This window comes from Poecilia mexicana, unplaced genomic scaffold (genome assembly GCF_051168715.1).
Source record: "Poecilia mexicana isolate PSO_F unplaced genomic scaffold, ASM5116871v1 scaffold_7, whole genome shotgun sequence".
Classification (NCBI taxonomy): Eukaryota; Metazoa; Chordata; class Actinopteri; order Cyprinodontiformes; family Poeciliidae; genus Poecilia; species Poecilia mexicana.
In genome coordinates this window covers 21535767-21778010 of record NW_028263376.1, presented here as the reverse complement: position 1 = coordinate 21778010, position 242244 = coordinate 21535767, and the positions used below count along the sequence as shown (strand labels likewise).

Genomic DNA, 242244 nt, shown 5'->3' with positions numbered 1-242244 from the left:
GCAATACAGGAATACACCTTTTTTTAGTATCTCTGTTGAACTGATGGCAAGACAAAAACAAAATACATATTAGCTAACAGCACAATTAAGACAAGAGTATGGGTTTTCTTATTTACATAAGTACACAAGATGTTCTACACTACGATAATCGGTTTAGATTTTTTTGTTAGAAAATAATGATTCACTTGGAGTTGCATTTACTATTTCAAAGCAGAATCAAATTTAGTTAAATTTGATGTAATTAATGTTAAAAGAATCCAGTCCTGTTCTAATTAGTTCAATTTGCTCTAAATTATTTCAGTTTAATTCAGCTTGATCCATCTGTCCGTTCACTGTCTACATGTTCTTATCCTTGCAGGGCATTGGGGGGATAGATGGTGCCTTTGCAGTTTCGACTTGAACAAATAAGCTTATTAAGCTTAAGATTGATTTTGTGTAAAATAGTTTGTCTTACTGCATGAAGCAGAATGACAGGGATGGAAAGTTCAAATATCCGGGGTCATGAAAAGTATGTATCCATCAAAAAGGCCTCCTTTTATTGCTGTCATATTGGATACACATGGTTGCCAAACATTTTTGCCTGACTGTCTCTTATGCAGCTTAAACAATTAAAATTATCTGCAATTTCTAGATGCTCAACTTAATGGCTGCTGAAGGATAACCATTTAAAGATAAAATAATTAGCTCTGCTGTTTATTATGTCTAAGCTTGGTAAACATTACGCACAACATAACTGTGGATTAATAATGCACGCAGTAGAAGCCCTTTTTCTGCAGATGCTTGGGATTTCAACAAAAATATGGCTTCTTAACTTGAAGAACATTAAAACCATCAGATGCTGTCAATTCTCAGCCAAAGCAATTTATTACTATGTTGTAGTTATTGGTCTCCTCCCTCCACGGAGTTGCCATAGCAGCTGTCTCCCCATCCCCATGGCTGCGTGCACACACACTTGGTAGATGTTTAATGGGAGATGCCCTCCTGACGCAAACCCCATTTATTACTGCGAAAGAAAGGTATTTGAATCAGAAGCTCCCAGGGCCACGGCCACCTGTTACCACTGGAGCCAATGCAGGCCCATACTATGAAGTTAACCATGAAATGCTCATTTTCACATCAGCTTAGCTTTTGTTTACCCACAACAACAGCAACAAAACAATTGTAGGTGTTTGTGTGTGAGACAGAGTGTGTAAGTGTATACATATCACACATAAAATACACAAATTTGCTTTTTCTCCGTTTCTAAAACTAATCTTTTTCTGACTGTACCTTTAAGAAATATCGTACCCACCCTCTCATGTAGTGACGTCACCTCTCTCCCGGCATGCTCACTGGAAGTCCAATTATTGCTAATGGCGGGTATTGTACAAAACATGCAGATTTTACGCTATTGTTTGTTATCCGGTTGTGTTATTCTGCTGTAGCGATTTTCAAATTATAGTCGCTTGATTTCTAACTTATTTTCGAGTATAAAGACAACGACGGAGCCAAATAACAGCGCCAGAGGAGTTTGCCACTGTTATCTTTATCATCATGTGTGGTAACTAAAGTGTCAAAGTGAAACAGGACAGGAAGACGGCGTGCGTTTGAGTTGAGCATTAGCTAAACTGCTGGCTATGCTAACTCACAGAAACGTTTGTTACACTGCTCCGATATCAACCCTAACGTTTAAAATATTAAACTTGATGAGACAAAAAAAGTTAAGCTCGTAAATATCCCATTCATTCGACCCGTCCCTTGGCTCATAATAAATCTCCGGAGTCGGAAATGAGTCTGTTAAAATTTGTTGTGTTATTTTTTATAACCGTCACGCGAGTATACGCTTCGTCAAAATTAAATATTCCCAAAGTTTTGCTACCACTTGCTAGAAGTACAAAAATTAACTTCACACTGGAAACGACTGAAGGCTGCTACAGATGGTGAGTGAAACTGAGGGTTTGACGGGGGCCCGCTTTGTGGGGCATGGAGGTGTTGTATTACCTAGCAAGAGAAGTCACGCGAACTCCCATATACAGTACAGTGGTTTGCTGTAAGAGTCCAGCCGTACTGAATGTCAAAAGATTGTTTTAATATGGTAATATTGCATCTTTTTTCCCAGAATTAAGTCCCCTTCTGTCAGTTTTCACTGGGGGTCAAATGTGACTTGTGTTTGTTTTTAAGTCGCTAGTTTCTCTTGTCTAAATAAAAGTTTATTATAGTAATTGTTGTTGATGGTATTTAAACTAAAAATGGACAGATGACGTTTTCTTGGTCACGTCAGACGTTTTTAGGAGGAACTATAAAAGTCATAAAACGTAAAAAAAAAAAAAAAAAAAAACTAGATTTTTTATAGGTGTAGGTGAAATTTCTTTATTTAATTATGTCTTAAATTTTGTCATTCATTCATTCTTTGTACTGAGGACCAGAAGTGCCATAATTCTGCACATACATAATTTATCAAATAAATGTGTGATAGTTAAAAACACAATTGTAATGTGTACTTTTAATAAATAAAATTATACACATATTTGTAAATATGTATATAATTGAACAATTAAATGTAAAAATGAACAGAAACTTTGTCATTCGACATGTTAAAATCATAAGCAGGTATTTCATTATGTATTAATTTTATTTTTCTTATACTACAGTTCTTTATGTCAGACATTTCTGTTACTATTTGTTTAACTATAGAGTAGTTAGTTTAACTGCAAACCAGACACCTTGAATTTAACTGTGACACCCTTCATCTTTGATTGGAGCTTGGTTGTTAAGGCTAACCAATAAGACAAATTCATAGTAATAGTAAGTCATTTGAGATGTTTACTTCAAAACCATGTAGGTAATGGGAATTAAAATCAAAGGGTCTTGCAATTATGTCTTGCAATATCAGATATAATTATTAAATTATTATTATATTATTAAATTATTAACTTCTCATGTCATGTAATTAATGCAGGCCTTAGATTTTAACCATGACGTTCTTTAAAGGTGAAAAAGTCTTTAATTTCAGTCCCTAAAATGTGCAGATGCACTAATTTTTTATTTCCTGTTAATCAAGTTAGATTAACTCATGGAGAAAATGAGCTACTGTGTATTTAAGAAACCAGTAGTTTTGAACAATTCAAAAGGATTACAATATTACCCTCATTCATGCATCAAAACATGTCCCTAACCTTTGTCTGATTTTTCCTAAATTTGATGAAGTGCATGCTGTTAGTTGATTAGCTTGTAGACTACTCATTCTAAACGGACACCAGGGATGCGGATCATTATGGTTACTATAAATTGAAATTGTGTGACATCCAGATACCTGTATAGTCAGTATTTTTGTGGCGTTTGTTGTCCAGGTCTTCCACTAGACCTGAGGTTGCAAGCATCCAGCCTGTGGAAGAGGATGCTGACAGAGGCTGCTCTCGGAAGGCTGTCCTGCAGGCTCTGTCCACTCAGCCCACCAGGCTGACCAGCATCATTTTTGCTGAAGATGTTGGTAAGTACAACAATGCCATTTTAAATTGCAATGTATGAAAGAAAGCAAGGTTTAGATCCCTTTTGAGTGGCATTAACACTGCCAAGTTGTTCAAATAAATGAAAATTGTGTTGACAATTATGGGACATATTTGTCAACACTATATGTCCCATTGTGTTGTCTCTAATATCGATAGCTGCATTTTGAGAAAATATCCTCACCCTGATGGACTTTTTTTCCAGTAACTCTGCAGCTGTTTTGTAGGTCAAGCAAATTTTTCTCTCACTGTAGTTTATCAGAAAGTCACATGTAGTTGTAATTTAACTGTTTATTGAACATTGAATTGTCCATGGTACCCGGTCTTTTGCATTAAAGAGGTTGAACTCAGTCAACCAAAGAGGAATTAGATTTTTCCCCCCCGTTTTTTATTGTTCCTCTTGTGCTGCTGTAATACCATCTGCTGCCACACACCCTGTGAGCAAGTCTATAAAACAAATCAAAGTAACTAAGTCTGAATGTGGGATAAAATTACTCATCTGTATCATATTTACACATTTTATCTCTCCCATGAAACCCCTATAGCTGTTCCAAATGGCCACAACATTTGAATACAGTGATAAGCACCGAGAGTCCTCCCAGCACCTAAAGGAAGCCCCAGAGCGATAACTTCCTGCTAGTCATTTGCATATATTTGTCATTAACTATCCTTCCTTTATTGTAACCCTTTTTCTTACTCATCCATTGGCAGTCTCTGGACAGGTGCTCCGCTGCGACGCCATCGTTGACATCATCAGTGAGATTCAGATTGTCTCCACCACCAGAGAGCTGCATCTTGAAGACTCTCCACTGGCGCTCAGAATTCATGCACTGGATTCAGAAGGTGGCACACTGACCTAACTTATTGCAGTAGATCAGCTGTCTAATTAAAAGCTAATGGGGTTCTAAATAAGTAAATACCCTGCCTTGAGCAGGTGTGACCCAAAAAAATAGATGTTGTAATAACTCAGCTCTCCAATAATAAGGATCTGTCATCACGCTACTCATTCGTTGCTTTGAGATCTCTTCAGAGGGGGCTGGCTGCAGGCAGCTCTTTCGTCTCATAAAGGCTGCCACAGTGAAGTAGCTGTTTGTTCTGTGTGACTTGTTCCATTTAGGACAGCCACACTTCGTTTAATGAGCTGTGGCTGCAGCCTGATACTTGCTGATGGTGGCTGCAGGGTGTGGTGCTCTGTTTGCTTTGGCGTAAGAGTCCATCTCAGACTCTTCAAACAGAGCAGATTGCAAATGATTGCAACGCGCTGTTTAATTAAATCCCTCCCAGTTTTGTTTCAGACAAAACGATTTTTAATTTATTATCAACTAAAATGAAGGCACCTCTGGCCTGGCAGTGCGATTGAAAACTTTTATTTGTAAATATTCTCAGTTCCTGATCAGTTTTTGGATACCTCTTGTTTTATGTTTTTTTATTAGGTTGCAGTATAAGGTTTTTTTTTTTTTTCCCTTTCCTTTTTGTAGGAAATACCTTCTCTACCCTTGCCGGTTTGGTGTTTGACTGGACCTTAGTGAAAGATGTAGATGTGAATGGATTCACAGACTCCTACAATTCATTACGGTAATCTCTCTTTTGTTAATTCTTTTCTCATCTCCTCTAAAAATCTGCTACACAGACCACCAAATGTCCCCAAAAGCAATTTTTAGAATGATTACGCTGTTTCTGTTATTACCTTTTGTATTTTAATTACTCTGTTGAGGCTTTGTTGCTTATTGCTTTTTGTCTTTGTTACCTTCAGGGTGCTTAAATTCTCAGAATCCACATACACTCCTCCTGGATACATAACTGAAATGGAGCGAGTGGGCAAACAAGGCGACATCATTCTGGTGTCGGGACTGAAAACAGGACATGCTAAGTTAAAGGCCAAAATACAAGAGTCTCTGTATAAGGTAAAAGCTTTATTCATAACTTTGCAGAGAAATTGTTTCCCTTGCTAATAACATATGGGGTTTCTCACTAGACATGCACCAATCAAAGATTGTAATTTGTCAGGTTTTCTTTGATTGGTGCATTCATGAATCAAAATTATGAACTCCCAACATCTCTGGTCTTTAACCGTCTCAACTAACAGCTTGTTCTATGATGCTCTTTTTAGAGTTTAGTTAATATATATGTAAACTGACATATGCTTTTAAACATGCTTAAAATATATGCTTTGTACATTTAACAGAATCTGGAGGACTTTTTTTGTGTTATCTGTAGAAAAATAAATAAATTTGAGTAGATAAAAATTGGCAGGTCAGACCTCAAAGAAAACTGGAGATGGCTGTCAGCCAGGAGAAACCTGATCGATTTATTCTGTTTTCTTAGTTCTGTTACTTCGTCCCTCTGTGATGGACTAAAATGTACTCTTAAAAATAGCAAAATGCAACGCAATTGCAGGGTCTTGTGCAATGCTATAGTGAAGACCAAATAAGCTCTTCAGCCTTTTCAGATCATTTGTAGCTGTCGTAGTTAAGCTGACAAAGCTTTTAAATGTCAAATTGTGTTATTTCTCCATTTTATAGCAAACAATTTTGTCACATGTGATTTGATTTGCATTAGATTTTTTTCTTCTTCTTCTTTCGGACACTTTTGAAACTTGTAACCGTTTCATTTGGTTTACTGACGCGGGAAACTAAAGCTTTGTTGTTCTGTCACCATGGTACCCATGCCACAGGATGTGGGTGCTGCTGAAGTGAGACTGCTGATTTTAGAGAACATCCTGCTGAGCCCTGCACACGATGTCTACTTAATGGCAGGAACTTCCATCAGATACAGAGTCCTCAAGATCAGACAAGGCACTATCACAGGTGTGAATATCTACCATGGTTTTATCTTTAAACTCATGATGCCGTACAGTTCCTGGTGTTAGATCCACTTACAAATGGATTTGTTGTTCAAGTGAAATTGAAGCTGAAAGACTTTGAAGTGAAGTGAAGTCATGCTGTTTGAAATCCACTATCTTGGTCTGTTTGTGTGTGTTTCTCCAGAGCTCACAATGCCTTGTGATCAGTATGAACTGCACCTTAGGAACAGTGTGGTTGATCCCAATGGAGACCCAGCTGTCAGCGTGGCCTCCCTTGATCAGAGTACCTCCAAAGTTACAGGAGTTCAAATGGGACACATCAATGTGGTGTTGGATCACAAGAGTATCCTTCTGATGAAATGCACCAGCAGCTGAAGTTGTAGCAGTGGTTTAATGGGCCATTTTTTTTTATCAAGATGTACCAATCAATCGCAAGAGATTGGATCTTAAAGCGAATATGATTGCTATTGACCAGGAATAGTATGATCGATGCATCTCTAATTTTCTATCACTCAATTATAATTATACATTTCATAGCCGAAGCTCTCATTCATGTCTACCTGAGGAAATTTTCTTTAATTGCTTCCATAAAGGCCTTCGAATGCAAGGAGTTTCTCGTCTCCCCAACAGCACTCTCTACGTTGTTGAGCCAGCCTACCTCGGTCCGTCTTTCTGCTTTAACACATATTTTAATTTCCTTGTTTAAAGTTTTAGCTGACCTTTTTTTTATCTCTGTATTTAGGTTTTAAAATTAATCCAGGAGAAAGCTGGGTTCTTGAAACAGGCAGAGTGTACAACATTCTTATTGAAGTGTTTGATAAGTCTGGGAACAAAATTTACCTCTCTGACGTAAGTGCAGATCGGTGAGATTCCATGTCTGAAAAAAAAAAGAAAAACAAAACTAAGAAATATAGCAGTTTTCTAAGTTGAACAATTTATTTTGATGTTGCAGAATGTCCGTATAAGCACCGTTTTCCCTAAAGAGTATTTTGAGGTCCTAGAGTCTTCTGTGAATGGATCATATCATCATGTCAGACCTCTCAAAGACGGTCTTACTCTTATTGATGCTACCCTAACAGCTGTTGAAGATGAAGTGAGTTGTTTTGAACCGTCGCATCCTTGTTTTTAACCTTCCTCACTGTTCTTCCTCCTCGTGTTGTTGAATCTGATCATTTCCTGTGTCCCCTGTTCTGCTTCAGAATGGAAAAGTCCATGCACTCGTCAACCCGGTGCACAATGAACAGGATGTGGAAATTTATAACCCTATAGTCCTCACTCCCAGTATCCTCACGTTTCCATGGCAACCAAAAGTTGGAGCATATCAGTACACAATAAAGGTAATTATTCTCTTTCAGCCATGCTCCTCGGAGGGGTTTCAAACTAATAAAGGGTACAATATTAAGCCCAGTTATTCAAACTTAAAAGGAAACTCTAAATTATTTTGTTCTTGGCATACTAGCACCATGACTGAGAGTGAGATCAAATTAGGAAATGTGGTGTGTTTGCATCTGATGAGGTATTCTCTGTTGCTCACTCCAGGCAACTGGTGGAAGTGGAAATTTCAGCTGGACTTCATCAAATACAGATGTGGCCACAGTGACTGTGAAAGGAGTGATGACCACAGTCAGTGACATTGGTGTCACTGTAATTTATGCTCATGATCTACGTAACCCACTTCACTTCGGACAGATGAAGGTTGGTTGAAAATGACACGTCAAAATTATTGTGGCACAAAGGTTGGCTAATATTTGGATTTTTATTACTTTTTTATCTGTTGGTCATGCAGTAACTTTGTCGCAAAGGTTGCAGAAACAAAACTGGTGAATGTGTCGCCTCTGGAGGGCTGACTACAAATTCATATCAAACTTGTAAAACATTTTGAAAACGATCCAGCCAAAAAGCCTCTCCACTTCACTATTGCATGTTACTTTGCTCCATCACACAAAATTATGCTAAAATACTCAGATGTTGCCATCGTAACTTGACAAACAAAATGGAAAAGTAAAATGTAGAAGTTACAATTAAACATTTGCTGTTACTGATCTTCCTCTATCATTCTCCCTGCTCAGGTTTATGTTGTTGAGCCTGTTGCCATGGACTTTGCTCCGTGTCCAGTAGAAGCCCGCCTGGGTCAAGATCTGGAACTGCCCCTCCGGATCTTTGGTTTGCTGGAGGAGTTGGAGATGGAGCGAGTCATGTTGAGCGACTGCTCCCACTTTGATCTGCTGGTCGAGGAGGAGAACCAGGGAGTGTTTGAACTGTTAGACGGTGAGTCTTGGTGATTTGACTAGGTCGGACAATAACGGAGGTGTTTGTGCCAGATCTTCATGTGAAGTGCAAAACGAAAGAGAAGCACATTGTAAAGAGCCTGTTAGAACAAATAGAGTTGGTGTTGAGGAAAAGATACTATTTTAACTTGCATGACTGGGTGTCTTTACTTTTGATTCTTCATTCTTTTGCACATTTTGTAAATCTAGGCAGTGTGCCAAGTTACGATGCACTGATTGCATTGGCTGATTTTCTTCTTTCTTTTTTCTTTCTTTTCTCCTTTAACCAGCCAGTTGTGATTTATGCTGCCTTGTTTTATTTCTGCCTGAACTGAATGAAGTCGTTAAAGTTCATAATAAAATGTTTGCAATGCAAACTCTTGGATTTTCCACAAAATGACAATACACTAGAGTTTTCTCTCTACTATTTTAATTCTATAAATAATCCACCCTAAGTGTGTCATCTTTTAAGTGGCAGCCATCTAGTTTTTTAAAGTAGCAGAACAACATTCCTTGAAGCTGCCAGCAGCAAAGTGAGCTGCAGATATTTCTGTCGCGTTTGAGATGAGAGACAACTACAGAAGAGCAATTGTCTTTTTCCTATTTAAAGTTGTCATTTTAAATTATCTCATCCTTTGGCTTGTCCCTCTGCGTTTGGTTCTTCCTCAGGGAGGCTGGCTCCTGGCCAGAAGCACTGCAGTGGAGTGCAAGCCAAGGCCCTGACTCCTGGCTACACGGTGCTTACTGTCAGCTACACTCATGGCAATGTGCATCTCAGTGCCAAGATCACTGTTGCTGCCTACCTCCCTCTCAGAGTGAGTCTTTCAATCTTATCCTTTCAGGAATTTGCTAATTATGAACTTTGACCATGGCATTTTAATCAATCTGTGCATGTTGCAGATTGATTAAAATCTGTAATATGCCAGCCTGAGATTTCCTCAGGCTGGAAAATCATCTTAACAGTTTTGTTTTGCTTTTTTGTCTTTCTTTATTTTATTCATTTATAATTTCTCAGTAGAAAAAAAAGTCTAGAAATGTGTTGAGCTGTTTTCTCTCGACTTATTTTAGTTCCACATATTGTCTTCATGAACAAATAAAAAAATTCTTTCATGTCTAAGAAGAAATAAAATGAGTTCCTGAATCCTTTCAGATTTTATTCTTTTCCAAATTTTGTAAAATTATTTAGTGAAATGCAGACCCCATTAAAGTAAAAATAATTAATTGTTGCTGTATAATTTAACATTATAAAGAACTAAGTATTGTTTGAGGAAGTGGGAATAAATTGTTTCACAATATTTATATAATTATAGTATATAGTGTGCATCACTAAAGTTTTAACCATTAACATGTTTGAATCTCTTTTGGGCTCTACAGTTTTATTTTTTGTTAATGGTGCGTTATTCTTCAAATATTTCAGATTTCTTTGCAGTGTTGCTTCATTTATTTTTGCCCTGGCAGCTAAAGATTGACCCATTTTCTTCTTGTGATGAGCAGGGCCATGTTTTTCAAGTTTTCAGTTTTCCATCAAAGTTCCTTTTCACAGTAAAATGATCTGCAACATCCATTAAACACTTTCTTTAGGTTGTGTTTTTGTAAAGTTAAAGATCTATTTCTTGGATTTTCACTGTTATCTTGAAAGTTTGTTCATCCACTCACCCTAATAATCTAACTTCATTTTAAGGCCTTTTTTCTTCTTTTAATTTCAGAACTCACTAATGAAATCTTGTCATCTTTCAGGCGGTTGACCCTGTGTCTGTGGCTGTAGTCACGCTTGGATCCTCCAAAGACATGTTGTTTGAGGGAGGACCACGTCCTTGGGTTTTAGAGCCCTCAAAGTTCTTCTGTTCTTCACGAGCTGAGGATGAGAGCAGCGTGAGCCTCGATCTGATTAGTCCTTCCTGTCAGAACTGCAATCGTCACTGGCTTAGAGCAACCTGCAGGGTGCTGGGAGAACAGGTAAGGGTGATGGAAATCATTGCAGTCCCAGATTCTCTACTTTTTGGCACTAAAACAACCTAAATTTCTTTAAGCAAAATCAGACAAATTTTTTTGTTCTTTAGCCGTATTATATTTGTCATCTCAACTGTCACCCTCTCATTGTTTAGGTGTTGGAGATTACGGTGGGCAACAAGGCCACTGTGACCAATCCATTTCCAGCTGTGGAGCCGGCAGTGGTCAAGTTTGTCTGTGCACCTCCATCACGGCTCACACTGGTTCCAGTTTATACCAGTCCACAGCTGGACTTAGCCTGCCCTCTGATGCAGCAGAATAAACAAGTGGTGCGTGAGGTTTAAAAATGGTTTAGCATGCTAACTTTTAATCAGTAGGTTGTCTTATTTATTTATTTTTTATTTTTTACAGGTTGTTTAGATAGAACAATAGATTATTGTAACAAACAGTTAAACTGCTAATGATTTATGTTGCATTTTCAAAACTAAATTTGTAAAATTTCTTCTAATGTTTTGGGTGTTTTTTTTGTGCTCATTTGTCAGGTGCCTGTTTCAAATTATCGGAACCCAGTGTTGGACTTGGCAGCTTTTGATCAACAAGGACGGAAATTTGACAACTTTAGCTCTTTAGACATTTTGTGGGAGTCATCAAAGGGGTCCCTGGCTAGTATTGAGCCCACTATGCCCATGGACCTGCAACTGTTTGAAGACAGCAAAAAACAGATGAAGCTACATGGTAACTTTTTCTTTTTTATTAAGTGGCGTATGATTGTCCAGGTTTGAAAATACCTTCTATGCATCAAGTCCATTTGTAAAGGAAATTTGAGTGATAGCTTTTAATCTGGTTCATTTTTTCTGGTCAGGACGTCAGACAGTTCTTGTCCATCAACAGACAGGAATTGCTGCCATTACTGTGACAGCGGTTGGATACCAGGTTCCACATCTACAAGTTGCCAAAGTTCCCAGTCCTGTAAGAAAAATCTACTTCCATGTTCTGTACAACAACCTCTTTATAAGATCACAACAAAAATTTGTGTAACATGTTGCTATAATTTTGACTGAAACATAACTTAATCTCACTTACAGTTGCTGCTTTGCTCTTTGTAACATTCAGGACCATAATCAACTTCTGTTTTTGACTTTCTATGAAGCTTACTGGAAATTGCCTGTGCTGTAAGCAACCATCAATTCTACAAGTGTGCAGAAAATCGATGACATTGTTCACAACTTCTCTTCGCCGATTGCCCCAGTTGAGATTCAGCCAGAGAAATTGTGTTCAATGGAAGAAAGCCCAGACAGAGCACTGAAGGGAGATGAAAATCGAGTGGAATTGCGTAGGAAGACAATGAACAGGCAATGCCCAATTAAATCACCAGATAAATCAGGCTGGCACATATATATATTTTTTTGGTAGAGTGCTGCAGCACTTGCACACCATGACTATTGCACATATATATGCAATATATATGTGCAATAGAATTACAGAACTACAGAATTAGCAGAATTGTAACTAATATTTTATAGGAATGACCCAAATAATATCACATAAACCCATACCATTATGTCCAGACATAGTCTGGTTGCTTGAAACTAAAATTGGAACCGATGGCATGACCTACTTTGATTAACTGTAGCAATTACCCGGCTGGATGACGGCACTCAGCATTGATATTTCACTCCCAAATAGTCAGTTGATGCTTAAATGTGACGGCTGAAAGAAGCAAAACAAGAGTGATGTCACTGCAAATGTAACATACACCATCCTCCCTCTGTGGAAAACTGAATTCATCACACTTGATCCTTATATACAGTACATGCATTATTCTGAATGGGAGTTAATTGGGAGAAGCACACTTGCTTCAAAGGCGTGACAGGACTTGACCTTCAGACTGCTGAAGGGTCGGTTAGTCATTCAGTAACACAAAGCAGCAATATTCCAAAGGCTACTAAATTAGTGTGTTTATTCTTTGCATCACTGTGTAAATGCATTAACAATATGCAAACAATTTGCTTTTGTGAATGAAAGTCAGATTCTAACAGGTTGAATATGCTTTGCTTTCCTGGACAGTATGAGCCTTTGACACCTGTCTCTGCCACACTGGAGCTTTTGTTGGTTGAAGATGTGAAGGTTTTTCCTGAGAGAGTGACTATTTATAACCACCCAGATGTGCAGGTAAGAGCAAAATTATCACTGCTGTTTATTTGCATTGCATTCTTCTGTTATCTGTGCTTTTTCTGCGCCGAGCACAGACGGTCACACTGGATTGTATGAAATGTTCACTTGTAAGTTAGGGATGTATCTGGGCCACTCATTACATTGATTTAAAACTTTAGGTTGTGCTCATTTCAACAGTGACTGCTGTGTTCAGTATGAAGTTATTAGCCTATAGCTATTTAGGAAATCAATCTGGATTCATCAGTAAAATCTTAGTCACTGTAGGTGTAATTATGTTTCAGTGATTCAAACATTGTTTTCTTTGCATCCACTAAACTCACAAGGTGCTGCTAATATCAGATACATACATACAGATATATTTTACTTAGCAGTAGTTAATAAATGTCATCTCGAGGCACATTATTAGAAAAACTGGTTCATTTTAATTCCAGCTGTACAGAAATACACAGAATCAAATTCATATCTGTTCAATTCAATCATAGATGGATTAGATTCAATTACACTCAGTACAGCAAGATCCTATGTATAACACAGGACTGATTACGTATTATGTCTGCAGCAAACCTCTACTAATTGGATCATAGCAAGCATGTGGCGATAGTAGAGGGGAACATTTTGCTTTTTAACAGGAATGACCCTCCAGCAGAGCCCAAAATGTCATTGCAATTAAAGTTTTGTATCACAAGCTTGTGTCATTATATTCAAATTGCAACAAAGTAAATGTAGTTTTTAAGTAAAAATCAAGTCCAGAATATTAAGTCATAGAAAATTAGTATTCTTATATAGGTGTGTGGGATATCTCATGGTCAGTAAAAGGTTTTGTAAAATGTGAGTGTCTGCAGGAATCCTCTCTTATGTCACTTACAGGTTAATCTGTGTGACTGAAAAGCATAAAAACTTTCGATATTATAGAACTATGTTCTTAATGTTTTACTGTGTTTTGTCCTGCAGTTGGATCTGACTATGCAAGAAGGTTCAGGGCACTTTTTTATGAACACCAGCGTGAAGGGGATTGTGGATGTGGTGCTCCAAGAGGCGCAAGGCGAAGCTCGGGTAAGAAACATCTGCACTGCGTTCATGGCAAGTTGTCTGCAGCCGGACAATGCAAAACTGGTGGCGTTAACCATTACTTCCCTGCATATAATCTGAAATATAACTGCACCTTTGCCTGCAGAATGATTGTTCTTCTACATGAACTATTTTCTTGTCTTTGTCCAGGTTTCTCCGGTCCGTACAGGGACAGTTTCTGTGATGGTTCACGATCTTTGTCTGGCTTTTCCAGCGCCTGCCAAAACAATAGTTCATGTTTCTGACATCCTGGAGGTTAATGTCAGAGTAGTTGACAAGGTCAGTTGAACTCTTTTATCATTTTAGCATCAAAGCCCTGCTACACCACATTATCTTTATTATCATTACCACAAGTACCATGAAGGGAACCACTGATGTGTGGAGATTAAATATGGTTTAATGGTCTCCATGTCACCTTGTCCTAAACTACATGCAGATTCTTTGCACCAGTATTTTGTCCCTCCTCATAATTGTAATTCATCTTGATTACAGGTGCAGATTGGCAAATTTGTTAAAGCTTATGTCAGAGTGTTGGACGATAACAGGAAGCCCTTCTCAGCCAGCTATTTCCAATCCATGAAATTGAAACTCAAGGCAGCCTCTGTAATAGTTTCTCTGACGTAAGTAATTAGAAACGTTATTTATATGAAACAATTAGCAATGGCTACATTTCTATAACTCTCCCTGCAGTCCTTTAGCAGAGCTGACAGAAAGTGACACGGCAGTGTTCCGGGTGAAAGGACTCTCCATCGGTCAGACCACCCTGTCAGCTGTTGTTGTGGATAAAAACGGGAGAAAAATAGCCTCAGCACCACAGCAAATTGAGGTATAATTTTCAGAAAGCAGGTTCATATTTTTTTTTTTTTCCGGTGGATGTTAAAAGAAGTAACATTTCACTGCTTTTTATAGGTGTTTCCGCCTTTCAAGCTTATTCCCAGGAAAATGACTCTGTTAATTGGAGCAATGATGCAGGTAGGTGTGGTAAAATGGAAACATGGCACCGGTTCATCTTGCGAAGCGAGTTTCTCACCATTTATCTTTCAGAATTACTCATCTTTACCTTGACGTCACTAATTGCGTTTTTTTCACTTCATCACCAATTAAAAAAGATGTTTACTATGTGGCCTCCTAGGTGCTGAAAATCTTACTTCTGCATTGCAGGATGTTTTGCATCTCTACAGCTGGAATTTTAAACATTTATGTTTCAACAGGCCTGGCCCTGATTACTCCAAATGAGCTATTCATTCTCTTTTCACTCTTGTTGCCATTGATAGATCACATCTGAGGGTGGTCCTCAGCCTCAATCCAACATCCTGTTTTCCATTTCTGATGAGGAAATCGCTTCTGTTAATACTGTGGGCCACGTTAGGGGAGTCTCTGTTGGGAATGTTACAGTGACAGGATTGGTCCAAGCTGTTGATGCTGAGACTGGGAAGCTTGTGGTCATATCTCAGGTAAATGGTAGTGGATTGAGCTGTGTATGCATTTCTCACCTTTAGCTTTAAATCTAATTTTCCTTTGACTGTAGGATCAAGTAGAGGTCGAAGTTGTTATTCTGTCGGCCATTCGAATCAGAGCACCAGTTACAAGAATAAAGACTGGAGCACAAGTATGATTATTTTTGTTTATGTTTATATTTGGTTCTTTCTCTAAGTACTCTTTACAACTTTCTGAGGTTCTTTGTTATAAAATTCAAATATCATCTATATTTGTGTGTGTGTGTGTAGATGCCAGTATATGTGATGGGGCTGACCAATAGCCAGACGCCCTTCTCCTTTGGCAGTGTTGTACCTAGTCTCACTTTTTCTTGGTCTACCACTAAGCGAGACATTCTGGATGTCCACTCCAGGCACACTGAGGTATTTCTTTCTTTTCTTTTATCTAAAAATGCTGGTTCAGATCTGGTTTAAAGAAAATAATTGTTCAGGGTTTCCCCCAGAAAACTTGCAAAGCTTGGTAGTAGGGTAGTCATTCTCCACCCTACTGTGTTTTTGAGTTAAAAAATGTTTAAAGTTGAGAGGAAACTTAAACATATGACAAGGTAATTATGCATTATTGGAAGACATTATTAACAACATTACCTAAACACTTCAGTTGTTTCATCCTAATGAAAGTGTTCAATATTTTTTGATTATTTGTGACTTTTCATTTCCTGAAGTTGTTGGCATACAGACCGGTGAAGAGTCAGTGATTATGGAGGCTGACCGCAATATGTTGCCTTTGTACTTCCAATCATTTCACCAAAGAGACTCTTTAACCCGTCTTTGCTATCGCTGTTAGTGGTATTAAAAACAACCTAATAAACAAATAATGCTTAGCCTGGTTGCCCGCCAGGCTCATAATACACTGGAGAAACCCTGCTATTAATTTTATGTTATGGATGAAGGGGGGTGGGATTGAATAAGGTTGCACTTTGTTCACTTTTTCCAACATGTAAAATAAATCTTCACATTTCTGCTCTTTCTCATACTGCTTAATTTATTGAGTTGTTTTATCTACTATCCACACAACAGTTACTAGTGCTGAATATGAAATATGCACTCATCGACATTCATTCATTAATTATTTTGTTTGAACTGTTTTCTTGCCAGGGTTGAATGAGTAAACAACCTAAGTGATTCTAAAAAAAACAAGAAAACCTGCCATAAACTAGAAGATGCTGGAATGAGTTGGACTGAGAATCGGACTCTTAATTCTACATGTATTTATACCAAAAACATCCAGTACAGCCCTGTTAGTTTGGTTCGGTACACAGCAGCTTTTTGGGTGAAAAAAGTTTCCATGTTCTCCGCAACAAATGACTTGTGTATATGGTTGAGCCTATATGTCTAAATTTGAACTAAATTGGAGAAAATTCTCATGTTCAGAAATGTACGTTTAATTGTTGCACCCTTAGCTGAGAGAGATTCAAATCCATTAATAAGAACCCATATTAGCAACATTTGTAGCCACTTCTGACCCCAATTTGATACCTTTTACTGTTAATCGGCAAATTGTGGACTTTTAGCCAACATGACTAAATCTTTAACTGTTTAATTCTATTTAAATGTTAAATTCCAATTGCTAAATATATTATGTAGCTTTTGTCCTATTATGAGCTGAGGAAATGCGCCAGTTAACTTTGTTCTGCTGTCACATGCTGTTTCTGTTGTTGAACCATATCTATTTTGGGCACTGTCTTCTCTTTGATCCTTTTTTCTGATTAAATTAAGATAATGTTGTCTCTCTTATGGTGGAGTTTCTAGAACCCTGTACCGCTCAGCCCAGCCGCTTCCTCATTAATAGCCTCCGTCTTGCTCCTCTTTTCTCATCGCTGTTGTCTTTTTTATTAGATTTGCTGCTATTTTTGCCATTCTTCTGATGATCTCTGTCTTCTTCAGGCTAATGTTGAACTTCAGCCAGAGCATAACTTTGGCATGACGGTGACGGGGAGAACAAGAGGCCGGACCGGGCTGAAGGTGGTTCTCAGAGTTTCTGACCCAAATGCTCAGCAGCTGGAGGGAAATGTTTTGGAGCTCAGAGATGAGATCCAGATCCAGGTACGGTGGCGACGCATACGGGGGGTAATCTTGTGTAAGAACTGTTCATCTTTCATCTCAGCACCAGCATTATAAATAATTTAAACCTGTTTTATGCACCTCTCTGCTCGTCGCCACTATGCTCCCTGCTGCTTTATAATGTTGAAAGCTTTCTTTGTGACAGCAGAATATTGAAAATGCAGAGGTTTGAAGGATCTTTGAAGAGATAACACTGCAGATTAGTTGGAGCTGAATGCATCTGGCTTCCGGCTGTAATAAACCATGACATGTCACTAGTGCAGAAACATCAAAGGTCCTCTAATAATTTGAGTTTTAACGCTCTTCTTTAATCAAGGTCTATGACAAGCTACACGTGCTTCATCCTCAAGTGGAAGCCGAGGAGATCCTGATGGCTCCAAACTCTGCCCTCAAGCTCCAAACTAACAGGTGAGTCATCTGTTCTTGTTGCACAGTGTGTTTAGTGCATTATTTATAAATGCATAACGTCATAGAAACATGATGTGGTTGTTTTTTGTTTTGTTTTTTGTTTTTTCCCTGTGTCTAACAGGGATGGGGTGGGTGTGCTCTCCTACCGGATGCTGGATTGCCCCGACCAGCTTGTTGTTGCTCAAGTTGACAATAAGGGCCTCCTCTCATCTGGTTCTCTCACTGGGATGTGCTCTCTACTGGTCACCTCGCAGGAGATTTTTGGTGTCAATCAAACTCTCATCCTCACTGTGAAGGTCAGCTCAGTTAGTTGCACAAAATGATTTTTAGGATTTTTGCTTTTGTAACCTCTAGCCTTTGGAGAGTAATGTTGAAATCCATCTAACTGCCTGCCAAAAATTCAACAAGGTTTTAAAGGCTTAAATTTATAAATCTTGATTTTAATATTTATCTTTTTTAGAAATAATAAAAACAAAAAACTTATTTGACTGGTAACGATTGTGTTGATATTGTTTTTTTGAGGCCATTTTGAAGTAATATATTGATAATGGCCTTATAATGGAAGTTTGCCCTCTCAAACACTAATAAACTTTAATTTTGTCCAGAACACTCCACACTGGAGTTGGATACTTTAAATATTGAAAATTTAACACAATAAATAAAAACTAAAAATCACACAACTTAAGCCAAGTTGTGTGTGATTATGATGTCTCTGTAAATAAAATTGCTCTTAAAAAAAATCTTAATAAATAGAACGGAAATTATGGAGCCCATTTTAATTAATCATGCAATTAATTGATTAATTGCTTATTGCCAGAGGCTTAATGGTTATGCTGTGGGAGAACCATAAGCTGTCATGGGTATTTTGATAAAATAGAACATTAATAAATCAATTAAACACTATGACATAAAAGTGAAAAATTAATCATATTAAAATCTACAATATCTGCTTGCATAATGGTGATCACCCTTAAACTGTTATTTGTTGAAGCACTTTTTGATTCAGTTTTGTCATCACTGATGCTGATCGTCAATGAGACTTGCAAGAAAAAACAAAGCAAACCTGCAGGATAAACACAAAAAATTGATGAATGTAGCAAAGCAAACAGCCCAACCAAAAATGATAGAATCTGGAATCTTGATCCCATTTGGCTTTGAGTCGGTTGGGCAAAACTTTCCCACTTGCATGTAAAGAGCTCCTCCAGGAACCAACAACTTCCTGGGAAGGAGCTGTTAGGAGGGCCTGATCAGCCAATCAGAGGCCCACTTGCTTGACTCATGTGTTCACTTGGTGCTTGTTAGCCAATAATCAAAATCTTCTTTTATTTATTTTTTCCCCACTCCACATTCTGTGAGTAAACGGCCAGGAATGCAAATAATTTATCATTTTAGATTAAATATAATCTCATGCCAGCAGTTGCTGCTTTGTACTCGAGGTTCCAACATGGAGTCATTCTGTTCATAAAAAGGCACGCTCACCTTCAGAGTTGAACATGTTATTCACTGTATGAAGGTAGTTAATCATTAAGTAAAATATTTCAACTTATAAATTAGAAAAAATAATTATTAATCCCAGAGGTTCTGAGACAGATATTTACAGGCATTCAGATATTTCTTTGGAGAGTAGCCTTTCATGGTGATGGCATTCATCTGTATCAGAGATTTAGGATGATAACTGCTTGGGATAAAAGTTGTTTTGGCTAAATCAATGATTTTTTAAAGGACCTTGTAGCAGTTAAAATGTAAGGGTAGCTCTATTGTGTTGTGTTCTTTAAATAAGTAGGTCAAAAAATATTTTCTTTGTATTTTCTTTTTTTTTTTTTAACTTGCAGAAACGTTTTAAACTTTTTAACACTAAATCTGTGCTGAAAGGTTTCAGATAATCTTTTATTGAACAGTGCTAAAAACTGCTGAACAAGAATAAAAAAAAGAACAAAAAAACATTCACACTGCTGAGAAATATGAGCCTCCTATTTATGTGGCTTCCCTTTTTGTTCCCAAGCTTTTGAAGTGACAGCTGTCAGCTCCGACTGACTGCAACACCAACCTCTTTTATTTGATTCCTCAGGTGGTTCCTGTGTCCTACGTTCGCTTCAGTGCCAGTCCGGTGCTGAACACGCTCACTAGAGAGGGCCTGAGCGCCTTTCCTCTGGGAGTCCTGCTCACCTTCACTGTCCACTTTCATGCCAGCACTGGAGAGGCCATGCACAGCTCAAACTCCCAGCTTACATTTTCTACAAACAGGTCAGTCATCTCTTAACTTGACATCCCAAATTAAAACTTTTTGACAGAGTTTGAAAAATGATCACATTAGTCTTGAAGCCAGAGAAAAATGATTCAAATGACAAAGGTTGTCAAAGTTAACTTTCCTTCTTCTGCTGGACACATAAATCAAGTTATTTTTTTTAGAAATTTGCTTTTCAGTGTTGTCTTTTATTGTTTTTCATTCTGCTTTCTGAGATTAACATTATCCTGCTTTTAATACCGTAAAGCACGTGTACTACTTTCATGTGTTTCATGTGTATCATGAAAGTAGTCTATGACCAGTGCAGAACACAGGAGGGAGCAGTGTTACTTTTAGTGTGTAGGGGAACACATACTACAGGATTTTCATCCTGTAATCCTGCACACTTGCAAAGTAGGATGGGACAAAATATTGTTTAATGGTCTGTGACCTTAAGAAGTTCAGCTTTTTACACTGACTCTATGCCAACTACAATGTTTTAACGAGGAGTCGGCAGTGCTTGCGTGCTGGAGTACTTATATCTCTTGGTCTCTGTCATATATTATCATGTTGCAATCACAAACTTCATATAATTATTATTTTTTGGTCTCCATGTTTCTGCCTAGATGTACAGTGCTATTTACCGTGGAAAACTAAGATTGCATATTACCCTCAACACACAATCTTCATGTTGAAATGTGGTGGTGGAAGCATCATGCAGTGACGATGACCCTAAAACAATAAATAGAAAAAAATAGAGAAACTCTGTTAATATTTTCTCTCTGCTGTAATCTTGTTGTTTTGCACACTGAACTGCAGACATGTCTCCATATGTTGTGGAAAAGGTTTCCTGTTAATTTGCTTTCAACACTATGTGTGCTTCTGCTGACTAGATTTTAAACACTTGTTACTGAAAATGGCTAATTAAAGTCCTCTTCACTCTGTCACAACATCCACACCAAAGGGTGTTGTAACTACCAACTGGAAGAGAGTATAATGATGCAGTCACTGAGCAGAAAAACATTTCTTTTTTTTTTTCTTTTTTTTTTAGTTCTGACTGGTCTGTCCCCAATTAGGCCTGTCACGATAACAAATTTTGCTGAGCGATTAATTGTCTAAAAAATTATTACGATAATATTGTTTCAAGACCTTTTGACACTGATTTAATGGAAATGACGTAATAATGCATGCGATTTATTGCCATAGATAGATAAACTTTATTTTCAAAAGAACACTTAACACTGGAACTGATAAACTAAATAAACAAAACAACCAAAAACAAAAATAAAATGGATTCTCAGTCTCCATTAACAAAAAAACGTACTTAAATAAAAACTAAACAACATAAAGTCAAGGTGGAAATAAATACTGCATTCAACCAAAAGAGTGCATGCAGATTATGAAATCTGTATATTGCCCTTCAGTAATCACTTGATTTAAATAGAGACGATGGGCACATCCGACTACCTAATGCAGTAGTTCACACTACATAATTTTTTGCCCATATTTTCCCTTATGACAATCTTAGAACATTGGCTGTTCTAAGATTGTCACTGGTGATTTTGTAGCTGATCATCCTGCAGTGTGATTTAGACCATCGTGGCCGCTCTGATCTAAATCAGGGGTTTTCCCCGACTGGGAGCTTAATGCTGAATGTGACAGGTAGCTAATCAGAAAGCACGGATTCTCCTCTTGCTTTCTGAGGGGAAATTAAGGAGGGGAATCCCAAACAGCTGACATGAAGTCCAGTGGACATTGGAGATGATATGTGGAAACAACATTAAGATTTATGACATTTCGTGCAAAGAATATAGAAATGACAAGGGGAGGAGTTGAGTTGAAGCCAGATTGGTACCGCAGTTGATAAACCCCGTAAGTTTTCGGCTGTTCTTTGTTAACGTGACATAAATAGGTTATGATTTTCATTCAGTCAGGACTTAACGCTGACTCTAGCCACATGCATCACAGGTAGATTCTAGTAAAGCATTGATTAATGCCCGATTTTAAAATGAGTTAACTGGACTTGTAGCCATTATTTTGTGCTACAAGTCCAAAATAATGGCTGTGTGGCTGGACACCACACAGCACAATCGAACCTGATCGTACCGTTATGCCTAGGATTTCTGTCGGCATAATAGAAATCATGTGTGGTGGTCTGAGGTTTTGAAAATGGGCCGACAATCGGCCGACAACCCGTATCGTGTGCACTGGAGGTTACAGTAAGGAAATGAGGAAAGGGGGATCAGTGGAGAGCACCGGAGTTGATCCTTTTTTCATTCAGTTTCATCAACAGAAAGAAAAAAAAAAAAAGGCAGGAAGAGACGATAAAGCCGATAATTAAAATGAGGTCGATAGATTTAATTTATCGTGCGATTAATTGATTGATCGTTTATCGCGACAGGCCTCTCTCCAATCAAGCTAAAAATTGGCCAATTCTGGCCCTGTACTACATATCTACTAATTGATTATTCATGTGAGGGAAAATAATCTTTCAAACTGTTTCAGAGCTAAATTAGACGGCACACTGAAGAAAAACGCAGCTTAACAGAGCAGCTGGTCATTTACATTTCAATTATTTTTCTTCTGAATAGTTAGTGATACTCTTACACTTTAGTCTTTTGTATGTTCAGTCTGATAACAGTTCCTAAGGTCACCTCAGAGTGTTTCAGCTGCCTCCATGAGGAGTTGACATTAATTTTCCAAACTCGACCAGTAACCTCACCTCAGATTTTCTCCTGAGGAAGGAACCTAAATTAATAGAGGCACTGAACACGGAGTAGAGTTGCTGCTCTTTCAGGGGAGGCGACTCCCTCACCATCCTGCTCAATAAATTGATACGTTGTTACTCTGCTACATTGTTTTCCAGTCCATGAGATAATTTTAGAGCAAGAGTTGGAAACTATGTTTTAAAGACCTAATGGTGTGGGATCTGTGAACACTGACCTCTGATTAAATCCTGCAGAGTCTCGGAAGAACCAACAGGTTTCAATATCTGAGGTTTAAACAGTTTTGCCTTTTTGAAAAATGAGACTTGTGACAAAATATAAGATGTATTTCTAAGTGTAGAGAAAATGAATCAACATCCTAAAGTTAAAAAAAGAAAATAAGCCAATAAACATGCCTATAAATTTAGAATAGCAAGCAGCTGTATTGATCAGGTTAGAGGTTTTCTTTTACAGTATGTGTGTGTATGTGTGTATATATATATATATATATATATATAAAGAGAGAGAGAGAGAGAGAGAGCGAGAGAGAGACAGACAGACATGGTCCTTAAACTATTTTTATAACAGACATTACAGATTCATCCCAATGTGCAAATTTTATTTTAATTTGTATTTTTCAGAGCATTCTTGCACATTAAAAATAGCCAAGTAGCTGGAAATATATGGAGTTGCATGCTTTTTACAACAAACTCATGTTCTTGTTACTTTGTGCCCATCACCTACTGTGGCTCTGTGCTTTCTCTCAGGGATGATCTGGTCCAGCTGGGAGTGGGCCCCACTAACCACTCAGTGACAGTGAGAACGGTCAACGTAGGTCTCACACTTCTGGCACTGTGGGATAATGAAAACATGGGCGTGGCAGACTACGTTCCACTTCCTGTTGATCATGCTATCCATATGGATGAAGCCAATAAACTGGTTGTGGGTGATGTGGTCTGCTTTCAAGCCAAGTTAACAAACCCAGATGGTAAGTGTACCATAAATTGCTCCAAAACATTTGTACAAATGTACCAACGTAACATTTAGAAACTGTCAGTTTATATCTATACTCTTTTGTTTTTCTGTTATATTTACAGTTTTCCCCAAATCTTTTTTCTACACCATTTTTTTATTTTATTTTTTTTATCGTTTTTCAGCTACATAACTTAATACTTTGTCATTTCATGCTGTATAGAATCGTCATTTACTACCCGATATTTGCAACAGATTATTTTCTTGCCATCTTTTTAGGAGCTCCTGGCACATGGAGTTCCTCTGCAGATGGTGTTCTCCAAGTGGACCCTAAAAGCGGGGCAGCTGTAGCCAGAGAATCTGGAGTAGCGACTGTGTTCTATGAGATATCTGGCGTTTTGAAAACCTACAGAGAGGTAAATTGTGTGTTGTTTATCTCTCATTAAGGAAGATTTGAGCAAATTGCACAACTACAAGTTTCCTTTGGAGATACATGAATCATTCTTCATCACACAGTAAATATAGTTTTAAAAAATTAATGTGCATGTTTTAAGACCTATAAAGTTTATTCTTCATCCATTAAAGCAAAAGTTCAGTGCATAAAAAAATTGTTCTTGACTCGTACTGGACAAGAGTAATTGTGAAGACAAGAATAATTTGCTGTGTCTCAGTTTTCAACCTTTTTACTTCATTTTCTTGTGAATTCAACTCAGCCAGCAATTCAAAACAAATGCGAATAGATACAAATACATTGGTAGAATGAAACATGGTGATATTTTGTGTTGAGATTTTCTTGAATAGCTCATGAGACTCAACTGAACAGTTACAGATAGCATTTCTGTCAAAGAGGTGGTTGAAGCTGGTTATTGCTCGTAAAAAAATGTCATAAGAATTATGATTTGTCATATTGACAGATTGAAATGAATGATATGTGAGAGTTAAAAATGCTGTCAGTATTTTCTGGGTTTATTTGTTGGCTCCACGAGAACATAACTCAACATCAGTATATTCAAAAATATGATCATTAGTAGCTTATTGATAAGAATCACACTTTATTTCACTGGTGTCCTGAAGAAGCCTCTTTCAAAATTACTTTTTTTAAGGAGCAGCATTTTTGTTTGTGGAGCTGAGACTGCAGTGACAGCTGTGCAGTTACCAAAATAAAGTTATACATACTTTTGAATCATTTTTATTACCACAATAAACAGCCCAAATTCTTGTGATAGGAATTTTATTTTCACATCACCCGCACTAGGTTTTACATCCAGTAAAAAGAGAAGAGAGAGGGAAACAGTTTGCCTGTTTGTCAGTGTGTACGCACATTTTTTGCCATACTGTTTCAACCTATTTATGTTTTTGTACCCCTGAATTAACTATTTCATACCCTTTTACTTAATCATTGTGCATCAGTGCATTTCTCCTAATAGTAAAGTATTAAAATGAGTTATTAATAGAAAATAATAGCCATAGAAAAATAAAACAAAACCCTCCTAATTTTTTAACCTTAAAACAGAAAAATTGTGCTTGAGGGGTTATAAACAAATTGGACACCTCACACACAGGTTTTTGTGACTGAAACTGGAACCGTTCTGGCCGGCGATCCAAACAGAAATTCAATTTTATGTCTCAAACTACAACACGACCCAGAACACAATATTATTGGTTCAAATCCAGGGGGACATTTTTGGGGAAAATGCTTAAGTTGTACACTTTTTTTTAATGGTCTCCAGAAAAACAACGTCTCCGTCATGGTTGAACCCACTTTTGAGCCGTGGAGAGTAAGACTGAACAGAGTGTACACAATGGAAAAACTAATGTTTACTTAAAGATGAATTTGGGGTTGTGGGTGTCTTTTAACATGCTTTGCTTGGTCAAACACAAAGCTGGTTGAAACAATGGGTGAGGATAAGTATTGACAATGTTATAGTAAATAAGTAAAATGTCAATGCACGGTCATGTTGGTGTCTTTTTTGCCAGTTTTTTCTTTATTTTCCCATCATTGTTGCAGTTATTTCTGTTTTCTCTCCTGACCTAAAAGTGTAAGCGTAAAGTGTGATCAAAGCTACAAAAGTATGAAATGGGGAAAGCAGGGAAATTAGCTTCTCCCTTCCAAACACACACATTGTAAATCTTCCAGCTTGACATTATTTTCTGTGTTTGTTACTCTGTAGGTAATTGTGGAAGCGCCTACTACAACGGCCGCTATGGCTCAACCTTCACCTGTCAGGTCTGGAAAGGAGACAAAAGTTCTTCTTACTACCAGAGAGAGGGGAACCAACCTCATCGGTAAAGAGTAAAAGAAAATGGCGAGCAAGATGAATTTGCTACTAAAATGTTTCTGGATTTAGCTACTTTGGTTTATAGTAAATCTAAGTGTTCAGTTATGTTTTAGCTTTGGCTACATAAAAATAAACAGTGTGAAGAGCAAATAAGCTAAAATGTTTCAGCCAAACTGGAATCTAGAAACAGTCACCTTCTCAAAAGTAATAAACAAAAAACTGTTTAATCTTTTTTTTTTATTATTTTATGTATTTTGATAAACAGTAAGTTTCAGCTTGCCATTCTGCTTTACCCTCCAGGAACCTGTTCACCTACCCAGATAGCAGCTATTGCAAAGCTTGAGCCAGAGAAATCTGTCAGCTGCCTTCTCAGCTTCAGCAGCGACACTATCGACTTCTCTACCAACGATGTGTTCAAAACACACACAAGCTTTGACTCCAGTATTGGTAAGACTCGTCTGAATTCAGGTCACAAAGTAGGTTCATGACTAAAGAAGCATCTAAGCACATTTTTCTCTTTTGAGTTACTGCACAAATATACAGTTTTCTGACGCATTTGAGCACTTTACATTTGAAGTCATTGTTTTTTTTTATTTGAGGTTAATAGTCTTAGTTGGATAAAATTACAGAAGGTTCAAATATCTGATTCTAATTTTGGTGATGCTTTTGGTTTTCTTTGGCCACTTAAAGCCCATCATTTGGTTTTTACAGCATTTCGTTGTTTTTAGAAACTTTCGGACTTAACCTCATCACTCAGTTTTGCAGCAGATCAGAAAATCTATTCACAAGACCATAATGTCACTTTAACCTCTCATAATTGTCCGTTCTGCTCTGTTCACATTCATTTCTTGTGTTTTTTTTTTTTTTTTCTGGTGTTCTGTTCTAAAACATAGAAATAGTACATTTAAATCTAACTTTAACAGCGTTAATGTCTGTGCACTTTATGAGAACGGGAAAATACTGTTTACAAGGGCCTAATCAATACCTGCATTGCCCAAGGAATGAATTTAACAGAGGCCATAAAAGGTGTCCGAGTGATGTATCGAACTAAGGAGAGTCCATGTTGCTTGAAAGCACTGATGTAATTGTGTTTGGGGTTTGGGACTCACCCTTGTTGCTTGTTTATCGCTGTTGGATCCATTGGGTGTGTATCACTGTACAATACGATGGCTTTCTACTGACTTTCTAAATGTACCATTTGATTGAGAACCTGAGGTTAAAGGTTAAAACTCCAGAAACTCTAGAACAAACTACAGTGTTTAGTTTGTCAGTGAATCTTTTCATGTCACAAGCTTAAACTTGTATGCCGTTTCTTGGACTTTTAGATAAAATTATACTTGGATGGGCTTTGTTTTTTTAATTACTTGACTTCCGAAGGCTGAAGTTGCAATGAGTTTTATTTAGGGACATCAAATGAAAAATCACTGAATATAAATGTGTTAACTTGCTAAAAAAAAAAAAGAAACCTATGTTCATTTCCCTATACTGCTACTTTATATCAGTCTATCATAAAATACTAATAAAACAAAAGGTGTAAAGTGACAAAAAAAAGTTTCTGGTATGAATACTAGTTGAGCTTTTGTTCCTGTTTTTGCTCCAGGATTCTACACATGCACAATGACCCTGCAGCCCACGACTAATCAACAGACCCGTTTGCTTAGCGTGTCCATGACCAACCTGCTGGTGAAGGCCGGCCTGGTTGGCAACGTTTTCACCGGAGAGCAGGTCAGCACCCAGCTGCCCATCGAGCCGGGACTTTACTCAGACCAGACCGAGCTGCTGCTCTCCAACCTGCACCCGTCCGCTGAGTTCACAGTTTACGGCCCCCCCGCCGTTCTGTCCACCATCGAGGTCAGGAGTGGTTCGGGAAACATGCACCACAATATTACTCTATGTCAACATGTAGATGTGAGTAAACGCATTTTGTTGCCTTTAGGTGACGTCCACTTCTCCCAGTCTTGTCGTCTACGAGAAGGAGGTTCAGCAAGGATTCCCCAGTTATACGAAGTACATTGTTAACGCCATGGACCTGCATTCAGCAGTTTCAGCTTCTGTCGACATAAGCAGTGCTTCTTCTGGCCAGAGTTTGGTCATCCCTGTCAGTTTTATTCATGTTAATGATCCCAACGCTGCCAAGCAAGGTCAGTCACTGTTTCTGTGCAAATGTTAATCTGCAGAGTAACAAGCCAAGGGATGTACTTTTTCTTTCTTTTGTGAGCTCTCAGGAAATATAGCAGACGTTAAATTTTACAGAGCTGTATACAAAATTTGATGGGCTATTAAATTTTGACTTAATGTGCTGCAGGTTATTACTGTGTGGGTGTGACTGCCCCTTTTTCCAAGTTGAGGTTTTGGAAAAAAGTGTTCTTTTTACTATTCCACAACCATTAAAAAAAGATGGATGTATGGATAGATATTTACTTAACCCAGTAAGTAAGTTAAGCATAAGTTATTCTAAATAAGAAGTTGTCTTGACTAGACCTATGGTAAACGAGGACATATTGATGTAATTTGTCAGTGATAATAAATGCAGGACTGGAAATTTCACACATCTGCAGCATTTTAACAAACTTTAGTGCAATTTCCTAGAGCAAGTCAATGTTTGTCTGATGTTCTCAACTTTTCATCAACGCTTTGACTCTCTTCTCTGCTTCCTTTCTGCAGCTGCTCCTCCTAGCTTCATAGAGGATAACTCCTTCCACAGCTTCATAAACTGCTACCAGATGATGTTCTGCACCTTGTTCGCTCTGCTGGCGGGCACAGCTATCATCATCATTGGTGGGTCACCTCACTTTTTTTGTTTCCATAGTATTGATTTTGTAGGTGGAGGAACTTTTGAAGGAGTCAAATAGTTAAACATTTGTGGTATTTTAGTCTTTAGTCAAAGACTTCTACAGAATAAGACCTGATGACGTGTTCAGTGTCTAATCTTTAGCTACATCTTTAGCTAAAGATTAGCTGAGCTAGCTTTAGCCTCATCAAATATTAGAGGAAAATAATCTAAATTTAATTGGGAAAAGGCAAGTCGGAGAAAATGGCTGCTTCAAAGGGTTGATTTTAGTGAAAATCAAGTTAAAGGTGTTCACAATCCTCCTACGCTGCCTGCCTTCTGTGGGATATCTCTATCAATCAGATCTTCATTAGCTGGTTAGCTGAAGGATTGGATCTATATCAGACTGTTGATTCACTCAGACATCCCTCCTCTTCATCTTGGAAGGCAATGAGGCTGCTTGGCGCAATGTTTCAGATTGTTTTGCCTCTAAATGATGAAATGCCTGTATATGTTGACGTATGTGTCTCAATGTGAGTACAAGATGCTCCTTCATCAGGCTGCGTTTTTTCATACTCTGTTGGTAAAGATAAAATCAGAATGTGCCAGTTTTATTGGCAGCAGCACATGCATTAACAGAAGTACATCAGCGATACACACGAGGTTCTCCTCAGGGTCACCTTCTCTTTTTATCTTATTATTTTGTTAGAAACTTACTCAAGTTCTCAAGAGATCTATAGTTCATTTTTTTTTTTTTTTCTTGGAATATTTTTGTATGCCTTCCTGTAGAGCTGCACATTGTTTGGAAAACAGAAAATTGTAATGTTATTGGTGACTTTTGCAATTCTATAAAATGGAAATAACTCACACCAATCCCTCTTTTCCTTCATCGCAATGACCCCAATATTCTCACTGAGCTTTAGCACAGGAGTCATTAAGATCTGGGTCAGGTGTGGCCAAGGAAGTTGATCATAGTCTGGCCAACTATTCAGATGTTTGTGGAAAGTAGAGCTTTAAAAAAAGGTCCCTGCACACTAAATATTACATCCAAGCGGTTTTACTTATTTCAGTGTTGCACACACTGATATGAGTTTCCTGTTGGCACCTGCAGATTCAAATATGAGGATATGTTTGATTTAACAGTTCTGTTAAAAGAGCCACTTCAATCTCATTCTAACCTAATATTAAAAGTGGAAAAATAAACCCATATTTTTCTTTTAAAAGTAGAAATAATCAAATAGTGTATAAATGTTTATTTGTTTGAAAAGTGCTCCAACGATTTGAAACATAAACCTTTCATTAAAACCTATTTTACTTTGTAGTTCTACTTTGTTTTCCGTTTAGCATGAAAAATGTTTTTTTTTAAATTATGTACCACCATATAACCAGTTTTTTTTTTTTTTGCTACGTTTATTGTTTAAATAATTGGTTTTATAAAAAATGTTTCTAATGTATTTTTTTTAGCTATGTTTTATTATGCATTATTTTCAGCAAAAAGCCATTGTGTGTGGTTTAGATTAAATCTAACTAAAAATAACAAACTAAGGACTTTCTGCAATACAATCCTTCTTTACTTTAGTTCATCAGCGGAAATTTTCCCTTTAATTTTGTGTTGTTCTTTTCTCAGGTTTTTTTTTTATTTTTGCTTTTTTGTTTTTTTTATATAAATCCAAAACTGTGGGATTGAAAACCACCCAATATTTTTCCCTTTTAGCTGCTTGCATTCAATGTTTTCTTTTTCATTCTCACTGGTATGTTGCACATCTTGAATGTGAATTTTGCCCTGAAAGCATAGAACTCTACAAAAGCTGCAACATCACCTTTCATGTAAACTCACCCTGTTTGAAAAACTGAAATAATTTTAATGTCTTTTTTTTTTTTCCCCCGGCAGTCCTGCACTCTTTGTTGTCTCCAAAGGAGCAGTCGTATCACCCGGCTTTCATCCAGAGAACACCTCCACCCCTCACAGGTATGAAACACACACAATATGAAGCAAACGCCTACAAAAACGAATCGATTCAGGTGAATCCACCATAAAACAGCAGTTCATTTGTCTCGATTCATTGGTGAGAAATGCGAACTCACTCTAAAGCGTTTCCACATCGTCATTGGCAATATTAGAGATTTTCAGGGACGTTGGTATTTAGTGGATTTGTGAAAAGGAAATATTCTTTTACTCTGAGAAGTAAAGCAGTGAAGTTCAGCTACACTACAGAACAGGCAACAACTGTTAAAGATCGGATTAGAAATAATTTGTCAAGCAGCTGATTTTCTAGTGGTGCCACCGCTCTGCCCAAGCCGATCTAAACTGGTTACATTAGTTTAGATCAGCAAACTAACAAAGGTTCTCCTTTTCATATCAGGATTATGTCCTCGTTTGTGTTTCAAAGTACTTCTCTCTCACATTATTCTAAATTTTAACAAAGGAAACTGCCACAATGTGTTTACAGCTTGAAAGCAAAGTGGGAAGTTTTCCATTTGGTTAATTTAACAAACAGAAACAAAACAAATCCAATTCTTTTTTCCTTTTCCTTATGCAACCTGCTGAGCCGATCGAAAAGATATTGGCTAATTCTGATCACTAACTAATTGATTGGCTCCTGAGTTGTCCGTTCAAACGCTTTGCACCAGCAAGACAAACAAAAGGAGTTTCAGCCGAGCTGGTGGGGCTTTAGTTGAAACTGACGGGTAACATGAAACACGCAGCTACGTTTCATCCTGTGGAATAGGATAAAGGTGCAGTGTATGTATTTAAATCAGTTGTAAAGCTTGTAAGTATAAAATAGTTACTTCACAACAGTTCAACAGGCCTATATGTGGTATGTTCCACCTCTACATATGTGTGTTTTAGCAATTGGAGGCTTTATTTTACAGACAGACTTTGCTGGCTGTTGGCTTGCTATGGTTGACTGTCCCTCAGGTGGAAGAACAGGTTTTCTGTTTATCTTTTTGGCAGCGTAGTTCCTTCTCAACCTATATTTGTTGATGTTTTTATTAAATAAATGGAGTCCAAGTGTTTTCCAGTGGCTGCAGCTTTTGCAGTACAACCTTGTGTAAATGGATCAAGAAGAAATTAAATTGCTGGAAAAGAAGCATTTAATCATGGCCAAACCGGATCATCTCAATAAATTATAATATGACTGACTTTTTTTTCTTTTTTTTTTTTTCAGTTATTTGATTCAAAAGGAGAAACATGTCATAAAAATGTGTTGCATACAGTTTGATGTCCTTGAAGTGTTTATCTAATTTAATATTAATGATTGTGGCTTACAGCAAATGAAAACAGCAAAAAATAAGTTTGTCAAAAAATAGAAAATTGCATAAGACCAAATAAAAGATTGTTTTAGAAAACCTCATTGGCCTACTGAAGTCCACATATTGTGCGCTTGACACTTGTTTAGGACCTCTCTTCTTTTTCTGCTTTGCCTGAATTGACATGTTTGTATTTACTCCTCAAATTATCACCGACTGTGGAAACTTCACACTGGACCTCCGTCACATTGGATTGTGTTCCTCTACATGTTCCTTCACACTGTGTGACTTTGACTCCTGAAAGAAAAGCAGTGTTTTCTTTCACCTGAAAGCAGGACTTTGTTCCACTGAGCAACAGTCCCATTCTTTCATTCCTTGAACCCAGATGAACGGCTTCTGAGATTGTAGTTGTGACTGCGGTTGCAGGTCAGTGTGTGATGTCTCTTGAAACACTGATCCCAGTCTATTGGAACCTCTCAAGGACGTGGTTATCCTTAACACTAGTGCACCATTTTGTACCAAACTTTTTTCCTTCCACTAAACTTTCATTAATATGCTTTGATGCAGCATTCTAGGATCAGTCACATTCTTCAGCAGTTGTCTTAAGTGGCTTCCCTTTCATGTGCAGGGTGTCAGTGACTGCTGGGTAACAATCAAGTCAGCAGCCTCCAATAAGCCATGACATTTGAATTGGTCTTTTGTAATCTGTTTTTATTTTTCTAAAACCATACTCATTAAAATGCTTTAGAAAAACATCATCCTCTACAATAAATATGTTTTGATGTGTTATATATGCCATCCATTTGTATTTTAATTGTCCAACTTTGCCGTCTAATCTCTGACTCTGTCACCCATCTGCAGAACCTGCTCCTCTGTGTTTTGTGTGCTTCATTAAGTTTGTTTCTCTGACTCTTTCAGGTCTCGACTCGCCCGTAGCAAATTCTTTTAACCGCATGACGCCGAGAGTTAGTCCAAACAGCACATACAGATCGCAGCTCTATTCTCCAGATTACAAGTCCTGATTGGGCGCCGTGCTCACGTCCTCTGTTCTTCGACACGACACCTCGGGTCATTAATATATGAAGAATGTGCCTCAAACCCTCAGCAGGAAAGCTGTGGGATGCTGCAGAAGATCTGCCTTCAAATGTTGGTACAGAAACTTCAAATAATAAAAAAAAGAATATATCATTTAAATTGAATGCAGAATGATTGCAAAGCTCTGTCTTTTTCTTGGTGTGTTTTCTGTTAAGTGTGACGTGGTGTTTGTGTATGAAGATCGAGCGGTGTAGAAATAATACACACCGTGCTCTTTTGTTGTGTTTCTTCTCTTCATTAATGACTGAAGTATTTGCAAAATGCTCGAACACCAAATCATTTGTTTGAGCTTGAAAAGATGCATATTGTGTTAGCCGATAACTTGTGTGCCGCTTATAATTGACACGTGAAGGTCAGTAACTCAGGAAAACAACCCTATCCATTTTCGAGTAACAAGCTAACTTGATATTGTTTGAGAACAAAATGACCTCTGTTGGTTGTAGCTTTGATAACCGTCGTCCACTGAATCCGTCCTGAAAGGTGCCGAACCCTCCAAATGTGTTGAACACCAACGAAGTTGGTCTAATTTCTGTCTTGGGCATTTTTAATTATTATATAACTGTTCTGATGTTTGAGCCACAGTGAATGCAGCTCTTCTTTTTTTTTTTTTGTTTAATGTGAAACATTTGAAAATGTGAAGCATCATTCAATTTATCTGCAGTAAATGTCTCTTTACAAAACCACTCAAATGTGATGTGGGCTCATGTTGGGAAAAAATAAATGTTTTGGATTTTTTTTCCCAGCATTTCAAGAATGACAACTTTTAGCACTCTTGAAATGCTGATTCATTAAAGTATGACTTGGTTTTATGTGACATATTTTGGTGGTATGATTATTATTGGCAAAATATTCTATTTATGTTTTCTTATATCTGATTGATGTCATGCCTTACATTTAACTCTGAGCAGCTTTTTGGCACATTGTTGAAATTAGCTTGTTTGCTTGTGTGAGAATGTGCTTGATTTTGCTAATTAAAGATTTTACTTTTTATGTCAGGAGTTTGTCATCAAATTTGTCCACAGTTTAACTTTTCTTCACAAATTTTTTTCCAGCCAGATGTTTGTTTCATCTTAATAACAGAACTGTGGTAAAAATATTTGTAATTTAATCCAGACGTCGGAGTTAGCTGAAAAATTCAGATTCCTAGTACTACATGATATCAAACAAAATGCTATTCTGTTTAGCAGTGTTTCTAGCATTTATGCTTATGTCAATGATTGCACAGTAATTATTACAAGTCATCTTTAATCTGAATTATGTTCAGTTTATTTCTGTATATAAACTGGATCTGTTTGTTTTTCTTAAAGTGCCTTGAGATGTTTGCGGTGAATTGCCGCTGTTTGGATAAATTGCACTGTTATCTATCTATAAATCTCTCTCTCTAAATATGTATATTTATACAAACACATCAAGAGACGGAATGCTTTTTATCACCCAGGTTCTGTAACACCCTTCGGCCACTGATCCCGTCTGTCTCCCATTTTTCTGTGACTTTCCCCTGAACTGCTGTGGTGTTAGTCACCAGGCTCATTTGTATGCCCGCAGCAGCAGCCTGTGTCAAAAACCGCTTCACAATCTCATGTAGGTGAGCACACTGTACACTACGATATGATATGGAAGGCAGCATAACATCAAATGGGGTTCACTTAAGCTGTGCAGCTGTCAAAGTGGCTTATTTTGGATGTGTTTTTTTCATGCATATTTACACCTTTTAGTTTGGGGAGCAGGTGGTTGATGCTCTCAAAGAAATGTATAGATAAGACAAATCCTATAGGATTGATTTGGTGAAATAATTTCTGGCTGAAAGTCCCAGTTTACTTTTTTTTTTCCCTGATTTACCCAACCATGTACACTCTGCAGCTTTAGGTTTGTGGTTATTTACACTGTTTTGAGATTATTGGGCAAAGTGATCAGATGCACAATTATTTAAAGGATAACTATTGGCAAAACTGTGAAAATCCTATTTAACTCAGTACTTTTGCTCTGACAAAAAAAAATTCCACCTAATTTATTATAGTAAAGTTAGAAATAGAGTTTATAAATATGCAGTTATTTTTGATATGCTTCAAAAGCTGCTTGTATGATCATCAAGGTTAGAGTTTCTGTTACTGTGCAGAAATGCTTCGGGTTATCTAGGAGTTTCCTCCTACAAAGTTCTCCCACCAGTGCAGAGCTTTTCCAAAGACAACATAAAGGACAAACTAAACTTCTGCAGTAAGTGCAAGAAGGCACTATTTGATCACTCCTCCTGATTTCATGAGTCGACTTAACGGGAAACATGATGAACCAAATCCTTTGTGCTCATTATTACAGTTGCTTTTCACCAAGCAGAGCGGTGATCTATTCAGTTCTGCCTCCAAATACCTTCATAAAAAGAGGAGACTGAAAATGTCAGCAACTTCTTACATCCAGTAAACAAACTGAGGATGATCAGTGTATTTCCCACCACGAAGGATCAATGTGTCACAAGGCTAAAGTGATTGGAAATGCGAGTCACAGATCCCAAAACTCACGGTCAGAAAACTCCACAGATGTTTAACCTATTTAAGAAAATTTAGGAGCATAAATGGAAGAGAAGAAAACCGTGGTCCACTGAAGGCTTTAATAGGATGAGAATGAATCAATATCCATTAGGATTTGTCCCAGAAGCCGATCTGAAGCATGTGGGTCAGCGCTGTAAATGCCAACTCCAGTGAGTTGTATGTAATTTTTTTTTTCTCTTGCATATCAATGAAACTCTTTAACACATAAAAGAAACACTAAATAATACAAAAGCTGTTTCACCGCTCCTCACTTCATGCTTAAAAGGTCCTTTAATTGAAATCTGTTAAGCTTTAACTGTGTCTTTTGATATCTGGTGAACCACAGACGACTCATCCAAACAATCTCGATTTTGACGTTTGCATTTTCTCCCACATGCATGGCTGAAAGCTGTTCCTCTGTGGAGCCCTGACTGCTGGTCTTCTGCACCATCTGGCTGAGCAAGAAGAAAGAAAACATGTAAACAAGTGAATTGTGCAAAGAAGCAAACAAACCAGCTCACTGGCTGCCCGACTAATTCGGCAGAGGGTTATCGGAGACGTTTGTTGCAAACCAGTTTTAATTAACTGCCGCCTTCAGTTAAAATGGGACGAAACGCAAAAGTGAAAATGACTGTTTTCCCCATCAATAGGTAGCGGCATGTAGGTTTTCGAGAGTGACTGCACTTTCTAAATGATTAAAGCAGTTACGGGGGCTTAAATGACACTCAATTTATTCTCCCCATTAAAGCAGGCAGACCGCTCCAGCCCCTGATGTCAGCCTGCCGCGCTGATCCTGCAGTGAAGGGAAACTGTTCCACACGGCTTACTGTGCTGTCAGTGGAGGTGATCAATGAGGGGCTAACTGAGTGAACCTGACCAGCCGGGTTAGGCAGCTTCTGCTGGACTTTTGAAAGAAGCTTAGACATAAATAAAGCGAAACACTTTTTGTGACACTTACCGATTTGCTTTTGTTGCTTTTTTTAAAAATCACACTTAAATACAGTCAGAAATCAAAGACTAATAACAAACTTGACCCTGTGTGAAACGGTTATTATCCCCTAAACCAACTTACTGACTGTCCAACCCTTGGCAGCAAAAAAGAAATGCTGTCAACCACTGGCAACACTTCTGCAGAATCCCTGAGGAGCTTTGATCCACTTCTACTTGACAGAATTGTTTTAATTCAGCCATATTGGAGTTCTGGAGAATAAAATGCCTAGTAAGAATCACACCTCAGCATTGTATCAGATTTGAATTCATACTTTGACTGGATGACTGCAAAACTCTTTTTTTTTTCTGTTTTCCAGAAGTGTAACTTTGAGTGTGCTTCTTTGGGAATTTTTTCCTAGTGATGTACATCAACCTTTACCAAACACTCAGAGTGAAGTAGCCTCAATCCATGACGGACACCATCACCGTGTTTCATTGTTAAATTCTGTTATTTTATTGACATGTTACACTTGTTTAACGATTACTTTTTAACATAAATCCAGGTTACTTGAATGCTATTTTTTTTTAATCTTATAAAGAAATAAGTTGAAAACTGTATTTTGTATTGAATTAATTTGTTTTAGTCTGATAGAAAGTTTCTCAGATGGTCTCAGATATTTTGGTGACAAAAACACCAAAACAGAAGAAATCTGTCATGGGGAAAATACAACCCCCCAACCTCCCTCCACACTGTAAATCGTTTGGGAATTGATTTAAAAAAAGGGTAGGCATTGTGCTTCCCCAGAGTAAGAGCTGCCAGAGTGAGGAGAAAATTGCTAAAGAGGATTTTTTTTTCCCTCCCCTCATACATTTCACACAAATCAATTTAAACCTAATCAAGCTTTGTGTAAATTACCGCTGTTTAGGACTGACGCTGTGGCACAGCTGAGGAAACTCAATGACACGTTTTGTTTTGCCATTAGCCCTTTTTAATCGTGGATTTCATGAAAATTAAGGACGCAGAGTGCACACGGCTTATCACGTTCTTGGCGAGGCAGGTTCAGTGCACCACAGACTCACGTTTACAGCTGGGAATCTTACCGGAAGGTTTTCCACTCTGCCCTTTCAGGATGAGATTTTGCTGACTGAACCCTGCTCTCACTCGGGCATTTTAGCTGTGAGCCAAAAGTGTGAGAGAACAAGCCTGTATTAATGACGAGCAGCAGAGTGTTTTAAAGTGACTTTTTTTTTTTTTTTTGTGGGTGCTAGCATTCTTCGCACAGGAGTCAAATTCTGCTACTTTTAAAAGTTGCTATAAACTAAATGTCTGTAGAACCTGCTGAGCCGTGTGGTTTGATGGCGTTATCAGCTGCATGTGCAATGCTTTGGGACTTTTCTACATTTTGTCCTCTTACAACTACAAGCTGTGATGTATTTCCTTTGGATTCCACATGACTAACCAACACAAAGTAATCCAGAATGAAGGGAATGAATGTTAAAAATGTTTTTTTTTTTTTTTAACACATCTGAAAGGTTTCAAAAGATCCAGTGCAGCCAGTTGCCTTCAAAAACTATCTGAAGAAGATATGGAGAAGTTTAAAACAGGGTTTGGTAATAAAATATCTGGTTATGGACATCATCTGAAACTAAGAAAAAATGTGTCATTATAAAAAACTACCAACACAATGGCTGCCCTTCTGACGGGGCAGACAGGGAGAGGATTCATCAGAAAAAGATTCTTCTGTAAGATGAGATCAAAACTGAACTTTGGAGACATGTGTTGTGGAAAAGTGACACAAAGTGTGTACCGTTTACTCCGAGTACAACTTCCTCACTTTGAAACGCGGTATTGGCAGTATCATGCTTCGGGGGGTGCTTTTCTATTTTAGGGACTCATTAGAGCAAACTTTCAGACCACAATCAAATTGAAAATTTGTGGCAAAACTATAAAATGGCTGCTGGACTGTGGTTGAGTTTAGAGTTGATAGTAACAGATGTGATCTAATGGTGGAATCTTAGATCAGAAATAGATTGTCAGAATCACAGGATTATTAATTCATATTATGTTACTGTGGCATTCCTTTGATCCTCTTTTCTGTGTTTATGCTTTAAAAATAACCCAAAACATAGTTTTGGTATTTTTTGGTAAAAGATGGTTTATGATGCAATTTTGTGCATTTCAATGTTTGTTGATTTCACCGACTAAAACTACCCTGTTGTTGTTTTTAAAAATGTAAGCTTTTTGTTTGTAGTGGTTTTTGCCCTTCTCTTCCTGTTGTGTACTGTAAAACGGTTCAGTTTTTGACGTGCAAAATGTAATTGTGAAATGATCAACACTTTGCTCTCATAGCCTAAAAATTAGATTCCATTTTTTTGTTTACAACATTACTGTATTTTTACCCCTTCCCCCCCCAGGACCACTTCACATTCGCTGCTAATAGCTTCTCCTACTTCATCTGCATGCCATGTTCCCATTTTGTTGCTGCCACTCCCCCCCTCCACAGTAAAGCTCAGATTTCTCAGATCATATAAACACAGCCTTCAGGTGAAACGGCATAAAGACGAAGCATCCAGTTTCATGGACAAAGCACTCATCGTTCCCACTTTCACTTCAGCCCTAGCCAGGAACTGCAGCATTTCAAAAGGGCCTTGAAAAATGAATCAAAAGAAAATAAGAGCAGAGAGAGAACTAGAGCAGCAAAGTTTTTCCATTGCTACTCTTCAGAGCAGATGTATGTTGCTTTGATAAAATAAACCCCGTTGACTGGAAGTTTGGTCACATGCCGCATCACTAATCCTGAGCATCCGAGGCTGCAGCCCTGAGCATTGTCTGATTCATGTGTTAAACATTAAAAACATAATTTGGAAATGTCTGATCAAAAAGCAGGTCATTTTGTTATTATTATTATTATTATTATTATTATTATTTCAAACTAAACATATATTTACTTCACTCTACGTGCTCCGTGAAAAGCTTACACTGCCTCAAACTATGCCTTAGTTCTGGAAACTCTCAGTAACAGGTCTCTAGTGTCAGAATGTCATTCAAACCTCCTGTTGAATGAAAACTGGCCTGAGGAAGGAACCTTTTTGCAAAATTTGTGAAAACGGGCGCAAAAGAATCACAAGTTATGCCAAACAAAGAACCAATTAAAAGAAACTATGTGCTTTTCCTGGGGACAAATGTGAAACATGTCCAGCAAGAGTGGAATCAAAAGCTTGTTGATGCTTTGAAAAAGCTTGTACTTTGCATCCAACTTGCTAAGGAATGTTTAGCCAACTATTAACGCTGGTATGTTTACATATTTTAGCAAATTTTATTTGATCAACGATAATTTCAAACCAAATGTCTTTCTTTAATTCTTTGGATTTGTTTCTCGTATTTTCATTCCACCCTGAAAAATCTTCAGATTCATCATCGAACTCCCTCAAATTATGCGACGCTCCTGCCCTATACGACCTCAACTCTACACATGCAACACATGACGAAATAAATGCAGAGCCACCAGGGAAATCACTTTTGGCTTTCGCTGATATGCGGTGGCGCTGCTGACGGATGTATTGTCTTCTTTCCTGGGTTAATTTGGTGAGGCCAGAGGAAGAAGAAGCTGTGTCTCTTTTACTGATGGCAGCAGAATCCAACATCATCAACTATAATCTCAACTTCCGGACGACAAGCTGAATCAGTGAGTCTCTGACTCAGCAGGGGAGAATATTTATGGAGACACTTTCTAAGAAACACCTTTACTAACATTTCCTTTATTTATTTATTTTTTACAAACATCAGTAACTATGACTGATAGACTTTGTTTTTGACAGCTTTGTCTACGAGACATCCTTTCCAGTCAGACTGTGGCTTTCTCATGTTAGACCAAATAAAAGAAACCCAAAAACATAACAAAAGCTCAGATTACAGTAATGATAAAAATGATGTAACCTAGTTATGAACATACAGTGAGCAAAAGAAGAAGCAAAAAACAGAAAGCATCTAAATAAATCACATTTGTGCTTGAACTGCCTGCTTGGCTGAATTTGATTCCACATGAAATAAACTTATTTATGACATCAGTTTTTAGTCTAATTATGAAATCTATTTAAACTTCAGTTCCTTTGGGATTGTGTCTTTGTTTTTCTAGGCAGAGCTTGGGAGATAAAAAGTGACGAGGAGGAGCAAGAAAAGACAAGTACGCAGAGGAAGATGTCGAGATGCAACACGGATATAATACGGACTGCTATAGTTCAAAAGCATATGTCACACAAGAGGATTACAGACTCTTAGTTGTGCTGTTTGTTTTTTACTAACAGTTTTCCATTTTGGCTTCATCTTTGTTTCCTAAATATTCACATAGTGCATCAATTATAGATGATAAAAGTATATATTCAAAGTTTTCTATGTTATGTCACTTTGGATGCAAACAAAGTTAAATACAAAGTAGGATTGTGACAAGTTTACATGTAAGAGGAGGAAGTGGAAGAGTAGGAGAACAGAGTCCGGCCAACAATGATGGAACAACGCACCTCGCAGTTATTCTCTCACTTTTTATGAACTGAAAGATAATTTAACACAAAGATCCAGAGATAAAGACATTGGTGACGGATTTTTAAAGCTCCTATATTCCCCCTGTGAGTTGCACTAAGCAGGGCCACTAATGTAAGCCACCATTGCTCGGACTCTTTATTGATTTGCCTCTCAGCTCTTATACAGATGTCTGTGACACCACGTTCTGCAGGGGTGGTGTAATGGGCTGACTGGTTGTCCCCCACCCCTACTCTGGTTAGTTTGCACTGACGTCTCTGAGATCATCCAGTGCCAGACGGAGAAGCGACGGCCACCCAGTGAAAACATCGATTTTTGCTCGACGGAGCTGCCGATCGGGAACTCATACTGAGCTCAGCTTGTGCAGAATCTGCAGCTCTACGCTCATTTATGCAGATGTGCTCAGTGAGGGGCTTTGATGCATGCGATGTAGTTCAGCGCCCTGGAAGCCCTTCCCTCACGGGCTGCAAAAGAAGAGAATGAGAGGTTTGGTCAGTTGTGGCCCAAGCTGAGTTTCCTGTTGCTTATTTTGCATCCACAGAATGGGAATCTGAGGACTTCTGTTGTTTTGCATAGTGAGAAAATGAAGCTGTGCAACGGTGGTTGATAACTCTAAACTTTAGTTAATAACTAAACAAGGAACATTTCACTGATTTTTCTTTTTTCTTTTTACTGTACAGTTCAAAAAAATACAAGCGCTTAACCTGAACAAAATTGAGCTTCTTTAATCAGCTCTGAAAAGAAACAGTTCAAAAACCACAGTTTCAAATTTATGAGCCACTTATTTTATTTGCAAAACCACAAATAAAAACTCTGGCCACTGAAAGCTCAAACACGTCTTCAGGTAACAGGAGAATCAACGTTTTTCCAGAAGAACTCTGTCAAAATCATCACACTACCTCTGCCAGCTTACAGTCTTCCCAAAGTACAAGCTAGATCAATGTGGTTCCCATCTGGTCATCAAAAACAATAAAATGCGGGGGGGGGGGGAAAGTAATTCATGAATCTAAGCCCAGTTTTTCCAACGCTGTGTGGTCCTGATTTTGATGTTGAGTCTGTAGGGGTTAAAATGGGCAAAATGAATAGTCCACAGATATATGGTCACATGCAATAAAAGGAGATACTCTGTATGTCTTCTTTCTATTACATCCAGCACTAACTTCTTCACTAATTTGGGCAACAGTATAGGCAGCCTTCACTCCCCCGTGTGCGTCCAGAAGCCTTTTCCTGACCCCTCTACCTGATCCTGTTCCTTTCTTGGAACACCTCTGCTGAACACTGCAGGCTGGGAACACCCCGCAGGACGTGCAGGTTTGAAAATGCTCTGATCCTGACATTCAGCCAGCGTTAGCCAAACTCCCTCAAATCCTTACACTTGTTCATTGTTACCACTTCTAATACCTAGGGGCTTTCACTGCCTGATGTGCCATTCCCACCAACAGGAGGGAGGATGTAAAGATAATACTTAAGCAAGATATTTACATACATATTACGATGATCTTCCTGATATTGTGACTGGTTTTCTATTTGTCCATGTTGTCACACAAGGAAGCAGCGTGTGCCTTCGTGTAAAAGGCTTTGAATGAACATTAGAGAACTAAAAACTAATGACATCATCACCTGAGCTGTCCTAAATTGCACTTGGGCAGCTTATAAAAACATATGTAGCCCATACCAAACTCCCTCTACGTTGCAGCTATTTTTTTTACTAGAAGGGACACAGTGCTCTGCTTTGTGGTCGTAAACAGCTCTGAGGGAGAGCAGAGAGCCACTCTGCGTTTACCAGGCTGCGCTGCAACATTAAACAACAGAGAGAGATGATCTATGCAGCAAAAGTTACATTGAACCATTCCCCTATCTGGTGCGTTTTGGAGGACGAAGCAGAACTCGGTGCAGTCACACTTGCATTCAAATCTGCAACGTCGCAGCAGCACCTTGACCGCTGCACGGAGACCTGCAGATTCATAAAACTTGGAAGCCCCGCCCACACTTGCACGGCCAGCGTCTGTTTACGAAAAGTCACGGGAGCAGCATGGAGCGAGCGGAGAAATGTCACAGCGCGCTGCCAACAGGGGGAACAGTCAGACATATGTGAGCGGACAGTCAGCTGTGTTCCTCAGCATGAAGTCTGCCTCCCTCATATGTTAGCATCCGCTGACATTCCCAGCATTTACACGCGCGGAGCTTCGTGGCGACTTGGACACGCGTCTGCTGGGAGCATTTCTGGTTTTCTTCTTTTTAAACTAATAGACTTAGAGAGAGAGAGACAGAGAGAGAGAGAGAGAAAAAAAAGCAATGACGAGGCGTAAAAGGCTCGACCTACCGAATTGTTCCGCCTAAACCCAGCCAGGACCAAACAGCTGTCTCTTTCTCCCCCACTCCCCCCTCCCCACGGCTTCTTCTGGGGGGAAATCTCGGCGAAAAGAAATAGACAGGAGTCAGGGGGGCGACATGGATTGTCCGACCGAGAACCCTACCAGGGCTGCGGAATATCTGAAGGAGCTTAACAAGATCATCGAGACCCAACAGGGGCTGCTGGAAAGGCAGAGAGGGAGGATAGAGGAGCTGGAGCAGCAAGTGTCCGACTTGTGCGCGGAAAACGCCTGCCTGAAGGAGCAGTACCAGCGGCACCTGGCAACCTGCAGGCTGCTGCAGGGCACCAGCAGCCTGGTCACACTGGGAGCCATCAAGGAACATGTCACTCACGACAAGTAAGAGATGACATCTAATCATCCCTTTTTAAATAAATAAATAAATAAATATCAAAGTTAAATAGCCCCCGCTTAACAGCATACTCATTAAAGTTGGGAAATGTCCCCAATGACAGACTGCCACGCTCTGATCAACAGTTCATTCTGGGTTTGGCGGTGTCTGCTGCTTAAAAATGGGTCGCTCAATTACACAGAAAAGCAGAAAATTGCTGTAGTTGGGTTGTAAAGAGCCATGGAAATGCGTGTGAGAAAATCCTGGCCATAGCAACCACAAGCCATCCATCTCTGTGTTAGGATGGGCATATAGTAGCAACCACACGTTTTAAAACACAGAGCTGCATTTTGTCTGACCGACATATCACAGCAGATAAGCAAATTAAGATGGCATGTCAGTTATGCGACTGTGGTCGGTAATGTTTGTTTCTTTTTTCCCCCTGATCATCTATTCAAATATTTCCCCCTTCGTCACAATCATATTCAATAATTTCTGCTGCTAAAGTTGCCATACTTTTCAGTGAAACTCACTTTGCTGCGACCGAAACATATTTGTTTCGCTGTTTAGTGATAAATCATCCACAAAAAATAATAATTAAAAAAGCTTCCAGGTAAACATGCCTTTTAACATAAGGTGTCCCTTTTTTGTGTTAAGTTGTATTTTTGTATTCAAATTCCTCTTTCTAAAGCATCTACTTAAATTATATTTGGCTGCTGCAAAAATGTTTAAGCAATATTTGAGAACACCTGCATTGAAGGGAAATTTGGCATAGATGAAGCACATAGAGGAGGTTTGAGGATGACCAGAGCAGTCTGGAATGGTCAAATTTAATTACCCATGATCCTCTGGGACCATTCAAGCCACGTTATAGACAGGAGTTTAACAATGCGTTCAGCTCATGATATTAGTTTCATTACAGCAATATTTCATGGAAGCTAGTATTTACTGATGTCATCCTAGTGACAAAATTTCATTTTTATTTTCACAAACTAAAAAATTGATCTTAAACTGCTTTTTAAATAGATAATTATCCAGTTTAGGTTTGATCACTGCATTTTAGATTTTGAATTAGATATGCTCAAATGCATTCCTAAAATACTTTATCAGCATGGCACTGACGATAAGCTAACTTTATCACCTTTGGGGTTATCAGAGTCAAACTCTGGCCCAAATACACCAAGCTGAACCTCTGGCAGCCCAATTGCTTCAAAGTTGATGTCAAAACTAATAAAAAGCTGCCATATGTTCACCAATATCAGCAGATCAATGTATTTCGTGTGCCTCTTGTGATGTCATCAAGTCAAATGCACACAAAGCCGATTACGCTGTTTTTCATTGAAGGCTTTTTGAATACCATGCAAAAAACATCAGTGGCAGTCTATTTCACTACTTAGCTGCTTTTTTTTATATTCAATGCACATTTGTTTTTGATCTTTAAAGTGCACTTTAAAGAAGTAAAGATATTGTCTTTAAATGTTCTGGATAAACACATTAGTATCTGTGAAATTATGTAACAAAAAAGAGGGACACTAATTGATTATGCAGCCATGCTTCAGGCAAGGCAGTGGGTTGAGCTTCAGGAAGAGGAGAGCAGATACAGTAACCTCATCGGGCATCTGGCTGTAGTTTCTACAAAAAGACCTTTATACTTGGGCACTGTCAGGATTACCCTCCCCATGTTAAAGTTCACTGTCGGATAGCTGGATTCCCAAAATGCCTCGGCATGCAGACATTTGACTGAGCTTCTGACAGCCTGCAGGATCATGTGATTGTGCCTGACCTTTGTCTCCGGGGACATGTCCATGTCATGGGGATCAGTGGCAGCAAATCAATACTTTTGACTCAGGGGCTGTGTGTCTTTGCTGGTTGATAAAACCCGACTCATGAGATTAGGCCGCTGACCTTTAGCATACTTCCATCTGTAAATCTTGCTCCGGCGTCATGAAGGAGCGTTCTGTGGGGCTTCTCCATAAAATCAGCCTTTTGTCATCTCTGATCCTCTAAGGCCTCAGTGGCTGTTGAGTGTTGAATTTTACTTAGAAATCTGTTTACCTCAGCAACTCCTGATGGATATGTAGCTGCTGTTTGGTTTATGGAGAATGAATTATTCAAAATGTTAGTTATGGAAAGCCATTTAAAAAGATACAGAGGCCTTCAGCAAAGCTTACACCAGAGATATGCAACTTTACAATTTCTAATATGTACTCGCTGTGCCTTGCAAAAGTACGCGTAGCTCTTAAACATTTCACATTTCCTCACAGTAAATGTGAAATTTACACATATATTGTGTACATTTAAATGGAGTTTTTAAAAAAAAAAAAGATAATTATCCAGTTTAAATTTGATTACTCTGTGTATAATAATTTTTTTTTTCTACCATAAACATATTATATATTATAGGAGTTCAATGTGATAGACCAACACAAAGTAGTAGATAACTGTGAAGAAGAAGAACGGAGTTGCTTCTCATATTATTTTACAAACAACAATTTGAAAGGTGCACCGTGTATTGGTTTTCAGTCCAATATTTCCATACTCTGTAGAAACTTCTTAAACTGCAAACACAGCTGCGATACTTGGGAGTACGTTTCCAGCAGGTTTGTACATCTGAACACTGGAGAGCACATGTAAGCATCTCAGGCATTTCTGTTAGCATGCAGGATTCCCAAAATGCCTCGGTAGTAAAAGAGATGTGGAGAGATGTGTGAAGGTACAATTTATTGACACAGGTTTTCAGATGGATTTAGATCTTGACTTCTAAAACATAAGCAGCCTTTGACCTAAACCTTTTTGTTGCTCGGATCAAATGTTTAGGATTGCTTTCCTGCTGGGAGGTGAATGTTGAGGTCTAACGTCTTTTTGAATTCTGTAAAAGGTTTTCTCCTGGGTTGGTTTTCAGTTAGGTTTATCCATCTTCCAATCAACTCTAATCAGCCGTACTGAAGAAAGAAATCCCTACAGCATGATTCTGACATCATCCTATTGTGTTTTCAAGATGTGTTCAGCCTATGTTTTCTGCCACATATAAGCTATACATGCAGGCCAAAAGGCTTAATTTCAGTTGGACCTGACCAGGTCACATTTTCTCGTAAGTTTACTGCGTCCCATTAACGGTTTGTGAAAACTGTAAACTGGACCTCACGTAGTTTTCTTGAAATAACTTTTTTCTTGACTCGCTTTCATTTTGGTTTTGGGAAGTGCATGATTGATACTTTCCATGTCGATAGAAATCTCCCACCTGAGTGGTGGATCTCCGTAGCTCCTCCAAAGTTCCCATGACCCATTAGGGTTTTTTCTGACAAATTCTGTTTGCTCTGCCTGTCTGTTTTGTTGTTGGTAGCTTTACATTTGTGCCAGACTCTTTCTCTTTTTGAATCATGAATTGAATAGTGCTCCAATTAGAGGTTTGAAGTTTGAGATCATGTTTATAACATAATCCAGTTTGAAACTCCACACTTTCTAGGTTTTTTATTAGTGTCAAAAAGTTATTACCGTGCTTACTTTTTCTACCCTACTTTTTTGTATTAGTGTATATATATATATATATATATATATATATATATATATATATATATATATATATATATATATATATATATGAAATACTGTGTATACTGTGAACTTACTGTAGTCACTTCTTTCAAATGAAACTGTTAGTCACTAGTGAATAGCAATGGAAGCAAAGATATATTTTCCTTAGTTCTTTGTTTATCTTCAGGGTTTTCCAGGAAGGTCCATGCTGAAAGTGTTCTCTGTATCTGATTTTCTCTACATACTTTCAAAGTGAGTATGGAGCAGCATCAGAAGCTCCAAAAGGCATACAACTATTCAAGTTCTGTGTTTTATCAAAAAACATTGAAAACACCCCAAAATCTTAGCTTTATACATCTCTCTACATCTCTTTTACTGCCAGGAGCTTTTGTTTAAAGGCAGTACAAGTTGACCGAGTTAAAAAAAAATAAAAATGCATATTTGACATTTATCATTAGTGTAAGTTATTTTGGTGTTAAGAATGTTATTCTTTCTGAGGCGGTGAATGCTGCCTCTTTTGCTTTGAGCCAAAATGGATTTGAGTGTGTGAATGTTCACACATATTTTGGCCACATTACCAACTGAATAAACACTCCAGAGCAAATGAAGGATCATGTGTCTGAAAATCAACACTATCTTCAAACAGCAGATGTTTGAAGGGACACACTTCAGACCATGGCATTGCCTTTATTTCCTCTAAAATGAATACTATGCAGGTTGGTGAAGACAAAGCATATCTGGCTTCTCATGACATTACACACTGAAGTGTCTTTTCAACAGTATGCCAAGAATGTAGACAAAGCTGTTTGTGGTGTAAAGAGTTTCCTTTTTCTTGTTCACTGTATGATAGCTGTCATTGCTGTGCCTTACAGGAACTGGATGAGAGAAGCGAGTAGGTTTTCCCCCAGTTAAATAAATATCCTTTTCCTGGGTCATTTGTCTGTATGAACAAAAAGTCTTCCCTTGAAGAAAAATATGCTTCTTTTACTATAATTTTTTTTCTGTCTTGTGTCAAATAAAAAGGTAAAGATATTATTGTACGTTGACCTCTTAAGAGCTTTTGAATATTTGAATAAATTTGAATATTTGAACAAATTTGCAGAATTTCTCAAGTACTCAACCTAAATCTCAGTCAATTTGCTCTTTCTTTTTCTGGGTTTAATCTGTACAAACAGTGAAGTGCTGGAACTGTTAATCCATCATTCCCCTTGTTGTATAAGCATCAGAATGGTGTAGTTCTCCAGTAACCCCAGAGGATGAGAGGATGAAAATGCATGTAGAGAAATCTTAAATGAATTTTAAGAAATTTGCATTCATTTGCTTTTAGAGCGCTCTTTGATGCACAATATATCAGTATCAGCATCAGCTGATGCCATTTTTTAACATATTGGTATTTGTCCAATAAGTAAAGTTGAGCTGATATGAACAACCAATGTTTATTTCTATTTTGTTCCTGCTTGTGTTTCAGGAAGACGGTGTTAGTCATTTGGTATTTGTTAGAACAAATATCAGAAGCAGAGAAGCAATGAAGGCGGTGTGGTTGTTTTTACCTGGTGTTGAAAGAATAGGGAAATATATATATTATGTGTAATGTCAGGAAATCGGCACAGCAGTGGTGTTAAAATCAGACATCAATATCTGCCCAAATTGTTTAATCAGTGCATTCATAGTTTATACAAATACCCCAGTACACTTTCTAATGCCTATCTTCTATGGTGTATATGGAAATTCCCCAGGTGAATAAATGACGTGTAGACATAAACTTTTTAGGCACCTGTATTGCAGCACAATGTTTTCTAACTCTGGTCCTGAAGGCACACTGCCCTGCTTTAACATGCATGATTGGAATTGATGGCCAATTAACAAGCTTTTGTTGATCTGCAATTATCTAAATCAGGTGTGTGCAAGGAAACATCTAAAACATGCAGGATAGTGCTTTGAGGGCCAAGTTTTTGAAACGCTGATGCAGTGGTGCTCCACATACATTTTGTCCATGTCAGAAGATTCTGTGGCATTCCCATAGCAACTTGCACTGCTGCTCCAAAATCTTCATTGTTGCTATGCAAAGTTTGTGGCAATGAACTGATCATAATGTTGAGTAAATTCATGCAATATCATGCAGATCGTTTGTCAGCTGCCCCCTGTTCCACTTGACTTATGTTGAGTGTGCGATGTAGCGATGACCGACAGTAGAAACACACTGCGATTGGCTCAGACCTGTTCTGCATCAGTTGGGCTTAAAGAAGGAAACTGAAGTAAACCATGGAAGATGTCGGACAGATTTTCTGTGCAACGCTTTATATCAACCCAGCTGAGTCTGGTTCCTCACCTCCTCTGGTTCCACATTGCTTGATTAACCACTGAAAGCTGGATATCACTGATAGCACTTGGATAATTGACCAGATCTTACAGCAGCTCAGAGAGAGGCATGTCTTTGCAAGTGTGCAGAGCATGAGACTCTCAAACCCTAATGATTGGTCGGTTACCAAATAGGGGGTGAGGGAGAAAAATAAAAAATGTTGTATTAGACGTTGCTTTTGTGTTTTTAGTAGATTACATGTTGCTAACTTGATATAAATAACCCAAAGTTGCGCTAAATAACATTTGTGGTTATTGTTGTCTAAATCGGTGTGTGTCTAACAAACGCAGCAGCTATGGTCATTGTGGTACACTTATCCTATACTGTGTAAAAATAAGACTTTTTAATTTATTAGAACAAGCAGTTCCTCTTCTGCTGTTTACTTTTTACAGCTGGTATGGCACTGCCAGAAATCACAGGGGCTATTTTGTGGTTTGCAAATGTGTCTGTAGATATCAGTACACACTACAGTCTACTTCTTTAATGCCGGAACCTGCTGAATCAGCTTTTGAGGTGAACTTGAAACGAAGTGTAAAAGCTAATGGCCCTAAACAAGACATGCACATGGGGTAGCTGAGTTAGGGACTGTGCTATTTCACCTCCAAACTTCCAGGCTTGTGTACACTAACTCAGTTTCTAGCTGTAAATTGGACAGCGTTCAGTTTGGTGAAGTATTTTCCCTGTGCACATTGAAAAGGTAGAACGGTAATGGAGTTGTCAAAGAAATGCAGAGGCTCAAAGCCTTGGTGGACATGGAGTGCAGTTTAAAAGTTTTCTTCTTTTTTGTCACTCTTGCAGTTTTTCAGGCCATGAAAGAAATGTTAACACCAGACATAGATAATCTGAGTGGATACAGAAAGTTATTTTTTATGTGAGATTTTAACTATTAATTGAATGAAAATAGCTAACCAAACTACCCTGGCCCTATGTGAAAGTAATGGCAAGTGCTTCTGCCACCCTTTGATGGCAAGTGCCATCAAGTACTTGTGTTAGTTTTTACGTCACTGTTACTCTGTTGGGTTTGTAAAATACCCAACATAAATGGCATGCATACATCTATGCTAATCCATTTCAATCCAGTTTAAATCTAGGCTTTGTTTAGGTCACTCCCAAACTTTCGTTTAGTGGAGGGTTTTTTAGCCATTCACTTACTCATTTGCTTTGGACCACTGTCTTGTTGGATGTGTAACCCAAGAGCAGTTTAGCTTAAGGTTATGAATCAACGGGTGGGGATTCTTCTTTAAGGTATTAAGGTAGTGAGAGGAATCCATGGCAATTATGTTGACTTGTCCAAAGCAACTCCAGACGATCACACTTCAGTCTTTTCACATCTTTCAGAAAGGTCTGCTTTTGTCTTGTTGATATTTTCCAAAAGTCCCATTAATACCATCATTTCTCAGTCTCTTTTTTATTGTTGAATCCTGATCACTGTTCCTAACTAAGGCAAATTAAATCTGCAAGACTTTAGATGTTACTCTTGGATTATTTTGTGACTTCATGGCTGTGATGTTGATTTGCTCTTGGAGTAATTTTGGGAAGCCAGTTACTCCATTTTTTTCCCCTTTAGTAAATGAAATTGTCGTTGCAAACTGCATGTGTCTGATAATAACATTTGTTTGATCTCAAACATGTTAGGGTGACAAAGTTACAAAAGCAAAAATAGAAATCTGTAATGGAGCAAATACTTTTTCATGGCACCGTCTGTCAACGTGCAGCTTTTATCTTAATTTTCTCCTTCTTTTTTGTTATTGGATCTCTACTGCAAATACAGCACATCCTGTTTTTTCATAGTTTATGTGGAAATAGGTGAGCTTTGCTTTTACTTCCAAGTCAGTTCAGCATGAAGATGTTTCAAAGTCTCTTTTCAAGTTCGGAGAAATATAAAGGAAGGGAGAAAGAAAACAGACTGTGCACAACCAAACACGTGAGTGAGTATTTCTTCAGCAGAGAGCTGCTCCATTAATGTGTTTGCTGCTATCTTGGGTTGGCCTAAAATGGGAAGCTATTTTCCCTTCGTGTTGTGTCTGTATTTCTTCCCTTGACCCTTTTTTTAGAAACAAAAGACAGAGAGCCATAAATGTGATGCGCCACATATCGCGGAGCTGGTGTTGCCAAGTCAACAGATTTATCTGTGGATTGTGCAGAACAAGCTCCTGTATAACATGGTCAGTCCAGTTCTATGGGCGTACACAGAGGCTGCACAGATTAAGGAAATCGATCTGTCTTTTGGGATTGGCACCTGGTATGTGAAAACAATGCGCAATATTTTGAGATAAGTTAGAAACAACATGCCACCATTCTCTATTTACATTTCTGACTGTCTAATTTTCTTTTCTTATATATACCAATGATTGTTATTTCTAAACTAATCTCAAAGCTGCACGTCTCCTTTCCCTGTATAAATCCAGTATAAAGTCACTGCTGACAGTTGTTCTGATGAAAGGTTGCTGCTGGTTTAATCAGAGTGCATCACTCACGATATTAACCCGGCTCTGGGGTATGCGGGGGTATAGTCCCTGCAATCACTTTCATTTCTTATCTCCTAACTGCTTGGTGCATCTGCCTGTCCATGTTTAGCATTCAAACTTTGTCCCAGGCCCAGATAGCCAACCGAGTGTAAACAATATTTGGGATGCTGACCTGATCGCTGGAGAGATAACTTCTTCAGCCGGGGATGGAAATCAGCTGACACGTCGTTTCCAGAAAAGCTGTATTTGAATGCAGATCTTCAAACTAGAAGCTCTTTAATGCCTGGTTTGGCAGCTTATATTGTGTTGCACAGAGAGAGGCATGCTCGTTGTTTCCTGACAGAATGAAGGAAAATCAGGCATCAGAAAGGGTGTCATCTCTCAAGCTGTTTTTATCTAAGTAGTCATTTAAATTTCTTATAAATCTGAGTGAGTAAAGAAGCAAAATTAGACTTAAAAGATCAATTATTAATGAATGACGTGAGAAATCTTTACCAACTCCAGCACCCGTCCTGCTGACGCACTAATGAGCGTTTCAGTGCTGATGAATGTGCATCAAAGCTCTTGAGGTGTCAATTCATCTCGACCTCTGTGTATGAAAAGACGTCTCCCGCCACGTTCTCGTTTCTGCAGGTTTGTGAAGCCAGGCTGCACATACAGTAAAACAACGTTTTATGGTGTTTATGTTCACTAGTATATTTTTAGCTGTGATTAAACTGAAATTGCTTTGATGCCGTATCCCTGCAGTTTTTATGTTCTTGGTGAATTCAAGCAGCTGCATAATTATGCAAATAGTGATTTTTTTTTTTATCAAAAATGTCTTTACTGTACTCTTTTCAGTTCAGCAAAAACTTGGACAGCTGTTCATGCAATTTAGCTTGAAGCATTTCTTAAAAAAAAAAAAATCTATTTAGTCATATTTCTGGAAGTGGGATGTTTGACCAGGCCCAATTTTAAAACTAAATTTTAAAACTTTTTTTTAATCGTTTTTTTCAAACTGTTTTTCCTCTTTAAACCTATTTTATTAATATGTGCATAATATTATTGGCATTATCATGTATGATGCACAAGTTGCCAACAGTTTACATGTAAATTCAGTAAAGTTAATCAAAATTTAGCTTTGTTTTGGAATGTAATCATGAAACTTTTACAATAACGTTCAGTAGAAATAACCACAATATATCTCAAATAGAAATTGTAAAATGATCTGTTACTTTTGTTGTACATGAAAAAGCAACAGTTAGTTTTAGTGTTGCAAAAATAATAGATTGCATATTTTAGTATTATTTTCGATTAGATTTTTTTATATTTAAAATATCACCTTATTAACCGCTGTTAAGTTTAATAGCGGTTTTTCCAGAGCTTAGTCTGCAGAATAAAACTGCTCTTTGTCATTTTGTTCTTGTTGGAGCACCACAAGTATAAGAAGCTGAGGATTAGATGTCTAATTAGGCCACCCTACAGCTCATAGTTTGCTCAATGTAGTGTTAAAGCAAAGTTACTTTAATAATTGTAATCCATGTCCCTACTTTAGTGCCCACATCATGATTGTGTGTACTTTTTTGCTACTGGAAATAGCAAAATATGTTTTTCTTGGAAGCCAAATAGAGTGTAGCACCTTTTGTTGTTGTTGTTGTTGTTGTTGTTTTTTCAGCCAGCTGACTGTCAGCACACAGCAACTGATGTGATAAGGACAGTGAAGCTCTGCTCTATGATCCATGTAGCAGGACAAAGCCTTGTTCACTCTCCTTTTTTTCTGTTGTACACTATTAAAATAGCTTCAAACTGCAGGCGCAGCATGACAGAAATCTTGTGGGAATTTGAAATCATAGCATTTTTAAACCTTGGTGTTTCTTGATTCACCTCATGTCTACTTTTGTAAATAGTTTGGAAATAAGATTGTGGAGAAAAATGCTAGGTTGGATAATGTTAAGTGCTATTCTGTTCACTCAGGTTTCTGAGGAAGTTGAAGTCTGCTTAGAATAGGTTCCATGAATGTGACAGGCACTAAGGAAAACAAACAGATTTTAGGTTTATTCGTTTTTATTTATTTTTTATTTAATTTCTCGCTGAAATTATGCATTGTTCATTGTTGTCTAATTCTCCATCTCTAGTTCGATGTGGAGTAAAACATACTTGTATCCTAATATTTCTAATCCCTAACTAGTTTACTCTAGTGAGGAATTTAACATGTCCAGCTGCTCAAATTGTTTGTGTTCATAAATAAATAACTGCTGTTTAAATTTTCCTCCCGCATAGTTGCGCAACATCTTCCAATTCGTTTGTGAATATTGAAAATGTTCAGTTTGCAGCATGAGATCTACTTTTGGTCTAATCAAACGTCATTTACTTCAACTGGTCCCTTCCCCAGCTCTTTTCACCCAGTGGTGCTGCTCAGCATCTGTTTGGAGAATTTTTGTAAAAAAAAAAGAAAAGTTGAAATAATTTCAAGACCTACCAATGGTTTCCTCAAGTGAAATTAAATCATATTTCCCTAGATATAGCGACAGTTGAGCAACTTACCCTTAATGTGCAATACAATTATGTTTTCTGCTGTTTTATTATGCTGCCACCTTGCTTTGCAGATATTGCAGCTAGCATGCCTCAAGTTGTTTTAGCAATTTAAAATTTCATAAGGTTCATCATAGGTCAGGTCACCAAACTTAATGTGATTCCCCGTCTCACTAAATAACACATACCATGCGCTGTGGCAGCATCTATCAATTGTACAGGCATGTCTGAATGAAGCATGAGAACGTCAATAGAGAAGTGTCCAGTTTGTGATTGACTTAATGCTCCTGCTGCACCAGATCAATGCAGCCATTAATTATGTGTAGAAATGGCTAAAGAAACTTTAATTGACTAAGATTGGATATCCTACTGGGCTCTGAAGGGACACAAAGGCTTCAAATGTTGTCAATTTAAATAATCGACTTTGCAGTATTGTACTTTTAGAAGAACCAGAGGTCAGCTTGGTGTGCCATTAGTTGTCTATTTTATGTTGTTTATTTTGCCGTGCATGCCATCTAAGAATGTTTTAATGATTCTAAATGTGAAAAAACACAGTAGAATTTGTGACTCAAGTTCTGTTTTATGTGAGAGGTTAGGGGTTAGTGTGTGTTGCTTGTTGCTTATGTATTTCGAGCACGTCTTTGGATGAAGCGGGCTAAATTTATAATGCCTTTCTACATCAGGACAGTTTTGCATACTTTATAATTACCTCACCATCCAGGGATGAAAACTCTGTGCTTTGAACAACCAGCAGCAATTAACACAATTTACCAGAAAATAGGTTGGAGCCACTGCAAGCCTTCGGGCTGCTGTGGCGAGTTACTCTTGATGAGAGCAGATGAAGTGTCTGCATACTGTGGTTAAATAATGTTGTCAGGTCATTGTTGCAACATTTTAGTAACTGCTTGCAGAACGTCACTGTGCCGTATGAAATGTAAGGTTTGTCAGAGTTGTGATACCCCATTTGGCAGAACTTTCTTTACACGTCCAGAAAACCTGGGGCAGCCTCACTTTGCTGGTAATCAACAATTTATGCTATAATCTCAGAAAGAGAGTTTTACTGAACTGAAACAGTGGGTTTTCCTATAGAAATTCAGGGCAGATATGCAATACTGGGACATGGTTGTAATGCAGATGACCACAGGAGAGCTTTAAATACAAATAGTGTGGTTTAATGAAATAGGCACCATATATTAAAGTTCTGTGTAAGGGCTGTTTCAGGTTGTTGATTTTGGCCTTTGCATATATCTTCTTAAAACCTCTGGTGGCTTTATAATTGCCTCCTTTATTAGTTATAATCACTGTGTCTTGGCTCCTTTACTGTAATTTGCTGCCCGAGGAAACTTCAGCTGCCCTCACTAAGCTCCTGGATGGAGCCTGCGTACTGGAGATTGGCAAGTTCATAAACAGTTCACCCCGAGCCACTGTAACCGTGTTAGCATGTGTCTTGAGGCCCCCTCAACAGGAAATAATAGCATAATGGGGAAAGCCTTTTCTTGTGGCTGGTGCTGTCCACTCGTTTACCCAGTGATCTGCTGAACAATCAGTGTGCCAAACAAAATTTACGAGCACACGCTCTCCCTCTCTTCAGCAAATGCCTTCTAATGAAATACTCTTGATAGATTAATGTCTACGCAAGAATGATTTGCATTCGGTCTAACCTATAAATCTTCGGCAATGGCCAAAGACGTGGAGCTTGCTCTCAAAATCCGCTGCAGGCTCCCTTGGTCTCTAAGAGGCCATGTCTCTCCGAGCATTTTGGTGTGGCAGCAGTCCTGCTGGAAGAAAGCCAGCAACTGCTGACCCATTGTTACCTGAATCAAGTCTTTAATGTTGAGTTTAAAAAAATGCTTTGTGTACTTTGATGCTGCACGTCATTTGCCTCAAGGGGAAGCATAATTAAGTCATAAAGAGCATTCCTTAGGTTACAAGCTAGGGGGTGGGATATTACCGTTTTATATGGCCGTTAGTGGGAAAAGCTTTGCTGTTCTTAATTTTTTTTTTTTTTTTTGCAAAATTCCCTCTCATTTGCCTGCTGGCCAGTCTCTGCTTGCAGAAAGAACACCCCATCCTTGTTCTCAGCCCTGAATCTCAGTAGTAAAAATGAAAATATGACTTGGACCAACTCACCAGCCAGCAGCAGTGGGACTTTAAAGCAGTTAGGCTGAGGGAGCGACAGAGGTGATAAATCTTTGAGAGTCCAGCTGCAGACCTCACAGCAGGCCACTTCTTGTCACATTCACAGGTTCCTTATGAAATGGTCATTACTAGACAGTAGCTGGTCACTGCCATTTAGGTGTTTCAAGGTTTGAAAAAGTTCCGAACCACTAAAATGTTCCATCATATCGTCCTTACCGTTTAAAGTCCTTTTAGTAAAAAGTTAGAGAACGTGCCAGAGCGCTTGGCGTTTTGCCATGGATGCTGCTCCTCCACACTGTTGTGGTCAGCTGTTAATAATTTTGCATAAACATTGATTATTGTGATTCTATTTGCTTTCCTACTTGAAAAAAGGGAGATGTCAGAAATGACAGAATCTTTTCTGCCTCAATCATATTGTGTTTGATTGATCCAGCTGCTGGACGGCTTCAGTTGTAGCCAGCTGAACTACATCAGTGCAATGTTGCAGTAGAACAGATGTTTATCTGCTATTCAACCCATAGTCCAGCGATTCCTGTCATTGCTAGTAGTGGGTGTCTAAAACTCTGGCTTTAAAACTAGGCTTAGCTTTTGGCATTTTGAAAAGGTTTGAACTTTTGCAAGTTGCCATTTCTCGCAGGTTTGATGAATGAACTTGGTTTTAGCAGGAAAGAGCTTTTTTCTGGCTTTGATCCAAAACAACGTACTTTTAGAAGACACTTTATGACCCCCAGAATCCCCCTGGTAAACATGACATGACATGGAGCCCCATTTTTATTCAAACACTGCTCACGTATTTGTTTTGACACAACTCAGTGAGCAGGACACTGTCGCAAAAGAAAAAAAAACAATGTCCAAAATTTCTAACATGTAAACAGATACTTATGGATCACAAAAAGATACTAGTTACACTTATTTAAAATTATTTGAATTTGAACAATTATGCAACTGGGGTTTTTAAAAACTAAATTGTTTTCTTTACTGAAGAAATGTTCTAAAATTAATAGTTTGGGGTTTTTCTAAAATTGTGTTAATTATGAGAGGAATCTTTGCAAGAAACTAGCCTTTCTTGATGTTGATGCACTCCACGACTGGTTTTACTTAAGCCTGGTAAAGCCCCGCCGTACTCATTCCACACTGTTTCATTATTCCACGCTGTAATCAACACTAAAACATCACACTTGAAGGGGCCAGGAGGCCACAGTGAGGTTGGCTTGTTCATTCTTTATTTCTTCACAGTTGAACCAATTATCCAGCTCTCAGCTGTCAAAACCAGCTGATGCAGCAGCCGAATCGAAGGCAATTTGTTGCGTAGTACCTGTGGAGAGCCATTTGAAAGGCTGCCACTAGTTTTCTGCCAAGCAGGAGTGTGTGCGTGTGGGGTGTGTGTGTGCGTGTGCGTGTGCGCGTGGGTGTGTGTGTGTGTATAGCTGACGAGGTGGAGGCTGAGTCAACAGCTAAACACAGATGAGGATCTGCTGCTCACACATCATCTTAGTCATCAGGGAAATATGTCAACACAGACTTCCTCTTCTTACACCACACAATGTTTGGGTTGAAATTTTAGTGAGAAGTAGTTAGTACATGTAAACAAGTTAATTTAGACACACACAGTGCAGCTACTGTAGTTTCGGTTTCTGACTTGTGTCAGACGCAGCCGACGAATATCAGAGTGACTTGCTGGTTTGCATTGGTTTTCAGTCATTCCTTCTGGGCTGTAATTTGTTTCCACTCGGCCTGCTGGTGTGTACTTATTTTCTCCTTTTTTTTTTTTTTTATTAACCCTGGACTTTGTAAAAAAAAAAAAAAAACAAAAAAAAACGCTTAGGGCTTGTTGAAATCCAAGCAATATTTTCAGGAATGCGTCCAGAATAAAAGTGAGATCTCCTGGTAGATCTGGCTCCATGTGTCAGGTCCGCTGTTTAGCAGTTTCTCAAATTAAGGTGGGATAAAGGTCAGCCAGTTTTTCATCGAGAACAAGTACTTTAAGGGAACCGAAATGTAAAAGTCAGAGCTTATTAACCTGTTCCATTGCTTTCTTCTATGAAGCAGAAGTAGTTTGTTTTAAATAAATGGAGGGCAAATCAATTTATTGTACGATGATAACAAAAAAAACAGTAGCAATACTTCAGAAGTCGTCTGGCCGATGTGTGAGAGTGAGGCCTTCTTTGAGGGGATTTGAGAATTTTGTGCTCATATGTTACCGTACTATAAAGTCGTAAGTGCCTCACATAAAAAAACAAAAAACAAAAAAACAAAATAAGAACAGGACTGCTATTTCTTGTAATTGGTTTCATGGTTTTGGTTTCAGTTAACATTTTCTAATCTGAAACACTTTTCAGATGGTTCCCTATGTGGTGCTGCCTCAAGTTAGAACATAGTTTTTTTTGCATTAGGATGAACATATCAGTGTCAAATATGTCAAAAAGAAGTTTAACCACACGTTTACATAAATGTGGACATGAGTGCCACATTGATTTCTAGCTTTTAACAACAAATTTTTTTATTTTTTTTGGAAGTACCAAGTATTTGGTGCTTTGAATTTGCAATGACCAAGTTTCTCTAATTTACAAATGATTACAACTAGACGGCAATTCCTCATCCTCAGCCACTTTAACAGAAAGAAACCTCCAGCAGTTTCCTTTCGGGGGCTTTTATAAGTGTGCAGTTGTTATTGAAAGAAAATGCACCTTTAAATGCAACTTTAAGGACGACTAGAAGCAGGAATGAGAAATTTGACTTGCAGCTTGATTTGTAAGACAAAACTAACAAAGTAGAGGATACTTTCTAGGAAACCCACAATATTTATCACTTTTTACGCTTTATTTTGCTGATGCACGCGGTTGGATCAAAAGTGGGAATCGTCTTGCATTCTAAATTTATGACGCATTTAAAAAAGGATCAGAGAAGACTCGCAAACATAAAAAGAATTGTGTTTTCAATCACAAGGGGACATATTTCCATCAAGGTAATTGATAATACAAAGAATTTACTTCAAATTGTGGCAGTCAAATCAATACAATATATTCATGTTTTTTGGGCAGAAATGAGATTAATGTGTCTTGACTTCAATTTAAATGACATGTCACCGGGTCAGTAGATCAATTCTTTGGGGCTCAGTCCCTCCATCTCACACTGCTTGACATTTATCTAGATAATGTATTGGCTGGTAGTGCAGTGTCAGAGTAAATAATGAGAAATCAACACAGGTGAAGAAAGTGGGCGAACTATTTGGAACAGTTTCCAGAGTTTTGTAGCAGTGTGTGTGCGCGCGTGTGTGTATGTGTTTGCGACAGATTGCCTCCCTCATTTTTCTGGGCCAGACAGCTATTGAGGGTCACGCACCAGTAACTCCATCCAGATGCAGCACATAATATGAGAAGCAAACCTCCACAGAGGAGCGCTCTTCCGCATGTTTGTGCTGCTGATTTCTGCAGAAAACATGAATGATATAGATACATGTCAGAGCCAAGAATGTGGAGTAAATACCTGTAATACAAGTACTTCACTGAGACAGCGTTGCTATAACGCATCCACTCCCCCACAACCACGCATCCGGGGGGAGCAAACTCCTCTTTATGAGTAAAATGCTGTACACTATATCATGACTGCGGTCAAAAATGGATCTTTTGAAATATTGACAATAAATGGGCTGAAATGTGAGACATGATGAAGCTCTGCAGCAACCTACCAACATTAATGAGCTGCTGAATTTGTTTGCAGGTTCATTGATCATTTCGTGGCATTGTTGTGAATGGAAGCAAATGTACAAATATTGTGATTCATTATGTTTTTATTCTGTCAGCAAGGAGTTTACGAGGGACAGCACATAATATTTCATAGTTGCTGCTGAAGGGGAAAAAAAACAACTTTGGGTAACTTGTGGTTTATTAAGCACAGTTTTGGATGAGTTTGGAGATACATATGCCAATACACCTATGTATTTTTAAGTTAAAAGTAGAAATAGAAAAGCATTGTTTTTGCTTGTAGAAAAATATAATATTTCTGTTCATAATGCTTTTTTTCATTTTCTAAATTACTTTGCATAAAACATTTGACGCAATCTTTATCTCCTCTCTAAATATGAACAAGTTCAGTTTATTTCATGATCATTCTCGGTTGCCTGGACACCAATCAGGTCCCTTCATTTCAAGGCTAAATAAACTCATCTCATTGTTACTGCAATCTTTTTTTTCTCCCCCGGTGTATAGCTTAATCTCTTTCTATGTCTCTCTCTTGCTTTTTTCATTGAATTTTAAAAGCTGAAGACACATTTAGTTGACATCATTATTTACTAAAAGTGATGCTCCGATCAGGGATTTGTGGCGAGTTCCAAGTCTACAATAACTAGACAGAATGCTTTTGTATGAAATGGTTTGTCGTGAAGTTTTACTGATACCCAAATTGACTGAGAGTCTTACCGAAAGTAGCCACTTCCACATCAAAGAGTGTTGCCCATGTTGTAGAGTTTTAGATATGCTTTATTGATTAATCAGAAAAATTTTGGTTGTTTGATTTTTGCGATCGGTCAGTCACTGGTCAGGGCCAGTCAGGTCCAAATAATAGCCTGACTCCAGACGTCAGTAGATTACTTGCTGTCACTAAATGATGGTCATTTTTTCACAGCAAAAAGATGACAATAGACATTTTTTGTTGTTTTTTTTTTATTTGTTTCGTTTTGTTTGTTTGTTCACAGAAAGGAGAATATTTGTTATTTGGAATTACCCAAGAAATCATCTTTTGCCATTTTTGTGGTTTTCACAGACAACCTCATTAACTCTGACGTCATATCATCACATGTTCAATCACAGTTGAAGCTGTCTGCATCTTTATGTAACCCAGACATTGTGACAAACATATGGAGCTCTTCTGGTGTTTTCTCTTTTATTTTTTTTATGTGGCCTGTCAATGTTTCACAATCAGACAGTGTCTGGTGTTAATCTGTGTTCTGAGCCAGTTTAATATTTTCTCTTGATTAGCAGGTGTGCATATATTGGAAAGCTCTCAAATATTCTTTCTCCTCAACTTTAGAGGGTGATGATTCTTGTTTTTTGTTTTTTTTTGTCATATTTTTTGATTCAAAATCATGAATTGATCAGAGCAGAGCCACATAATCACATTGCTTTGAAAATAACCATGCAAATGGTTGTTCAAGTTGACTATTCAAACTGCTGCTTTTTCTCTGTTGCATAGTCAGGCTATTTTAGATGCTTTCAATCTGAATAACTTGAACTTTCTGAATACTTACTGCTGTGTAGAATTCACCAATTATGTAATTAGGCAACATTTTGTAAAATACTTGTACTAAATTCTATTGAAACTGATGTGGCAACCCTGACAGGAACACATCTGTTTGAATATTTAGCTTTGTTTACTTTTCTCAAAACAGCTGGATAGAGCAAATTGAGTTTTTCATTATGGGTAGGAGGAAACGATTAAATGAGCTTAGAACATCACACTTGTGTTTGCCAGTCTACATTCATCTGATTACCTGCAATTTCAATAATGAATGCAGTAAAAATTGTGTGTTTTGCCACAGAGTATTTTTTGTTTTTTTTTAGAGGATTTACCTATCTTGTTGTAAAGATAGGTTATCTATCTTTATCATGTTGTAAAGATAGACTATCTATCTTTACAACACAATAAATCAAAGACATAGATGTTTTTCGTTTCCATTTTCTGAAGTTAAATCTTAATTTCTCTTGTTTTAGGTCAGGTAGAATTATCAAAATTATTTCTTTTTGCTTTATGCCACAATAATGAGAGAGTATGTCTTCAAAATGTGACGTTTGCATACAGAATGATTAATATCTCGTTTTAAAAATGAAGGAAAGCCCAGATGATGATGTCATGGCTTTGGAAACTTCTGAAACTAACAGTTTGGAGGAATACTTGTCGAATCACACTGCTTTGCTGTTTGAAACGACTGGAAAGTCAAAAGAAATCAGCCAAGACATCAGGAACAGAATTGTGCAAGTCTAGTTTAGTCTTTGGAACAATTTCCAGATGTATTTAAACAATGATATGCCTTTACATGTAGATATGATGAGAGCAGGATGGTAGCATCATGTTGTGGGGCTGTTTGGCTGTTAAACTTTGTGAAATAGATAAGGAAATAACATTATGTAGAAATATTGACGAAACATCTGAAGATATCAGCCAGGAAGTAAAAGCTTGGGCAGAGATTGGTCCTCCAAATGGATAATAACCCTCATCATACATCCAAAGTGGCTTCAGGACTACAAAGGGAATGTTTTCAGGTGGCTTTTGCAAAGCCTTGATCTAAGCCCTACAGACAATCTGAAAAGGTGTGTGTGTGTGTGTGTGTGTGTGCGCGTTTGTTTGTAATACCTTGTGGGGACGATTTTCCTGACATATGCTACGTTGTGGGGACCAATCGCTCCTCGTGGGGACCTGAGTCTGGTCCCCACAAGGGGAAACCCTGTTTTTGGGTCAGGGGTCAGAGTTAGGGCTAAGGTATGAATTGAGTTTTGGTTAGGGTTAGGGTTAGGTATGTGATGGTTAGGGTTAGGAAAAGGGTAAAGGTAAGGTTTAGGCTGTAGAAATTAGTAGAAATGAATGGAAGTCAATGGAAAGTCCCCACAAAGATAGCAAAACAAACGTGTGTGTGTGTGTGTGTGTGTGGGGGGGGGGGGTGTGTATTAGTAAGGCGGCCTATAAAAACTTGAATCAGTTACATCAGTTCTGTCAGGAGGAAACTTTTGACCTAGGTTATGTAGTTTTATAGAAATACTGCCAAATACTAAGTGAAAGTGTGAGCATGAATGGGTGAATGGCTGAAGTGTGCAGCGTTTTGGGGTCCTCTAGACTTAATGAGGTGCAACACAAGTACAAAGCCAAATGTATGTAAATTTCTGATTTTGAAGACGTTAATAAAATAAATCTCTGAGGTATCCGTTCTATCTTTATTGTGGCATTTAGTAAACTTTTTGTTAGTAAAGTTCTGGTTTCAATTATGTGTATGTAAAGCACTAGAATGTAAGAGAAGTGTCTTTTTTTGTTTTTTTTGCAGTAACATTTAGATAATCTTAAGACATTGTCTCACCTTAAACAGGCTGCTTGAATTGGGCTGCTGTTTTGTGATTTCTGCATTGATTTTGGCCGTTGTAATCAATTTGTCAAGGGATTAAAGAGAACGCTGACACAGCAGTTTGAGGTCATATAATTAACCTGAGCAGCTTCAGCTAAAAGAAACAAGACTTTATTTAGACTGCTAGTTCACTCAATGCTGTTTACATCTTCTTCTGATAAGATATGAGTCTTCATGGATTGCGTGAGATGCTTCCCAACAAGTGTTGCTGTTAATTCATTCACACAGACGTCCTGAAGCAATTGTTAAATGTTGTGTTGTAATTAGTGCCCTGACAATATGTGACAATGAAAAGTATTTTCATAGAGTTTTATTGATTCTAGAAAAATGCAGACAGTCTTGAACAGGCGTGTCAAACTCCAGTCTTCGAGGGCCGGTGTCCCTCATGCTCACCATGCATGATGCAAGAATGGAAAGGAGAACTCCTCTAGAACAGGAAGGATCCTCCAGATTTTTACACTGGTAATCAGGTTTTCCTTGGTTCCTGCGCTGGAAATGTCAGGGGTTAAAGTAATGGACCCAGGGAATTCCATGGTTCCTAGAAAAAAGGTTCTGCAGTTGAAATACACCAAAAGAGTGTAAAAATATTCCACTTATAAATGGGATTCTCCTGCAAAGAGCCAGTGGAAAATCACTTTGCAAACATTTCGCCTAAATGTTATGTAGTAGTGGCCGGCAAGCCTGCTGCAAATATTAGCATTTTATGTACTTTTTTTAGATGATATCAAATTGCATAAGTTTTCTTGAAAGAGCAAATATAGTTAGAAAAGTAACAGAATTTTTTTTTTTAACTCTTTATTTTTAACTTTTTTTTCCCCAAAAGAAAATCAACTATGTAACTTAACATAAACAATAAAAAACTGTTATTTGTGATAACATGACTAACATTTTTTTTAATATATATTTCAGTGATTCTTGAGAATAGGGACAAAACAGGTCCTATGGATAAAGCATGAAATTTGAATAAAATATACACAAAATATATTTTTTTCAAATATCTAACTAAACTAACCTGGGTCATGTGAGCACAACAATGTATATTTTTCTTTTTTTTGCTGAATATTTTTTTATTTTAAACATTGTAGTCGGTGGATGATGCCTGTAAAAGCCCTTGTCCAGGAGCAGAACTCAACACATTCTTATAGTTTAAAACAATTAAAGAAATACTAAAATTATATATTATGACAATTAAGTATAAGTAGTCATATAAATAATTATAAAAGTATCGATAAATTGAATTAAAAATAATTTTTAGATATTTTCCAAGTCCGTTGAAATTTGTCCTTAGTTTTTGTCAACACCGTCAGAAATGAAAAGAATGTAAAAAAATCAGGCATTATTGGGGGGCACCAGAACTTCTGAGGACCCCATGACGTTGTTTTTTCTCTTCCTTTGCTAGGAGGGCTAGTTAGCTCTGGTTAGCTTAAGTTATTCTTTAGTTTTTTCTTCTGTTTTATTCCTAAGTTGTTTGTCATAACCATGATGTGTCAACTCCATAACTGACAATTTACAAAACTTTGATGAAATTTTGAGAAATAAAAGCTTAATTTTGGTAAACTGTAAAGATTTCATGGACCTGACGAGCTACAATATGGCCTCCTTCAGAATAACATCATGTAAATTGAGGTAGTTTGGCATTTCGTCAACTCCGTCAGATGTCAACTCCATCAGAGTTTTTCTGACTCTTTCAGTGAAATTGTTGTCAAATCTCACTTAATTGTGCAACTAATTCATTTTAATGTATTTTACATGAATTGCATTACTTCACATGTACCAAGTTTTTCATTTTACTCACTAGTTTGTCACCACCTTCAGTTCTGTGTCAACTCCGTCATGCACTGTCAACTCCATCAGATGGACTTTTTCTTGTTTTTTGTTTTAAATAATATTTATTTTATTTCTTGAGAAGCATTTGTCTGTAAATTGAGTAAAAATATCACTAATGGGGTATTTTAAAAATCATTTTAGATTTATTTTTGTCAGATGGTGATGACAAAGTTCTGGGTCAGGTCGATTAAAAATGTAATTTTTTAAAAAAAAATTCGCAACTGGGAGCCTGTACCTTAGCATCTTCATGTTTTCTAAACATTATTTGTCATATTTGCATACATAAGGTTGAGAAATAATAAAAAAAAATATGGGAAAATTAAAACCCATTTTGTCCCTATTCTCAAGAATCACTGATTTATATATTTTCTTTTGTATTTCCTATTATTTTTTTTGTGCATGTTAAATATAAGAGACCATACTGTCAATTATCTGTCAATTAAGCAGTTATTACAAACATTTAGTATAATCATAAATGCTTTATAAGTAGAATAAACATATCTTATGACAGCATTTTCAAATTCAGAACATAATCATTTGATTTAGCTTAGATATTTTACTTTTGCTCTATCACACCAGCGATTTGATATACCTTCCTGCTTTTATCCATACAAAGTGTACAAGGAAATAACTTTCTCCCAGACACGCTGGCCAAAGCAAAACAGCTTTTAACAGAACATGTTTAAGATGCATAACTAAAAGAAAAAAGTGTATTGAAACACAAATTTAGTGCACATTTAAAAGGAGTAGTCTCAGATGGAGCGTTGCTCCGGGGTGCGATTCAGTGCCGCTGCATGGCCTGCAGTAAATGATGTTCCAGTTCATTTGAAGTCAAGCAGCAAGCTATGATTAAACGAGCAAGGCTGCTGCATTCCTGCAGTCGTGTCCGGTTGCACTTACTCCTGCAGAAAGGCAGATTGATAATTTCTGAGTCAGCATTTTCCTTGCTCGGTGTGCCCTCTGTTCTTTTCCACCCTCACAACAGGAAACAGGCTGTCCTCATAGCAACAGCTTATGTATCTGAGGTAGAGGAAACGGGGAATGAATATACCCGCCCCTGTGGGGCAGGGTGATGTCACTGACCCTGCAGGAAAAGGCAGAGCTGTAGGATTTAGTTTAAGGAAGTGGGTGGGATAAAGTATTAGTTTTACCACTGCAGCTTTGGCTGCTCCTGGTCCAGCATGGGAGGAAGCAATCACACACCTCGCAGAGGCCTTACTGTGGAATAATGCTTCCATTGGGATTTGGCCTTTCATGCATTATTTAAAAGGCTTTGGGAATGGACCTCAGTGAGCTTCAGCAGACTGTATTTCTACGCAATGCAGGAGAAAAACTGTTTAATTTAAATTTGAGCTTTAATTTTAGGTGTACATTATAAGCTTGATGGATGAGGGACAACAAAAAAAAAAATAAAACTTTATTTTTGATTAAAAGCAGTAAGCTTGTGGACATAATAGAGAATTCACTGTGTCAAGACACACGTTTACGTTAGAGGGCAAAGAGCAAATATTGGGAGAGTAGACTGATTCTAATTGAATGCTAATGATACATTATTTAAAAGGCTTTGGAAATGGACCTTAGTGAGCTTCAGCAGACTGTATTTGGTTGATGTGGTTGTGTCCTATTTTTCTCTTCTTGTATTCAAATAAGTTTGTGTGCTATTTCAATTGCAATTCAATTAATTTTCACTTCAGTCACACATCAAAACTGACATAAAAAAGAAAGACGAGATTTCAAGTTTTAAAATGATACGGCTGGAGTTCAGAACCAAAGAATCTCTCAGGTCACCTGACGAGTGAACAACAGATGTCCGCACAATATGATTTGAACTGGTCTAACATCACAAATCAAGCTGAAGTTAGATAAAAGGTGATTTAACAGATATTAGTTCAAGTGTTTGTTAGATTAACTTTACTTTTAAAATTATTACTTTAGTATTCTTCTACCATAGAATCTACCATAGAATACCATATTGAATTTGATGAATTGAACAAGATGTGTGCTGTATGAATAGTGAAAAAGGTTTTAAGTGGATCTTGACTATGTGTGCCTCCTTTGGAGATCCACTGTATTTTAAGATGTTTTGACCGGATCTGTCTTGAAAAAGACATTTTAATATCAGCGAGACTTTTACTAAATAGAGCACATAATAAAAAGTAGGGGTGCACCGATTTATTAGCGTACATTTCCTTAAGTTTGGAAGATTAGTGATTGGCCAATACTTACATGTGAAGTCAACATTATCCACCGATAATGACCTTAATCTGCCTTAGCAATGGTGCAAAAATCAGCCACTGTCCTCTTCTGCTCTCCTGCAAGAGAGGTTTGAGTGATAGGCCGGCCCACCAGATCATGCCTGCACATTTGCTGTCAACAATAGTACTGTTGCCAATTCAGTGACTTTCTTGCTATATGTAATGACCAGTGACTGCGGTCAGGGGAGGCAGGTGAGGCAGAGCCTCCCCTGTCGTCATGGAAAAAAATAATAAAACCCTTTATATTGCTATTTTCACCCTGTGGTTTGTACTATAAAGTATCTATTTTTTACTTGCTTAACTAATTCTGATGATTTTTTTCTTCAAAATCGCTGGATTTTCGCATTTTCCCATTCAAATGCTCAGAAGCGAAGCCGGTGAGGCAGCAGCGAGCTGAGCCTCACCTGGGATTGCGCAACCTCTCGCTAACTACACTGGCTGCCGTTCTATGGGAGCATGTTCGTCCTGTCTGTACGTCGGTAATAAAATGGCTAAAAAAACATTTAATATATGGACTGATTTTCCATAATTTCGCTTATGTTTATAATGTACAGTTGTTTTTTGTCACCAACTGTGTGTGTATCGTGTTTTGGAGTGATCAGAAACGGCAGAAAACAGACTCCAGGGGAGGCAGGCAGTTCTCTTGCCTCATCGCTGGGGGCGCTCATGATCCCAGATATTGTGACTGCACAACTGCAGAGTAAGACACAGTGAGCTAGCCATGGAGCTAGCCACACAGTAAATAAGTAAAGTACAGCGATATATTTGTTTTCTCCTCTATTCCGACGTAAACATGAAAGACTACATTTCTACACTTAAACAGTTTTCTAAAGTGGATTTTCAATTGAAGCAGGAGATGATAACTAAGGAAGACCAACACCGGAGCTGAAAGTTTCGCTTCGAGACAGTTTGATGATTCTTAAACGGAGTAGAAAAGACATGCTGAGGATAGACTTGGCTTTGGATGAACGGATATTTTTGTGCAGAATTAGCGTTGTATGGATTTCATTGATACGTAAAGGTAAGACAGCAATAATATGTTTTTTTATGAAATGTGTGTTTTTTGGACTACAGTTTGTATGTCTAAATAATTCAGTAAAGTAGAAGCGGCAGCTAATGTACCACAGCAATTATTTATTAATTAAACATTAAGCCTAAAACAAACTACAACAACAGCCTTAATGTTCTGTTCTGTGTGCAAAATTCTTGAATGTTTTTTGTTGTTAAATCCTAAAACATGAAGTGGCATTGTTGTCCGTTGCTATGGCAACGAGTCTGCGTAGCTTGGCGAACACAGATAACTTTGCTGTGGATCATAGCACGAAATCAATATCTACATTTCTAAGTTTCACTGAGTTAACGCGGCTATGAATGACATGTAAATGATTAGTCTTTTTGCCCTCCAGCGTTGTATGCTTGCGCGAAATTTCCGTACGTCCAATAACATGCATGGTGTCTTAAGTCATAAGTCAGTGCCTCACCAGCAATGAACCTCACCGCACGTCACTGGTAATGACATTTCAGACAAAAAAAATAAAAAAATAATAATAATATCAGCTAAAATCAGAATCGGCAGATCAGGATTGTTAAAGATCAGAGATCGACCAGAGAACTGCAGTAGATGTACCCCTAAATAAAAGATGCATTTGTTTGGCTCCAAGTTTAGAAAAAAAGGAACATTTGTTTTAACATCTTAATTAAAAAAAAAAAAAAAAAAAAAAAGTATGCAAAACTGAATTTTTCTTGATGATATGTCTGTGTTTGCTTTGGGCTGGCCTTGAAGTGGCCGAGAAGGTTTGAACTTATCAAGCAGCAGCTCAGATGGGCACAAAGTGACGTTCCACATGAATAACAGTGACTGATGATGCGTCATGCTGTGTATGCTGCAGGAGACACCCCATCTGTCTTCTGTGGAAGTGGGACCCTCATTGCAGCGTCAGCATACTAAAACAAATTGTAACGTAAACAGCTTTGGTGATTGTGGTAAAATTAATAGTGGCGATAGTACTCTGAAGAGGTTTTTTTTGTTGTTGTTTCAGAATGTAATAACTCCTTCCATTTGTGGTTTGCATATAAATGAGTGGGTGGAAGGCAGTTTAAAAGATGGGTGTATCATTCAACAACTGTTTAGCGATTAGTTTGAGTTTTTCCTTTTTTTTTTTCCTGTATTGTGTTTTTTTTTTTTCACGGCAATCAATAGCTTGATTAATTGCTGTTGTGAGTGAAACGCAGAGAGTGAATCAGTGAATCTCATCCACCCACTGTGTTTCACTGACACTTCCACAACCTTCACCTGAACTACTTTCTACAATCTCAACATTATAATTTGCGCAAAGGAAAACAGCTAATACCATGTTTTTGTTGTGGTTTGTGGGAATTATTAAAAGACGATTACGGTCAGACAATTATAAACAAATGTTTCCAAAATAGAAATGAAGTTGCAGATGGCTGTTATTTCCTGAACAGTGGAACATTTCTGCACACAGCCGACAGTATTTAAAAAGTCCACACAAAGTCAAGTCTGTGTGGACTTTACTTCACTGTTTTCCTCCAAAGTGAGAGGAGCCAACCAAGCGGCTCATAAATTTGGCCTGACGCAGCCATGCAGTTGCTTTATTGCTCCTCAGTGCTATGGTTTGAAGAACAGGCCGCACATTTTATTTCTGCATGGTGAGGAGTACTTTCCCTTTCTAGTGCAGTCATCGTGACTGCAGTGGACCCCTAACAGCGTCTTTGAAACTTTGCAGCAAAAACTGAGGACTAATAGTGTGTAACAGAAAATTTGATGACAGTTATAGGTGCCCAAGGTAAAAAAAAAAAAAAAAGAGAGAGAAGAGATCAACTTTTAAGCATATTCAGGTCAACTCTTTACTAAAACCTCAAAATGTAACGTTAAGCAATATAGGCAAAACAAATTGTGTTTTGATTGATTGATTTTTATTTAAATGGGATGGTGCATATTAATGAATGTGACATTGTTGTCGTAAATATACCGGATTTAGCAAAATGCTAATTTCTGTCCATAGTCCCATAAAACCAGATGCACCAGATCCAATCATACAATTTCATACATAGAAAATACAGCAAAAACAAACTATATAGTCGGGAAGCCCTATTTTAAGAGGCTTATGTGAAAAAATATATATATATTTTTTTTTACAAAACTGTCAAAAATAAAAACTCCAAATTCTTTAAAGATACCTACATTTCAATGATCACATTGCCGATAACTAATGAACCGTACACACTGCTGGTAACAGGCAGTGTGTTCCTGCACTGATATCTTTTAATTGATAGAACATTCTGTGAGAACAAAGACTTTCTAAACTGAACCTCATATTCCCTGGAGGTCGACCTAGTGCTTTGTAAACCATTTTGCTTTTTAATAAAATCCTCTACAGTTGGTGGGACCTTACACACAAAAGACTTATCTTATTTATACATAAGAAAATATTAAATTTTCAGTTATCTGCTATCTTTAGTCACTATTTAATGCAATTACATCAGAATAACAAGCCACAACACAGGATTTGTTGGTTCCACATCTCTGACGTTAATATCCATTTTGAAGGTGCTCTGTTGGACTGAGGTCTGGTCAGTATAGAGTACAGTCAACTCATTGTTATATTCTACAAACCAGTTGGGAAGGATTTAAGTTCGTAGTCGTGGTGCGTTACTGCAGGAAGAAGCCATCAGAAGATGGGTATAGTGTGGTCATGAAAGAATAGACATGGTCAGCAACAATACTCAGCTGTGGTTCTCAGTATAAAGCCAAGTAAGCGTCTCTCTTGCTGTTCCACCACCAGCACCACGCCGAGCCCTTAATACAAGGCAATATATCTTTTTCAGCTTATTCTGTGTAGACTTGTATGTGAAATTCCTTTTAGATCAGCAGGTTCTGAAATACCCAGATCAGACTCTGTCAATGGCAACAACAGCCCAAAAGTAACTACAATCCCATTTCATTTTGATTTTGATGCTCAGTTTGACCTCTGGGGGTCATTTGTATCATAACTAGAGTCCTAAATACGTTTAGTTTCTCCCAAGTATTGGCTAATTCACTCTTTTGCATTAACAAGATGTACCTAAAAATGGCTTTACATGTTTAACTTGTAAATCTCACTTGATTGTAAATTGCTGCAATCTCTCAGGAGATCAGTTGCAGTTCCACACTGCTGAACTCGATCTCATCTCTGACGTCACTGAATCAAATTATTTAATTTATTTTGTGTAGCAATTTCTTGAGCTTTTACTCTTGAAATATTTTTCTAGTTTTAATTTGTTTAAACAAAACTAACAATTTTTTTTCCCCCCTACCTTACAGATTGGAGTTTGACCCCACCAGAATGGTCAGGTAGGTCGAGCTGTTTTTTTTGATTCCAGTTTTTATGATCAGTCGTAGACTTCTGCTGATTTTTTTTTTTTTTTTTTTTCCATTACAACAGCATTTTGCTTTGGACATCCTTGACACAATATTGGGATTGGGTTTCAAAAATCTCAAGCTGTGGTTGTGTAAAAGTATATAACAGCAATCAGAACACTAGTCGGGGTGATACGGTTTCTTTTCTCTGAAGGACAAGCATAGACCTGTACGACAGAGACAGAACTCGTCACTTTTGTTTGTGTTGCCGACTGGTAGATTTTACAGAGTTGAAGAGAAAATGATGGGATATTTTTTTTTCTTTTTCATCAAGGCCCCTTGTCTTTGTTTTTACTTGTTGGCAGTTGGAGTGGTTCTGCTGCCACAGTTTTAAAACTGAAGTAAACCGATCTTTACTGGGGACATAACTGAGGAGTATAAGCCATGTGCAGAGAGTAGATGGGTTTTGCTCAGTGGTAAACACACTCCTTATCAGCTGTTTTTCTTCAAGCATCCTCCACCTCAGACAACCTCAGACTGCTATGTGTTCATAGCCAAAGGCAGTCTAAGTACGTTAGAAAGGGTGTCACACAAACTGTCTGCTGTTTTAGGTGAAAAAACCCCCCAAAACAACAACAACAAAAAAAAAAAAAAACATTTCAGGTCTGTTCTGCAGCCTAGGCTCTCCCTGCTGTATACCTCCTCAATAATTCCTGCTATAAAACTCGTGTGTTTATGTTCTGTCATGCAGCAGACTGGCAACATTGCCTGTTACAACAATTTAAAGAAATAAATGAAGTGTGGATAAAGAAAGTCAGCTGAAAAGACGGTTCTCAGTCTGCACTATTCATAATAATTTCACAGCTATTGTTAATATCATCCATTTATACTACAGAAGATCAGATACACGTTAATGTTAATTCTTTGTAGGTAGTTGCGTACACAAACTGTTTTGTAAAGCGATATCTAACTGTATTTATTGAAGCTGATGAACAATAACAGGGTTACATGCAAAAACCTGGAAGAAGTTATTCTTGAAAGTTACTTATTTACCTTTACGTATAGTTCTGATCATCATTGACGGCAATTTCATATTCATTTTGGGCTTTTCATGATGCATTAAACTTCTTCTTTTTCTCTAACTGGAGTGGGGCCCAGGTAAGGTCCTTGAGAGCTACCAACCCTGCAATGTCCTGATTTGTTGAATTTGATGCATATTTTAAATGCTGGCTTGAATATATTTAGAATGTATATCACTTAGTAAGTTGTGCCCCAACCAAAAGCTCTTTCAAACCTCAAACAATCTTTTTGCATATTTCTGGCTGACACAGCTCTTAAGCGTGGCCTATTCATTTTTAATAGTGTTGAGGTTTATCCCAGAAGCTTACTTTTAGCCTCATTTATTTATGTCCAAGACCGACTTTGATGTGGTAGCGAGCATTGTTCTGCCGAAACACCAAATCGTGTCGAAGTTTCACTCCTCCAAATCAAGCCGTCACCTCAGGTGAAAGGAAATTGGTGAGGATGTTTACGTGTAATCCAGGAACCCAGACTCAAGTGCCTCATAAACTGGAAGCTGCTGAAACAGAAGTGTCACTGTCCACCGTGAAGCAAGTTTAAAATCAATATGGACTGAGACTCTGCTGACCAACAAATAAGCCCCTTTTCCAAAATCGACACCTTCAAGCTCTGCTGAAATTTGCAGACCATAAAACTGGGAGGTTTTATGGTCAAAAGAGACAAAGATTGAGCTGTTCGGCCCCAAAACAAGAAGAATGTTTGGAGGAGGCATGAGTAGATATTCAAGCAAAGGACACTCAGTTTATTAAAAGCATGGCAGTAATAACATCATGCTTAGTCTATTTTGGTGGTGATATTTCATCAAGTGGAATATTAAAGAAGGCGGGCTGCCTTACATGCACAAAGTTATTTGGATGTCTCAAGAAGATCCCGTGCAAATAGACTGAACAACATAAGAGACTAACAAGCTATATGAATGATCTAAACCAGTTCAGTTTATATGTCTAAACTGGTATCAATGTTCTAAAGCTGTACCCATACCACTAACCCAGCCAACTGGACAGATCTCTATCAATTCTCATGAGATGGTTAGTCAAATGTCCAGGTGGAGATATGCCAGGAGTGTGCAACCATTATGTATAATTTTGAAACATAAACTTAGCCCTAATTACAATATAACAATTGAGGATTTTTAGCGACATAATTTCACACAAAGTTCAGCAGCATTTGAGCCAGACCATATTTCTGAAATACTAAATAATATAATGTTATTTGACTCCGGTGAAGTTGGCCTGTTAAGCTCAAACACCTGTGAATCAATTTGTTTTATAACTAGTGCTGGAATCTATTGTACTCTGCAACTCCCAGCATTAATAATACAGACCTGATATAAAATATTTATTGGGAAAAAGTGATCACAGACAGGAAAGTATGTTTTACAGAGTGCTAAAAATGTAGAGAGTATTGCTTCAACTATTTTCAAACAGATGCATCTATGTATTTTTTTTTTAAATTTTTTTGCAAGTTGTTGTGGGAATTGAAACCAAAACACAGACGGAACGTTAGGGGAAACAGAACTTCGATTTGATGTGGTTGGAAACCAAACGGCCTCTGCATTCTTAGCTGTTGTGCTTTTGTTGCATTTCCTCAATTAGTCCTGAGCTTACAACCCAAGACGACATTCTCATTCTGTAAAAAGAAGGGTAACCTTTTTGCTTTTAGAGCAGAGCCATCAGGTGTAGATGCGGCTAAATGCGAAACACGAGGTGATGTGATCTGAAGACAGTTTGATAAATAGAACGGACAAGAAAGTAGGTGTGCCAGTGCAGCGAGGGCTTCATTAGACATCACGGTTCTTTAGCTTCAAAAGTAGACCTGGTCGAGTACGGCCACTGAGAGCTTTTTTATGGATGCGAAATAGAACAGCAAAGTGGCTTCACATCAAAGCCTCATTCATTATCATCATCCTGTGAAAAGCAGGCATATGTTTTGATGAACACCCTCTTACAAAAATCCATGAATGAGTTGTGTTCCAGCAGTGTGCTCTGCTGTTTATTTTGGAACAGCGGAAAGAAGAAACAGTTTTTTTTTCTTTCTTTTGTTTTGTTTTTTTACTTACATCAACATGTTTACATTTTCTTAACAGTTCTGGTATTCACAGCTCTGACATGTTGAGGCATCAGCAAGTGTTCACTGGTGTGTTACAGCTGAGTGGATGTCTATTGTTGTTGCAAGTGTTTGATTATGTTATGTATGAGTTTAATACAGTCAGACAAAAAAAATGTCAGACATGTTGACTTCTCCTCTAACCCAGCAAACATATGTTTTTGGATTGTCTCAGTTCCCATAGAGAACCCACACATGCACAGGGAAAACATGCAGACTCCATGCATAAAGACCTCAGCCCAGATTTAAACCTAAACTTTCTTGCTCAAAGGCAATCGTGCTACCAGGGTGCTTCACTGGAAATGTTCCAGTGAAACATAAAAACTACTTTGAAAGATCTCTGTTTCTTTTGATAACAAAATCATCATTTTACAGTTCAGTATATGCTTTTATAATTAGTGATATGTCCTAAATAACTCTCTTTTGATAAGAATGGCGTGTAAGTCTGCTGTTGCTTCAGTTTGGGAAGCATCACAGTTACCTGTCATTATGATTTTCTCCATCTTTTTTGCTGTTCCTTGTTTGTCACCTGAACCGACAGCAGGATAAACTGAACTGTCATAACAGCAATCTGCTGACAACACACAGTTGCTTACATCTCACACCTTGTTAATATGCTACAGCATGACACCAGTGAGACTGGCAGTTTTTAAAAAAATTCTGTGCAACATGGCTCGGTAGGTTTCATTATCATTAATAATGCAGGAGCCTCTGAACTTGGCACTGGCGCTATAAATAAATAAGGCACGATCCTGCAGGATTGCTTTGCACTGGTTTGGAGGAGGTTTTTGTTGGGGGGGGGAGAAGTCAGCAGCGCTGCCTATACTGTCCACCACACTCTGTGCTTAATGAGAGAGGATTACCGACATGGTTGTGTTTAATTGGTCTGCTGTTGTGAAATCAGAATAGATGGCTTTATTCAGACGTGATTAGACGTTGGCTGAGACATTCAGGCAGGGGATCAACAGCTTCACAGTGACCTGCTTTCACTGGATTGTTCCTCGGTGAATGTTCCCACACTGCCGCTCCTCCTCGTGCCCTTTTCACTCATTCATAAAAGCGTAGCTGCTGAGCTTTGGGATGGATGGCAGTTGTATTTGACAAGAGTATGAAAGGAAAAAAAAATGATGGCTAATTGAAATTTCATATTTATTAGAATCGACTCCAAGCAAGACGGGGGATCTTGTGAGAGACTCTAGCACAGTGATTGACTGCATGCATTGTAGAAAAACCTTGGACTGTGGCTTTTATTTTCCTTTACTCCTCCGCCGAGACTTGGAGAAAACAGAGAGGCGAGGATTATACAGCTCAACCATTATTATATAGATGACAATGAAGAGAATAAAGCTCTGCTGGGCTGATGTGTTGGAGGTCCCAACCTCTCTCTTTTAGTGTGTTTCGAAGCCACAGCAGCAAAGCACAGCGTGTCCGATCAATTGCATCATTTGCTCTATTCATGGCATTGTTGTCAATGGAATGTGAGATAATTAATGAAGCGGAATATTATGCCAAAGGAATTAATGTAATGCATTTGTAAAAGGGAAGCACAGAAGATGCACACTTGCAGTTTCTTTTCAAGGTAAGTTATTGCAGGAAAACCCTTGGAGCAGGGGTTTTCTGCAGCTGAGGAAACGGCACACGGTGTGGACCAAACGGCTCTTAGTTCACAAAGATATCTAACCTTAAAAAGTCCTTTGATGTAGTGACAGAATAGCTGAGCTGATATTTATCTTCAGGGACAGGAAGTGACAGTGCGGTGTTTCAACACCTGCTGTAGAGCTGTCTCACACCCAAAGCAGGAGTAGTCCTCAGGGATCACTGAAACCCGTCCTCTGCTGCCGACAAATACTCAACTTTGGTATCTAGGGCTCCAACTGTGTCCTTTGTCTCTGCCCTTTACAAGAGCAGAAGTCCCTTTTGACAAGCAACCTCAATTTTGGGCATTGTTTTCCAAATGTGTGACTAAATAGATTGCCCTAATTCAATACAGTTCATTTTAATCCAGCTTAAAATGATTTTATTACTCTGAAACGGAAATTAGGTTTGGATTTTAGAGATTTTGATTTTCCTTCTTAGAGAACAAGAAACTGTATAAGTGTAGTTAAAGGATATCCGTGTTTCCTGACCATTTGCTGCTTTGTGTAAAGACTAATATTTCAAAATGAATTCTGAGCTCAACAGGAAGCCGGTGTGAAGAATTTAGAACGGGGGGTTATATGATCTCGCTTATTGGAACGTGTCACTGACCTTGCTTCGGCAAAGGAGAAGCTTTCTACAGTTAGATAAACGAGGCATCACACTGCTCTGAACATTTTTAAGTGAATGATGAAAGACCAAGAGATTAATTTTATATGCAAGTCCAGTGAATGAAAATTTAGCCAAGGTTATAAATGTTGGTCTTCATTAATTACTTAACTGATGTGTGAGTATAATCTAGGTGGTTCTATAATCATTGTTTCTGAAAATTGTAAGCCAGATAGGTTTTTCATGAGTAAAGTGGATAACATGCCTCTCCATGTCAGTGTACACAAGCTCCTTTTTAGCTCAGCTGAACAGCCATGTTTCACTCAAAGTTGTACAATTTTTTTACTATGGCCTCTTAGACAGCATCAGTGCACTTTTGTAATCCAGTAGAGCAGCACATCATATCAAGTCTCAATCCTCAGTCTATTTATATTACATTTCAAGTGGCACACATCCAAACTGCGTGCCAAAAGTATATTTTCCTGGTTGGATGGACTTTCCCTGCCCTCTGTGCCAGCATGATCACAAAAATCTGGACTGCAAGGATCCTTAATGAATCTTAGTGGGTAGGTACAAATGATAAAGGACTGTCTAGCAGACACTAGAGACCACACTAGGAGGTATGCATTAGGCCCAACACAGTCGATCAATTTAGATAACATTTTATGCTAATGTGTTTTAGAAGACAGCAAATATCATGAAAATTGTAACAGATATAATTATAAGACTGAATAAATACCTGGACTGAGTACTGAGCCTTGGGGAGCTCCACTGGTTAAGACATTTTCACTGAAGAGAGATCATAAGCCTTAACTGCCAAACTCCTTTGCCGTAAATATTGGGGAAAGAAGCCAACGCAGAACCAGAAATGCATGTTAGATGTCTAAGGCTGTTATGTAAAACACTGTGGTCATTATTGTTGATGTGCTGAAGTTTGAAGAATTTTCAACATTAACAGCCATCAAAAGACCAAGAAAAAGCTTTAAGACATCTCCTTGGACTCATTCTTCTGAAGACCAGTATCAAAAGTAATCCGAAATCTGTAGTTATGCTGTTAAGTGTTTCAATCAGTAAAGATTTGAATGTCCACTTTCAAATAGCTGAACTCTTTTTGAATCTATTCAAGTCACATTTTAACTTTTAAAGCTGTAAAAGTTAAAATATGATGTGAACAGATTGAAGACTTGCTTTAATAAAATTTTACATAAAAATGGAAAACTTGGTCATCAGTGTAGAATATGAAAGGATGAATGTAAGGGCCCTTATGGTTAAATTTAAGTCTCTTAAAACATAAAAGAGGAGTTTTGGCTGTACTGATATCCATGGGCGTAGGTTTGGGTAGGGACGGTAGGGACATGTCCCGACCAATATTCACGGGATATGAAAAAGTCCCGACCAATTTTTGCCATATTGGCTCAAAGAACGTGGATCTACGATCTTTGATTAGCAGCAACAGGCGGTGCGCGGAACGGAAGCTTCTTAGTTTGACATTTATTATGAGCCTCCGAGACCGTGTCGGAACGGTGCTGTCGGGGGGGTGGGGGGAGGGGGAGTCAGTTGAATCGTCGGACGTTCTTTGATTAGCTGCAAAAGGCGGCGGCTAGCTGGGCACACGCGTCTCCTTCTGAGTCTCCGAGACCATGTCGCCACCAAAAAAGAAAAGGACAGACATTAGAAGTTATTTCGCTACGTCGGCTGTAAGTACAGTGAGTGGACCCATAAGTTAGATATCTATCACGCAACGCATTTGTTGTAAAGTCTGGTGTTTAGTAAGGTCAGCACTGAATGTGAGTGACAACAAACATTGCAATAATACAGAGAATTTTATTCATCTTTATTTTTTTTGTTAGTGCAATATATTATTTTATTTTATTATTGATTTCTTCTTATCTGCAATTGTGTTTCCTGTATCCAGAGGATATTTCTTTTGATCTTACTTGTAACGTTTGCTGAATTTTGTAAAGGAAAAAGTAAAGTGTTCTTGAACTGATCTGCTGAGTATGACTGTATCTGGTTGTATACACAAGATGTATGATATGGTTATGGTTGGGGGGAGGGGGTTATTAAGCCAATGTGGTTTCCTCCCCCTTCTCAAAAATGTTCGGTGCTCTTGGGCATTTCACTGTGCTGCCGGGGGGGCGGGGGGGTCAAGGTCCCCACCAAAACTTAGACCGAACCTACGCCCTTGCTGATATCCATCCCCCAACTCATATAATCTAAAGGAAGCAACTGAAGTCGACACGTCTCCAAATGTCAACTAGTGTTTGATGGTTTTTATGATGGACAAAAGCCAAAGTGGGGGGCAGCCTGTAGGACTTGTTAGACCAACAAGGCGAGAGGAGTGCTATTTAAATCCACTCCATTATACATGAACTCCATTTACAGTAAACTGTGTATGCTGAGTACAGTCTGTGTACAGCAGACTGAGGGCTTTGTCTGCAACACATCTCTGTCTGGGGGAAGAGAATCTTTCTAAAGCAGCTTTGCCACTTTCAGGTTTGAAAAAAGTTCACAGCATTTGACTTGGTGTCACCCCTGGAGTAGCTAAAGGTGAGAAGCTGAGTGAATTCCTTCTTAGTTAGGGTCCATAGCTCTGAGTCCTGAATTTGCATATTTCAAATTAATATTTCATTATGCAGAAAAATAGCAGCAAATGGCGGTAGGCATGACACAATCAGCCTCTGCTGTCTCTCTGGACTTCAGAGCTGGATTTGTGTCTGCAACTTGTTTTAAACAATAAAATTAATTTAATGCTTGGAAAAAAAGAAAAGCACAGAAGAGATCTGACATAAAGACTTCATCTTCTCAGTAGTACGTGCTGGTGTGGGATTCTCATGACATGATGACCTTGAGTTAAAATGCCAGCATTTTGCTGTATTCACACAGAATTTCAAAAAAAGAAATATACAGATGCATCTCCTTTAAGTTATTACAATATAACCAAGCTCCTAAATTTAATACACAAAGATTTTTTTTTTATCTTTGCTTTACGTGCCACGCCAGATTAAGATCTCTGTAGCTTGTGCAACCTTTTCTACCACACTTTTGTCTTCCACTCAACTTTCCATTTCTATGCCTGGACAGAACATGCTGAGAGTGTCGGCAGTGTTATAAATCATCACTGGTTAAAAGTCGTATTATAAAATATTCCATTTTTATGAAGGACTGAGTTTTGGTATTAACTCTAAGCCATAATAACTAAAGTTAAAAGCAATAAACGCTTTACATTTATAAGTAGTTGACTGACATTCAGTTGTATGACATGATCAAATTGCTTTAATGCTCCCAAAATAATATTTAGGTAATACAATTTTACTAATGTTATTTGCAGCATTACATTTTGTCTTGAAAGAGCAATACGAGTATTTGAAGGTGGAACAGTCTTACACCCAGCTGACCGACAGTGCACAGCAACAGGTGGTGGAGGGGCAGGGCTGTGACCTACGTCCCATACAGCAAGAGAAATTGTCTACCATCCTGGTATTTTCTCTGCCATCTCATTTAAGGGAAGAATAAGATGGAAAATTGTTGCGGTTTTTAAAAAAAACGTTGAATAAAGTTGGATTTCTTGATCTGGTACTGAAATAACTGGGTGACAACTTTGTTCTTAGTGTTTGGCTGCAAGCTGCAAGCTTACGAACTGTGCTTCATCCATCTGAAACAACCAAAAGGCTTTGTTTTGTTGAAGCATTAGTAAACAATGGATGAGAGAGACATGCCTCTTAGGAGATCTCTACATACAACAGTCTTGTGTAGAGTACAAACAAAGCTTAAAAGTGAGGTCACATGCTCTACAATTAAACCTCACTCCTGTTGGCTTTTCCTTTCTGTGATCCTCCATATTGGACAAGATTATAATTTCTATTAGCCTCTTATTGCTGATGAAGACTTGCTTAGAAAATGTAACAGTGTAAATACAGATGAAGAGAAATATCACACATCATGACGCATATGATTAATAGCTGATCAACGAATGTACACTGAACATAATTTTCAGTGTTTACATTCTAAAATGTATGTACATTAACTAAATAGTTTTAATATCTTTAATATATATCTGTCTGTGTGTCTGAAAAGGTGAATGCCTTGCTTTTTTTTTTCTAATATTTTTCTTTGGACTAGATGATATTATTGCTCGTAATTCAGTTTCTCCCAGTCAGAGCGGACTGCGTTTTTCTGAGAAATTGTGTTTTACACACAGGGAGATTTGAGGCATGTGGAGAAAAATTCAGTTCAAGGACAATAATGTTTTCAAAACTAAGCCATATGAGTGATCTACCCGCTTAAATTAATGCAGTTAGTTTTCCTCAATATCTGTACAGCTTATTTTCTACAGCATTCTGTAATTTAAAGAGTAAAACTCTTGCAGCGCAGTGCAGGTGTATTTTACTTAATTGGGTGGAGATGGGGTAAGACCAATCCCAGGAGATGTTGTCGATAACAAAAATAAATAAATAAATAAAAAATCCTCCATCCCATTTTCAATTGCTCACAGCTTTCTAAGAAATGGTGTGTAAACGTCAAAAACAACCAGCTCAATAGTTGTAGTGACTTTTTTACAAAATAGAAGAGAGAAAATCAAAATAAATGTTTCGAAAATAACAGAAATATGATCAATAGAACATAAATAAAAAAAAAGCTGAATACGAGCTCATCGGTCTTATTAACGAGCCGCAGGCAGTAGCACGTACAGCTTTTACGTCGTTTGTAGTTGATCATAGTGGGACCTGAGGCCATTTCTCTGTTCCTGTAGCTTACCTTTTAATATGTTAAAAAATGAATTCAGGTAATATGCTGTAGTAGTAGTATTTGTGCCAAACTGATAAAAAGATATCGCTTAGCAAATGACTTTTTTTCTTTCCTTTTGATGACATATTGTAGAAATAAAACTGAAATGTGTCATTTCCAGTTTGCAGTTTATATCTGAAATGTTTGATTACGCCGATGAAAATAAACAAAACATTGGGAAGAGTGAAATCCACAAAGAGATTTAGTTCTTCAAATAATTAATGCTTCATTGACAAGTGGCAGTTTCACACTGATCATTTTTCTCCTCACATCTGTCGTCATATGTTTGCAGGTTTGTGTTGTGCTGTGACACTGTTTCTCCTTTTTTTTTTTTTTTTTTTTTTATTTTTTAGGAGGCATGCATCACTGCCGGTTGAAGCCACAGAAAATCCCAGGAGGTTAGGATCCGAAGGTTGCAAGAGGGTCATCCCCTGCCGCAAGTGGAAGTCTGCGTCCTTTGGGTACAGTAAGATATTATTTGGTGTTACAGTTCTAAATGTGCGCCGTGTCTCTTAATAAGAGCAGCGTGTACATATCACATCCAAACACCAGCGGCTTTCTGTCGTCCTTCTGTCATTGTCTAGAAGTTGTCCCAGCTAAAATCAATGCCCTGCTGTAGTTAGCCTTTCTTCGTCAGATGTATCGGGAGTGACAGCTTGACAGCTGCAGACTTTGCCGTGTCCTAATGTCGGAGGCTTTGCAGCTGTTCTCCAGTCATCAGCGTCTCATGAATGCAGGTCTGGGAGCCTCTGTTTTGTTCGGCTGATGTGTACGCTCGTCTTTTTTGTGACCAAGTGCACTATGGGAGGAGATAATCAGGTTCAGCCTTAATGAAATATGATCTCGTCTTAAAATGAGCCTTCAGTGCTGCTGAGCCATTAGCCTGCCCTGAGCTCAGACCTTCAGAAACCTTCTCGGCAAACAAGGAGAAAAAGAGAGCAGTCTGTCAAATCTGTGGGACTGACTAGTGGGAGCTTCAAAAGACTTGTGAGAGTTTCAGAGCTGCCTCCTAGTGCTTTGTGCTTCATCATTAAAAAGAAATATGCGCTTAATCCATAGCCCACTTTTGGCTCATGTGCAGCACAAAAATAAATCATTCTTCACGGTTTAAAAAAAAAAAAAAGTTCTATAAAAAAAAAAAAACTGTTCAGTGTCTGATGAGAAACATTTGCAAGTTGTTTTTAGACTCTGTTAAATTGCGAAAACGTCACTGATTAACTCACTTATTTATCCGCTCCTCTTGTCTTGGCTTGATTGTTGCTTAGTGAGTCATTTTTAAAAACAGCTAAAGGCTATTAGGTTAAATGGATTATGATGACTGTAAGCAGCTGAGGAGCTTTGTTTACTGTACAGCAGGATTATCCTGACACAATTACAATCAGCTGATTGCTAACTGATAACGGCTGAATGCTGTGCGCCTCCATGAAACTCTGCTTCTTTGTCCTTGCTGGATTGATTCTCAAAAGCTGCAGTATTATTTGGAGCTGTGGTACATGGCACAGAAGTTAGTCTTATCAAAAGAATAATGGCGCCTCATCATACCATGCTAAAAGCTACGATTTTGTGGCTGGAGAACATTATAATCCTTTCTGCTTTCTATACAGTCGCCTGGGAGTTTCAGGTATTCTGACAGCCAGCACAGTCTGGTCCAAAAAAAGGTTAGCATTAAGGGTACAGCGGTTCACAAAAATGAATCAGAATTCTTGTTAGGTTAAATTCTGATGAGAGGGAGCTTTGCAAAGGGACTCTATTATGGTCATATTTCAGGTTTTTTTTTTTTTTCTGGCTTTGGTCAGGTTTGAATTCTTTGTTGCTGCAGTTTTCTGGCCTTGCACATTAGCTCGTTTCCTTCCTTCTCATCAGTTGTATTTACATTTTTGTGTTTCAACTTGGTTTTTCAGTTCATGGCGGAGTCAGCTTGTGGTGGAGCCAGCTACATAAATGATCAGAATTGTTTGTGAAAACACGTCGGACAGTCAGACATAACCAACGTAATTTATTACCGTCCAATGAAAAACCTTAAAATTGTCGGGCATGTTGACTGAAATGCTTTTCTTCTATAATCTAGCAATTATATTGCAATAAAAATGAAAGTTGGCCAATTATTGTACTGATGTCACACATGATATGCTGCTGCCTCAGGCATCTCTGTGTTGTGTGTTGATCATTGTATTTTGCTATAAAATGTATATATTCATGGATATTATGGTGTCTAAAACTTGGTTTTATCATTAATTTGTAAAAGTGTCCCTGAGTCAATGTATACAGTAGAAAGTCAAATTTTGCTACAGCTGACAATGAAGTTTGTGAAGTGCAAGGTTAATGTTAGCATGCTAAATCTTTATTTTTTTTAAATATGATTCGATCTTTCTTTTTATAAAATATTTCAGTGTGGTTTCAGTTAATAATGTGGAGACACAACTTGCAGAAAAAGTTACTCATTCTTCTGTAGCTTGGCGATTTGCTTTGAACATCTTATAGTTTAATGCTTCAGATTATCTCTAGGAGCTCTTTCCTACTCAGCAGCTGTTTGTGGGCAGCATACAGAGAAGGTGACAAGATGCAGAAAGGCAGAAAGGTGCACCAGTCAATACAGTCTCTCTGTCACTGTGACTTTAAAAGTCGGTGGTAACTTAGTGATTGCATACGCATTGGTGCTAATATCAGCAGCTGAGTAAAGATAACGCTGCTGATTATATGGGGGAGTATTTCTGTATTTCTTCACATTGAAACAAATGTGCAACAGTGTATTGGGATCAGCTGTGAAGTGTTCGGCACAGGCTGATCATTCATCCGATTCACAAACAAACAGTTCCATCCTGTTTTCTAAATGGATTTCCTTGAGGGATTTGTACATCAACCAACACCAACGTTTGGTTTCGGGTTTCTCTGGCCAGAAAAGGTAATTTGTGCCAGTCTTTCCATTCTTTCTGTGTCAAGCATCCGTGACACTGTGAAGCTCATTGTTCAGCTGTTTATTGTGTCAAACATTTCAGGCCAGTTTGAAGTGTAACAATGAATATGAGTGGGCAGCTTGCTGAATGCATGCCTTAGAAAACACAAACACACTGTACAGGGCTGACGGAAAGTTTAAAAAATGAATAGCTGCACGAAACGGATTGAAAGCCAGTGCCGACGCCTCCATCACAAACTGTCTTGTTATGAATTATTTTTGAGGGACGATTTCCTTCGGTAGTGGAAGCTCTCTCACCACAACGTGACGAAGGTCATGCACCAGATTTGAACTCAGGATGTTGCATTGATGTGGAATGCAGTGTTGACCACGGAGCCGTTGGGAAACAGCATTTTTCACATTGTGTTTGAAGCGAAATGAGGAAAGATATTGTGTAATCATTTCCCGCTGAAGCTCTGCGGCTGTGTGAGACTCCCGATGAGTGACTGATTCTTGCGACTGTGTTTTCTGACTGTGTTTGTGTGGCGTTAATGTGAAACGAGTGGGTGAAATATTAATTACTTTGCCACTTCTGATGTGCGGTGCCATGCCCGGCAGCATGCTCATTGCCTCGCTTGGTTTAGATGTATGTGTGTTGCATAATAGAACATGTTGAAGAAAAAAACTTTAATTATCCAAACCGTTTGGAGGACTGAATTATTCATTACAAATTTTTGTTTGGAAAAGGGGGAGTCTGACCTGTGTCGAGTTGTTGTTGCCCAGTCATTTACAGTAACGTTCAAAACTGAACTTCTTTCAGATTTTTCACATTGATGCTGCAAAATTTTGGGATCTTGCTGAGCTTGTGCGTGATAGAACATCACAAGGTAATGGCTAATTGTGAAGGGGAAAGTAAATTACTCATGTTTTTCTTTTAAATTCACAAATAAAAGTCTGAAAACTAAAACCGCACATCATTCTTGAACACAGCATATCCTTGGTCGAAACGGTTTGGAAGATGGATAGAGCTAAACACAGGGCAATCCTGGGAAGAATCGTGTTAAAAGCAGCAAAAGACTTGAGTCTGGGGCAGAAGTTCACCTTCCAGCTTGAATACAAAGTCAGAGCTACAATGGATTGGTTTAAGATCAAAGCAGAAATGGTCTAGTCAAAACCCAGATATAAATATTGAGCTTATTTGTAAAGGCAAATGGGCATACATTTTTGCCAAATGTTGTAGACATTCCCCAATAGCAGTAAAACGTGGTATTGATTTGGGGGATAAGTGATAGTGCCAACATTTCAGATTTATAGTTGTAAAAAAAAAAAGTCAAAAACTGTCATTTGTGATGTGTGTGACTGATTTCACAATCTTTACAATTTTTTTATGTTTTCATGATGTAAAGCACTCTGAACTGCCTTGTTGCTGAAATGTGCCATGCAAATAAACTTGATTTAATTGTTTGATTTTACTCCCACTTCACAAATTATACACTAATTAAGCTAGCTACTATTGAAGCATGAGAAAATGTGCAGAAGTTAAAGGGGTATGAATAGTTCTGTTTTCAGATCTCTTATTGTTTTTTAATAGCTCCATGATTTGCTTGAGCCTCTGAGTTCTGAGCTCGAGAAGATATTGGAAATTAATATATGAATCTTGACGTTCGAGCCATGCTACTCGCAGAGACGTGCTCAGAGCTGGAGTTGGAGCAATCTCTGGAGACGAGCAGTCAGATTCAAAGCAAGCAGAACGACTGCCTTACTGTAATAGTGAAAAAATACTCCAGGGATATGCTTGAATCAGGACTGCTGTTGTATTCTTCTCCTTCCATCTCCGTACGTGTTTGCACTCCTTGTGTCTCACCCTGCTGGTTTTCTTTTTCTGTTGCTCAAGCTCTTCTCTTGCTTTCAACAGTAACACGCATAAGACACATTTGATCTGCATGTGTAAGGGACTTAACAACAAGCTCTAAAGGCTTAGATGCGATGACTTACTTCCTGTGCCAAGATGTATATGAGTCAGTGCATGTTATGATGATTCTGTGTGCAAATTTGCTAACAGTTCCACAAGTGAGCACCTCTCTGTAACGGCCAACAAGCAACAGTTACAACCAATATTTAAGAGTGGAGCAATGATTTGTTGTTTCACTTTAAAGAGCAAATGATCAACTGACCACTGAAACCTTTCTTGTTGGGGTTTGCTGTAGAGAAAAGAAATCCTCCTAAACTCTTAGTTAACTTCAACAAGAAAGTAAGTGAAACTTTCTGGAAGATAAATTCCACCGTATCAGTGATCATCCAGAGACAGCATGACAGATCGTCAAATAATAAGAATACTAATAATAATAAAACAAAACAGAGATTCAGATGTTCCAGGAAGAACAGAAGTGAGTTAGGAATATGTTGAAAATTTTCTCGGGAGATATAATCTTGATAAGTCAAATTTCCTCCGGCTTTGGTGACTACTGTCAAGTGATGGTGATGTACAAGCAGTGTTATGAGACTGCTGGGAGATTTTTCCTTTATTCAGTTGAAAGAAAAACAATCCTTTCAACTATTACAGTGCTATTTAGTCTTTATAGGCTTGTGCTTATGCAGGGAATACTTTGGGAATACTTGGGGATTTTTATGTATTTATTTTAACAACAACAAAAAAAAAAGTTAAGACGTTTTGAAATTCTTTGCAATCAGTAAGGAAACTGCAGTCAGCAGTTGACTCTTAGTAATCTACAGTAAAATGTAAGACTGCCATATTTATTTATTGGCTCATTGGGATCAGGATTGAAGTAGTGTGATCTCAAAATTATAAATATAAAAAAAATCCATCCTTATTTGTTCAGTGGAGAGTATTTAATTTAATATGCTTACTATTTAAGTTTCTTCTCTAACTTTCCACAGAGTTGGAGCACAGAGACAAAATGATTTATGACTATTCCGTTTATCATCCACATGTTTTCCTCGGGGTTTAGCACCCTGGGCATGTTTCAGCTGATGTAATGATCAGTACAGGTAAATGAAACATGCACTAACATGCGTCTGCTAAATTAGCATTTCTGAACTTGACCAAATGCACTAAATTACCTGAACTCTGCCGTGGCGTCCTCGTCTAATTTATAGACCTGTTCCTCGATGTGTTTAATGTCCTTTCTCTGTAGGTTTTGTGTGCGTTTCTCATAGCGCATCCAGTCAGGAGCCGACAGTAATCCTGAGCCAGCAGGCCGCACAGTAAGAGGAGAAATAAATTTAAAAAAAGAACTGAACATTAAAAGAGTAAATGTGGAATAAACTGAATAAAAATGGAGATTACCTGAATTGTTATATCATAGCTCCCATTAGCTTAAAAAATGTCTCACCAGCCAATAAGTTAACACAGTTAAAATGGCTTCCTGAGAATGCCAGGCTGTGCAACACTTAATCTCAACAAAAGTCAGAAAATCTACACTAAAAATCTTATAATGAGAGCCCAAGGGAGAGTGTTGTCCTAAACTGACCTGACTCCAGTCCAAAGTTTGTATTTTCTTTCACCTATTCTTATTATTTTACTGTGTCCTTCTGTGTGATGACAATCTGCAACATTTTTCACACTTGCAGCTTTTGTTCTAAAAATGTTTGGCTGTTTTTGGGGGCGGCGGTTTCTTCTTGACTCCATTGCCGCCGTGTTTTCCAGTGTCTGCTGAGTGCTCTCTGTGGCATTGAGAGGTAAACGCAGGAAGTGTGTTTATGTCAGACTGAGACTGTAAAAGTGGAGTGGTCAGGAAGAGTAGATGTCAAGAAGCAATGCTGGACAGGAGGGATAGCTTTGTACTGTAGGGTTTACATAAACAGAACAAGGTTTTTCTAGAACATATCTCCAAATCTTACAGAAGTGCAGATGAACTCATCAATTAAGGAGGAAACAACCTTCCTGTCCAAGGCACTTTCTTGTCATCATTAAATCCAAGAGAGAGAGAGAGAAAAAAAGTTTGAACTGATTGGTGTACTGCCTGTGAAGTAGCTGTTGCATTCATTGCCCGCAGCTGCCTTCTAGTTCAGTCCTGTGTAGAGTTAAGACCTCCCTGCCTCTCTGCACCCATCAAGTCCAGCTCAAGGCTGAATGAAGGCTTTTAAATACCCAAGATGCTCGCTGTGCTTCTCCCTTTTCCTGACTTCACGCTTCTCTTTTGATTCCCCTTCTCTCCCCCTTTACTTTAGATTTTTCTCCTTCTTCCTCTCAGTCGACAAAACCCCTGGCAGGTCTCAGTTCTGCCACCTTCTCCGACTCTCCTCGTCTCTCGTTCTGTGTCGTCAGTCATGACAAATCTGATTGGATTTATAGGTATAGATACAGATTGTGGGCTTGGCAGCACGTATTTATACTCCTCTCTGTGTTGCGGCCCAAGGCCTATAATAGGGTTAAACTGCAGTAGGTTATATTTATGTTCATATGTCTATCTGTCAAAATCAATATGGAGATTTAAGACTTCTTTTCCATGAAGCAATGTGTAACATTACAATAGAAGAAGCAGGAGGAACAAAAAAGTTGACGCTTTACTTGAACACCAAGTCATTACATTCCTAGCCTGGTTTTCTAAATGAACAAAGTGATATTTTCAATTTAGCTCATCTAAGAGAAACCTTTCCCAAATGCTGTTGATGATAAGCGGTGCAGGAACGACTACCGTTGTCATAAACTCAGACTGCATCTGGCATGCATAGCAGTTTGTTTTGACTAAATCTATGAACCCTCAAGGCCATTTGAAGTGTCGTCTCTTGAACGCTCCCAAAACGTCTTAGGCTCATTTTCACAGACTTTCGGCGCATATTTAGGTTACGCCTCCTAACTGGTTGGTGATCATTAGAACGAGCCGCATAAATAACGCATACACATTATGTTCTTCATTACAGTGAATGTCCATTTCAGGACAGAACCTGTGATTATCTGCAGGCCTTTTAAATAATAGCACTGCAGAATCAGAGCCTATCGATTTAGAATCACGGAGACGCTGCCTCTGCTGCTGAAGCAGCTGCCCTGTTATTTGCTGACTGCTTGAGGCAGAAAGGCAGCTCATAAGAGCGTGTCGCAGAGCCGAACACGGCGGAAAAACGACACGCCGTGGAAGTGGAAACGTCTTCCCATGTGTGGGTTCACGAACCCCGCATTGTGGCATTAATTGTAACTATCCCTTTGTGAGGGATGACTATACCTGAAGTCATTTCGAGACAGGCTTAACAGCACAATAAACATTTATTGTATGTGGCAGCAGACAGTGTTTGGTAAATAAATGAGCAGTTATTGTGGGGATGAAATACTGCTGGGCCAAAAAAAAATAAAAAAGGGAATAAAGAAAATAGCTTCTTCTGAACATAACGTTCCACCAGCTGTAGGAAATCCATCTTTATTGGGCTTTTTATTTACTGCTGTTTGTATTGTAAAATTTTGATGCCACCAGATGGGAAATCACAACTTCACGATTATTTAATAGGCCTATAGAACCAAAGGCCCGCTTCAGTAATGAGTCTGAACTCGTGGGAACGCTGTCTTTGAGGTTCCCAGCTTCTGTTTCGTCACCATATTCCCCAACAGTTAATTACAGGCTCAGTTCGGCACTCTGAGGCTGGATCTGAGGAAATGCATGCTTCTGATCAAGGAGCGCATGGTTTTTCCTTTCGGCTCAGAATGAGTTTCTTTGACCGAAAGTCAGATGGGAGAACGTTTTTGCGGTGTGCCTTTCACTTCACTCGGTCCTACTGACGATCCTATCGGCATTATCTTCTGCTGGGAAACGAAGCCATGCACAGAGTGTGTGTAGTGTGTGTGGTGTGCATGCACACTGTTTTGCCTCTATGCAGCTATGCCGTGCCATAATATTTTTAGGGATTTTGATGCAGTGAAAGGTAGGCAGGAATCAGCTGTATTGATTACCCTTTTATGTGCATCAGAATGAACTCAGTTCCAACTTTGATTTCATAAAAAAAAAAAATGCTGTGCTGTTTCTGTGCCAAATCTGCTGACTGATACCTTTGCACAATGATATAATTGTTGTTACTTTTTTTAGCATGCCTGCAAACTGTAGCTTTAGAAAAAGGATGTTAAATAGCACGTGTCAGTAAAATTCTGCCGAACTGAATTTTGAACTTAAATGTTCAGTGAGATTGATGACAGGAAAATGAATCACTAAGACTGAATCAAAACGGTGTTAAAGGTTTCACATTTAAGCAAACCAGGTCTTTGCAGCTTTTCCGCTCATATTTTTCTACTTATGCTATTTTTGTTGTTTCAGTTGAATTGTACACAGTAAAATCATGTCACATTTTACTGGAAAATGTTTTGAAATGATTTAACATATTATTAATATATGACATCACAAAATCTGTTTTAATGGGGTTGGGTTTGCTTTTTATCTCCACTTTCCGTTTGTATGAGTGAATAAATGTCTTCTATTGTCGCTGAACTAGGACAACAAAACTCGGTGCACTAAACGATTGCAGAACACATGAATGAAAATGTGGTAAAACAGTAATAAATGACTAAAACGTTTAACATTCAGGAATCTAATAAATGCACAGTACGGATGTTTCATGGGAACCGTTGAAATTATCTTGATTTACACGTCTCCCTATTCATAAAAACCCTTAAAACGATGTTTCCTAACAGGTTTCTATTTATAAACTGTATTTCAGTTTGTTCTGTTCCATCTGGTTTAAAGGCGAAAGCTGTCAGCATGAAAGTACGTGATTACCTTCAGTCATAATAACCAATTTGTCCTTTTACACACTATTATGGTTTCAGCGAGCACACAGCCTGCTATCTGCGTTGCCTTCAACCCCCCTCCCCGAATCAGATACCAGGCAGCAAGCCGTCTCTCTGAATTGCAATGTCATTATCAAGACAACTGCTCTTGTAAAATATTAATTTCAATTTCTCTTTTAGCTGATGGGGTGGAAAAGAAAACTTTTCAATCTAAAAACTGCATGCATAATCAAGCAATTTGGTTATAAAATCGGAATCAATCACGAAGGTGGGAGTTTGTGTTTCAGTCGAGGTTAAGAGTTGTGAGTCTGCGGTGGTTATATTGGTTCAAGCGGTAAGTACCCAGATAGGTGTGTGTTATGTTCATGTGGCGATGCTGTGATTCAGAAAGCCTCAGAGTGAAACAACATGAAACGGATGTTCCTCACACTATAGCAACGACATGTCATGCTTTTTGTCTTTTTTCCTCTCCCAGCTTTACTGCCACCATATTACCCTGTGCCACTTCGGCAGGATAATTAGATCAAGTGATAGATTAGCGATACTGCAACTCCCTCACAGCTTATCCTTTCATCAGCTCCACGCACCAGTGATATTAGGCAAAAGAGCCTCAAAGCGTATCAGATCTGTCTGCCAGTCTGATGATAGAAAGTTGCTGTTCCAAAGCCGCTCAGATCGAGCAGATGTAAAGAGAGCGTCACACAGATCAGCTAATAGAGCAAGGTGTGTCGCACTTTTCTCTAGTTTCCTAAAGATCGGAGAGCACTCACGGTCGATCTCGGCTGATTTTTCAAGGATTCTGAACATGAGCAACAACTTATTGACAAGAGGGTTGACCTGGATATATATTTGTGTGTGTGTGTGTGTTTGAATTTGTGTTGCATCTTCAGATGACAAAAAAAGAAAAACAATTGATTCAGATAGTTATGCTCTAGATTAGTGTTTATCAAACCTTTCAGCTACAACTCCCCAGAATACACAATACCAGCGTAATGTACTTGTATCCCAGACTACTAGTGGAACCTACAAACATCTCCACTAAATTAAGTAAATCAACAATCGATTTAGTGCTTTTATCTATTTGTAAGTTCTGTTTCTAGCTCTTCTCACATTTTAGAGCATTATTAGACTTTGTCATGATAATATTTTGGATTTTAATTTCTGATGAGTATCTTAAGATGTCACACCAGAGCTGCTGAATTGACATAATGACCCAAGTTGCACTTTAGTCACAAAAACAAAGACTCAAGACTTGACCTAGACTTAAGCTGTGAAGACTGTCATAGTCAGACTATAAATGGCATGCAAGGAGAAATATGTATGTAATTGGAGACTTGAGAATTTATTTGGACTGGAATTAAAACGAATAAAACTTGACTGGGAATTGCCTGTGAAAGTCTGATGTGACTTGGACCTAATAAAAAAAAGGACTGCTACCTCTCTGCATACATGACAATTTTGTAAAATATTTCATATAAAAATGTGAACAAATCTCAAAGTCAAATGTGAAAATACTACAGGAGAAACTGAAGGAGAAAAGAAAATACGTTTTTATCTAATAGATATGGTAGTGATTTTATATTATCTGGTTATTTAAACTGAAACAAATAATTTAAGTGTTATTAATTTGACTAAAATGCATAAGAGGTATTGCATAGTTACTTACCAATGTTGAAAAGCTGTCCTCCTAAGATGGGCTTTGTTCAGTGATCAGCCGGCCAAGTATTTGGAAATCTAAAGTATCTGTTCATTACAATAAAACTAAATAGAAAACAAAAAACTGTCTCAGTCAGCAAATCATCAACAAAAAGGATGCTCTTTGATTCCATCTGATTTTTTTCTCTCTAATATTTTAAGTATTTAAAAATAGTATCTTTTTGCATCAGTTTACTAGTGTTTTCGCTGGGATAAAAGTATTCGAGGTACATTTTCTAAAACTAATACAGCTGTGCATGCGAGGTGGTGAGTGGCTTATTACCGATATCAATTCATCTACTGATATCAGTTTTTCCACTGAAGTCTAAATCTTTGCGATGGCAGCAAAGAGACTCAGCTGCTGACTGGTGGGGAGGTGGGGGGGGGGTCACGCTCTTGTCTCTGTGTCACATTCAGACAGAGAGAGACGACGCTTTGTTTGGCCTGCCAATGAAAAGCTCGTCTGTCTTCCACTTCTGATCTTCTCAGGCTTGAGGCCAAGCAGGGAACAGAAGGAGCCTTTGCAAAGCGGCAGAGCCCTCTGCCAGTGAGGCGCAGAGAGGCCGTGCAGAGCCGTAACATGGAAAACAGCAGGGGAACTAAACCTCTCGCCTCTCATGCCCAGAGCAGGGCGGAGAGGTCTCTTATCTAAACGCGGGGGGAGGCGTTTACACGCTGTTACTGGGGAGGTTGGAAAAATATTTATATGGAAAAAAAAAAAAAAGAAACTTTATGGGTGTGTTTTAATCAGAGGAAGTTGCTGATAACTAAACACATCAAAGCTGAAATAACGAAAGAGGTGATAGGTTGTTATATTTTCATTTTGTGTGTGTGTGTGTGTGTGTGTGTAGCTGCAGTTTAAATGTTTGAGACCACATATATGTAACTGTTGTCTAATCTTGTGATACATAAACACTCCAATTAGGTGTTTTTTTTTTTAACAGCAGCAGTGGTTTATGGAGAGAGAGGGATGGGGAGAGTGGCTTCCTCAGGCAGAGAAGATCATGCACTGCCATCTTGTGGTTTGTAGCATCAATCACCCAGGGAATGATTAGCTCTCACCACCTCTCTGTTTTGAAGATATTTGAATTAGGAGGAAGCCTCATGAGAGGAGGACAAATCTCTGCAGAGCTGCATGTCTTAGAAAACAAAAAAAAACAAAAAATCTTTCTGTTTGGTTTTCACTGTTAGAAGATTTTTCTTAAGCGCTGTGGCTCCCACATAAGTGTGTGTGTGCATATCAGAGCTTCCCTGGGTTCATGCACAAAATAAAGGCAAAGACAGGTTGAAGGTCTGTTGTGACAAAGTGGTGAGTCAGTCTGTTAGAGGGCAAACACAGAACATGATGTTTCTGACCTTCAGTACTTATGTTATCTGTGTTTATGTCAGACAGACCAACTCCCAATATCACTAAACTAGGCGAGCAAAGGGTAAGAAACCTTGGATGGTTCGCTTATTATTTTGGGGAATGAACACGCTGTTGGTATTGCCTGATTACTGACTACATGTATTATAAAGTGTAGGTTTTTTTTTTTTTTTTAGATAAAAATGCAATAGAATAAATTTGACAATAGAGTGTCTTGCAAAAGATCTAATACCCAATTGAATTTCTAAATCACAAACTTGACTTTATTTAATCATAGTTTTAGATTAAAATGGTGCATATTTTGGAGGAGGAGGGAAAAGATGCATGCTTTTTAACTTTTTCTACAAATAAAATCCAAAATGTGTGTAGTGTTTTTATATCTGGCTCTTCTGAGTCAAGACTTTGTAAAAATCAACTTTCAATGTAATTCCAGTTTTTTGGTTTAGAGATTGATATTTTTTCCCTGTTCTTTGTTTTGTCTTAGTCAGGGTGGATAAAGAATGTCTGTCAACATCAGTTTTCAAAGTTTACAATATTATATATCAGCCACACAGATTTCCAATATTGCTGCTTTGGCTGTATGTTTGGGTTGATGTACTGCTTGAAAGTGAACCGCCGTCCCAATCTTATCCTTGACCTGTCGAGTGTATTCCATAATGACCTTCCTTCCTTTTTATTATAAGCCCCCCTAAAAATGGTAAATTTCCTTCTACTTCAGAAAAATGCCCTACCTCATGTTGATCATCGCATTGCATCCTAGTAATAGACTTTGAGGTTCGTGGTTGTAACGTGACAACCTGTGCATGCTTTTTAAACCCCTGTAGTTGTTTAAATGGCAGGAAAAAACAAATTGAACTTTTTTGCATAAAATTATGCGTAGATGGCTTATAAGCCGTTGTCAGAGTTGGCGGTTTTTAATCCTTGTAGGCTTGACTCAAAGGTTAATTATCTCAGCTCAAGTGCGAGGACATGAGTCACCGTTGTTAAAGATCTAATAAGGCCGTCTGGTGTCTCACTCCCTTTTCTCTGTTTTTTTTTATTATTAATCTGATCTGAGCAACCCCAGTTTTACAATTCATCAGAGTTTCATATGACTGTAAAACGTTGACTGGTCATAAATGTCAGGAAATCTGAATAATTTACTCAGTTTTTACAATGTTCTTAAATAAATGAAAGCTAAAAATGTGAGTAATACTTCAGAAAGGGTTTGGTATTGCAATACAAAAAATACATAATGTTTAGCTGTACTAAAGTGATTGTATTGTGGGAAGGGAGTGGAGAATCCATTTGTGTGAAGACGTTTTTTTAATGAGGGAAGTGAGCAAGGATAAAAGTAAAGATTGGTGCGTGTGGGGTTATTTAGTTTTTACCATTTTCATCAAGACCTTTCAGATGATCTCATGAAATCAGGAGAGAGAGAGAGAGAGAGAGAGAGAGAGAGATGTACTGTAGTGATGTCGTCTCATGAGTGGGTTCAGTTGCTACCAGGCGCTGCTCACTGAGCAGCTACTGCTCTACAAGAAGGAGGTCAAGAAGGACACAACTCCTGGAGAAAAACAAAATCCACCCACTCCGATTTTTGATCACAAAACCTGTCATATGGCTTCTTGGGAAAAAATAAAATAAAAAATCATCTCTTTTGCATTTAGCTTCTTTCACTTTGCTACAAAAACGAAGATCGCAGATGCAACTATTTATTAGCCAAACATTTTGAATTTACGAGACATACTTCGAAGGAAAATGATTTTGTCAATTTATAGATCATGTTGTTTCTGATCAAATAGAGGGGAAAGATCAGCAATTGCAACATATTTATAAAAATGGTGTTCCAGAGGCCACGGTTAGTGCTTTGCTTCCTTTCCTCTGATTTCTCTAGCAGCTTTAATTCTTTGGAGCACAGATTTTTCTTTATCAGTCAGGTTCTAATGTTCTCATTCAGACAGGTCAGCTTTGCAGGACCAAGCTCTTTGATCGCCAAGTTCTCCTTGGGTGATATGCTTCAAAACAATCTGACCACACATTTTTAAAGTTTCTTTTGAGGCTTAGGAATTATTTCTTTAGTTTAAAATTGCTTACAGTTTCAAAAGATATTTGAATTTTTTTAGGACAACTTCAGACCACTGTGAGAAATAAATACTTCAAACTGCACAAATAGAAAAACTATGGAAATTGGGAATATACTAATAATTCAGATTATTAGGGAGTTTTTTTTGTATTTTTTTTTTTTTTTTGTATTTTTACCCTAATAAGAATGAGTAAGCTGTGCAGGCCACTGTGTGGGTTTGTGATTTGGAGTGCACGCCGTCTGTGCAGTCCTGAACAGAATCCTGCAGCTAGAGTTAAGCAGCTCACATCAGACTGTTCACCAAGGCCAGCTGGATCAAAAAGGGGCCATATGGTGAGAGAGGACAGCGGGGAGGTTGGGAGAAGAACACCAACATGTGCAATATTTGTACATCTAAAAGCCCACAAAGCAGCTTCCAAGAAGTTGGACCCGCTGTCAGTGTTTTTAAAGGATTCCTTTAACTTTTCGTACATTTGCAGTTTAGGTCTACATTCAGGCCTGTGAGGGATCCAATGTCAAGGGAGATTTTATATCGACCGTGGAGTAGTTTGGAGCTGCCTCGGGGTCGCTTCGTACTACAGTGTGGGCAGGTGCCAAATCCCACTGGAAAATGAAATCAGCATTTCCATAAACCTCGACAGCAGAGGGAAGCATGAGGTGCTTTAAATTTCCTGGTAGACTGCTGCACTGGCTTTGGACTTGATAAAGAACACTGGACCAATATCAGGAGATAACATGGCTCTTCAAATCATCACTTAGTGCAAAAAAAACCTCACATTGGACCCCAAGCAGTTTGGACTCCGTCTCTACCACCAGATTTTTGGGGCGTTATTTCTAGAAGAAATGCAAAATTTACCTGAAGATTTAGATTTCTGAGCAACAGTCCAGTCTTTTTCCTCCTCCGCCCAGGTAAGACACTTCTGACATTGTCTCTGGTTCATTATGGATATAACAGAAGCAATGTGACATTTGCAGCCTGTGGATATGCCAGTGTTTTGAAAAGGATTGTACAACAAACTCTCTGATGGACTTTGCTGCACAATTCAGTCAAAGGAGCCGTTATATTTGTAGCGGGTACAAATTTTTCAACAGTACTTCTTCCTACCAAGCAACTATTCATTGATATATGCAGATACAGCACCAGGTCAAATGGTAAGCTTTTTACGGTGTGCCCTTTTGTAGCTTACCCTCCAACCTGCTGGACAATTATCAAGCCAGCAGATCTACCACATGGCCATAACATAACAATGTACTTTTTTTTTTGTAATTTACTGTTAGCTAAAAGCTATAATTATCAAAATTAATTCACAAAAGTTGCAAATGTGTCTCAAAAAATAGATAATTGAAATAAGTTTTAAATTGGGTTTTTCTGCGCTGTCTTATTTGCGGTCTTCTGCAAAGACTGCATCAGACTGTTCCTTTTTCTTTTTGTTGAATTAAACCAAACCCCAGTGAACACAGCTTGACAGACATAAAATAGTATTTTGATACCAACTAGCTGATCCCCTTAGAGCTGTATCCTTGAATTTCATTAGCTATTGGCGTACAGGGATGGTGCATCTCACAGGTCCTATACCCGGTCTTTGCTGGATCTTAAAGACACAACTTTCAGTTGCAGAGTTGAGTTTTCCTCTCCGCTCCTGTAAGAAGCCATTGTTCACACACACCAGCACGTAGTGCACACATTGTGCAGCAGTGAGGGCACGCAAATTGGCCTGGAAGTGAAGTTACATGTCAAGCTTTGGTGGAATTGTACTTGACATTTAGAGGAAATTCCCACAAATTAACTGTCTAGAAGTGACATGAGAAGAGCTGCATTACAAGAGTTAAGCGGTTCAAAGTGCGAAGCTCTGTAAGTCGGAGGCCCTGGCATTCAGAATATCGAGTGAAATAAAAGGTAGAGCTAGTTTCAGATGTAGCGTGGCGCTGTGCTTGTTCACACATCACACGGGGTGTCCTATCGCATGCACGGTCTCACGCAGCACTTCATGATCAGTATGTCTGACGGCGGAAAGAGCTCTCATGCTTGATGATTACAGACTGAAGCAATTACGCAGTGGATGTAATCACGATTAGATGATGTGCATACACCATTACTACGCCAGACAGGTTCATTAACAAAAAAGACAGAGGTCTGATGTTATTATTCTCTTTGACCTTAAAGATCAAGATATCAACAGCACTGCATCAAGCGTGCCGCTCTGGAGACTGGAGGCCATCAGCCTGGGATTTCTGTTCCATGATTGTGTGTAGGTGTGTGTTTCTTTGTTTCCTTTTTTATGAACTTTTCTTGTATTTTCATTAACCTTCTGAAGACAAATAGGCCTTTCAGGGACTAAGGCCTGGTCCTAATGCTGCAGACACTTTTATATTTAAAAATATACTATTAATGGTTAGAGTTACAAGCTTCCATACTGAAATTAATCAGAGTCAAAACCCTATTAAGAGTAGGAATACAAACTTGTGTGTGTGTGCACGTAGGCGTCTGTTTTTTCTTTTCACCCTCTCCCATCCCTGACAACCGTCCCGCTTTAGTTGCCGTTACCTGGTGAGAGCTTGAACAACATTATCGTCTGCATTATTTAGCAGAAGCACAGCACAATGTGGCTGCTGTATGTATTTTACAGCATCTGTTCCGACTCATTTTGCAGCCAAAATGTCAGTTTTCAGTTCATAATCGAAGAACTGAAATAAAATGTCCATTGTTTGGACCTTAGCAGAGCTTATCAGACATCCTCTCTGGTTTCATGATGCAACCTCTGTGCAAGCTATACGTCTCTGGGCATGTCTGGCATTATAAAGCTCGGAGTTGTTAGCAGCAACTGATTTGTAAAATATTTAAATAGGTAAGTCAGTTTCTAGTGCAGTTTGGAGATTTTTGTGGTCGATCTCCATCTTACCAAGATTGAAACGTTCTGGTCTGCTGATAGCAGTTTTATCCGATAATGATTTCTCTCAGGACTTTTTATTTCCATCAAATCAGCAGCAGTGCTTAATGGAAGCTAGCGCTGACTTGGCAACGGTTCTTTTGGTTTCCACTAAACTCTGCCTCGAAATAGATTCTTAACTCTCAGCTCTAACCCGATCCAGAGGAAAGAACCACTTTTGGAGACTAACTAGAATGTCGTGTGATGTTTAAAACTGAAGTTAGAAATGAAAAATGTAAAAAAAACAAAACAAAACAAAAAAAAAAAAAAACCCAACAATAATAATAGTAATTACCAAAAGGTGAGATAAGCATTGAAAAACATCACCATGAAAAACTATTGCTCATCCTAGAGATTCAGTTGTTTAGTCCTCCACATTGAGCCAATGTTTTTCAAATCAGCTACTAAACACTTTGCCTTTTCATAATGAGATGTAATAAATCCTTCTCTGAATACTGAGCTCAAGTGCTTTTAATGTTCTCTTGTTACCAATCAAAAATCGAAAGGATTCTTCATAAAATGATCAACATTATGTAGCTCACTGATCATCTTCTTCTTCAGGCTGCTGATATCAACAAAATGTCTTAAGTCGGAGGCTTCTTCAGATTCGCTGTAATACGGACTGCTACAGCAGATCCTTTGTGCCGACAACCAACAACGTCTACAACAACTCTTTGAAGAATCTTGCAGTTAAAACATCTGGGATTAATAACATACTTTTCAATTGACCTGAATTGCCAGGAATGATTATTATTACAAAGAAAAAACCAACCAAACTAAAAATGTCTTATTATTATTTGTGTTGAATTTTGAGCTTCCCCTGACTTTATTTTTAACAGCTCAATATACTGAAAATAGCTCACTTTGTGTTTTCATATTTCTAAAATTAGATTTACCTTACCGACAGCCTCCACTCCACGTAGTATTTTTGTTGCTATGATATAGTGGTGCATTTATATCGCGGGTTCACTGACTGGAAACAGATTTTTTTGCTCATTTCTCCTGGTCAGAGCCGATCACCCCGTTCCCTAGTGGATTTTTCGGTGCATACTTTATTTGATTTATGTTTCCCCCTAAATGTAATATATAAAAGAAAGCATACCCAGTAGGTATCACTAGCTTTTTGGATCATAATGAGAATGTGTTTTTAAAGGACTCTGCAGAGAAAAAAAAAAATCATTGATTCCAGCGGAGAGAGGGATGCTGTGGTGGGGCTCAGTGTGTGAGGAGTAAAGAAATTGGAGAAGAGAGGGAGAGAAAACAAAAAATGGAAAGGAGGGGAAATAGGAGGCATGATAATGAGCCCTACCTCTGACACATCCTCTTGTTTCTATGGAGACCTTGCAGCCAATCAAATGGCCCCGTCTGAGGACTGTACTACTGAGAGTAGATGAGAGGGTGCAGAGACGTATCCGCAGATGCTTCCCAGTATCTTCGAGATGCACAGTAATCCCAGTGAACCTCCCAGCAGCCTCCCTGCGAGTTGTGCCCTCTTTTCATTTATGTATGTGTGGCAGTCGCTGCCAACACTCCTACCTGTGAAGAATTACCAATCATCCTTCATGCCTTAGAACAGAGGCTGCACACCACACGGCATTTAGCTCCCGGGCTCCACATCCCCTCCCCACTCCCTCCTCCTTTCTTGCTGGTCCTCCACACCCCTCCGTACCTCCCCACCGTCCGTCAGCCTCTTGGATGCTCCTCATTACATCACGCACGCACTGCTCTGTGGCAGCCCATGTTTGTGACTGGGAAGGAGAGTGAGTGTGAGTGAGTCTGAGTGAGTGAGCCTGTGTGCACACGCCGTCCCACCATCACGTCCCGTTCACCAGAAGACAGGATGGACAAGCCAAGCGTGTGGCGCGCTGTGGTGAGCAGCACGGACCCCCGGAGGACACGGGACCCCGGGTCCCACCCGAGCAGACCGGGCTCGGCCATGGGCTACAGGCTCTACGACATGTGAGTAAAGCCTGATTGTTGTGAACACGGTCGGACAGGTAGACTGGCGGGCGGACGGGCAGAGGCTCGCCTGCCTGGGCGGCGCTGGTGCGGCTCCCATTCACAGGCAGAGCAGTCAAGTGGGTGGCAGAGGAAAACACTGTGTCTGCCCACTCCACAGTCCATGCTGAGTCACCCACGGCTCTCAGACCTTGCTGTGTCTCTCCTGTTCCCTTCCCGTGCTCTTTGTAAACAACGTGTTCTGGGGATTGGGTGGCACGGTGCAGTGTGCTATTGTTTGGATGGCAGTCTCCAATAGCACCAAGATGCATGAATGCCATGTGTGTTCATGTAACATGATAACACCTCGGGGTTGTTTTGTGTTTGCGGAGCTGCCGTTGTAGCTGTGATCACAGCGGAGTCATGTGAGGGATGCTTTTAGAGCCTCGGGGAAACATGACTCATTTCTGCATGATGCTGTGACAGCTCGTACTGGGCACATGAGTCCCTTTCAGCCTCTGCTGTATTTTTGTGGGAGTGATTGTGGTCCTGTGCGTGATTGGTACAATCTCGGTGTGTGTGCGCGCGTGTGCGTGCGCGCACATGTGTGTGTGTGGCACAGCTCGTAAGTCAGCTTGTGCGTGTGCGTGCAAAATGCGGCTGGGTCTTTCATTTTATTTTAGGATCCTACACACAGTCGGTGTGTTGCAAGGTTTGCAATTCTTCCAAAGTAAACCATCTAGGAATCCGGCGAGGACAAAAGGTTGACAAAATGTCACGCTTGTTTTATTACCGTTGGGCAGTTGTGTAACAATTCTTCAAACCGACTACTTGTGTTGCCTTGTGCACAGTACAATCAGCTGAATAAGGTTTTTTGACTATATTCCTCTGCAGAGATACTATTAAATATGTTGTTATACCAAGTGAGGTCTGTCTTATAGATCCCTGTGAGCATGTGCACATATATTTTGCATGTGCATGTTCACACTGATGGGTAATGTTAAATGACCCTTCCATGGCATGATAGGTGGGGATCAGTCTCCTTAATGAATGTGAGACCTTCACTGGTCTCCATTTAGCCTTCTGGAGGCAAACTGCTGCTGCTGCTCTTTTAGTGTCCTAAATCACTGCCTTGTATCTTTTCTTGTGTGCATTTTCTCAGTTTAACAACATGAGGAAGAATTTGCTACATTCCTAAATCTGATATGCTTTTGGAGCTGCACAAAAAGCAGGTGGACATCTGTTTCTGCAAACAGATGTCTGCCTGTTAAGAATCTAAGAGATTCTTAGATTGAATATCTGGTTCAATCTAAGAAAAGCTTTAGCCGTACAAAGTGATGTGACCGGTTCAAGGGACAAACCTCACAAAGATGATGCAAATCCACTACTTGGTTTAACTTCGGTTCGTGGAGGACAAAGGAGATTTGTGAGGGATGGGTACTAAGACTGCCAGTGTCTTGCCAATAACTGGGGTTGGATTCACGGACGTTCTGTTGAAAATCACATTTCATCATAGCTGGCAGCTCAGCAGCCCTCTGGATTCCTAAAGCTGATTGTACCTCATTGGAGGGCCAGAAGCAGAGATGTTTCTCGAGCATTTAAAGATAAGACGTCACTATTTTGACAGGCATTTACAGTTATATAAATAAGTATAAAGAACAAGATCCAAGGAACTATTCTAGCCCTCCTTAATGATTTAGACTGGTAGAGGCGACATCACTGTGTGTGAAAGACCTGTCACTGTAAAGCAGATTAACTATTACTTATAGACAAAGACAACATTTTTAAAGTGTTGACATTTTTAAAAGACTTTTGACGCCTTAGCAATTAGAGTGGCTGGCACAGCTAGAATTTGAAAAGTCCGATTTTCTCACATGTTCCCTGCAGAATGTAGACGTAAATTCTTACCTTAGCACACCAACCTATCCAGTATGTTCCAATACACTGTGACTCTCAACCCTTGTTCTTCAGAACCACTGTTCTTCATGTTTTAGATATGAATCTTCCCCAGCAAACTTGATTCACATAATTGCATTATTTCTTAAGTTTGCCATTAAGTACTGCAGAAGCCTGGTAATCAGGAATTTATTTTTATTCAGTTGTGTGGGAGCACACAAACACCTAAAACAAGCAGGGCAGTCAGCCCTGGAGACCAGGGTAGAGAAACATTATCATAAAAGAAAGAAATTTGAATCTACAAAATGTAAAAGCAGAAAAATGTTGTACCTAATTGAGCCTTCCTGTTATCTTCTGGAAATCTCTCTGTCTCGCTCTTTATGGCCGGAATAAAACAGGTATGTTGGCAAATGTCCTAGAAAAAAAAAACTTGAATATTTCACTTTTATATAGCAAAATGTCTGTGTTACCATCTAAATCGTCATCATTCTAAACACTCTACTGATCCTAATAATTGCCAACATTGAATCGTTCATCAGAAATAGCATCCACAATAAAAAGTGCCACTGGCAGCATGGCCAATGAGTGCTTATCTGTTGCATTCACTGATTCGAAAGAAGTTGGATATTTGAGTGTCCCACCAGTAAACAGCTGATTTTTTTTTTTTTTTTTTTGTGCTAGTTATACACTTTGCAGATGTAGAAAATACTTTTTGGCTTCAACTTGTGTTGCATTTTTATGTTGCAGATTAATTATATTTAGTAAATTTATTAGACTTGCTGGTAGTTTTTGTATAACTTGGGCTCAAAAAAGAACCATGATTATTATTTTTTTAAAATAGCCTTTAGATCTGATCACAGTGCGTTGGTTGTTTTTCTACCCATAACAGCATGTTGTAATCGATTCCTTGGAGAAGCTGTACTATTTAATCTCCAGATAAACACCGATAGGGTAAAGCATATCAGTTGAAGGCTTTACCCTTCAACTGATATAATGTCATGTATCCTCAGAGGGCAGCTGTGTTATGAAATGTTTCCAGGAGGAATGCCCTTTTCCCCCCCATCCCTGGCGGAGTCATACTTAATGCAGTGCTCCTGTTCAAGTGACGCCAGCGATGATGAAAAATAGAGTGCGTCACCAGAGCTGCTAGGCACTGACGGCACATTCCTTTGCTATAAGCTTGAGCCTTCTGACAACACAGTGTGTTTGGTCTGCGGACTGAGGGGGTATGCAACTGGCAGCGCTGCTCTGAATATGCCTCCATTGCAGACTGCAACTGTAGGATGCATGGTCCAATTGCATAAGACAACACCATCCAAGGTTGTGCAGTGCGAGCACACAATCTGGCATTGAGGATGCTGTCAGCACACATATCAAAGCATACAGAGCCTAATGCTATAACGCAAGATGTGAGGCAGTTGTTAAATCAGTTTGATATCAGCTTTGGCTTTTTATTGGCTTTTTATAAACAACTACTGTCATGTGGCAAGGTGGACATAATCACTTTCTTTGGCACTGAGTCATTATGCCTAGGACCCTGTAAAGCACTTCTCAGTCTCCTCCGTTTCTGACTAGTCGGAACTTCGTGTGGCATTTCTTCTCCGGCTCCATCAATTATCCGATGAACGGAACAGATTGGATGAGAGGGGAATTTTATGCCATTCAATCAGGAGTAGATGAAAAGGGATGACACATTAGTCACTATGTGTTTTGCATAAACCTCAATCAGCCCCAGCGTAGCTTGAAAAGCTGTCATTTCCAAATGAGAACTTCAACTGCAGGACATCTGCCGTCTGTCTTCCAGCTTCCAGGAGCTGAGTCTGCAGCTGGAGCTGCGTCAGCCATGTGGAAAGATGGTCAAAACCAGCGATGGCTGCAGTGCTCTCAGGGGAGCATCTCACTGAGTTAAACTTTCCTCCGGGGAGAGGCGCTTACTGATGCATCCGTGGTTTGAAACGGCCCATAATAAGCCCCTGCCTTTGCCAACGGCAACGTCAGAAGCGACAGCACGAAGGAGTGTGGGGTGCAATGGAAAAAGGATGCATTTCCAGAACATTTTGTTCCTGTGGACACATACGAGGATGCATTTGCGAACAGCAACGTTATATAAAGGAAACCAGATTAAGACATGAACAAGCATTTCCTGTTTTCTCCTCCCTGGGTTGTAATTAAACGAGGTCCAGTTGTGTGCAATGAGTATTTTCAGTCAGAATGATACATTTTGCACACGCACGTGTTCGCTTTCATGACTTCGGAATTTCTGCAAAGGTTTCATTCCCATGCAGCACAGCGAGGCGTGATAATCCTGTTAGGCTTTGATTGGTAAATCACATTGATGTGCTAATGCTGACTCAGTTCATTCAGACAGCTGTGTTCAAAATAATTGCAGTCCAACATCATCGACCAAATCAATTCCTGTTTATGTTCCAAACCACAGTATAGCTTTACATGGCAAGATAATTAGGAGCTGGTGTAGCAGAGTAATAGAAAACCTGTAAACCCAACAATCATGACATGCAGTTTGCAGATTCTGTGTAATGTGTTAGAAGGTGGCCCTCGGTAAAGTGAGCAGGCATCATGATATGAGGGTTGTTCCTAGCCTATTACTGTAAAAGCCACATATGACAGAGGAACTGGTATTCTGCATCAGTGTTAGTTTAAGTTATCTTCTATGCTTCCTCCCTACGAATCTTCTGTTCTGTCATCTCCTTCACTCCCTCCGCTCTACATGGCTACACAGTTGTACTGTAGGATAGGTGTGAGCTTTTATTAATGCATATTACCGTGCTGTAATTTTCATGCAAGATTGGCCTGAGTGACAGCTCCATGATAGTTGTTGGTTGTTAGCATTGTTGCCTTGCAGCAAAAGAGGGCCAGGTTTGAATGCCAGCAAGGGGTCTTTCTACACAGAGCTGTAGAAAGTGAAAAGCTGTTCATTAAAAATTATATTACCCGTTCTGTTTGTAATAAACAGAATGGTGTGGGGTTTTTTTTTTTAGACCTCTTGTGCTCTGTGGTTTTAGTCCATTTATCAAATTTCTGTGCCCATTGAACCCTTGCATGTTCCTGGGTGCGGGGCTGGTGCCCATCTTCATTGGGCGAAATGCGGCGCAAGCTCTGGACATGTCATAATTTCACCTCAAGTAGAGATGCAGCAGAAATCAATCAGCCACAGATTTAAATTTGCTGGTTTTACCTCGATAGTCTCCGATCAGTGATCAGCAAGTAAGATGCACATTATTTATTTAATGCATCAATACTAAAAAAAACACGCAGTTTCAGTTCAAAAATATCAAACCAACAGCTTGAACTTTCAGGTACATGTTAACAGCCACATAAAGGTTTCATCTGGGTTCATCTGGATCTAAAACTTACTACCGCTCCCCAAGAATATGCAGCACATTCTTCTCTTTCATGTGGCATTGTTCTTAGGAAAAAACAGAGCGTAAATCAGTCAATATTAAGATTGATTAGCTTGTGCACAGAGAAATTTTAAAGTGGAATCAGTAGGAAACACTCTGATTGGTACATCTGTAGTCACAGGGAAACAAACATGCAAAGGACACGCATACGTGCACATGCATATTCTGCAGCTTGTCTTGTGAACATCAACAGTGTCATCCTGCTGGGGGCTTGGTGAGGTTGACATTTGTAAATTTCCATTATTAAAATCTCATTCTTATAATTTTAGAGGAACGACACAATGTGATTCTACCTGTTTGGTGTTCACTGAATGCTCCTGTGGCGCAGTTTGAATGGGAAAAGAATACGACACATGTACCTTTGTGTTCAAACGCAGTCGGGACTAATCCCCAAATCCGCCAGACTCCTCATTCCTCCCATCGCAACATCAGCGCATTGGCTCCTCAGCTTTCAAAACATGGAAACTGCTGTAGTCTACCACCAGGGGGTGAACTTTTCTAACACATTTTTTCAGACTCTGTTCACATAGGCATGAATGTAAGCTCTGACTCTTTATTAAACATTTGTATAACTCAAGGAAGAATTTTTTTCATGCGCTTTTACCACACAATTTGGAAGAATTTGGCAATGGGGATTTATCCAGTCAGGAAAAACGGATTATCTTACATGCGTTTCCGCCCGGTTTAAATTCATTTTAGGGTTTTAGGGAATGAGAGGGATGCTTTCTGTTCTGATTTTTCTTTTCACTTGTCTGCCGCCTCCTCCTATGCCGTGGGGTCCATTTTCGATTGATGTGTTTATCGACTGCACACGCCTTGCCCAAAGTGAGCCATTGTGAAATCCACAGGGCAAATAATCAGTGTCTTTGTCACTGGCAGAGGGAAGTGTGCTCTCTTTTCTCCTCAACCTTAATATCAGCCCGGATCCCTATACGGCAGTGTAAAGTGGCAAGGCATGAGGAGACATTTTGAGCAATTCAGGTGGTTTTTCAAAGGAGGTCATTTGTTCAGATTGATGGTTGAACAACCATGATAGCGTTTTGATGTCTGAAACGGGGAGAATTTGTATTGATTCGCCTGCAGTGAGATGCAGAGGGATTTTAGAGAAAATCTTAATAAGGCATTGATATTTTCTGCATATTTCTACTTTATATTGACTTAGAAAAACAATCTGAAGCTCTTTGTCAGATGATTAACTTTCACTACAGGCTATTCTGACAGTCTATTTCATGCTCAAATAGACATGCACATTTTGTACATTTTTAAACGAACCAACTCAGTCGCACATTCCTTTGGAATACACTGTTGTTTTTTTTATATAACTGCACAGTATTTTGAAATATTGTCCTCGTGCAATACTTTTAATCTTTATTCCGAAAATCTCAGACAGTAGACCTACAAGTGGTACGATTAGTGAAGGTTTATCAAATACTAATCGATTAAAAAAGTCTTAATCGGGACCTCAAGCTGACGACTGGAAGATCCCCATCTGCCTTAACACCTTTTCATTAGGTTTCCGCCATGTTTTCTTTCTCTAATGTTAAAGCATTGGTAGTAATCTGACTTGTGTCCTGTGGTACTGTAGCTGGCAAAACTTGTGCAGGTGGATCTGTGCAGTGCTGGACGTGGAGAAAATGTCCAATTAACCAGCAGCTTTCAGTTTAAGTCACATGCCTGCCATTTTGAACCACCAAAGCGAAAACCGGCTATGCTCTACACACGTTTTTCTAATCTCTTTCACTCAAAAGGAAAATTAGCTTTTCTTTTCATGCAATATGAATGAAAATGTTCCTGCTCTGACTTTTGAGTGACAGACTCAGCAGGGCTTAAGCATTGCACTCACCTCTAAAGTTAAAATTTCGTGAATTAAAAAGAAAGGAACTAAAAGGTTTCTCCTTGAGTGAATCATCACAACAGATGACAGACATTATGAGCTTTTGTGGATACAATTTAAAGAGGCTCTTTTGTAATAAGTGATTTAATTGTGTTTTATGACTTGTGTATCTCCAGCACGACAGCTCTTTTAAAGATATAATCCAATAATATTCTACTAATACCCCCCATTTGTTTCCAACAAATACGGGTAGCAATAGAGATTTATTTTAACAATGTCATATCATTACATTCTGTGAAAGTGCAAGGTAGCAATTTCCATTTTTTTATCAAATTGTCATAAGACGGCGATAAAATACAGTAATAATGTGTAGACAGTAAAGGATATTGAGTTTCACATGGCAATGTTTTAGTTACATTTTGAGAAACTGAGAGTCCCATTATTTTTTCATCTTTACAGAGTAAAAGATTCACAAATCACCAGCTGTTCTTTTAAAGAATCTGTAAACCCATTTGTAATTTAGTTCAACCTCGGCATCATTAGTGGCTAATGGTTAGCATGTCTTGTTCTTCTCACAGTGAGTCAAAAATATTGCTGTCTTGCCTTAGAGTTTCTTGCATTAGATTGAGTTTCTGTTTGCACGATTTTGCAAGCTGGTACTGTCCTTTTTGCTAACTTGTCGATGAAAAACACAACTCATGAACAGGTTAGTGCATAAATTTAAAGACGTTGATAAAAAGCTGATGAAAGCTTTTGCTCACATATGTGTCTGTGATGCTGGGTTTTGATCAAGAAACAAAAATGTCTGTAATTCATATTGTGATCACTTAATATGGTAGAAATTTCATTTTAAAACAGTAAAGTTAATATACTGTATTAACATTAGAATAGCATTAAATTGGTGTGATGTGGTGGTGCAGGGGTTAATAACAACCCACATATGGAGGCTTTAGTTCTCAACTCGGCTGTCGCAGTTTCGATTCCCGGCCTGGTGACCTTTGCCGCATGTCTTCCCCTTTCTCTCATTACGCACTTTCCTGTCAATTAACTGTCAAATAAAGCCCACTAGAGTCAATAAAACCTTTTAAAAAGAATAGCATTATATTGTCACCCCGACAATGTAAAAGCTAGTTTATGACGGAAAAGTAGGAAAACCAAAATTATGCCCGTAGGTACGAGGACAGGGGCATAGAATGAATGTGCTGTGATGGTGATCCCACCAGAGAAGAAATATCAATGGTAATAATAATTAACAGTACTGTCGAAAGAAGATCAGGTTCGATTTTAAGTGTCAGAAATAACAAGCGACATGCTGAAGTCCTTTGATGCATAATAACTCTTCAGGATGTGACCTCCTGGTTTCTCAAAGTGATTTTTCAGCCACTATATTACTGAAAGATCATCCTATTCCTGCTAAATAGGTGTCGTTAAACAGTGTATTTAACGACACTGTTACCAGAACCAAAGCGTGGCAATAAAATGAAGTTGCAGCTATGAATTTATTATCTGATTTAAGTTATTATAGTTGGTATTCCCACATGTAAATGCTATGCGAGAGATTGCTTACAAGTGTGAATGCCTGTCACACAAACCCTGTTCTTATAAACTGTGGTTTATGAGGAAAAAGGTGGGTAGCTTGTCAGCTTGACAAGTCCCTCATTCGCCAACTCTACCAAACCGGCAGAGCAACTCAAGAACTACTTGCTTTATATTGTAATTATAGATTTGTGCTGTTGAGCTTAAAGCACTCTTCTTTATAGCCAGGGGTCAGGATAATAGCTCACTTAAAAGTCATCCGCTGACAGCATCTAGATGACTCTTCCTGAGACAGACTTCTCTTTGACAAGATAAATCTTACTTCATCACCATAGCAGTTCACTGCATTCCTACTGTCCCGACTGTATGGAGAGCGCCTAAATTGAGGCAGAAGTCCGAAGAATAGCATTTAGATTATTTAATTTCTTAGCATCTCCCTGCTGAAGTTCAACTTTTGCCAGGAGTTGTGTGGAAAGACTCGCGCTGCGATCGACTCGTCGGAGCCAACAGATCGAACTAGCGATTACTCTAATACACACGCAACGATGCATGTTTGTCTTTCTCCGCTTTGAGTATTAGTGCGTCCTCCTCTGGGTAAATCCATGAAATTCTCGAAGTGTTTGCGGACACTGTGAGCGGCTGAATATTGATGAGAGCTACCCCCGCCCCGCAGTCCCCATCCGTGCCTGTTTCCCACGGCTGCTGGGTCAGAGTGGCACTGCAGCGTGGCACTGCATCCCATGCAGAGAAAGAACAGCACTTTGCTCGTGTTCAAATGCAAAAACCCTCTTTAGCTGGAAAAGAGGGCAGTGAAGCAGCTTCTAAATGCTGCAGCACTTCTGAACCTGTGACTGATGAAGAAGGTTGCTTAGGTTTAAAATGGTGGTTTTTCTGAAGTGCCTCGTAATTAAAATTTGAAGTTTAATTGTGGATAAAAATCGTGCAAGAATAAACATTAGACTTGCATTTTACCTGTATTTCTTGCATGAAATGATGGAAGAATTAAAAGCTCATTTATTTAACCAAAGATCCTGCATGAACTCATGTGGTCCTACAACATTGCAGCAGCCCCTCCCTATTTAAAGGCCAGCCAATCGCAGGCTGCTCGGCTTCCATTTGAAGCTTCAGTAGTACGGTAGTGTTGCCCGGCAACGGGAGTCGGCACATTTCTCGGAGGTCCTGTGTGGATGGCTGTAGCTGTAACAGGGAGAGGGAGACAGAGAGAGCAAGACATGGAAAAGCAGGAGAAGGGGAACGAGAAGGAGAGGAAAGGTTCATGGTTTCAAGGTGAGGATGTCTAGAAGCTCAGGAGAGGAAAAAAAAAACCCTGTTGGAAAGTTTGTTCTTGCAGCAGGAGGAGATGGATCGGAGCAGGGGCATGGGAACCCCGTTCAGTTGTTTCAAACTGAGATGAGGGAGTTTAGGAGACTTTCACACATTCCAGTGCCAGTGCCGGCTGGAGGGGCGCCAAGCTTTGACCGTAGCGTTACGTCTCACAGGATCCCGAGACGTGTGGAGAGGCGTCCACAGAGGACACGCTGACTGACCTGGATAAGATTTAAAATAGAGCCAAAGCAGCCACTGTACTGCTTATTTTGGGAGGTGGATCCCAGACATTAATACCGAGTCCAAATCAGTCCACGAGGACTTCTGATCTTTTATTTTTATTTTTATTTGGCTCTTAAGGCTGCGACCACGTCCAGGATTGATGTGGTTGTTCTGGGCGGGTTAAAATCTCTCCCTCTGTCATCCAGCGGCAGTGGCGAAGCTGGAGTTTGGAGAGGAGGACGGAGCTGACGTCCATGCTCGGGATTTTCTGCCTAATAAAAAAATTATGAACAGCCAGCTGTGATTCTGCTGCAGGGATGCCTTGTAATATGGTTGGATACTCGTCTACCCTGTTGATTCTCTGAACTGAAGATGTGGAAATTCAAAGCGTTTTGCCTGGATTATTGGCACGTGTTGTGTCTGCACCCACACAACAACTTTTACAAGAGGTATGTTTAAAAATGGTTGCATCTGGCTGTCATGTTTGCCTTGCATGCAGTTACGTTTTTTTTTTTTGTAAGCCCGTCACTGTTTCTGTGTGTGCTAAATTGCCTCCTACACTACATCACTTAAAACAAGAGTGCGATTACTTCATCGGGATATGATCAGTTTCTGAGTGAATCTGCTTTGGGCTTTTTTCCACAAACTCTTGGCTTGATGACTTTTTGTTAAAACAAAAAAACCCTAACGCTGCATTCAGCAGTTTGCATTTCTGTCCATCTCCTTATGTTGACCTTTCACCTGGTGGCCACTCAGTACCTCATTTTTGATTCTATCTTTGCAGGTTACATCAAATTATTTCTTTTTTTTTTTTAATCTGACATGCAAATCATGGGATCACACCAAATAAAATTAGATATCTTTTGCCAACGTTTCAATTTCTAAATAGTAGCAGGAAAAATCACAAGATGCGCATGGTCAGAATTATGTTTTTTTTTTTCTTTTTATCTTTTAAATTAAGTTCATCACTTATATTTTCACACCTTCTGAGCTTATTGTCATGTGCGCGTCAACAGAATATGGTGCTCCATATTTTGTACATATTGCTCTACAGTCTCAGGCTGAGATGCAGTTTGATTTGCTTTGCACAAAGCCTTCAACTTTCGTATATCTCAAAAAAATTCTCTCTGCTACATGTAAGATTTCTAGCTGTGAATCTTTGCGGAAATTTTCTGCGAGCGCTCCGCCGTAATGCAGATGTTTGATGTCAGGAATGGAGGCGAGCCGCAGTGTGAAATATGTTTGAAATCAGATGCTGCTTTCTGTCTGTATGCTAATCTGTTCTCACGTTGTTCAAACACACACACACACACACACACACACACACACACACGCACAGAAACGCACACACACAGTTTTGATGTCTCATGAACTCGTTCCATAAAAATTCAATCAGAATGCAGTGTGTCCAGGATTTATTAATAATTTATCATTTTTAGCCTCCAGCCTGCAGGGAAACCCCTGTCTGTAGGCTGTGTTGTGCTTCTCTGAATTTGAAATAATTGCTTTACTGTACTAATTTTTCTCCCTGTCTTCCATTTTTGTTTCAATTGAAAGAAACATCATTTTTCATTTCACAATTACGCTGATAATTCTCAGATTTTTCTCCTTATCAAAAGAACTTTGCAGTCAGTCTGAATAACTCACTGGATTGTCTGAATGATTTGAAATCATGAATGGCATACCATAAAAGAAAATAAAGCTGGTATAACAAACTTAAAAAAAATGTTGAAAAACCTACTTGATATTTTTAAGTTTATTGGAAAAAAAAACAAAAACTTTTCCAAACTTGAAAACTTTGGGAAAATTATTGCAACTTGTTCAAAACACTTCAGCTTGACTTCCAAAAGGCAAGTGCAATCGAGACCAGAACTCGACTATCATGGCTTCTTATTTTCATTTTTAAAACTTTTTTAAAAAATTAAAAACATTTAAATGTGCTTAGTTTGCTTAGTGCTTGTTGCTTAGTTTTATTAAAGACTATTTCAATAAGGATTTCTTTGGTTCTGATCCAAGACCTAAGATCAAATATCCAGGCAAAAAACAAAAAAATAAATAAAAATAAATAAATATATATATATATATATATATATATATATATATATATATATATATATATATATATATATATATATATATATATATATATAGCTCTTTTGCTGCAATTTTTTCTTAACTGTATTAGCATATAATTGCAGAAGGTTGGCTAAATAAACTTTTTATTAAAAAGCTGCTCATTCTACACTGTTCAGAGTTGAGGGGACTTAGGGTGCAAAGTGGACCTTAGAGCATAAAGGTAAATTAAACTATAGTTTTATTAGGGTGTAAATGTTGCTAAATATGCCTTGACAAAATCCCCCACTAAACAAGCTTTTCTGCTTGCCATGCTAAGTAGCTGTTAGCAGAGCCATTATTGTGTGTGTGTGTCCATGACAAACTGAGAGAGATTATATAAAACAGCTCAGAAGTATCCAACTCTTGTCAAACAAAGCAAACGTGACCTTTCTAAACAACTTTCATTCGTGATTAGCGTGTGATTAATTACTTACTTCCCTCCTTTCTCTTGTAGCAAACTGTTCAGTGAATTTGGTCTTCCATAATGTGTGTGTCATAATTTGAATGTATGCCTTAACATTTGTTACACCCTGCTTTAATATGCAAGTACTACTAAGTATTGATATAGCGCCTGTCACAGATCAACGTCATAAAGGGCTTCACAGCATAAACATTAAAATTTTATTAAATTTGTAAGAAGAAACAAATGAAATCCTAAATTAGGATACTGTTGATACTAAACATTTTCAAAACCAGTAAATTGTGTTGCTCTTCAAAACAGAGGTCTAATATTTTTATCTTGGTTTCTGCCATGTACTGCAGATCTCGGCATTTTACACCCTGCGAGCCACATTCAGTCCTTTAAATGACCTTTTATTTAGAAAAGCAGATCTTATTTTCATTTCTTACCCCACTTGCAGTTGTTTTATTTATTTATGCGAAAATGGACTCAATTTATATCGCACTTTTCTATGAATACTGACCACTCAAAGCACTTGAGTCGGGTGACATTTATACACCAATGCAGATTGGGCAACTTGGGGTTAAATGCCTTTGCTATGTCGCATCCATACTTGACAAAATGCTGGAACTTAACCATGTGAAATAAACATAATGTTTCTTTTCCAGGCATAGTGCATCACATTATGTTGCTCAGTTGCAGAGTGCAGTGTTGAAAGAAGAGGATGAAAAAAACGTATTTATAGTGTACTAATAAATCTTAAGACGTTTATGCTTAGAAAACATGTTCTGTACTTTGATCAATTCTATTTTAAACTGTACCATTTGTGCCTACGTTCTCTTATTGCGCCAATTCCCTTGCATACGCATCGACGTTTTATGCATACAACATTTTGGTGAACTTCTGCTGTTTTTCAACGTAGTTATAAATAAGTTTAACTTTGCATGCAGCTGTCTATGACTCAGTGTCCTCTGGAATTATTTGATTTTTCCACCCAATCTTAGCAGCTCATTATATGTCTAATTCCGAAGCAACTGGAATATTTTACTCAGTGGGTGTAACTCATTACTTTGCTTTGACTGCAGCATAGCGTTGTCTGCGTCCTGAGACTGTGCTGTTTGAGCCAGGTTCAGAGAACTAACTGAAAACAGCCTCTCCCAGCTGCTGAACTGGGGTTCACCCTCCCTCCCCGCACGGCCTTCCTGCTGAGAATGGAGTGATTGTTGGACCCAGGCCCGGGTATTATCATACACAAGAAGAATCAAAGTTTATTGTGCTTTGTCTTTTGCTTTTAAAGTTTTTACCTAAAAAAAAAAAAAAAAAAAAAAGAAAAGTGAATGCAGGGCCTGTCCGTCACTGTCGGGAAGCAAGCATCCTGCAAGAAGCAGCTGAGTGAAGGATTGCATTGGACAGAACGGAACGGAACAAGGAGTGTCTGCAGAGGGGAGAACGAGGGCTGGTGTGTGGGTCAGTGTGGGTGGAGAGCTTTTGTTAAGAAGAGAGATGATTTTTTTTTTCTTCTTCTTCTTTACATACTGGTCCTTTACCTTACTTGGTCATCAGACAGATTGCAAGAGCTGCAACTCTGAGCTCAATATAAAGTGGGTCAGGGAGGGCTTCGGAAAGGCAAAGACAGAGCAACTTTTAGCAGTGAAAGAATGAATCTCACTGTGGCTTCGTCTATGGAAAGTGAAACATGTGGGGTGTAATTTGTGGTTGAGGAAGCAGTTTGCACAGACTTTTTTTTTTCTTCTGCTGCTGCTTTTAGGGAGCAGTTACTGCACTTTGAGACTTTTTATTTTTATTTTTATGGAACTGCCTTTGGGTGCCATGTATGTGTTTTTCTGATGCCCACTCTGATGTCACCGTCATATGGAACAAGATGTGGAAGTACTGCATTGCCAGTCGGACTATAAGGTAGGAGAGCATATGGCGAAGAGTGTTGATGGCAGTGGCTTGCGGTCGGAGCGCTGGTTGTTTTTCAGACTGACCGCAGCAGTTTGTGCAGATATTTCTGATCAAGTAACATTCCTGTCCATATGCTCACAAGCCCGGTGGTTTCCTCTCTGAAACCATTGGAAATATATTATCAGCCAGCTAAAAAAGGCAGGGAGGAAACGGTGAAGACATGTTCAAGGTCTTTCCTGGTACTTTTTTCTTTGTCAAGGACATGTCTTTGACTGTAAAGGCATAAAAACTAATCTGGATTTTCTGTTTTTGCCTTCCTTGAGCCTTATTAAAGTTTTATCTTTGTCTTGGAAGAGAGGATTTCATCCAAGATGTTCCCTGACATAACATTTTTTGGAAGGAACACAGAAACCAGTAAGGAGAAAAGCTTTTCCTTGCTCTGTGTGACACCCCTTTCTCACTAAATTTAGTCACTAAATCTAGTGAGAAAGGAATTAAATGATACGATTATGATCGTATCAATTAATCTATATTTTTGTTACTCTGCATTTTTGTACTTTTGCTTCTGTCAATGTTTAAAATTGAACCTGGGCATAGGACTGCAAAAAATATTCACTTGTGCAAGCAAGTTTTATTTTTTTTCTTTCTCAAATATACATGTAATTTAAGCATTTCTTTTCCTGCTTGTATCAAATGATCTATTATCACTGATGAATAAAAGGACACACGCAGAGTAGTTTCTAATTATAATGTGTGTAATGATTAACTCATTATGAGATCACTGCAAAACGCATTTAATCAAGCAAATATAAAGAATCAACTCTCATGGTCTAAAATACCAACACGTGCTTCAGTCTGGGGCCTGCACAGATTCTCAGTTTTAATGTCATCATGGCAAGTGGCACTTAATGAAAATTGGTAAACCAATGCATCACGGTGAATGGTTCAATCCCCAATCTAATTACAAATAGGCTTGTACTAATTAATTAAACATTTAATCACAATTGCTTCAGATAATCAAAGTCATGCCAACATAATTTCTCTAAACACCTTTGTTTACTGGAGTTTAAAACAACCGGGTAACGCATACACTCGCACATACGCTCGATTGATTTTGAGAGTTTTTGCATTTAAATTGTTTTAACTTATCTATGAATTTTTCCCACGTCGATCTCCCTGGAGCTTTTATTCATCTCACCCAGTCAGGCACAACGTAAACTACAAAAGACAAACTTTAATTATACTGTATTTACTGGTTTGTAAGTAGCTGTGAAGAGCAAAACCTACAAGTCAGTCAAAAAAAAAACATTTGAGACTTCACAAAACCAGTCAGGGGTTGGATGGAGGTCTAGCTTTTAGCACCATTGCTTCACACCAAGGAAAGGTCAGGGATCAACTCCAGTCCTGTGTGGAGTTTTCTCTCCCTGTGCACGCCTGGGTTTTCTCCAGATACCCTCCACAACACAAATGTACATTCAGGGGTGAATGCTTGCATGCATAGTTTTCTGTCTTGTAGAAATCCTGTATAACCAGAAGACACACAGAGCATATTGTTAATACTGCATTCAAGAAGAATTACAGGTACAGGTTTGGTTGGGTACTAAAATGATGCTGCTGTCTTTAAGGTAAGTGAGACTTTTGGTTTTGCTCTATATGTTGTATATTAGAGCTGCGTGCACAATATTATGAACATTAAAGGACTGTGGATGCACTATTTAGACAGATATTATATTACATTGAGTGTGTCATGTTCATTTCTTGATTTTTGTATTTGGCCAGCTAAATGAACACTACTGTAACTCCTCCTAACGTAACGACTGAAGTTCTGGATCGCATAGGAAGTGAAAAGTGTCCTCTGAATGAGGATAAATCATGACGAATGTAAGACATTCAGCAGCAGTATTGCAGTATAATATTTTCCTGAAATTGGCGGCAAATGTCTTTAATTTAGCGCATTTGATTGAGCAAATCCATTCTTGTAACATACTGTCTTTCCACCTGTGAGCGATCTGGTTTGTGTCAAGTCCAAAAGGAAAACTCAGACATTCCTTCCCTAGTGAACTTCTCCCAACATGTTTTAGAGATTCTGGGCTCTGACAACTCGAACTCTTCTGAGATGCTTCACATCATCTCCACTGAGTTCTCTTGATGCAAATGTTGAGTCCAGCCACCTCTTGCTAGGAGGGTCCTATCAGCCACTTGTGCCTGTGATTTCAATCTTTTAGTCATAATATATATATATATTTTTTCATTGGTGAGGATAGGAATGTAGATGGATAAATGAAATATCTGCAGATAAATCAGTGGAAGCCGCACCAGAATTCCTGCAGACAAAGAAACAATCCATCTATGCATGCACCGCTCCGTCCTACCATCTATCATGAACGAGGCAGACTGCAAGATAATTGCACTCCTCCACTTGAGGCAGAGATTGACCACTGACCTGGATGAAGCAGGCCACCTCTTTCTGTTTGAGAACAGCAACCTTTGTTATAAAGGAGCTGCCTCTCATTTGTCTTTTGTTTGTGAGATTTGACAAGAGCTGAGAGTAAAAAATGGCTTTCATTACAGTGTGAGAAGATAGAAGTCTGTCTATTAGTCTTTGAAATAGAAATTGTCATTAAATGGGGAGTTTATCTTGCGTTTTGCTTCCTGGACACCGTCAACCTCGCCGTAGTTGATAGACACCGGGTAGGCATCTCCAGAAATTAGTTTTAGTGAATCTCTAGTGTTTAATTTAGTTTTTGTGCTCTTGATTTATCAGCTACCACTAACACTTAGTTGTGATTTCCATAAACAGCAGTGGTAAAGTTAAATAAACACTATACGAACACCGATGCAGCCAGTGACGACTGACGGTAAGCGGAAAATATCTTCCTGTTGGGTGGCTGACATATTACAATAACCGGGCTATGCGCAAGTATGCATGAATACATCATGAAACCTTTAGCTGTGACACTTTAGACGCCAGGGTGCATTTGATCTGGCTGCTTCAGTCGTCTCGGTGACAAACACGAGCCGGTGTTGAGTTTCAAGAGCGCAATGACGAGAGCATTACTTATTCAACGGTGCTTGCTCGTCCCGTTGTGAATATCCAAGAAACCGAGCAGCAGAAAGAAAACTCTGACAAGAACCGGGACGTTAAAGCGCCTACTGGCAGCCTCGCAGCGCTTCGTAAAAGGTAAAATAACTTGGCTGTGATCTTAACTGAGTGTGACTTGATTAAAAATAAAATGAGAGCAGGCTCTGACCTTGTGTTGGTTTCTTTGCCTTAGTGTGCTGGCTTTAAGACAACTTACACATTTTTTTGGGGGAGAGGGGGAGAGGTTGGAGAGGAACTGTTGATAATGGAAATGTACTAACCTGCCAACTCACAGTTCCACTGTGGTGAGTGGAGAGGAGGGGGAAAAAAAAAATAAAAACCTCGGAGGTGGAAAAGCTGAGACGTGTCTCGAATCGAGGCCATGTTCAGCTCTGAAATCTAACCTTGGTGTTGGTCAGCTTCCAGTTAGACATGCCAGAAATGTTGACCGTGTTTAAGGCTTTACCATTCGCTGTTAAACAGCAGATTGGGTCCTGCTCAAAAAATGATTTCGGCATGAATCTATTTGTCAGCCCAGGTAAGGCGTTCATAGTCTATTCAGCACATTTCCATTCACTTGTTGTCAAACATTGTTTTTGTGCTCATGCTTCAGCGTTATGCTCCATCAGTAGAGGCTGCCGTTTGAGTAACTGTATCTCAGTAAATATGCCTCAGAACTGAAGTTGCACTGACCTTTTTGGCTAATTTTAGGACAAAGTGGAATATTTCCATATAAATAGGCAATGTGCAACACTTGCACTGGAAAGAAATAATGTGCGATAAGTGATGCAACTATAATATGCAATAGAGTGGATCCCCGGTATTCATGAGATTGGGACTCTAACGGTCCATGAATAACTAAAATGTGTTAATAATTGAGACTCCTTTTAAAAAATGCTTTTAGTTGTTTATTTTAATAGTTGAAGCATCAAAAACGCCTTATTGTGTATTAATATTCACAGTGGAAACCATCTTATGAGCACAGAAGCTAATATCTACAGTCTTGGGTATAGAACCAGTCAGCACCATGGGAAATGAATGGCACTCCTGGAACAGCTATTATTTATACTTTGAGAATAGAGAAAGGACAGAGATTGATACTTAAAGGGAGCCCTTGTTGTTTTCTGTTGAGCCTTCCTGTTATTTGCTGAAAGTCTCACTCTCTTACCATTTGGTAATCTGAAAGAACCGTACACACATCTCTAGTTTACTTTCCTTTTAAATGACTTCTGAATATGTGCGCTTTAATTGACTTCCTTTTAAAAACCTGCTTGAAGTTTGAATGTTATTCCCCCATCAACAACTGCCACACTGAAGAGTGTGTTAAGAGAGTGGTTACATGTGCGGCTTTGACTGATCCGATTTTTCATCATGACAAATCAAGAAAACGGACCGATTTCAGTTACCTGCAGACTTCTATAGTTATCCATCTCTATGGAGCCTTTCATATAGATATATATCTCTATCTATACAGAGATCCACGCTTAAGCTGCAGTCTCAGTCTACAAACCACTGAATATTTTATATGTATGTCTCTCCCAGAGGGACACAAGCAGAGTGTGAGAGGTGTTTCTCTTTCCTTTTTTTTTCTTCTTCTAATTTTGTTTAAGAGTTATTATTTTTCTAAAATAGTTTGTAGCCTTTAGCACCGATAATGTGTGCATATAAATGAATCGCAGGAGAACAAACTACATCCATCACTTTCTTTTCACCTGTCATGGCTGCAAAGCTGGAACATTATGGGAGGAAGGTATTTGGGAACACTGCTTCTGGTGCATGCTTAAGCTGTGAAGCGTTTGAAATGCTAATCATCTGAGGGGGCTTGTTTGTTTACTTTAATGCACAAGAACACCACCTTCTCAACAGAGCACATTTTTATGTCGTCTTCATTCCCCCCCCCCTCCCTCCTCCCTCGTCATCGAGGTGTCTGATCAGAAAAATGCACATGAATATAAATGATTCATTTGGAAATATTGGCATCTTTCTGTTTTGTTCCTCAGTGCTGTTCTTTTTTTGTAGACACACTGTATGATTAAAGATGAGCAAAAAGATATTTCGCCTCTGCTCTGCTCTTTTTGATCAGTGGACTGTGACAGCTCAGAAACACGGGCACCATCTCTTTCTGAGAGCTTTGTTCTTTTTTTTTTTTTTTTGCTGTTATTTTACTTTTGATGACATGTTCTTTTTGCATCTCTTCCCTGTGCCTGCTTAGAGAATAATGAGGCTCGTTGCTGCATTAACTTATGTAATGGCGAGCAAGCAGAGGGCTGAGATAGGGGGAGGTAGGGGAGTGAAAGAGGAGGAGTGGGGGGGGGGGAGAAGAAGAATGATGAGCTCATGCTGCTGCACTGCAGCTTTTATAGACACTCTGCACCTTTTGGCTTCATGCCATATGTTGTTATGCATATTGAGGTCCATTTATGCAATTTCCTTTAATGTTCAGTAATTGATTGATGATTCGCATGAATGTGGTTACTCAAAAAAAAAAAAAAACATTTTCTAGCAGAATGTGAAGCTCTGCAGCCAGGTTTTCCATCCAGTTTCTGCATTAATAATTCTAAAAGGCTTTGAAAGATATTATATGTGAAACTGCCTTTTACCTGCATCACTGATGATACAGAGAGACGATGCTCAGCCATGATCAAACTGAGCCAGCATAAATTGGCAATAACTTTTAGGTTCACCAACACTTTTTTATTTTTTTTTAAAAAAAATTTATGTGACAAATAAGTCCCTCATCATCTGGCACACGTTTTGATTTATGTGTGAAATGTGCAAAGAGGTGCAGGTGATAGGTGTCTGTAATAGTGACACAAGAGCTATGCCACTTGGTTTTATGGCATTTCTCTCTATTAAACAGAGTGCTCCTTCATCAGGCCTTTCAGCTGCGTCTCAACCTGGACTGGAGAACAAATGCATAAAAAATTGTTTGCCAATGATTTAAGTATTACAAAATTATAGTTAACAGTTCTCTGCATCACACTATGCCTCGATAAAATATTCATAGCCCTTGAGGTCTGTCACACTTTGTCGTGTTTTAACCACAAACTTTTATTTCATACCAGTATAAAGAAGTTGATATCTGTGGGTTGGTAGGGAAAGGATATAATTTTCTTCTTTTTTTTTTTTTTTTTCTTTTTTTATGGCAGGCTGTTACATTCACTTTAGTCAGATGAACATTTCTTAGAAGGTTGCAGTTTTGATTTAATCTAGATTTTCATATTATGGATTTAACAATTTGGGATAATATTTCTGCTTCAAATGTCTCCAAAATTGCCCCTGTCCTGTCTCTTGTGTTCATTGGTCTACATTAGTTGTTTTTTTGGGGGGGTTTTTCATTAATATTCTCCAACAAAAATATGAATGTTATGCTTCTCAAAATATTCATAAACCTGAAATTTTTACCAATTAGCTGACTTCTGTCAGTAGTTTGCATGTGACTTCATTTAGGGACACCATAGTAAAGAGGACTGATTAAGTCCATATGTGTGCCACACTTTTGTGATTTTTCTTTGTGAGATTTTGAAAAAGATGCATTCTTTTCCTGGCATTTCATTTATTTACTTCTTTGTGTTGGTTGAAATGACTATTTTCTCTAGAATAATACTCGATCAGGAGCAGTTATGTTTTGTTTTTTTTTCTGCCTTGCATTGTGTGGGCTCATTACTTGGAAAAATAGCACTTGTCTGTTCTTCAGAGTGAAATAGCAGAGCTGTCAGGGGGGCTGAGACTTTGACTGGTAAACAGTCATTAAACTTAAATGTTTATCCTTACTGGATTTACAGCTGGAGGCTGTGTGTAGATGGAAGCAGATGTTCTCGTGTGAATGCATGTGAACATATCTGTATCTGCTGTTCAGTGAATGGTGGGTCTGCTGTAGCTGTTGCCTTGACAACTAGCCTTGGATTTGAGCACGTGCAGTTGTGATAAATCCTGCTCCCAGTCAATGAGACTTTATCCACAGAGATGTAGATACCTGCATCATTCAGGCTCCCACAGTCACCTGATTCCTCCTCGGAGACGTTCCACCGCTCGTGCATCCTGCAAAATTGCAACTATACTTTGGATTACGGTGCATTATAATTATTAGTAATGCTTTTTACGTTTTCTTCAGAAATTAAATGATCCCTTTCATTCAATGTAAACCCAACAAGGCTTTAAATCACGGAGTTATAAACTGAAAGAAATGATTTGGACTGAAACACAAGTTTAAATGAGCTCCTCTGCAGTCCCTTGCCCATTTTTTTTTGTTTTATTTTATTTTTTGTCTTTCCGTTTCTCTCTCTCCCCCCAGTTCTGCTCTGTTTTATACCATCTTGCTTCCCTGCCTCCTTTCAATCAAGATGAATGAGTCCATTCCTGAAGCCCTGCCGGTTCTTGTGTGCACTGTGCAGTAGTGCCATCTGTTGGCAGAGACATGTCAGGGCAGGGAACGGCTCCAATGCCGCCAAACAAATCTCTTGTGACTTATCGAGGCCTTATGTCAATAAACCTCCCTTTAAATGCCTGTCTTCAGTTAGAAGCCATCAAAGTTATGAGACTACTAATGACCAGTTTTTCAAACAATTCAGGCATTCTGCTGTCAGTGGCTTGAGTGCGTAGAGTCGAGAAATAAAACAATGGGGGATATTTAAAAAAAAAAAAAAAAGAAGAAGAAGAATTTCTGTTTGGGTCATAAGAGGAGGAAAGGAAAACAAATTAAGGCAGATGGGGGCTCTTTCCTTGTCAGGTGTCCTACCGAGGCTGCTGCAGCCGGATGGGCCCATCTGCTGGCTTTTTTCCCGGATAGCTGCTATTGAGCTTCGCTGCCAATGATTGCATAACTATTTTAATACAAGAATGTTCATGCCTGGCAGCAACTATGTCTTTTATAAGTTAGTAGTTTGTGATTTTAATTCACTGAGGAGTTTCTTTTTTTTCTTCGGTTCTTATTTTTAGAGGAGCCTACTTCCAAATAGGTTTTATATGTGCATGTTTTTTTCTGAGCTTCTACCCAAAGCGTAAGTGCAGTTCAGAGTGTAACCTCGCTGTCTGCTTGAGAGCTCAGTTTTCCCCTCCGGCCACACCATGTGTCCTAAAGAGGAAAGGAAAGAGGGAGAAACAATTGGTGACCTTGCAGAGCTGCAACACGCAAGCTCCAAACCCGTCCCAGCCGAGCCACAGGCATCACAGCCACTAAAGCCACTGACCACACAGACGGGCAGAGGAAGGTTTAAAGGCGAGCAGAAAACTAATTGTAAAAATGGGAGAGATGGAAAATAATTGGACATATTCAACGGCAGAGTGAGGCTGTGGGCGACACAGCTGAATGAGGCAGGGGGAGGGAGCGGGGAGTGCAAATAGCCTCCTCTTTTTCATTGACGCTTAGGGGAATGTGCTGATTTGCGGAAAGTAAACCAGTCAGATGGTGGTTCCCTTTCTCGCATGCCTGACAGAGCCAGGCTAGCTTTCCAGTCACCACGGTCACCTTACCTGTCTGTGGCTTATCACCAGAGCCTGGATCTGGTTTCACGTTGCACAGACCAACCCAGAGGCAGATGTGTGGAGGTAGGTGGGCTTCTACGCTGAGTGTGTGATCTCTCTGGGTGTGAAGCAGAGCCTTCCTATAGATTCTGCAGCGTTGGCAGCAGCTGTTTGCATTGTTCATCCCTGCAGGTGTGTGACAGGCCAGCAAGCTGCATGTCGAAAAAGTGATTACCAACAAGTTTGATGAATGGAAATGTCATTAATGAAGCGGAAATGTCAACGTTGTGGGAGGGATGACTTTAACGTTTGTTATTTAAATGACTTTGTGCGACTCTGTGATTTTCATTCTTTTATACTATTTACCCTTTTCAGCTAATAATACGTTTACTGAATGAGTAACTGTTGGTCTGTGTTTGCATGAGGCTGACACATTTATTAGAATATGAGGCAGATTTCAGATACGTCAACCCAGTTGGCAGATTCCCGATGTCCTGCTTAGCTTGATTTATTTTATATGCTTTATGCAAAAGGTCAAAAACATCTTAACTACATATTTTAAATGTTATATCTTAAAAAGGTTTGACTCTTTGGCTGCTTGACTCCTGAAATGAGAGCAACAATGAAGCCAGATGAACCCCACCTGAGTTATTGTCCTAAAGATGAGAAGACGCACATCATCAGGCCATTTGAGAAAAAAAGCAACAAAGACCTCAAATTTAATGCACTTTTAAGTATTAACTTCTCTTACTCTTGCTATGAGAAACCAGCCTTCCTATTATCCACCTGAAACGCTTTGTGCTCTCTGGCAGCATGAATAAAATACAGACACGTTCCAACGAGTTGAAGAAAATAATTTTCTTCACATGTCGTTGTCTGCTACCTTTGACCTTCATAAGACCTTCTTTCCTCAGTAATAGCATTTACACTGAAGAGTGTTGGTGACTGGTGATAATTACTATTACCATTTCACTGATTAAAAAAAATGGTCAAATGGCTTGCACTTGTGTAGAATTTCATTAAGTCCAGAGGATCCCAAAGTGCTTCTCACTACTTGCAGTCATTCACCCTGTTCACAGCCTGATGGTGGCAAGCTGCTGGATAGTAGCCACAGCTGCAGTCTGACAGAAGCAAGGCTACCATGCCCCGGCGCCACCCGGCAGGCAAGGTGGGTAAAGTGTCTTGCCCAAGGACACGACGACAGAGGCAGACAGAGTGAGAATCAAACCGACAACCCACTGTTTATCTTCTACCACCATCAAATTTCTGCCTGACCCAGTCAAGCTAAAGAAAGTCTCCTGATTCTGGCTGCTGTCTGATTTCTCGCTGATTTCCTATAAACTGCAGGAATTTAATGAGTTGTGTCCCTCTGACAGCACATCCCTGATGATCATTTGTTACAGCGAAGCACCCTATTGATGTTTTCCAGTGCATCCTATAGCTGGGCCTTTTACTGTGCAGACGCTTGCCTTGTCCATCCCAACTTCCTCCCATTAGTCGGATTAGTAAAATAAATGGCTTCGTGAGGACATCATTAGAATCTATTAGCTGCACAAATTATGAAATGGTTTCTACCTCATTGGTCTTGCTGAACAGTGGAGCAGTGGTTCGAGGATACATAGCTGCACTGTGCTGAACACACCCATGCACATGTTGTGGCTCATCCCTTTTCTTTCTCTCCTCCCCTCAGTTGGTTTCATTCTAACCCATGTTCAACATGGCAGATGTGTGGTTGCTGTGCTGCATTTCATGGTACAACAGATAAAAGGAAATGCCCTACAGGGACAATTGGTGCCTGCTTCGAATCTCTAGAGCAATTCACTACACAAACCTGCGTGGTGCTTCATTGTGAAGTGGCAAACGCAGTGACCTGACTTTTCAGCTTATTATTCTGCTTTGGACATGGCAAAAATAACCTCCCAAAGCTGCTTAAACACAATGCACCGAAGAGGGTGTTTCCTGAATACATTTAAAATACTGAACAGATGTTTGTGCATTTGTACAGGAGGTCAGGTGTGCGTTATTGTGACCCATCGCACTCACAAAAGCCCTCCCGTGGAATTCGGAGCGCTTAGTTTTGAAAACGTGTGGATTATGAGTAAAAAGGATCTCATCCCTTTTTCAGGGTTGCTCTGAGCTTGTAAATCCCTCGCTCTGATGCTGCTCTGTTCAGCTGTCACCACAAGCTTGTGGTGGTATGCTGCGCAGTTTACACAAAGTTTAGGGCAGGCAGTTGACCTTATTTACGCAATGGATTTGTTAGACTGCAGGGATGATAATATACCTCGAATACTGACAATTAAAATATGCTTCCATCAAACCAATGTATCACGGTCTGAATATCAAATTAGCTTTTAATAGCATTTTTCTCAATAGGGTTTTTAAGTTAAAATTTGAAATGTAATGTGAATGACAATGGGACCAAGTATAAAAACCGAAGTGTAGCTGCATTAGTGTATAAAGCACATATATTACTATCAGGGATGATAATGCATTAAAACGCAGCAGCAATAATGAGTCCTCTGTGTTGTCTCTCTTCAAGAAGTCTTTGGCTTCAAAATTTATTAGATTGATTCTCTGTGTGTTGCTGTTCTTATGAAAGAAAAATCAGTACCTGTAATAATCACCTCATAATAATAGCCACCAAAGATTTATACACTCTAATGTTAAAAGCATTGACCCTTCTGTCTTCTCTCACATAAACTTGATCGACATCCTGTTCTACATGAACAGGGTGTAATATGATGCTAGCCAGCCTTTGCAGTCATAACAACCTCAGCTCTTCTAGAAAAGGATTTCCAGAAGGTTTGAAAGTGTATCTATATGAATTATTGATGATTCTTGAAGACGTACATTTCTGAGGTCAGACGGCGATGTTGGACGAGATGACATAGTTCAGAGTCTTTGCTCAAATCCAGCATGTTGGGTTGAAGTCAGGACTCCATATTTGTTCATCCAGGTCTTTACGGATCTACCAAGCTGTTTTCTTGAAACATTCCCCATAAGCTGTCCCCACACATAGGGGAGCATGAAATTGTCCTGGATGTCTTGGTATCCTGAGGCCTTAAAGGTTCCTATCAGGTGTCATGGCATTGAGCGGCCCTTTCCTTCTCAAATGTTTGTAGAAACTGCCTGCATGCCAAGGTGCCCATAAAAGTGTTTGAAATACCTGAATTCAAGGATTTGAATGCGTTAGTGAATAGATTTAGAGATCTAGTGCATTTTGGTTCATAAGGGCCAAAATGAAAGCAAACTAATGGGCCGTGTTGCGACGCTGCGTCAGAGTCTTTTTCACAGTATGTCACACTGAAACCACAAACCTCAACCTATTTCCTTGGAATTTTGTTGGAGAGAGCCACACAAACTACTTCATATATATGAAGTAGGAAGAAAAATACCGGTGTTCAAGGAAACTATGTCTGACTGGTGATAGTTAAGGGGTTAATGTGGAGTGTGTGCTCTGCATTTATATTCACATCACTGTGTTTGCATAGCCTTAAATAAATATCCAGTGCAACTAATTTCCTTTAGAAGTTACCTAATTAGTGAAAAATGTTCATGCTGTATTAAGGCTTTTTTGCAAGGCACTGTACTCTTACTTTTCATTTAGGAGGATGCAGCTACCAAGAGTAATTGGTTCTAATGGTGGCCTAATTAATTCGGCTGAAGTGAATATCTCAGGTTGCCTGCCATGAATTCCTAATTATTTTTGCTTCTTATTACCTGCTGCATGTTGATGTCTCTGCTTACCCTGGCTTTGATGTTACCCAATCTCAGGCCAGGGTGTTGGGTCTCATCAGATAAACAGCAAGAAATAGCACTGCTTCTTATAGATTAAACACATTTTTTTCCCAAATATTAACTTCCTTTGCTGTGGTTTTGACAGGGCAGTTTAGAAAACCTTTTTTTTTTTCCTTGTACTTCAAGATCTTGCTTTGAATCATCTTAAGAAAATAGACTCCACCAGGACAGAACGCATTTTCATTTGACCTTTTCTTGATTTTTATGTCAGTCATAATCACAGCGGGGATGGTGTGGGCGTGAGATTCAGCCCTCTGCTTTTCACTGAGGGTGATTGGAAGTTTGCTTGATTAAAATGACAGAATTGGTTTGATTGTTTTTTTTTTTTTTAATGAAAAGAGCCCAAAACCAACATGTCGGAACATGCAGGTCTCCTTGTGCACACTCGAATTCTCAGGAAAAAACTGCGGGATGCCAGAAAATGGGAGGTGGAAAAACATCCTCTGTTTTCTTAAAGTCTGCTCACTTGGAAGTGTTTTGTGAGGAAAAGCTGTGCAAACATATATGTCTCTTGAAATTTCTAACACGTAAAATTACTATAAAAAATGCCTATGTTTATTTATTGAAATGCATTATTATGACATGGAGAGAAGATGATAAATGTATATGTATTTTTTTTTTCACAAAAACTCTGACAACTAATGTGTGTGTGTGTGTATTCAACACCATTTAGTTTGATTCCTCCTTTGCTTGGGAAGTGAACAAATCAGTAAACAGAGTCTATGTGCGTGTGTCTCAGTATAAATGCAGATGTTCTGTGAAATCCTCAGAGATTTGTTAGAGAACATTAATGACCAAACAGATTCACAATGACCAAGGAACACAGCAGACAGGTCAGAGATACAGTTGTGCATAAAACAACATGTCTCTGTGTGTTGTTTTTTCCACAGAAACTGGAAAAACAGTCACAATCCCAAAGGGACATGGTCATCCGTGTAAATTTGCAAGCTGGTCAGAGAAGCAAATAGTGAGAGTAGTTGCAAGGACGTCTATGATAACCCTGGAGGAACTTGAAGGATGTAAAAAGCTTATGTGGGAGACTTGGTGCACAAGACATCTATTAGTCAAGTACTCAGATTTGTTGAATAAAGTCATTATTAAGAGAAAGCAAAGTTTGCCACACATGGATGCAGAATACTATGTGCACCTGAAAGCAAACATGGTGCATCAACTTGAAAAGAATACGGTGGCAACATCATGCTATGGGGAATGTGGAAACTGGATCCAGTTCTTGGCAAGATGGATTGAGATAGACAGTCCAAAAAGAAAACCTTTTATAGGTGTCTTTCCATGTAAAAAAAAAAATAGTGTATCATTTTCCTTCCACTTTTCCGATATACAGTAATTAGTGTTGGTCTGTTGCACAAAGTTTCAGTAAGTGTGTTGTACTTTATGTTCATCTCAATGTGAATGAATATTTTTGCAAGGTTGGGTAGAAGGCATGTTAAAAAAAAAAAAAAACATGTATCAGTGTATACTGATTTGTTCTATTTTGTAATTATTCCAATTAGATTCCAATTAGATTCCAATCTAATAATGTGATTCCAATCACATTATTAGAACTTGAATTGCGAAGATCCAGTCAAACCCATTCTCTGTCATGGTGTGGTCTTGGGGAAGCAAGACGGAGCTTTTAATAAGTAACTGAGGGGCTAAGGATCGATATTTCTGCATCCTGCAGACATCTGAGCTGTATTTTCAGTCGATAATATAATAAGGCTTCTGGAGCATAAGGCCAAGCTCTGGGGATTCAAACGGATTTGTGGCACATTTGAAATTCCTTGCTTAGCAGCCAGAGGAATGTATTTATTTTTTCAATATTTCATCATTTTATTCATTCTGGTGCGTCTGTAAATTCTTCAGAAAAGACTTGGTTGTTATTGACCCCCGCTCAAACGGCAACAAAAAAAAAAAAAAAAAGAAAAAAAAGTCAACTAAGCCTTGATTGTGAAACCAAACATCATTAGCTATCGTCTTGTTCATCACGGAGACAGTGAATTAATCTGTGCACTCCTGCAACCCACCTCCCTCGTAAACGGCTAAGGAGGTCACAGGAGGCGTCGAGACTAATGAAACCATAGACACAGCACTGATTAACCCCTCCTTGAGGAGTTGTTATCATGAATTCGAGTGTGCTTGTTGTTCTGCATGAAGCTCCGCATCGCGTCCTGCGCCGGTTCCGGCCTGTCTGAATGGAGCGCGGGTTGAAATATAAGATCTGCTGACGTGCCAGGCAGCAGGTCTTGCAGAGAGGTGGTATGAATGGAACTTGCAGACTCAGGATATCTTGTTCCTCTGGAATATGTCAACATGAATCAATTTCTCAGCACTCCTATGACCTGCACAGAAGGTGTTTTGCAGCTGCTTTTTGCATTTTGCGTGAAGAATGAATGAGTCAGGCACGCCTGCTTTATCTCTGTGCTTTTGTTCTGAGATTGATTGCTTTCTGGTTGTCTGTGCGAATTAATCTCTGACCTGATAATCTCGTTTTTTTTTGTTTTTTTTTTCCGTAAATATGACTTTTTGGCATTTCATTCATTGTTTAAAACCCCAAAAAACGTAGATGACATTTTTTTTTCCATAATTGCATGGACAAGTGAAACAAGATTCATAAATTTTTTATTTAATAGTTTAATTTTTTTGGACATTTTTAACTTTGGCCTTGAGTTAATATTTAAACCCAGCTTATCAAGTTCTCACTGTGGGGAAAATGTATATTTAGTTTTTTTCATACTCGTTCTTGAAAAGCTCAGTTTGGAATGAGACCTGTTTTCTGCTTGGATGTGCAAAGTTTTGAACAAACGGGAAAAGAAAGCAGAGCAGCCAGGATTTCCTTTGACATTTACAGACCCTGACACACCATTTCTGCTGAGTTACAGACTTTTATTACCCTTGACTCCTAGAGACAAAGGAAAATAACAGAGGAGAGTGGTATTTATTCCTTTGTAACGTCAAATCCATTTAATCTGCTTGACAGTACAATCATAAACCATTAACCTTTGCATTCTGGTTGTTTTGATGCTCATCAGGTAAACTGCGTCCAACAGGACAAATAACTTACATTTACAGCCGGAGCAGCAATGACACGGTTTAGGAATTAGAGCACATTTATGTGCCAAGTGGCCCAGTCAAAATCTATACCGCAATATAATTGAGAAACTGGAGAGAGACTTGAAAACTGCTGTTGACAGATGTTCTCCATTCACCCTGATCAAATTTGAGCACATTTACAAAGAATAATGGGCAAAGTTTCAAGTTTTATATTTGCAGAATTTACCCAAAGTCTTGAACCTGTAATTACAGGAGATTAGGGGGGTTTTTTTGTTTTGTTTTTTTGTTGTTTTTTTTTGCACTGATTTTTTTTTTTTTTTTTTTTTTTTTTTTTTTGTACATTAAAATCCAATGAAGATTGTGGTATTAATGTAACAATAGCTAATTGGGTATGAGTAAAAATTAGTTTCTCACAACTGACCCAGATCTTAGGACTTGTTGTTTTTGTCATCTTTTGCTGCCGTCACTGTTTCCTAACTCAGTTTTTCCCTGCCAGTCCAACTAGATGTATTAAATAAAACACACTTTATCCAAGCAAAGCAGAAAATGAAAAACCGTTTCTGACTGCTGCTGTATATCCTCTCGATCAGATGTCCCCAAAGGAAACAATAATATTGAGCTGTGAGGCATGTTGACACACTGATGGTCATGACAGAACAGCCCTTCCTGTTCGCTGTCTGAATCAGGCACATTAGCACATATGAGAAAGCCGCCTTCTATAAGCAGCGCCAGGACAAACAATGACTTTTGCCAGTGAACTTGAAGGAGCTCTTTTAGGCATCTGTGGGTCTCAATAGCTGCTGTGTTTCTGCTGTGAGTGTCATATGCAGTGAGGCGGCGTTATGAGGGTGGAGTTCAGGAAAGCAAACTGTGAATTTTACGGTAATCAGTGGAGGTGAGAAACGGTGACGTCTAACGTGTTTCAACCTTTTTTGTCTGTTTTGCCATCACATTTTTCTGAAGTATATTGCATCATATATAGAAATGGACCAATCTGGATTTTTTTATTATTATTATTTTCTGGTTTTCTTTGAGGTCTGACTACTGATTTCAATTTTCTTTCAAAAGGTTTATAATGAATACAAAGTCATTTATGTGAACTTGTTTCAGCTGAGCAACTTCATAAATCGTTGACCTTAAAATTCAGAATGTGCTGCAGCTTCCTTGGTGAAGGTAGAAGAACGAACACAGGGCAATATTAACCACATTCATTCATCACAGCGCATGTCTCTAAGCTTTATGTGTTTTGCTGAGCTCAAAGAACATAACGGGCATCAAAGAGCATGCTGCTCTTCAAACACTTAAACACCCACAGAATGAAGGATTTCCATTTAGATGCAGTTAGTGAACATATTTGAAAATAACTCTTTATACTGTGAAATTTCTCGTTTTTAACTAAAGTTGGAAACATTTTGATTGGGTTTTAGAAGGGAATAAAAAGTTATGGATGGCCTCTAGAAATCAATCTTGGAATCAGGACAGCAGCCAGATGTGATTTTTAAAGGGTTGGTTGTCTGTTTATTGATTTTATTAGCCGCCATGGTGTTATTAGGCAGGAAGCTGAATCATTCAGGGAATTTTATGAAATTGATGACAACAGATGAGCATTTAACAAAATCCCGTTTAGTACATTTTACATGTTTATTTCATTTTTTTAATTGTTGAAATATTCTCACAAAGCTTTCTCATAATAATGTACTTTTTTTTTTACTCGCAAAGTACATCGCATGTTGAGCTACAGTCGTCGATAGGATTTGCAGTGAAGAGGACTCAAATGCGGTGCCTCATTTCCCTGACCTATCCTGCCCTGTAAACCACAGGGCTGCCGCTTGAGACAGGTGTGAGTGCTGCTGCCACAAATAGATCGCTGCACAGCCCCCCATGACACCAACCCCTCTGTCACCTCACACGCAAACTTTCCCCAACCAGAAAAAGCCGGCTTGCTGCCTTTGAATAATCCCCCCACTCCCCCTCCCCGACTCGCATTCAGAACAAAAAATATCTGACCTCAGTCATCCTGAATGACATCACTGCTCTGAGACCCCCAGCGCCCCCGTCGCCATCAGGCTTACGGTGCATCTTTAAGGGAGCATGTTGTGTACTCTGTAACCAGAGGGAGGCGATGTGACACTAAGTGCACACTCTGGACCGTGTCCCATTCTGCAAGGCCTCTGTTTTGTCATTTAGGCTGCCTGGCTGTAGTCATTATGGCCACCATGAGTATTTATACCCACTGTGGCCTTTGTCGCATTTAGAAATCTTGGCTGCACTGAACACCAACCACCAAACAGACTGTCTGAGTCCTGCCTTGTTTTCCATTTGACCTCCAGATTTTACAGTGTGGGTCATTGGGCGTTGGGGGGGGGACAGCCCTTCTCATCAGTGTGTTGAAAAGGAGCAAACAAGATGGAATCAGCAGGGCATTGAGTGGCTTTTCCATTGTGTGAATGTGTATTCTTTGTCTACTTCTTTGCAGCTTTGTGTTTAGCAGAGCGTGTCACCTCACATGGAGCTATTTTTAGCAGAGGGAGAACTGTGCTGTAGTATGTTTTTTTTTTTTTTTTTATGTCGGGGTGGGGCAACTGTGAAGAGCTTCAGAGAAAAGCGATAAATGGTAACGGGTTGGCTTCAGCTGAACACGGCCCACTTCTGATAATCCCAGCAGAAAGCAGCACACGAGCCATAGAATATCAATGGAATTAGAGAAATAAAGAGAAATCGGGGGAGAAACGCAACTCTCAAGCTGAGCCCATCCAGCTGCAATCACAGAAGGAAAAGGCAAACATGTGGTTGAGTTGTAAAGTACAGCTCTGCTGTTTCCACTGAAAGGGTGTTATTTAATTCTTGCAATTTCTCTGCCCACTCAGTCATTTTAAACATTGCAGAGAAATGCCCAGGAGCTGGTCACTAGTGGTCCGCATTCATATTTTAGTGCAATTTAGAGTCTGCACCTGGCTTGGATATGACCTTGGAATGTGAAAGGAAACGGACAGCCACACCAAGAAAGTGCAAAATAAACCCACTAAGAATTCCGTCTTGTGTTTTTTCTTTTTTTACCAAAGCAAGGATCCAGTAACTTATGCAGATTTTTTTTAATTACAAATGTATCAATTAAAGATGATTATTTGGACCAATTCTAAGGATTAGGAAGCAAGACATTTTTCTCTCTCTTTTTTATGTGGCTGAAGACGTGATGGTGTTTACAACACATTTTCTAGAGTTGCACCAACCAGAGTTGTGACCGATTGCCACTCTCGTTTGTGTAAAGGTTTGAACAGCTTTACCACACCATGCTCAATTATTCTTTCATACAGTCTTAACCTAAAATAAACGGCATACCAATTTTATATTTGAGAGGAAAAAGCTCTAATCTTTTTTTTCAAATGTGTTAGCTATTTTTTTTACATTACATTATAAATTTAACTAGGTTATGAACTTTTTATTTTAGAACCGATTGCAAAGATTAAATGTATGTTGTTTTTTTTTATAAATAAGACATCGGTATGACTCAGTACTACAGGAAGTAAAATAATTTTGGGCTATTTCCACAGAAACAAAATTATTATAGAGCTGTTACATCTACTACATCTTTTCTGTTTGGCATTATTTTAGTGCCAACATTAACACCCACCCACATTTGTATTTTCAATATGTTAAAATATATTTTAAAAGCATCCTAACCTGACTTTAATTTCTCTAGCATGGTCCTAGTTTGGGAGGAGCTGGTTTACTGGATCAATGTCATCCCACTCCTGTTGTTTGAAGTCCTTTTAATGAAATGGCAGAGAAAGTGACAGAGTATCTGGAGTTTCTCTTTTCTTTTTTATACCTGTTGTTGATAAGTGAGAACAGTCAGATACAAAGAATAAAAACAGCACTACTAAATAACCAACTAATATCAGCTTGTTGTACTCTTAAAGCCTATGCTATAAATGAAAAACATCTAAGCTTCAACAAGATTGTGTGTCGTTTGAATTATCACCTTTAACTGTGGTAAAAATTTACTTCTTGACAAAAATACTTTTGAGTGTTTGATAGTTCTGTCTTCACTCAAGCTTCCCAAGATAAAACCAAGATGGTTAGTCGACACCTCAATGATCTATTCCTATACATGTAGCCCGAGACAATAAAGGACAAACATCATGCATACCAGGGTCAGCCAGAGACTTTACAGACGGACGGATTGGGAAATATTTGTTTCTGCAGTTTGAAATAATAATCGGCTAATACTAAGCTAAAACAGGATAGCTTCCAGCTTCACTGCATCTGGGTAGATAATTTATTTTCGAGATGGAAGCCATTTCTACTGCTTTCTGCAGAGATGCACAAATGGGGAAAAAAGAAAAGCCTTTCCGATATCACTTGCCTCTTGTAAACTTTGATGATTCCCATAGGATCCCCCTGCCAACACATCTGGTCCAGCTTTGCTGCCAGGATGTGATGAGCAGAGGCAACATATCCTTTAATTAATCCTAAATTAGCTCTATTTATAAATCTGCTGCCAGATCTTTGTTATTAACAGGCATTCTTTGTTCCTGAGAATCTACAGGACTCTTTTTTCTTTCCCCCCTGTCTTACACAAAGTCCTCTGTGTTCACAAAGCTCTACCGGGCCACTACATCTCATTTAGTATGCTGTTGTATCAAACTATGACATCAGCCTGCTCTAATTGTTTCCAGACCTGAGAAGGGTTGCGTTTTCATTCTACTTTCCATCCATTTCTCGGCGCAGGCCTTGCTTCTCTGCATCTAGCAAAGGGGAAGAAAAAAAAAAGAAAGAGAAAAGATGAGGAGAAACGATACATGATGTCATGTAGACGAGACGCATCGCGCCAAAATCTTGTGACCAACTTTCCAGGAAGCTATCACTTTCCCCTCCCGTTTCCTTTGCTGTATTTTCCCCTTCTCTGTGTTTTTTCATTCTTCTTGCAAAAGCAAAGTCCTGAGTTTTTTCTTTTTTTTTTCTTGGTTCCCTGACAGTATTCAAGCAGCACATCTGTGGGAATTCACCAGATAAAGCAGTTTTGAGCTGCTTGTATCTGACTCGCGGATGCCTCCTTGGCAACGGCCCAACTCTAATGTATCCAGCCTCTCTTTGCTTTGCCATGACTGTGAAGATTAAAAGAAGGGCAGGGTTTGAAACCAAAAGGAGTTGCTGGTTGAAAAAAGGAGAAAGACCATATGTATTGAGTTGAAGAAATGGTATTTTATGAGCAGTGAGTGGGCCTCTGCTTGGAATTCTCAATGACATCATGCTGGAGCAGAGCGCCGTGCAGTCAGGACTCCGGAGATGGAGTGGGCCTACAGCAGACTGGACGGCTAGACGGCATCGTAACTTTAGAAGAGGAAGTGAGACACGGAGGCCGGCAGGCTCAGAGAGCCACATAATTCTAACTAATCCTGTGAAGACTTTAATTTCTGAGTTTAAATAAACTCATCAAGTGGGAATGAGTTCAGGAAGAAGTCTTTATGATTCCGAAGCCAATGTTGCCCCTGAGCCTCGTGCTAAAACAATCAGTGGGGTAAAACGCCAAATGCATCATAATTTCGCCAAGAAATTGCTTCATATTTCTCTCTCTCAATAGGACAAATAAACTCTGGTTAGCTGCTCCCTGTGGTGCTTTGCCAAAACAAAGCCAGACGCCGGGGCTAATATCTGATGTAACGCAGACATTTCCAAACAAGGTGCTTTGTGCCTCTGTGTGTGGAATAATCAGAGTCCCAGTTTAATAAAGAAAAGTTTAAATGAGTCACCGCTGTTTTGTTTCTTTTTTTTTTTCCCTTTTTTTTTCATGATGAGTAGTCGCATGTAAGCCGAGCCAAGTGTCTGCACCTCCACAAAGCATTAGCAGCTGTAGTCATCCGAGTGCAGGGCCAAGGTTTCAAACTGAAATAGATCAGCTGGTCAGTTGCTGATCTATGTCAGCAGATAATCCCCCTGCTTTGGTCAGACATTTATAGTGGATTGTTATAATATCTTTTACTTACCCTGTTTGGCTATGTCTTTAATTCTGCGTCTTTCATTACAGCCTGAGATGAAAACAGGCGACAGAAGGTGATCATTTCAGGGGCTCAGGCCTGTAATTAGAAGAATCTTCCTCTGGGTGGATGTGCGTGTCTGTTTGGGTGATTGGTGTCCCTGTAAACTGGCTGCATGTGGGAGCCATTCTCCCCTGTTTCCTGTGCTCGTGTCATTCCTTAGAAAATACTTTTGACTGGGGGGATGTTTACCCCCGCACCCCTGGCCTCAGAGGAGCGATTCGTCTGTGGTCTGTGAAGGGTAACAACAAGGGGCTGTCAGAGAACGGTCTGATGCATGTTAGGCATGGAGAGTGCATACGCCAGTGTTGCAGATTTGCTGCAGTCCGCTAGGAGAGGTACAAAATGTCACGCTACAACCCCAAACGCCAATGAATGTTATTGGGACGTCATGGGAAAGACCAACGGAAACTCATTTGTAATTGTGGGTGGAAAGAAAAAGATCCATGACTTTGAAAGCTTTTTCGAAATAAAAATCTGAAAGTTGTAGTATTTATTTGAATTACACTTCCTTTTAGTATGATACCTGTGATTAAAAACCAGGGCAACTAATCAGAAGACATTTACTGAGGGTCCATTTGTGTATAATTTCATCTAAATGCAGCTGTTCTGTTAAAGCCTCAGGGGTTTGTTAGAGAACATCAGTCAACAGACAACGTCAGGATATCAAGCATAAGCTTTCTTTTTTTTCTTCTCAATCAACCCTAAACAAACAACCAGAACTTGAATGGAATGGTTTAGATCAAACCATAGTCAAATGTTAGAATGGCTCAGTGAACGTCTCTAATTGTCCCTACCCAATCTGGTTTATGCTGAGATATAAATGTATATCTTTTTTTTGTTTGTTTGTTTTTTATAAAAGAAGGAAATAAATGTGTGTCTAGCTTGTACTATAGGCTCATGGGGTTGTATTTAAATGCACACATAGATTTTCTTTTTGTTAAGTATCCCAAAAACTATTGCACTCTTAATTTTTTAATGGGTATAAATACTTTTGAGACACTGTACATAAGGAGGTGAAAGAGATTTTTTTTTTTTTTTTTCCCCAGCTAAGAGAGATAAAATCTCTTCAGGCCCTTTTTCTTCTCCACGTCTCAGATCTGAAAGGCTCTATTAATAGAGATCCACTTATTTGCTTTTATCTCCCCAGTATTTTCCCCTTTTTCTTTTTGTATGAATCTGTAACACATTGTTTTCTTCGTCCTCCATGGAGGATGCATCCTCTTGCCTACACCTTTTCCATCCAAATGCTCAGGGTTTAAACATATAGGCTTATATACACCCCCCACCCCCTCCCTCCTGCGTTGCATCTTTAGCACCTTCCTTCATCACACACTCCGCTCTCTGTGCTGTAACTTCTCCATTTCACGTGTTCATAACATGCCCGAACAAACCTTTTATCTGTCTGCCTCACCTGCTGCCTCGATCCTTTGCATTACAAGTCTTGCGTGGTGTTTGACACCAGCAGCATATTTCTTCCAAATCCTCCACTGCTAAAAGCCCCGTCCTTTCACACCCCCTTTCTCTGCACCCCTCCTCCTTTCCTATACTGCTCAGGGCCTGGCAGACACTCGCACACTCCCCATGTTTCCAAGCCTCCACCCCCCTGGAAACTCCTACCAGCCCGGCGCGCAGAGGACGTAGAGGAAGAAAGACAAAAAGAGAGAGCTCGGTTTGTCTGTCAGTGATCGCAGACTGCCACTTGGGTCCGATTTAAAGGTCTGCCATCTATAGGACGGGAAAATAAATGGGAGTGCTGGTGAGATGCAGTCGGCTGCAGCATGACACAGAAGATGGTTCTGAGACGCATTTACTGTTGGAGTAGTGTTTTAGGCATTATGGGGATTCATGAGGGAACCCACTGATGTTCGGAGTACATCGTCTTGTGATTGCCGGCCAGCATGTGGTGTTTGCAGTGTAATTCAGAGAAGACTCAGTCGCTGCTGGAACTGGAGCTAAAAGGCTGGTAAGACTAATAGAAAAGTGGAAAATGTGCATGTGATTTTTTTGTTTTTTAAGCTCGTCTGTGTATATTTGAGTGAGGAAACGCTGGAGTTTTTTTTTTTTTTCCTTTTTAGGAAAGTGAAAGAGGCTGGTGTTGTGTTTTCAGAGAATGACTAGCTCAATGCAAATCTTTAAGATCTATCCAGAGATTGGTCCTCCTTTCTAGGTTTGACTCCCTTCCAATGGAAAACAGATCAGATCCCTGCTCTGACTCACTGTATGTGTGTGTTTAGTCTTACTGTACAGGATCCATCTGGGAGCTGGATTGCATTGCATTCCTGTGGTGTGTCGTGGCCCCCCGACCAACTGACTTTGAGCTACTCCATAACTAGAAAGGCTCAAGGACAGGTGCCGAGGATAGTTTCAGGCACAAGCTTTATTCTTCTCATTTAAAATGAAAGCTCGCTCTGTTGTTGTTTGATCTTGTGAGGAAGGAGGAGGAGAAATGCCTCGATCGCACAGAACGGGGCCTGGTGGTCAACAGGAGATTAGCACTGATTTCTGATTACTTCAGAAGACCATGGATGGTGACAACAAACGGATAACTTACTTCTGCTGGCAGCGTGAATTTTATGTGCTGCACCTGAACTACATGAACATGTAATGCTGTCATTTGATCAACAAATAGTGACTGCTCATCAACTGCTGAAAAAAGGAAAGAAGCCAATCATGTTTCGTTCTTTTTTTTTTTTTTGCAAAATTAAAATATTATGTGCACGTACTTTCAGTAATGCTGAATTACAATACTAATTGCTTTTTTAATATCCCAAATGAGAAATAAAAAAGCTAATATTTGTATTTCTAATGACAAAAAAAATAATCAAAAGTGTCTAACTTTGCTCATGTGCTGCAAAAAAAAAGTGGAAAATAAACATGAGTGGAAGCAGGTCAGTGATTATTATAAAATATATAAACAGTACATGTATTTATTAATTAATTGATATAAGTTGTGTCTATATCTCTGAAGTAGTGATATCATAGTCCTTCTGAGGTGATCACACATTTAACCACCAGCAATCCCCTCACTCATCCAGAAGAGGACAGATATGTTTAAATTACTTTTCATTAAATCCGAAAATAAGTAGATGGAGGTACAGTCAAACACTCCACACCAAAGCAATGTAAGAGTCGCTTGAAATGATGGCAGACAGATTGGTGCGTAAGGGGGCCTGTGGGCCACGCAGCAAACAAACTTAGCTCTCTTGTTTGAGCTAATCAAAACTAAAATTGTTTAGTTTCAACAAAACAATTTTTGAAACTAAACAAAAATTAGTTTTTGTTTAGTTTTTTGTCAGCCTGAAGTAGACAAATAACTCCAGCCTGCACATAGCCACTTGATGTTTTGAAACTTTCTCACGAGGGATTAATTCTGTCTCAACTTTTGGGCTGGTTTAATTTTTGTCTAAATTTGCACCATTCCTAAACATGACTCATGGTACTAAAATGTCAAACATATGGTTTTTGTTTATCATTGTAATCCCTTCTAAATATTCAGAAAATACAGTAAACAAGGTATGTTGCTGTATTTTACTCAGTCAATATTTGTGTTTTACCACTTAATATTTCTGTGTTCCTTTTTTTAACCCACTTTTAAATATAAATAAATAAATAAATAACATTTTTATTTATCTTTCACACTTGTTAAACAGACAACTTGGATATTTCAAATATTTTAAGTTAAGTATTTCTCGTTTTCAACAAGGACTGGTTCCAAAGAAATCAGTTTTAAAACCCAGACTAAACACTATGACTCAATCAACAATAGAATCAAAGAAAAGTTTAGCTTGATTTGAATTTGTGTCAAAGTTGTTATTGCAGCCAGAATATATTAACCTGTAGATTTATTTTATTACTCTTTTAGTTTTTGGAACACCCAGTTTCATATAACCTTCAGCTGAACTCAAGGATTCACAACATTCGTTCACAAAACAATGAGTGACATTTAGATAACTAACACACTTTCCTTTGCTTTTCTTTTCTTTCTGGTTTTTTTTTTTACAATCTGTAGTCTTTTTTTTTACCTAAAGACAGAGCCAGTTGTGTCCCTTAAGAGATTCAGTTACTGCTTCCCTGTACAAATAGCTACCAAAAAGCCATTTTTGATCCATAGAAATACTGTAAAACCCCTCAAAATGAAGCACAGAGCTGACAGTCAGAGTATCAATCACGAGTTGTAATGAGACTCCAGTTGACTATTTACAGTCTGCAGAGTACTCTCAGGAGCAGTACTGTCAGTCAGCTGGCGAGTGCTGATTCCAGTACACAGCCAGGTCGAACTGTAAAATTCTTAACTTGTTCCTCTGTGTGTGTTTTATTGCAGCTGCAGGATAATTCATTAGTCCAGTTATTGGAGCCGAGACAGTCGGGTTACCTCTGTGTTTATTAGCAGCTTCACCTTTTAAACACTGGACTTGATTCATGTGCTACCGTGACGTCTCTTGAGCTTCCACCTGAAGTCTTCTCACTTCTCCATCTGTGTGCTGTGAGATCTGCTGGGTGCATCTGTATTTATGAGTTTTCTGAGTCACTTTGAAAAGGGTGAAAATATCTGCTTCGAGCACATCACTGCGTGTGGGATGAGCAGTGTAACGTGGAGGTGCTGCTTGATTTTTATTGCAAGGGTCACCTAACTGCTTGTGTTTATATACACACATAAAAACTGGCATCTTTTAAAATGCAGAGGTAACGGGGGCTGTATTTATGGATGTACATTAGTGGTGCAGAGATGAGGTGTGTTTCTTCATAACTGATAACGGTGCTCATGCAGATGAAATATAGTAAGCTACTGGCGATCACCTCTCTCATTCAGAAGAGGACAAACTGTTCAATGAGGAAAAGAAAATAGAAGATACAATCTAAAGCGCCACTCACTAAAGCAAAGCAAGAATATGAGCTGGTGAAAATGCACAGAATGTTGATGAGCAGTCTTATTGCTTTATTTAGCAGCACGAGAAAGATGTGGGTCCCAATGACCTGTGTCATCATAGCTGTACGGTGCGCAGCAGAGTCCAAAAACCATAGAGAAACAAAAAAAACAATACTCAAAACAGTCAAAAAAACGCTCACAGCATGGGACAGGCAGCCAGCTATTTGTTTTTTTTTTTTTTTTACAAAGACATACTTTATTTACAATTAAGTAGAAAATAAGATAAACTCTAGAAAAATGTTCCTCAAAGTATTGTGCTTTTAAAAGTTTGAATACTCCACCCTTTTAGATAACTATGCTCGTGTAAATTTGAACAAAGCTGTGCTCTCAACAGTCTGTGAGTGATTAGACCGCACATTTCAGAGTCCTTTATTGAACACACACACACACACCTGCGCAATAACCATGCTGTCTAATCAGCATCTTGATATGACACACCTGTGAGATGGATGAATCACCTCAGCAAGGGAGAAGTGCTCACTAACCCAGATCCAGACAATGTCAACGTAGATTTGACGGTAGCATAGAAAAAGCCTTAAATCTTTCAGTTTAGCTCCTGCAAAATGAGGGCAAGGGAGTTTATAATTTCTCCCTTGAACATTTCCTCAGTACTACATCTCACTTATTTTTCATACATTTAATTTCAGATAAAGTAAACTGATATTTTTTGTTGCAATGAATTCTTGTTTTCATGCTTTCCTCATTTGATCAGGTTTTTTTTTTTCTTTTTTCGATCTGTTCATGTAGATTTAGACAGTTTTCTTTCCTGACGATTCCTAAAAGAAAAAATATGCAGCAGGTTCCTCTAATAGATATAGTAGGTTGTAAAATTATTTGTTTTACATAAATATTATTTGCTGATGCATGTATAAACCAAATATGATGCACATTATTAGATGTGATGTTTTTACTGAATATGAGAAACGATTACACTTTCCTGACCATTGCTTTTCATTTATATCGTCTGTAAAACACTTTTTTGTTAGACTTGAATGCATTATGAAAGTTGTTTCAATAATAACAGTATGTTTTAAAAGCAAATAAGTAAAATAAGCCAAGTTAGCTGGTCATTTAACTATTTAGTCAGCTTCTTGGTAGAATGATTTGCATTTGTGTTTTCAGTGGCTTTTTGCCTTTGGTACAAAAAGTCACTTTTGTGGTATGCATGAGTATAATATGCTTTTTTTGCAACATTTCCTCTGAGCATGCATTGTGTTTCTCTGAGACACTTTAATCTCCATTTTCTGAAGAAAAAACAAACAAACAAAAAAAAAAACCCATCAAAAACAACCATGTTGAATTGTTTGGTTAAAATTAAAAACATTTAACACCCATTTTATAATTTAACATCTGTCTTTGGGGGAAAAAATGAAATAGGATCTCATATTTGTATCTGTGTTTTTATTACAGGAAGGCTTAAAAAGGTATGGGCTACTGTTGTGTAGACATTTCCTAAATGTTTCCGAGAGCTGACAGTTTTGTAGCTGTTTTTGTGACTTTGTTTGGGGACTAAATTAGTTCCAAGCTGTAGCTCACTCTGCCTGCACCTCATTAGCTTTCTTCTTTTCCCAGAACTCCTGTCGATGTGACTCGTCTTTTCCGGGATGTAGGAATGTTTTCCCCCAGGTCCTACTGATGAAATGGGTTGAGGCCTGGGCAAGGGCCTAGGTCTGCTCACTCAGGATGTTTAGAGGGGAAGAGGGTTATTGTCCAGTCCCTCCGTACCCCCCACCCCCACCCCAGACTCCCGATCCCACTCCTCCAAATCGTTTAATCTGAAAATCACTGCCAGCCGTGTTGCTGTGCTTCCCTACATCATAAGCAAAAGGGGCTCCAGCTGGTTACAGACCCTAAAGGAGGGACAGTTGCTGTTCGACAATTTTGCTTTCACATTTCAAGGGCAATCCAGTCATGATCAGGAGGTGATGTGGAGATCACATCACTGCTTCCTCGTTCATGTCTTAACAGCGTTTTTTTTTATTTTTTTTTATTATTATTATTATTATTATTATTATTATTATTATTATTATTATTTCAGTGTGCTTTATATGACATCATGTTAATATAAATCATAACATTTACTGTTTGCTTCTCATAGATGCCCTGCCTTTTTCAGCCTCTCCCTTTTTCTCTCCAGCGTCCATTGCAGCTTAAAATATAAACTCCTCTGTTTTCTGTTCTCCACCTTCTCCCTCAGTTTTCTCCATCAGGAGCAGCTGACCTCACTCAGTCAAGTATTCGGTGACCTCAGAGCGAAAAGCGCAGCCGCACTTACTCATACTTTCTTACTTCTCCACGTACCCACAGTCCCATACCGGTCTGGATATTTGGATGGTTAAATGAGAAGCAGAAGAAAGGCACTTAAGTGAAAAAAGGTTCTGCCCCACGAGTCTCATTGGGGAAAGGCGAAGCCAGCTTTGTAGTAGTTAAAGTTTTGCGTCAGTGCTGTTAATGTTCTTAGTGTCGATGGATGGAGTGAGACAACACACCCAGTGATGCATCCATGCAGTTTGTGTTGTTTTTGTGATTTAGATTGACACCTTAACTGTCATGATGACACAAGTGTCCTCATGGGCCTATTGACTTAGATGCAAGTGTTTTGAGGGTGACAGTTAAGGGCTTAAATTAAAAAAAAAATGTCATGTTACTTAAATTCTGCCTAAGCATGAGGTTTAATAATTTTGCAGAGGTGCAGTTTACCTGTCTTAGTTTAGCAGAGAGTCTTGTTAGCATTTGCTGAACAATGTTACACATAGTAATAAAGTAAATTGAAGTTTGCAGTGATGACCTGGGGTGTAAAAAAAAAAAGAAAATTGAATTTAAATTCATCATAGATATTCATAAGTCATTTTTGTCCAAGGTAAGCTCAATGTGTCTAATTAATGAAATTCATTGTCACAGATGGCTTCTGTCTTGGATGCCTAAAACAAGAAGTGCTGTAGGTTGCAAATTCAAATTGTCATCATTGGCCCTAATTTACATTTTAACATATTTATCTGTTTCAGAATATTACCATGACAATTAGTATTCACTATGGCAATTAAGTGGGGAAAACGATAATTTGCTCAAATCGTTCACTCTTACTTTCACCTATGATGATATGAGATTAGCTTGTTTATGAAACTTTTGTCCTAAACTTCATGTCTTTAGAGTGTAAGTCAAGTCTTAAAGTCTGATTTTATGACTTAAGTGTGACTTGAGTCTAAAGTCTAAGAGTCCCAAAGCTCCATCTCTGGTTCTCAGAGACTTATTTGAAATCTGTTCTCAACTTCTAATTTATACTGAGCATCTAAGAAGCAAACTGTCCACCAACTGGTGGTCATTATTGCTTTCAAAATAAAAAAGCATTCGAGCATTTCTAACCTTCATTTAACCACATGTCTAATTAAACCTCTGCTGACTGCTGTAGAAAATCAGAGGTACCTCTCATCCGTATTCTGGCTCTGCGACAGAAGGCGAGGTGTCACTTTTAACTCACAGAATAGCAGCTTTGGAGTGCCATGACAGATGGCTGGAGAGATTTGTCCCAGTGGTGATTATGCAATGAGGTTGGATTTTCAGTGACTTGTGGTCGCTCTGGTGTTGCGGCAGCAGTATAAAAGCGTGGCTCTTTTTTTTTTTTTTTTTTTCCCTGCTACTGTATTCGCAATCTCAGTTGAACATTGTCTACATGCAGCCCTGAAAAAGAAACTGTTAACAGTTACTTTCAGTTAGTTAATTGCATAGCACAAATTCCGAACACGTCATTTCAACGCCTTTAAAAAGACGAACTAATTCATTTCATATAGGGATGCACGATATATATCAGCATCAACATCAGTTATCGGCCGATGTTAGTCATTTTTTAACATATTGGTATTGGACCAATAACTTGACTGAATTTATCAAATTCAACCAAATTAAATTAAATTGTATGCAGTCCTGGTAGATTTGTCTGAATTAAAAAGCTAAATTACAATAGTGGATTTTTTTTTCTATTTTCCTCAGAGTCTTTGCTATTTTAAGGAATTGTTTTTGTTGTTCTTTAGAATTTGCAGGATTGTGAATAAGGGCATGTTTGCAAAGAAATTACATAAATGCCTTATTTTTTTTATTTTTTGCAAACAGACAATCATAAACTTTGATTTATGATCAAATAAATGAATTGGATTGCTTGCATTTGCAGTATTTTTGCTAGCCACATTGTTCTTTTGTTCATCTTATGATTTCCCCTTAAAAATTTAAACACGCCTAGAGTTGGCACTGACTGTTAATCCAATGTGATGATGACATCAGATGCCCATTCAAAGTTTAATGTCAATAAGAATTTCTGTCTATGACAGATGGAAAAACAAGGATATAAATACCAAAACAATATTAAAATATGACTTTCCTTTAGGTTTTAGTTTTTTTACAGGTAAAAGTGGAAAATCCATTCAATCCCATGTGCACACTTGCAGTATGATACGTGCTGGTAACTTAGCAACCGCTTCCTGTCGGCTTGTCTTGAGCTTTTAAATACTTTCCTGAAGCAAGGTCACAAAAATTCTCCAAATGATTTGCATTTGTCTATAAAACTAATCAATCCGTCCTACGCTCTCCCAAAAATGTAGCTAAGCTATTCAATTTGGCTTAGCTAGCATAACTACAGAAAAAAAATATAACGCATACTGTTTGTGTTAGAAATACACTTCCACAAAGAAGAAAGGAGAATTTGGGTCAGCTACAAAGTGCATCGAATCAGATTTATTTCTGTTTAAAATTTCAGAAAGATTTAATAGTGCTTTCAGTTGTTGTCATTTCACCGGCATGCATTTCAAATCAATTAATCTGTACTAAGTTGAACTGCAAAACTGCATGCATCTGGAGTCTGAAGTCATTCAGTTCCCCTTTTTTCACTCAATGCAGCTTTCTCTTGTTTGATAGGCTGCTGCCACTGCTGAATGTTGATTTCAGGCCCCTCTAATGAAGGAAGTGGATTGTGTACACTGTATGGGTGTGTCAAGTCACAGTTCAAACACATTCGCCTGTGAGTGAACTGTGGGCACACCATACCGTGGCAGAGAAGGAATGTTGGCATGGTGTGACTGATTGAGCAGATCGGCAACTCATTCAGCGACATCTCATCTCGCTTAAGGATTTACTGAAAGCTGTATTTGCTCTGTGCTTCTGCTCTAAACCGGACTTTGTAGCATGAAGTGGAACAGTGTGTCGTCACGCCTGCACACATGATGTAATTCCCCACTGGTCACTGATTGGCCCTTAACTTTGCATAAACTTTGGTTTCCTGGAGGAGCCTGTGTACTCTGGACTTAACTTGACTGAAAGAATGGTGGACAAGATATGGAGGAAGAGTTGGCATTTTTTTGAAAACAGACGATCTTTTCGCAGTAAGCCATCGCCTCGTAGGGCTTCAGAGCACAAGAGTGTGTAAGTAACGAAAGGAGTTTGTGAAAAGTAATAGATGTCTGACTGTTTGAAACTGTGTATGTGGCACTGGAGTTTTCTGACTTAAACATTTCAAAGGTTATTGTAAGTAATGTGTTCTAACCTCTTTGAACTTGATGAAAGTACTTCATTTCATTAGACTTCAGATAAAGGATGTTAGAACAAGCATTTTCTCTTGTTTAGCTTATAAAAATTCATCTGCTGGTTTCAGTACCTCATTTGAAAAAGCTTATAAATCCCTAGAGCCAACCCGCTTTCTAATGCCAAAATATAATCTCAATATATCCAGACCCAAACTTTAAAATATCTCTGTCACTCCTTTTAAAATCGCTCTCTATCCCTTTGCTCTGATTTCAGTGTGGAAGGAGATGGACGGCCCAGTGAGAGCGGTCCTTCCTTGGACGGCAGAGCCAACTACGGCCAGGGTCCCGTAACTCACGGCTCGGCCATCAGCCCCGACCGATTCGACGGCCCGCTTTACAGCCACGGGGTCCAACCCGGGCCGCAGAGGCCCCGTCGGCCCAAACTCCAGCACTCGCAATCCATCCTCCGCAAGCAGGCCGAGGAGGAGGCCATCAAGCGGTCTCGTTCTCTCTCTGAGAGCTATGAGCTCTCTGCTGACCTTCAGGATAAACAGGTACACCTAGAAGTTATCTGGATTGGTTTCTTCTTGCCAAGTTTGAGTTTTTTTGTAGTTGTAAAAAAAAAAATCTAGATTTTTGAGATTTATCAGAAAACCAGTTTTGTTAAGTGTTTTGAGTTCAGGGGATGATCTAGTACTGAGGCAGTGTCTCCTTTTTCTTTCTTCCATCCACCATTTACATTACACCAGTACATCTGGTACCAGGCTGGCTCATCAACAAAATGGTGCCACCACCTTGCTTGACAGCTACTACAAGCTACTTGTGTGTGAACTCTTCACCATGAGATCATTTTTGGAGCACAGGTGTATTTCTTGGTTGTCACCCACTCTTTATTTACTACATACGGTTACATTAGTGTTCTCACAGTTTCCAGTTCACTGGCAGAGTGAAAGTTTCTGTTAGGATAGTTGTCATTTGTTTGCAAGTGAATGTTCCCATACAGAAGGAAGAAGCATCAAAATGGAATGGGAAAATAAAACTTCTGGCTTTACGAAGCACCAGCGTCCCCCTTGCTGAAAATGTAGAGCTTAAAAACCAGATCCCCTCTAGAAAAACCAACCAGTTTAAATGACCTCTATACCATTTCTGATAACAGTGGTTAAATATCGAAACAGAAGTCTGTCAGAGGCTGTTTCATAGCTACAAAATGTGTGTGGTTCCCAATTTTCTGCGGGGCATTTAATTCTAATTTATATTAATAATTAACATCTGAGGTGAAAATATTAGTAGGCATTAATCTTTTATTTTAATTTCCAAACATGTTGATTAGAGGAAAGCCACAATAAATTCTAACTTGTGCGCCCAACTACTGTAATGCCCTGGTGGTGGTGCAGGTTTACAGTTAATTTTCTCCTTCCTCTGCTTAGGTGGAAATGCTGGAGCGTAAATACGGTGGAAGGTTCATAACTCGGCATGCAGCTCGCACCATTCAGACAGCCTTCAGGCAGTATCAGATGAACAAGAACTTTGAACGTCTCAGGAGCTCTATGTCAGAGAACCGTATGTCCAGACGCATCGTTCTTTCTAACATGAGGATGCAACTTTCGTTTGAGGGCCCTGAGAAAGTGCACAGCTCATACTTTGAAGGGAGGCAGGTGTCCATGACTGAGGACGGCACTCCGCTGTCCATGGTGCAGTCTGAACGTGGGGACGTGGAAGTCCACCAGCAGGCAAACATGACGTCACACCCGCCGCCGCAGGCTGACCTGACCGATGCCATCACGGAGCTGGAGGACGCCTTCTCCAGGCAGGTTAAGTCTCTGGCAGAGTCCATAGACGATGCACTCAACTGTCGTAGTCTTCAGGGGGACGAGGGGCCTGACCCTGAGACTATGGGCTGCTCCAAAGTGCAGGGAGAAGTGCCCTATCAGATGAAGTCCCACCGGAGGCCAGCTGGACGGATGCGAGACGAAACTGTTGCATCGTATAGTGACGTTACTTTGTTCATCGATGAGGACGACATGTCCCACCCTGCTGCTCTGAGGTCAGGAGACCAGCCGTCCAGTACAGAATCAGACTTACGGCTGCAGTCAGTAAACTCCTCCCAGGAGTACTGGCCTATTGACTCTAAAGATGAGGGTCGTGACACAGACACTAGCTGCCGCAGCACTCCTTCTCTAGAGTGCCAAGAACAGCGTCTTAGAGTGGACCACCTCCCTCTTCTGACCATAGAACCTCCAAGTGACAGTTCAGCTGAGCTCAGTGATCGCTCTGACCGCGGCTCTGTCAAACGACCGCCTGTATACGAACCTCACGGCCACATCGTGACGTCCTCCCAGGCGAGCCCCAAACACATATCCCACGGACCCCCGCCACGAGCGCCCTCCCGCGACGATGACGCGCCTCTGCGCCACCGCCACCGGCAGCTAGAAAGCCACCTGGCCATCAACGGCTCGGCAAACCGGCAGAGCAAGTCTGAATCAGACTTCTCAGATGGGGACAACGACAGCATCAACAGCACATCGAACTCAAACGACACCATAAACTGCAGCTCCGAGTCCTCGTCGAGGGACAGCCTCCGAGAGCAGACGCTAAGTAAGCAGACCTACCACAAAGAGACTCGAAACAGCTGGGACTCGCCAATCTTCAGCAATGACGTGATCCGCAAGAGACACTACCGCATCGGCCTCAATCTTTTCAACAAGTACGTACTCAGCTGTGATGGAGCAGCTGCTTGACTTTTCTTGTTAGTACCAAGAAAATAGACTGAGTGATTGCAAAGCCATTGGAGAAGCTGTGGCCTCTCTTGCTCTATAAATTGCATCCAGTTGTGTCTATATCAAGTTCAAAGTCAGTTTTAAAGTTGCTTTTTGAAAAAATAAATAAATAAATAGTCGCTTTGTGTTTGTTGTGTAACAGAGATTTAGTTTTGTTTTGCAGAGTGAGATGAATGTCACAGTTCGATGTTGGAAGCTAAACCTAACTGACTATTAAATTACAGACATATTACCGATTAGAGGTTTCTAACAGATTATTTTCAGTTTTAAAACCATGTGAATGTTTCCCCATTATCCAAATGATAATGAGGACTCAAGGAGCAATTAAAATTAAATCTATCATTTTGCCCATCTCAATGATCTTATGCTTGAATGAAAATGATCAACTAGCTCGCCTGAAGATGTCTTCAATAGGAATTTTCAGAGAGCTCAAGCAGTAACAGATCATTCTCTCCAGTTCTGGCATTAAGTATTAAAATTGTGATTAAAATTCTAACATAATGCTGCATGTTGAAATTTCAGGAAACCCGAGAAGGGCATCCAGTACTTGACCGAGCGGGGGTTCATTCCTGACACCCCGGTCGGTGTTGCCCACTTCCTACTTCAAAGGAAAGGGCTCAGCAGGCAGATGATTGGAGAATTTTTGGGCAATCGACAAAAACAGTTCAACAGAGATGTCCTGGAGTAAGTCTGATTTTTTTTTTCCTTCTCTTTTTATTCAATTCTCCCACTAATTTAAATAAAAGGAAACTTTTATTCATATGTATGTTATTATAGTGGTCATTCCTTTAAGCTAACAAGTGAACTTTCCAAAATGTTTACATTTATTTATTTACAATGAAACAAATTGCTTCTCAGGTTTGCAGCTTGTGATATTTGCATCCGTTTTCATGTCTGAATGTCAAGAATGGAGCCAAAAGTAGCCATGGATCAAGGTGTTAAATTTACCCTGTGCTATTTACTCAGTGAGAAGGAAGAAGTGTTATCTGAAAGCAGTATCTTGGAGACCTAACACACCAGCAATGCACCCAGAGATTTAAAAGCGTTCTGTGGCAATCCCAGTATGCCAGCATTTTATGGCAAATGGTTGACTGCGAGAAAAACTGTAATTAGCAGACTTTGCGATTTCTACTACAGATTTGACCAGATGTGACTCTGACTTTTTTTTCTCCAACTCTCTGGTGTCGCTAGAAATTTTATATTTGAGAGTCAAGCAGTGGTTGAGCAGGTTTCACTTTTCTCTGCATTACAAATTTGTGTTATATATCTCAGTTTAATGCTGCACTACATTAGCTGCTGCTGTTAGTCTGGATGTTAACTTCCTGCTAAATCTGTCTGACATGGCTGAAGCACAAACTTTGATGAAGAGGGATCTGCTTTATGTTGGTCCTTTCTTTAAATATGTGAGTCTAATTGTAACCTATTCCTTGGACAAGTGCTTCATATAAAAAAAATAATAATAATAATAAACACTCTTTTTAATGAGTGGTCCCTGCAGGACTCTCCAGATCATCCTACTCACTATAAATAAACTCTGTAGCAAAACTCCACTTTGTTTACAGCCATGTGACTGTAGGGTTCTGTCTCTAAAGGGTCTTTTTGTGTCAGTGTTTTAAAATAAAGACCCATTGTAGCTTTAATTATTACTATTACTGTTAAGAATTTGTAGGTTTTATGACTGTAAAGTGCAATATTTAGTGTGTAAATTTGATTAAATACTCTTAAATACAGTTAAAAATCTATTTTGTGAAAATGGTCACATTCTGTGTTTGTTAACTTTACTTCTGGAACTCCATCTTCTCTCCTCGTGTACCAGCTGTGTGGTAGATGAAATGGACTTCCAGAGCATGGAGCTGGATGAGGCCCTTAGGAAGTTTCAAAACCACATCCGTGTCCAAGGGGAAGCTCAGAAGGTGGAGCGGCTCATTGAAGCGTTCAGGTCAGACTACGAGCGACAACTTCACTCGTAAAAGCATAAAACAAATCGTCAGCAAATCTCACAGTAAAAACAGTCTCAAACTCTGGACACCAATAAAAGAGAGTAAAAACAGTCATTTTTATGTTAACGTCTTAGTAAAATATTGCAATTTTTACAGTTACTCTTCTATTGTTTGTATAGTTGTTTTGTAGACAAAGAGGACCTTTTTTCATCATTACTTCTGCTTTCCTTGAACAGCATTGAAAGTATTTCCTCACAATGAAAGGGATCTAAACTGTATGTGTTCTTTGTTGTAAACTGATGTGTTTTCGCATATTCAGCCAGCGGTACTGCATCTGTAACCCCACGGTGGTGCGACAGTTTCGGAACCCAGACACCATCTTCATCCTGGCCTTCGCCATCATTCTTCTCAACACTGACATGTACAGCCCAAACGTCAAGCCAGAGAGGAAAATGAAACTGGAAGACTTCATCAAGAATTTAAGAGGTAGCAAAGTAAAAAAAAGTTTATTGATGTATATATAAAAAAAAAAAAAATGTTTTTGATGTGTTTTCCATGTAATTACGGTACAAGGTTTGGTTTTCCTGTCCTGTTCTTAAATGAAACTTAAAATACTCTGACACAGCAAGTCATCTGGATAAAAAAAAAATTATATTGTGCTTTTAAAAAGCATTCCAGGAAGCTAAGGTCCGGTTGCCCCTCCCCTCATTGAATGCAGACATTAGCCAATTGTAGATGAGTTCAGAAAGAGGGTTGCTCCACCAGGTTGCTCTACAGATGTAGATATGCATCTACTGGTGCAACGCTTGAGTCGTTGCTGTCCTGCAGCAATAACTGCAGTTCTTGCAATATCCGTCTATGACGAAAATACTGAAGAGGGTCAGAGTTAAGAGAAAGTCAAACATTAAACCTACACATGTGGTTCTTACTGCTGCTTTGCGATTCTTGTCTTTAGCATGGCTTCCTCAGGTTTTAGGAAATGGCCGTTATAAATGGCCTGTTAAATTACGCTTATAGGTTCTGGGCTGCCTTCGTTTCTTGGTATGCCTGGTAAAATATGCAACAGGCCTTTTATAAGCTTTCATTCCAGTTAAAATGTTACAGTACATTTTTGTGTTTATAACTGGCTTACAGTCTAATGTAAACCAGGCAACTGGTTTACATTAGACTGCACACTTGATGATCCTAAGATGTTACTGTTTGGTGTAGATCATTACCATGTGCCAATTTTTGTTATTTTCTTTCAGACACAGTAAATAAATGTCCACACCCAGTCTAGCGGTCAGTGACCTAAAGAAATTGCTGTCACTGCACATTTGCACCCCAGGAAAACGCGAAGTCATCGATTACTAATAATAAGTCCCAAAATCTGGGATGAACTCTCAAGTATTTAAGTGTAAATTAAAAACTACTTTCTTTGCTGATGTGGCACCAATAATGATTAATGCTTAAAGTAGGATTTTCCCCAGACTTAATACGTGAAATCAAAAATAAAGGCTGGATTCATTTTCAATATTTAAGTTTGTTTTAAATGAATTTATTTTAAATCATTCTGCCTAGTTTATCACAAAATGCCAATAGATATGGAGGGGTGTTTTTTGTTTTTTTGTTTTTTTCTGGATGCTTTATTTCTGAAAGACAGTCTCCCAAACTGTCATCCAAAAATATTAATTAACAAATGTATAGTATAAATCCTTTTTAATGTGCTTGGTGCAGTAAATCAGCTCTTTTGTCTTCTCCAGGTGTGGATGATGGGGAGGACATGCCCAGAGAGACTTTGGTCGGCATCTATGAGAGGATTCGCAAGCGAGAGCTTAAGACTAATGAAGACCACGTGTCACAGGTGCAGAAGGTGGAAAAACTCATAGTGGGAAAGAAACCAGTGAGTAATCATACTTGTTTTACTATTACAGTCACAGAGATGTTGACATCATCATGTGTCTTTTTGGGTGAAATTAAAGAGATTGATCTCTTACCTAATTACTCTCACAGTCTAAAATGATCTTTTACAAGTCAAATCAGAAATGATAAAGTTTGGGAAATGTGAGGAATTTAAGCTCAGAAATGGTGCGTATGCCTTTGGCTACACTTGAGAAATTACTGACATGTCTGAGTGTAGACCTTCATGCTGGTGATTTTAACACACCCAAAGCCCTTGAGACGTGCTGCCCAGTGCAGCAGCCCTGATTAAAACAAATGGTTACATGACTCCACCTTGACGCGCTGTAGAAACTATGAGATTTCAGAGAAACTTACCTGCAGTGTTGAAACACTGAGGCCAGTGTTATTTCTATATTTAATTGAAACCGTTTCCTGATTTGGATGTGATTGAGCCTTTTATCCTTCCAGCAGTGAACACACCTCCATTATTCTACATTGGTCTGCACTGCTCAGCATGCAGCGCTGTCTCTGTCTGTCATGTGTAAAGGGTAAAACTCTGACTGACCTGTGAGGCCTTGCTAGTGAGGTTTGGTTTGCATAGCAGCAGTGTTTTACAAGTTCAGCCTGAACAAGAACTAGTTCTATTTTCAGATCAGTCTGGTCAAAGCTGCATTTATCCATGGCCATAGTTCACCACCAAAATATTCAGATCTAAAGTCACCCTCCCGCAATAAACCGGATTCTGTTCATTCCGCAATCTTTTTATGACATAAAGTCTTTGAAAAACAGAATAGAATATCAGATATTTTTAACATGTTTAATTTTGTAGCATTTACCACTCTAACTTGATTTTAAAATCTGTTTAATTCTTTGTTTTTCTATTTGATTTCTTTGCAAAACTGCATTTCATTATGGCCAAATTCCTCCCAAACAACTGTCCTCCTTCATGTTTTCCCATATCACCTGTCAGAAAGCAAAGTAATCTGAAATTGTTACTAAAAATCAAATAAGTTTAGAAGCACTTCTTGGTTTTTGTTCCTCACTTCAATAAAAATGTGTTCAATTGTTGGAGGTTTGCTGACAAAATTGTAAATTGAGTAAATTAAATGCTGCATTTGTGCAGTTTTGTCAGCTACAATGATGTAAATGCTACTCATGACGAGGTTCGTCCACCACATTGCTTAGAGGACACTAATCTTACTTCTGCACTCTTAGAAATCATGTACTCTGTTAAAAAGTGACCACTGAGTGAAAAGAGTGCCTTTTTTCATTCTTATTACACGTTCTACTGACTCTATGGATCTTAGTAATAACTAAATGGTTGTATCATTTATTATAGTCTTATTGATGTATTTGTGTTGTTCAAATTCAACAAAGAAAATGTAATTTATATATAATACATATTGTTAAAATTTGCAAATTTGAGTAATAATCTTGGAAACCTAGCTAGTTATTTATCTTCATAATAATCGCGTCAGAAATGACAGAAATTGGCTATTTTCAAAGATCCCTGGTCTTTAACAAACCTGATATCAATTTTCTTGGTCTGAAAAGTTGCTAAATAAAGGACAAAGTCAAAGTTAACTGACTGCTCATATGCAGACATGACCTGGTTCTTGGGTCTGTCAGTCACGTAGCAAAATGGGACAGTGGAGGATTTTTAGACCTGCACAGAGATGGATAAGATTGGTAAATAAGATCTTTTTTCTCATGCATGAGCCGATCTCCCAAAATTAAGGAGTACGGGGTTGGGTTATGAGTCGGCATATTTATCGGTTCACCCCTAGTTTCATTGGATGCACGATTTTCAAGAGTTATTTATAGTGGGCATTGACTTAATTAAGAAAGATTTTTATTTCAACATTAACTGAAAAGTAATTGCAAAATGCAACATTTTCTGTCCTCTCTCTACAGATTGGTTCACTCCACCATGGACTGGGATGTGTAAGTAGCCTATTAATCTCATTAAATGATTTGTGACTCATCCAAGTTGCTGTATCTGCAACACACTTCTGTTCCCTATTAGTCTGTAGATTGAGGCCATAATAATCTCTAAAGCTTTTGTGGGGACTTTTTTTTTTTTTTTTTTTTTTTTGCCTCGTAGGTGCTGTCGCTGCCCCATCGACGTTTGGTGTGTTACTGCCGCCTGTTTGAAGTGCCAGACCCCAACAAGCCTCAGAAGCTGGGCCTGCATCAGCGGGAGATCTTCCTGTTCAATGACCTCCTCGTGGTAAAAGCCGTCTGCTCTTTCCACCTCCCTCTTTGGTCCTTCTCCGTCTTCCGCCCCAGGCCCATAAAAGCAATCTACTTTTTTTGATTTCAGGTAACAAAGATTTTCCAGAAGAAGAAGAATTCGGTTACATACAGCTTCCGTCAGTCCTTCTCTCTGTATGGGATGCAAGTGATGCTGTTTGAAAACCAGTGTGAGTGTTTCATATGACAGTTTGCATCCCAGAGGTTGATAAAGCCAGTACGCTACTCAAACCTTCCAGACTCGAACTGACCGGTTGTAAATTGCTCCCTCGTTTTCCAGATTACCCAAATGGAATCAGACTTACATCAGCAATACCAGGTGCAGACATCAAAGTTCTCATCAACTTTAACGCGCCCAACCCCCAGGACCGAAAGAAGTTCACAGACGACCTGAGAGAGTCAATTGCAGAGGTCCAGGAAATGGAGAAATACAGAATAGAGTGTGAGCTGGCTGACTTTTTTTCTTTTTTGTCCCTCCCATCCCCCCTCTCTTTCTCTTTCCCTCTCTCTCTCTCTCTCTTTCTGGCCAAGTTAAACAGAAACAGGGCATGGTCCTCATTATTCAGCTGCTTCAGTTTATAAGGAAGTAGATTACGAGAGGTCACAGCACAGCTCAGATAATTCTGGACATGCAGAGGTGGTGCTAAAATAAAGCGTAGGATGTTGAAATGTCTTTATGTCAGTCGAGTCCTTGACACTAAACCCCGGTGTCTCCACGGTTCGTTTCCACAGCCGAGCTGGAGAAGCAGAAGGGGGTGGTGAGGCCCAGCATGTCTCAAAGCTCCGGCCTGAAGAAGGAAGCCGGTAACGGGGGCATGAACCGGGCCAGTCTGGACGACAGCTACGCCATGGGCGAGGGTCTGAAGAGGAGCGCCCTCAGCAGCTCCCTGCGGGACCTCTCCGAAGCAGGTAGAGCGAAAACACGGAGCTTGCGTTCTGCCAGCTGGCTTTCACACTGAAAGAAAAAGCAGTTTGCTTTTCTTATTCTCCTCTCTGCCGAGAAGTTTAAGGGGATAAAAATAGCAAAATGTTGTCACTGCACCATACATTGATTTTTAAAGTCCTCCTCGTTCCGAATTCATTAACTCTCTCGGGATTGGATGGTTTGGATTAGAAGTTGGGTTTCTCTTTTTCGGGGGTTTACAGTGTCTTGCAAAGGTATTCATTTCCTTTGAACTTTAACCCATTTTGTCAGGTTACAATACTTTTTATTTGAATTGTATCTGATAGACAAACACAAAGTCGTGCCTAGTTGAAGCAGAAGAAAAATCTCCCATGGTTTTTCAATAATAAAGAAAAAAAAATCTGCATTTGTGTTCACCAGCCTTTACTCAAATAACCCCTATATAAAATCCAGTGAAACCACTCAGAAGTCACCTAATTAATAAATAGAGTTCAGCTGTGTGTAATTTAATCTCACATAAATCCAGCTGTTCTGTGAAGGTCTCAGATGTTCATTAAAGAACAAACGGCATCACGAAGACCAAGGAACATACCAGACAGGTCAGGGATAAGGCTGTGGAGAAATTTAAAGCTGGGCTAAGTTGTAAAACAAGATCCGAACATTTTAAACATCACGCGGTGCCCTGTTCAGTTGAAAGTCTGAGCCATTTATCTAAGCTTTCAGTGAAGCAGCAACGTTAATAAGGAAGACTCGTGTTACTCTGGAGGAGCTGCAGAGACTCACAGGTCACCCGCAGGGCAATCTGTCAACGGGAGAACTGCAGGATGCAGGAAAACTGTTGGCAGTTTGCCATCATCCATGAAGGAAACACAGCTAGGATGTGGAAGAAAAGAAGGTACTGTGGTCAGATGAGACTAAATTAAACTCATGCGTTAATGTGGACAAGTCGAGGTTTACATCTGAATCCAACTGCAGCTCTGTGTTGACTGAAGCTCCCCATCTAATCTCACTGAGCTTGGCCTATTGTGCAAAGAAGAATGGACAAAAATATCACATTCTAGACATGTAAAACTGATAGACATGCCCCAAAAGACCTGCACCTGTAATCGCAAAGTATTTACTCACTCAGGCTGAATACAAATGTAAAAAGGTTATAACTACTTTGTGTTGGTGTATCCCATAAAATCCTAATACTACACACTGATGTATTGATGTTTGTTGTTGAAACCTCAAAATGTGAGAAAGGTCAAAGGGTGCTCTTTCAACACACTGTATTTAAGAGTGACTTGATTGAGAAAAGGTTTAGCAGCTTTAGCAGCTTTTGAACTTTTATTCCTGATCAATAAATAAACTGTTGGGCAGTTCTCACTCGTTTTTATTTGATTAAATTTCTTTCTAAACATCTCCTCATTCTTATGATTGCTTATTTTTTTTGTTCCCAAGCATTTTTACATTCCTCAGTTTTTTTTGTTTTTTTTTATATATATATCTAAAGACATTTAACACACACGTTTTACTCAGAAATCCCATGCCGTCTCCTTTCACCTGTAAGCAAACCGCAATCTGAACAGCAACAAGATGAAGATAGTCTTTGCATTGAGAATCACCCCATATCCACGTACGTCAGTGTGTATAGCTGTGCCTTAGAATCAGGAATACATGTCATTCATTACAAATAACAGCTATGTGAAAGTTATCAGGTGATTAACTTGATAACACGATGAAATCCAGTTAGGGGGGGGTCTGCCTCACAGTTCTGAGCATGAGGTTTCTTGTTGCATCGATCCAACCCTCAGAGGGGGAAAACTCCAGATCAGGTAGTTCATAGTCGTCCCTTTTGCCCTCCTGTCTCCTGTGTTTTTTTTTGTTTTGTTTTTTTGTTGTTGGTTTTTTTTTTTCTGTGCAGGATGTGGCATGTTAGTGGGGTCATTTTTGTTTGTTTTATTTTATTTTTTTCCATACTCCATTCCACATGTATTTTACTGTCCATACACATCAGGTATTTTCCTGTTAATGTGTAATTATTGGTCATATATCACTGGCTGAGTGGGCCCTAAAGCTCCACCCTCAGACCTGGATGTGCCCACACATCGAATGTGCAGCAGCCACAGTTTTGCTTCTGATCTGTCTTCTGCTTTGTGACTCTCGCTGAGACTGGCTTTTATTTACTTATTTTTGATTTTTTTATTTTTGCCCTGCCTGACAACCTTAACAGTGAGTTGTCTCAATTTACTCAAGAGAAAATCTGTTGACATTTTGCTCCGCTAATGAACCTTGTGATGGGATTTAGAAATAACCCTGGGAGTTAGCATCTCCCGATACAAACTAAATTTAGACTAAACCGTAATGGAAAATCCGGCTAAAATTACGTAATTTTTTTTTCTTCACTGATTTCTAATTTGACTTGGAAGTAAAAAAAAACAAAAAAAAAACAAAGCTCCACCTGCCCACCACCTCCCTCTCAGACCTGAACGCCCCTCTCTCCATCCCCCTCTATCTCTTGTATTTGGATCTTACTCACCGTCACAAGCCACTGCGCCGACCCCCCACCCCACCCACACCCTCTTTTGGTTTTGGGCGGCCGGAACGTCTGTAGTCGACCCAGGAAGTGCTGTCGATCTCTAATCTCTGGTATTGCATGTCTCGGGCAGGCAAGCGAGGGCGTCGCAGCAGTGCAGGATCACTAGACAGCAATATGGAAGTAAGTTGGAAGCAGCTGGTATCCGAGCTCCTCTCTCTCTGTGATGATGTGCACTGTGAAACACTCCATTTATTTTTTTGGTCTTATACTTCCTTTGCTTCATAGACTCCAGTCCATTTGTTTGGATCATTTATTTTTTTCTTGATGGGATGAATTTATAACCTGCTTGCCTCAGTTAGTGTGCATGCATGGGTTGCTTGCCTCCCCTCTTTTTTTTTTTTTTTTTTGTTTTGATTGGTTTTTTTGGAAGCCAGAGATCTCCTGTTTTGGTCATGTTATATGACCAATATACACTCTACCCTCAAACAAGCATGACTCCCACTAATGCCTCCTCTGATCCCTCCTCCCTCCTCTCCCTGTCGCCTGTCTCTGTCTTTCATTCAGTCACATCCAAGCGGTTTTCATTTGGTTCTTCTCTTTGGCAGGGTGGTAGCTCTGAAAGACACTAGGAAACTCTTCATTTCCTGCAGCCCCTCTCCCTGTCTGGGTCTGTCTTTTATTTTTTCCTCTTATCCACAACTTTTCTTAGATGCTCTAAGGTTCAGCGAGGAGTGTAGCCTTCATAATAAGCCACGGGCTTCACACACATTAGAAAGATGTGGATTTCATCCATTCATTGTGCACTCATTCCATGTACTCATGAGTCAAAGTGTAGAATCTTGTAAATATTATGGTGCAAATGATGCTGTTTGTTCAGTTTTAGACAAAGCATGGTAAAGGAAAAAAAACACTGCTTTTTTTTTGCACCCATGGAGTAGTTTTGGATCCAAAACAGGAGGCAGAGTGCCCAACCCTGTTGTGAAGTCTGCACACGAGTGCTCAGTTCCTTCTGCCATCTGATTTCTAGTTGAATGCTGATGTGTGAATGATAAGTTTGCCTGTCACACCCTCTGCATGTGGAAACTGTGCCTTCATTAATAATGCTAAGTTGCATGTGTGACTTTTTTTTTTTTTAAGAGAGTTTGGCACAAAACAGAAATGTAGTTTTCCCAACTTCCTTCTCTTTTGAATATTTATCCTTCTCAAAGTATTTCTGATCACAGATTTCCTTTTTCCAAGATGTTTACCTAACAGCAGAGCTTCTCTGAAAATGGGTTCCCTTTTTGTCATGAAAGCTGAAATATTCCTGCTGCTGCCTATCATGACATTTTTAGTTTTTCATTTGCATGCTATATAACATTTTGCTACTTCTTTATCTGATAAAAGAAAACAGTCATTCAGAGCCTCGCAAAAGTGTTCATACCCCTTGAACTTTTTCGAATTTTCACGTGTTACAACCACATGCTTTTTTTGTAGTATTTTGGATTTCATGCGACGGACACAAAGTTGCGCTTAATATGAAATATAAGAAAACATGATCTTTTAAAACATTTTCTAAAATAAAATACGAAATGTATGGGGTGATAAGTATCCCCTTTTTGCCTGATACCCCTAAATCCTTAATAATTCACCCAGTAAGTAGTTTGCCAGTAGTTTACCTGCGTGTAATTTAATCTCTGCATTAAAAGCGACTACCCTCTGGTCTATGAAAGAACATTAGTGAACAACTTGTCATGAAGACCACAAAACAAATCAGATGGAGACAAAGTTGTTGAAGTTTAAAGCAGACTGAAGGAATGTCTAAAGGAACGCTCTTCTATCATTTAAAAATGGAAAGGTTATGACACAACTGCAAACTCCTATCGAGGTAAGGAGGGCAAGGAGAACATTCAAACTTGAGAGAATCAGCCAACAGGCTGAGGAGCTGTTGGCTGTAACGCTGGAGGAGCTGCAGAGATAATCAACTTAGGTGGAATAATCTGTTGACAACTATTAGTGTTGAACTGAACAAATTTGGTCTTAAAGAAAGAGTGAAGTCAGGTTGAAAGAAATTCAGGAGCCATCCTGCAGGCCATGTATGGGATACAGCAAATACGTGGGAGAAGTTACCTTGTTCAAGCGATAACAAAACTGAACTTCTTGGCCAACTTAGGAAACCATCCCCTACAGGTCAACATAATAAAGGTAGCATGCTTTTCTTTGGCAGAGACAGGGAAGCTAGTCTGCGGGGATGGGGAAATGGGTAGAGTTAAATGCAGGAAAGTCCTGAGAAAAAAGCTTTTCCCAAAACAACATTGAGACGGCACACAATGAAATGTTGTAGGTCAGGGTTGTCCAAAGTCTGTCCTCAACTGCCAGGCTCCTGCATGTTTTAATTCTCCCCTTAGTGGTCGGACCTCCAAGGGGAGGTCCTCCCCTGTAGGACATGTCATGTCCTACAGGGGCCTGGTAACGAGCAGTCATTTGATCCAGATGTGTTGAACCAGGGACTAAAACATGTAGGATTCTGGCCCTTCAGGACTGACTGCACATAATTGGTGTAGGTCAGCATATATTTATATGACCTAGTCAGGGGTCCTCAAATCAAGTCCTTAAGGGTCGCTAACCTACAACCTTTAGATATTCCTTGTCCAACTCACCTGGATCAAATGGCTGAATTACCTGCTCGGTATGCAGACAAGTTTTCAGAGTCTTGCTAATGACATCATTATTTGACTCAGGTGTGTTGAAGCAGAGATGTATATAAAAGTTGCAGGACACCGCCTTGGTTTTGAGGACCCCTGGTGTAGTGCTACATCAAATTGAGCAGTTGTTAAAAAAAAAAAAAAGACTTGAAGGCAGATATTCATAGGTTACGGCAAACTAATCTAACTGATCTTAAGGTGTTCTGCAAAGAAGGATGGGCAGTTAGTCTCTGGATGAGCAAAGCCGGTAGAGACGCACCTCAAATGACTTATAGCTGTGGTTGCACTGAAAGGAGGTCCAAAGTTTTCACTCAGAATGACCGAATATAAATCCACACCACACCACTGCATCATTTCCCTTCAGCTTCCCAATTATACCTTTGGTTTGTGGTTGTAATCTGAGAAAAGGTAGAATTGTTCAAGGGATCTGAATAGCATTGCAGGGCACTATAGTCCTAGTAATGCTTCACAGCTTTAGTTTATTTATTTGTTCACTTTTTCCTCTCCCAGGGGTCCATCATTAGCAGTCCGCACACACGTCGGAGACCTACAACAGCACGTGAGGGCTCCTCCCGCGGCCATCCCTCCATCCCCAACTCGGCATCAACGTCCATCCTCGGGTCGCTCTTCGGCAGCAAGCGGGGGAAGCCCTCGTCTCAGAGCCAGCCCCCTCTGCCGCCGCCCAGCCACCCCACCCTCATATCGCACAAGCCGCACCCGACCAACCTGCACCACACGGCCCAGGTGGTGCACACGGTGCAGGCGCAGCTACACGGCCCACACCCCCAGTACTGCCAGGTCCCGCAGAACCCCCCGCCTTACCACCACCACCACCACTACCACCCGCCTCCCCACACGCAGTACCACCAGCACCCGGCCTACTCCTCGCACGCGCACCACCACTCGCAGCACGGCCACTACAGCCAGCACCCGCACCACGCCCAGCACCCTCACCACCACGGCCAGCAGGCGGGCCCAGCACACGGCGGGCACAAACCTAAACACAGTGGCATCAGCACCGTAGTGTGATGCTCCTCGCGCGGAGAGACGGGAAGACAAAGGAGGAGACTTTATGAAGGAAGGACAATCGCTCACACCAAAGGGACTGACAGCATAACTCTATGGCCTGTCCACTGTGTTTCAGCTGCTGTGCTGGGAAGCAGTCACACCCAGACACCGCTTTCACTTCCAGGTCCAACTGATATGCAGGATAGAAAACGGATTCAAATCTTCCAATAGGGGCCTTCACTAGTTTGCCTGATTTGGGGCTTCTGCGTGTGGAGGGTTTGGGCGGTCTGCACAGGAAGATGCTGTTTAATTTCCACAAGCTCCAACCTGCTGCTTTATCCCCACATTTACCTACCATTACATAATCAGGAGGAAGGAAGCCCTACGATGAGAACATGTTTGACTGTTTTTTTGTTGTTTTTTTTCACAATTTCAGAATTTCAGCTGTTGAGTCTTTGGTTTTTGCAAATCCTGCCATCATGTGAATGCTATTTGTTGTCGCCTCCTCTAGAGCTCATATATAATACAAAAAAAAACAAAAAAACATATATATAAGCATTTCACACTGTCAACGGACAGCTAAACAACTCATAGTAGTTCTAGTGCTGTATTTACTGTACACGACAGCTATACGTTTTGTGTCTTAGCTCTCATTAAATAAATGTGCCAATTATTAACGCATAATCTATTTAGTCGAGACTTCATGTACAGTATATTGTGTGTAAAGTAATTTGTAAGATTATACTTACAATTATTATCAGCAAAAATGGCGTCTATCAGTATTAAGCTGACTAAAGTGACGGGTTGTAGATCTGAAAAAGGAGCAAACTCCCCTTTTGCCCGGGCCTGGTCCGGTCAAGGCCTATGATCTGTTTTAAAGCTTTTTTGCCTTTCTGGTGAATTAAAATAATAATAATAATAATAATAATAATAATAATAATAATAAACACCCAAAACAAAGCCTATAGATGGCAGCTGCTGCATATTTGACATTGAAAAATACAGTTTGATCAGAGTTGAATTCCTGAAGGAGACGTTTCCCCTAAAAAAAAAAAAAAAAAAAAATTGCTCAGAATGAAGAATTTAGTGCAAAACTATACTTTTAAAAGGTAAAATTTCTGTTTCTGTTACAAATAGTCTGAAATAAAGTCGATATGCAGCAGCTGTTTTCTTCGCTTTCGAAATCAGCTGAGAAAATATCCTGAAATCTTCGTTTTTGCCTTGTTCAGATTATTATTTTCATTCGCCAACTCGATTTTGGTGGATTTCTTTTTTTTTTTTTGTCTTTTTTTCTATTAAATGTGCAATATCTTTGTACTGATTTTGTACATCAAGAGCAAGCAAGGTCTCCCCTCCTGTTTGAGCGTTTGTCATTTTGCGTCATTATTATTTATTTATTTTCTCTTTGACCCCCTGTCTGCGTCGTTTTCTCTCTGTAAATTGTCCGCCTATCCTCGTGGTCTTATGAGGGGTACAGACTTGGAGCTCAGTGGAATGTCTTGTAAGGTTTTTGTTTGTTTTGCATGTAATGTTTTTGATGTGAGGCTATCCTCTGCACATTGTATAACAAATCAGTGTTACCATGGTAAGTTTAAGTGCAATCATGCAGGCTTGTACTTGAGAGTGAAAGTCTGTCGTCTTGTTGTCCAGGATGAGATTCAGGTGAAAAAAAAAACAACTTTTTCTTTGTTCTTTTAAAAAGACGTAAAAGTACCTAGACACTTCAGAGTGGAAAGAAGAATGTGTGTATATATTTTAATAAAAAGGAAACAGAAATATTTCGCTGGACAAGCACATATAAAAGGACAGTTACAATTTTTTTCAGGAATTGCAGTTATAACCTACACAAATGCAAGCTAAACAGAAGAACTGGGTATATGTAAAGATTATCTTTCTATATTCTACAAATAAGAGTCTATTCTAGTGTGTAAATTAGTGACAGTAAGCTGTTTGTCCCAATATTCAGGTTATAAAATGTATTTTAATATTCATGAAGAAATCCACAGAAGTCGGGCTCACACATTATCTTGTTTTTTTGTTTTTTTTTTCCTTTAGACGACAGACATATCACACGCGGGACATTAATGATACGCTGAATGTGTCTTTTTCTGATAATTTCATATCTTTGCTATAATTCTGAAATTTTTGGAAATGGTGTGAAACTGATGCAACTGTTTATTTTTGGTGTGTTGTCGTGCTTTAAATGTTTGAGGTTTTTTTTGTTTGTTTGTTTGTTTTTGTTTTTGTTTTTTGTTTTTTTCAAAAGTACCCCAACAATGCACTGCATGGATCTGATGCATCATGCGTCCTATTCACTGTGAGCTGATGGGGAAGAGATCAGCCTATAACATGTTGGACTTCTTTTCTTCTTTCTTTTTTTGGTTCTGAATAAGTTGGAACTCTACGATGGTGGCGTGTGTCCTTGTCGTTCCATGTTTTTTGCCTGGTAGTTATTGAAGCTCAGCATGCATTTCATCTACAAAGCCATTTTGTAAATTACAAACATGGAAGAAGAAGAAGAAAAAGAGAAAACGTTGCACTTCGTCGCTGAGGGCTTTCATTGTGTAAATAGAGGAATCTGTTGTGCAAGCTGATGAACTGCTTGATTAGAGAGTTCAGCTTTGTGAAGACTGTAAAGGGACCAAAACTGGGGTAAAAGGAGATGTACATAATGTCTATATTTCCAGTGCTCTACTCTGACATCTGCAGTTGAGATCAGGATGTACATGTCGCCTCCTGAACGGACGGGAGCCGTGCTGGTTAAACCGATCGACTCTCTCTTCCTCCAGCAGTTGTGAACTGAGATTTACTGTGGAAATCAAAACCAGACTGTTATAGGAAGTGTGCTGCCATCAATTACATGCAGTTTTCCTTTCATACATGCAAATGCACACAAACAAACACAGTCTCACACGCGCACACAAACAAATGTACACACAACCGGCTGCGAGCTGTTCGATCTGACGAGTGACATGTTTTGAAGAAAGGAAACGACAGGAATGGCCTCATTTAAATGTGCATTCTGTTTGTACAGTGAATAGTGAGTCAGTAAGACCCCAGTTATTGTAAAACTTCAACTGTGACAATGTTGAGAACGCAAAATAAACAAATATATGACTTATGGTACATTGGCTGTGTTTCTCCGTTGGTAAATTAATGGACTTCTTTGTGGTAACTTGCTGTAAAGGAGAGAAAAACGAGTTGGGGAAACGGATATTTACACAAATGGTAAAAGTAAAAGCTTTTGCTTTTCTCTACATCTGAAGATGATATTTGACTTCACTTTTCCAGTTTTCAGACAGAATCATCCAAATGATTTCTTCTTGCTAAATGCCAGAATAATGACAGATTAAAAAAAAATAATAATTAAAAAAAAAAAAAACTTATTCCGGTGCATGAGTTTGCTTACAATTTTGTAGTATTTGGTAGAATTGTCTTTTAGGTTGTATAACTTGCATCAAATGTTTCTGAAAGTCTTCCCATTCCTCCTGACTAGGCAGGTGTGACTGATTCAAGTGTGTACACTTCATTTCTTAGATCGGCATCATGTTCAGACGCCCCCCTGCTGTGTTTGAGGTTCATATACAGTAACCTCTGCAGGCCCGTATGCAATGGATAGTGAAAAACACATTTAACAAGTTAGACCAATTATACCTACTCATTTTATTAAAGAATATAATATGTCTCTTCTTTATGTACAGTAATAAAACAAGATATGAATCTTTGCTTTTCGTATCCTGTCCTGACATTGTTCTTTAAAGATTGAATTTAAAATCTATCAAAGAAAGACACCAATTCTGCATGCAATATATCAGGTATATCCCTGGTAAAAATGTTTAAAAGAGAAGGGGCATAATCAGGTCAGAAAATTCAAATCCCCTCAGCTAAAGCGAGCTGTTCAGTGGATTAGTACTCAAATGTTTGTGACATTAGACGATTTTCATCATAAGACCAGTCGCATTTCATTTAATTTCCATTTTTGCTTCAGTTTTGATCTGGTATAGAAAAGATTCAGGAACTTCACCGTTTTAATTTCCACAACAGGGGAGCATTAAAACATCACTTTCTATATTTCCACTAGAGGGCATCTGTTAAATTTAAATTAGGAAAAAATGGGACCCTGCACTGTTACCCCACCTATAGGTCGAAAGTATGACTGCAGAATTTCTTTGGTGGAAGCGTACAATCTTACTTTTCCAAACTACGTAACAGAAGCATGTCTTTAGGCTCAGATGGTGTAGGTTTTAGCACATACAATCAGCAATGTCATATATCACAAGGCTTCCATTTGTACTTTTCCATTATCCCCAGCCTCGAGCCATGCAGTGAATGGTTACAGTGCATTCACTGCAGGGTTGTTTGGAAAGCCTCAGCTAACATATTCATAGATAACTCTTATCACTTCAAAGCAGACGGACTTCCTTCATGTCATGTGAACTATAACTGTGCGGTGCTATTGGTGCACTCCTCACCCTGACGCCGTTCAATTTGAGGTTTTATATCTCTGTGCTCACTACGCATCAGTTAGGAGGGGGGAAAAGTTTCAGAAGATCTTCCTAATGTTCAAACTGGACAACAGCAGACAGTTCATAAGGATGACTGCCATCAGCAGAAGACATCTTGAGATTGGCCTGACACAGAAAGGTTTGTTTTTTTGGCGGGGGGATTTCTGAAGTCAAACTACTGTTAATTTTTTTTTTACGTGTTGTGTTTAGTAAAAATTTATTGAACGTTATAGGCCTAGCTCTTTTTGGTCTTGAGAGTGTCAGACAAAAAATGTAAATAAACTCGTCAACTGCATGGATTTCATAGAAATTTTAGAATTTCCATTTTGCATCTGAATTATTTTTGAGTGGGGGAATATGATAAAAAAACAAAAAAAAAAAACAAAGGGAATTTATTGTTTCCACACAGGGTCAAAATTATGCATACACTCCACTGATATTATGTTGCAGAGAAACATAAATTGTAGTCATCAAAAAGACTCTGGCAAAATTCATAGTTCTGGCTGAATATGTAACCTGTATTTCTTTGCAATTGGTAAAGTCAGTTAGAAGTGGATGGTGTCCCAGCATACAAGTTGATCCCACTTTAAAGCATCACCCATAAGTTTTTGTATTACTACATTTCAGACCAGGGACATTTCATTTCCTCCTGATAACCAGTTTTGATGCAGGTTTGGGATGATCGCCATTTTGGAACTCATAGTCTTGAGAGCATTTTTACTTTTACTTCGTTTGAGGTGTGATTAAAGAAGTGGGTGTCATGTTTTATTATTTCATTCTCTTATGCACCTATTTTGAAGTTTTCTGACCAATCACTAATCTTCACCTGCCAATTTTGATTTTGATCAATAATTAGTTTTTATAACTGCCTACAATATGCCTTCAATATCCCAATCTTCTTTAACTGAAAAAAAAATGTTTAACAATACTCATGAAATTATACGAAACTGTTTTTGCTGCACAAGGTAGTACTTTCATTTATAAAACATAAATGAAAAGTTTGCATATGACCTGGTGGCCGGGTCTGTCAGTCGGTCCTCTCTCACAGCAGAGCAAAAAGGAACAGTGGCTGGTTTTCAGATCTTTGTGAAGGTAGATAAGATTAGTGGATGAGATTGATTTCACATGCAGCAAGGGCCGATCATCGGTCCCTCAGAATTAAGAAAACCTGGGTTGTTCAGTCAGTGAACCCATACAGTCAAATCGGCTCATCATGATGCAATTTTTTTAGGCCATAAAAAGTCATTTTGATTCCTCCAAACAGTTCAATCTTTGTATCACCCCACTACATATTTCGAAAACATCTGGCTTTACAATGTGGGCAATAGATTGCAATCTTGCAGGAAGACGTCATTTTTGGAACAGGTGCTTCCTCCCTGGTCAGCTCTGTCTTAATCCTATAAATGTTGCACATTCTTCACTGCAGACCGTAGTTCTGGTATTGAAGCATCTTTTGGTTTATGATAGACTTGAACCTGTAGTGGTTCTTGTTTTCAATTTCCTTGGTTTTGAATTTAATTTAATTTCCCTTTGGGATCAATAAAGTTTTTTTTTTTAATTGAATTTGAACTGATTTTTTTTTATTGTCATAAATATTACTTCATTGGAGTGTAACAGTTTGAGTCAAATTGAGTGAACTTTGACACAACGGCACAAGGACCTAAAAACAAACTTCAGAAGTATTTTTTTAATGACCCAAAGATCCCATCTTTAACTATGACAGTTTTCTGGACCAAATCATTGAATAATATTATCCTCTTCATTTTCCATCCAATAGATAATTCTTCAGGCTTTTGTTTAACTGTTATTGAGTACATGAAGCCACTAATAGAGCCATAACTACAATTAACCTTTCTTTAACATAGAAAGTCCTCCTGCACTAGCACTTTTGTGTTTACTTTAGGTTCTGTGTTTCTTTCAATAACTGTTTACCAACCGGCAAAAATATATCCACTACCTTTGAGTGTGTGGTTTTATTATCAACCTTGACCTGCACTGTATGCAATTGGACACAGATTTGACTATATGTTTGGACTGGATAGTTATAAATTGCAGTTATCTGAACTAAATGTGGAGCTAATTTAATGCTGTAGCTATAAACTGAGCCTGTCTAAGTGCCCTTAGTTGATATCTCTTACAATTTGCTGCAACATAAATATGATGAAGAGAGTTCAAAGTTGGAGATGGAGTGCCACTCTGACCTGATATCTTAAAAAAATATATTTAAATGTTTGTGTCGGGAAACCAGCTGGCGTAAACAAGTTTGACAATTTCTAACCTGAAGAATGGTCAAATATCCAGCCAGAATTATATGCAGATCTTGTTGACGGCTACAAAAAATTTGCTTATCCATAAATCTTAAGGGACATTACACTAAATAGTAAATGCAGTATATGTACATATTTGAATATGTAAGTATAGTTTTGTCTCTAAAGATTTTTTTTTGACATATGTTAAATGCCCAAATTAAAATTTTTACTCATGCTCAAGATGTGTATGTAAACCTCTGACCACAAATGTACCTTGTGAGCTGAACTTTTATTACTTACATTACTTGTTCCTACAGGATGCTGCTCCACAGTGTGACCTTAGCTGTTTATCTTCTCCTGGCCTCATCAAGTGCCCAGAGAACTGTCCAGTCCTGTGTGTTTTCAGAGCTCCAGCCATCTGGGTTGAGAGTCAACTGCAGCTCTTTAAACCTCATGGAGTTGCCTCATCTGCCTTCAGAGACCACAGAACTGTTTGTGCAAGACAACCAGCTCACCTCAGTGCCACCAGGAAAGTTTGACCGGTTGGCTAACCTTAGAAAGGTGTCCCTGTCTCCGAACCCGTTCCGCTGTGACTGTAGCATCCAGTACCTGAGGTACTGGCTGCTGAAGAACAGGGATGTTGTCTCAGAGGAGCCTTTATGTTCCAGTCCAGGCTCTGTAGCTCAGAACGCCATCACTGACCTAAGTGATGCCTACTTCTCCTACTGCACCTTTCCACTCGTACATCAAACAAGCACCTCAGGCTGTGTTTATGTCTCTTACAACACCATCGCATCGGTGATGCTGTGCTGCATTATTATTCTGCTTTTGTGGAGCTTAATACTTGCCAGAAAATCTACTTTCACCATATACGTGGAAGAGCGACATTCAGGATTTGAGGCGGACTCTCTGCGCTCACTGAAACCCAAACACAGGAGGAAGCTGCACACAGAACTGTCGGGGCTCAGCGCCGACTCTGATTCTGTCGTTTTGTCTGAGGACTTGGAGAGGCCACTTGTCTCCAAGTCCAACATGGAGTTACTCCCGCAAGTGCTAGAAACATTACACAAGAAGCACAATATAAAGATAAAGGCCACTTAGACTTTTATTCATACTTTAGCAGAACTACAAATAAGTAAGAAGCGAGAAGTGAGGCTGTGAGGGTTTGCAAAGACGCTACATGGGTTTTTATAATTTGTTTCCATTCTTAACTGCACCAGACCATTTATCAGAAACTTCACCTGTGTGAGTTTTACTTCATTTGTTTTTATATTTTACGATCCAGACTTAATTTTACTTAAATAAATGTGAAAACTTGCTATTTAATTTTTCTTCAGTTTCTTACAATCAATTGCAATTTGCCTTCTGCTATCAATACTGAACTATTTACCTTCCATAAACATCCTAATGTAGGGGTACTTACTACTATTTTTCATAATTTACTATGATCACATGTTTTCCTTTCCCCTTATAGCTCTTAAAGTTTTCATTGAACAATGGCTTTTTTCTTACCACTCTTCTACAAAAACCTGATTTGGGTAGAGCAGAGTCTTCTCCAGCATTACCTAAAACCTCTTTACTTCTTTAAATGACATTCTCTTTGTTGTGTCTATCAATCTAAGTGGGAAACCATATCTATGTAGGTCCCACATAACACCTATTTTCAGATAGATTCAATAATGCTCCAATCAATTCAAAGCTTATAATGTCTGTATTGTTCCTTGAGCTCCATGATGCTGTTTGTTCACTGATGTTCTCTAACAAACCTCTGAGGCCTTCACTAAGCAGATGCAATTATACTGCGGTTAAACTGCACACAAATAGAGACACTTTACTATTTCAGTAACTTCTGAAGGCAACAAAGTAGATTTTATTTAGGAGTATAAGAGTAAAAATGTTAAATACTGATGTTCGTTACACTTATTAGAGTTTTATTTATTTTAAAAAATCTGTTTTTCCCCCTTCCACATCAAAAATGTTAGTTTTGTAAGGCAAAAGGGAAGGTCAGCACAGCCTACTAGCCTGTGCCTGGACATAGCTTGTTTTCTTCATTGGATGGACTGATCTGGCTTAGCTCATATAAGCTAAATTGACTGGTAAACATTAACGTAAATCAGTGGCGCACCAAGTGAGAGAATGCTAATCAAGTACAGACTATTCATCAAAGGAAGCACCAACCATTGTTTCTTGTTTTCTGCAACTGTTGTTTCATTTCTGTGTTTGCATGGGCTTAAGCTGGATTTAAACCAAAGTCAGCCAAATAATTATGTTGGTTTCTCACGCTACTGTCTTGAAGGTCACAGCTTGCAAAATCTGTTCCTCTTAGTGGTCAGTATTTATTACATAACAGCATGAGCTGAAACTAAAGATTTTGGAATGACTAAGAAAAAAAAAACATTTTGGTACAGACATTAACATGTTAAAGAACTGTAATTGTTAAAGGGGGCTGGGTGTTATGTAAAAACAACTTTTTTAGCTTTACATCATGTGTTATTCCCTCATTGAAAACATACTTGGCGTGATGCTTTGACTCTTTCATGCATGTTTTAGATATCCTCTGCAGTGTTTAAAAGAATGGGCGCTTCTTAAAGAGACATAGGCCCAATTTCAAGACATCAAATTGTGAAGTCAATTTTTTTTTTTAGTTATATTTGATATATACATCATTTTTATAACAACTGAAGTTGGCATAGTTACTTGATTGTGCTTTAAAATTGCTCTAAACAATTGCCTAAATTTTGTATATCGATTGACCAGCTACTGTTTCCCTTCTATTGTAACCACAAGTCAAATACAAATACAGTTAACCTAATTTTAATGCTGTAATACATAGCTGAAATAAAAAAAAAGTTGCTTCGTTATTACTTTTAACATTATCAAAAGAACATGTTTGTTTGCTCTTTTTAAGAATTTGCTAATAATGTGTCAGAGAAAAACACACATTAAATTCACTTTGCAATTATTCTTTATATTCTTTTCCAAGGTAAGGTAAATACAGCAAAAATGAGTTGGTAAAGGCTTTACGTGTGACTTAATTGATGTGCTGTTAGCTTTTGTCTCTGGAATAAAAATCTGAGAGCACAAAACAGAGGTTGGACACTAAACAACACACGTTATGGCAGGAAAACAGCAACTTTTAACAAAAGTTAGAAATCTGTGCAAATATTGGTTATGGCTCTCATAGCAAGACAAAATGTGGATAGACAATACAACTGAAGGAACAATATTGCACATCAAACATCTGGACTTATAGTAAATCTATTCCTCTTGTGTTCATGCATAGATCTTTAAGGGTAAACGGAGTAAACATAGATCTAAAAGGGGATTAATGAAAGTCACATGTTCTTGTAATACACTCTCCTAAAACACTGGTAAAATCTTGTACTCTAGATCAGCTGATCATCTAAAAACTAACCATGGTCAAATAAGGCAGCTAAAACATGTTTCCTTACGAAAAACACACTGTTAAAGACGACACCGAAACCACATGGCGGTCACAGTTAAATGATTCATATTCTCTTAAATCTGTCTTTATGTTGTTGTCTTTACAAGATGACCTATATTATGTTAATGCCCTGTCTGTCAGTTCATTACTCAAAGTCCACAGTGATGCCCTTCCAACAGCTCCTTGTATTAAGTGGTGCGTTTCCCAGCTTAATGCTGTACCACACGTGTGCTTGTGTGGTACACAGAACCTTTCGGGACTCGAATCACTAATGAGGCACAAACTTTTCCTGCTGGAAGATGAGGTCCACAGCTTCCGCCACGTCCTGCACAATGTAGTTTGGCTCCACCAGCGCGGGGTCAAACCTGAAGTCCCGGTGACCGTGGAACACGGTCTCTTTGATACAGCGACTGGCGTCGGACGGCACCTCTGCGTTGGGATTGTAGACCCCCGTGCAAACCAGGACGGACTTACAGGAGGTGGCAGAGGGCAGAGCGAGCTCACTTTCCCACATGCTATCGAACTCTTCCTCACCCCCGGGCATGGCGGTGCTGGACCCGGTGGCAGCCACCACCTGGGCAACAGCTTTGGGGTTCTTAATGGCGGCTCTCTCCTCCAGGAAGCGATTGTACATGTTGGCTCCGTATATATCAGTCATGAGGTTGTCACTGGCAATGGAAAAGGAGGGAAATTAAAATAAATACAAATGCCACAACAGGTTTGTCTTCTATTGGTCTGTTTAACTACGATAGTGGGGAAAAATAGGGAAGAGTTACAGAATCATACTACCTTGCAGATGTATTGATACCCTCTGAATGTTTTTTTTTTTTTTTTTTACCTTTTGCCTTGGTACAGCCCCAAATTCAGTGTGTTTTAAAATGGTGTGGCATTTATTTATATTTAGTGAGTCAACACTTTGTAGACCCTACTTACACTGCAGAAGTATGTCTCCACCAGCTCAACTGCAGCAGAAATTCAAACATTAGCTCATTCTAATACACATTTCAGTATTCCATGTTGGTGGAACCACGTTTGTAGCTAGGATGATGTACAGTGTTAGGTTTCCATTTCTCTCAGACCAACAGGTTCAGTTTTGGTCGGATTTGACTAGAGCTCCTTCTTCCACTCATTCACTCTGTCTCCTTTATCACTTGTGGCAAACTGGACTTTTAATTACTTTCTTTTGGCAAGTCATTATAGAGTGTAGAATTAATAGTAAAGAGTTCTTGCAAATCAGAGAAGATGCCCATGTTTAGGTAGATTTGCAGGTGTCCCATACCCTATTATTATTTTTGGAAGACAGATTAAGCAGCACTTGACCAGATGTTCAAAGGTTGGGGCATTATTTCATAACTTAATCCTTCTTTAAACTTATCCACAATATTTCCCTCACCTATCTCCTGTGTTCTTTGCTCTTCACAATGCTGTGTGTTCACTAATGATCTCTGACAATCCTTGACGGAACACATGTATTTCTAATTTGATTAAGTTACACAAAGGTGAATTTTATTTGCCAATTAGGCAACCTCTAAAGCCGATTGGTTGAACTAGTTGAACATATTTAGAATTATGCGTATGAGTAAGTTGGGAATACAATAAAGTTATTATAAGCATTACTTTGTGCAGGTCTAACTAATAAAATCCCAATGAAATTAAATGATGTAGTTAAGCCTGTTGCAATAAATCAATTAATCGCATGATAAATTAAAACAAGCTCAATAATTTCCATTTGCAGGAACTGTTTGTTTTTCTTGTCTCTCTCTCTTTCCTCCTTACTGGATGACAAAAGGTTTGAGTCTGATGCTTTGGTCTCAACTATCCCCTTTTGTGAAGGGCAATTTTGTTTACGGAGACTTCAGAGTTTATTTGTCATTTCAATTGTTTGTTAACTTATTTTATACATTTAAGATGACTTCCAGTTCCAGAAATAAATGCTTGTTGGAAATTAAAGTTTATTGTTTATGTTAAAGTGGTCTTAAAACAATATTATCAAAAGCAATAATATTGCTGGAACAATTTGTCATCCAGCAAAATGTATCATCGCAAAAGTTGTGACAAGATAAAATGTGGAAAAAAAAAGAAAGTAAATACATTTATAATGGACTTTAGTGCTACGAGTTAAACTGAAACATTACTTGTAGTTACTTAAAAGGGCTTAGTTTAAGTAACTAAACTAAGCCCGTTAGTTTAGTTACTTTATTATACATTATTAAATGTATAATAATATATATTATATAAACTATGGTGTGTCACACCGTAGTTTAATAAAGGTGTGATTATTTTCGCACCATTTAGGTCAGTAGTTTTTGTCTTTGTTTCTATTCTTTGATTACTTAGGTGGGAACTGTCTGCAGAGATAAAAGGTCTCACCCAATAGCGTAAAGGGAAGTGATGGGAAGTTTCCATTGTCTCTGCATGGCCTGGCTTCTGATGAGATACTCCGCAAAATGGTACGTCAGCTCGCTGGGCTTTCCCATGAGTGCCTCGTACTTCAGGTCTTTGCCAGTTATCTTTTTATAAATGTTCTCCAGGCACACAAGAAATGTTCCATGGCCAAACCTAAAAAAAAAAAAAAAATAATAATAATAATAATAATAATAACAATAAAAAACAACAATATCCAGTTTGTTAGATCAAAAAAATGCCCATGTGTCAGCATCAATCTTTACAAGAAGATTACCTGGGGGAGTTTGCCTCTGCCATCCACATCAGGTCCATGTTGCAGGCCAACAGGGGGAGGTGAGGTACCGCATGGGTTTGGTGGGGACTGTTGAGGTTACCGTGGGTCAATAAAATATCAATTATCAGCTGCAGGTTTGTCTCCCATCGGATTGGCTCCCCGAACAAAACCACAGCTGGATACAAGATTAAATCAGTGAATACAACATCTGACATGGCAAAAGTATAACGCTGAGAAGGAAATGGAAGAACATTTGTTCATACCTTCAACCTTAGGAAGGCTGACAACAGGAGTGGACTGAAACAAGAGAAAATAATCTCAATGCATTTTGTTTTATATGATAAGACATATTTATTATATAATCAAAATATGGGGATTTCTTTGTAAAACATCTAATTTTCAGCAAATATTGCAATATCTCACCGGCAGTTTGGGACGTCTGTTGTGATCCACCATGTCCAGCAAGGGGTATGACTCCCTCACCATATCAATACTGACAACATTCTTAAAGCCAACACTAAATACAGGAATTTAACAAAGAATTAGTTTAACCTTTAGGTCTTGCTTAGGAAATAACAATTAAGAAGCAATGCAAAAAGGGTAGAATTTATTAATACTTTTTAGCAATTTCCAGGACAGGCCCCTGTCCCGACACCAGGACACATTTATCGTGGAATTTCTTGAACATCCTCAGGGGACTATGGGACATGATGACTTGGTCTTGTGTAATCTGAAAGTAGAGCAAGTAATGTTAGCAGAAATGTCAGGGTAAACCAGACCAATCAAAAGGACGGAGTGTGTTTTGTAACTCACAGGCACTCCCAAAATGTGAGAGAGCTGGTCTGCTTTTGTTTGTCGGAGGCAGTTCCCTGCATTAGTGACAAAAACAACTGGCACCACAAACCTTCCCTGAGAGTCGACCAACTTCTCAACAGCCAGTTTGGCTGCAGGGATTAGCATCCGTCCTCGGACGAGCACGCCATCAATGTCGAACAGCAGCCCAAATCTCGGCTGTGGCTGAAGGGGGAAAAAGAGAGAAACTGTTGCATGATGTGAACTGCAATAAATACATAGAAAAATTATTGAGAAGCTGTGTAAAAGTTGATTTTAAAAAGTTTGATCCAATGAAGATCAATGAAAAATCACAAAGATTACCCCTGGTAGCTGGGGCCCCTTATTACATGTACATTATTTCCATATATCTATTATTTTATCGACTCATGCCCAGTTTTCCCCTTCCCATTTTATACCCTTCATCAAACCATGCCATACCCATGTGTTATACCACTCAATATCTATTTATGTCTCTTTAAAGTTAACTGTTTTAAATAAATTACAAAGTTAAGCGGTCATAAAATATGTTTAAATCCCACTTACAAATTATTTCTGTTTGGTACCGTCTAAAAAATTGTGGCGCTATTCCTCCATTTGATGGATTGGGAAAAACTGGAAACTGTGACTAACCACCTGGTAGGCATTATTATTGGTGATGCTGAAACACAATTTAATTATACGTAGAAAACATAAATTTACTCTAAACGGTCAGGTGTATAAATCAGATACGAAATGTTCCGGCCAGAGGAGATAAATTTACACATGGTCGGTCAGTACAAAATGTCCTGTGACAAAGAAGCTCAATTTCAGACAAAACTCCTCACATAAAGTTAAGAGAGCGATGAGAGTTTGCTATTTGAGTGAGTAATATAAATCTTACACGGTATGACACTTAACTGGGCAAAGCATAGGGGCAAGCATCCTTCAGATCGAAGTTCTTCTTTTTATTACTAACTCAATCTGCACTCTGCCTCCAACTTCCACTCAAAGCTTGGTATTCCTCAATAAGATGTTTAAGAACTCTGTAATCATTCAACAGTTTGACATCACTTTTCATTTCTCTCAATTATACTGTATATTGCCTTATTAGGCCACAAATGGCCTGCATAATGTCTATAATTGGTTTCTACTGCTGTTCTTTACAGCAGTTTAGTGATTTAGTTAAGTAGGACATGCAGTAATAATAAGGGCCAGTTACATGTGACAGAATACTAATACAGCAGTACAATGGGGGATTGTAAAGCTGACAGGCTCTAATTTTGTCTCTCAGGATAATTGTGCCAAGCAACAAATAATTTTTAAAAACTAAATTAGTATTTTATACAGTCATACAGAAAATTATAATCTAAATATTCTGTAATTGTTTTATGGAATCAAATATGTTTATTTATGTGACTAAATTTAAAAAACATACTTAGATGTGAAGTAAAAAAAAAAAGTATATTTTGTGCTACGGGTTATAATGGAGTTTAAATTATTTGAAATTTGCTATTACAGGTCCATTTGAAACTTTGAAATGAGTAAGCTTGAGATTGATCCTACAACAAATCTGGAGTTTTGAGTTATGTGGTCTCTCTGAGAAGAGCTCTTGGGAGCCCCCTGTTGGTCTGGGTGGCAAACAGCAGCAGCTTAGTTTGCTTGTACCTTTGGCCGGGTCTAACTATTACTGCATCACAAGTCATTCAAAGATCTTCCAATCATGTCTATAGCACATCAGAATGTGCCTTCCTGTCATGTGAGGCAGAATTTCCTGAAAACAAACAAAAAATATAAAAGCAACTGTTCCCCTAAAACAGTTGCGCAAAGGCTACAGCTGCCTTTGCCCTGATGTCAGGACCCCCCACCCCTCCTCTCGTTTCATTGTCGTCAGCGCATCCAGGCTTCACAAAGTTCCGTGAAACATTTTACGCCAACGCCTATTCGTTAGACTGAAACAAATCTCCGAAACTACTTGAAGGCCCAGCCTGAGTTCAACAGCGTTATTGTTCTTCTGAGCCGAGGAGCAGCAACAGCTCGGACCGTACCTTGTTCACAGACTGAGTTCCGCAAAGCCCGCACCGAGAACCGACAATCCCAGCCTTGCGCCTGGCTTGACGGTTACTCACGGTGTGCAGGCCCCGGAATAACGGCAGGAGTCCCCTCATCTCCTTTGCTTACCCCTCAGGGGGTTCAAAAACAAACAACAAAAAAACAACCGGCGTGTATATAAATAAATGAAAACGACCCCCCCAACATAAAGCAGGAGCCGGCTCACACCGGCCGCGCTGGCTGGCTGCTCGGCTTGGTTTTTTTTCTTTAAAATATGACTGGAGCAGAGATGGTGACGCAGAATGAGGAGGAGGAGGGTCTCTATGCGCTGCATCTGCACCGCAACCCCCGCTGCCATTTTAGACACCCGAGGTGGAGCTTACCAGCTCTTATTCGGACAAACAGCGGATTTCATTCATCAAAACCACTTTGAGATCATCGTATTTTCTGCATGTAATTAACGGGGGGGGGGGGGGGCAGTTGTGTGTATGTTGTGTAGGTTCTCCAAAGCACACGATGAACATGAAGTTCCTTATTGTGCTACCTTTAAAACGCATGCTGCTGGCTGTCCTCGTGTCCTAAATTCACGACAAAGGAATCCCCCACATTAAGCGCAGTTGCCCTAAAATTATATCGCTACATATTAAACTGGAAACAGGGTTACTCTATGAATACAATATTGCAAATATTTACGGGAGAACTACATAAAACTGTCATATTGTACCTCTGATAATGCATTTTTCTTAAAAGGTTTATATGGAAAGCAACAGCACTGAATGACGTTGCTTCTTTAATTTTACCAATAGATATTAAACTGAATATCGCTGCATTTTACTGAGAATGTCCATGTTTGTGGGGTTGAATTTCATTACATATTTCAGGATAACTTAATTAAAATTGGACCAATTTATCTTAAAAAAGTGACGTTCACACTTAAGCTAGTGCTATATTAATATAATTATGCTGAAACGTTAAAACTTTGAAATATTTTGCAATGAAAATCAGACAAAAACACTCCTCCCCGTGCTCCTCCAGCTTTATTGATAGTTTAAAATTACATTTCTATTTTCTAGGACTTCAGTTGCACTTTCCTTCCGACTTAAAAACTGAGTACAAGCAAATGGTATTTATACAGTAGTCTAAGTGATATTGTACAAAAATAACATTTTGATTTCTGTGAAAACATTTGTCATTCCCAAATAACTCCTAATTCTGCTGTTCCGACGACTGTTCTTGATGTTAAATTTTTGCCAAGGTAAAAAAAAAAAAAAAAAAAAAAAAAAAAAAGGAAAAAAAAAATGGAAACCAGAACATTTCCAAAGCCATTTTTTTTTTTAAAAACAGAAAATCTACCTTGGACTACCAAAGTGATATTTAAATTGTAAACAGATTTCTATAAAAGAGCATGTTTCTTTTAATACCTCCAAAATTTTTTTTTTTTCATATCTTAGTAATATAGCGTTTGTTATCGCCCACTTGTAGCTGCTTGTAGGGCTGAAATGCATCATGTTATGAACTGTTTCCATGTCAAACTCTCTTGGCCAACTCATATTCCACTAAAACAAACCAAAATAACCACACATGGATGTTTGGTTTCCATTTACTCCTGTCTTCCATCTCATTTTACTGAGATGCATGTCCACAAGCTCAGAGGTCCTATAGATTCCCATATGTTTAGTCCCGTTTATTCCTCACTGATCACCAGTGGCCTGGAAAGGGGGAGGTTCTTTAACAAAGCATTATACATAACACCGCTACCAAACTAAAACATTTTTTTGTATTGAATGCAGAAAGATATTTTTTATCACCCCTTTCTTTGTATTACATATCGAGAGGCTCACAGGCCTGGGACTAGCCTCTGTCAGCCAACCTTTGGCCAGTGAAGAGGATTCAGAGAAAATAATACAACCAACCATCAATCTGAAAAAAAAGGAGGGGCAACAGAGGGTGCTGATTATGCGGTTGCTTCGATGGTGCACTCTTTTGCCAGGTGGCCCGCCTTTCCACAGTTGTAGCAGTTGGTCTCGCTGGCTTTACTGCAGTGCACAGCGACGTGACCAATCTCACCACACCTAAAGACAAAAACAAATAAAAAAAAATAATAATAAAATAAGAAAGTTATATACTAGTACTTAAAAAAAAAAAAAAAAAAAAAAAAGCTAGGCAACTTCTTAAAAACTCCACTTACCGGTAACATTTCACCTTATCGCAAAGCTTCTGGATGTGACCAAACCCGCCGCAGGAGTAGCACTTCTGCTCGTTGGCGTGGTCGCAGTCACGAGCCATGTGGCCGGCTTTGCCACAGGTGTAGCAGAGCTGCTCCCTCTCCTTCCTGGGCTCCTTGCAGTCCCGGGAGATGTGACCACTCCTGTGGCAGTTGTAGCACGCTGGACACGGAGGAGGTGGTAAAAAAAAAGGGTTATCACTTTATCCCCTGTGAAAAAACAACTAATACAGAAAATAAATTAAAAAAAAAAAAAAAAAAAAGCCATGTTACACACCATCCTCAGTTTGGTCACAGTCCCTGGCCATGTGTCCCTGGTCTCCACAGCGATAACAGAACAGCTCTGTAATGTCAAAAACAGTATGCAAATAAGGGTGTGTATGTTTTTTTTTTTTATTTCACATTTTTGGTTAACTGCCACTAGAACAATACTCAGTTTGTAATATTATTACAATGTATAAATATGATTAAAACAATGAGTCGAGTCATATGATTGTTTTCAATTCGTATTCTAAAACTAAATGCGACAAGTCATGAAATCCTGTAAAAAAACTTAAGAATGTATTATATCTGAAACCAGAGTAGAATATGCAAAGGCATATAAAGCTAAAATATTTGAAACAATAATTTTATCCTCAATGTGGAAAAGAGAAAGAAATGCATACAGTACCCTTTCCTCGTCCCCGGCCCCTGCCACGTCCACGCGCACCACTGGCATTAGGACAATGCTTGACCCAATGACCAGAGCGGCCACATCCAAAGCACTCACTGTTGCTGCTCATCTCCATAACCTAAACAGAAAGAAAAACAATACAGAGGTAAACACTTCTCTCCGATACAGTCATTTCCTGGAAAACATTAACAACTTTACTGCCTACTTAAATTCGCAGTAAAATGTGCTTCAACTCACCTGGACAATGTTACTTATTTTTATTTTTTTGTTTACAAATTAGTATTATTATAACTAGAGTTGAATTTGAAATAAATTTGTCTATAAAGTTGTAATAACTTGTGTAAATGAATACAATAGTCCTTGTCAAGTGGCTTCAGAGAATATTTGTAGTAAATCAGAATATTTGTAGTAAATTGAAGCTACATAAATAAACAGAATCAAATAATTCTGATTGCTTTGGTTTATAAAATATATATATTTTTAATTGCTGAGAAACTTATTTTGACATGGTTCTTCAAGATTCAATCAAACCAACAAAATGACTACCATGTGGGGTTCTACTCTATGATCAGGGGGACACATTCATCAGCTGCTGCGTCTAACATCAACCATCAGGCTAACTACTGAGCTAACTTACAGAAACTTCCTCAGTGGGATCATGATGTGATCGCCATAGGTCGACCTTCTGTTTGCTGAAGACATCAGGTCAAGAAGAGTGGAAGTTAATGAAGCACTAACGTGAATACTAAGTAAGGTAATGAGGCTCCTAAAAATAGGACCTAGCATAAAGTCACAAAACCAGGAGGCTACAACGTTTAAAACGGGCAACTTAAAAACAAAACTATCTGTTGAACTTAGACATTTATATAGGATAAATTCAGGCACAATGAACTTAATCTAAATAATCCACGTTAGTGGAAATCTGCTGACTAGCAGAGGAATAACTGCGAGAGCACGCCGTGAGTAGCGCGTTGCATCGTGTTATGTGATGAAGCGTGTTCAACAGCAACAAAGCCACAAGTCTAACCGACTAAAACAGAAAACAAACAGCTTGGAACGCATAAACGGATTACACACTCCAGGAATTTAGACAAGGCGTGAGAATGCTAAATGTTTACCGGCTCGCAAAACAGAAAACACAATGCCAAAGGTTGAAACTCCGCTAACGTTGGCCTAGTCACGTTGATTTTTCTCCTGCGTACTCGCGAGACAGTAGCGCCAGCTAGGCTAGCTGCTAGCAAACACTAGCTCAACACCTCACGACCAAGAAACGCGCTTCGGTCGACGATCGAGCCACATTGCGCAGCAAGAACCAGACGATCCGTCATTAATTGTAAGAAATATACACAATACACGCATTTTGGTGGGCATTCGGGGGAATATGCCTTGAAAACAAAATTTCCCGCCAGGGCGCACACACCAAAGTCGTTGTGACGAGCTAACGTTAGCAGGCCGGGCTAACAGCCCGTTGCTAGAGTTTTAGTGGGAGCAAACATAATTAAAAGCAGAACCTTTTAACGGGAGGAATCAAACCAAACAACAAAGTTCATGCCATTGGTGATTTCAACACGCAATAAGTGGAAAACGAATGTACATAAATAGTGTCATGATTACGAGAATTAAAGCCGTTTTATTGCTTACCTTGATGGCTACCTAGCTGTGTCAGTGTTTACGCCTCCTTCTTTGCGCTACATGCGGTGCCAGCAGGAGTTCCTGAATTGTCATTCGCATTATCCAGTAAAAACCCGCACAGTCATTGGCCGCGGATTCGCCAAGCAACCAATAATATGCGAAGAAGTCTGGACACCGCCTCTGGATATTAGCCAATCAGAAACACGGAACGGTCCCATTTTGCCTTCTGTAGATTTAACTTCGCTTTCTCCTTTCAAATTGAAGAAATTAAACAGTTACTCTCAAAATGTTAAATATACGGATCACCTCAATAATTACAAGCAGGTTTTTCTTGCACCACAATTTTCTAACGCTGAGATATTTTGGGGGGTTGTTGTGTTGTCATGAAAACATGAAAGAGAAAAACAATGTCCGTTAGCTTTGCACGATTGATTGAAAGAAACAGTTTAAGCATTCCATTTTACTTACAAATCGATATTTCCAGATTTTAAGCTACAAAAATGAAAATAAATATTTCTGGATGTTAAAATTCCGAGTTGAGCGGTTTCTCATCAACCAAGACCTCAAAATCCATAATAAATAGTATAAAAACTGTTTATTTGCATTTTTTTTAGAATTTGGATCTTGTAAAACTAATTTGCAAACTAAAGATGTCAATTAGATGTTTCTAAAGAGTTTTTTTTTTTTTTATCAATAAATATAATGTTTTAGCTTACCAATCCTAGTCAAGTAAAGCTTGGACCTGAAACTCATTTGATTTGTTTTTGACTTCATTCTCAAATTTAGATTTCAACCTCAGATATTAATGGAACAACATAAGTGGCACCAACTTTGTTCATAATTCAATGCTGTCCACCTCATAACAGTTCATTTGTCAGATTTTGGAATAGAACAAATTGATCGGATTTTGATCAGTTCTGATACTTAAAAATGGTATACAAATATCAACACGGTAACACAAATCTAACACAACTGGCATGACTTTCATTTTATTTCCTACTTCACAGAAAGTTCTTGCTGTAATATTCCATGTGTTGAGAGCATCAAGATAAATACCACAATTTACAAATGTATTTTAGAATCTGAATGTTTTATATGACAACACATATGAGGCACTTGATGAACTTTAACACTATGTAGAAATCCAAACTACTATGAACACTAAAATTATACATGATTATGTTTCAGTTACGTAGTTTTTGTAGCAAGTAACAAGCTTTTAGCATAGTTCTGTCTGGATACTCAGCCACTCTTGTTATCAGAAGTGACAGAGTTTATTTAATTTGGTTGGTTTCCCAGAACAGACCTGACTTTTATGCATAATACACCAATTTTCAACAGACTTAAGGTCAGGGCAATTCCAGAAGCTGCTAGCCATCTCTTCCATCCTAAAGTTAGTTTTTATGTGTGTGTTTGTTGTCATGTTGGAACATCCAGTAATGGCTAGGTTTAAACAATGTGGCCCAAACTGTCACCCTAAGATGAAAGAAAATCTTTTAGAGTGTTCAAAAACAACCCAGGAACAAATATAGTTTAACCACCATGAGCAGCAGGAACACCAGTCCACAGTGAAGCAAGTTTTAGCTCCATGGATTGTGTTGTAGTACCTAGGTCCCTTTACCAGTTCCGGGACCCAATCAAAACCCCTCAGTGTCATTTACCTTGAGAAATAAGGAGATTTGGTTAAGTATAAAACAGGCTTTAGTGCCAAAAATGATCAAATGTTGAAAGAAATGGAACAGGTACAGAGAGACATAAACCATCCAGAGTTGGCTCCACTCAGCGGACCTTTAGGGTGCTACCAAGTGAAGCACAGATTGCAGCGCAAGTTCTGCTTCTTCTCATTTTGCACGATCTCTAACAGGAGTTGGCCTTGCCTTAATCAGTTTGGTTTATGTGTGACTGTCGCCAGTCCTATATGTTATGGTTATGTGAGCTATGTAAGCGTGCGGCAGTGTGCATGTGAGTAGATAAAAGATAGAGGAAAGAGAATCATTATATCCATACAATTGAAATCTTGCAGCTTGACTAAAAATACCACTGTCCACATGGACTGCTTCTGGAGGAGGGCTTTATGGAAAAATAAGACAAAGATTGAGGTATTTGACCTCAATATTTGAGTGATAGGAAGCATGTTTGTAGGAGTAAAGTCAAGGCTATGGTTTAAGGCCAAATTTACCAGCTGTGTAGCACAGTGGTAGCATTATCATGTGCTGTGTCTGTTCAGCTGGAGAGCACTGACTACAAATTCTTTAACTCAACCTCAACTGAAAAGCTAAATGGTTGCAATTTGGAGACAGCTGAGTGTTTCGACTGAGCCGTGATCCAACATCACGTCTGGTGGGGGGAATGGAGAATTCTGGAAAGATCGTGACCAGATCATGACCTATGAAGCATTTATGAACTATGCTTAATATGCTGCGTGTCCCGGGAAACCATTCAATTTACCGTAAATAAATTTAATTATTTCCAATTATTTCAGAATTATTTCATGACGGTGACAAAAAGTAATTTCTCCAACTCTTGCAAATGCATTAAACCAAATATTGATGAATGTATGCATTATTGCCTTCAACTTTTGCATGCACAGTTTGTTGAAAACAAGAGGACTGACAGAAACACTCATTAGAGCTGTAAGCATCTCAGCTAGGAGTGCTCAGTGCATGGATCAATAGGTGGAAGAGATGCTCTCATCTGTCTTAAGGTGGCCTTGGATCTAATGCTCTAGCGCTAGGTTTTCTGGTTTCTATTATGGTAAGTTTTAGAAGCTTGTAAGCTTTCAGTCAGGAAAATAACCACAATAGCAATCTGTCTGGCATAAATTCAAAGCTGATTAAATCCTAATCCAATTACAAATAGTAGATCAATTGTATGAGGAGAGGGATACCTTAAAAAGCTTCACAATGACAAAGCCCTGCCCTCATCTTCACAGAAACATTAGTTGGTGTTTCTGTTAGCTGTTGGATTGATTACTTGCCTGTAAAAAAGCCATAGGTATTTGGAAAGTTCCATAAATCAAAGTTAATGCCTGTTGTTGCTTTTGAACATAAACATAGGTTTATGTTTTAATCTCTTCTCGGAATTGTCTAGAGCTGCCTTATGGAAACAATATATGCTGAACCCATCAGGAGATGCAGATACAGGATGTTAACAAAGCTGCTTCTCTCTAAGATGGTGTCAACTCCAGCCTGCTGAAGGGACCTCCGGGCCATCTGTGATTTGGGTACCTCAGGGGACCCAGACCGGGATGCCACAGACATGAACACATTGTGAGTGGAGCTGGGCAGCTGTATACAGTTATATGTTGTTTCAAGGTCAATTTCAGAGAAAATAAGCCATTTTTGTGGATAGCAAAAACAGTGATAATATTTGAAAAACATCACCTACACTGCAGATAAGAGGTAAAATGTGTTTATGTCTGCTGGGCTTTAAGAGAATGTATTGCTTGTGTAAACTGGATGCACGTCATCTTCTGTTTTGTTTTTTTTCTCTTACCAAATATTTCCAATGTAACATGAAGAGCAGTAATAAAAGCAAGCAATTTTCCAAAGCTAAGATGTCACAATACCAACATTTCGCCAGCAGAGGGCGCGCATGATAACATTATGAGTTACTCGTTAAAACAAATCGCTGATTGCTAATTCCCTCACTCTTCAAAAACAAATGTACTTTTAAACTGACTAAGCTGTCTGATTACGTTAACTTTTCACGTGTTTTAACTTAACCAAAAGGCGACTATTGTTTTTAAGCTTTTATGTGCACAGTTTTAAAGTCTACGTCGACGACACAGCAGGACTTTGAAGTGTGTATAAGTTAAATGCGATTATATCAATATGCGAGCGTTTAAAAAAATTAGCTGCACATCTTACCGACGTAAAACCATCAGTGTGGCCTCGGTGGGAGGGTTTAAGTGTGTGCAATACTTGCGCAGTGTGAGCGATGTTTGCAGGTCTTGTTATGACTGCAAGGTCCTGTTTCAATCACTGGCGTCAGACGGACGCACAACACCAACTCAGCCCGTTTCACCTTCTCCCCAAACAACGTAAATATTGATTGGAACAGCGCCGCATTACGAAGCACTTCGTCGGACTTGTACTTTGGAAAGTGCTAAGCTGGAGTCGAAGAAAATCCCTCGTCGTATGACTTGAGGGACTGGAGTTTTTTTTTTTCTCTCTCTCCTTTTTTTTTCTTCTCGCATATCACGACTTGCAGGATTAAACTTTTTCCTGTTGTTTTAGGTGGTTCGTGGAAAAAAAGAGGACCCACCTGTGACCTCCCCTTTCCGTGATTAACGCAATATTCATCCGCTGTAGGATTATTCGATTCAACGTCGGGAGCTCCACCAGTTTTGACTCCTTTTTCCTCCTTTTTTTTTTTTTTCTTTGAATGCGTTGCAATTATGATGATGTCACCGACGCCACTTTTCCCTAAAGTTATGGCGGAGCACAACTTTTTTAACTTCTCTTGGTGAGCACACACAACCTACAGATCCTAGCACTCACTGCTCTTTGAATTACGCTTATATAGGCAACTTTCTTGTCTAAAACGCTTCGGTTTAAAGCTAATGAACTGCAACACAGAGAGAAGGGACGTCAAATGTAACGATACGGTCTGCTTATGAGGGCCTTCGGGGAATGTTAGTGTTTTAACTGGATCAACCAGGCCTGCTGGGGAAAAAAAAAACACGTCGCTACATTTATGGTTACCTTTTATAGTTTCAGGAATGACTGCATGCGTTTTAATGGTAGTGGTTCATTTTAGTTCTTTTGTTACGTTTGAATGAGAAACGGTCCCGAATCATAAATAAGGCCAACACGCTGACGATGACTATGGAGTGTTGAAAGTGCCACAGTGTAAGTCATGCATCTTTGCATACTATTTAGCGTTGTGTAGCAACAAACAGCTTCACCTGATATGGCAAGAAGATTCAACCATAACATTTTAAAAGATAAAATTATGTGCTCATTTATTTAACTTAAATTGGACTGAAACCTGTGAAATGTCGTGACAAAAAAATACCTTAAATTTTTTTTTAGACGTTATCAGCTTAATCTTTTATCAATTTTCCTTTGTGCTTGCAGCGCTGTATGAGTGTCAGCCACTTGACTTGTAACCGTCTCTTTATTCAGCCCAATTCTAATATTTGCTGGAACATATTTTTACTATTCTAAAGCAGTAGAAGGAAATTTTATGCCTGATCATAAAAGAATTGCCATTCAGCTTGCGTTGTGTTCTTTACAGCTAAATTTTGACCTTAAAATGAAAAATATAATAATACTGCTAATTTTTTAGACCTTATTCTGGATAATGAAGTGCATGCTTGCATATCTAATCAATTTACTTTTTGGAAAATTGCCATATGAAAACAGCTAAAAAACTAAAGCTGGCTGAATTTTCCAATTTGTCATCCCAAAACCTAAACAATAATCCATGAATGCATTGCTTACAAAAATAGTTTACTGGTTTTGTCTGGAAATTTTGCAGCCCACAAGGTTAAACAAAAAGCTTTTTAAGGGGGAAGCCAGGAATATAATTGCCAGTCTAGTGATTGGAGCTTAAATGGTACCTTCACACTTGATGATTCCTAACAAGATGTTTGAATTACTCTTAATGTTCTTTTTCTTTATGACAGTATTTAAACAATATTGAAAATAAACACATATGTCAAATGTATATCTTCGTACTTTCTTAAGTACGGCATTTAAAGATTAATTACACAATTTAATGAAATTAAAGATAGCAATGGTAACAATGTTGATTTTATTTTTTGTTGCAAAATCTTTTTCTTTTTATAAATATTTAAATAAATTTAATAACAAGGAATTTAATAATGAATCTGCTTACTGGATTCTGGGGACTTTCAAAGGTGTCAGGGATGAGTCAGTCAGTGGATGTGAACCAACTCAGAGAAAGTTAAAGGTAATTGGATCAAAACTAACTTGCTGTGCAGATCAACCAATCATATGTTAGGGTTTTGTACCATGAACCACAGTTTAAAGTAGTACACAATATAATAAATACTGAAAAATTAAATATAAATATACTATTAGTTCAATTTGGTATTAACTGTTGTCCACTTTAAATTACTTCATTATGTTTCTTATGTTTAAATAGTTTTAAAGTGTCGTTTTTTTCCCATTTAAAATGTATTTTAAATCTATGTCACATTGTGGCACTTCCAACCCTCCATAGTTTTCTCACTTACCTCTATAACTAGAGAACCATGTAAAGCTTCTCATTGCTTTACACTGCAATTTATACTTCCTTTCGTATGTAGTTCTGTTTTGTATTTGTGCTGTTTTCTGATGCAATGCAACAGTTATTGATGCAAATCCAGAAGCATGAAGGAAAAGGGTAAAAATTCACCATTCCTAAAAAAAAACCCCTCTTTTTTTAAGCTTTTCTTTACATCTGATGAATCAACAGTCCTGCTGGAACAGCTAACCACTGACAGCAGTTAAAAAAGAAACGTCTCTCCAGGGTCAGCCGGTCTTTGTATAAATACAGCAGTGGTAATTAGGAGCTATGCAAGCCGATGGTGCTCATGCATAAAGCGGCTGCCAAGAATGAGTGAAAACCTTTGTGTATTTACAATATAGCACTGCAGTTTGTAGTACAAACAAAGCTGAAAAGAGGGTGTGTTTGGTTATGAGGGCCCTTACTTTTTTCTTTTCTTTTTTTTTTTTTTAAGGAGCACACAGTCAACTTATTTTTGTCCTGTTCATGTTTATATAGTTTCCCCTGAACACAGTGGAAATTTCGTATTGCATCGTTTCCTGAAAACAGAGGGAAACGGTTCAGTATCATATTTGCTTTGAGTTTTATATGCGCAAAGCGAAAATAAGAAATTTGAACATAAACATTCTCTTTCATTTCTTGCATGGCTTTATTAGTTGCCATTACTTAACCTCTAAAATTAAGCTAATCATTAGTATAATACTATAGGGTTGCTTTCAGCAAAATTATGGTTAAAGATTACCTCTAACCTTACAGTGCCGTAACCCAAATCTCCTCTTTGGCTACATTTTTTCCCCCTCCAGACAAAAACAGTCGCTGTTGTAATCAGGTAGTGCTCAACCCATCTGTTGTGGTTTCCTTGGTGTTGAAATAAAGTGTAAGGTTGAACAATTGGAAATTTTGAGTATTTTGTGCCCTTTCCTTGCATGCATGCATTTTTTTCTTATCCTTTGTACTAAATGTATATTACAATATTGTCTGAGTAAAAAGAGAATGTGAGTAAATGTTTTCTTTTTCTCTCTTTCTTTTTTAAGACCATTGTGAGTTATTAGTTTTAGCGATGGAGCAGTTTCACGGAGCGTGGAAGACCCTAAGCAACGGCTTTGGAATGAAGGACTCGCCGTTTGAGGGCCCCTGCCTGTCCCCTACCGTGGTCCAGGGCTTCACCTGCCAGCGACGCGCCTCAGACGACAGCAAGATGACGGACTCCAAGGCCAGCAGCACAATCCGCGTCTTCCTCCCAAACCATCAGCGCACTGTGGCAAGTCTTGACATACCAGGTTCCGAATGAGGCTTCAGAGTCGATTGACCAGTATCGTTAATATTAGTTGTTGGTCCGTTACTGTAGGTCAACGTGCGACCAGGTATGACTCTTTACAGCTGTTTGATCAAAGCCTTGAAGGTGCGAGGTCTGCAGCCCCAGTGCTGCGCCGTCTTCAAGCTGCATCCCGGACAGAGAAGGTACACTCAGAAGATCCTCCAACCAGAGCTTGTAAAGATTATTAAACCTTCTGTTGTGAGTATTAATTTTTTTGTTTTGTTTGTTTACATCTGTCCAAATCAGTAAAAAATCCCGGATGGACTGGAATACCGATTCAACCTCACTGATAGGAGAAGAGCTCCTGGTTGAGGTTTTAGATCATGTTCCTTTGACAACGCATAACTTTGTAAGTACTCCAGACAATTACAGCTTACTTTGTTCTCAAATGTTACTGCAGAAAGAAAATTTGCACTTTTTCTTGTTTTTAAATTTAGGTCCGGAAGACCTATTTGAAGCTAGCCTTCTGCGACATTTGCCAGAAGTTTCTCCTTAATGGATTCCGTTGCCAAACATGCGGCTATAAATTCCATGAGCATTGTAGCACCAAAGTGCCCACGATGTGTGTAGACTGGAGCAACATTAGACAGCTTCTGTAAGTATACAGGAGGAAAAAAAATGTAATGTTCATATTTATTTCCAGACCAGGCACTATAATTTTGGGTTTTTGAGTAGAAAAACTTGATAAAAAAAAATCTGAATTTAAAAAAAAAATCCTTTTGCATTCACTGATCGTCCTAGTAATTGATGATGGAATAAGAAGAAGAGACAATTTTTTGTCATCATTATCACATCTGCATGCAGATGATTATAATTGGATGCAAATAAAAATTGGTTATACATGTTTGTGAGGTAAGTTTCATAGTCCTGCAAAGATAAAAAAGGGAAGTTAAGCTGTTCTGGTATCAGACTTTTGACTAGGTCATTCTCATTTGCATTGCTTTCCATATAAGCACTTTGAATGGCGACCTTTATGTTTTTCTGTGCTAGATGTAGAATCAGCAGTAATAATTAACAAAGAGGAGAATCCCCCTTTACCTGACACACAATCTGCAGGTGCATCTCAGTAAACAATAATATCATTTCTTCTAGAACATTTTCAGAACCAAGAGTCAAACTCGCATTATATTGTATGCATCTCATGTTTCAAACCTCTCCTTACCCAGAAATATCCTCAGAGGTGTCTCGCTTGAGCTGAGGAGAAAACAGACTGGACTGTTTTCTGAAATGTAAATTTTGATGAAATAGTAATTCATTGTGACGTACCCTCAGCCGCCTAATACACTTTATTACCCGTTTCTTTCTTTTGTCAGGTTGTGTCCAACACCAGGTGAGAGTGGCTTCCCGTCCCTGCCACCGCTCACATCCCGACGTATGAGAGAATCCCTAACCCGGCTTCCAAGGTGAATTAAACTTTGTTTTGTTAAAAACTGATAGGTTCTTCTGTTTTGTTTCTTCTCTAAAAGGGATGAATAATACTAAGAAAACACACTAATAATATACTACAGTTTACTATTTCAGTAAGGATATGGATTGCAGTTGAACCAAGTTTTCCTCTATATTCTTTTCTTCTCCATCATTGCAATGTCCCCACTTCTGTCCTTCAGCTTTTGCATTGCGCCCACTAAGACAATGAAAATCAATCCAACTTGCCAGAAATATAGTTCACAATCATTTCTTATGTACGACCACTAAAACTTTGCAGCGCACAGAATTTTGCATCAAAGCAGGCATTTGCGATTGAAATATTGCAGACCCTGAAACTGCAATGGCAATTAGATATCACTTCTTTCCTCTAAATGTAACTATTATTTTTCTTTTTCTTTTTGCAAGGGAAGGAAGATTAAGTCAAACCATGTTAAAGTTTTTCTTTGGAGTATTGTTTTTACTACATGAATAATTTCAATCGGGTTGATGGCAAGTACTTTTTATGTGGGTTTTTATGTGTGGAAGTTGTGGTTTTTATCTGGTGTATTATCAACTTTCAGTAACCGAAGTCATCGCCATGTCTGTCTTGTTTATGTGCAGCACAGATGCTGTCAGGTTTTTGGAAAAGTATGAATACTTTTGGCAAAAGTTTTTCTAGATTTTGCCCCCTTACAATCACAAACTTGGTGTGCCAGGATTTTTTTTTTCTGATTCAACAACTGCAGAGTAATGCATAATTGTGCAGTGTAAGGCACTCGCTTTCAAAATATGCATCTGTATTCTGGGTACTTTGTATAACCAGAATTTCTCTTTCGGAGACTGAAAACGTCTTTGGATCTTCTTTGCAAAATTTCTTACACCCTGCCAGAATGCATAAGAGGCATCTGAGAGCATTTTTTAATCAACAAGTTTTGTCACACAAATTTTATTTGATTAACCCTTTCTAACACAGAACTACGCATTTATTAAAACAGTTCTATTGAAGTGTGTTCAGCGTCGTTTCCTGCCAGAACGTGAATCTTCTCTCCAATCTCAAGTCCTCTGTGGCCTCCAACAGGTTTTCTTCCCGTGTTAACCTGTACTTTGCTCCCTCCATTTTCCCATTAACTCTTGACTAGCTTCCTGGACCTCTCTGATGAAAAGCAACCCCACAGCGTGATGCTGTCACCACCATGTTTCACTGCCTCGAAAGCGTTTTCCAAGTGCGGTGTCAGTTTTCCGCCACACGCGCAGCGTCTTGCACGTTGGCCAGAAATCATTCTTGTACTACTTTCCAGTGATGGGCTGTTTTGTGTTGATCTATCAGATAAAATTCCAGTAATGCACAAGACTGTTTGCAGTTTCAACCATCCAAATTTGAAAAAAAAAAACGACAAAAAAAAACTTTAAGGTCCATGAATACTTTTGCATGATGCGTTGTGAAATGAGTTCTGCCTTCAGTGACTTCCTGTGTTTGAGAGACACTTATCTGCGGAGGACCTGATGAAACGCAGTGTGAAAACTTTATTTTGATAAATGATAAAATGGCTTACAAGCCTGCTGAGCAGTATAATATTTTTCCTTCAGATAATATGCTCACATTTGTTACTGTGTACTAAAAGCTTTCAGCCAGGTTACTTTCTGCTGTTCTTCTCTAATTATACCTTTGATCTACTGCAGCAGCCACTGTATGCCTACGAATATTTGAACTTGCTAAAATTAGAAAGTGGATGGCTGTACGTCCAGACTTCAGATCTGAGCAGCATTCAGGTCATTTTAAGATTAACATATCTGGCTGGTAAGCTTTGTACTCTTTAACTGGGCCAGCGCCGATGTTGGCAAAGTGCCTGTGTAGCTTCGACGTAACCAACACTGGCTTAAAGAGGAAGGCCGTAATAAATATTAACCAACGAGTTACTTCCCCAGAAGGCTTTTACTTAACCTTGTTGTTTGCAAGCTTACCTTTCGAGTTAGATATACGTGTGTGTGTTCTAACGGTAAAAAAAAACAAAAAAAACAAATAATGCAAACAAAATACTCAAATGGAGAAAATGAGTAAAACATGACAGAAATGAAACCAGCAGCACCCACAGCCACCACACCCACTTTGGCCCAATTTTTAAAGAAGTTACCAAAATAGATATTTTACTGGCGGTTAAAAGGCTGTTTCTCTGCGGTTCTGCCGCATAGTTTTAATTTCATTTTTGCCCCCTTCTTTTCAGCTCGGCCCACCGAAATTCCACCCCTCATGCCTTCAACTACACCACGTCGTACCCACCCACAGGCGGCGGTCTCTCCCAGAGGCAGCGCTCCACCTCTACGCCCAACGTCCACATGGTCAGCACGACCCTGCCTGTTGACAGCAGCATGTTTGAGGTAAACTGCTCACCATGGGGGCCAGCTGAGTTCTCCCGCAGGGCGAGGGTGCTGCACCTAAAACATCTCTGGCCTCAAACTGTTTATATCTCGGGGATTCTATCCGTCTTTGTCTCGCCTCTCATCTACCATGGCTTTAAGTTGTCCACCTGAACAGGGCTGTGGGTATTTATTTAAGCCCCAGATGACATCTTATTTCAGCTTTTTTTTCAGTGCCCTTGCACATTTTGACTTCCCCATGTTCAGTTCCAGTTTCTGCTTTATCACCACCACCACTGTTGCATAATCAGCTCGCGAGTTTGTCATTTGTCATGCCCGCTCTGTTATAAGCCCAAAACCTGAGCTTTATTTCGTCCTCATTTTCTTTAATTCTGTCCTTTGCTTCCTGTCCCTTTATTGCTCTGTTGCGTTGCTTACTCTGGAGTAGCTAGACTGTCTGAGTACCTCTCCCAGTTCCTGGTGCCGCAGATTCTGGCTGAAGAGGAAAGTAGGTATTGTGCACTTCTCCGAGTCAGAGACTGCCGAAAAGGTTAGAAAGCAGAGTCACTTGTGTGCAACCTGAATTGCATGCCTTGCAAGTGAGTTATCTGCACTTGCATCTCAGAAGTGCAGTTGTCAAACCATGTGTGGCAGCATGGCGTGTATTTTAGTGTTTGAATAAGCTGATCAAACCTAATCTGTTTTTTTTTTTTGTGTGTGTGTGTGTCTGTGTTTTAGGAAGCGATGCGGGATCATGACTCAGGTGAGTTCTTTTCAGCATTTCAGTATGCATATTTGCATTTCATGCTTCCTATAAAATTACATCTCATCCATAAATGGTCAACTCGTATGTTTTCATTATTTTTGCATCATTTGTTTGATCAAATAGGAAAAACGAAGCATACTATTATAGGGAACTGGTTGAAAAAGGACACCTTTCCCCTTAGTTTTGGTATTTATAATTCAAGGGGATTTTCATTTGTGCTTCCTCAAATGAAACATTCTCTTATAGTTGCTTTTCTGGTTAGAACATTTTTAATTGGAAAAGTTAGATTAAATTACAGGAAGTGAATTTACAGCCATCTCTTTTTTTGAGATATTAAGTGACCTCTGGAAACAATCAGTGTACAGTACTTTGCAAAGGTATTTATATCCCTTGCACTGGTTCATAATTTGTCACATATGACGTTTGAAATGATACGTGATAGACTGGAGCACAGTAATGCATATTTGTGAAGTAGAACATATGTGATGCAGGGCTTTAAAAAAAAATACATTTGCCCTCAGTACTCTGACACCACTTAATAAAATCCAGTGTTATCGATTGGCATCAGAACTCGCCACATTAGTAACTAGGGCACAGGTGTATAATTTAATGTCTGCATGAGAACAACGGCTGCTAAACAGTGATTGAGTCGGGACGGTGAAAAAACTCTTGTTGCGGAGGAAAATACACCAAACATTTTTGTTAAGAACTTGTACAGAACACCTTTAAATATATGGAAGAAGTTGCTTCTCTGAAAGTTGAGGTGCTACCATTTAATTTTTTTTTTTTTTTTTTTCTCCATAAAGCTGGAAGTTCCCCCAGCCAGAGCCCCACAGGCTGGACCCAGTCCAAAGCTCCGGCACCATCCCAGCGAGAGAGAGCCTCGTCCTTCAACACTCAGGAGAAAAATAAAATAGTACGTTCTGTGTCACATTTATGTTCAACCAGCTCTTTTTAATAATGCGGCATTTATGAAACTTGTGTTTGAATAGTTACATCTTTGGTTTCTGTTCATCCAGAGGCCTCGCGATAAGCGAGACTCGAGTTATTACTGGGAAATTGAGGCCAGCGAGGTTTATCTACATTCCCACATTGGTTCTGGCTCTTTTGGAACAGTGTACAAAGGAAAATGGCATGGTAAGTATCTGTTATGCAAGTCTGTTATAACATTCTCATGCACTATAGATAAGGTAGATGATGCATAAATTGGGGAAAAAAAGTCGAATGTTTCCTTTCATCTAACAGTATTTCTCTTGTAGGTGATGTTGCGGTGAAGATTTTAAAGGTTACCGACCCAACTCCGGAGCAGCTCCAGGCATTCAGAAATGAAGTCGCTGTCCTGAGGTAACAACTCACAAGAATACCTTTTTTGTCTTGTACAAGACTTTTTTTCTTTTTTTTTCTTACAGCTGCTAAAACTGTGCAAATCATCTTCATTGCAAACTTATATCTGATTGCGTCTTAATTTCCTCTTCCCCTTTTCTTGGGTTGCAGGAAAACAAGACATGTGAACATCCTTTTGTTTATGGGCTACATGACGAAGGACAACCTGGCCATTGTGACCCAGTGGTGTGAGGGCAGCAGCCTGTACAAACACATTCATGTTCTAGAGACTAATTATACCATGATCCAGCTTATAGATATCGCCAGGCAGACCGCTCAGGGCATGGAGTAAGTTGTGAAGAATGGAGCTTTGTGGGCGATGCTAATGAGAAATTTCTCAAGTAGCATTAATTATTTTCCCTTTCTTTTTTTTTTTCTTTTTTTTCAGCTATTTACATGCAAAAAACATAATTCATCGTGACATGAAGTCCAACAGTATCCTTTTCTATTTCTTTGTTGTGGTATTATAGTGAGTAAAACATAAAGACCAGTTTTCCTCAGCATGTTTGGTTATAAATCTTTGACATCTGTGCAGACATCTTCCTGCATGAAGGGTTAACGGTAAAAATCGGGGACTTTGGTCTTGCGACTGTGAAGTCCAGGTGGACCGGATCACAACAGGTGGAGCAGCCCTCTGGATCCATTCTCTGGATGGTTGGTACATTGTGAAGCTCTTGGTCAGAAGAACCAACCAGACTTGACATTTAAATGTCTGGTTTGGAACATAAAAAGCCCAAACTTTTCTCCAACACTCCATGCAGTTTGGTGTGGGTGCACTTACTAAGAACTGAAGACTTGACCCTTTTTCAGTGTTGCATAATTAAGAATTAAACCAGGGAATGCTCAAAATATGTAAGAAGCTGTCAAAAGAAAACCTTTCTGGGTGTGGAAAAAGTGCCATCAAACACAAAAACGTCCATTTGTACCCTCCTCCAGGATGTTTTGTTCAATTGGCCTGGAGGCAACTTAAGCAGATACCAGAACGGCTGAAAGCTGTGCAGCTTTTATCTTTTTGAACTTCCAGCCTCTGTTTGCTATGAAGCATGCTGGGTTGGGATTTTTTTTTTTTTTAAATATCAGAGGTAAGGAAAAGAAAATGCAGCCATGAGGGACTACACGCAGACTGATGTTTGCACTTATTAATGCTAATTCAGGTTGAGCCCATAGCACAGCCTGTGGAAAGACTGCCTGCAGCCTCTGACTGAAATTCAAGTACTTCATACCAATTTAATCTGGCAAAACAGACATTTGTTGCATTTGTTTTTTTTTTTTAATATTTTCACCGACAAATGAGAATCTCAAGAGGAAAATATTAGGTACAACAAAATATATCTTTTGTTAGACTTTCACTCAACAGCAGACTTGGGCACATCCGCTTATTAAGTGTGGCTGAATACAGCAAGCGTTTTGGGAGGAAAAAGTCATGTATGACCACCGCTTGATGCCAAGAATAGTCTAAAAATAATTCAACACCACTGGGGGAAAAAAAAAAATTGGAAATTGTATGCCTTTCTTCTAATGAGGCACATTTATGAGACCCTTTTAATGTTTTGAATTGATCCTTAAAGAAATTACGTTTCCTTGAAACATTCCTCATTTAGCTTACTGTTCAGCAGGAAAAAAAAAATCATCATAAATTACGTAGTTTAGAGTTTTTATTTTAATTGAATTGAATTTGTGGCAAAAACCTTGGACACCACCGTTCTAATAGTTAATATTGCTAAAAGACATTGTACATTTAGAACTCTGTTTTGATTTCAAAATCACACAGTGTCACAGCGCCTCTGCTCTAAAGACAGGACATCTTGATAGTACTGTTTTGATGTTCTGTAAACATTTTCTTTCTGTCCTCGGCAGGCTCCCGAGGTGATCCGAATGGAGGATAACAATCCGTACAGCTTCCAGTCAGACGTCTATTCCTATGGAATTGTTCTCTTTGAGCTGATGACCGGAGAGCTCCCCTACTCCCACATAGCAAACAGAGATCAGGTAAAGTTGCTTACATTTGTCTGGCTCTTTTTTTGAGTGCTAGTATTTATATGCTCCACTTTTAACAGTCCTAAACATGTAAAAGGACTGATTGAATTGTTAAAGTTTTACTGAAGTTGTCATCAGTAATGGATCTCTTACCTGTAGCGGACAAATGGGGGAAGTATATTTCAGAGATTTTGCAGGAAGTTGGGAGGGGTGGGGGGACTTGTAGAGATAGTCGGCTCACAGTTAGCTGAACAGATGTCCCATATTTTACCTGACACAGCATTCAGGCTGAAAGTTTTAGTATGTTGTACGACAGATCTTTAATGCCAAAATAAAACATTTGCGTAAGTTCAAGTCCTTGATGATGAAAGCCCTCTGCTGCCATCTGAATGGGGTTGCGCGGCTGGCCTATGGCCCGCCACAGACCGACGACACGGAGCCACTGGCCTAATTTTAGATCTCGTAACATAACCCTGTGTGAGAAAAGGGCTTCTCAGGTTTGCATTTCAGAGTATGAGTCCTGTGTTTTATTATTCTTTAGAGCTGAAGGTTTGGCTAAATCAGATCTGATTCCGCATCTGTATAAAATCAGACTAAAGTTGTATACAAATTGTGCCCAAAGTAGTGCTACGGTCTACTAGTGGAACCTGTTCTTCTTGATCCTGTGAAAATACTTTGTACTCGGCTGATCTGGCAGGCACATCAAGTGCTCCTGTCATCTTTTATCTCTGCACCATCAGGTCCTCATACCTTTACAATAGCTCTAGTGTTTTAAATGTCTGTCACCTTAGTCTAACTCGCCATATTTAAAAATTGCATGTGTTAGAATGACCGCTGCTTCAGGGTGAATGTAGGCCTCTCTCAGTTGTTTGCCTTCAGTATAGACTCTTGCAAAACTTTTTATGTTGCTTCCATTTTTTTTCAATACATGAAGAGTTTTAAGTTTAAGATGGAATTGACAGTGTACCGCTATTAGTTTTTTTTTTTTTTTTTTTTCTAAATCAAGATGGCATTGTAATGGTACAAATTTATTTTTTAATTTAGGGCCAATGTTAAATGCCTGTCAGTAAATCATTAATTTAAAAATATTTGCAAAGTGTTCTCTAACTCAGGTGAGTAGCTATGTTTTGATTCTTTTATGGATGATCGAAGTATATAGTTTTATAATTTAGTCCAGCTTTCTCAGTGATGTCTGATGTTTTCTTGGAATTTTTTTGCATTTAAATTACACTAAAGCCGAATTTATTTACTTAAGTGACCTCTAAAGATTTTTCTTTGTTTTTTTTAACACAAATTTTTATGTGGGTGCTGTAGAGTACAGGTAATTGAATATGAATACACACCAGAGTTTCTAGTACTTTAATTAATAAAAAATTTTTTGTTGAGAGGCAAGCATCATTTGCACCCACTTCACACTCTTCTCCATGACTTTGTGTTGGTCTGCTACATAAAATGCATTGTGGATGTAAAGTGGCACAATTTGAAAAAGTTTCAGGCTATGAATGCTTTTTCCACAGATCTATAATAATCAAATGTGATCAATTTTCTTGTCTTTTATTTTTTTTTTTTTACTTCCTTCCCATTAGATTATATTCATGGTGGGAAGAGGCCGCTTGTGCCCAGACCTTAGTAAGCTCTACAAGAACTGCCCCAAAGCAATGAAGAGGCTGGTGGCAGACTGCATCAAGAAATCCAAGGAAGAAAGGCCGCTGTTTCCGCAGGTGAGCTGCTCTTCTGCTATTAGAAGCTATTGGGTTGAGCCATAAATTCCTCAAACTAATCTCTTTGCATCTTCCCCATATCTGAATTTGTTCTCAGATCTTGTCCTCCATCGAGCTCCTCCAGCATGCCCTCCCTAAGATAAACCGCAGTGCCTCAGAACCGTCCCTGCACCGAGCCGCGCAGACTGAGGACATCAATGCCTGCACTCTGACCACCAGGCTGCCTGTTTACACATAGGCTCCTCGTCAGCAATGAGATTATTCCGCTCCATCAGTAAACGCAAATTCCTTCCTTAAAGACATCTGTATAGATCTATACACATGCAATCATACATAAACCAATGTTAGTCAATGACTGTAATTAACGGAGAATAGCAGGAGGAGGAGCATCTGAGATTAACTACGGAAGATTGCAATCGGATCTGCACAAGGTACAGCACACATGCGTTAAGAAGTATGTTGAGGCTTCACGTTCGTATCGTATTTGATTTTAGTTGTATACAGAAGCACACATGCCTACCTGAGACAACAATGAATGGACACTGAAGGAAGCTTAGGGGACGTTTGTCTCCTGGTCCGTTTTCTGTCCTGTTTTCATCTGGCCTGAAGAGAGGACTACTTAAGCTTAGCTGCCTTATGAGGAAACAAATCCTGGACTAAGTTTCTGAAGAACTTCATCTCCTATGTTTATCAGAAAGCTACTGGAAGCAGCTCATCTAGTTGCACAGTAGCTGATTCTGCTTTGTCTTAAAAATTAGTCTTTATTTTTTGGGTTATTTTTGGTAAGTTCTGTCATGTCTCACTGCGGGGAGAGGGAGTTTATCACAATCACTAAACGGATTTGTCGATGCCTATACACTCTTCAGTCCTTGGTGTAAGGTCATCATGAATTGGACATTCGGCACGTGTCTTAAATATTTAAAGTGATTCGGGAACTAATTTTTGCTGTCACCTTGAGGAGGTTAAACGTTTTATTTTGAACTTGGTGGGAAAGTCGTCTATTCAATATTTTAATAAAATTAAGTTAAAAAAGTACTTTGCTGAAATATGTTGAGTTGTTTGTATTTTATTTTTTTAATGTATCCGTTATTACTTTTTATGTCCTGTACAAGTCCATCTCAGTAAGTTAGAATATCATCAAAAAGTTTGTTTTTTAGTAAGTTAATCCAGAAAGTGATTTTTTTTCACAGATTAATCTCTTTGAGGGATGTACTTCAAATATATGTTAATTAACATATTAAAGTTTACAGCTAATTAAAACCCAATCCATCGACTAGACATGACCTATGAGAAGTATTTTTAATACAGAAAGCATTTCAATCTGCTGTTTAAATATATGGAAGGGAATAAAAAAAAAAATAGAACAGTAAAGTTTTAGCAAAAACAAGTTAAGAAAAACTACAACGGTAAAAACAGCTTTTTTATTTGTGCAAAAAAATAAAAATAAGGCTATTTACTACAATATATAAATTTGCAAAAATCAGCAGTAGTGATCCCCTTTATTTAGCCTTTGAAGGCAGTGGTAGTGGCAGGTGTAACCCTGTTTGGCCTCCTGATACAGTAAAGTCCCACACAGGTGCAAGACTTTGCAGCAGGGTGTAATGTTTGCTGTAGCGCTGTGGCAACGTGGTGAAACCTCACTGGGGATCCAGTCCACATACACCACCAGGGGATTCTGCCATTGGCTGGCGCCTCTGTGTATTTCACAGTCACTGGCGCGCATGCTGCAACAACAATCAACCAGCAGGCAAGGGGGCAAGGGGTGGAAAGGGACAGGACACTAGTATTTTGTTTTAGTGTAAACATTTAGCGGGCTGCTCCTGTGGGGTATTGCCACTCAGCGTTAAGGTTTACAGTAAACATAAGAGCTAAATATGGGAGTAGCTTTGTTTTGTGTTTCATGGGTCTTTGAATTTAGGCTAGGTTGGCTTGTTTGTGTAAAACGTTCCACCACACGGGTGAAGAAGTCCAAATAAGTGTTTCAGCAAAATAAGAGCAAATGTGGATTTATCTGCCCTATTTCTGCATCCTGCTGAGCTCAGTGGCCTACTTCTGTGTCGAGCAACGGCACCATCTAGTGTTGGTTCTGGCACCATTTTTGAAGAATCTACATGTAGCCAATATGTTGACTGATACCTCTGGTAAGAGTTTATAAAACTTTAAAGTATTTTTGCTATTGTTATTGCTGCTACGTGATCCCATACTAAAAAAAAGCAACAAAACAAAACACTGAAAAGATGTGAAAGAACTAATTATTTTAACACAAACTGCATTTATTGGCATTTTCAATTCCTATAAGATAAAAGCTACTAAAATATGTTTTGCTTTGCACTTTTTGAAATCGGTCACAACGTCCAGAAATATTTAATTTGTAATGAAAGAATTTTTGTTTCATTGAAGTAAAAATACAACTCGTAAAATAAGCTCAAGCTTTGAATTTTTTTCTTAGGAGTTTGTAGATTTTGCACAGAAAATATTGCTTAATTGGAAAGTGGATGGAAAATTACACATACAAAAGCAGAAATCTGAAAATGCGATGACGTGCGTTTGCATTTGTTCTTTTTAAAACATGATCAGCTTTAATTATGTTGCTTCTCACTGTCGTGAGCGTGTGAGTGAGTTTTTATGTCCAGACTGCAAGGACACAACTCAGTGGACCGGACTGGACAGCAGCGTTCCCTTTGGGCAAAGCAGACTCTGGGGGAAAGAAAAAGACTCTTGAAACAAATGTGACATGACAAACACTGTGCAGAATCCCATCATAACTTCTGCCTAATGTCCTCCAGTTCTTATTTGGTCGCTAATAATAAAAGCTGTCAGTCATATGCATGGTTAAATACGTTAGTCATGATTCTGCAGCAGAAGATCTCATCTCTGTCCAGGACGCTGTATCAGAAACCTACACATGGACGGTACAAAATGGAAAAAAAAAAAGTTTATTGCCAAGATAAATGTTGAATAATTTCTACATGGAGCTCAGGAGACGCTGATCTGTGGTGGGAGTCAGTAAGTAGCCGTAGTAACCAAAATGCTGCACACCTCTTGACTTGTAAATCCACTCCACCAGATGGCAACAAAAATTCAGAAATTCACCTGTTCCCCGTTTCTTTCTCTAGTGACATGGCACTGCAGAAGTCATGTCAACTTTTCAGAAAATTGATTAACACCTATGTTTTGTTACTTTTTTTTCTTTCCAGCTTTTCACTTAATGAGTTGCACCTATCAGATGATCACACATGGTGTGTTAAACTGAAAATATAGGAATTTTCAGCCAGAAATATCAGAGAATAAAAGATTGTAAGTAATGGTGAATCGTGGGAATCTATGTCTATTATCTGAAGTTGTGTCTGTGGTGGGCGACATTTTATTTCCTTGCAGGATCTTTGATCATTTCAGATATTAATTGCAAACATGCTGCACCCATGGCACTATTCATGCAGAAGGTGCCACTGGATTGCATATTTATTAGTAGTAAGTAAGCAGATCTAAAAGTCTCAAGTGATAAAACGTGATGAATTGTAAAATGTCCTACTGCTACATTTAGTGTTATTTTACCTGTGTGTTACAACTGTAGGTAATAGTGAAATGAGTTTTGCTATGATTGGATGCTTCTCATGACATTTAAATATATTTATCAGAGACTCTTTTTTTTTATTTAACTTCATTATAGGATTCAAGTGCTCATCTTGTGCTGCGCTCTTCAGCAGATGGTCAGCACTGTGTGTGCCCCCCCCATAGGGCACGACTTGTTTCACGTAGAGCAGCAGCTTGGCAGACAGCTGGGAGGAGTCTAGACGGAAGCCTTTCAGCTGGAACTTCAAAACCCAACACTGACTTTGCTCGGAGCTCCTCTGTACCTCTTACAGGCTTTGGGTCGGGTCAGTCAGCTTGTTAAGATGGAGGGGGGGAAAAAAACATCAGTACCATCTGGATGTTTGACAAATGCCTCTTGCAGAACAGATTGTATCTGTTGGGAGTAGCTTGCTGATGTGTGCTGAAAGACTGCTGACATTTTATGAGATAAACATGGCAGCTTTTTGAGAGCAGCTGTAGCATCATTGAATTCTCTGCAGTGTTATGTCCCAGGCAGGCATCTGTAGTGCTATCAACCTTCTGTGGACAGGTCTTGTAACTTTAGATCCTAACGTCCTACCTTATGTGTTTCAAAATCAGTTTATTTTTCTGTAAGACATTTTTTCCCCCCCTTTGGTTCAAGTTAGCTAAACACAGTGTCACAATGAAGAATCCGGCCTTCGAGAAGAGCTGCATTATTAAAGGAATTATTATTATTATTGGGTTTTTTTTACTCGGATGACTGGGAGTTTGTTTTAGCTCTCCTAAACTGAGAGTTTAAAATACTTAAATATCTTAATTTTGGTTCAGATTTCAAGAGGAAAAGTCACACTTCTTCAGTATTATACCCATCAGCGCTATCGCTAATACTCTGTTTTTTTTTTTTTTTTTTCTTCTTCTTTTCAATTAGAACCTCAGGAAACTATAAAATCTAGCTAGGGCTCTGTCTTATTGTGGAATAATGACACTGTGAGTTCAGGGACTGAACTATGCTGAGAAGGAGGCGAAAGCTGAACTGTTAGTGAATCAGTGTATATGAGAAATGATCAGTTACTGAATATTCAGTTTGATAAAGTGATTTTATCCTAGGACTAATTATCTGTTGTATTGTGATTGTTTCGATGTGCTTCCCTCCATGCTGATTCCTTGTCTGTTTTTAGGTCACCCTCATTTCTTTGACAGACTTGGGCGGCACTTCATGTTGGAAATGAGACTGACTGGAACAGGGAATTCACTTTATTGAAAAATCTGTTCTGCTGAGGGCATTTGAATGTAGAACGATGAACACTTTTTAAAAAACGTTCCACCTTTTCTCTCCACAGAATATTTTTCCAAATGTTTTGGGGATCATATAGAGGATTTTGGCAAGAGTATAATACCATAGATGCTTTTTTTTTTCCTTTGCTGTGTTTTTGTTAAGTCCAAATCACTGACATTAACATATAGGAAAATGAGAGCTGCAATCCTCATTTTAAAGCTGTTTTTGTATTGATTTGTGTTATATATGTTTGGAATTAAAATGTGTTTGATGAAGCGAAACATAGTATAAAACATAAAAATGGTAGAAATATGCGGAAACTAAAATACTTTTTCACAGCATGGCATTGCAGTAAAAGTAAAAAGTTAAAGAAATAAGCATCTCATTGGTGATTTTGTTGAAAACATGTTTTTTAACATGGAGTTATTTTTCAGAATAAATGTACTTGAAATAAAGTTTGATTTTTATGGTGTGCAACTGCAATTGGAGATAGATTTATTTTAAGGCTTTTTACAAATATTCATCAAATCTGCAAATAAATGTAGATATATTAGTCTAAATGTTCCCTTTGCAAAAAAACATCAATGATAGCACACATCAAGACACAAAGCAGGTATTGCAAAGGAAGCTTTATTGCCAGTGACATAAAGAGTCCACACATTATTGTTCTTTCCAGATCCGGGTTTTACAGTTTCACACTACTTCTCAAAGTTGCTGCCTCAGTTCCAGTTTCAATCTGCAGCCAGAAGTGTCACCTCAACACGAAGGCCAAATGACAAAACTCAGATGTATCCAGTTCCCAAACAGAGGCCGAACAACGTAGCCGTCACCGACTTGTGTCTCTCCGCTGGTCAATGTCATGGCATATTTCCTAATAAACGGAACGACACGTCCATAAAGCCTCAGGCATGGCTTTCTACAGGGATACACTCACAGATAAAACAATGGCACTTATCACAGCTTAGAAAAAGAACTGCACGGAAAGCTTGCTGAAAAGATTCTTGTTTTTTTTTGTTTTTTTTAAAGTTTGGTTGTTTTTCACCATTTAGGATATTGGATAAATGAAATGGCCTTCTGAAGTAAACCACTGGACAACAGCACATAAAGACAGCAGAAGAAAAAGCCACTCAGTAAAAAATAACTATTCAGGGCGTGAGTGATTATCGCTTTTTAAAAAAAAAATATTTAAATGGAAGATCTGATTTTATCTATACATTTGTTTCTCAATAACTTTAAATATCATCTATAATCTAATTTATTTTTACTTCTGATTTATCTACAGGTGGTTGTTCTTGAATCACTGACTCCACCTGCAGACTTGATCTTGTGAGTTTCCAACAATCTCATAAATGACCTTCTCAACAAACTCTATGGCTCCAGTTATTATTGTTGATTTCACCAAATGTTTTCCTTCCACTCAACTTTCCTTCAATATGTTGGTATTTAGCAGTCTTTGAACAGACAATTTATTTAGCAATGATCATTTGTGGCTTACTGGACAATTCAGCCATCTCCACCATGATTCTGCAGGCTGTAACATAGCAGTAACGTAGCATTTCAGGTTATATTCTAGTTTTTTGATTAGATTCCTTCACTACTTGTAAGCAATGAAAATTTGAGTGAATGAAATATGCATTGATAATATGTGAGTTTGTGTTTTGAATCGAATTAAAAAAAAAAAAAATTCTGACAATATTCTAACATACTGAGATGCACCTGTAAGCATATTACTGAATCGAAACAAATAAGATTTCATATTGCACTTTCCATCAACTCCCAGCAATGGCAGTAATCTGAGCACAGCAGTGCCAGATAAGGCGACACTAGACCTCAGAACAACGACTGCTGCAATAAAAAGGCCTCCTCAAAAGCTTCTATAAAGTGAACGGTACAAGCGGGACTTTATATTTAACATTTTTCGGATGAATATTCACACATAACACACAATTTTGATTATCAGAAATATTTTTTGCCTCCAAACAACAGAAACAGAGCTTGATACTTGATCAGATCTGAAACAAGGAGTTTAGAAAGGATAACTACCAGTTTATACAACTATTAGTCCGTTAATCTGCACCGCCCACATGCAGGATTAACAGTCCTCTTATTCTTATTTACACTGTCAGTTTCTGGAGTGCAAAGACTAACACTGAATACTATATTCTTTGGTTCAAAATTCTACAATTAAAGTGAAGTTTTGTGTTTAGAATCTTTCTACATTATAAAATCTTCAATAGACCTTTAGATTTTATTACATGGGCATCAATTTATATTCTACCTCTCTAAATAATCTAATTTCTAAGGACAGTACTCTATGCGGAAATATTGATTTGAATAAAATAAAAATACTGCATGAATCTCTTAATATGTATCTGTTGTTACATACACATTCACAATGTAGAATCACAGGAAACACAGCTTAGTTGTACACAGCGATTTAACAGCCATGTTAGATAAACATCCCACATCATCAGACGTTTAAGACTTGCACCTGTCTTTGTGTCAGTCATGCAAACAAATAAAAATAAATATCTATCAGTATAAATACAAAAATATTCACCACTACAACCATACACACACATTTATCTTATACATATTAAGATATACAAGTTCAAACTCCATGGTTACCCACAGTTTGAATAATAACTAGAGGGACACACCAAATTATGTAAAATAAACCGAAGACACAGTGTTAGGGGGAAATAAAAGCTTCGTAGCCGGGTTAGAAAGTTAGCACAGAGCAGCACTGAACTCAGTGTAGGCACAATTTTCATTTCATATTATCAACAACAGGCTCAAAGAAAATCAGAAAACACACGGCTGCTGAAACACAAGTGGCCTATACAAGCACACAAACCAACAGGTGGACAGGTAGACAGTACATGTTGACACTGCATAGAGTTAAGAAAAAACACAGTCCAGGCCAGCTTGAAGCTGTACCGAGAGCTCACACCAACCAGATCCGATTCTAGCTGCCAGCATTCACTAACACGTCTGCACAGCTAGGGGGCCACACCGCCATCCATCCGGACGCTGAGAGAACATTTCCCTCTGCAGGTCTCAGTTGGCCTGGACTGGTTTTGGACCCACTGCAACGCCATTACAGTCAAGAATGTACTGCAGGCAACCTTGAGGTGGACGCCCAGCACCGTTCTTAGTGAGTTCGCCAGTAGTCTCTCCTTTCTGGCCAGTTCCCTGCATCACGTTAAAAAAACAAACAAAAACAAAAAATAGATACATTAATATCAACAGATCACTTAAAGGGGATTCGCTCAAGAACAGAACAAATAAAAAAAAATAAATAAATGTTCCGTTCAGTGTATTTCATACCTGGGATGGTTGTATGGTTGTGGGTCTCTGGGGAGCATTAGCTTCTCTCTCAGCTAACTGGTTCATTTTTGCCAACACCAAGTCAGCAATGAGCTGCCGGTCTTCAGCCTGGTGTTCTCCAACCAGCGGCATGGAGGAACCAACCACCTGGAGATGGTTATGGCAGAGGAATATCACAGAACAAAGCGATACAATTATTAAAGCAGTAAATGGCAGAATTGAACACTTATTTATTATTCAAATGTTTTTGCAAGAAGATCCTGGGCTGCATATAGTTCTGCTCAGAAGTTGACATATGCTCATCATTGGTACAAAGCCTTTATTACAGGGACCAACTAGGTGTCATGAAATCAACCAGTTTAATTAAAAGAAATTTTGAGCACACATTAGTTGGAGGTTTTAATGGGATTATATTTATTTAACTAAACAGTTAAGTGTCTTCCGAAAGAATAATCCATTTGGAAGTTTCAGGTGTCGATTTGATATCCATTTATGTCAGCGTTTTACCTCTGTGATATAATCTTTGCCATCTTTCCCATGGATAGCTTTAACTGCACAAATGTCTAAACCCCCAAAGATCTCGCAGCAGGTGTCCACCCATAGCTTGTACCTAAAAACGATCAAAATATGATTCAGAAGCACTGGGAGAAAAATCACACAATGTTCTCCGATTATCAGCAGAAGAGATTGTCAGACATTTAAAATAATATATATTTTTTTAAATTAAGAAACTAAGCACATTTTACGACATAATTCAGCTTTAATATTCGATACAATAATAGGAATGAATTACCTGTCAGTCATGGCGACCTGCTCAAGCATTGCAGAGCCTGTGTTTGTCTTCCAGTTTCCAGAAATAGATGTCCTCCTGATGAATGTGCAACGCAAATACAAAATCAGGATTAGTTTTGTTCGGTTTGATGAGGAGTAACAACAGCTTAGCTATACCTACATGTAAGCTTTGTAGTCAGTACCAATCTTCTGGATTCTGATGTCATACTTGGAGTCAATGAGAGGCTCTGTGGTGGTGTAGGTCTGAGTGAGAGCCACGACACTGGCTATGTCCTGGAACTTACTGTGGTTGTCTACTTTCACCTGTACACACAAAATGTCAAGTAGAAAAAATGTCATAAGCAATACGGTGATCCTGTGATATTTCTATAATCACATTAACAAAGGCTTAAATAAAAAAGCAAGTGCAGTGCCTTGCAAAGGTAGTCATACTAGGGCTTGATCTGCAGAAATCCACTGCTCTGTTTGGAAAACTTGTTTATAGGACTGATAGTCACTCCTTAAACCTGACCTCTAAGGAAGGGTGGCAAGAAGAAAGATACTCTTATAGAAAGTCATAGGAAGTCCAGTTTGTAGTTTGACTGTTCCAAATAAGTTCAGCAGATATGAGTACTTTTGCAAGGCAACGTATGTGTACAAGGATTAAAGCGAAAACAAGTGACACGTCACTATACCTTTCCCATCCCAGAGTGAGCGTGTCCAATCTTTACAACAACAGGAAATGAGGGCATGCTCACCTAATTAAGAAAGACATTTACTTGTTTAATTAATTGTTGAAGTTTTGTATTGTTACATCACTGTCACAAGTAAAACAAGCTTGCATCTAATAGGATGCTCACCATCTCCTTGTAGTTGGGATAAAAGGTCTGTTCAATGAGGGGGAACTTCTCAGGTCCCAACTTCCTGTAGGTGTTGATTAGCTGAGCAAACTGGAGGCGCACACAAGTGATTAATTTGGAAAAAAAAATTATGAAAGAAAAATTTATAAAATCTAAATGCAACCATGCAGCCCAGAATACAGAACAGATTTTTAACTCCACTACGTCGCTTCTGCACTTACTGCCCACGGCTTGTCGCAGAGGTTATAGATGGATTCCAGGGAGTTAATGCTTGGAACGCCCCCGTACTGCAGACCGATGATCAGGTTGCGAAAATCTTCATTCTGGGTCATACTGAAGGCATGCTGGCGAATGAGAACAAAGTCTGGCTTGAAGGACCTGGAGAATGGAAGAGCAATAGAAATGTAAACAAAGCTGTGCCAAGGGATAACAGCAATGTGGATGAGTCAGTCTGTGGGTGGACACAGAACAGTCAAAACAAAGAGTTTCAGTTGCACACTAGATTCATTTGGAGTTTGTCTGTCTGACCTGACAACCTTGGTGCCATTTCTGAGGACTTGCATGTTCACGCTGCATGTACCGCTGGCATGGGCAACAACGTTCATCTCACTGAACTCAGCCTAAATGCAGAAAAGGGGAGAACGTACCACAGGGAGAATAAATTTAATCCTCTTTTTGTTGCCTAAGCACATGAAATGGATCTAAGTGTCTTCATTAAACGTACCTGTTCCACTTTGATATCATAATCCCCGTGAACCTTCTTTCCTTTCAATAATTTCGCCCTGGTGGAGGAGAAAAAGCATTTTTTTTAAATTAAACAACAGAACTACTGGTGTCCAGTAAATGCCAGATCCAGTGTGAACATATCACTCGATTATGTTGACTTTGCAACAAGCAGAAAAGTGAGTCATTGCTGAATAAATGGCAATCTGCTGAGTGAACCAAAGGGAAAAAAAAGCCCCCCTTCTGTGCTTTTCTCAAACTGCTGAAACACAGAAATGCGCACACTTTCTCACTTCATACTGACAACCACTAAACACAAATTTACTAAAAAAAAAAAAAAACACTTGAAAACAGGAACTTCCATACATAGTCTTTTTCACATTGTGTCAGCTCATAAACTACATAATTTATCATTATTTTAAAACTCCAGTTCTTGAATACCAGTGTCTTGCAACTTTTAGATCTACAACACTCTCGAATCAGTCAAATTGCTGAACTTGGCATTCAGTCAAGTTCTACAGAACCTTGATCATAAAATGATATTTTCAAATGTATTTAAGAAAAGTGGTGTCTCACTTGCCCTCAAGTTTAGCACCTATGTGATAAAAAAAACAAAAAATGGAGAACAACTGAACTGTGAAAGGATATGACCGATGGCTCTAAGAAATTTTTATATGAAAACATCTGAATATTGTGACAGCCTCCCAGAATCAACTCTATGCAAGAACAACCCTTCGCTGCAAATACAGCTACAACTCCTTTGGAGTATGTCTCTACAAAACATTTTAACATGGTCCAGGTTTACTTTTCAAGCACTGTCACAGACTCTCAATTGGATTTTGGTCTCGACTTTGACAGGGACATTCAGACCTATGAACGTGCTTTGATCTCATTCTCATGTCACACAGGTTGTATGTTTCCAGTTGTCATCCATCCTAGTCTCAAGTCTTTTGCAGCCGATGACAGATCGTTCTTTCAGGACTCCTCTGTATTTAGCCCCGTCCATCTTCTCAACCTCGAGGTTGCATTTTTCTCCTCCAGAGTTTCCTTGAACCTCAGTTGGATCTCATGGGTTTAATAGGTGTCTTCTCAAAGCAATTGTCTGCACTAGATTTAATCAAGGTATAAAGGGGCTTTATGTAAATCCATATTACGCTTTTCTGATTTCATTTGTGAAAAATGTGAAAACCCCTTCACAATCGCATGCCACTTTGTGCTAGTCTGTCAAATAACATCCTAACCAAATAGACTGAAGTTTGTGGTTTTCACATTCTAAACGTGTGAAAGTTAAATCAGGCTTATACAAATAAAACATGTGACATTTCATCTGAGCTTGAGATGCCAGAAAGTTATTGAACTTTGCCTCACTCATAATTTATCGCTTGTGAATTTAAGAGATTGTTCAGTAACAACAGAATTAGATTTATTTTAACATATGTCAGCCGCCTTTGAAAGCATCTCAATTCCAATGAATTTCACTGCATTTCATTTGCAAGCAAACTGTTGTGACAAATTAACATGCAGAGGGAAAACCTAACAACATACGTTTTGACCAAAGAAATTGCCGATGCGTAACCAAATAAGGAGTTTTCTGCAAAACGGTCTTCCCCATGAATTTCCTCGAGTTGCCATGGAGAATATTTTATTTTGGCATGCTTTTTCTACAGCTCAGCCCTTAAACTAACAGCATATACTGCAGTGGTACATTTTGTACTGTGTGTGGTGACAGCTCAGCCCAGAAGAAATCGGATAAACATACATATTTTGCAATGCTGTCTTTACAGATTTTTTCAACATACTTCAAAATCTCTTCCATCCTTTTCCTCGTTAGTCTATGTTGCTCTTCTGCCACATTTCCTGCTGCTGCTGCTTGTTTATCAAGGGAAAACAACTGAATAATTCTGTCACAGCCCAATTAGAGCATGGGAAGGAAAATAGGTATTAAAATATGAATTACAGCTCCCGCACATGAAAAGCTGAAAAGCACCAACGCTTATAATTCAACATACAGTGAGAAAAACATGAGCAGCGACCAGAAAAGGGCCACACAGAAAACAAGCATATGATTTCCTCCCTGCTATCTAAATAGTAATCTTTCCCAGCATGAGGCTGAGTAAGACGGTGTAGCATATGGTGATTTTTTTTCTTTTTTTCATTTCAGTATCACTGAGCAAAAGACAACTAACAGCATACAAATCAGAGGTAGCACATTCAACGATCCTTTAGTGCATGGATTAATATGCAGAAAGGTTCATGAGCTTCCCCACAGGAGCAACGTCCTCTAATTTTGGAAAGACTTTGATTTAAGCTGTTAATGTTACTCCGTATTTGAAACGTATTAATACTGACAGTACAAAACGACAAATAGCATTTTTCCCTCACTGTCTGATATTAAGTCAGAATAAGCCTGAATGTTTTTAGGCTACTTAGGTTTACCAAATGTATTTGTTTTCTAATTCCAGAATAATTGGAGCATTTTTAAATTTTTAGATTCAGAAGTTTATATACATTTCTTTAGTGTTTGGTAGAATAGCCTTACAAAGAGGACAACTTGGACCAAACATTTTTGATATCTTTTCACAAACTTCTCAATTTTGGATTTGCCACAGAATAGATATACAATAAATACATTATTGCATGTCCAACTAAAAAAGTTTAATCCAACTTAATGCTACACAGTGACAAAAATGCGTTTTGTGTCTGTTTTATATGGAATATTCAAACATCTGGTGTTAGATGCATTTAGCAAGCTCAGTTATCTTAAGAAATGAGACGATATAAAAAAGTTAGTCAATAAATTACTCTCTACCATTTTTCTCAGAATTAATCTAGAAAAACAATTCTCTTGATTAAATATTTTTATACAGTACTGTGGCAAAATCTTTCATTCAGATAATTCACCCGAGAGCTATGCAAGCAGTAGGCCTTGCTGAATTTTAATGTCTAATTACTTTGCCTGTTCAACTCTCACTTCCCCCTTATGTTTGCATAAGAGTAAGCTCCCAGTACAGGGCACATTTCTGCTATTATTCAGTTAGAAAGGTGAAATTTATAGTTCAGAGCATTTGATAAATCACAAGAATCTGTCAATATCTTTACTTGAAATGTCAGCATATTGAACTGCAATGAGCAAGACAAGGCTTCACAGCCATTAGTCTCATAAGTAACACAGTGTTTCATCTGCTGCTCTTGTCATAGGAGTAATTTATAACACAGTATTCCTGGAACTATCCAAACCTGTCTGGCTGACTGGTAGCCTCATCTAAAGCATTAGATGTTGGCTGGATGACAGAATGCTTCTACATGGCAGCAAACCTATTTCATTTTTTTTTCTCTGAACCTTGCTTATATAAAATGTATTGCATAACAAATTCACAGTTTAAAGACACGTCTATTTAGGTAGTTTCTATTTTCTGATTTATTTTGAGTCTGCCATGAGTACAATCTTACATTTTTATCATTTGCTGCAAAATTATTGGACAAGATGTAAATAAAAACGACACATCTTACTACAAGTTTCAAGTACTTACATCAAAAATTGTTGTTTTTTTGGAATGTACATTCAGGGGTCGAAAATATTTTTTATGTTTAGTTCTTAGTTCTTTTAGTTCTTTAAAAACATTGAGTGGTGGGTGGTTTTCCCTTTTGACCTCCTTTTCCTATTCATAGAGGCCGTAAGTGTCTGGGGATGAGCCAATGACCTGATCCAGCTTTCTTGATCTAATTATTAATGCTGTATTTATCATCTACAGACCACATGTTGTTGTCTCACCAGCAAAGTACAACATAGAAAAGCACTCCAGTCAAGATACCTTATTGGGAAAAAAATCCTAAAAGGAATAAATTCAAGAAATACTATTACATCATTACTATATTATCCCATGTTCCTATTTCCTTTTCCATACAAACTCTGTAACTTCTTCAATGAAATTCCATATGTTTTCTTAATTTCTCCTGCCTAAACATATATTGGCAGCATGTTCAATATTTGTCATGACTACATTAGTAACAATGTACTGTTTCTATCAATTTGACCAAATTTAATCAATTGTTCCCATTAACTTATAATACTTTACTATAATTTTCTTAATTCCTGAGCCTTGTAGCCCTTTTCTCTTAAAGTATAGGAAGCAAGCAGTGTCGTTTTGGTTTTGATTTATGGCAGGACAGACCGAAACGTCAAAGCAAAGCTAGTCGCACAGTGAGTTAAAGACCACAAATCTCAGACTCAAGATGTGCAACATCACTGAGAACATGAGAAGCCTGCCAAAACCATAAGAAAATAAAGAGCTGTTTCATCCTCCCAGGGTTTGCCAACAGCTCAATACTTTAGAACACTTTCAGTCCTGCCAACAGGAGCACTAAAATACTAAACTGGTTATCTTTTTAAGCATCAGTAATCATCTAATGTTAACCTTTTTTAAGCTGTATTTGGTGTTTTCTTTTTATACTCAAAGGATACTATTTCAAACTGTTTCGTTACATTATCTAAACACTGTAAGAACAACACTTTTTTTTTTCTGCCATGTTGAATCAGAACCACTGGGTGAAAGGTCTTGTAAAAACAACCCAAAGAAGCCAAACCAAGTCAAACACCTCCCGCGTAGTGCTACTGAGCTGTCATTAAAAATAGATGCAGCTCTCAGACAGAGGAAGCCCTGTAAATTAATTATTTTAGCACATCTCCTACGTGACTGCGCATTTGATGCACAGATAAAGGGCTGTGAGCACCAGGAACTGGCACAACGTGGACGACATAAGAACAAAAACAATGTCAGAGCAACAAACTGCTCACAGAAACTAGTTCAGAGCAGATCTGGATAAAAACCAACAGTGAGAACGAGGGCACACAGAGATCTCACTTGGCATACTCTACATCAGTTTGCATACTGATGCGAGTACATTTGAGCACCACAATGTGAGCCTTCCTTCTTCACAAAAAAATAACTTCATTTTTTTAAAAAGCAATATAGAACACATGAATACACATGGCTGATATCCATCCTGCAGTAAGAGTCTGAACTAATCATTGCATATGAATGTTTCCTACATCATCATGTAATAATTTCCTCACCACTAGTGTACTCATCTACCAGCAGGAATATAAATATCCTGCTGAAGTAGTCTTCAGAAAATGGGTACACTGTGGTCAAAGAGGGATGATGAACATGGTGAACAACAATACTCAGGGTCTGGCATTTGAAAAAATTCTCAGTTGGGACTAAGGGACTCAAAGCATGCCAAGAAAATAATCCCAAACAATTACACCACCACATATTTAAACTGTGAATACAGAGCAGGGTGGATTTATTTATGTTGTTTATGCCAAATTTCGACACTAACATCTAAATGTTGCAGCTGAATTCAAGACTCAGAGAAACAGACAAGCTTTTTTCAATCTGTTATGGTCTTGTTCTGGCAAGCCTATGTGAATTATACCCTCAGATTTTTGGTTTTAGTTAACAGGAGAGACACCCGGTATGGTTTCAAGCTGATGCAGCCCATTTGAATCAAAATCTGGCATTTAATCAGCTACTGCTGCCTTTCTGTCATGTTGCCCATTCTCATCTGAACTCTGATATAAGACATTATTCATCTACTCAACTGTCCCTCACTGTATAGCTTCTCTTTTTCTGACCATAATTGTGAATATAGGGGATTGGTGCACACAAAAACCTCAGCAGAAAGCATCATTTAATGGTCAAAGTCCATTAAATGTTCTTTTTTCCGCCCCATTTTTATGATCCATTTTAACTTTACCAAATCATCTTCTCCACATCTTATGCATTGAGTTCCTGCAATGTGATTGGTTGAGGATTAGTGTCAAACTTTATAGTTCTCAGTAAGTCTTCTGTTTTTTTTTTTTTTTTTAAATCTAAATTAAACTACATGCAATGAGGCAAATACTTCAGCACACACATTCAAGAGGAAAAATCCGCTCTGACCCTACACAAATGAAAAGTCATCATGAAAGGATTCAATTACCATGTATTAAAATTGGATAGTAATACTACTACATACTAATAGAAGAAATATATTCACTTTATTGATTTTGAGTCCATCAAACCGACAAAGATGTTTGTTTATCCTATCTCTGAGCAAGATCCCCCTGGAATCTGAACACCATAAGAATGAAATAATTAAGGTTCCCCCAGTTTCTTCATATTAATGGCATGAAGGTCTGCTCTTGGAGCAGCACAGGAAACTGATGTAACAACGATCTGATGTTCTTTCTGCTTCATTGTATTTTACACTGTTGCTGTCCAATAAATCAGGGGTTCCAATGTCTTGCATTTAGCTTTTCCTATAATTGTGCAATGCATGTCGTGTGACATGCAATCGGTAAGCAGGGAGGGAAACCCCATTGATTGAGGGAAAACACTGCAGTGCTTTGAAGGGAACAAGAGGAACAAAAATGGTACTTCATTTCAGGTTCAGCACAACCTGTGGCACAGCAGTTTTAACATGTATGTAGCACGCCATGTTACAAAGTAATGACATCATTAAAATGCCACATTTAACACCAGAAAATGATGCATGAAAAGAGAAAAATGCAACAAAAATAGGAAAACAAATAGATGAAGGAGGGAAAGTGGAATCCTCCATCTTGGTGTTATGTCATTACAGGACCATTCCTCAAAACCAGAATATTCTGGCTCAATACTTATTGGCAGCAACTGAACACCAGCAATTGATAATAACCGTTAATATTTACTGTGCATTTGACAGAGATGATGTTATAGTAGTTTCTAGTCTTTACAAAACTACATGATACCCAAGAGAGAGATAAAAAAAAGAAAACTGACACAAAGGATGGAGCAACAATAACTCACAAAAATAGCTCACAATAAACTAATTAGAAATGAGTAACGTATTGTCTTACCACTCCTGCTGGGGTTCATCAATCACAAGCAGAATCTTAAACTTCTTGGGTGTCGTGACTTGGGTCTGCTCCACAAGCCCTGCTGAGGCAGCTGTCTGCTTTACAACATTTGTGATGGAGCTGAAGAAGCCAGCGCTGGTCGACTGAGACGTCTGAGGCTTCCTCTCAGGAGCAGGGGAAACGGCTGGAGGTGTCGGCCCGCTTGTTGGAGACTTGGCAGGGGTGGAGGAAGCAGGTGGAGGAGGCTGAGCAGGGTCAGGCCTCTGAAGGTCTGTCATGTAGCCGTTGGGCAGGTTGGAGATGAAGGTGCTGTCCGAGAGGCGCCGGCGCAGGTAATTCATGGCTGGAGAGGAGTAAGCAAGAGCTGGGTGTGGAAATTTATCCTGCACGGTTCTCCTGGCTGTGAGTGTGTAGCGGGTGGAGGCTGGGGTCTCCGTACAAACTCCTAACGAATGTAGTACCTCCCAGCTTTGCAGAGCATCCTCCAAGCTCTCCCTCACTGACAGTGACGCTACAGCTTCCAGCAGCCAATCCCCTCACCCTGTGCTTTCCTCAAGCATAGCACATGATGCTCGACTGTGCCTTCCTCCCGTCGTCCTCTCTCCTCTCTCTCTCCCTCAGTGGCATGCCTGATTTCCCTACCCCTCCCCCATTTTCTGCTTTACAGACATCATCCTTTTCTGAACCACAGCATGAAAAATTGAGGGGTTTCCAGTGGAGATGCAAGGGGGTATCCGGGTTATGCATCACAATGGCTTTACACCTCCTACCCATGTTTGGTAGGATTCTCTGCCCACTGTCTATGAAGAGCACTTCTGTCGGCCACACATTCTAAAATGGCTGTTTGGACCTGTGGGCAGCACTGAAAGGGAGGAAACGTCAGCAGCAGTCCCTTGAGGCACAAATGCATCCAGTAAACAATCTCTGGTGTATGTGGTTTATCAAACCCTAAAGCTACTATCTTTGTTGTGAATATATTTGCATTCACAAAACCGGAATGCATGCGCAAGAAAAATGTAGAATGAGAGGGATGGATGTACGGAAAATGGTTGGGAAGGAATCCTCTTAATCAATAGCTTGTGGTGTCCAGAGATCAAAACAAATAAAAGCAAAGGCCAACACAGTAAGTCTCTGGCAAGGACACTCACAAGCAGTTATGTGAAAAACAATAAATATAATTATACTTTTCTTACTACTTACATTTTAATCACCCAGATTAATATAAAATATTTATAGTTTGAAATTAATATTTTCACCTGCCTCTCATTGTGTTTTTCATTTTAAGAGAGTGATTGTCAGTCTGAAAAGGCACATAGACTCTGTCACTGTACTTTAATTACACACAAACTCTTGTTTTAAAGCCTTTATTTATGTTAATTATGCAAAAGACAAAGGTGTTCATATTCAGGTGTTTTGTAGATACACTTCATTTTGGGCTGCAATGGCCTCAGAATACATCTTGTTTTAACTTGTACTTTCTATTTTTCGGTGATGTTATCATTGTTATTATGATATACACATGCTGTGAGTTCCTGTGGTTTCAAGGTTTTATGCTTTTTTCTCTTTCTGAGGGTGTAAAAGCAGATTTTGAAGATGTTCACTTGCATTTTCTTTCTCTACTCTACTCCTATCTCCCCCCCCACCATTTAAGCATCTCCTACCACTTTTGTAAATATAAACTGTATAAATATATACCTTTGTATATAAATATATATAAATGTACATAAATATATAAATGCCGCTATATTTTGGGTTTGATGGTAAGTAGGGAGGTCTCTTTAGTTTGAAAGTATTGCAGACCCCAGGAATACCAAAGGGTGTTGCTTTGAGTTTACTGTGTGTGAGAGGGACACCAACTGGTTGTTTTACAGTAGTGCAAATTGAAGTCTGAAATCCAGTTTATACACCAGAAAGATCCATAGGACAGTAGAAAGTGATCCAGCACAGGCTCAAGTGGTGACTGAGCACCTGTATTTTAAAATCCCAGCCTACAGTGTTTAAACTATTATTCCATTTGTTGAATTTGCTGTCATAAACAACCGTTTTTTGTTTTCTCTCAGCTAATATTTTTTTTCAGAACTTGTAAATATACATTAGCTATACGAATCACATGATTGTGATTCAGGTGCACTCATAAACATGTCTCGTCTCTACGCCTGGGCTGGTCTTTTGTTTTGGGGCTCCGCCTCCTGTGATGGGAAAGTACGCGAAGCACAGTACAAACTATGGTTTTGTTGTTGTAAGACCAAGATTATAGATTGAGTAAGTACCATTAGAAGCTTATCCTTATCCTTTTTAACATTACGTTTGTTGAATTAAACAAAGTAGATTGTCGCTAACGCGTCGTTCATAGTTTTTAGCTGAATGTTAACTTTTTGAGCCTACTGAGTTTGCGACTGTGCTAACACTAGTTTTGTGTGACTTGAGCTAAAGTTAGCCATTTCCTTCGTTGACTCGTGTAATTACGCTTAAAACATTTGTAGTTTTCTGACATTGTCTTTAACAATTACTTTAAGTTTGTTTCGGGATAGAGCTATTGATATGAAGTGTTAAAATAAACCAATTAGAGCTAAGTAATGTATTAGCCGCTAGCTTAGTGGTTTGCGGTTGGTTAGCTGTCATGCTAGTCGTGGGTGTTTGAATCTGTTACGACATACAATTTGCCAATGGACTATTAGTCTTAAGAAATTAATTTTATTTAATGTATTTTGACTTAAAGCGTGTTATAACATTCTTAACTTTTTCTTTTTAGGAAATACGTTTGCGTTGTTGACTTGGATAGAATAACCTGCTAATGTCAACGTTAGCAACTAGCCTGTACATGTAAATGCTTTGCACTAGAATGGACCTGTTGAACTCTCAGTTCCTGGACAAGATGAACAATAACATTGGGAGACTGCACTACGACGGTAAAGTTGCCTTTTTGTTTCTGTTGATATGACATTTTATTTCTGTTTATGTGACGTAGTCTCTCTTGTTCTTATTGCGTTAACGCTATTGGCAAGTAACAATCAATTTCTTTAAACTAAACAAACCGCGTATTGGTGCGAAGTAATTAATTGCTGCAGGTGGTGTTCCAAGTTTGTTAATGATATGAAAGACGTTTTATAACCGTGGATGTTATAAAATTCAAGCTTCATTTAGATTCAAATCTAAAAATACTTTATTGTTCCCGAAGAGAAATTGAATGTTGTAACTCGTGTTATTTCAAATTCTACTGCGTTATTGTAGATAGTGATGGTTGTTGGTAGAAAAAAATATCTTGTAGCAAACTGTATTACAACGAATTTAAAGAAGTCTCTGACTGAAGATATTTTCCCTAGACAGTCTCATAAAGAGGGTTGTCTGGGTTATCCATAATTTTCCTGATTTTATGAAGAATCACAAATAAAGCACATGAATAGTTGCTTGGTCACTTTTGGTAAATACATGAAATGACCCAAATCCTTATTTAAATATAACTAAGAAATATTCTAAACTACTAAATTCATAATTGTCTTTTTGTAGTTATTTGAAAACAATCCAACAATTGAAACTAGTAAAGAGTGTTCAGCAAAAACAAATCTTTTAATAAATATACTGTAATTAATATAGAATATAATAAATAAATAAACTGCCGACCTTTTTCCACAGATGAGTCCAGGATCCCCTCACTGTCTACTGCTGTGCCAACCATAACTGGGCCTTCCCCACACTGCCCAAACAAACGGAAGTATGGGGACGAACAAATGGAAAACAGACTGAACTGTGATGACGACCACATGACCAAAATGAGCAGAATGTTTGCTACTCACCTGTAAGTGCACTTAAGAGCAGAACAATTTAATTAAGTCTGCCAATTTGCATTTAGAAGATGTAAATCAGGGAAATTTTTTCAGATTGAAGCATAAATTATGTGCAATAAACACATCCTCTAAATTCTAAAATGTCAAAACCCTGTAGCAGTTTTGCAAAGTTTTACAGCTTAGCTTAAAATTTCCTACATTTATGTTAATGCAAATGGAAATAAATTGAGGTAAAATTTAAACTTTTTCAATCTGGCCCTTTTCCTCTTTGTAACATCTTTGATTCTCTAATCCTCATATTACACCTTCTAATGTCGGCTCATAAATGTTACGGAGATTCAGAAATATGTGCAGAAATATTTGCTGCTGACTTAGTTCACACCTGTACCTGTGTGTTCTATTTTAACTTCTGAAATGGGAATTGGAGAAAGCCTACATCTTTTTTAGAGTAACCTCTGCTTACACTATATTTTTATTATAAAGGTAGTACTGGTGAGCTGTGAAGTGTCCGCAGAGATGCATCAGTGAGGTTGATCTCTGATCTCCATTTGTTTTTCGCAGCGCTCGTCCGTCTGCTGGAGACAACCGCAATGAGCACTGGAGCCTGAGCCACAGTCCTATGGAGCGGCCAAACCCATATGCAACCATTTCTGGCTACGCTATAGACCAGCCGCTGGCTCTGACCAAAGGCCACAGTGACATCGAAGTGTCGCGGCCTATCATGAGTGGGACCCCAGAACGGCAGCAGGTGTGTCCATATTGACTGAAATGATCAGTAAATGATATTGTATGAACCACTATAGTCCTCTTGCTGATTAAAAAATACATTTCAATTTAGTTTTAACCAGTTTGTGGAACAAGGGTGTTGATTAAATTCTGACATTAAATGATTGTTCATTTTTGGTGATCAGAGCAGAAAACTTCTGCATTAAAGAAATTGACATTCTTCTGCAAAATTATCACTTCATATATACATAACAGACGTTTTGAACCTTTATTCAAAAATGTTTATGTTCACACTTTAAGCTTCAATGTTTGAGTAAAGTAGTTTGGTGGTTTTTAAAGTATTTACAAGGATTTCTTAGCAATCATTAATCTGCTAAGGTTCAAAATAGTAATACTTATCCAGGTCTCCTTTAGTTTGTTGTATGAATCTCATCAGATTTTTTCATTTTCCTGTTTTCCAGAATCGGCCCTCGGTTATCACGTGTGCTCCAGCAAGTAACCGGAATTGTAACCTCTCACATTGCCACATGAATGGCTGCTCTCCTCCTCCACCTGACGATCAGAGAAAGACCAATGGTAATCTTTGTTGTTTTTTTTGTTTTGTTTTGTTTTTCTTGTTAAATTGGCTCATTTAAATGAACCATTATTTTTGAGACACCAGTGTTGCAAGTCCACATTTTTCCCCTTAAGTGGTAAAAAATACAAATATTCATAGACATTGGACAACAAAGTTCTGAGATTTTTCAGTCCTGAAAAACTCTTCCTGCTTTGCCTTCATGTTTCAGTAGAATATTTACATGAAATTATTTATAGGGTGAACATGAAGACTTGCTGTGTAAATCCACTGATGTTTCTCTGAAACTTCATATTTTCTCTTAAAATTAGCAGAAATTATGACAGGGTCTTTTATAGCTTACCTAAAGTTTAGTTTCCCTAAATGATATTGTTTCACATTAGTTGAATTAATTTACATTTACAACTAGTTAAGTTAACTTTTTTGTTGGCTTGAAAATATTTTCAAATAACTATTTTAAAATTACATCTGATGGCTAATTCCTCTATTTTTTTTATTTTTTTTTACTTTGTAATTGAAGTTTTTGTTAATAATCTTGTTCTGTCTTTGTCCTTGTTTTTCCAAAATGTTATTTTTAGCTAAGACCGTATGCGACTCTGTCATTGAGGAACACTTCCGCCGCAGTCTTGGGAAAAACTACAAAGAAGCCGAGGCTGTGTCCAATTCAGTTTCTATCACGGGTTCTGTGGATGATCACTTTGCGAAGGCGCTGGGAGATGCCTGGCTTCAGATACAGGCCAGAGGTAGCAGCCACCAGACTCCAGAGGATGACCCATAAGATGGGGGATTGAAAGGGATCATTTTATTATTCTCACTTCTTGCCAAGAATCAACTTCTCTTAGCCAAGAACCGTGTAAGACGTGTGGTTCTCACATAGGTGGTTCCTCTCTGGACCTCAAGGTCAATCTTGTAGAACACTCAGCTCACTTTTGTCAATTAAAATTGGTAATTTTCACCCACAAAGAAGGAACTAAATTTTGAGTCATTTGATAGTTGTGGGAAAATGACTAATCACACTGTAAGTTTCTGAATATAGATTCCCAAAGTTGTCAGTTGTCAGCATGACAACAGATTTTTGACCTGCCTGTCATCCGATTTGATAGCCAAAGACCTTTCCAGCCTTTCTCCACCAGCCTGTAAGCCATATTATCCGTTCTTTCATTGCCACTCTAAGATCACACTGCTTTTCAATCAATATTACTTGAAAATGACAGCTATGTCTCTTTTGCACTATTATGTTCTTGACCTCTGGTGTCACAGGTTACCTGTTGGAAGTAATGTGCAACAATGCGTTTTGAGATTTATATGAGAAGATTACTGCCTTGGTCTTGTTGCTTTCAGAAAACACTAGATCAAACTCTTTTTTACGATGATGAACTGGACTTATCCACTGTTTAATAACTTTAGTTTGCTTACACATTCACTAAATTTGATAACATATTTCCACTAACATCAATCATAGTCAAACTTTTATTAGAAAGCATGATTCAAATAGCTGGTTTCTATTACAAACTTTATCCTTATACTGTGTATTTAGCCAGATTTTATTTTTATCTGTGATATCTTAGAAATAGTCACTGCTGGTACAGTTGTACTCCTTATATTTTTTTTTGTATCTGACTCTACCTAGGTGCATATCTTGGCATCCATCAACAAATCGCAGCCTCTGGCAAGGCTGTCTGCAGTTTTACCAGCTGCATTATTGTTACTCTGCGGAGCTGGATGTTGTAGCTTAACACATGACTGAATGCGGCTAAATCTCCTCCTCTGTATTATAGTTGATAAGCAGTGACTTTATTTATTCTCAACATGTTGATTTTTGTTGTGAAACTTTTGCTTTGGAGAGGATTCCTAAACTACTTCATTAACAAAGAAGTTGATTTTCAGTTTATTAATACAAGACAGAAGTAGCCTTAGTTTTTAAGTTGCATTGAACATTCCACCAATGCTGCTGATCTTTAGTAGTCACATCAGTTGCTTAGCTGGTACTGTTACAATATTGTGTGTTTGTGTTTTTTGTTTTCCCCTAAGTCTAAATCACGTTCTAATGTTGCCAAATTTCTTATTTCATGACATAGGGCTTAATAGAGTGCCATATTTCTGATAAAGTTGATGTTTAATTCCTAGATTCGAAAACTTATTGACTTATTGAAGTGTTCCAACCTTCTCATATTTGGTTGTATCAAAATCAGAAAATTTAATGTATTACAGTGGAATTCAACTTTTCACATTGTGTTGAAGGACAACCACAAACAAAAATGTTTAAATGGGATTTTACATGACAGGTGAACGCAACATTTCACATCATTATGATAGAGGAAAGATGATGCAAAATGTTCAACGTTTTTTACAAATATGTCCTGTGCCTTGCTTATACTTAATAAAAGGTCTGGACTGGGTCACTCTAGCGATTGTACTTTGAACTAAACGGTTTCATTACATCAATGTTTGTGGTTGTAATGTGACTAAATGTGACAAATTATGATACTTTTTTTACGACACCACATGTGATAGTGTGACATTTTTGATAACATTATTTGGTATTCTAAGGTTCTTTTTCTATTAACGTTTAACTCCCGTGTTTTTATTAATATTGATTTTTATTTTATAAACTATATAATCTTTTCTACTTTATTTTACACATCCAGGACCATCATTGCGCGGTGCGGAATGATCAATGTTTGGTTTCCTTTCAGCGTCATCTACATGCGCTAAAGTAGATGACGCTTCTACTGTGTAGAATGACACCAATGCAGCTTGTCTTCTTAAATTTTCCATTAATAAGTGCAGAAACAGTTTTCTGACATTGAGGCTTCCTTCGTGTAGACTTCTGTAACGGGTTGGAGTTCAAGCTTTCTGTATGTATTTGGAGAAGTGAGTGATTTATGGGATGTGCTTGTTTGACACAAGTAAAAGTTTCACTAATGTATTTGCCGGTTTTAGGCCTATATTTAATTTTTTAGAGTACCTGCATCTTTAAGACTGTATAAAGTTCTGGTTTTAGGAGTCATCCTGGTAGAAAAATATAAAGGGTTTTTCATCTTTATTTCTCTGGAAGAAAACACTTTTTGTACTTAAATATTTTCAAAATAAACTTATAATGGCTTCATTTGCACATTTTTCTTGTCCGTTTTTCCTGCAATATATTTAAGGGAAAACTTTCACACCAAAGCCTGATATAATGAACTGATACAGTTGAACTAAGTAAAGAGTTTGCTGGAGTTGCATTACAAAATATCAGCATTTTTAGATTATGATGGTGATTTGAAAGTCCTTTCCAAGCATACTTCTTTACACATTTAAAATGCAGCATTTTGTGTAAACAGAATGAGGGTCTTGAGTGGAACTAGTTTTACGTATTGCATGTACTCAGTTAATGTAAAATAACCCTGATTTGAGCAGAACATTGAGGAGTATCTGAAATCCTGTAGAATGGAGAAGTGGGTACAAAGTTTTAACAGTGGGCTTTATTTCTAAGGCTTTATGCCAATCTCAGGAGGAATCCTCAACTGTGGGTAAGAAGGAAGTCTGAACCTTAGATCTACTACCATAGTAATCTTAGGTATAATAACTGAAAGGAGCAATGCACTAATATTTTAGAAGACATTTTAAAATTAGTTTTGCTGCAGAGGTTTACATTTGCTTGCTTCAATAAATGCCTGTTGTGTTTGCCAAGTGATCCCAAATTTTATCTGCTAGATTCTGCCCAGTTGGGTGAGTTTCAAGCCAATCGGTTGCATGGCAACCTCTGACAAAAAAAAGTTTCATGGCTGATTTGGAGCACTTGCAGTGATGTTTCTAGAGCAAGTCGAGCACAAACTTCTCTCACCCCGTCTCTGCACTCGTGTCCCTCCGGTCGTTACTTGAAAGTTACTGTGATTCACAGGTGTGCTTTTCCACAGCCTAAAAGGCCTGTTGACAGGCTGGCTTCGTAACAACTGTTTATTTAATGTCTTTCTATTTTCTACTTAATGACCATGTGTGTGCAATACATTCTACAGCCAGGCTGGCTTATTCTCGACAAGCAGCTGCCATTTTCCCCTGGATGTCAACTGCCTTCTCTCTGTTTGTTTGGTGCCATGGTAACTGACGATTAAAAATCTGCAAGTGTGACACAATGAAAATGTGATTAATATTCTGCTTTTTTTTTTCTTTTTCTTTTTTTGCAAATGGCACCTTTTTATGACGGTATATAATTGAAATGCTGTAACATTTAACAGCTGAGTACTATGGCTTTATGGGTTTTTCTCCACTGACCAGCAGATGGCACTATTATGCTTCTCTTGAAGCACTTTAAAACTTCTGAATCTCTGAAGACCAAACAAAGAGGATCATCATCCCCAGACAATTGGAATGGATGCTGCATATCTTTGATATGTCTTTTTGTGCACTAAATATTTCCTTTTGATACAGTAAATATCAAATGGTTAAAAATATATTGTGACATCAATTTAATATAGAACATGTAAAGATATTTTGCATAATTTTGTGATGGTGTTTTTAAAACACTATTTTAGATTATTATGTGTACATTTAGGGAGATGCCAACTAGGCCATGCTTAATTTAGCTTTGCAAATACAAATTTTTTGTGCAATATTAAGAAGTACAAATATTTCAAGCAAATGACAACAGTGAATTCTTTGCATTTAAAAATGATTTATCTTTTTTTCCGCTTTCGACCCTTGTTCTCAAATCTGCTGAAAAGCCCCTAAAAATGTCCACTGCCACCACAAGATTAGACCCCACCATTCAGCAAATACAATAACCACCAATGTTGCTGCCATGCCTTCCACGGATGCCTGTTCTTGTGGGATTATGGAGAGGAAATCTAAATTTTTCTAGTTCATGTAAAAACAAAAATATAAAAACAACCACTTTATATTCCTGTATGGACACACTCAGCGCGGGGACGCAAATATCAGCCCACATCGGTAGCCGACATGAGGCAAGTGTCTTAATCAAGATGACACTTCAGGGTCATGCCAAATTCGGCTTGGCCTCTTCAATGTGTGAAGGCCACAAGGAGCATGACATCTGTGCTTGAAATGGAGGCCCGGTCTCTCGGCCGCTGCCTAGTGTTATTTCCCCAACCGGACAGACTCTGCTGCTTTGAGACACACAGTCAGGACACACGCATGTCAAATAGTGTGCTCCGTCTCCTTTGTAAAAGAACTGAACCAATGAGAAGAGCTTAACATGGTGCACTCTGGCCACGGTATGGCGTATAAAAGAATCCAGTTGGATAAATGGATGGTTTCACTGCAGGCTAAATAGCAAAAGTGTCTGTTACAGTGTCACACATGTTGACTCACGTCCTCTGTACATACTGTCCTGCACAAACGCCTGATAGAGATCTCATTCATTCGTTTGCATAATTCCAAATTTGTTGTGCCTGAACAGAGTCCAGGGCTGCACCCCTATCCACAGCATCTGTGAGTGCACTATGTCTGGGGAATTTGCATGATTGCCTGTAGATTATGTGAACATCGCCACCTCCCCCTCTTCCTCCTCCTCCTTTTTCTTTTCCATTTTTTTTTTTTGTGGCTCTCCGCTGTGAGGATGCACACACATCCTTGGGCAAAAGAATCTAAAATAGATCATACGAACAACTGGAGTAGATGCACAGGCACAGGAAGCAGCTCACGGGCAGACTTGAGTCATGCTGGCAAGATCATGCACCCTGAGCTGACAGCCCAACACACCCGATTACCAATCACGTCACTTGCAAAATGCAGCAGCAGCCGTACTATATGTCGTAAATAAATAGGAAAATGTTGAGAAGCCACACAGATTTCCCCTCATAAAGGACTTCTTAGCGATGTCGGGATCTAAAGGGAGGGCCGTCTGTGCTTCAAGACGGACCTGATGAACATCTCCGGCTCACGGAGCAGTGGCTCATTCAATGTGTCATGTGGACTGCTGGCAATGGCATAACCTTTGCAGAGGGAAGGGAAGACAACACGGTCACTCTGGATAACAGTCTCGCAATGAACAAAAACAGACCCTGTCAGGCCGTCTCAGCATCAGTTTTAGGCTGCACACCACCGCGAACACAACCTACCAATCGCTCTTTGCCTTTTCCTCAGTCCTCCCTCCTATCAGTTGGTACGGCTCCTTCTCCTATAAGACGTGCACTTGATTTGCCGGGGATACTAATAATACCCCTCTACTTTACGTTACATTCTCGTACACTATGTGCTGCCTCAGCTCCATGTTTGACCCGCTTTGTTGTGAACATTTGGCGTGCTACATCACCGTATGGTGCTTGACACAGCCAGTGATTTCTCAGAGATTTGGTTGGCACTGGTGGTACAGTGTTATCTATTATTGATTTGTAATGATTGATTTAAAGAGCCATCTGCTGCAAAAGCATGCTACTTCTAATTTCTGCAAGAGAACAAATCACAAATAAAATGAGGTACAAAATGTCCACAGAAAAGCATAAATACACAAGTAGCAAACATTTGCAAAGATTTCCTAAACTTTTTCAAAATAAAACTCTGAAAAGTGTGACAAGCAAACATATTCTGTCCTGTTTACTCTGATATCCCTTGATAAAATTTCCTGCAGCTTTTGCCTTCAGAAGATAACAGTCCACCTGTAAAAAAAAACCTGATCTATATTAGTGGGGGAAAAAAGTCACTCAACAGCTTTAGGAAGACCAAAGAACTTGGTAGACACAAATACAGTTGTGGAAAAGTTAAACTCAGGATTAAACTTTAAATATATTACCATTCTAAAAAGAAAACATTTTAGAGGCAGCAAAAAGCTTCTCAGTAGGTTGCCATTCTCCTTCCAGCAGGACATTAAATGTACAACCAGAACAGACTGATTTGGATCAAAGAATGGTCACGTATCAGGATAGCCCAGTCAAACCCAGACCTAAATCCAGTTGAGAATCTCTAGCAACATTTGAAACCGGATGTTCACAAACATTCTCCAAAATACTTGGATTTCTGTTTGCTGGAAAAGGTTCTTTCGTAAACCTTTAACTCAGAGGGACCTAAATACAAACTACAAAAACATGCATCATTGTATTTCTGCGTCATTATGTACATTTCAACATTTGGACTATCACATAAAATCCCAGTAAAATATATTTTTAAAGGTTTTTATGGTACTAGGGGACCTTTAATCAGCTGTAGATGGACAGGAAAAGGGGCAAAAAGAAAAGAGGAAGACATGCAGCAAATGGCCTGCGGCTAGGAATTGAATCAGGGACAATTGCATTGAGGACCATACCCTCTGTTTACGGTGTCCCTGCTCTACCTCTGAGCCATGTGGCGCCCCCCCTTGGCGCCCAGGTAAAAGCATTGAACTTTGTGCTTAGGACTTGTCAAATGCAGAAAAAAGTTCAATAGACATGAATACCTTTCAAGACACTGTACTAATGACAGGCTAAAAATTCTGGAATGCTGCTTTTCAGGGTCAAGACTCCATGTAATCATTTAGATTTCCTCGTTTAACATCAGGCGAAGATGATGTGCGTTGAGACGGCGTGTTTTGGGCAGCGAACAGCAGATGGATGTTTGAACCATTACTAAGGGGCATTCTCATGTCTCATTATGAGGCTTGTTAAGGCCCACATTACAGCTGCTTGACTGAGCAGCCTTAATAAGGAAAGTGACCCAACACCAACATGAGCAGCAGCATTTTACCTCTCACTGCCATCTATTTGCTCCCTTCGTGGCCCTATCACTTTCTCTTGCCGGTCTGCCTCCCCCTTTTTTCTTTTCCCCCTTTTTTTTTTTTTGCCACAGCGCCATCCTTCCCCCCCTCCAACTCTCCCACCACAACCGCCACCACAACCTCTCCCCCCGTTGTGTGTTTGGCAGTCACACAGTTGGCCATGTGTGTGCTGAAGACGTTACATAATGCCCTCCTTTCACTGCACTACAGATCAAAGAGAACAATCCAGCACAGAGAAATCGCTCCTTGCTGATTTTTCCTCTCTTCAGCCCTTAGATTGTTTTTTCAGACTTCTGTACAGTACACGGCATTATAACCAGCTCCAGGATTCCTGTGGAAAACCAAACAAAGAGGCAAGGAAAGAAGCAAAAGAAAGGAGACAAAAAAAGCCCCAGATTAGGCTGAGTAGGTAATACTTTGTCAGAATTAACATAACATAAAGAGATTTGTTGATTCTTTTTTTTTTTTTTTAACTGCCTTAAGAAATTGGTGTAACTTTTCAAATGTAATCTACTTTGCATTTCCTCCATCTTAAACCTGATGCAACTCTGTTGAAAACATCGCTCCAGAAGCATTTCCGCTCAGAGTCTCTTTCCTTGTTATGAAACGTTTAACCGCACGTGATCGCACGCAGACAAAACGGGGAACAGGCCAACGAAAAGAAGCTCTTTTTCATCCTGAAACAAAGACTTTCATAAAGAGGAGGAAAAAGCCATACAGAGAGGGAGAGGAAGGGAGAGCAAGAGTGCATTAAATGCTGTCAGCGAGGCTCGGCCTGTCCACATCCTAGTGAGCATTGAGATAACGAGGCAGTGCTGAGGGGACGCTTACCTTCCATAACAAATTGTACACAGCACTTTGTGAGACCAGAGGCTGCAGCTGTTAAACTGCAACTAAAAAGATTATGTGCTTTAAATACATGGTGGTAGATTTACATTCTGTAAAAAATAGGTTTTGTCCAATGATAGATTCAGCAAATTTTAATGTCAGACCAGTGTAACATGACAAACATGGCCCTGTTTGAAAAAGTAAATGCCCCCAGTCCTAAAACTGGTTGTGTCACAATTGGTATTGCTGTGGACAGGTTTTAGTTCTGAGAAGAACTGTTTGGATTCAGCCACGGTGCAGGGATTTTGGCACAAACAAAGTGTTCGCTGCATCTTAATCAGATGCAAGTCCAGATTTTGAATAGGCCACTCCAAAACCTTCATTTTCTTCATTTGTCTGTTGATTCATTCAGGTGTAGATAGGCTGATTTGCTTCAGAAAATTAGACTGCTGCATAATCCAAGTGTGCTTGAGCCTTCAGTCACAAAGTGGTAATTGGACTTTCTTCTTGATTCTTCCATTGATTACAGCAAGTTGTCCAGGTCCTGAAGCAGTAAAACAGTGCAGCCCTTGTTTCATGTTTCATACTAATCTGGCCATTGTCTTCCTATTCAGTTCTGCTTAATTCTCATTTCCTTTCAGTGCCCTGTCTGAGTTTTCTTCCATTGAGCTCGATATCTCCAGCTCAATGAAAGTTTGAAATTCTATTTCAATTTCAACCGGGTCAATCAGCAAACAGAAAAAGAAGTTAATCAATAGCAGCAGAGGCAGTGAACAAGTCATAATACACTAATTTCAAATATTGAATTAACAGTCATCTTGTTGGGCTTGACATTTCTCTCTTCGTCGTGGGAATGGCTGATTACAGTGCAGGCAGTTTTTTGTAAACTTCATAGTGTCGAACTGGCGCATTGCATACAGTATGTCACAGTCAAAATTTAAAACTTTTAACAAAGTCCACACCTTCTGCAAGTGATCGTTTCTCAGTATCTGAGGGTTCAATTCCTCTGTACGAAGTGAAGCGTGGAACAAGGGGCTGGTTTTTACCAGGCTAAAGTCATACTAGATGTGAGGAGAAAGTCACCTTTCAACCAGTTCCACTTTTGTTTCGTCAATCCACAAAATAGTTTACTAAAACATTTAGATGTTTCTCAGGTAAATTTGAGACAGATGTGCAGCATGTGCTCTTGTTGCTCAGCAACTTCACCTTAGTCCTTCTGCCATGGATGCCATATTCTTTCATATTGTTGAATCAAGAGTATTCACCTTAGGCAAGTGAGTCATCTTGTGCTTCAGATTAATCGTTCCTTTATTTATATATTTAAGTCCTTTTCATACACAAGGCCGTATTATTAGAGATTGTTGTTTTCTGGTATTCACGCAGGTCATGCTGCTTTCATAACCCATAACCAAATGGTAATGCTGCAGATGTCCATTGTCTTCCACTGTCCAGGATCTCTTCAATGTTAGGAAGTCAATAGAATGTGACTTTCCCATATGAAACACAACTGTTTTTGATTCACCATTGCATTGTAAACCGATCTCCCTTTAGGTTTCAGAGGAACAAATTTACCATTCCACCATTAATTACTGCAGCCAAATGAGAAACTTTGCATTTTGCAGGTTGTGTTGTGTGAGTGAATTCTCCCTCTGCATTATCTTTCATAAAACAGTCAAGAACTTTAAAGCAGCTAATTTGGGATTTGCACTCTGGTTTAGGGATCGGAGATTATAATCGGACATTTGGCTTTGGACCAAAATTATCAGATTTTTGGACCAGCCTATCTAGTCTTGGACTCGTCTTTGAAATTATCTGGTCTTGGACCAGTGTTTCTTTTTTTTTTTACTATGATTTTTTTTTTTATGTTGCAAAGGCAACATAAAATGGTTTATTTAAGATAAATTGACTGATGTCCTTGGGATGCCTGTCCATGAATAAATGGACAGCAAACTATTGGTGTAAAATGTTTATTATTAGACTGATGCTAAATATTAGAGGGAAAGGAGGAGAAAAGAAAGAAAATTATTTCAAATGTTGAGCAAAACAGGAGAAGAGTCATAGGTTGGTTAATGCTGTGACACTATTTAATTCTGCTAGAAAATATTTAACACGTCTTGACAATTTTGTTGGGTTGTTTTTGGTCGGCAGAGAATTGAATAGTAAATAAATCACAGATTGATCACCGACCAGAGATTCGAGCACACAACCAGAGATTTTCTCCTAATTCTTTCTCGACCACAGATGATAAACATTTTATGTATAAGTACATTTTAAGACTCTCAAGAACAGCACATAAAAGCGACATCATTGAAAAAATAAACAGAAAAATATCCCAAATTACTAAGTAAAACAGTACTCATAAAACATGATGAAAATGCAGAGGTTAGGATGTAGTGAACATGTGGGATAGACACACCTTTGAAACACCTTTGGCTTTTGACACACACGAGTCTTGAATGTTGATAGTGTAACTGTTAGTTGCTGTGTCAATCACACAGTCAATTTGTAATCTGTGATTTTTTAAAAAAAATCATGACATGATTTGCTGCTCTTTGAGATCTTTTAGCCTACTTCAGGTTGTCGGAAAGGTTCCATTCAACCTCTACCACCCGATCATCTGATTAACTCTAGATTTCAGAGTGAAATTGAACCAAAATATATGGTTAATTTATCATTTAAAAAACACATTTCTTATTTGCTCAGATTTGCAGCACTCCATATGCGTATATCATTGTCTCTGACTCAAACAATTTCCAAAATGAACCCCAATTGATGGTGAGGAGGTTTTAATTCCCCTCAGACGGCTGGGATTAGCAGCAGTCCTTATCTCTGTTAAAGCCCCCGGTGATGGAGACCGGTTGGCTGGTCGAAGGGAGCAGAAAGGCTGGGTTATCTGTGACCCTCAGCCAGGGGGGAATGAGCAGGTAAACCAGAAATAAAAGCATCTTTAGGACACAGCATGGGTTTGTAGAAGTGCATGGCTGACCACAAGCTGTGTGGCTGCAGCATTAGATGAACTGGGGGGGGGGGAGAACGGAGGAGTGCAAAGCTTCAGAGTGGGTTTGGTGCTCAAACCGTTATCGCACCTGACAGCGTCTGGTTTGGGATCCAGTGGTGCACGCGGCATACGTAAGCAGCTGGTCATCTGTTGGTCAGAGTGATAGGGTGTGACGTGTCACACGCTACATTAGAGTCGGCCACAGGATGGGTTTGACATTCCACGGAAAATTTAGTCCACCACAGAGCTGTGGTCCCACTCATGACGTAAAACCAGATCCAAGCCTGCGTGTTAGATCTCAATAACAAATATTGACTTCTGAAAATGTTGGCTTGATTTATGGTTCAGTTTCAAATTAAATATGTTTAAAAATGTTAATCAGATTTAATCTTTTCTCTGAAGTTTCTATTATCAGAAGTATGCTTTGCCCAGCAGTTTTAGAGGTGAAGGACTATTCTTTGCTCCTGCTCATATTAGTTGCCTACATCACTAATCAGATGTTCACAACTATTCAACATGGGCATAAATGTCATTGATTTGGACCTTTAAAATTATTTATTTGAAATGTTATTTTTCTGGGTGGAATGATGATTCAACCAATTATCATCATCAGCTGCAGAAATGGTCTGCTCCTGGTCAAAAGCAATCAATCTGAGACAGGAGGAGGGTCTCACCACTGTAAATTATGCTTGTGTATGCGCTGCTCTGTGTGCTAAAAGCAGAGAACCAACTAACCGTTGCAAGACATTGTTTATCCACCATTATCGGTGGCCATGGCAGCTGGCCTGAGCAATCGTGACAGGCTCGCTGTGGGGAAGTAGCTGTAGCATAGCAGAGAGCAAAGGGAAGGGTATGAGTAGCGTGTACATGGGAGTGATTGACAGCTCTGATTAGTTGTGTCTGTGCAGGAGCAGTGTATTTCTGCAAATGGCAGTAGGATCACAGTGAGAAAAAGGAGGAGTTATTATTTTTTTGCAGATTACATTATCATAACATAGAGGCAGTTTTAGCAAATATTTAAAAAACTTATATATATTTTTTTATAAAAGTATATCTGAATTTCTTTTTCCCCTCCAGTAAAATAATTAAAACTTCAAAATGGCTATAACATTTTTCCCTCTCACTGGAAATGTGAAACATAGAAATACGCCATGATTGTATTACTTCTGAGTTTGAGTGTCCACAACACTAACCTGTCTCTGTAGTCTAAATAGAATTTGCTCTTCCCTTGTGCCTTAGTTAGGAAGCTGCTTTCTGCTTGCTCCACTGTTTAGTGTTTCCTTCAGCTTCCCTGATCCTTTTGCTTGCCTCAGCCTTGTGGTGGTCAAAGTGTTCCTGAGGATGTCTTACCTGTCACCGTGCAGCTCAGGGTGCAGCAGCTGCAGGACCCAGATGCCTGAGGAAGGCAGGACAGAGTGGGCAGACTTGGGCCGCTGCGGATCAGCCTGGGCCGACTCACCCATCACTGAGCACGGTTCCCAAACCCCTCTGACAGATCGGAGTAGAAAGCACGTACCACATCATAGCTGTGATTCACCACTGCCTCCAGACCAAGCATGCCCAGAAGGCCGCCAGATCTCTTAATCATCGCGTATGTATGTGTGGACGTTGTTTACGGGAGAGAGCGAGACAGACGAGGAATGAATGAGCTTGTTTGCATATGACAGCGCGTCTATAAAAGTTGCCTGTGTGTTTTCTGTGTGTCAGAAAGAGTAAAGCACATCCCAACAGGCCTTCAGAGTGTCTCCCAGAGAACAGCAGTGAGAACTATCTTGTGCGTTTGCCACACTTTTGTATTTATTTGCTTCCTCTTTGAAGCAGCATTTATCCATGTGGGTCAGCCTTAATATCTGTGTGGATTCTGCGGAGTTACAATGTGCAGTCAAGGGCAAAACTACACGAGAGAAAATGTCGGGCTAAGTATGGGGAATGAATTCGAGGCACGCACTGAGGTCGCTTGTTTAAGTTGGGGTATGACAATGTGCCAAAAATAATCAAATTAACATGCATTAGTATGCAAACATAAACACAAAGATGTCTTGTGCGCAGAGTTAAAGAAGCAATTGCCCATTTCATACAAATAATTCCAGCATTTAATTTTTAAGAAATTTTGTGTCATGAATTTGATTACCTTCCACACTCAGTTCTGAATTCTCATGAACAGAACAGATTTAGGCAACATCCCGAGGAGTGAAATGTTAAGTGTGTGCTGGCGTAATCTGACAGAATTTATTTAGAATGCAGGTCTTTAGTAAAGCTCCGCCTGAAGCAGCTGCCTAGTCCTGTCTTCACGCTTAACAGGAGTGTTTGCGCACGTCCACATACAGTAACTTCATGCACACAAGCTAACATAAAGACAAGCTGCACACGTTCATGCATTCATACGGATGCAAGCAAGCATGAGCGCTTACACGGCACATGCACAATTAGAATAATTTGCACCTACAATGTGGGCGAAGCATGGCTTCTTGATGTAGGTTAGGTTTCTGTGGCTTGAAAGTAATGAATTTGAGAACAGCACAGTGTGTTTTTGTTCTGTTTTAATCCCTTTTAAATGATAAACTGCTTAAGTTTGTCATTTATTTTCTATGTTTGATTGCATAAATGGGAGCAAGGAGACTTTGGGAAGAAAATTTGAAAAGGAAGTAGATAGCTGAGTGTTAACAGCTATTTACTTTATTAAAAACCCCAAAAATGTTCAGTGCAATAAGTTTCCTTCTGAAGTCACCTGGTAAGTCCAGCGGGGTGTAAGCTAATAATTTGAATATAACTGTTCTGTGAAGGCCTTGAAGATTTGTTAGAGGACATTTTAGAACTGCTGAAAGTGATCTAATTGCAGACGTGATCAATATGGCAACCACACAGGATTACTTGGGTGCAATACTTTGTAGGAAATTATATCCCAAAGTATCATGCATTCAAGCTCAGCATATCTATAACACATCGGGTCAGCTGAATGAACTCTAACTCCCATTACTGTCCACACCAGGTGTATTTATTAGTGACTGAGATGCCAGTGCTCTTGGAGAGGGATGGAGACATTTTGTAATGTTGAATATAGAAACATCCTGAAGATTAGGGTATTTGTAATCAATATTATTCATTGCATAAAAAAAAAAAAAACACACAAAAAAAATCAGTGATATTGCAATTACATATTTTCCCAAAATTAATTTTTTGCATAGTGCTATAAACAAATTATATCGACATGCAAAATGCTATGTCTAGAGAAAAATTAATTCTGCACATTACCTTGAACACAACATTCCCTTGGTGAAACGTTGTGGTGACAGAGATGCCTTTCTTCTGCAAGGAAATGGACACTGCAGCGTCTTAATTGAGTTAAACGCAGGACAATCCTAAAAAGGAAACCTGTTAGAAAGTGCAAAACACTTGAAACCAGGGTGGAGGTTCACCTCCAAGCAAAGAGGAGGCAGCATGTGCATAGTTTACAACGATGCACATGCCTATGCTGTTCTGTCAGTTATCACCCCAATATGTTACATGAGTATTTGCAGACTTTGCATTGTAACAAAATGAGAGAAGTGTAAGAGACCTGAATACGTTTGCATGCCACCATAGTTTAATCTATCTTGGAAGATGACATGCAGACTGATTCAAGAATACACACACATTAAATGAGAATATTAAAACAAAAGCTGGCTCCTCTTTAGACATATTCTGCTGCCTAAATCTTTTCTCTGTGTTTCACTCCGCCTATTCCTCTGCCTGATTTGCATTCCTTTTTTGACCCAGGCAGTAATCTACAGTGACTCCCCCATAAGCCGCTGGCACATTGGGGAGATGTTATAAGCTGTGACAAAAGACAAGAAGTGCTGGAGCCAACCGAAGGTAGCAGAGGACGGGCTCCTGATTAGCTAAACTTGCATTCCCTCTCAGTCACTAAGACTTATTTTGATTGCAGTTATTTTCATATATTGATTGACTGGGGGAAAAAAAATATAAAAAATTGCTGCAGTCGGTTTGGATTTTCAGTTCTTAACGAGCACAGAGTCGGGTAGGAATTCAGATCAGGGAGACTTTATTTTCCCTAATGTTGTTACAGGTTGATGTGCTGTTAAAATAAGATGTGGATTAATTCTTCCTCTGTCTGTGGAACTGGTTAAAGAGGCAGATTTAGTTCTTCAAAAAGGAGCACTGTAAACATAATTTGTCAGACTCTTTGGCATGCATACTGAAATCACTATGTCATGAAAAAAATAAAAAATATCCTCATGTCAGTACAGCACGATGTGAAGCAGCAAAATCTTTGGGAATCCACAATAGGTCCCATTCATCTCGGGTCTCCAGATGAATGGGTACACACTGGCCTGCTTGTATATATAAGCAGGGCCTGCATATACAAGCCCCGCTTGTATATGCTTGTATATACAAGCAGGCCCTGCTTATATATGCAGGGCTTAATATACAAGCAGCAGTGCAGCTACTGTGAATTTGCCAAAAGACACTTTGTGAATTGGATAACAAGCTTATTCCAGCAAGGTTCACATTCAGAGTGGAAAAAGGGGGCCCGATTAGCATATATGCAGAGAGGCTTTGCATGCTTGACATCCTCTCACCCCTGCGCTGGAAATAACCATGCATACAACTTCCTCTGATTACATTGATATGTAGATTCATGCATCTGCGTAGATTAGTTATTCATTAATTTATTTGCTCTGAATTCTCGGGCGAGAGTTCCTCAGACAGAAAGTCTGGGACAAACCGAAAGCATCTGAGAATAGAAAAAAGAAAATTTGTGCAGATAATCACTCAGAATAAATGTCAGAAATATGAAGGTTCAGTGACCCAGAACAACATAAATCCAAATTTGGCATTATGATTTAGAAACTCTGTGGGCATCAGGGTTAAAACAGAGAAAGTAGAATAATAATTATCAGCCTTTTCATCTTCACAGCAGAATTGGCTTCTCTTGCTCTAAATGAGGGCTATGAGGATAAATCATGGCTGTGTGTGTTTGCGCGCGTGTGTGTGTGTGAGTCTATAAGCTGCAGAGCTCTGTCATCCTTTCATAAAGGCATCATGGATCACCAGTTTTTGCTACCTCGGTGTCCCTCTTTCCTGCAGCCACACTGTGAGCACTTTTCAACTTTAAAAATAGTCTCTTGACGAAGAGTGCCAAGAAATGCTAAACACCAGACAGTGTTCCAGCGCTCAGATCTGGCCACAAAATGGAGCCTGCTCGCCCAGAGACACTGTGCTTTACAAGACAAAAAATAGAAGCACATTAATTTATGGCATCTGTATCAATTAACTCGGGTAGCGCTGATGGGTGTAGCTAATGTACAGCGACAGTCTGTGCTCAGGTTTGTTCATATAGCAAATTAATCACAGAGTCAATTGGTGTCAGATCTTCTGCGTTATGAAACGGGAAATGAAGTGAATCCCTCCGGGTTCCCAGGGAGTTCCCTGCCCTCGTTTAAGACGGCGCTTTGAAGAACCAGAAGCCATTTAATCGTTACGCTGGGGGAACAGCGTCATGGGCTGGATTGACAGGTTGGGCATCAGAACATTAGCCATTTTTAAACCAGTGCAGAACAGTTGCTGCTGCAGCTCATAGTAACGTATAAAAATGTCAAACTGACTCAGATAGATTTGGAAAATGTTCAAAAGTGAGCCATTAATTGAATGTTTGACTAATTTGGAGGAAGCAAACTAATGCATTTTAAAAATGTAGGATTATTTTGGAGAACATGCTTTAAAATACTTTCGATGTGGTATACATTTTTACAATATTATTTTTTCTCCCCTCTATCTTTTTGCTAAGTTACTTTTTAATTCAATTGAGAACACAAACACTTCATACCTGACCATTAACATTCATTTTATTGCCTCCACCAAATCCCTTGACAGACCATCTGGATGAGCTGAAACAACCTTATGATGTCAGTGTGACATCTTTAAAAAAATCTTTTAAATGTCTACATTTATGACGTCTCCTGATTGTGTCAAAGTATTTTTAATGTTAATGTTTTATTTTGGTCATTCTGAATTTTTTGGAAAAAAACCCCAAAAAAACCTTTAAAACAGAGCTGCACTGTGGAGCAGTGGTGCTCTTGGTAGCACCGTTGCCTTGCTGCAAGAAGATCCTAGGTTTGAATCCCGACTCGGGTTAGTTCTGGATGGAGTTTTTAAACAGTCCACAGTCCAAAGACATAACTCCCAGGTGAGCTGTGAATGTGACACAGCTTCA

General features: G+C 38.8%; 8 protein-coding genes and 1 long non-coding RNA gene across 14 annotated transcripts; 5 read left to right on the top strand and 4 right to left on the bottom strand.

Annotated features, from left to right (window-relative positions):
• Nucleotides 1-1332: 1332 nt before the first annotated feature.
• On the top strand, nucleotides 1333-34000 carry nup210 (nucleoporin 210). The gene is made up of 40 exons (XM_014997148.2): nucleotides 1333-1919; nucleotides 3330-3469; nucleotides 4197-4328; nucleotides 4964-5060; nucleotides 5239-5389; nucleotides 6160-6292; nucleotides 6473-6631; nucleotides 6882-6950; nucleotides 7031-7137; nucleotides 7241-7381; nucleotides 7488-7625; nucleotides 7828-7983; nucleotides 8358-8556; nucleotides 9225-9370; nucleotides 10293-10511; nucleotides 10661-10834; nucleotides 11048-11240; nucleotides 11368-11474; nucleotides 12573-12677; nucleotides 13632-13733; nucleotides 13899-14027; nucleotides 14241-14368; nucleotides 14439-14574; nucleotides 14658-14720; nucleotides 15023-15202; nucleotides 15277-15357; nucleotides 15476-15607; nucleotides 17129-17287; nucleotides 17622-17713; nucleotides 17835-18009; nucleotides 19782-19957; nucleotides 23410-23630; nucleotides 23894-24030; nucleotides 25786-25900; nucleotides 26194-26340; nucleotides 27494-27744; nucleotides 27830-28034; nucleotides 28558-28671; nucleotides 30555-30632; nucleotides 32834-34000. Exons 1-40 carry the CDS (start codon nucleotides 1768-1770, stop codon nucleotides 32935-32937), a joined length of 5643 nt encoding a protein of 1880 aa, XP_014852634.2. The 5' UTR covers nucleotides 1333-1767; the 3' UTR covers nucleotides 32938-34000.
• Nucleotides 34001-40201: 6201 nt separating this feature from the next.
• LOC148158426 (uncharacterized) lies at nucleotides 40202-43464 on the bottom strand. The gene is made up of 2 exons (XR_015763808.1): nucleotides 43323-43464; nucleotides 40202-41463 (listed from the first exon to the last, which is right to left on the bottom strand). It is a non-coding gene; the product is annotated as an uncharacterized LOC148158426 (long non-coding RNA).
• iqsec1a (IQ motif and Sec7 domain ArfGEF 1a) lies at nucleotides 42998-167723 on the top strand. Of its 4 annotated transcripts, XM_088007238.1 has the most exons (16): nucleotides 42998-43710; nucleotides 72228-72257; nucleotides 82835-82942; nucleotides 148904-149183; nucleotides 150057-151333; nucleotides 151929-152090; nucleotides 153223-153345; nucleotides 153666-153832; nucleotides 155089-155228; nucleotides 157142-157171; nucleotides 157332-157457; nucleotides 157551-157650; nucleotides 157761-157922; nucleotides 158213-158389; nucleotides 161036-161085; nucleotides 164100-167723. In XM_088007238.1, exons 1-16 carry the CDS (start codon nucleotides 43451-43453, stop codon nucleotides 164616-164618), a joined length of 3711 nt encoding a protein of 1236 aa, XP_087863364.1. In that variant the 5' UTR covers nucleotides 42998-43450; the 3' UTR covers nucleotides 164619-167723. The 4 variants fall into 4 exon arrangements, with proteins under 4 accessions (XP_087863364.1, XP_087863365.1, XP_014823121.2 ...); XM_088007239.1 differs by lacking the exon at nucleotides 161036-161085 and having other exon boundaries at nucleotides 164100-164242; XM_014967635.2 differs by lacking the exons at nucleotides 42998-43710; nucleotides 72228-72257; nucleotides 82835-82942 and adding an exon at nucleotides 136107-140155.
• A 1348-nt stretch (nucleotides 167724-169071) lies between these two features.
• gp9 (glycoprotein IX platelet) lies at nucleotides 169072-174222 on the top strand. The gene is made up of 2 exons (XM_014969551.2): nucleotides 169072-169241; nucleotides 171669-174222. Exon 2 carries the CDS (start codon nucleotides 171670-171672, stop codon nucleotides 172450-172452), a length of 783 nt encoding a protein of 260 aa, XP_014825037.1. The 5' UTR covers nucleotides 169072-169241; nucleotide 171669; the 3' UTR covers nucleotides 172453-174222.
• A 76-nt stretch (nucleotides 174223-174298) lies between these two features.
• On the bottom strand, nucleotides 174299-180762 carry LOC106903675 (haloacid dehalogenase-like hydrolase domain-containing 5). Its single transcript, XM_014967638.2, has 8 exons — nucleotides 180335-180762; nucleotides 178290-178493; nucleotides 178094-178206; nucleotides 177900-177993; nucleotides 177740-177773; nucleotides 177477-177651; nucleotides 177167-177355; nucleotides 174299-175464 (listed from the first exon to the last, which is right to left on the bottom strand). The coding sequence occupies exons 1-8, from the start codon at nucleotides 180452-180454 to the stop codon at nucleotides 175065-175067; spliced, it is 1329 nt and encodes a 442-aa protein (XP_014823124.1). The 5' UTR covers nucleotides 180455-180762; the 3' UTR covers nucleotides 174299-175064.
• Nucleotides 180763-181356: 594 nt separating this feature from the next.
• cnbpa (CCHC-type zinc finger, nucleic acid binding protein a) lies at nucleotides 181357-189155 on the bottom strand. Of its 2 annotated transcripts, none has more exons than XM_088007241.1 (5): nucleotides 189134-189155; nucleotides 183233-183353; nucleotides 182840-182905; nucleotides 182527-182725; nucleotides 181357-182410 (listed from the first exon to the last, which is right to left on the bottom strand). In XM_088007241.1, the coding sequence occupies exons 2-5, from the start codon at nucleotides 183348-183350 to the stop codon at nucleotides 182293-182295; spliced, it is 501 nt and encodes a 166-aa protein (XP_087863367.1). In that variant the 5' UTR covers nucleotides 183351-183353; nucleotides 189134-189155; the 3' UTR covers nucleotides 181357-182292. The 2 variants fall into 2 exon arrangements, with proteins under 2 accessions (XP_087863367.1, XP_014825038.1); XM_014969552.2 differs by lacking the exon at nucleotides 189134-189155 and adding an exon at nucleotides 184877-185017.
• Nucleotides 189156-192120: 2965 nt separating this feature from the next.
• raf1a (Raf-1 proto-oncogene, serine/threonine kinase a) lies at nucleotides 192121-203066 on the top strand. 2 transcript variants are annotated; one of them, XM_088007240.1, is made up of 17 exons: nucleotides 192121-192365; nucleotides 192453-192565; nucleotides 192669-192771; nucleotides 192860-193017; nucleotides 193736-193825; nucleotides 196052-196205; nucleotides 196633-196756; nucleotides 196927-196947; nucleotides 197757-197866; nucleotides 197970-198087; nucleotides 198210-198294; nucleotides 198445-198621; nucleotides 198722-198768; nucleotides 198869-198987; nucleotides 200191-200322; nucleotides 201897-202031; nucleotides 202129-203066. In XM_088007240.1, the coding sequence occupies exons 1-17, from the start codon at nucleotides 192165-192167 to the stop codon at nucleotides 202267-202269; spliced, it is 2028 nt and encodes a 675-aa protein (XP_087863366.1). In that variant the 5' UTR covers nucleotides 192121-192164; the 3' UTR covers nucleotides 202270-203066. The 2 variants fall into 2 exon arrangements, with proteins under 2 accessions (XP_087863366.1, XP_014825034.1); XM_014969548.2 differs by lacking the exon at nucleotides 196633-196756 and having other exon boundaries at nucleotides 196923-196947.
• A 4408-nt stretch (nucleotides 203067-207474) lies between these two features.
• Nucleotides 207475-220245, bottom strand: syn2a (synapsin IIa). Its single transcript, XM_014969556.2, has 11 exons — nucleotides 219430-220245; nucleotides 212548-212605; nucleotides 212352-212443; nucleotides 212045-212201; nucleotides 211824-211913; nucleotides 211659-211721; nucleotides 211145-211287; nucleotides 210986-211060; nucleotides 210700-210802; nucleotides 210193-210339; nucleotides 207475-210057 (listed from the first exon to the last, which is right to left on the bottom strand). The coding sequence occupies exons 1-11, from the start codon at nucleotides 219768-219770 to the stop codon at nucleotides 209923-209925; spliced, it is 1404 nt and encodes a 467-aa protein (XP_014825042.1). The 5' UTR covers nucleotides 219771-220245; the 3' UTR covers nucleotides 207475-209922.
• A 1344-nt stretch (nucleotides 220246-221589) lies between these two features.
• On the top strand, nucleotides 221590-227629 carry vgll4a (vestigial-like family member 4a). Its single transcript, XM_014969559.2, has 6 exons — nucleotides 221590-221691; nucleotides 222182-222338; nucleotides 223063-223225; nucleotides 223776-223962; nucleotides 224402-224516; nucleotides 225093-227629. Exons 2-6 carry the CDS (start codon nucleotides 222257-222259, stop codon nucleotides 225290-225292), a joined length of 747 nt encoding a protein of 248 aa, XP_014825045.2. The 5' UTR covers nucleotides 221590-221691; nucleotides 222182-222256; the 3' UTR covers nucleotides 225293-227629.
• The last annotated feature ends 14615 nt before the right edge of the window (nucleotides 227630-242244 follow it).

Bases quoted from the DNA above. Each gene is read 5' to 3' on its own strand.
- cnbpa (XM_088007241.1), bottom strand. From the start codon at position 183,350: ATGGAGATGAGCAGCAACAGTGAGTGCTTTGGATGTGGCCGCTCTGGT. The intron at 182,726-182,839 runs GTGTGTAACATG...CTCCGTGTCCAG, and splicing joins CTGTGACCAAACTGAGGATG to CGTGCTACAACTGCCACAGG. The intron at 182,411-182,526 runs GTAAGTGGAGTT...TTTTGTCTTTAG, and splicing joins GATAAGGTGAAATGTTACCG to GTGTGGTGAGATTGGTCACG.
- iqsec1a (XM_088007238.1), top strand. From the start codon at position 43,451: ATGGATTGTCCGACCGAGAACCCTACCAGGGCTGCGGAATATCTGAAG. The intron at 151,334-151,928 runs GTACGTACTCAG...TTGAAATTTCAG, and splicing joins GGCCTCAATCTTTTCAACAA to GAAACCCGAGAAGGGCATCC. The intron at 153,346-153,665 runs GTCAGACTACGA...TCGCATATTCAG, and splicing joins CGGCTCATTGAAGCGTTCAG to CCAGCGGTACTGCATCTGTA.
- LOC106903675 (XM_014967638.2), bottom strand. From the start codon at position 180,454: ATGAGGGGACTCCTGCCGTTATTCCGGGGCCTGCACACCGTGAGTAAC. The intron at 177,356-177,476 runs GTAATCTTCTTG...TTTTTTTTTTAG, and splicing joins GCAGAGGCAAACTCCCCCAG to GTTTGGCCATGGAACATTTC. The intron at 175,465-177,166 runs GTGAGACCTTTT...TTCCATTGCCAG, and splicing joins ACTTCCCTTTACGCTATTGG to TGACAACCTCATGACTGATA.
- raf1a (XM_088007240.1), top strand. From the start codon at position 192,165: ATGGAGCAGTTTCACGGAGCGTGGAAGACCCTAAGCAACGGCTTTGGA. The intron at 197,867-197,969 runs GTACGTTCTGTG...CTGTTCATCCAG, and splicing joins CTCAGGAGAAAAATAAAATA to AGGCCTCGCGATAAGCGAGA. The intron at 200,323-201,896 runs GTAAAGTTGCTT...CCTTCCCATTAG, and splicing joins ACATAGCAAACAGAGATCAG to ATTATATTCATGGTGGGAAG.
- gp9 (XM_014969551.2), top strand. From the start codon at position 171,670: ATGCTGCTCCACAGTGTGACCTTAGCTGTTTATCTTCTCCTGGCCTCA.
- syn2a (XM_014969556.2), bottom strand. From the start codon at position 219,770: ATGAATTACCTGCGCCGGCGCCTCTCGGACAGCACCTTCATCTCCAAC. The intron at 212,606-219,429 runs GTAAGACAATAC...CTCCTCCACCAG, and splicing joins GATGAACCCCAGCAGGAGTG to GGCGAAATTATTGAAAGGAA. The intron at 212,444-212,547 runs GTACGTTTAATG...TTCTGCATTTAG, and splicing joins ATGATATCAAAGTGGAACAG to GCTGAGTTCAGTGAGATGAA.
- nup210 (XM_014997148.2), top strand. From the start codon at position 1,768: ATGAGTCTGTTAAAATTTGTTGTGTTATTTTTTATAACCGTCACGCGA. The intron at 24,031-25,785 runs GTAAATTGTGTG...GTTACTCTGTAG, and splicing joins TTTTGAAAACCTACAGAGAG to GTAATTGTGGAAGCGCCTAC. The intron at 25,901-26,193 runs GTAAAGAGTAAA...TTTACCCTCCAG, and splicing joins GAGGGGAACCAACCTCATCG to GAACCTGTTCACCTACCCAG.
- vgll4a (XM_014969559.2), top strand. From the start codon at position 222,257: ATGCTTTGCACTAGAATGGACCTGTTGAACTCTCAGTTCCTGGACAAG. The intron at 222,339-223,062 runs GTAAAGTTGCCT...CTTTTTCCACAG, and splicing joins TGGGAGACTGCACTACGACG to ATGAGTCCAGGATCCCCTCA. The intron at 224,517-225,092 runs GTAATCTTTGTT...TGTTATTTTTAG, and splicing joins CGATCAGAGAAAGACCAATG to CTAAGACCGTATGCGACTCT.